Source organism: Camelus dromedarius, chromosome 2 (assembly GCF_036321535.1).
Source record: "Camelus dromedarius isolate mCamDro1 chromosome 2, mCamDro1.pat, whole genome shotgun sequence".
NCBI lineage: Eukaryota > Metazoa > Chordata > Mammalia > Artiodactyla > Camelidae > Camelus > Camelus dromedarius.
The window spans coordinates 120,374,070-120,606,447 of record NC_087437.1 but is presented as its reverse complement, the minus strand read 5'-3'; the positions used below and the strand labels follow the sequence as shown (position 1 = coordinate 120,606,447).

The 232,378-nt window shown below is 54.0% G+C and overlaps 5 protein-coding genes and 1 non-coding gene across 15 annotated transcripts; 3 read left to right on the top strand and 3 right to left on the bottom strand.

Annotated features, from left to right (window-relative positions):
- Positions 1-25,790: 25,790 nt before the first annotated feature.
- Positions 25,791-38,238, bottom strand: RRP1 (ribosomal RNA processing 1). Its single transcript, XM_064476454.1, has 13 exons — positions 38,011-38,238; positions 36,720-36,802; positions 35,379-35,436; positions 33,809-33,894; positions 32,251-32,312; positions 31,004-31,133; positions 30,842-30,906; positions 30,468-30,619; positions 28,614-28,696; positions 27,962-28,059; positions 27,812-27,831; positions 27,263-27,367; positions 25,791-26,131 (listed from the first exon to the last, which is right to left on the bottom strand). The coding sequence occupies exons 1-13, from the start codon at positions 38,141-38,143 to the stop codon at positions 25,932-25,934; spliced, it is 1,275 nt and encodes a 424-aa protein (XP_064332524.1). The 5' UTR covers positions 38,144-38,238; the 3' UTR covers positions 25,791-25,931.
- Positions 38,239-49,708: 11,470 nt separating this feature from the next.
- CSTB (cystatin B) lies at positions 49,709-53,357 on the top strand. Its single transcript, XM_031460622.2, has 3 exons — positions 49,709-49,863; positions 52,529-52,630; positions 53,015-53,357. The coding sequence occupies exons 1-3, from the start codon at positions 49,798-49,800 to the stop codon at positions 53,141-53,143; spliced, it is 297 nt and encodes a 98-aa protein (XP_031316482.1). The 5' UTR covers positions 49,709-49,797; the 3' UTR covers positions 53,144-53,357.
- Positions 53,358-56,910: 3,553 nt separating this feature from the next.
- LOC116155904 (U6 spliceosomal RNA) lies at positions 56,911-57,019 on the top strand. The gene has a single exon (XR_004139807.1). It is a non-coding gene; the product is annotated as a U6 spliceosomal RNA (small nuclear RNA).
- Positions 57,020-64,808: 7,789 nt separating this feature from the next.
- Positions 64,809-88,804, bottom strand: PDXK (pyridoxal kinase). Its single transcript, XM_031460617.2, has 11 exons — positions 88,539-88,804; positions 75,365-75,419; positions 72,917-73,021; positions 72,372-72,455; positions 71,983-72,029; positions 71,370-71,455; positions 70,580-70,625; positions 69,391-69,502; positions 68,445-68,581; positions 67,630-67,696; positions 64,809-67,327 (listed from the first exon to the last, which is right to left on the bottom strand). Exons 1-11 carry the CDS (start codon positions 88,623-88,625, stop codon positions 67,215-67,217), a joined length of 939 nt encoding a protein of 312 aa, XP_031316477.1. The 5' UTR covers positions 88,626-88,804; the 3' UTR covers positions 64,809-67,214.
- Positions 88,805-97,473: 8,669 nt separating this feature from the next.
- Positions 97,474-135,198, bottom strand: RRP1B (ribosomal RNA processing 1B). Of its 8 annotated transcripts, XR_010376876.1 has the most exons (17): positions 134,876-135,198; positions 126,919-127,001; positions 124,088-124,173; positions 123,679-123,740; positions 123,235-123,364; positions 122,499-122,563; positions 121,776-121,957; positions 120,232-120,326; positions 119,531-119,628; positions 118,429-118,448; positions 117,499-117,630; positions 116,272-116,963; positions 114,569-114,718; positions 113,466-113,529; positions 110,616-112,522; positions 104,077-104,147; positions 97,474-103,497 (listed from the first exon to the last, which is right to left on the bottom strand). XR_010376876.1 is itself a non-coding variant. In XM_031460551.2 (16 exons), exons 1-16 carry the CDS (start codon positions 135,003-135,005, stop codon positions 112,329-112,331), a joined length of 2,241 nt encoding a protein of 746 aa, XP_031316411.2. In that variant the 5' UTR covers positions 135,006-135,089; the 3' UTR covers positions 109,713-112,328. The 8 variants fall into 8 exon arrangements, 6 of the variants coding, with proteins under 6 accessions (XP_031316411.2, XP_031316432.2, XP_031316396.2 ...); XR_004139353.2 differs by lacking the exons at positions 97,474-103,497; positions 104,077-104,147 and adding an exon at positions 109,713-110,518; XM_031460551.2 differs by lacking the exons at positions 97,474-103,497; positions 104,077-104,147 and adding an exon at positions 125,338-125,395 and having other exon boundaries at positions 109,713-112,522; positions 134,876-135,089.
- HSF2BP (heat shock transcription factor 2 binding protein) lies at positions 135,167-200,155 on the top strand. 3 transcript variants are annotated; one of them, XM_031460579.2, is made up of 9 exons: positions 135,167-135,497; positions 135,632-136,222; positions 137,034-137,184; positions 145,429-145,532; positions 153,693-153,842; positions 155,566-155,698; positions 164,681-164,798; positions 173,598-173,701; positions 199,422-200,155. In XM_031460579.2, the coding sequence occupies exons 2-9, from the start codon at positions 136,187-136,189 to the stop codon at positions 199,628-199,630; spliced, it is 1,005 nt and encodes a 334-aa protein (XP_031316439.2). In that variant the 5' UTR covers positions 135,167-135,497; positions 135,632-136,186; the 3' UTR covers positions 199,631-200,155. The 3 variants fall into 3 exon arrangements, with proteins under 3 accessions (XP_031316439.2, XP_031316449.1, XP_064332512.1); XM_064476442.1 differs by having other exon boundaries at positions 135,190-135,260; XM_031460589.2 differs by having other exon boundaries at positions 135,167-135,935.
- The last annotated feature ends 32,223 nt before the right edge of the window (positions 200,156-232,378 follow it).

Below are 232,378 nucleotides of genomic sequence, written 5' to 3'. Positions count from 1 at the left end.
GAGCCGTCACAAATGGGATCGGTACCCTTGTAGGGAGAGGCCTCTCCTCACACGGGAGGCTCTGACAGGAAGGCGGCAGTCTGCACCGGAGGGGGGCCTCCCCAGGACCTGGCCTGGCCTCAGACTCAGGCCTGCAGACCTGGAGAAACAAACGCGTGCTCTTGGTATGCTTTGTCTGAGCAGCCCAAGCCAAGATGAGGGACTGTGAAGATGCTTGCAAGAGTCTTTTTGTGACATGTCGTTCCATGTTTTTCTTACTTAGAAACCTAAAAGAGCAACTGCTGGGTTATGGGGCAGCTGGTGTCTAGTTTCGTGAGAAACTCGCAGCTCTTTACCAGAGCTGTGACATTTCACACACCCGTCCGCGGCAGCTCCGCACCGTTGCTAAACATGTCTTTTTAGTTTTTAGTTTTTAAATTTTGGGGGGGAGGGGAGGTAATTAGGTTTTTATTTCTTTGTTTATTTTTAGTGGAGGCACTGGGGATTGAACCCAGGACCTCATGCGTGCTAAGCACACGCTGTACCACTGAGCTATGCCCTCCCCTCCCCTCATCTCTTTAATTTTAGCCATTCTGATGAGTGCTGTAGTGGTAGATCACTGTAGATTTTACCTTTATTTCCTTGATATCTAATGATGCTGCACACTTTTTCATGTACATTTTGGCCATTTATGTCTTCTATTTTGAAGTATCTATTCAAATCATTTGCCACTTCTTTAGCTATTTGTCCTTTTATTGTTGAGTTGTAGGAGTTCTTTACATATGCTGGACCTCAGTCCTTGACAGACATGCATTTTACAAATATTTTCTCCCAGTCTGTGGCTTGCCTATTTATTTCATAATGAAGCTTTTGATGAGCAGAACTCCTTAATTTTGATGAAGTTGAATTTTCTGTTATGATTATTGCTTTCTGCGTACTTTCTAAGAAATCTTTGCCTACCACCAAGTCAAAAAGTTATGCTCCTATATTTACTCCTAGAAGGTTCATGGTTTTAGCTTACATTTTGTCTAGGATCCATCACAATTTAACTTTGAGTAAGGTGTGAGGTAAGGACCAAGCTTCATTATTTTCCATGTGGATATCCAGCAGTTTCAGAACTGCTTGTTAAGAACTTTCTTACCTGCACTCGGTTGCTTTAGTGCTTTTGTTGAAAATCAGATGGTAGTATAAACGGGGATCTGTTTCTGGGTTCTCTATTTTGCACCAGTGATGTATTGTCTGTTATTCGCCAGTACTATGCTGTCTGATTACTGGAGTTTTATGGTGAAACTTGAAATCCAGTAACGTGAGTCTTGCAACTGTTCTTTTTCAAGAGCACTTTGGATTTTCTAGGTCTTTTGTATTTCCGTATACATTTTAAACCAGCTCATCAACTGCTCCAACCAGAGCTTGCTGAGACTGGGGTTTTTTGCATTAAATCGATATATCGATTTGAGAAGAACTGACCTCTTATCAATACTGGGTCTTCCAGATCACTGAACATGGTACACCTCTCCAATGATTTAGTCTCCTTTAATTTCTTTCAGCATGTCGTTTAGTGTGTGCGCAGCTTATTCATTATTAAACTCATAACATTTCATTGTAAAACTTGGAAAATACAAAAAAGTAGATATAACGACAGAAAAGAACCCCCCACTCTGTGGCACTGCTTAGAGACCCCCGCTGTTAACAGCCCGTGCGTTTGCTCCCAGTCTTTTCTATGTGTAGTTTTTGTTTGTTGTACACAGCTTGTTAGTTGTGTATGTAAAATTGTGTACCTTGCATTTATGACTTTAGCTCACTGTAGCAAACCCTGTTGGTGCCTGGCCTACATGCCCTGGGTCTTCTCCAAAAATGATTCCAACACTTGTTTCTTGCATCTCTGCCCGAGGGTGTCTCCAGCTCCAGAGGCTGCTTGGGTGGCACATGGAGCAATCAGAGCACTGGGGAGTTGGTGCCACCGGAGTAATCCTCCAACACAGAGATGAGATGCTGGATGGATGCCCCAGCAGCCTGTCTCTTCCACGGAAGCATTCTGAGGCGTCTCTCCGTCTCTCCAGGGTCCCCAATGGGACCAAGCTCCCCGCTCCTGTGAGCCCTCTTCTCTCCTCCCAGTCCTCTCCTATCTCCCACCCAAGAGGACCACCCGTGCCTTGGGCCAGCTTGGGTGGGAACCCACACTAAGACACATTTCCCCAGGTATCTTAATTCTCTGGACATGTCAGTTTCAGTTGCCGCATAATATTCCATCCGATATATTTACCATGGTTTTCTCAATCCTTCCCTCTTTTTGGTGAGCTTTTCACTTTCTTAGAAGTGCCACAAAGACCAGAGTTATGTATGATGCTTTTTTGGTATTTAGAGTAATTTCCTTAGGATCGTTTCCTAGAATAGGAATTTTTTTGAGGCTCTGAATTTGCACTGCCAAAATGCTCTTCTGAAAAAAATGAAACCGATTTAGAGTCCTCCCAGTAGGATATAAAAGTGCCTGTTGTATCATATGCTGAGTGGCCCATATTTTCCAAGAGGAATTAACATCTACTCTTGGTTTATGTAATGGAAAAATAAAACTGAGTGATTTTTTTTTCCACTTCAGGTGATTCAGGAAGAAAACAGACACACCACCGATTTTCATAGGTTTCTTCTGTGTTTCTCTTGTGCAGCAAATAGAAATAATTTCTATCAGGGACCCCTAGTCAGAACACCTCCTGAAGGAGCCAGCAGCACCCACAAAGATAACAGTTTCTGGGCCATGAGTCGGGTCTGTCCTACATTTGGAGCAATTCAAGGATGCTTCACTGAGGGCCAGGATTTGAGAACAAATTAATTTTTCAAGTGTTTTTTCATTTGGCAGAAGAAATGTACTAAGATAAGAAAACATGCGTAGCTCAGAAATGTGGTTTACGAAAAACAGATTAAAAACTAGCTCTTTGGTCCCCAAAGAATTCCACCAGAGAGAGTCTCTTGGTATCACCGTCCTCCTGGATGAATGAGACAAGAGGGTACCACTTTGCTCTTGGTTGGTTTCCATGGTAAACAGAATGATGACCCCCAAAGAGGTTCACACCCTGAGAATGTTACCTTACAGGGTAAAAGGGACTTTGCAGATGGGATTAAGTTAAAGATGGGGAGATGCGGGGATGCGGGCTGGCGATGGGGGACTCAGTGTCATCAGAGGGGACACAATGCCATCACACCATCTGTGAGGGAGGCAGAGGGTCAGAGTAAGAGAAGGAGACAAGACGGTGGAAGCAGGTCAGAGGGAAGCTGGCCGTGGAGGTGCCGGAGGGGCCGTGAGCCCAGGGAAAGACGAGAAGGTGTTTTTTTTCCCCCGGAGCCCCTAGGAGGAAGACAGCCTTGCCCTGACCTTGACTCTAGGACTTCTGTCTCCAGAACAGTGAGATAATAAATCTGCGTTGTTTTAAGCCACTAAGTTTGTGATCATTTGTTCCACAGCCACAAGAAACCACGGCAGGTACTTTCTGCTCTAATTTATTCACCAAAGACCCTCACAAAAATGTCTTGATGTTCCAGCAATTTAAACAGCTTCTATGGTAAGATCGTTATTCTAGAATGACTGGTTAATGAGTGAAACTCGTGTACCGGGACACCTGTTAGCACTGCAAGGGGAAACGGGGGCTGTAACCTCCTCTCAGCGTCTCTCTATTTTCCGCGGTGGATGCAGTGTTGCTTCTTGGGGGGCGGGGGGAGCACGCTCCCAGAGCGGTGGGGACAGTCCCAGCAGGCGATGCGGTGCCAGGTGAACGGGCCTCGGCCCGGGACCTGCGTGTCCTTCAGCTGCTCACCTGCGTCTGGGGCTCGGGTCTTCTGCTCCATCACAGGGTGGCGTGGGCTTGGAGTCGGCGGGTCCGTGGTCGTCAGCCCGGAGGTGCCTGTGGCCCCTGCGAGGCTCTGTACACACCCAGGCCCAGCCATGCTGGACGTTCTGGTTGGAGCTGGACACCTGCCTCCCCAAGAGCTCGCCCGGCAGTGCCACCCGGCTTAAATGAGAACACAGGACTCATTCAGGGGGGGGATCACGGAGAAACCACAATCGTCTGTCAGTACAAGTGTGTCTCAGATCCTGCCCGGGACATACTTACACTAAACTGTTACCCGCGGTTTGTCTGAGGATGATTTTACTCCGCACCTGCTGTGGCTCCTGCGGGGCGATGGCTTCCCGGGCCTGTGCCGACCGCCAGTGTCTCTATTTAAGGCAATAAATAGGCAGTGCTGCCTGGAGACGGCCACCGCTAGGAACTGCCCCTGGTGTGGCCCTTCACTGCCGTGACAGGACGCGCTAGGAGGGACCACTCTCTCTGGGGACAGAGCACCTTCAAAGCTTGCCCATCAGTGGGTGGGCGTGTGGGGCTCCTCAGCCCACGTCCGGGGTCCTCGGAGTCTTGGGAGGCCCCGAGAGGCAGGACAAAGAGTGCATCTCCTCCGTGTAGGCAGACCCTCTTCTGGCGGCCATGGGGCAGGAAGGGGTCTGGAAGGAGAGGGGCCACCAGGTGGCCTGGGGAGGCAAGCCTGCATTTCAGGTGCAGACAGAAGATGAGCTCAGACTCAGAGGCCGGGGAGACCCCCTCACGTGGCAGAAAGATCAAACGGGGTCGGTCATCCAAGGCTGTGCTTCCCAGCACTGGACAGGTGTCACCCAGTGGCTTCCTCCAGGATCCAGGAAGGCCTCTGGTTCTGGGGAAAGGCTGTAACCTCCTCAGCCGGGTCAGGGACATCGCAGGTGAGCGAGGCTGGGTGGCCGGTCCGGGGCCTCTGAGAGCAGCATCAGACAGGACCAGGAGAGCGGCGCAGGGGAGCGAGACCCTGCCGTGTGGCCCACAGGGTGGCAGCGCTCTGCTTTCCTCCCCACGTCCTGACAGTGGGCAGAGCCGGCTTCGGGGGCCTCCCCAGAGGGCGAGGCCCTCACAGACAGAGGAGATGACCAGAGTCCTCCCCAGCCTTCCTGACTCCATTCCAGTCACCAGGGGCAACATCTGAGGACGGGCTGCCCCAGGCCCGGGGGCAGCTTGCTGAGGGGTGGGGTGGAGCAGGAGGGCCAGGGCCCGGCAGGGCAGGGGCAGGGAGAGGAGCAGGGCCAGTGCTCCCCACGCCACCACCTTCCAGAACCCCCTCAAAGCGGCCAGTTTCCAAGGTTCGAGCTGGCCAAGCCACCTCCACCCCCACCCCTGGCCACCAGCGTCTTTGTGTGTCAGGATGGAGGACGGAACAAATGTTGCTACTGATTTGTTGACTCCTTTATGACTCTAAAATATTTAGGCCCATCTGCCTGGCCTGCCTTCGTCCCACCTGCTGTGCAGGCCCATGACGGTGGGGCCCAGAGGGGCTGGTCATGCTCACAGCCATCGGCCATCGGCGCCTCTCTAAGCCCCTCGTCCAGTGAGGATCAGCGCCCAGAGGCACATTCCTGGGGCCCCAGAGAGAACAGCAGAGCTGAAATCCCAGCAGGGGCAGCACCCGGCAGAGGCCTGGGAGGCATTTATAAACGCTGAGAAGGGTGAGGGGAGGGACCTGCACACACTGAGTGCCTGCTGTGTGCCCGCAGTGAGTCACTCTCAAACAGTGTCTTCAAAACAATCCCCAGAGGGAGGGTGTAGCTCAAGTGGCAGGGCGCACGCTTAACATGCACGAGGTTCTGGGTTCAATCCCCACTGCTTCCTCCAAGAATAAGTAAATAAGAAATAAACCTAATCACCTCCCCCTACCAAAAATTAAATCAATTAATTTTTAAAAATCCCACACAACAAGTTTCTACTGTAGAGCACAAGCAACTATATTCAATTTCTTATAATAACATATAATGGAAGAGAATATGAAAAGAAATATATGCATATGTGTGACTGAATCACTCTGCTGTACACCTGCAACTAACACAACGTGGTGAATCCACTGCACTTCGAAAAAAACCCACAAAATTTAAATAAAAAAGAAAATTGGACAACAACAACAACAACAACAACAGTCCCAGGAGACAAGCACTATTATCTGAGTAATGCTTCACTGCACTGGTGAGAACACTGGGGTAGATGACTGGAGGGGCGGTGACCCTAGAGCCAGGTGACCACTCGGACCCTCAGTTTCCTCATCTCTGAGCTAGGAATAAGGACAACACCTGCGGGCCTGGGGAGACGCAGAACCTGGAACGCGCCCGGCCCTGAAGGCCCTGCACACGGACAGGCTGCTCTGACTACCTCCTCCGTACTCCAGTCGTCTATTTCAAAAAAAAAAAAAAAAATCTCCAAAACACAACTAAACACACATAAAATGTTAAGACAAAGGATGCTGGACAAAAAGGAATTTGTCTTTTATCACTTGGAAGCACATCGGCCTTCAGGGATGTGGTTGCAAAGGGCCCACCTTGAACTTGGGACAGACTGACCGATGGGTCTGTCCTGTTATGAAGGGGGCCTGGCTGACCAGGTTTCTGAACACTGAATGCAAGCAAGCTGGCCAGAAATAGGCCCGGAGGTGTGGGCACCGGGAAGGAGATGCTGGCTGGGACGTGAGTCATCTGCAGCTCTGAAGGCCAGTGCTTCTAGGAACAGATATTTTGGGTTCCTTTGGAGAGCGGTTTCTAAAGAGGATTTTGGGCGCTGGTGTCCCTGGACAGAGTTTCCCCCGGATGGAGAGGAGAAACACTCAGGGCCCAGCTCAAGAGGGACCAGGGAGGGGGCTGAGCCTTCCCTCCGTCCTGGGGGGCCCAGGGACGGCCAGGGGTGGGGGGCGTGGGTGTGGTGCTCACAGGGAACATGCGGGGGGGGGCCCTGAGAGGAGCCCTAGGGACACGAGGACGGGGAGGGTGGGCCGTTGCTAAGTGTCTGCGGGGCTCTGACTAGGATGCATTCTCCATGCGGGTCTCCGCGGGGGTCTAAGGCCCTCTTTGCAGATCTGGCATATTGTTCAAGATGAAGTGGGGTGAGGGCCTCCAGGGACAGACACACAGGAGGCCTCAGAGCCGAGGATACGCCCCTTCCTCCCCACCATGGGCGGCAGACCCAGCCTGCAGGGCACCTCAGGGGCCTTAGACCGGTAGGGGCCTCCCTCTGGGCCACTTTCCTCGTTTGCATGAAAGGGAGCAGAATTAGGAACTCTGGAGGATTCTGGAAGGCAAACAACAGATCCTCTGTGGCCGAGGCCCAGGCAGGGCCAGCAGAACCTGCTGCCCCAGGCCGAGGGCGAGGCCCTGGCGCCCCCGTTGGGCCCTGCCTGCTGGGACTCCTCAGAGTTGGAGAGCAGGTCGCTTCCCGGTGCCCGCTTTCCAGACCCCGTGCTTGGAGCAAAAGAGCTGATTCCGCCCAAAACAACCTAAAAATAGATCAGCCAGGGACAGAGGGCACGGGAGGCACTCCTGCCAGAGCCTAAAAGTGGGGGGGAAATTGCTTCCAGAGACATTCTCAGTTAAGCCCAAGGGCAGCAGCTTTCGGTGGACGGGATGGCTGTGTGGGAACCGCCTCCTGCAGACCCCAGGCTGGAGCCAGTGGGCCTGGGGCCTCGGGGAGGACGGACTCCGGCTCCCCTGGCTCCACTGGGCGTGTCCGTGTGGGCTCTAGAAGCCCATGTTCTCACGGTGGAAGCTGCCTTCTGCATTTCCCACTGCGCTGTGGTCCTGTCGCACTCGCAGTGAGGGCTAGGGGTTATCTCACGGCAGAAGCGTGGGGCCACAGCGACTCAGCGCCAGGCAGGAACAGCGTCCCCCCCCCCTGCCCCGGGGCCCCTGCTGTCACCTGAGCCTGTGTTGGGAAACTGGGACAGTCCTGTGTCACTCTGCTCTCAGCTGGCCGGACTCTCTGGCCTGGGTGCTACTTAAAACGGCCACGCTTGCCCGCTGTGTCCCCATCCTGTGGCCGTGCCAGCACACACCCCACACCTCACCCTCTCCCCCCAGCAGCTCCCAGATGCAGAACACCCTCTCCCTCTGACACACACTTCAATCAGTTCGTTTGTTCGCTCCCCCCTGCCAGCCTGCAGGCGTCGCTCCCTCCTCGAGAAAACTCCCTCCCGCCCCCTGCCCTGCCGGGTGGTCCCGGTAGCCTCCCCATTCTCCACGCGTCCAGGGGTGTGGGAACCCTGAGCCCCCCACCTGCGGTGCCTGGGGATGGGGCATCCGATCCCGGCATCCCCTGCACTGGGGCCACGCTCAGACAACACTAGACAAATAGGCGATCAAAACAAAATGAAAATGTCTACTGAAAAAAAACAGTGGATGTAAACCACCATGTACAAAATAGACAGACAGCAAGGACCTACAGTGCAGCACAGGGAACCGTATTCAAAACCTTGTAATGGCCTGTAATGGAAAAGAATATGAAAACGAATGTATGTATGTGTGTGCATGACTGAATCAGTGTGCTGTACACCAGAAACTAACTCAGCATTGTAAATCAACCGCACGTCAGTACTGGATAAAGAAGATGTGATACAGACATGTACGCTGGAACACTACTCAGCCATAAAAAATAATGAAATAGTGCCATTTGCAGCAACACGGATGGACCTGGAGATCGTCATTCTATGTGAAGTAAGTCAGACAGAGAAAGAAAAATACCGTATGATGTCGCTTTTATGTGCAATCTAAAAAAAAGACACAAATGAACTTATTTACAAAACAGAAACAGACTTGCAGATGTAGAAAACAGACTTACGGTGACCAGGGAGGAGAGAGCAGGAAGGGATAAATTGGGAGTTGAAATCTGCAGCGCTGGGGGAGCGATGGAAACGTTCGCGATCCCGATGGTGGTGGTGGTTTCACAGGTGTGGACATCTGTCAAAATCCATCAGGTTGTGCATCTGAAGTACATGGAGTTTACTGTACAGAAATTATACCACAATAAAGTTGTTTTAAAAACTAAAAGCACATTTATAAAAAAAAAAAACCAAACCAAAAAACTATACATCAATCAATCAATCAAGTAATAAAGTAATAAAATTTTTATATGAACAGTGGTTCCTCTTAGAAATCGAGAAGAGATGTGAGGGGTGAGGAGTGGGCAGTTTTTTTTCAATAAACATGGGTTAATTTCATAATAAAAACTTCTTTTTAAAACACCTCATGATATTATTTGAAATGTGAGATTCAGTTTCATGATCACAGACAAATCAGAGCTGCAGGTGCAGACTGCTTACCTCCAGACAGCTCTGCTGGGGGCCGTGCTCCCCACACCCCCGGGAGGATCTTGGCCTAAACTACTCAGGCGTGATGGGCCCCCACTTTATCCCAGCCCGCTCCCCCTAAACAGCCATGGTAACTTGAGCTAAATACACATTTTTGGCAAAGTATGAGTTTAGGATGGTCAGTGGGTTTCGGTGAGCCCAGCTCTCCTTCCGCTCAACTTCCAGGCCACGGAGACTGGTCCCAGCTGGAAACAAAACTGGACCAGGGAGGAAGGGAGGGGGGTGCAGGTCTGAATGAGGCGGGGTGCCAGCAGGGCTCAGACCCCTCCTCCAGCAGACACTCACCTTGCACTCCACCGTGGCCATCTGGGCAGGGCCAGGACTGGGGGACAGATCAGCCCGGCACCCATCCCCAGGGAGCTGCATTCTTATGGGGGGCAGACAAAACCCATAGTTACAGACTGTGGTTAGTGCCGTGAAAAAAGCAAGTAGGAACTGAGAAAAACAGACCAAGCAGGGGTGTCTTCTTCAACACACGAGTGAGGGAACCCCACTGCTGCCTGTACCACATCCATTTTCCCCACGTCCCTTTTAATCCCAGTATTTATGGTGCCACCAAGAGCACAGCTCTGAAAATGTCTCTCAGCTCCCCTTGCACTGGGGTTTGCCAATGAGATATAAATGATGGGCTGAGACTTCTATAAAAGCTCCTTAAAGAGGGCTGCCTCAGCTGAGAAATTCTCCCTTTCCCCCTCCATTCTCCTTTGTGCCTGGAATATGGTTGTGACAGTTGGAGCTCCAGTGGCCATTTTGTGACATTAAGTAGCCTTCCCAACCAGTGTCTGGGACTCCAAAATTTAAATAGCAGGTAAGTTCTGGAGCCAAGCATTGGACTTTTGATTCTAAAACATATATTCTTCACCATCTCCGACTGCTTCCCTCTCAACACATGCACACACACACACACAACCCTGAGATGAAAAACAGTGGGAGCCTTTCTGTGTTCAGCAGAGCTTCTTATGGGATAGAAGGCCCCTGTGAGTGCAGGGAAAGTTCTTGCCCACATGACTTCAACCTCAAGCAGAGGGAGCAGACAGACCAGCTGACGGCAATTTTTGTTCTTCTGAGAGTTCTAAAATCAAATTTCCAATTTTTCTCTGTGACTACAACCAGATAAAATTACATGGTGCCAGCAATTTATAAATAGAAGGAAATAAATGGGGAGAGATGAGCAGATGAAGCCATAAGCCACCAGGAGAAATCAGAGGATGGAATTGCTTTGTAATTTTTTTTTTTTTAGTTTGCCAATACCATGGTTGGAATTCTCTGTGCTCTGCATCTGCTGCATGTGGTCCCCAGTGAGCATCTGCCTCCATCCTTCTCACGTCAGCGGAATCTGGTGAGACTGCAGAGCTTCGCGCTCGGGAACCCCATCTGCACTTCCGCGTCTGCTTAGGACGCTGGGTCCCTGGACGCAAACCAGGAGACACGTGGTCGCCCCCAATGGTCTGCATTTGGTGGACGCCACATTCCTGCAGGTGAGGATGCAGGCGAGGGTCCCACAGAGAGGAGCCCCCGGGCTGAGCCCAAGGCAAGCTGGGCTGTCCACGGCCAAGCCAGCCACGGGATGCTCTTCCGCCTCCAGTACCGCTTCTGACTCGTTCTTAGCCGGGAATCAGAGGCTCACTCCTCTTGCAAACATGCTCAGAGTCCAAGTGACATCAGCGTGAAACACTAGCAAACTGAAGGGGAGACAAGATTAAAAACAGAAGATCCAGTGCTTTGTCTCCGGAGCTGCCCGACTCCTCAGATGTGCAGGAGTCATGGCTGTGATCTTTTGATCGCGTTGCTCTGCCACACAGAAGGCGACGCTGAACTACGTCAGAAGGGGTGGCGGGCGACTGGTGAGAGCTAGAACTCTTCTTCCCTGGGCCCCCCGCCCCAGTCTCTGGTCAAGAGATGTCTGGGGGCACATCTTAAGCAACCCAGACAGGGACCCTGGTCTGTGAGTTTCTCCTTTTTTTTTTGTGGAAGAATGAGCACTGTTTCCCTCTTTTCTTTTTTTTTTTTTTTGGTCTACGAATTTCTGAGCAGGACAAAACCCTGCCCCGTGGAAGCCGTGGGCATGGACTCCAGGAAGGGTCTCACGTACCCTGAGGCAGTGGCATCTGTTGTGGTCCTAACTGCCTGCTGTCTGTCTTTATTATTATTAAACTTTTTACTCTGAGGTAATGGTAGATTTACATGCTGTTGTAAGAAATAACAGAGAGTTTCTTTATTCAGTCTCCTTGAATGGGAACATGTTGCAGAGTGCAGTGCAGTATCAGACCAGGACGCTGGCACTGACGCTGTTACGGACCATCCCGTCCCCTGGTCCCCACGTCCCCACCAGGTCCCTCCTGCTCTCCTTCTGTAGCCTCAGCTCTTCACTGCTGTCCCCACCAACCACCCATCTGCCCTCTGTACCCACTGTTGTGCCATTTTAAGGATGCTTTCTAGAAGGAAGCGTCTGTATCAACTGTTTGGAATTGGCTTTTTTGCACGCTCACATCCCCACTCTAACACACCCGCACGCACACTCACACGCTCACAGTCGGGGTCCGAGCTCACTTTCCAGGCCCTTTCTACTCAAAGAGGAGCTCGAGGAGGAGAAGAAAGGAGGTGAACACACTCTGGAGGCGGCTGCCGTTCACCAGCTCCATCTCGCTTCCTTCGCTGCCCCAGCATGCCCTTGTTTGGCTTTTGCTTTGTTCTGTTTTTACTTCTTAGGAAATGAAACCCGTTAGCGCAGCACTGGGGCTGGGCAGGCATCTGAGGACCGGAGTCACCGGCCTCAGCCTCCTCCAGCGGGGACAGGGACAGGGACAGGGTAGGGACCGCAGGCCTCGCCAGCTGCCCGCCCGCCCGGGTCGTCCAGGCCCCACCGCAGGGTCCCCTCCTCCCGACGCTCCCACCCCACTAGGCCCCAGGGTGTGGCTGGGGTCCCCCATCCCCCAGGGGCCAAGGGAGGGGCTCAGGGGGAGCCTTGCTCATTCGGGTGAAAAATTTAAGGGGGTGCCAAAAACTCAGCAGTGAGATAAACAATATTTTATTTCAATATTTTAATAAATTAGTATGTGAGTCCACAAAGCGTGGGTGGTGATGGGGGCAGAGAGTGGCTCTGGAGAGCCGAGGGGACCGCGTTCTGGGGGCCGCTCGCCAGGGAGGGTTTAGGACACCACAGTCTCCTTGTCCAGGATCAGGAAAAATAACAAAGCTCCTGGGCACCTGGACATAAAAGCAGCAAACGAGACACGATGGAGCAGCAGAGGAGCGCGGTCCAAATGAAGGAGGCAGGTAAAAGCCCAGGGCTGAGCGCGGCGGAGACCGGAGCCTCCCTGCAAGGAGCGCCAGGCCGTGACCCGCGAGGCCGGGCAGAGGCCTCGGGAGAGCGGCGCGCGCGCAGAGCCGGAGTCAGACGTTTTCAGCAAAGAGCTAGAAAACACGAAGAACAACAACAAAGAGCCGAGGAAAACCGCGAGCGAGATGAAAAGCAGGCCGGGAGGAGAAGCAGGGCGCTGGGCGGCGCGGAGGCTCTGCGCCTGGACGGAAGGCGAAGCGAAGAGCGATGAAAGGAACGAGGCGGGCTTCAGGCCCGGCGGGGCCTCGGCGGGCGCGCCCCGGCACGCGCCGTGCAGGCGCCCCCGGCAGGGCAGGCGGAGGGCCGGGCGGGGAGCGCGCTCTCAGGCTGGCCGCTGAAAACCGGCCTCCCCGGCGGCGCCGGCCGGTCGCCGCAGCCCACGAGGCGCAGAGCCCGACGCAGGAGCAGCCCGGAGAGCAGCGCGCGAGGCCCTGCGAGTAAGCCGGCGGAGTCCGGGACACGGGAGGGCGTCGCGTTCGGCGCGGCAGCAGCGGAAGCACGCCGGCCGCGCGCCGCCTTCTCAGCGGAAGCTCTGCGGCCAGAGGGCAGCGGCCGGCGCGGTTAAGCTGCTGAAAGGAAAGCCCTGCGGCCGAGCGTGCTTCGCCCAGCGAGGCTCTCCCTCCGAGCTGACCCCGAAGTCAAAATTCCGCAGACAAGCGGAAGCTAAAAGAGCTCAGCACCCCGAGCCAGCTGTACGAGAAATGCTAAAGGAAGAATAAATAAAATAAACGTTAAAGGAACTTCTCCGAGCGAGAAAGAAAAGGCCACAACTAGAAACGTGAACATCATGAGAGGAGAAAGCTCACCGTGAAGGCGAACGCACAGCCAAGGCAGCGAAGGAACCACGCCCAAAGCGAGTGGGACAATTAAAGGACAAAGGAGGAAGGCCATCAGCCGCAGGCTGGGCAGCACGGGGCGCGCGACGATCAGACGTAAAACCGGACCCCAAACACAGCGGACGCGGCGGGAGGCGAGTGAAAGGCAGGGTCGTCCAAATGCGTTTGAAATTAAGAGACAAGCGACTTAAAATTATCACGTATACACACGTGCATACGTGCGTATACAGACAGACACACATCACAGCAACCACAAACCAAAAATCCACGGTTGGTACACACACAAAAGGGAAAGAAATCCAAACGTAACACTAGACACAGTCATCAAAGCACAAGGGAAGAGGACGGAAGAAGACAGGACTGAAAAAGAAGGACCAAAAACACCTGAAAACAACGAACAGAGTGGCCGTAAGTTCGCACCTGCCAACGACGCTTCAAGTGCACATGGGCGAAATGCCCCGCTCACAGCGGCTGGATGGTCCCAGAAACAAGCCCGTCTGTACGCTGCCTCTGTGTCCACAGTGGGATCCTCCTCAGCCATGAAAAGAATGGGGTTTCGCCAGTTGATACCACACGGAGGACCTGGAGGGTGTCACGCTAAGGGAAGTAAGTCAGACACAGAGAGACAAAGGCTGCATGACTTCCCTTACACGTGGAATTAAAACGCAAAACAGGCGAGCGGGGGTGAGGGCCCCTGGCTGGGCTGATACACTGTAACGGACCCCAGCCGCTTGCGACCTTTAGGAAGAACAAACGTGCTTTGCTGGCAGGCGTCCGTGCGTCGCACTCCTGTCTCCTTGCTGTGAAAAGCAGACACGATGCCTTGCTTGCACAGCTGAGGTTCCAGCTTGGGGCTGCTTCCGTAATGGACGCGCCATTGTGTGTCCCTTGTTACAAACGCAGGACGTGGCTTGTTTTAAGCTTAGGTCCACAGCCCAGGGTTTACTCTGCTCGTTGCAAAGCGACAGCCCGTGCCCTCAGCCTGAAACGCCGGGCGTGCTTTCTGCTGTTTAGATGGCCTACCCCCCAGGACAGGAGCTGGCGGGCTGGTGGTCTGTTTTGTAGTCAGCTTCTTATATCTGAAGAATGTACCTTGTTCCTCTGCCCCCGTGACTGCCCTGAGGGCGAATTAAGCCTTTGCACTCGTGGAATTTACGATCTCTACCCGCCCCTGCTTTTCCGTAAGCTCCTGTGTTCCATGACACAACTGTTTGTGGTCTTTTCTTTGCGCACAATAAACATGAGAGTGTTTGAGAGGCTCGGGGGGTTGGCCTCCAACTCCCTCTCGCTCTCCTGACTTTCCACAGAGTCTCGAGTCATTCATTCCGTCACGGTGGGACTTCTGCCGGACGGAACCCACAAACAACCCGCAGAAAACAAACCCGCAGAGAACAAACAGGTGGTTGCCAGAGGGGAAGGAGAGAGGAGAAGAGAACTAGGTGAGGGAGATTAAGAGGGACAAACTTCCAGTTGCAAAATAAATGAGTTGTGAGGATGAAATGTACAGCCTGGGGAATACAGTCAATTACTGTGCGACATCTTTGCGTGGTGACACCTCATAACTAGACTTATCCTGGTGAGTGTTTTGAAATGTAGAGAAATATGGAACGACTGTGTTGTGTAACAGGAATTAACACAGTGTTGCAGGTCAATTATACTTCAAAAAGAAATTCATAGAAAAAGAGACCAGATTTGTGGTTACCAGAGCAGGGGTGGGCAGAGGGGGAATTAGATGAAGGTGGCCAAAAGGTACAAACGTCCAGATATAAGGCAGGGAAGTGCGGGGGGGAATGTCCCACGTGAGAAGTGTAATTAACACCACTGCGTGTTACATATGAGAGCTGCCGAGAGAAAACCCTGAGTTCTCACCAGAAGGGGACATTATTTTCCCGTTTCTCTAATTTTGTCCCTATGGGAGCTGACGGGTGGTCACTGAACCTACTGTGGCAATCACTTCATGGTGCATGCAGGTGAGATCGTGGGGCTGTCCCCCTCAAACGCACACATACATACACACTGTGTGTCAGTTGTATCTCAGTGAAGCTGGAGGGGAAAAACTTGTGCTCCTGTGTTCACAGCAGCACCTTTCACTGCAGCAAAAGGTAGAAACAACTCAAATGTCCACCGGCAGATGATGGATAAACAGTGCGGTCCATCCACACGGCAGAATAGACTCAGGCAGGAAGAGAGAGGAGCGCAGACCCGCAGGGCGGCGCACACGAGCCTCGAGAACATTCTGCTCAGTGAGGGGAGGACGTCAGACACAAGAGGCCACGCACTGTGCGTGCCCATTGATAAGAAATACCCAGAAAACAGCAGACAGAGATTAGTGGGTGTCGGGGGAGGAGGCTGGGGTGGGGAGTGACTGGTCGTGGGTACAAATTCCGTTCGGGTGGTGGAAATGTTCTGGAACTACACAGAGATGATTGCACAACACGGTGAAGGTGCTAAACGTCACTCATGGTAAAGTTAATGTGTGTGTGTTTCACCACAATAAAAATCATCCTGAAAAATAACAGACAAGAGTAAACGACAAGGTTCAGGGAAACACACCTGGGTATGGCCCTGTTTAAACACTCGGGCAGCGATAACGATGAAATGAAACGCACGCCTCGAGGCAGGAGGAGAAAAGTCGCGAAGCGTGGCTCTCCTGCGTCTGCTCCCCCACCCCCACCGCGTGCGCCCACACCACACATTAACCAGCCCTCCTCAAAGGTGGGCGCCTGCTGGACCGCGGAGAACAGTGTGTCTTCCCTCCTCTGACGCTGGCAAGGGACCTTCTCCGGAGAGCAGCATCACTCTCTCCCAGCTCTGCAGGGGTCCTGGTGACCTGGGCTCGCCCTGTGCCTGCTCCCCTGGACCCTGGACCCTTGGGGAACTTTATGTAAAACACCAGTATGTCATCTTGACGTCCGATCCTTTGTCTTGAAAATGTGTGTGACCGTGCCTTTGACCTCCAAGCAGCAGAGCGACTCTCTGAGCTTCTGAGAACCTGTCCCGGGTTAAAATCCAAAGTTTGGCTTGAAGAAAATCCCCTTTATTCTTCTTAACTTGACGGTTCATTGAATTTTCATGGACCCCTGGAAGCCAGGATGGTTGCTACCTGTGTGATTGGGAGGGGCACAAGGGGGCCCCTGGGGGGCCGTACGATGCCACTGCCTGACCCAGGGGGCTCCCCTCATGATCACCTGCTTTCACATGGTTTTCTGCCTCTGGTTTATAGGACTGAAGACTTGAGCACACTCCGATGGCTCTGAATGTGGCATAGGGCAGCTTGCTGTCCCCCACCTGCCACCCCTCACCCGATTCCCACCCCCGTCGGCTTCCCCAAGGACCTGCCCATCTACTGGCATCTCTAAGTGGCTGTGTGACCCACGAGGCACAGCCAGCTGGCACCCCTGAGCCCGCAAATGCTGGTGGAAACGGAGGAGGCGGGCCCTCTGGCGGTGCCTGTGGGCAGAGCCAGCAGGAAGCTGGCTGGCGAGGAAACCGGGGGTCCTGCCCAACGTTGCCCACCTGCGGGCGCGCACATCCTTCAAGGAAGGCGCCCTCCAACCTGCCCCAGCACGGCCGGGAGGCCGGGGACACGGCTGCGCAGGGCACCCAGCCCTCGCTCCCACCCAAGTTCTGCAGGGTCTGGTGGCGTCCGGGCTCAGAATCGGGTGTCTGGACGCCCCCTTAGAAACATCCTCTACACACCCCAAAACCAGCAGTGGCTCCTTAAACCAGCAAGGTCCTCACACTTCCCCTAATGCTCCGGCCAAGGCCGCGTTTCTCTAGTCTGTTTACTGGGATAACAAACACGGTCTTCAGATGGAGACCAGTTAGTGTCTTGATTCTGTTTCTGTAGGTCACCCCCACTGCCAACGTCTTCTTTTCTTACAAAGTTTCTGTTGAGAAACCGGCTTGCTGTCCTGTGGAGCTTCCCCTAGACTGCAGGACGCGTTTCTGTAACGGCATTGGCTCTGCAGGCTCACAGGCAGCGGGGGGTCTCCCACAGAGGCATGGATGGCTGGTTCTCCTTTCCTGGGACGTCACCCGCAACTGTTCCCGTCACCTGCATCCCTTAATTCATGAGCGGCTGCCCGATGGTGCCTGATTCTACCCTCCCTTCTTTGCCTATCTTTTCTCTAAGGAGAAGCTCGCCCTCACCATCGCTCAACGGCCCTTGGGCGGAAGGGAGGTCTGGGAGGTCTGGACTGGTCCCCAGCTTCTCCAAAGCCCACAGACGTGCTTCTGCACAGCAGCACCCTGAGAGCTTACGTCTGACCTTTTCTCCGCAGAAGCACCTGGCAGGTGCTTCTCCACTACCTCCCACCGAGGGCCACCAAGAGCCAGGCCACCAGCCACCAAGCACCCTAAGAGGAGACGGACGCTGCTGCTACACTGGGGGTCAGGGTTTCCACGCTGGGCTTGACCCGCAAATTAGCATGACCTGGGTGCAGTGCGACAGAAGTGGTGGCTGGGGTGGAGGGCAGGGTGGGCAGGGCTGGCAGGCTGAGCCGTCCCACCTCTTCCTCCTCCTTCCTAGCGTGGCTTTGACACAAAGAGAATTTCTGGCGCCATTGCATCTCATGCTCTCTCTGCTCTGGGACCTTTGGAGTGTGGGGAGACCCGCCCCTCCTGCTGCCCAATGCACATAAACACCGACCAGTGTTTGGAAATAAAATGCTGAGCTTTGCAGAGATGAAAACATGGCTCCCGTGGGATCAGGTGGGAGCAGGTCCCCGGCCAAGTCCTCCCGCCGGTCCTGCCTAACCTCCCTCCTCCTGGGAGCCGCGCAGTCACTTAGACCAGAACCCCTGTCTCAGGCTCTGCTTCCCAGAGCCACCCCATTAATGACCCTCCCCGACCCACTGCAGGCAAACTTTGGGTCCACACCCACCCTGGGCTGTGTGTGCTTTTAGCCCAAGTTCACACAGAAAACAGGAGCCTTTCACGGCACTGAGAAACCTGGGCACCGGCGCCAGCCAACTCGCCTCCTGCCCACGCAGCCACAGGGGCCCATCCTGGCCCAATGCCGCTGTCCAGCAGGAGGCATCAGTTCACCGCCTCCTTCCAGAACCTTCCGGACTCCCACGAGGTCACTGCTCTGAGGGAGGTGAGGACGTTGCTCTCATCTGGAGAGAAAAGTGTGCGTTTCACCGTGACTTGCTAGAAAGGAATTCTCTCAAAAGAAAAAACAGCAACAAAATAATACAACCTCACCAGGCCTCTCAGGGGCCTCCAGCCATGAAGACAAAGTGCTCACCCTGTGAACAGTGACAGACACAGCCGCCTGTGCAGGGAGGGGAGCCGTCGAGGCAGAAAACCCACGTGAGGCCTGGCCCGAAGGGCGTCGGGAGAGCCAGGGCAGCCCGGCCGCACTCGGCCATCAATGCACTGCGGCTTGAGAGCAACCGCTCCCTATGTCACCACATTTCTCCACTCCGTCCAGGGTTCTTACCCTAAGAAAACAGAGACAGGCTTCCTGCTCGGGAAGCCCAGGGGAGACGGGGCAAGTGTTCTGCACGTCAACTGCCCACCGCCTCCATCACTACGCTGTGGTCCCTCGTGTCCTACGGGGGGATGTGAAGTGTGATGCAGGCACCAGGGTGTGGCATCCTCCTCTGACCAACGGGTGGGTCCAGGCGGGTGGCCCAGCCCGTCCAGAGGGCGCCGCAGGACTTGGGCTGCGAACACGCAACGCTCCGAGGGCAGGTGATCAAGGGCACGGGAGCCCCAGGGTCAGACACTCAGTCAGGGGACACCAGCCAGTCAGGGCTGAGGAGGAAAAGGGATCCAGGATTCCCCGGCAAGGTCGTGGCCCCCTCTCCTATTTAAGTCAGTTTGAGTCTGGGCTCTGCAGTTAAAGCACCCCAAAACAAAATGACCCCATTTTTGAAATTCAAGCACATCTTCAATTCTTATCACTGCAGAATGTACTTGGTTATCAAAAGGACAGACAGGCTGTGATGCCAAAAGCCCAAGGCCCGGCCGCCTCCAGCCTGGCAGCAGCCGAGGCCACTCCTCCTGGGAGGGGGGCCTGGAGACAGGCGCGGGCTTGGACGGGGTTCCTGGTGAATCTGCCAAGGGACGGGGCCGTGGGAAAGTCAGAGCAGGCTGGGCTGACCTGGGGGCCCGCTTCCCCGGGAACCACGCTGTGGACAGAAGTGTATCACAGCCACGTGCCCGGCGGGCAGAGAGCCGTGCTCTGCCGGCGGAGGTCTGCAGCAAAGCGAGGGTTTGTTCGGGGCACCAAGCTCAGGAGTGGGGACGGACCTCAGGTCCGCCCCGCCCTGGGCTCTGGGCTGCGGGGGAGGCTGTGCGGGGAGGATCGCAGAAGCTGGGCTGAATCACCGTCCTGTGACCTTTCTGTGACGTTTCTTAATCTCAGTTTCTGGGAGTCAGGACATCTCTGATTCACAACTCTCAGACCTGGTGGGCCGCGGCTCGGGGTCAGTGAGCTCCTCTTGCCCTGGAGAGGTGACCTGAGTTTGCGTGTTAAGACGGCATCTTAACAGCAGTTCGAGTGCGTGAAGGAATTCTCAGAGCAGCAGCCTCAGGCACCCGACTCTGGGCGACTAGCTGAGTGCAGGCTGCGGTCCCAGGGGACCAGAAAAGGGGCACAGGTCAGGACAGAGAGAAGAGTCATAAACTCGGTGAGGGAGCTGGGGGAGTCAGGTTCAGAAGAGGGGGCCTGGCCTGGAAGGTAGGGAGCCTGCTCCGGGCGGTGGCCGAGGACAGGGGGCTGCGGGGCTCGGCCTCTCCGTGTGCAGGTGGCCCGGAGCCTTTGGGTGATAGTGGGACATTCTGCTCTCAGCTGCCAGGATGGGCACTGACCAGACAGCCCCCAACCCCTTCCCCGGGGGGACACCCCCAGGGCAAGGCCCAGGACACTCGAGCACCATGAAGCGAATGGGGTGCCCGAGGAAGCCCTCGACACTCCAGGGATTCAGGAACATCGGGGCGGGGGTGACCGAGGGGCTCAGGGAGCAGGACCGTCCCTGCCACAGGCCGGGCCAAGGAGCTCAGACTCAGAACCGGGATCAGGGCTGTTCCACCAGCCCCGGCAGTGGCCTGGCCCCCTGACGGGAAGGAGGGACCCACTCCCAGGGCAGCTGGCTTGAGTCAGAGATGGGAAAGGACCCAGCCCAAGAGGCCCCGCATTATGGAGAGGGCAGGACGCGCTGTGCACCTGCCCACGGTGCTGGCCCTCAGGGTGACGTGGGCCCACGCCAGCGGACAGGGCTGCCAGCCACCGTGGCGCCAAGCGGCAGGCAGGCCCCACACCACTTGTCCTGAGTCGTCACCAGCTTCCCCTGCTCCCTGCCAGGCCCAGGCGCCTTGGGGGCCTCAGGCAGGGCAGACCCAGGGGGCAGGGGGAGGGCAGGGGGAGGATCAACAGGGAGGCGCTGACTGTGAGGTGGGGGCAGCTGGGCCGTGGGCCCAGGTGGGCTGGCGGGGAGACCGGGAGCACCTACCCCATCCCGCCCTCATCCCCCGGAACTCGGGTCGGGAAATCTGCAGCACAGCCGGGCCAGGTGAGCTCGGGCTCCTTTCTGGCTTAGTGGACCCTCAGCCCCCCAACATTCCAGGGTTTTCTATTCCTTTCACTCTCTGGCAAAACTCCCAGGGCAAGGAATTTTCCAGGGGCTGGAGAGGGAAAGAGCCCCTCAACCTTCTGGCTCTGGGTCAAGCTCTGCAGGCAAGACCCAGGAGAGAGAGGGACCGGAACGGACACAGGGCCTGTGGCGGGTGGGTTCCCAGGTGGCCCCAGGAGGCCCACCCCCGGGGGTGCACACCCTGCGGGATCCCCTGTCCCAGTGTGGGTGGGCCTGGCCTAATCAGAAGTCAGAGGGATTCGAAGTGTGAGAATTTCTCCTGCTGGCTTCAAGCACGTGGCAGGAGCTGCAGGCAGCGTCTCAGAGCTCGGAGCCACTCCGCTGACAGCTACAAAGGAAATGGCCTCAAACTTAGGTGCGAAGAACTGAATTCTGCCAACGAGCAGTGAGCCAGGAGGGGGACCCGAGCGTCCCATGTGACGGCAGCCCTGCGACACCTGATCTCAGCCTGTGAGACCCTGAGCCAGGGCCCTGCCACCCACGCCCTGACCTACAGAGCCTCTGCTTCCAGCCCCCAAGTTTGCAGTGAACTGTGACGCAGCACAGGTATCTTGTGCAGGTCTGAGTAAACATGCAGGAGGGAAGGAGCGAGGGGAAGGGGGCAGGAAACAAGGTGGGGTGGCTGCAGAGAGGCCCACAGGACCCCGAAGGTGTGGGGTCCAGCGAGGCAGCACGGCCCCCACAGATACCGAATGTCATAACTGGAAATTACACAGCTCAGATTCCAAGTCAGACGGAGAGGAAACGGTGACTGGGGTGCCAGAGGGGTGCAGGCCCCCACGTGTGGCCCGGCCCGGGGTGGGCAGGGGCAGGTGCTTCCCTGGGGCCACCAGAACCTCCTGGAGTGCAGGGCACGGGCAATGCCCCCCTCCCATCCTCTGACTGCAGCAGCTGTTGCAACTCGCTGGCAGATCCTAAACCAGGTTGAACTGCCCCCTGGGACGTGGCCAGAGGTGAGGCTGGTTCCCAGCATCCTTCCCCCGGGACCCCACGCTCCTAGGTGTCCAGACACGTGGTGCTGCCTCAGGAGCAGGCCGAGGTCCCTGCATCAGGGACTTCCGCGGAGCCTCCCGAGATCGCTGGCCCCACCCCGTGTACAGAGGACACTGAGGCCCAGAGCAGGCAGGGACTCTCCTGAGGAGGGACCAGGACCCAGGGCTTGGCCAGGACGCCATGCGGTCTGCCCCCACCGCAGGCAGAAGAGCAGAGACGCCTGAGCACGAGGGTCCTCACCCAGCACCCCGCCCCCAAACCCGGGCTCCCTGACCAGCCCTGGAGGCTACGCCTGCTTCCCCTTTGCCTCGTCCTCAAGTGCTCCATCGTTCCACCCCCACCCGAGATATCTAGAGGCTTCTATAAGGAGGGCAGGGCTGAAGGCCTGGGGCTGGAGTTCCCACAGATTTTTCCAGGCCTGTTTGCAAAGCATGTGCGGTCACCAGCTCCCCGTGGGCACGCAGGCACCCAGCCCAGCAGTGCCGGCCCAGAGGGCCCTGAGGCAGCTCAGCTGGGGCCGGGATCTCATCACCTAAGGACAGGTACACAGGTCCTTTCTGGGGTCCCATTTATCCAGCAGTTGGAAGTGGAGCTTGGAGGCCCCAGGACAAGGATGGAGCACGGCGGCCTCCCCAAGCAGACCCTGCAGGCGGGGCCCTGGGGCCCTGGGACTCCTTGGGAAGGACCCCCACCTGGGCCTCACCTGCAGACCGGGCGCCTGACAACTGAGCTGCTCTGAGGACCCCAGCGCCCGTATCCAGCCTGGATCTCAAGGATGAGGGGGCTGCTGGGCTGCACTGGCCGGGCCAGGTGAATATTCATGTAGCACCCCCCCGCAGACTCGGGTCACCTGCTTGGGCACAGGGACCAGTGCAAACCGGGAGAGCCAGTCCCCAAGAGGCACCTTCGAGGCTCCACTTGAGGAAAAGCACAAGACGGGGCTTCGGCACTGGGGCAGCTGGGGCAGCTGGGGCAGCTGGGACAGCACCCAGACCTGCTGGGGGACAGGAGGTGCCCACTCAAGGGCCGGGGGCGCCTCCCAGAGGCAGATGGTGGGACTGCGCCTGCTCCCTGTGGTGGGTGCCAGACCTGAGGGACAAGGGAGTGGGGGGGCAAGGGGGGGCAACACCCCAGGGGGCAGGGCTGGAGAGGAGGGTGGGGCTGCCCTCCTTGGACCTCCACCTGCCCCTCACCCACGGCAAGGCTGAAGGGCGCGGTGCGAACGGGGCAAGTCCTTGGAGGATGCCATCATGGGGATGACAGTCAGGGAAAAGGCAGTCCGGGGGGTGACACCCCTGGGGGCTGGGTGACTCTGCAGACAGAACTTCCCTGGTTCTTCCTCAGTCACCTCGTCTCTAAGGTGAAGGAGCGGTGGGGGGAGAGAAGACAGCGGGTGACAGACGGTAGGTAGGAGGTAAAAGAGGGAGGGCAGGTACAGGGACGTAAGTGACTAACAGGTAGGCAGGCAGGACAGACGGACGGAGGAAGAGGGACAGACCTGTCTGCACACACACACCCCTAAACCGCCAGCGCTGCAGACACAGGCGTGCACAGCCAAGTCAGAGGGCACACGTCTGGCTGATGGAAGCAAACCGGCTCGAAGCAAACCGGCTCAAAGCAAAGCCGCAGCTTAGTAAGGGATGGTGCCAGGTAAAGCCCCAGCGCGTTCGGAGACTGGGCCTGGGCCCGGGGCCGGGGAGGGGTCTCAAACCTCGCAGGAACAGCTGCTGGCGGAGGGAAACAGATAAGGCACCACCTGATACGCTTCCTTCCAGCCAAACCCGGTGTGGGATGTAAATTCGCCCAACTGACAAGACAGGGGCCCCACTGCAGGGTCAGCCGGGAAGCTCACTGGGAGATGGCAGGTGAGGACCTGGAGGCCTCAGATGGGATGGGGGCCACTGCCATGGCTGGGGCTGGATCACACCTGGCCTTCCCTTCCTCCTGCTGGGAGCACAGCACAGGAGGGGCCTCTCCTTTATCCGCTGCCACCACAGTCCAGGCCCCAACACGGCCGGCCTGGAGTCAGCACCCCCGCCCCCTACCTTGTGCCAGGCCCTAGTGACCACATGGCTGTTTGTAAGGCAGGAGGTAAAAGGTCAGATCCACCCCAGGCAGTGGCAGAAGGCGTCCCAATCAGGGGCTGCTGAGGGGGCTGTCCCCAGACCCACCCTCCATCCCACCACTGGAGGGACGGGTCCCAAACTGCCCTGGCTGGCCCCTCCCCTGCAGGAAGGTCTGGTGCACACGGCCCCTCCTCGCCTCCCCCCACCACCCCTGAACGAGAGCCCTCCCCGTCGGCCTTTAGACTCAGGCCGGAGCTGCTCCCGCTTTGATTAGGGCATCCGTAGCTACCCGGCTCCGACTGGCCCCAGCTGCAACGGGGAGCTTTGGAGCCACAGGGGTTTGATGAGCAAACACGGAACACTGGGCTGACCTAAGCGCTTTGAGAGCTTAAGGCTGTTGTTCTGGACCTTTCTCCGCAAGACAGGCTGAGGAGGACGCGGTTTAACCCACGCGACCCACGGCGGAGAGCCCGGAACCCCTGGTCACCTCTGGTTATCAGGCTCCGGTCTGTCCACGTGACACACAGGGGTGGGGCTCCCCAGCCCCGGTAGTTAACCAGCTCCAGGGCTCCTGCTTACCCTCCTGGGAAGAGGACCTTTAGCAGAGCTGACGACGACTGGGAAGCAATAAAACACACTTGCTACCAGCTCTTAAAGCACATCAGACAGTGATACTTGCTCTAGACCCCAGCTGCTCCAGGAACCGGTAAATGAACATGTGAGCCTGGTGACCAGTAACCACGGTGGGGGTCCCTGCTGGTCCGAAAGCCTCACGTGGGTTTCTTCCCCAAAGTAAAGGAGGCCCTGAGCACCGGGCTTCTTTGGGGTAAACGAAAATGTCCTAAAATGGACTTGGGTGAGGGACACACAACCCAACGGATACACAAAGCACCACTGGCTCATACACTTCAAACGGGCGGACTGACTGGTGTACAAAGTACACTCAATCAAGTTGTTAAAAACAAATGAAGGGACCCCAGCAGACCCTCATCCACACCGGCTGCTCTGGAGCCGGGCAGGGCCACACCCTCAAAGGAGCCAGCGCTGTCCGGGGAGGGCTGGTGCCTGCAGGCTGCTGGGCTTTGGCAGCAAGCTGAGTGCCAGCCTCCCCAGGCTCACCCACACACGGTGCAGGTGTGGCCGGGCCAGCAGACCGAGACGGCGCCCACCTGTCGCCAGCATAGCCCTGCCCCGCGGCCCAGCCCTGCCCGGAGGCCACCTGGAGCCCGCCTGCCACTGCATCCACTTGTACTTTCCTTCAGATTGGGATCCTCGGGCCAGGAACTGAAACTGAATTTAAAGGAGCTGAGGGGAGGCGTGCAGGGCCTGGCAGGCACACGCCCGAGGGACGTCAGATCCTGCTCTGCCTCTGAGCCACAAGTGACAAGAGATGGACAGGGAGCTGCGCCTCCCGCTCAAGCAACGGGGCTGGCACAAAGCACCGGTTCACCGTTGACTCCCAACAAGAGCGTGTGAAGCGCTCGTCCAGACACCACTGGTAACACGCGCCACCGTCTTACAGAGCTTGAGGAACGTGCAGGCACATTTGGGTATAAAACGTGAACACCGCTGGCACCCGTCAGCTCACACCGCTGGAGAGCTTCCGCACAAACGCAGCAGAGGCAGGACTCGGTCTGCGCGACCCTCGGAGCGCTTTATTTGCGGACGCCCAGCGAGCTGCGTCTCCTGCTGAGGGCGGCGTCGGCAGGGGTCCCCCGGCCTGACCCGGGTCAGCACAGCAGCAGCTCTTCCTGGGTCACGGGCGCTAAGTGTGGGCCCGACCACCGTCAGCTCTGACCTCGGCCGCTGCGGACACAGTAGCAGCCGGTGTCGGAGTCTCCGGAACTCGGTCCGACTGTCCTGCCTCCTCCTCCCTGGTGGGCCTGGCGACACCACTTTTTGCCCTCCGGGGTCTGCTTCCTCTTCACCTTTGGCTCCTGGTAACTGGCCACCTTCGTGCTGGCCCTGCCAGCGGCCGCCGCCCCCTCTTGCGGGCCCCTCTCCCTCGCCGGCCCCCAGGCTGCTCCTGGGACACGGTGGGGTCAGCCCCTGTGCTCCGCCGCCGCCTTCTCCTCGCGGGTCCGGGGCTCGGGTCTGGACACGAGGCCTCCCCCGCACCTCTCCCTGCAACGGCAAGGCCAAGTGACCGAGGCTCAAGGAAGGCCCACCCACCTCGCGGTTCTCTGAACGAGGGAGGCAGCTCCGGGACAGCAGACACACGGTGCCTGACAGAAGCACTGACGGCCCGTGAAGCGGACCTGAGCCGGCCCCCCAGGGACCCAGCACCACAGCCGGCGGGCAGGTGCGAAATCCACGTGGGCTCCTGGCACCAGAAAGGCTGGCCAGAAAGGGGGCCTTTAGGAAGCCCAGGGCGAGGACAGGGCCAGGGAAAGGCAAAGTGGGCAGCGGTGTGGGGCGCAGGTGGGCTCAGGCTCGTGCCCACAAGGGCCGGAGGCGCGGCTGGGAACGCGGGGCCGTGTCAGCATCCGGCCCCTTGCCTGGCGTGGGTGTGCGAGCCAGTCCTCGTCTGCTCAAGGGCCCTGGCGTGAGATGAGCTGGACAGGGTTGGGCCAGAGCAGAGAATGAACCAACCCTGCAAAGGGCAGATCCCAGGGCCTGGGGCCACTTGAGCAGATGTGGTGACACAGGAGGGGTCTCGGCTACAGGTAGGGCCACTGTCTCTCCCTCGTCTGCATCCCCCTCCAGCCACGAGCTCCTCCCGCCCCCACCCCACTTGGTGCTGTGGGCACAGCCCGGCCCCACTGCAGCGGGCAGCTGGCCCCAGGGGTCTGCAGTAGGCACAGGAGCACACGATGGCCTTTGGCACAGGCGGTCACAGGCTAGCCACACGCCTGTGGACAAGCTGGGGTGGAGGAAGCCGGGGGGGGGGGTGGAGCGGGAAAGGAGGAGGAGGAGGGAGGAGGCAGGGGGAGGAGAAGCCTCTAAAATCAAGGAGGAGAGTGCAGTGGGCTTAGGGCTCTCTGGAGGGCACTGCAGAGAAGGAAGAGGCACACACAGATCAAAGATGGAAAAGGGTCAGGAAGAGGCCAGACCAGAACCACAGGTAAGGAGGGCAGGGAAGACAGAGTGGCCCTTGGCCAGACAGCAGAAGCCCAGGGCTGGATGTGGTGCAGGGCAGTAGGCTGGGGAGGAGGGGGTCACATCTGGAGACAGGCTTCCGGTCACTTGTCCCAAGCGTGAGGACAGAATGCAGGTGAGGAAGACCCTCACCGCAGCCGACACTGCCAGGCTCACCCGTCCTGCTCTGCAGCTGGGACAGGCGCCTCTTCATCTTCACGCGCCGCCCTCCACGCGGACACCTGTAGGCTTTCTCTGGGATGTCATCTTCAGGGAAGAGGCCTGAGGACCAAGGCGGGTGATCAGAAGGCCACGGGCAGCCGGGACGCTCACGGCTCGCGTGTTCACTGTCTCCATGGCCCCATAAGCACCATGTCATGAGCAACTGCCTTTCAGAATACGCTTTCCCAGGTCCACCAGCCACACACCACAAACTGGGGCTGTCTGCTGCTCCGCAGCCCAGCACCGCCGCACTGTGGGCACTCACCGGAAATGCAGGCTCTAGGGCCGGGCCCCACCCTGCCGCGTGAGCCTCAAACGCACACTCAGCCCCCAAAACCACTGAGCTTCATCAGGACAAGCGTCCCGAGGCCAGCCACCCGCCTCTCGCCAAACAAACACCACCGGCCTCTGCAAACTCTTGTCCACGCTCTGGGGGTGAACGTGTGGCCCCATCCACTCCCAAGAGGACGATGTCCTGTCTCAGCTGGGCAGCCCCGTGCTCACCTTCTGCGAGGCCCTGCAACCTGAAACAAGGGGAGGCGGTCACTGGCCTCGGCTGCCCTCTGGAAGCCCCTTCCTGCCTGAGCTCTGAGGGCGGGGCCACCACAGGGAGGGAGGGGCGACCCCAACGCCAGCCCCTCCAGGGACACTCACTTTCGGATCACTTTGTAGAGACGCTTCCGGTTTGGAGGAGGGGTGTCCTGGTGACTAGCCATTTCAAACAGTCTGCTGGCAACAGCCTCATAGTCAAACTGTTTCACAAAGAGATGCCGTGGAAGCAAAGGGCGAGTCACCTCCCAGGGGCCCCCGGAACGTGAACCGGCAGAGGGAGCGCAGGAGCCACGTGCCGAGGCCGCGCCCCGCCATCCCCAGGCCATCCCCGCACAAATGCAGACCGTCCGCGGCACGGAGGCAGCAAACGCCCGTGGGAACGTGCGGGGCCGCAGGGAGCCTGTGACTTAAAACCCACGTTAAAAAAAGCAGGAAGAAACAAGCAAGATCAACCTAATGACTTTACTTGACCAAGACACTGAAGACCTTACTAACGCACGAGCAGTCAACATCCGAGACTCACGGGGAGATGCCCTGCATGTCCAGTTCACCTGGTTACAGCCCCGTCAGCTGAGCTCCGACTACCAGCGGGGACCCGAAACCCCCCCACGCAGCACGTGCCGCCCGGCGCCCCTGCCTTCCTCTGCGTCCCAGCCGGACAGATGCCACCCCCACTGTGCCCCCAAGAGCAGCTCCCCACATCGGGAGCGCAGGGCAGGGACTGAGCACCCGGCCCACGGGCCCGGCCACCCACCTGGAGGACAGAGCCGGCATTGTCCTCGTCGTCATCGTCCGACTGCTCCGCACCCGGGTCGGGTCCAGTCCCACAGACAGAGCCTAGGACGAAAGGGGCCCACGGACTCAAAGACATACCTGGTGCCACAGGGGTCACAGGGCCCAACACAAATGCCTGGGAACCAGGAGCCTTGCCAGCCAGGGCCCACTCTTGGGTGGACGGCAGGGGCATTGAGGCCTGGGGAGGAGAAAGCCGTCCCAGGGAAGATGGGGGCCTGACCAGTCCTCAAGGAGTGAAACCGAGAGGGGACTGTGAGTGGGCATCCCAGGCAGCAAATGCAGGGGCAGGAGTCCAGGGTGCAGAAGAGGGGGGCTGGCCCAGCCACAGGGTGACAGGAGATGCAGCTGCAGGTGAGGAAGCGGACACTGGCCAGGCGTCTGGGGCTCTGACGTCGCTCCCCGCACATGGAAGGTTTGGACAGGCAGCGGAGCGGGACAGGTGGGAGGCAGAGAACGGTGACGGCAGGGCTGTGGGCCGTCACCAAGCCCCGCGAGGACCTGGGGCTGCCTGGACCGGTGACTTGGCTACTGAGAAGGAGGTCAGGGAGGGCCAGGAAAGATGCCCCGGGCGGCCGGGCAGTGCCGGTGCGGCGTGGGGGCGGCTGAGAAAACCCAGGGGCACGCCAGCAAGGGCACGAGAGTCAGAGGCAGCAGAAGCCAACCCGCAGCTCACAGACACACGACCTTCCACAGGACACAGGACAACTTGGAGGGGCAAGGATGGGCCCTTCAACAAACGGGGCTGGGAACGCTGGACGTCCACGCGCAGAAGAATGGGGCTGACCCTGACCCCCCACCACATACAAAACTAACTCAAAATGGATCAAAAGCCCAAAACAATAAAACTCAGGTGAAAACACGGGGCAAAAGCTTCACGAGACCGGAAATGACCGCGGTTCTCCTGGACGTGGCACTGAAGGCACAGGCAACGAGGAAAAGTAGGACAAACGAGACCTGACGGGAACTTCCTATTTTGCGCATCGCAAGAGACTATCAGCAGGGTCAAAGAGCAGCCCCCAGAGCGGGAGGGCCGACCGCAAAGCACAAACCTGCGGAAGGGCGCCACCCAGAGTATCGAAGAACTCCTAAAACTCAACCGAGAAAATCTGATTCAAAAACGGGCAAAGGACTTGAACACACATTTCTCCAGTTCTCCGTGAATGGTCCACGAGCCTGTGCTCAGCACCAGAAATCATTCGAAAAGTGCAAATCAAAACCACGCCACAGCTCCACGCCCGTGGGGGCAGCTCCTCTCAAAACAGACTGACAAACGTCAGTGAGGACACGGAGACGCTGGGCCCGTGCACGGGGGGCGGGGGTGAAGTGACGCAGCCACCCTGGAAGACAGGACAACGCTGCTAAAAAGTCAACAGAATCACCATCCGATGCAGCAACCCCACTTCTGGGCAGGGCACAGAGACAGTCAACAGCGCTCCCTGTCCTGGCGGCGGAAGCAGGGACAGGAAGGTAAACAAGCGATTCATGTAACTTTAAGCGATTTCTGCCAGGAAGTGAGAGGCCCTGGGGAAACGACAAGAGGGCAGGGGCCCTGCAGGGGAGGGGAGGGCAGAGCAGACGCCCCGGAGCAGGACTGGTGGGTCAGAGATGAGCCTGGGGAGTAGGGACCTCATGAGAACACAGGAGGCCATAGAGCCGGGGTTCAGAGAGTGAGCAACACGTGTGCTTGCTTCTAAGGTCACCCGTGCACGACTTTGGGGGCAAGGGCAGAAATGAGGGGACGAGACAGGAGACAAAGGCGGGGATCCCGGCAAGAGCCACTGTGGGCGTCATCCTGGACACACGTGATCCTCACCTTTAGGTGGCTTCCTGGATGGCACGTCCTGTTCCTCACCCTCCTCCTCCTCTTGCACGTCCAGTTCATTCATGAGCTCCTCGATGGCCAGCGGGGCCTGCTCCACGATCGTTTCAAAGATGCCTCGAGTGATGTTATGCAGAACCAGGGAGCTGAGGGGCCGTGGCGACCAGGGCAGCTGGTCAGGCTGGACCCTCCAGGGAAGAAACACCAACCCCTCGTGTCCCCCTCTCCCACCCGGGGCCCCTCTGGGCCCCGCTGGGCCCCCGTGACCACGCAAGCCCTCTCTCTTCCTGGAGGGAACAGTTGCTCCCAAAGGCAGCGCTGGAGGGCGCTGGGAAAAGAGCGACAGGCGGGAGGGAGGCGACACTTACTCCTGAGTGCGGGCGGCGATGCGGCAGAAGGGGTCGATGAGCCTGAGGTTCTGCTCGGCTGTCAGCTGCGAGGAGGGGGGCGGGAGCCGCTCAGCCCCGGGCCACAGACGCCGGGGTGGGGGTGGTGGGGGTGCTAGGCTGCCGCCCTCACCCCGGCCCTACCTCGTGGGCACCAACTCTGGCCAGCTCCTCCAGGAAGATCTCGATGAAATGGCTCCGTACCCCACTGGGGGCCTGACTGTCAGGGTGCAGGATCTCCGTGGTCAGCAGCTCCAGCAGCTGCTCAGTCTGTCTGAGGAGGGAAACAGGCCAAGTCGGCAGCAGCCAGACAGGCAGCAAGGCAGTGGGCTCACGTGGCCCACGGTGGGGCTCTGACAGGAACAGGAACTTTCACACCACATGTGTGGAGATCCCACGATGTGGGTCGATGCCGCACAAACAGCTCCTGCAACTTTGGATTTACGTGCCAATGGCCAGGGCCGACCGAGGCGCATAAACGTCCCCCCAGGCCCCCTCCTGTCCTAGAGGAGGCAGGCGGAGGGCGGCCTGGCCCACAGGAGGCCACCGTCACCACGTCCGGAGTCTCTGCTGGCCCTGCTGGGACTGCGCAGGGAGGCTCAGGGCAGAGCAAACACAGAGGTGGGAGATGGAGGCCAGGGCAGAGGAGGAGCTGATCCCTGGGTCCCACTGCCCTGGGCCCGAGGCCGTAACGGGTCACGTCAGACCTCGCCCTGGCAGGCTGGCCTGCGAGGTCTCAGGCCCGGGGCTCCCAGGCCAGAGAGCTCCAGAGGCCAGTCCTCAGTGGTCCAGATGCACCGACACTCCTGGGTGCTCGATGGCATACAGGTACCTGCACCTGAACGGTGATGTGCACATCTGGCAAAAGGCTCCCTGGACGATGCTCCACAGCCCAGGAGGACGGGGCCAGGCCAGGCCAGGAGACCCCTCCCTCAGGCCAGGGACAGTGCTTACGGTCACCAAACCCACAAACCAGTCCCACTGCACGAATGAGAGCAGGCAGAAAGGCAGGCAGAGCTGGTCCCCCCAGGGCAGCAGGTGGGGGGAGTTGCCAGACACGACAAGGATGGAGCTACTGCCATAACAACAGCCCCAAAGAGTTCACAGAAATACAGCCGTCCCTTTAACACAACCCCGTTTCAGGCACTAGCCACCTACTGGGTAACACGATCCTAAGTCCTGAAATGAGCGAGCCACAGCAAGGACCCCGCCGAGGCGCCCACAGACACTTTCACCAACATGTGCACCAGCTGTGACTTTAAAATGCCTCTGTTCTGAGCACCAAGACCCCCGTCAGTGCACAGCTGACAAGCGAGTGAAGGAGAAACACGGGAACACAGACTCGCCGTGAGCAGCACGGGCCGCCGCGGAGCACGCGCCAGGGCACTGACCTCTCTTCCCAGCCCCGCGTCTTCAGGGCCATCCAGGACTCGTGCAGGACCATCCGCATGAGCTGTGGCACAGGAGACCCCGTCAGTGGGCACGTCCCAGACCTCCCGACATCCCCCCTGCCCCTTGGTCACCTGGGGGCCCCAGCGTGCCCCATAGGCCCTCAAGAGCCGCCAGTGGACAGGACACCCCCGCCGGGGGGGGCCTGGGCCTGGAGAAGGCGCCACTGCAGCTGGGCTGGAACGCCCAGCTCTCTGAGAGCAGCAGGATGAAGTGTGGCTCCCCCACAGCGGCAGAGCCTCCGGAAAAACCAGGTATGAACCCGAAACTGTCTCCTCCGAGCTCCCCCTGGATCTTCTCCCCGACAGAGTAACTGTTTACCTTCTCTGCCCACAACCCTCACTTTCCTGTCACGGTGGCCAACAGCATCCTCCCACCTGCGAGGATGAACCCTACACGCCTACAGAGGGGTCGGTCACGGTGACAGGTAACAAAGGAGACGAGCAGAGCAGAGCACACCCGACAGCCAGGACGCCCGTCCCTGGGGACACTCACTCCCATCTCATGCTATCCCCTACTTGCGGGCCGCCAGGAGGGTCGGCCTTCACAGCAAGGCTGTGCTGGTGGATGTGGCCACATGGTGGGGGGGGCCGGTCGTGGGAAACAGGCCTCAGAGAGCTGCGGAACCCACCCTATTTAAGGCCAGTCCTGCATCTCAGGGAACTTTGTCTTAAAAGCCTGGATCTGTAACAGTGCAGAGCCTGGCCTCCAGCCTGCCCACATGCATCATGACCCATCTTCCTTCCCTCCTGAGCTCCGTGCCCTGCCCACCGGCTGGCCTTCACTTTAGTATATCTGACATCATACGGCGTCCGCACAGCCCTGGCCCAAGACTGAGCTAGTGGCAGATCTCAGGGGCAGATTATGGCGACCTGTCCTCAGTGAGGCTGGGCCACTGCCCTGCTGAATGTCCCCCATGGGGTCACCTGCTCTCAGGTAGCAGCACTGGCCCTTCATCTGGGGACTGTCCCATCACAGTGACAAGGCTGCAGGTCAGTGGCGGCAGCAGCAAGACAAGAGTCTGACCCATTTTTCAGTTTTTCCTGCATTTCTGAGTGCAGTCAACAGCCCAGTCACAGGAATGTGGTGCGGGAAAGGAGAAACAAAAGGGGTCTGCTCTGCTGGACAAGCTGTCCTCGCCCGGCGGGAAGCGCCTCCAGAAGCTGGCGCCCGCAGGCGGCCCCGGGGCCCCACCGGCTTTGCTGGCTGCACAGGCACACGTCTGCAGCAAGGATGCGATGGCCGCACCACCGATTCTGCCCAGGAGGGCGACGTAAGCCTCTTCCTCTGAACCGAAACTGTTTTAAGAGCTGAATTCTATGCCCACTCTCCAACCTCAGAAACAGGAAACACTGCAGAACCCCAGGCACACGCACCCCAAGAGAAGCTGGAGCTCCCGTCACCGCCCAATGTAGTCCTCAGGGTTGCCTGCTGCCCAGAAGCCAGGACGCTCCCGCCGCGCCCAGCCCTCCCCACCCCGGCCCCGCGGGCCTTCCTCACCATGTAGAACTTGTCCAGGCGCAGTCTGTCAATGCCCGTCCACTCGCGGTTCATGGTCTGCCAGAAGGCCCGAAGGAACAGGTGCTCTGGAGGAGAGAAGCGGGGAGGGTCACGAAGGAAAGCAGAAGCCACCTGGGGAGGGAAGGGGGGTAGGTGAGGGCATCCCGAGTCCCGGCGGCGGGGCGCTCAGCCCCCGAGTCCGTGCGCCTGTGAGACGGGGCAGTTAGCAGCCTGCGACAAAAAAGCAAAGCCCAGCTCCAACCCCGGACTGCAGCCTCACTGTCTGCAGAACAGGCCAGGAGAGCACAAGGGCAGCCCTCAGGCCGCTGCTCCCCCGCTGCTCCCCTCACCACCCCTCGGCTCGGGGAGGACCCCACCCGACAACTGCCCGACCGCACTGCTTGCCCCAGGATCCACTGCTGGTTATGCACGAAGCCCTCCAAGAATGGGTGTGTCGGGACCAGAGTTCCGCGGGCTCATCCGGGCCCTCACCCCACACTGAAGCCATCGCCCCCAGGACCTTGGAACAGGACTCAATCTGGGCCGAGGGCCTTCAGAGAGGTGATTAGAATAAAAGGTCACTGGGGTGGGCCCATATCCCAATCTGACTGGTGTCCTTAAGAGGAGCCAAGGACACAGACACACACAGAGGGACGACCAGGTGGGGACACAGGGAGAGGCGGCATCTGCAGGCCCAGGAGAGGGGCCTCAGGAGAACCCTGCCTGCTGACACCCTGAGCTCGGGCAGAAAGAGGCACCACTTCCTGCCACAGAGCTTCTCCAACAGGAAGGCCTGGAAGGTGGCTCAGTCACAGCTGAGCTCACAGCCTCATTCAAGTGGCACCAAGTGAACGCTCTGTGCCTGGCCGGCTGAGCACAGAAACCCTTCTGCAGGCTCTTGCAAGGTAAACGTGATGGAGAACAGATCTCGTGGATAATGACTCAAGCGCAGTCAAAGACACTCTCGAGTGGAGAAAGTAGTCACCGTTAACTGCACACTCCCTACTGCTCACGACTTTGTCTGCTCAGTATAAGCCACACAGCCAGGGCCTGCCTGGCAACGGTCCCGCGGCCAACGCCAGTGACGCTGCCCAGCCCTGGCTGCCTTCGGAGCAGTGGAGGGAGGTGGAGGATGCTGGCGCCCAGGCCCCACCTGCAGGGCTTGAATTAACGGGACCAGGGTCTAGACATCAGGCTTTTTAAAGACTCAGCGGAGTCCAACGGGCCGATGGCAGCGCTGAGAACTACCGACCTCAGTGAGAACGGGAACAGGAGAGGTGGGGACGCCCTGCAGGGACTTACAACTAGCAGGTGAGCGCCAGTCATCAGCCTGCTAACACCACACCAGATTTCCATTTTAACTTAAAAGGTGCGGTATCAGCCCTCCAGACCCCTGACCGAGTCTATGCTGAGTTAATCCACATGGGAGACGGAGAACAGCGTCTCACACACCAGCGCCAACAGAAGCCGGCTGGAGTGGGCGTCTCACTCTCGCCCCCGGAACACCAGCCTCCTGTGTCCCAGAGCCGACCCTCTGCAGCTCCAGCCTGACCTCGGCAAGGATACTCACGGGCCTCTGTGGTCTGGAAAGTGTGGACAAGCTGCGAAATGGTCCTGCCGAGCTCCTCCTGCACAGAAACAGCACAAACGCCCTCAGTCCCCAAAGAAACGAGGTCTGACAGCCACGAGCAAGAGCAGGAAGAGAGTCACTCAACCGTTCTCAGTCATCGCAGGCACCAGCTCTGCAGGGCCTCTCAGCCCAGCGTGCGCGGGGGCTGCAGGTCTCACACGGGCTGTGAAAGGCCCCCCAGAAGGCCGGGCCGACAGAACCTCACAACACTCAAGGGCAGTAACTACTCTCCTGACCGAGGCTGAGCCCCAAGTATGAGCCCTCTCTCCTCTCTCCTCTGGGGCGGGGCGGGGCGGGGGGGTGCATATGCCTCAGTGGTAGAGTGTGTGCTTAGTATGCACAAGGTCCTGGGTTCAATCCCCAGTACCTCCACTGGGGGGAAAGGAGGGGACAGGAGACAGCAGGAGCCTCGGAACCAGCAGAGAGGAGGTGACCACCTGCTGCCTGCCTGTGTCACTGCACCAAGCATCACCCAGTGCTCAGGCTAAACAGGTGATTCCAGAACCTTCCCTTGAGAGGTCCTAGTTTAGTAGGCATGGAATACAGCCCAGGAATCTGCATTTTAAATACGTACCCTCACCGCCCAGGTGCTTTTGAAGAGTAAACAATTCCCACTGAGAAACACTCTAGAAAGGCGAGCAGTTTAGGGCAGTGAAGCTCCAGCGTAAAATACAATGAGGGACGCATGCCATTATGCGTTTACCCAAACCCACAGACTGTACAACACAGGAGGGAGCCTTCAGGTAAGCCGTGGACTCTGGGTGACGCCGACATGACATGTGGGTTCATGGACTGTGACCAGTGACCCACTCTGGTGGGGCTGTTGATAACCCAGGAGACCGTGCACGACTCGGGGGAGGAAGTGTAGAGAAATCGCAGTATCTTTTCCTCTCATTTTGCTGTGAACTTAAAACAGCCCTAAAAAATAAAAACTGTTTTTTAAAAAGGCTAGCAGAAGAGACACTTGTCTCAGGAGACTTGGGTTCTGTCCCTTGGCTTCCACCGTTTCTGCACCCAGCTTGCCGTCTCTGACAAGCACACGACAAGGAAGCCCGGTTCTCACCCACTGCCTGCGCTGCAGTCACCAGCGCTGCTGCAGGGGGCAGCTCAGCCAGGGGAGGACCACGATGACCAGAGGTCCTGGCCCCTCTAGCTATTGAAAAAAAAGTACTGGGGCTCTAGAATGCCCCCTGGCATGTTTTTTCTGTATAAAATGAGGGTGGACATCTGTCCCCCCAGTGATGCTGCCCCAGCCCCTCCTGCTCCCTCCTGTGCGCTCACCTGGAGGAGTGGCTTGTCCTGCATCCACATACAATAGAACAGTCCTTTCCACACCTTCAGTAGCTCGTCATGTGTGAAACCACCTGCGTCGAAAACAGCAACACTCAGACTAAAGGAACCCAAGCTTTCAGTGCCCCAACAAAGCCTGAGAAACGTGAGCACCTGAATTAGACCAAAGTCCTCGTACTGTAAAGGTGCCTGAACCCCCTCTCAAGCCATCCTCCCAACTCTGAACCTGCTGAGCCTGTGGCTGCAGGGACCCCTACCCGCCCCCAACCCTGGTCAGGTAACTGCCATTTCACTCATTCAGTAAATGTTGACCGAGAATCTACACGCATCAGGCCCCGTACTCCATTTCTGGAGATTCAAAATTTAGGGAGTCACCATTTCCTGGCCTGGACAGTAGCTACGCAGGTGAAATTTGTTGGTAATAATTCACACAATGTTACACCTGGGGTTTGTGCTCTTCTCAAACTTTAAAATTACAAGTTACCTCATTCGGGCTAGTTATGAAGGTAGATATATAGAGCATTCAACAAGTGTGTCCTGAGGTCCTAACTGTGTCTGGCACCCTGTTCTGGAGCAGTGGTTCCCAGACTTTAGCACCAGGATTGCATCACCTGGAGGGCTTCTTAAAACAGACTGCTGGCCCAACTGCCAGAGATTTGATTAAGCAGGGCTAGGATGCAACCCAAGAATCTGCGTCTCTAGCAGATACCCAGGTGATGCTGAAGCTGCTGACCTGGCCACATCTTGAGAACCATGGTTACAGAGACAAGTTAAAAAGCATGTTCTCTGAGGAGCACACACTACAGTGAAACTCAGGCATCCCAACCACCATACAGGAGAAAACTACCAACAGTGATAAATACCGCCCTGAGGGAAAACAGAGGGTGCCCAAACAGCAGGCAGCAAGGATGGCAGGATGTATGGACTAACGGGGGGTCCGGTTCCCAGAGGACGGCAGGTCCGAGCGGGGAAGAGGAGACAAGGGGCGGGGAGAGGGGGGAGTCCGCGCAGAGGGACACGTGGCCACCGCACCACTAGGTGAGCGCCGCGCAGCTTGGGTGCGGCCAGGGTGGGGAAGGGGAGCAGGGCCAAGCGCTCCGGCTGGGGCGGGGGCGCGAGCGGTGGGCGAGTGGCAGCACCGCCGCAGGCCCCGCCGCCGGGTCCGAGCACGTGGAAGCTCCACCGTTGGGAGGTCCCCTAACCCGGCCCGCCGCCGCCTCCTGCCCCACTTCGCCGGGCCCGGGAAGCGCCCCCTCCCACATCCCGCCAACCCTGCGCCAACCTTCGGCTCGCTGAGTCCTGGCGACGATGTATTTCCGGAGCTTCCTCACCGCCCGGTCCCGGGTCACCTGCTCGTTCCCCGCCAGGCGCTGCGCCAGCTGGATCTCGGGCGGGAGCTGCACGCGCGGACCCATGTCGACAGCGCGGAGAGCCGGGGTGCCAGCTACCGCGCCGCTAGGCCCCGGCGCGCGGCGTGACGCCACACAACCACGCCGGCCTCTCCCAGGCGCAGCATGACGTCACCCGCCCGCGCCTGCCCCTCTGAGACTCGCGGTGACGTCACACGCCCGCGCCGGGCTCCCGCCACCGCCTCGTAGTGGCCCGGCCCCAGAACGGCAAGTCCGCCTGGCTCCGTGTTGGTGGACATTCATTGTGGACACTGGCCACCAAAGGGAGGCTATTAAGTGTTTGCCCGTCTTTCGGGGGTGGAGGGCGCTGCTGAGGGAAGGCTCTTCTCTAGCCAAGAATGCCAGCGAGCACAGAGGAATGGTCCTGAGGAGAAAGACCCCAGTGAATCGTTGGTTCAGGCGAAGGTCATCAGAAAATGCCACAGCTGCCTGAGGAAGGTGGTGGGGGCTGGGGTTTTCCTCAAGCATCCCCGCCCCCAGTGGCCTGCCGCCGCCTCCGGGCATCCCCACCCGTGCAGCGGCGTCACCCGTGGGGCAGTCTGCATCCCGGCTGTCAGGACACGAGAGGAGGCCACACACGGGGCACGAGGAAGCACTCACCAGCCCAGGTCTGGGACAGTCCGCATCGCTTCACAGCTAACGTCATGAACAAAGGTATGGGTGAAGAAGGTATAAAGGACGGGATGCAATAATACAAATCATGATTGGATCCTGGTTTAAAAGATAAGCTTTTAAAAACTCATCTTGGGGACAATTGGGAAAGCTTGCATATAGACTAGGTCGTATTGCAGAATAATTGTTTTCTCAGGTGTTGCAGTGATGTTTCTACAGAGTGGGCCTCAGCAGACTTTTCTGTAAAGGGCCAGGTGTCAGGAGAACCCAAACCCCCAGGTTCACTGATTTGCTAGGAGGACTTACGGCTATGATTTACTACGACAAGAGGATGCAAAGCACAGGGATTGAAGACTTGCTTAACTCGCCAGCGAAGAGCTGTGAGGACACTTGTGAGATGTCAGAAGGAGCTCGTTAGAGATCGGAGCCCAGGGTTTTTATCATGAGCTGGTCACAGCACCCTCTGCCTGGCACACACCAAACCTCCAGAATCCCAGAGGGAGGGCAGATGCTCAACACGTGCTGTATTGTTTGTACAAACAGTTTAGGCCCTGTGAGGCGCTCTTACCATAGTTAAAGTAATGGGAACTCTCCCCAAACCCACATTCCCAGATGCCTGCTAAGGGCCAAACTTGTAAGCAGGACTTTCTCAGGAGAGCATTGAAGCCTGATGGTAACTTTTCTGCACAGGTGAGGTAGTAAATATTTTCAGCTTTGTGGATCAAAACAACTGCTCTAATGCAAAAGCAGCTATAGGCAATCTGTACATGAATGTGCGTGGCTGTGCTCCAGTGAAACGTTATTTTAAAAAATGGGTGATGGACCAGATTAGGCACAATGATTATGGTTCACCAACACCTGGTGTAGAAGAATATTTCTGCTTTTAGGAAATAACTGCTAAGTGTTCGGCGGGGGTGACGTGTCATGGTGTCAACAGAGAAGTAATCACACACGAGCAAATTGGGCAAAATGTTGACAATGGTTGACTCCAGTGGCAGGAATACAGGTGTTCATTGCCCTACACTTCCAACTTTTTCTATGTTTGAAAAAGTTATTTCAGTTCTTTTGCCAGCTATTTAAGCACCATATGAATGCCAGGCTCCACCCTAGGCAGCAGTGGCGCTGTTGAACAGGACAAAATCCCTGCCTCCCGGAGCCCACGACGTCATTGGTGGTGCTGGGCTGTAAGATAACAAACCCACGCACTCGAGAGGATGGTACTACCTGCTGTGGGAAAGCCTAACGCAGGAAAATGACAGCCTAGAGAAGACAGTGATTTTGGTAGACATTCGCTGGATTTCTTTTTTTTTTTTTAATTCAAGGAAGTGAAAAAAGGATTTACTAAGCAATAGTCTGCTCTCAAGGGGAGAGAGGGCAGGGCAGACTCAGGTAAGTAGCTGCCCAGTGAATTTCTGACGAAATTTCACCAAAATCACACGATGAAATGCACCAACATATACTTTTAAAATATACTTTACAGTATATACAGCAATTAGATGCTGACAGTTAATGAAAGAGTTATGGTATATTCAGTGTAACTAAAAAATAAATGTACTTCATTCTGATGAAATAAAATTTATATTTTAAGGCAGGAGAGAAAATTTAGGCACAAAATTCTCTCTGTCAAAAAAAAAAAAAATTCTCTCTGTCCATTTGGGCCTCCTGCTTCCCTCCCTAATGTGTGGGGCTCATCCCCATCACACACTGACCAAACCTCCTCCAAGGTGAGCATGCCTGCTCCACCATGAAGACCAATTTTTTTACCTTCGTCTGACACCGGCAGTGGAACTTCTCAGAAGAACAGCGCTCTTTCCCAGCTCTGCAGGGGGGCGTGGTGGCCTGCTGCTCGCTTTGTGCCTGCTCACCTGGACCGTGCATCCTGGGTGAACTTTATGTAAAATGTCACTATGTCATCTTGATGTACGACCCTTCGTCTCAAAAATGTACCTGAGTGTGCCTTCGACTTCTAACAGGCAGGACAGTCCAGAGTTTTCCGAAAGACCGTCTTTCGGGTTACAGTCCTAAATTTGGCTTGGCTCAAAATAAAACTCTTTTTCCTTCTTAACTTGATTGTCAGAAGAATTTTCATCGACAGTTCTAGGTGCAAAATTATCCCTCTTCAGGAGACTTTTCAGAGTCCGCTGTGCATCACAGCCAAGAGCCGTCAGTGGACACTAAAATGAGTGGCAAAAGGTGGTGAGAAATATGATTATTTGTGTAGCCGCAAAACTGCTTATTGGTTACGATGGGGAAATAGTAACTTTATGGTGGAGAAACCTGGCTGACACTCCCCTACTCAAGATACAGATCAACGTGGCCAGTGTGAGACGTCTGGGCGTCACGTGCCTGCGATACAACACTCTGAAAGGGCACAGCGTCACTTTGGCGGTGGTCCTGCCCAAACTGCACAGCCTCCGCCTGTTCAGCAGGAACAACAGACAAGCCCAGTCTGTGGGTCATTCCTCAAAGTAAGCAATCCTTGCTCTTTAAAGTGTCAAGCCATGAATGGGAAAGACCGGGAACCTGTCTCAGGTTGAAGCCGGCTCAGAAGCCTTGACCGGGAGGAGCCCGGGGCCAGAACGGGGACGTCGGTGGGATGGCAGTGAGATGTGCGTGGACTCTGGATGCGAGCCCTTCGCAGGGCGTCTCGGCAGTCATTGCCCGCTTTTGATGACCTCTCCACGCTTAGGCTCGTGTAAGATGTCAACATTTATGGAAACTGGGTGAAGAGTTTTCAAAAACTTTACAGTATTTCTGTGACCTAAAATTATTTCCATGTAAAAAGTTTTTAAAATTAGAAAAGCAAAAACAGGAAGTCTGACAGGACTCGGGGAGAGGGTGTAGTTTCCCACTTCTGTACACATCCCCCTTCCCAGCCCCCCAGCCCGAGGTCAGGGTTTTTCTCGGTCCTACTCACCTGCCCCCAGAGGTGGCAAGGTGCGGGGACAGCTGTGGCTACCTCACTAGGCACGGGTTAGCAATGGAAGTGTCAGCATGTACTCCATGGATAATGAAGACTAACGTCTCTCATTTCTTCTGGTGTTGTGGGGGTCCGCTTCTCATCCTGAGGCTATCCTGCTTGTGTTTGTTTTCTGGGCTGTAGAAAACCCCTGTTCGTGGATCCTGTGGGTTTTCCTAGGGTCTGGTCTCTCAACTCAAGGTTCAACTTGGAGACAAGTAGACCCAAGGGTGTGACTGACATCTTCAAGGCATAATTTTGCATCCGTGTTGGGAAGCATGTATGATGAGCAAGGGAGGTGTACCTGTTTCTTGGAGCTGCTCTAACAAAGTGCCAAAAACTGGGTGGCTGAGAACAATGGAAATGTACTGTCTCCCAGTTCTAGAGGCCAGAAGTCAGAAATCAGTGTGTCCGCTGGGCCCTGCTTCCTCTGAAGGCTCCAGAGGGGCTCCTTCCTGCCTCTCTGGCTTCTGGGGCACCTGCATTCCTTGGCTTTTGGGCACAGCACACCGGCACGTGGTGTCCTGCCCTGCAGCTCTGTCTTCACGAGCTCTTCCTGTCTGTCCCTCTGTGTGCTCTTGTTTTCTTGTAAGAACACCAGTCACTGGAGTCAGGGCCCACCCTGAACCACTGTTAACCTCACCCTAACTAATTACACCTGCAAAGACCTCATTTCCAAGCTAAGGTCACATTCTGAGGTTCTGGGTGGATGTGACTTTGGGGGGACACCACTGAACCCGCTAAAGAAGGTGTAAGGAAGATAGGTACCAGTCACTGCCACCTAACGAGTGCCCAGTACGTGCCGCGGCTTTTCAGATGCCTTCATGAATCTTAAAAGAATCCTGCAAGGGAGGGGTGCTTTCTGCCCTTCTCTCCGTGAGCACATAGGCTTCCGGGTTACGCCCAGAGTCTGTAAGAGACGAGGTGGCGGAGACACCCAGCCCAGCCCGTGGGCCCGGCGCAGCTGGGGGCCAGGACCGTGTCCCAGGTGGCAGGCGGTCCGTCCGGGCAGCTCGCAGCCTGGCCCCGAGCGGAAGTTTGCACCTGGTGTAGCCCTGGTGCCGCCTTCTTGAAATTTTTTTTTTAACATTTTTTATTGATTTATAATCATTTGACACACAATGTTGTGTCAAATTCCAGTGTAGAGCACAATTTTCCATTTAAACATGAACATGTATATATTCCTTGTCACATTTTTCTCTCTGTGAGCTACCATAAGATCTTGCATGTATTTTCCTGTGCTGTACAGTATAATCTTGTTTATCTTTGAAATTCTTAATCCATTTTGAACAAGGGCCCGAAGAGTCATCTTCAACATACACGAGACAGCCTGTCCATCCTGACCCAGCCCCTCCCTCTCCCCAAACCCGACCCCATCCCCCATTCCCCCTGCTGCTCAGAGCTGCTCCAAGCGCCAACACATTAACTTCCAGATTGTGTGTTTTCTCCCTCAATTTTTACTATTGAAAATCAAAGAAAATTAAGGAAATAAGAAAAGTTAAGGGAGGGACTGAACCAGTCTTATGACCTGAAGGAAAAATTTCTGCTGTATCTGTTCTTTATTTTCTGTGCGTAGAGTTTTTATGAATTACATGTTAATTGAATGTTAATTGAATATCATGTATAAATTATATGAGTCACACTTGATTGACAGTTTTGAAACTGCTTTTCAGTAGCATACCTAACATTTTCCCACCATATCATTCACTTCTCAAGAATATGCAGTATTCTGAAATAAAAAAGCTGTGTTTTCTAAAAACAAAAAGTCCTTTAAATAAAACTTTGGAAGAACACAGAAAATCACAGAAAGCTGTGAAACACAATGCCCCACCCCAGGGATGGCTGCTGTTCACATCAGTGAGCATTCATCAGCCCCACAGGTGCCTGCGTCCCACTGAGCCCCAGCGACTTGGAATCTGCAGAGGAAAGGGCTGGGAACTTGGCGTTTCAGCCAGCAGCCAGTGCGGCAAACATCAGGGTCCTGGGGGTCTATAAGCACCTCTTCCCAACCACACAGGGCTCCTCACTATGGGTGGAGGCTGGGCATTGAGGGAGCTTCTCAATTCTGAGATGGACACTTTTATAGCTAAATCTTCTATCCACCCATGAATTTTCCTTAATATAAATTCTTGGCATCGAGTGCGTTCATTGTGAAGTTTTATTTTTGATTTACACAAATGTGTAAGTGTAACTGAGCAGGACCCCGTGGGGCCTTCCCAGGAACAGACCCCACCCCCAGCCTTGTCCTCCGCCTGCCTCTTGTCTGTAGAAAACCTTCAGCCAAAGAATAAATGTAACCACAAAAGTGAGAAAATGCAGAAGCAAAGGAATGCAAACAAGACAAAATAATAGTTTAGCCATTAAACAAAGTCAGTGACCTTTAGCGCCTCCTCAAGGGCTACAGACAATACCCTCAGCTGTGTCCTGTGAGCTGCCTTGCAGAGTCTGAAACCCCCACCCGGTGGATGAAGTTACCTACACAATGATCAGACTGTAACTGTGACATAAGCTGCTCCTTCTTACACAATTCTGAGAACTAGCCTCAAGGAAACTGGAACAAACCAACCCTGGAGCTGAAGATTAACTGTACTTAAAACAATCAAGATGTTGCTGACCAGACTGCTGCCGACCAGTTTCAGGATGACTGTGAGAGCTGACTGTGCTGTTCTGCACGTAGCTCTGCCTGCACCACCTGTGACCCTGGAAACTCCCCTTTAAAAGCTCCTGCCCCCATTCAGCAAGGGGCAACTGGTTCTTTGGGACATGGGTCCATCTTCTCCCAGGATTGCTGGCTTCCTCAAGAAGCTGTCTTTCCTTTTATCCAGCACCTGTTTCTCAGTATTGGATTCTTGAGTGACTAGTGGCCGAACCTGAGTTCGGTAGCACAAGGAGCAATTATTTTTTTCCCTTTTGAATCTTTTTGTGTATATATAATTATTGAAGTATAGTCAGTTTACATTGTTGTGTCAACTTCTGGTATGCAGTATAACACTTCAGTCATACTTGAACATACATAGATTCATCTTCATATTCTTTTTCACCATAAGTTATTATAAGTTATTGAACATAGTTAGGAGTCAAATATTTGTTTAGTGCCTCCTATGTGACAGGTACAGAGGCGGGGAACAAGCCCAGTGCTGCCTGTCTGCTGGGGACTTGGACAAGGGTCATTAGGGGACACACAGAGAACAGGTGGGACAGGTCAACAGGTGTACCCAGAGTCACCCGCCCCAACGTGGATCCTGGCTTTCCCTTCTGATTCTTCTGATGTGTCTAAGCTTAGAAAACCCTTTGCCCACGTTAGTTTATAGCAACAGCCTTTCAAGATCGTACATCTGTCTCCTCCTTTGATGCACCCCAATTTCTGCATTCCCCTGCACCTTTTGGGGAGCTCCGGGCCGCCTCTGCTGGAGCTGGCCGCTTCGGGGTGAGAGCGCTGCCCGCCCTGCCTTCAGCAAGGCCAGGCAGCCAGGCCCGCGGTGGGCCCTGAGACTGTGCCCACGCACTGTGCCTATTTTCTATAATAGCTCTACCGTTATTCCCCTTGCTACTGAAGATGAATAGGTAAACTTAACAAATGCTTAGTCATTTAAATTTTTATCTTTCTTTTTATTTTCCCCCCACCCCAATCCTGCACCAAAGAGTTTCTTGGGCTACAGTCTAATTAGCAACAAATTCTAATGATGGAATTTCTGCATGATGAAACACAAGCAACTGAACAGCACGGGGCACAGGGGTGCGAGTCACCCACCTAAGCACACGAGCAGGGAGCGGACAAGCTGGGTCATGAGGGAGCAGAATGTGTCGCTTTGGCACGTGGACTATTTTGAGCTGAAGGCAATCAAGACCCAGGAGGCTCAGGAAAATGATCACCTCTTCCTTAACTGCCCGAAAGAATTTAGACAGGGTGCCTGGGCCAGAAAAAAAACAGCTATTACTAGAGGTAACCTTTTTATCTGAAAGATGCATCTTTAGAGTAGGGAAAAGATTCATTGCCAAGCTGCCCTGGTTACTGCCCTGCCAATGGCCCTCCTCCCCTCCAAGCCCCAGGCCCCCATCCTGTCCCTCAGCTCAGGACGGTGCGTCAGCCTCAACTGTCAGGTTCCTCCTTGGTCTCGTATCTGGGGCTCCTGGATGTAAGAAATCAACTTTGTTTTTCTCCTGTTAATCTGTCTTACATCAATTTAATTGTCAGTCCAGCCAAAGAATCTAGAAAGGAAGAAGGGAACATATTTCCACTTCTATAGCTGATTTGCTGCAGAAGAAAGGACCATGAAACACTGAGGCAAAAACACCTTGGCTTCTGCTGACTCTGGGGAAGTCAGAGATCACAAGTGAAACTCCAAAACTGCGTGAATTTAAAAATTTGACCCTTCTGAACACAGATTTCAAATTGAAATGATGTTCCACACCCCTGAACGGCCCCCGCAGCTCCCACGGGGAGTCAGGATATTTGGTCTCTCCTCCGGCTCTAGTAAGAGGAAAAGCTGCAGCATCAAGGTAGGAGAGACGGGGGCAGGGGACAGCTCAGGGGCAGGGCGCGTGCTCAGCATGCACGAGGTCCTGAGTTCAATCCCCAGTACCTCCATTTGAAGGAAGAAAGGAATGAGAGATAAACGTTAGCATTTTCCAGGGCCTTTAGGTAGATAAGGCAGTATGGGTTAGATTCATGTTAGCACAGTAATTATAGACAGTCATAGTAGTAACACTGTCAACTCTCCCTGGGGCTCAGACACTGTCCCAAACATTTTATACTCGTTTAGTGCTTAATTTAGGCACAGAGAAGTTCAGCAGTTAGTCCTATGCCACACAGCAGGTGCAAGGAAGGGCTGGATCAGCACAAAGCACTTGGTCTTCACAGCCTTCGTGACAGCGTGAAAACATCTGTCTGGACCCAGACCCACAGCAGTGAAGCAACGCTGACTTCACAAAGCAGCGCGAGAGACTGAGGCCACAGACGGACGGTGGCCAGATCACACGCACGGGACAGGGGAAGTCCGACCCAAGGCCTCCGCGAGAGCCAGCCAGGAGCCAGACTATAGCCTCTGCAGCCACTGGCCAGGACGGTCACAAGTCAGCCACGGCCACCGGCTTCCCTAGGTTTTCCCCTCCCTCTCCTAACTCAGGACTCCCAGAGAAGGCCAAATGTGTGCCTGGAATCAGTCACACAGGATGCCCGCACTCAGCCTCCCCTGGCCACAGACCATCAGGGCACACCTGAGCATTCCTTTCTTTCCGGTATAAGCCATCCCCCCACTGCCTGCCTGAGCATCTCTGCCAAACCCAAGTGATGGTGGCAGGTGCCCTGCTATAGCCTGTGCTGAAGAAACAGCCTTTCCACAGGGGTTACCCTCCTGTTTGTAAAATGAGCACCTGCAGACCCAAGTCCAGCAGGGAAAGAGGGTCAGACATGAGGAGGCGCCTCAAGATGGCCCAGCTCCCGGAACTGCAGATGAGAAAAGCCACAGGACCACTTCCCTTGCCCTGGTTGGTCATAATTCTCTGATGCTTTGTTTTTGACACAGAGGTTTCCACTTTCATGGGGTCAAATCTGTGACCCCTTCAATCAGTTGTGAAATGGGAGTCTTGAAATCGTGTCCCAAGAATGCTCAGGGGTCTATTCTTGTCTTTCTTATCTTACTTTCTGTTCCCTTTTGTCCTAGCCTGTACCTGTTTGACCACATTTTTGCCTCATCAATAAGGACCAGTGACGGTCAGGGGCCTGGGGCCACAGCGTCCCAGTAAGCAGTACCATCGCTTTTCTGAGTCATCTTCCAGGGGAGAGAGATGACCTTTACAGATTATGGTGACACAGACCCCCGGGGGCACAGACCTCCAGACCTTAACACATAGACCACAGATGATTAAGATGATTAACCCCAGTGGAGAAAAGGGAGCCCTCCTATGCTGCTGGTGGGAATGTACTTTGGTGAAGCCATTGTGGAAAACAGTATGGAGATTCCTCAAAAGACTAAAAATAGACCTACCATAGGATCCAGCAATCCCCCTCCTGGGCATATATCCAGAGGGAACCTTAATTCAAAAAGACGACTGCACCCCAATGTTCATAGCAGCACTATTTACAGTAGCCAAGTCATGGAAACAACCTCAGTGTTCACTGAGAGATGACTGGATAAAGCAGATGTGGTATATTTATACAATGGAATACTACTCAGCCATAAAAATACTAAAATAATGCCATTTGGAGCAACATGGATGGCCCTGGAGAATGTCATTCTAAGTGAAGTAAGCCAGAAAGAGAAAGAAAAATACCATATGATATCACTTATATGTGGAATCTTTAAAAAAAAAAGACAAGTGAACTTATATATAAAACAAAAACAGACTCACAGACACAGAAAACAAACTTATGGTTACCAGGGGGAAGGCGGTGAGAAAGGATAAACTGGGATTTCGAGATCTGTAGATATTGACTGGTATATATAAAATAAACAAGGGCATACTGTACAGTACACGGAACTATATTCAATATCTTGTAGTAGCTTACGGTGAAAAAGAATATGAAAATGAACAGATGTATGTTTACATATGACTGAAACATCGTGCTGTACGCCAGAAATTGACACCACACTGTAAACTGACTATACTTCAATTGAAAAAAAAAAGATGATTAACCCCAGCTCCTCTGTTCTTCCCCTTTAAAAACCGCTAACTCAGAGACCAAGCTGCAGTGGGCGTGAGGTTTCTCTCCCACTCCCTTGCTTGGACCCCTGCAGTAAACCCTCACTCTGCTGCAAACCTCCTCTGTCAGAGTTTGGCTTTCTGCGCCCTGGGCCTTAGTTGGGTGTCAGTATCTCCTCCCTTCTCCCCAGGGCTCAGTGACACATGACCCCCCATGCTTCCCTGAAGTTACAGACCAGGCTCTGCCCTGGCAGGTACCACAAAGGCTCACCGCCCCACACACCTGTTCCCAGGCCACTCCCACTGGGGCTAGGCGCTGGGCCGGTTCCTGCAGAGTCAGTCCCCAGTGATGGGATGGCCCAGCACCCACTGAGGTGCATCCCTGCAGGGAGAAGAGGCAGGTGGGTCTTTCTGAAAGGCCAGACCTGTCCAGACGGCTACCAGCACAGGCCCTGACCTGCCCCAAATAAAGCAGGGGACCTTCCCTTACCAGGGTGTTGGAAGTAATCTAAATCCTAAACCAAATCCCAGCAGAACAAAGCCCTTAACTAATGCCCTTGCTCTAACCCCCACCCCAGCCTGGGGCCTGTGAGTCATCCTCCCCATCACTGGACTCCTTTGTGCCGCCCCTGTCCACCCACGTCTGCCCGTCACTGTGTCCCTGTCACATGCTCCTGCTGTCCACAGCAGCCCACACAACACCCCACACAAAGAGCGAGGCCCTGGGGGCCCCAGCCCTCCTCCCCCAGGTCCTCCCGGTCCCGGCTGGGTGGGGGCTTCTCTCCCCTCCACCCTCGGCAGCTCTCAGGTCCAGCTCCCTGCTCCTCTCTGGACCACAGATGTCTCGGTCATTTCAGGACCTACCACTGTCCATCGCACGCACTGGGTCAAACTGTGGGGACCTGGAGATAGAGGGCCCTGGGGGCCAGGCTAGCCCACCTCCGCCCCACATCCTGCCCCGCACCGGGCGGGCACCTTCGATACTCCCTGCCGAGCAGTGCCCACCCCCGCGGGGCCTGGACCACTCCCTCTCCAGGGAGCCTGACGGCCGCGCCCCCTCCTCCCAGGTCCTGCAGGCCCGCCCCCACCCCCGCCCTCTGACTCAGACGCCAGGGGAGGATGACACCAAAGCCGGGGTGGGGGAATGACCCTGCAGCCCACGACCCTTGGTCCCGAGAGGGTGCCCGCGGGGGTCCCAGGTTGCGGCCGTGGTCCTGACGCCCAGCGCATCGCGACCCGGACGCCCCGCGCCGCATTCTCGCCCCGACGCCCCGCGCCGCAGTCCCGACTCAGGATCAACCCCCCACCGCCGCTCGCCATGGTTCCGCCCGCGTGTCACGTGACCGCCGCGCCAAGTCCAGGTGCTCGGCGTCCGTCCGCCACTCCCGCGAGTGTCCGCCGCTCCTAAGTGTCCGCTGCTGTTTCGGGACCGCCGCCCGCTGCCGAGATGATGTGCGGTGCGCCCTCCGCCACGCAGCCGGCCACGGCCGAGATCCAGGCCGTCGCCGACCAGGTCAGGGCTGCAAGGGGCAGATGGGGTCCCCGGGGCCGGGGTCGTGCGCCGGCATCGCCGCTGGGACGGAGGAGGTGCGCCCCTGCGCATCCTGCCGAGGGCCGGGGGTGGGCGCTGGACCGATGCCCCTCTGCGCCGCGGAAGCGCGCTCGGGGGTGTCCACAGGCGAGGGGACGCGATGTGACGGTTGGGGAAAGGCAGTTAGCAAACGGTGCAGCGGGTGGGGTAAAAAGTCACCATGAGTGAGTCTGGGGACAGGGTACACAGGCTTCCCAGGTTTATACTGTTATTCTAGTACTTTGTGTAAGTTTGAAATGATCTCCAAATGAAATGTATCGAAACAGAAACCAGGCCGGGTTGCAGAGGCAGAGCCGGCTTCAGACCCTGGGCAGCTAGCTGCCCCCTCATGGCTTTCCCAAGAAGCCACCTGCACCCAAGGACCTGGCGTGGGTGGGATGGGCACCCAAGGACCTGGCGTGGGTGGGATGGGTCGGGCCTGCCCTTGTGTGTCAGCAAAGTCAGTGCACCAGAAGCCTTGGGTTCTGATAAGAAAAGTAAGACAAACTTGTCTTTTAATTTTCGTAAACTTAACTTTCATAAACCCGAGGGCGTGAGAAGCCCCATGCCCTCTCTCCTGTGGTTTTGACGTTTGCAGGCAGTAAGGAGTGGTGGTGAGTCAGTCTCATGAGACCTTGGAAAATGAGGAATTTGCAGGGACTCCAGTGTGAGCCAGGCCAGGAGGTGGTTCTTGGCCCTTCCCCACAGCCACACAGAGCCCAGCCTTCCCACTGCTTCCTGGTTCTCCCCGCTTGTCATGTGAACTTGGAAGCCGTGTAAGCTCATTCGGGACAGAAGAGTTGCTGTCTCAAAGAGCTCTTGAATGATTCGGTGTCGATTACTTGAAAGTCTTGAGAGTCGTTGCTACTGGGAGGAACTCTGAGGCAGGAATGAGGGGGCCGCCCGTGTGCTGGGTGGTCTCCTAGAGGGGCAGGGGCACCGTCTGTGGCCCTCTGTACTGACCGCTTTCGGGAGCGTCCTGGGCTGCAGAGGAGAACAGAGGCCAGAGACTGACCACTGGCCGGAAGGACATCAAAGCGGTGCACTCCGTCCCCACCTCCTGGAGTCGTCCTGTGCCTTCCCTGGCCCTCTGTGCCACCTGGGCTCGGAACTGGCAGCTTCCTAACGACCCTGGGCCTTCTGCGCTTCCCTTGGCTGCGGCCCAGCCCATCTTTCTCCCGGTCAGAGACAGTGTCAGTGAGCTGCCCTCACGCAGGCAGCGGCCTGGCCAGACATTCGAGGCCTCCACGTTGCCTGTTCCACCACCTCCATTTGGGTTTTCTCACCAGTCCTTGCAAACATCAGGGGATCCCCTGCCTCCACTCCTGAAAAGGGCAAAAAAAGAGGCAGTTCCTTCCCTGACTGCGGGCAGGTTTGTGGGTGTCGCTCACCCCTGGTCTGGTGGACTGTCTGCAGGGTCAGTTCCCTGCAGAGGGAGCCCGGCATCTTGCAGGAGGACAGGCGTTACAGGGAGGTATTCAGACGCAGATGGGCCCTGGCCCCGGGGCACACGCACACACCCCTGTGGCAGCCGCACTGAGATGGCAGAGGTGCAGCGGGACCTGCCTTCCTGTGCCTGCCCCTCCCTCCTGCCCTGTCTGCCCACCGCGACACCAGGGAGCGCCCCTCCCTGAAGGCGCTGGAAGGCCACGCAGCCTTTGCCACAGTGACTGACTTGTGCGAGTGACCATGATCCCGTCTCCCAGCCAGCTCTGGTGCCTGCAGTAACCCAGGCAGCAGCCAGCGCACTTTCAACCAGATGAGATTCTGAGGTGGAAACAAAACCAGCCTGCTCTCCCCTTCCTCCGGAAAGATGCTCAGTTCCTGAGAGGCCAAGACCCCGGAAACCAGGACTGGTCCAGAAGTGTGATCACTGTCTGACACTTAAGGTCAGGATCAGCTGTGGCTGAAGGCGCCGCGTCCTAGAGAAATCACCTAAAAATGAATCCTGCTGCATCAGTAAAGCTGCTGCGTTGTCTGTCACAGAAGAAACTGGGACTGCTTAAGAGAATTAAGGTGCCCCCTAGAAGATGGAAGATCAAATTTAACATTGAACTTAGTTTAACATTTTTAAGTGTTCTCGTTTTTAATTTTAAAAGAGTAATTTAAAACCCGTATATGGGGAGGGAAGGGTATAACTCAAGTGGTGCACAGGCTTAGCCTGCCGGAGGTCCTGGGTTCGATCCCCAGTACCTCCATTAAAAAAAAAAATTAAATAAATAGACTTAATTACCTCCCCCTCCCCCCAAAAAAACTATATAGGAGCATTCAAGTGAGCTGCTCACTAAGTAAAAAGGAAAGCAGGGTATGAGCTTGTCTATAGTGTCGTGACAACAATGTGAAACCCTCCTGTGCCGGGAAGAGGAAGGACAGCGATGTGGGGAAATAGCACCGCTGAGACCTCGGCGGAATCGAGGCGCTGTTTGCTGTACCTTGTCACCAGTGCGCAGTCTCATGTCTCTGCTCGGTTGTGACACTCGCATCATAGAAAGTCCGTAGAGGGTGCGTGTTAGAACCCGGCCCATCGCGCGTGGCAGAGGTCAGCTCGTGTGTGAGTCCCTCGGGCAGGAGCGAAGCTGCCACGTCTCCCTGTGCTCCCGCCCCCCAGGTGAAGGCACAGCTGGAGGAGAAGGAGAATAAGAAGTTCTCCCTGTTTAAGGCTGTGGAGTTCAAGAGCCAGGTGGTCGCCGGCAGGAACTTCTTCATCAAGGTGGGTGTCAGCCTCACAGGGGGGTCTGGCCCGAGGTGGGGCCTCGTGGGTGCCAGGGCAGGGTGCTAAGGGGGGTCCTGTGGCAGCCCCCAGCATCAGGGAGTCATGGCCCTTTAATGAGTGTGTGCGTGCACTCCGGCCTCCTTGGAGGAGAGGACCGAGCTTTGGGGGGACTCAGGGTTCTGATGGGGTGATTGTGGGGTGTCGGGTGCTGACTGGGGCCGCGAGGAAGGAGGAAGGTGGGGATGGCATCGGCCCCGTCCCCGGGGACCTGAAGGGGCATGGCTTCCAGGCGTCCAGGGTCTTTGTCCGAGCCCAGTCCAGTGGAGCAGGGAACTTGGGGTCTGAGGCAGCACCTAACGTCTCCCTCGACTCTCCTTCCAGGTTCAGGTTGACGATGAGGAGTTCGTGCACCTTCGAGTATTTGAGAGCCTCCCACACGAAAACAAGCCCCCGGCCTTGGCCAGCTACCAGACCAACAAAGCCAGGCACGACGAGCTGTCCTACTTCTAGTCCCGGATTCTGACAGCCTGCCGCCCGCTGGCCCTCTCCTCTGCGGGCGTGTGCCTGGGCCGCTGCCCCTCGGGGTGGGGGCGGGCTGCCCCTGGGCCTCTGTTCCTCACTTCCATCATGTGCTTTTTCCTGCCAGTCAATGATCTTAACTAAATTGCTTTCAAGGACAGCTTGTGTTACCTTTAAATATATATCTTTTCGGTCTTTTTGAGCATCCTCTGTTTGGGTTTTTTCATTCATCAAAAGCCATCATCACCATATAGAAGTGTCCCGAGGTGAGAGCTGTCCTGGGGGAGCCCCTGCTGGGCCCCGCGCAGCCTGAGGTGCTGCGCCCCGGGGCTGCCCAACGTCACAGCGGGTGGGATTCCTGGAGCCGGAGTTCTAACCACAGCTCCGCATGCTGTCTCTGCGACTCCTATCTCCAGGCCTCTGCTTCCCCCCATAAAACAAACAGGCTTTGAGTCAATCTGATTCTCGAACATTCGCTCTCGACGCAGTCAGACACGTTGACACATTTCTCCACCCGGTAGAGAGGCACAGGCAAGCCTGCAGGTGACACAGGCGACCTCGCTGCGCTGACCAGCGCGGGGCTGTCTCGTGCTCACCCGCGGAGCCGCCTGAGCTCAGAAGCCGGAGCATCGGCGAGAGCAGGCCTGTTTCCGTGCTCTCTGGTCTCGGCAGCCGTCCCTGCCCGTTCGCGGAGTCAGCGCGGTGGTGACTTTGCCGTGTGTCTGTGAGGTGGGATAAGAAGGAGTGCGCCCTACGTGGGAAGAGTGAAGACCGCGAGGTCTCTCTGTGGTCCAGGGTCCTGGCAGGTCCGTCCCCGAGCTCGGCCAGAGCCTCTCGCGTTCCTGAGTCCCGCTGTGCCGTTGGGCTTTGTGCCAGGCGGGGCCGTCCAGGTCGTGCGGGCAGCAAACAGACCTTTGAAAGCAGAGTAAGAAAACGCTGGGTCATGAGCAGTGTGCGTCCTGTTCTCTTTCCATGAACTGTAAGAATAGAAAACTTCCAAAAAATAAAAAACTTAAAAACAGAATAGAAAACGTCCCTAACGTGCTCTTGGTCTTGGAAAACAAGAGCAAGCGAGCGATTTCGCACTGAGAGGCCGACCCGATAGACTTCCCTCCGGGAGCTCCCAGTGCCGGGTGGCAGGGAGGTGCCACTCGGGTGCAGCCGCTGGCGGGGAGCGGGGACGGAGGGCAGATCTCACCAGCAGGGACAGTGACCGCTTAACGGGTGCAGGTGTTTTCTCAGGTGATGGTGCATTTTTGAAGCCACAGGTGGCGGTGCACGACGTCGTGAAGGCACTCAGCGCTAGGGGCTGCGCCCTTCGCAGTGGTGGTGCCGCCTGCTGTGTGAACTTGGCCTTGCGGAGCGCGTCTCAGCCCCTCTGCTCTTCCTCCTCTGCGCTCTTACCCGCGGCGGCGCTCACCTTTGCGGCCTTTAAGGGTTGAATGACCAAGGATCACACGTTTGAAGGGCTGCCTGCCCGCTGGCCCCCAGGCCCTGGGTCTGTGTGTGTCCCTGAGCTCTCGGAGAAGGAGAGGGAATTACCCAGACCAGTGCCCAGCTGGCCGCGGAGGTGGCGGCTTCTGGGGGCTGGAGGTGCGCCAAGAGGGTTTCTGGGGCGCGGGCAGGGCGGGCTCTTCTAGGGGAGACAGACCAGGGGCGCGGCCAAGGCACTCGGGGACCTTGCCTGCGGCCAGCTGTGCAGCCCTGGGCGGTGTAGCCCCGAGGGGACCAGTAGCAGCAGAGATTGAAGGGGAACGGGGCTTGGGGGCCGTGCGGTCTGGTCACCTCCCTGGGTGGAGAGGCTGCGGCTTCCGTCTGTGCCCTGCGGCTGCGTGTGGGAGACGGGGACGGAGGTGCCACTTCAGCAGGGCTCTGCAGGTCTGGCCCCGCCGTGTCACAGTCTTCAGGAGCCTTGAAACTCAGTAGGTTCTGTAGGTCTGAGTGAGCCCACGACTGCCCCCAGTGAAGCTCTCTGGGGGTCCTGAAGGCAGCAGGGTTGAGACCGGCGGGTAAGCCCTGGAGGACGAGGACGCGGGCAGGTTGTAGCCGCGCACCTGCAGATGGCGGGGAGCCGGGCTGCGGCCCCACCCATCTGCTCTCAGCCAGCGGCAAGTCCGTGCTTCGGGGAGCCCCTCTGCTGACCTGGGGCAGCTCCGGGGTCCCGCCAGAGCAGCAGCTCTACACGCGGTGAGTCCTGGGGCTGCCATAACAAACCACCACGGACCACCACAGACCGGGGGCTTGTGGCAGGAGACAGCTTTGCTCACAGTTCTGGAGGCCAGGAGCTGAAAACGGAGCTATCGCAGGCCACGTTCCGTCCGCAGGCTAGCGGGGAGGCCCCTTCCTGCCTCTTCCAGCTCCTGCGCCTCTCCAATCTCTGCCCCCGTCTCCACGTGACCCTCCTCCTGGGTTCGGGTGGCTCCAGTCTTGCTCTTACAAAGACACCAGTCGTGTCTGACTCAGGGCCTGCCCGGCCCCAGGAGGGCCTCCCCTAACCGGGTCCCGTCTGCAAAGACCTTATTTCCAAATAAGGCCACATCCACAGGTGCCGGGGTCAGCACACAGACAGGTGTTTGGGGGACACAATTCAATGACGACCTAAGTCACACTGAGTGGCCTGTATCCATATTAGCCTCCTACTGCAGCTAATGCACCATGCCCCCCGCCCCCACCCCCGAGACCCCGCCCACCTGGCACCCCCCACTGCCACCTGCACACACGAGCCGGTCCTGGGCGTGCAGGACGTTCCTTCCAGCGCAGGCCTGTGTCTCCCCCCTTGCTGGGCTGGGACGTGGCTGTGACCAGAGGTGGTGGAGGCACGTCGGGAGGGAGCAAATGTCAGCCTGTGAGGAGCGGACTCAGGCGTATGGCTGCTGCTCGGTCTCGCGGGGCAGGAGCTGCTCTCCTTCAGCAGAGGCGAGGGCAGTGGGCGGTGCCACCTCGGGCATCAGGGGAGTCAGGGCTTCGAGGACCTCAGACTTGACCTCCCCACGCCCCATCCCAGGCCTCCGGGCCCCAGGTCCCTCGGCCTGTGGCTGCATCACTCCACCTCTGCCTCTGTCGTCACGGGTCTATGTTCCTCTTCATCTTTCCAGGACACCAGCCATCAGATTTAGGGCCACACTCATGCCGTGTGACCTCCTTTTCACTAGGACATCTGCAAAGACTCTTATTTCCAAACAAAATCACCTTCTGAGGTTCTGCTGCCCCTGACTTGCTGGAAGACACTGTTGAATTTGGGGGAGACACCTGTCAAAGCTAAATTTAGCATCCTTTTCAAGGGTGCGACCTTTGTAACCAAACCCTGAATTCTACCCTCACCGTGGGCAAATGGTGTGGAATGTGAATTCTATCTCAATAAAGCTTCAGGAGGGACGGGAGGGAGGGGGAAGGGATGGGTGCCTACTGTCCTCCCCTTCCCCCTTCCCTTCCCCGACTCAGGCTGCAGTGTGGACTTGATAGTTAGCCACCTCCAAGGTCACAGACGTGGATGAGGGCCACACTCCCAGGAAGGCAGAGCCACAAGGCCGAAGGGGCCCGGACTAGCCTTCCGCAGATTGAGACTCTGCTGCTGGGGCCAGCCCGAGTCTGCCCCCATGGGGACCTTCTTCACTGCCGTAACTGAGGCAGAATTCCAGATGGGACGAGGCTGTGTGGCTGTGATCCCAGAGGCCTCTGGAAAGTTCCAGGCAATGAACACAGGCCAGGCCCTGAAGGACCCCAGCCTATGCACGCTGAGCTGAATGGGTCTTGAACAAGGTCCTCCATGTGCTCACTTCCCTGTTCTGAAATTGGAGTGACAGAGGAAGATCAGCATGAACTCTGTACAAGGATGACATGCAAATTCGTGAAGCGTTCCAGGTTTTTATCAACTATCCTCCAATCAATCAATCAATCAATCAAACATCATATACATTTTTTTTAAAAAACGTCTCCAGGGACAGAAGGCAGAGGTGCCAGGCAAACCTGTAAGGTCAGCCCAGCTCAGCAGTCGCTGTGAAGGTGTGCGTGGAGCACCACGGGCAGAGGAAGGACTCCAAGGCAGAGCTGCGGGGCCAGCGGAGTCATAGCTGGACCCTGATGGCAGTGCCTCCTGGCCTCCCGTGCGTCGCCCCCCTTTCAGTCAGGACAGCCACACCTGCCTGGGAGGGGACCTGATCTCCACACCGCCAAGCCCCGCAGCTGCCATCAGCCCCCTCCCTGGCTCGGCCCCGACCCCGCAGAACCCGCGCCTCGGCAGCTCCGTCCACCAGCCTCCCCTCCGCTGGCCAAAACTCCCTGGGCGCGTGTTCTGTCTTGAACGGCCTTTGCCACGCGGTCGGTGCCCTGGTGACGAGGGCAGTAAAGCCTTGGCACGTGCTTACTCTCAATCTGTCTGATAGCTATGCTTTTTAACATTTTGAAAAATGTACTTTGATAAAAAACAAATGTTGAGAGTCCATTTGCAGGCTCTGCCACAGAAGTGGTCAGATGGAATTTCAGCCCTATCGGCTCTGCTTTAATATTTATATATTTTCACGGTCCTTTAACATTCTTTCAGAAAAGTGCACAAAAGATGAACATGTCATTGTGACTCAAACACTGGCATAACCATCTCTTCAGCTGAGAAACAATACTGCTGGTTTCTGGGTCTCCGGAAGTTTCCTTCCTTCCTGGAGATAACGGCTGCCCTGAAACCTGTCACAGCTGGTTCCTCGATTTTCTCTGATTTTGCCCAGAAAAATGCCATTGACTTTGGCTCTTCTTCAGAGGTCTATCAGTGGATTCGCACCGCATGTGGTCTTTTGGCTCAGCCTGTGTGCGGTGGCCCCACACCATCATGTGTGGGTGCAGTTCTCTGCCAAGCGTGGCTGGCAGTGTCCCCCTCGCTGAATGCACGTGTCCACTCTACTGGTGATGGACACAGGCTGTATGTCCAGTGTGGGACCAACATTATCAGCATGCTGTGGACGTTTGAGCATCTCTCTTGTTCTCCGGGGCGTGTTCCTAGGAATCCCACTGCTGCGTCCAGGGCTGCAAGAATCCACCACTTCCCTGGAGGACGCCAACTGTTGTTCAAAGTGGGGGTAATAATGTGTGTTCTCTCCGCATCGGACCGGAACTGCTGCCTTACATCCTTGCCAATCTGGTGTGCGGTGGAATCCAGTACTGATTTTAGTTTGACCCCTCTGATTACAAATAAAGTTAAATATTTTTTCATGCGTCTCTTGGACATTTGAATTTCTTCTTTTACAAAGAGTCTCTTCAATCCTCTTGCTCGTTTTTCTTTTAGGTAGTGTCTACCTTTTCCTTACAGAAATTTCTTAAATTCTGGGCGCTAATCCTATCAGTTTAATGTGTCGGAACTATCCCCTCCTACTCTGTGGTTTTTGCTTTTCTTTTTTTTCCCAATTTTTTTGTAGGGGAGGTAATTAGGTTTGTTTGTTTGTTTAATGGAGGTTCTGAGGATTGAACCCCGGACTTGTGCATGCTAGCCCACTCTATCGCTGAGCTATACCCTCCCCGCCTTATTCTTTTTCTCTAAGGTACAGTTTTCGAGGTATGGTTACCCACTGTGAAATGCCGTGTTCGGTTTGACAAATTTTGAAAAACCCACGTAGCTAACACCTCCACCAACATGCAGACGCTCCCTCGTGCCCGGCTGGTCGTTCCCACTCTCACTCCCGGGGGGGCCCTTCTCATTCCTGTCCCCGTGGGTGAATTTTGCCTGCTCTCAAATCATGCCTTGGTGCACTTGTGTTTCTGGCTTCTTTTGCTCAGTGTAAGGTTTTCGAGGGTCGTTGTGTTGCTATGCGCTTCAGTTAAGTTTGTTCCTTGTTAAAGCAGAGTAGCTTTTCAGTCTACGGCTATACCAGCGTTTGTTTATCCATTCTCACGTTGACTCTGATAAACATGCTTTTGATTGAAGTGTAGTTGGTTTACAATGTTGTGTTAATTTCTGGTGTTCAGCAGAGTGATTCCGTTATATATATATATGTATATACTTATGTTTTTCTTTTAATGCTCTTTTTCACTAGGGGCCATTACAAGGCACTGAGTGCAGCTCCCTGTGCGGCACAGTGGGACCTTGCGGTTTATCTGCGTTATGCATAGTGCGTATCTCTAAATCCCAACTGAGAACCATGCTAGTGTTCATCAGTATCTTCCCTTACGGCCGGTGCTTGTGTGTTCACTTAAGCAACCTCTCCTTGCTCTGAGGCCATGACTAATCTCCCAAACCATTGCCGAAAGCTTTATAGCCGTCCCTTTCACAGGTAGGCCTGTAATTCACCTGGGGCTGATTTTTCAGGTCCCAGATGAGACGACGGTCAGGGAGCATTTTCTGCAGCCACCCTCTTCTGCCAGCACCACGTATGTAAAAGCCTGCCTGCAGGCCACGCCGCCCGCAAGCTGGCACCAGACGGCCTGTTCGGGGCTGTCCTTTTTTGGCGTTTGTTCACCTGGCTGTTCCTCCAACTGTCTCAGTTGCCGTATTTCATCAGTTCTAAGATGCAACCGTCTTCCCCACAACGTTATGTTGTCTCTGAAACTGGGTTGGTCTTATCATCAATGGTGTCTTGGATCCAGCAAAATATGGCCCTTTTAACTTGAGATTGGGTAGATCAAGTCCTCCCAAGCTGTCCTTCTGGGCAAGCATCTTGGATGTGTAACATCGTGTGAAAAGCTGACACGCGTCCACAGCAGGGATAAAAGGTTAACACCTCTAACACACAAAGAGCTCTTACAAGGGGGGAGAAGAGGATGGAAGACAATTCGACAGAGTATTAACACTTCCACTGAACTCTCTTACCGAGCGAGGAGCACAGCGGGCCGCGCCGAGAGCCCACCTCCGTCCTGGTGGCCCAGCATCCGCCGGCAGGCGTGCTCACCGCCCGGGGCCGGCTCTGGAGAAAAGGCCTCACACCTGCCTGTGACCCGCAGAAGGGTGCCGCCCTGGCAGGAGCGCGGGCGATGTGCCCTCCAGCTGGCGCCCCTCTGCACGCTGGTGGGTAGCCCTGGCCCCTGGTCCTTTGTGCCCCTGATGTGACTGCAAGCGCTGTGTCCGCAGTGCCCGGCACCCGCCAGGTAGCTGACAGGCGGAAGAGGGCGGAATCTCTCATGCGGTTCAGGGCTCCGCCTACCACGTGCTCCCAGCTCGCCTCTGGCGGACCTGCCCCTGGGCCCTGCCACGGCAGCTCCAGCGCTGGCGTCCCACCCAGCGGGACCCACCCTCAAAAGCCCAGGGGGGCATGCACCCCCGGGGTGAACTTTGACCAGGGTTGGAGGAGATGGGAGGGAGCAGCTGATGCAGAGGTCCCCGCGGGCCCTGCAGATGACCCCGTGTGACCCAGCAGCCCGGCGGGTCTCCAGGCCAGTGGCCAGGCACACACTGCCTGGCACACTCTCTCCCTCTCCTGTCCTCTGCCCTTTTCTGTCCTCACCCAGCACCCTGAGAGGCACGTCCCTCCTTAACACTGGAGATCCAGAAAGGTGCCCAAGGCTGGGCTCGCTCCACCCACCCATCACGCGGTTGAATAGCCCGCCCTCACCTCGTGTCCCAGTGCCCGAGCCTGGGTCTGTCGCCTAACACAGCAGAAGGGACTTTGCAGGTGCAATTAAGCTAAGGGTCTTGAGATGGGGAGATGGTCCCGGGGTAGCCGGCTGGGCCCAGTGCCATCGCAGGGTCCCTATGAGAGGCAGGCAGGAGGGTCCATGTCAGGGAGACCAAGGAGGCCTCACTGCTGCTTTGAAGAGGAAGGAGGGGCCACGGGACAAGGAAAGCAGGTGCCTCTGGGAGCAGGAAAAGGCAGGGAAGAGACTGTCCCTGGAGACCCCAGAAGGACCCACTCTGCCCACCCACTTTTTTTATTGAGGTCTTGGTGTGCAGCATTACATAAGTTTCAGGTGCTCAACAGTGACTCGCAGTTCTTAAGCCAAACTCCACTTACATTAACCTAAGACACCGGCTGTATTCCCCGTGCTGCACCATGTCTCCTTGTAGCTTATTTCGGGCAGAACAGTTGGTACATCTCATACCCTCTCCCCGCGGGTAACCATTCGTTTGTTCTCTAGATCCGTGAGTTCCCGACCCCCTTCTAGGCTTCTGACCTCCAGACTATAAGAGAATGAATCTGTGCTGCTCTGAGCCCCTCAGTCGGTGGGAGCGTGTTCTGGCCCCCACAGGGGACTCGGCCCTCAGGGTGAGGCCTGAGCAACGCTGGGACGGCAGTGGAATCGGAGGGACTTCAGACACCGTCCTCGCCCACCCTCCTCCCTGCCTGTCCCGCAGAGCCCGGCGGGCCTGGAGAGACTGCAGGACTGATTGACAAAGGTGCAGGCTGATCTTGGAGAGAATGGGTACCAGCCAGGCTAGCGGGAGCAGCAGCACCCCCAGGCAGCAAAGGAGCTGGGACCCAGGCCCTGGAACCCGGAAGGAGCAGGACACTGGGTCAATGACCAAAGCCAGTCCTCAGAATCTGGCAGAGAGGGGCCTGGAAGGGGAGCCTCACTCCCTCTGATCCCCAGCCCGTCCTGCAGGGAGCCCACAGGCCTGGCGTGCCCAAAACAAGCCCCCCGGGGCAGAGGGCAAGGCAGGCCGGATGGAGAGTGGCCCTGGCCACAGCAGGCAGGACAGCGCAGACCCTTTCCCATATGAGGGATGTTTAGAGAATCCAGTAGTGACCACGGCTTGGTTGGCTGGATAACACCACTTTAGGTCCTAACACCATAATGAACACGGGAGTTCCTCTGGGAAAAAGAAATCATCACACGGCAACACAGTCACCATGAAAATATTTACTTGTGATCATCGGTAAGTCAGTGAGACCAGCACAGACAGACGCGGCTCTACGGCGCTGGGAGGGGCTTTACGGCTGCAGACACGTCCACACGCGCACAGCGGGTGGGGCTGGAAGACCGAGGGGCTAGTGAAAGCACCCCGGAGCCTCACAGACTCGCCCTCGCAGCCAGGACCCAGGCTGCAGCTCTCCCCCAAGCCTCCAAAATCTGAGCTCGTCTCCAGGAAGGAACAGGTCAGCATCGACTGGCCTGAGTCAGGGCTCCTGTGGATCCAGGTTTGCGGTCGTTGGCTGAAATCCCAGCTCAAATTCTGCATTAGGAAGTATGCAGCTTTAAACCCAAGAACATTCAAAACACCTTACACATACTTTACGTCCTTTGGGGGCTACATGGAGTCAATGCAAGATTCACTTCCACCCCCCAAAACACTGACATCTCCGCCTGTAGCCATCAGGACGGCGGACCAAGGTATCCTGCGGGGATGTGCTAAGGCTGGAGTTCTGCTGCAGGTCTGCCTCCAGCCCCTCCTCACTTTTCAGGGTGCACTAGGGGGCTGCTGCCAGGCTCATGGAGTCCCCTTTTCTGTCCCCCCGCCACGCCCCAACTCACCCTCCTTGAGCCAGAAGCTGGCACCTGGGTGAGAAAGTAATCAGTGGTCCAAACCCACTGGCACAGCGCCGGCTCAGAGGCGCATGAGGGAGGGTGCCCCGTTCCGCATCCTCAGACTCACAAGGACCAAGTCCCCCATGTGGGGCTTCCCGAACACGGGCCTAGAGTGGTGTGCCCGCCCCTCCGCTCCAGTCTGCCCAGTCCCGCCAGGTGCAGGGCGGCCCTTGCGGGACAGCCCACGGCCTCACGAAGGCATGTCCCTCCAGGATGGTTTCCTGCAGCAGAAGAGCTGGTCCCGTACTGGTGTGGGGGCTGGGGGCGGAGGGGGACTCTGCAGGCCGGGAACTTCCTTCACCGCTACCCTCAGGCCTGGGGCCCCTCCCCGAGGCTCATCTGCAGCCAGGGTCAGGGAGGGACGCAGAGTCTGCAGCTGTGAGCACTGGGCTCTGCTCCGCTCAGACGACGGGATGCTTTGAAAACACCTGTTTGCCAGATTTTTAAAAAGAAAATCCTAGGAAGAACTTTCCATTAATACCAAATTTTAAGATAATCTCTAAGTCAGACCTCAAGTAGCTCATGAGAGGAGCAAATGAGCGCAGCATGCCATGAGCATAACCCGCAGGAAAGGCAGGGCTGCAGTTTGCAAGGCATCGTTTAATTGGTATCTTTGCACGTTAAGGACAGATAATGTTCTGCACCGAGAACGAACTGCAGAAGTCCACAGGGAAACACACGCTATGGAAAGCTCACAAATTTAGGAACTGTGACCTCGGGCCACGTGGCAGCATGCCTGGGCGGCAGGTCACATGCAGGGGCCCCACTCCCCGGCAGCGCGACACAGACCACAAAGCCTGGTTCCTATCACCAGACACACAGAGATTTATCACCAGACACACAAAGCCTGGTTCCTATCACCAGACACACAAAAAACATCCCATAGGCGGGCGGCTGATGTGTGTAACCTACCAGGGTTGGGGCAGGGACCCCTGCCCACCTCCCTCTCCCCCCTCTGCCCTCGCTGCCCCCTGCTGGCAGAGGTCAGAAGTATGGGGCTAGATTCTGAAACCACAGCGCTGGCTGTAAAAACAAGTGGGAATTAATGACACTTCTCAGCTGCAGAAGAGCCACCAGCTACCAACTCTGCACCTGTCACAAAGCGTTGGCGGCACAGACACACGCAGGTGCACACCAGCTCCAAGGCCACACCCATGCGGGTCCTCAATCACTGTCCTGCAAGAGACCAGCCTGACTGGCGCCCGTGGGCAGACCACATGGGAGGGTCTCCTGGGGGGACGACGTGCACACAGACTGACCAGGCCTCCCCAAAGCCAGGGGTCCCTCTGAGTGCCCACTCGGCACACACACCCGATGTGCTCCCTGGACAGCCAAGGGAGCCAGCTCTCCAGCAAGTCAACGCGAAGAGCCACACGGGCTGAGAAAGGAAGGCCCTGCAGCCTGGCAGTGGGACGTGCATGAGACGGAGGCTCGGTAGCCGTGCCCTTCTCGTGGGCAGAACTGAGCCTGGGGGCCGCGTGACTCCCACCCCGACTCAGAAAGCCACGACCATGCTCACAGCATCCCTGTCGGCACGTAGTCCACTCTGCCCACTCGCACACTCCCCTCCTTCTGGTCCAGGCAGGTGCTGGGGTGCTTCTGAGCAGATCCCTGCCTGGCGGAGACATGCGAGAAGGCGGCCTGCGGCCTGGCGGGCGGCAGGGAAGGCAGGGGTTCCAGGCCCCCCCAGCACAGTGCACGGCCCCGCCGCGTGGTCGCAGGGCGCTGACTCAGAGGTCAGGGCTGTGCCGCACCAGGAAGACGGCCTCACGAGAAGGTGTGAAGCCCCAGCAGCCGACTGCTCTCACCTCCTGTTTTTTGCCTTCCAGCTGAGGGCTGAGTGTGAGGTTCAAGCTATGAGACGTCAGAACAGCCTGGAAAATCCGCTAAACCTGGGGCTCCGCCCACCCCCCACCCACCGGGCCTCCTGCGCGGCTGTGAGTGGTGACGGCGGGGTGACCGCAGCAGGACCAGGCATCACGGCGCAGCCAGTGCACTCCGGCCCACGGGCCCAGCTCCGGACCTTCCACCACACCAGCAGCACCGTTCCGCCAGGCCAGGCCTAACACTGTGAGGCCCAGCACACCTGACGACTGGCTCTAACAAGTTTAAGAACAAGACATCAAAGCATCGCCGTTACCACCATGTGTTGCAAAAAAGATCGCACAGACTAACCCAGTTACCGTTGCAGAACTTGGCAATGATTCAAGACTGGTTAAAAAAGATGGACTGTATTTTGTAATTCATCTTTAAGGTCTACAGAATAAGATTTGAAATCTACACTCTGGCAGTGAGCAGGCGACTCAGGGCCAATGTCTCTCTCATCTTAAAGTAAATTATTATTCTGCATGTTACTAAACTACGGAGGGTTAAAAAAAAAGTTAATTCTAACTTGGACCCAAACTGTATCAAAAACCACTGCCACTGGCCATGGGAAGCTTCTGGATGGGAAATCCTGAACAGAGATAGTCTGGGGCCTCTGCTGTCGCCATGACAAACAGAGTAGGTCCCCCTGAGAACGAGGCTGATACACGGGGAGCAACATCAGGACGAGAAGGACACTGCTGCACGGGGAGGTCGGCCGTGGTTTCCCACAGACGCTCATGTTCTCCCTCCGAGCCCTGCCCTCTGCAAAGGCTCCCAGGAGCCCCGTTTCCTTCTCTTAGGACAGAGGGCTCAGGCCACAGCCTCCCCTCGTGGCTGGGGCCTTACAGCCAGGGGAGACAGGAGCGCGAGCCTCAGACCCTGCCAGAGTTCAGTTTTACGGGTGGAATGGTTCTCACTGTTCCGTTCCTGACACTGGGAAGTCAGAGGCAACCGAACGTGAGGCCCAAACCTCTGAAATAAAACTTAAAGAACTGAGAAACCTTGTGTAAAAAAAGAAAAAGGGTTTCCCGCAGGCGGGTGGGATGGCCGTCTCCCCAGCGCTACGTGGCAGTGACAGCATTTTCCGTTAAAGGCTCTACGGGGGCCCAGGGCCGGGGGGACTGTGGCTGGCCCCTGGGCCGCCCTGCTGGGGAGGCCGCCTCCACCAGCCGCCGGCCACGGCCCTCCTCCTCCTCGGCCAGCGGGGCCCGCAGGGACCAGGAAACAAGGACACAGACACCCTGACCCGCTGGCCACTTCGGGGAGCTGAGGCCCCCTGGCCCCGCGCGCAGGCACTACTGCCCCGTCTTCGTTTCGGGGTATTTTCAACAAAGAGAAGAAAGCAGTACTGGGCGGGGGGTTGTCCTGGACCCATGGGAACGGCCATGAGAAGGTGCGGGCTCCAGGAGAGGGCTGCTTGTGGGGACAGAGCCAGGGTCGCGGACCAGGGCAGCCCTTGGAGAGCCTGCCTTCCTGGGACCCACATCCTGCAATTTCCCTGTTTCCCTCCAGGCTGTGGGTTCCCGGGAGATGCAAACAGCTGCAACCCCAGAGTCGGGGGGCGAGTGCTGAGTCTTCAGCCTACTTGCAGCCATGCCTGGGGGATCTTCACAATTCTGGGCAAAGTGGGGCCAGGGAGGTCACCCCGGCAGCAGACAACTGGACCAGTATCAGGGTTTATGCTGTGGCCTTCGGGGCCCCAGCCCACCTGAGGCATCACGGACAGCTGCTCCTCTGCAGCTCCGCCCCACCCGCTGTGGGGAGGAGGTGGGGGCTGCGGCTGGCTCCCGCACGCCTCTTGCTTCCTGGCACCTGCTAGCACAGGACGTGGGACTGTGGCGGGAGCAACGCCGGGGACGAGGTAACTGGCCGGTGGGGTTAACACGCCAACAGTGGGGCAGGAATCACCTCCGGCCTCCGGACCTGTCTGTGCACTGACATGGGGACCCAGTGCATTTGTCACCAGCAGTCAGGGGCAAACAGCACTTAACCTGTTCCCCTAGAAACTGGGTGAGTTTTCCAAAAGGAGCCTGATGTGATCTTCCCACAGGCCGCCCTCGGCCGTACAGTGCCTCTGTCCTGTTGCCCAGCGGGTCCCTGGAAATGCTGTGAGTCACAAGGCAGTCCCCTGACACGCGTGAGATCTGCGGATTTTGGGGGTCCAGGGAAGGTCCCCGCCAAAGTGGCTGTGCAGGGCCTGCGCCTGAGCTGCAGGAGCCTGTCCAGGCCACGGACAAAAGTGGAGTATCTGAACCCCCGGGGGCCTGCCCTGTGGAGAAGTAAGAGGCAAAAAGTTGTGAACTAGGAACACAGGACAGGTCAGACCAAGAAGACAGACATTCGGCATCACCCTTCTGGACAGGGACGGCTGACCTCCGACTTGCTCTCAGAGAGGCAGACGCGGGCGTCCCCGGGCCCCACACTCGGGATGGGGACCTACCACGCATCCCAAGCCATCCCAGAGCCCGGGAAGGACGCCCCTGAGATGTGGACATGGAGCTGCTTTTCTAGGGGGGCCTGGGGGCCTTGGGGGAGGGGAGCTGGGGTCCCAAACTACAAACACCTGTGATCACTTAGTTACTTTTAAAAAGCACAACTGGCACATTTTCACAATTAAGACCAGTGGATGCTGGACACTCACGAAAGAAAAAATATCAAGTTTCGGTCACAGCTCTAAGGCAGACATTACACTTTTCACAAGGACGAAAACGGGGACACCTAACACTGCGTCACAGGAGGCGGAGATGCGCGGCCCTCACAGCACCGTGGCCTGGACAACGATCTCGGGGTTCTCGATGTCCTGCTTGCTCTGGACCATCCTCAGCTCCAGCTGGGCCGGGCTTGGCTTCAGCCCTTCCCCAGACTTGGCTACAGAACAAACAGAGGGGGCAGAGCCACCAGTTACCCCAAGTGTCTCCCCTCCTCCCCCCGCCTCGGCCCGAGCCCCCGACAGCCCGGGGGCCCCAGCTCAGAGAGAGCTGCACGACGCTGGCCCTGCCCCAGCCCTGAAGGCCAAGGCCAGGGAGGTGCCGGGAGCCACGGGGACCCGTTCACAGTGGCAGAAAGTGGTCACACGAGTCCAGCGGGCCCTGTGTCCCTCCCACCCCCAGCTGAGGCTCCACACGTAGCACCAGCCAACGTGACTGGCTGGGGGGAAGGCAGAGCGGTACCTTTCGCACATTTGATGGTCCGCTGCAGAACGTGGTGCATGGCCGACACGGTCTTCTCACAGGCCACCTGCAGGGAGGGGGACAGCTGAGCCCCCGCCCACTCGAGCCCTCTGCACCCCCACGCTGCCCACAGCTGCCCGGATGGGACTGTCCGTTAACACAGGCACTGGCTCCAAGATCACCAGCGAGGCCTCATCTGGGCACCAGCTAGTCAGCTAGTCACGGGGCAGGTCACCCTCAGCCCCTGAGGGAGGAAGGAGAAGGCAGAACCGGCGAGGAGACCAAGCATTTAGGCTTCGGGTCACAGCACTCGGCCCTGAGCCTTGCAGGCGACGGGGAGGGCCCCATCCCAGCCTGCGCGTCACAACAGGGCATCAGACACCTGCCCGCACGGGAGGAAGGAGGTCCAGGAACGAGGCCGTGACTTCTGCACTTGGCCGGACCGCACGCAGGAAAGGCCTCACACCCCAGTTTACCAAACCAGCCTAACCGCCCACCCACCCAGCAGGGCCTGAGCAGGACAGCTGTGTCTCCACACAAGTGGGTTGGGGACACTTACCCCTCAAGTGAGGGGGACGGACGGGGACAGCTGACCTCAGAGCCCTGTCCCCAACCCTCCATTGAGTCACCGCAGCGATCACACTGCAGGACGAGCTCTCATTGGATCTCTCCCCTGGACGACGCTTCTGGGTTCAGCCACGGCCCCGCAGAAGCCCTCACGTTCCACGCGGCTCAGCCCCCCACTGCGGGCCGGGCTGGCTGAGTCCACACTTCACGCACGCTCTCCCGTTTACGCCCCGAAGCGCCCTGCTGACCTTGAGACTGTTGGGGTGCTTGTGAGTCCAGGCCAAGAGCATGGCGGCGAAGAGGTCCCCGGTGCCCACGAAGACCGCGTCCACCTTGTGCATCTCCATGCTGATGCGCTGCGTCACCACGGAGCCGTCGGGGGTCCCTGGGGAGGGAGGGGGGCAGCTGGGACCCCGGACCCTCGGCCAGCAGAGGCCCACAGCCTGGGAACCAGCCTGCCCTCCTCCCACTCCTCTCCAGCACCACGGCAGGGGGCTCGGTGTCCCCGTGTCACCCGCGTCCCTCAGTGACCGCCTGTCCCAGGTGAAAGAATGAGAGACTGGGGCCCCAGGAGCCGCTCAGTGGGGGGCCTATGAGGGGGAATGCAGAGCCCGAGGGGCCGGCACAAGCATCGTGACATGGAGGGAGCCTGATGCCTTGGGGGGAGCGGTGGGAGGGAGCCTGGAGCTGCAGGGACGGTGAACTCACTGAAGTCAGGGCGCATGTGTGAGTATGAGCGGAGTGTGCACATGTGCGCCTTCGTGAGTGAGCGTGCGAGTGCCCTCCCACACCGGCCCGAAGGGAGCCCTGAAAGCCCCGACAGGACCAGCTCTGAGCGGGGGAGGCCTGTGGAAAACGGTTCCCAGGACCCGGGCTGCAGCTGGGCTGGCCCACGTGAGCCCCGGGGACGTAGGAAGGGAAGTTACCCCTGTGTCGCCAGTGCGGTCACAGACGTGACTGCTGCGTGGTGACTGTGGGGGAGCCATCAGCGCCCTGGGCTCACTGTACCCCGGTTCACAGAAACCTCTCCTGATTCTGTTCTCAGCCTGATCTTTCTCGGGGGTGATGGGAGTTCTGGAAATTGGCTGCCTGCTGAGTCGGTACAACTTCCTATTCGACCCCAAAGCTCGGAAGCCTCAAGGGACACGTGGCAGGAAGGCGGAAGGTGGCACAGCACTGGGCAGGGAGACATACGCGTCCTCTGGCTCCCCAGTGCGATCAGGTAGTCTCTGCCCCTCGGGGAGGGTAGGTCGGAGCTGGTGATGACCACCGTGTCGGGGCCCATCGAGTGCAGCATGTCCATCACCTGCCGGGGCACAGGGGCACATCAGCACGCCTCGACACCCGCACCTGGCAGCCCTGGTCCCCACTGCGCCTCCCCTCCCGTCAGAGTCTTACAGGGTCTGGCTGGATGGGGCGGAGCCGACAGAGGCCAAGATCATGGGAGCCACACCCTGGTCCCAGCCCGCCCTGACCAGCCCCTGCCCATCCGTGACAGCTTAACCAGGTTGCAGCCACCGCTGCCCATTCCCTCCAGCTTGAGGTCCAAGCTTGCATGCCCGCTGGCCCCACCCTGTGCCCAGCTCCAGAGGAAGGAGCCAACCCGGCCCCCGTCCTCCCTCATCTGGGCTCCAGGGCGGCAGGAGCCACTCACGGCAGCTGCCAAGCAGCTGGGCTTGCACGCCCCGTCCTCGCTGGGAAGCGGGCGCCAGAGCTGAGCACGGCTGCGGACGACGTGTCCCCTGCCAGGCACTCACACACGCGCACACACACATGCACACGCACCCAGAGACCCCCCATGTGAACACACATACGTGTGTGCTCTCCCAAAGCCCACCCGCCTGTCCACACGGGCACACTCACCCCACGTGTGCACAGCACACATCCCCTCACAAAACGCACGCACACCTGCATACGCCGCGCCCCACACGCAGCGTCTGCACACGCACGTGTGCCCACCAGGCAGGAGACCCTCGGCCATTCAGGGGGCCTCCCTCCTCTCATCTCTGTCCCCTAAAAGGAGATATCGGAGTCTGAGGCCCCAGCACCTCAGTGTTTTCTCTGTTCATGTTTGGATGTAGGGTCGGTGCAGACCGTCCAGGTAAGACGAGGTCACCAGGTGGACCCTCGTCCAACCTGACAGGCGTCCTCATGAGAGGAGATCAGGACACACACACACACAGAGAGACAACGCCCTGAGTGGCTCTGCCTCGGCCGCCCGGGGAAGTTCCGACAGGGGACACAGCAGGGCAGACGGCGGCTGAGCCCAGACCCAGCGGCAGTGAGTGGCGGACGGCCAACCAAGCGGCCGAGACGGAGTTTACGGCGCGCCCCCCAGGCCCTGTGGGGGCTGCGGCTGCCCCCTCCCACCGTGTCCCCTCACCGCTAAGGCTTCTTCCTGGCTGTGGATCTTTCTGCCGCTCAGCAACCTGGAAGACAGGCAGGCAGGTGAGCCATCACTCTTCCGGGGCCTCCTGTCAGACCCCAACCCAAGGCTACGGCGCCCCGGGCACCCCGTTCTGCCCCGCAGGGAACGGACGCAGCACCTGCCGGGCATCGCGGACCAGGCGGCCGCAGCGTCATCTGGGGACCACGTCTGGGGCTAGTCGAGTAAAATTCAGTTTTAAAGGGGACCCAGACGTCATGAGGTGTGGTGAAGTTCCAGACCGTAGTTACTGTTTACACGGAACATCTACACGGCACAACAGGGGAGGACATCACACACGGCCACAGCACGCAGTGCCAGTGAGGGTGGCCGGTGTCCACGCACAGCCAAAGAGCTGCAAACAGTCGGTGCGTCACATTTGCACGTGCCACCGTCAGCTCAGGGTCCTCCAGTGAGCCGCCAGCCCCGGGGATTGATGGGCCCTTGTCAGGGAACCCTGGGCCCCAAGAGTCCAGGTGCCCCCCCCCCACTTTAAAGAGACAGAGAGGACCCGGCTGATGGTCCAACAGAGCTGAACGGGATGCAGACAAGCCCACTGCAGCCTCCACCATGAGCCACGGCGCTGGGAGCCGCTTCCTACCCCCTTCCCGACTCCTCGGGTGGGCCCTGCATCCAAGAAAGGCCCCCTGAAACTCAACGCTGGCAGCGAGGGGGGCGTGTGGGTTTCAGAGCCGGGGCGGCGGGGCGCTCTGCCCCCGGCCTGCGCCAGCCACTTCGAGCCACTTACTCAGCCTCGAACTGGTTCGGGGTGATGATGTCTGCCACGGGCACGACCTGCTCTCTGTAAACGGGCAGGAGGTCCTCCGGGACGTACTGACGGAGAAGGACACGGGCAGGTGAGGGGTGGGCCAGGCCGGGACGGCCCGTGCTGCGGGAACCCCAAGGATCCCAGGGGTCCGGAGGCAGGGTTGGGCCAAGCCCTTCCATCCCACCCCACGGGCATCTGCGCGGCCTCGGGTCCCCCCCCACCCCCCCCACGGACTCCGCCCTCTCCGGGGGTGACACCACCCACCGGACCCCACACTGGGGCCGGGGAGCCCAGGCCCCTGGGTGTTGGTGTGCAGCTTGCAGGCGAGGTGTGATTTTTACGTTTTTAAAGGGTTCGGGGGTAAAGTCAAAAGCAAAATAATATTTTGTGGCACATGGAAATTACAGGAAATTCAAATTCAGTGTCCAAACGTGGAATTTATTTAGAAAACAGCTGTCCTCACTCGTTTGGAAACCAGCTGCTCTCACGTACCCCCGCCCGGGCCCCGCACAGAAACCTCTTCTGTGCATCCAGGCCTCCCCTTCCCAGCAAGGACGTGCGCCCACCCACGCCCCAGGCCCCGAGCACTGACCATCGAGCCTTCTCCGTCCCACTTGTCCCCCATCACTGGGTCGCACACTGTGAACACAAAGGGCATCTGATCAGGAAAGCCGCAGCTGGTGAGACCGGTCTTTCTTGTCCATTCTGTTGTTAAATTCCAAGTACCCACCACCGACCCTCATTTATCTCACCTGGCACTTCACATTCTGCTGCCGGGAGCCCCCGGCTCAGGGTCGGGGGTCAGACACGCCACCACAGTGCCGGACACTGATCACAGCGCCAGTAACCTGCTCCTGTGACCCGCTCCCTGGGGGCCCAGCAGCCACAAAGCTCATGTGCTGGGGATGGGGGTGCAGGGCATGTGAAGGTGGGGCGCCCGAAAGGAAACTGAGATGCCCACTCGCGGGGCCCTGTGCCTACCGTACACGAGCCGGGGGTTTTGCTGCTTCAGCTCCCGCACGATGTCTACCACCATGGCCAGGAAGGACTTGTCCCTCGTGTAACCTTTGGGAGGGACAGAGGACTCAGTCACCCGACCATGGCAAGGGAGACACAGTGCCATCAGACCCCTCTGCCAGGAGAACAGCGGGCCAGGTCCGGTCCTGTGGCCGGGTGAGGACAAGCGTCCCCAACAACCACAGGTACCGAGGGGACACCAGGTGACTCCCGAAAGAAACGCTAAGTTTTACACGAAAGAAAGAAGCCAAGGGTGTACAAGGAACGTCTTCCTCCCTCCTTCCCACTTTCGAGAATGAGCACGTTCACTCTAACTACGTACAGAAACACAGCCCCTAAGGCTACGGTACTGGGACGTGGCGGTCACGCTAGGGCCCCACTGAGAGCTTGGTGGCCCGCACACACCCTCCCAGGGAGAAGCCGGGTCGGGGATGCTCTGCCCCACCCCCACCCAGGCTGGAGCGAGGCCCTGGCCTGGCCCCACCCTCGGCACCCACCCTGGGCCTCACCCGTGAGCACGTAGTCGTATCTGTTCACGTGGTTCAGCCTCAGGCCGTCATACAGCTCCCGGAGCTCATCCGAGTTAAGCACCTGGCCCTTCCAGTGCGCGTAGCCTGGTGGGGGGGGACAGGACCTCAGGGCCCCCACGCGGGTGGCCAGCCGGCGAGACCCAGCTTCAACAGGCAGAGCGTGGCCATGGCCCCTGGCCTGCCCCCCGTGGCCTGGCTTTCCGCCCTGCGGGCCCCGCACAGGCCGGCTGTGGGCCGCGGCGCCCCCTGAGGACAGGAGGTGAGGGCTCCCCCGCCACAGAGATGCGAACGCCCAACAGCACCCGTCAGCCGTGTCCAGGGACAGCGTGGCCTCTGGTTGCCCCCCCTTAATTGGCAGGGAGGGCCCAATGAAGTGGAGGTGAGCCCCTCCCTCCCAAGGCTGTCCCTGCAGGCTCAGGTGTCCGCTAAGAACTGGCGGCCTCTGGCTGTGTCCCCGCAGGCGTTTGCGGCCACAAAACCCCGCAGACCCAGGGAAGGAGGAACACCTTCCCAGCGGCCACATGGGCCTGACTCTGCAGCTCTCATGGCGCGTGCTTGTCCCGGGGCTGCTGTGACCAAGAGCTGCGGAGTCACGGGGTGGCCCCTCTGTGGGCCGTCTCCTCCTGTGTCCTCAAGGTCATCCCCTCTGCGGGTGTGTCCTGATCTCCCTAAGGACACAGTACGGCCACACATTTGACCCCATCGACTTTAATTGCCTCTTTAAGACCTTATCTCCACGTATAAGCCACATTCTGAGGTGCTGGCAGTCAGGACCCTGACACGAGCCCAGAAGAGGGCACAACTCGGCCCACGACAGGGGGTGACAAAGGTGAGGTGCGCTGCCCACCAGGTCCCAAACACAGAGACCCATCCACCGTGAGGTCTGCTTCCTAACCAGATAAGAGGGTTTGGGCCCACACCTGTTGGTGCCCCCCGCACCAGCTTCATCTCACACTCAGAGGAGCCCACAAGACCCCTGGGATACACAGGGGCACTCGGGTCCTCCATCCAACCCACTCGCTTTACAACTTCACAATGTACAAATGAAAAAACTCTGCAGAGGCTGAGCCAGTGACCCTGAGGGTCCCAGCTCCTCACTGCGCGTCTGCTGCCAGCACCTGTCCCCGGCACCCCAAGCCCCAGGGCGCCCTGTGTCCACACCTGCCGCCCTCGCCCCCGGGGGTCACCACCAGGCCCGGCAGCTGGTCACACTCCAAACTCTCCGTGCTGGCCTGCCCCACCCGCCAGCCTCCAGCCCCGTCCAGTTTCATCCAGTGCCTGTCCAGGGGCTGGGATCCTGGGTAACAGGAAACCATTGCAGAAAGAGCAGCCACAGAACAGTGGCCTCTGGCAGGGGCGAGCCTGCCTCAAAGGCCACAAGGGAGGCTGCGGGGAGCCTCCTGTGATTTGAGGCCCAAGCCAGCTTGGTCCTTTACTTTAAAATAAACAGATAAAGGGAAAGAAAGAGGGTAGTTAAAACAGCCAGTAAAACCTGTAAGCTCTGGGGAGGTTCACTGGGTTGACAGCTTTTGGGGATGTTTCCAAATGTCACTGTGCCCTGCACACTTGGAGACCGAAAGCAGGAAAGGACACTTAGTGAGAACAAGGGCCCTTTCATCTGTGCCTGGCCCGGAGTTCCTCCTCCCGCCTTGTGACTGCGGATCCCCCTCTCTCCCGAGAGCCACGCCCAGGAGAACTCTGGCAGGGCAGGCACCCCCTTCTGCGTATCTGGTCGGCCCTCTGCCAGCTGCTTCTGGGACGTTCCGTGCTCCGAGGTTCTGTCTGGGTTCAGAGCAATTTCAAAAGAAGGGATGTGGGGATGCTTCCAGAACTGCGTGGCTTTGTCCTCGTGCCGCTGCTCCAGCTCGGGGACCCCCGGGGCAGGGGAGTGCCAAGGCCACAGGGTGGGGAGCCCGGTCCTCGCCCCGATACCCTGGGGACTTTCCAAGGGATGTGACCCTCATGTACCCCCGAGCCGGCAATCCCACTTCAAGGCTCCTGTGCGAGGAAACCCTCGGGGACCTCACATGTGAAGACACACACACAAGCCCATGAGGCTCTGGTTTTCAACAAAGAAAATCAGGACCCGCTCCGCCCCTCCCCGTCCGTGTGGGGCCCTCCTCAGGCCCCGTGGTGTCACCCTGTAGGCAGGCGGCATGGCCCCAGAGCAGGTGCCAGGATCACAGCTCTCGGTTCATGCAGGAAGCTGAGGGGCTGAGGGGTCACGTCACCAACCTGGGCGGCCCAGCCCCAAAGCACCCAGGCGGATTCAAGCCCACAGCCGGCACACCCAGGCCCCCCCGCCCCCCGGCCGTGCAGCCTCAGCCGGGGCCACACCTCCGAGGGGTGGCCCCCAGACTTCCAAAGGGCCGCTTCTCACACCCACACGAAGCTCTGCGTGGACACCGACCGAGGCTGACGCCTTACCTGTGTGGTTTGAAAACTGGACAGAGTTCACCGCATCGACCTCAAACCCCAAAACCTGCAAAATGGACAGAGAAGGACCAGGCTTAAGAGAGCAGGCCGGGCTGCCACTGACCCACAGAGGGTGCCCAACAATGGCCTGGGCAGGCTGGAGGGTCCCCAGTCGGCCTCGGCCCCCACAATCCCTGTATCTAACAGGGAATGTGTTGGGGAGCAACCAGCCCAAAGGGCCCAGGTTGGGAGGCCGAGGCCCACCTCCTGCAACTCAATGGCTCACTTCCAGAAATCCCCCCAAATGTGTCATCTGTTCGGACACCCAGAGGGCAGTGAGGCCGTCTCAGTTCTGGCCCCGTCCGGTGAAAGGCAAGGCCAAGGGCGCCACCCGCACCCCCCGGGAGCCCAGCCTGTTGCCCCTCCATCACCACGCGTCCACCGGGAGAAAGGCACCCAGCCCAGAGCCAAAGGCCCCCAGAACAATCACAGCGACAGACCCGTACGCCTTCAGGGAGGGACCACCCCACACCCCAGCCTCACGCCAGCCCCTCATCTGGGCCTCCAGCCTCTATGGAGGCGCCAATTAAGGGAGGGGAGGGGGTGGCACTGGTGCCAAGGGAGCTCCCACCCAGCCCCAAGAAAGCTCATCCACAGCAGACGAAGCAAGTGACGGGGGAAAGCTAAAGCCAGCACTGAGATAGCAGCTAAGCTTATAAAAACTAGGAGCTCCCTTTTTAATAAAAGGGCAGAAAGCTGGTGTCTACAATGGCCGGGGTGGGGCGGGGGAGGGTGTAGCTCAGTAGAAAGGTGCGTGCTGAGTGCGCACGAGGTCCTGGGCTCTATCCTCAGTACCTCCATTAAAAACGTAAAAAATAAATAAAACAGAATGGCCTGAGGACCACACAGCCAAGGCTGACAACCGCGCACTCACGACACAGCGAGTCCCGGGGCGGTTCTTCCTTCTGCTTGTGTTCACTCTCCTGTTTTTCCACATTTAATAGGCGCTGGAAATCTCGAACTCCCCATCCATCCCTTCCCACCTGCTTCCCCCCCCCCCCCCCCCCCGTAACCATGCGTTTGTTTTCTACGGCTGTGAGTCTGTCTCTGTTTTGTAATAAGTTCATCGTGCAGCACGGGGAACTGTATTCAGTACCTTGTAGTGACCAGCAATGGAAACTATGGAGGGTGTTGTGCATGTACGTCTGACTAAAACATGGCGCTGCACACCAGAAACTGACACATAAGCTGACTACACTTCAATTAAAAAAAAAATGTATTGGTTCCCTCAGGGGAATCGAGGTACAGGACACTGCAGATCCTCCTGGGGGGGTCGGGGTGGGGGATGAACCACACTCCCTGTGAGGCCCCCCCTGCCCCTCAGCCGTCAGAGGTGCTGGGCGTCAGGATCCAGGACCCCCCGGCCCGCCTCCCAGCCTTGGTGTCCTGCCCTGACCCTGCGTCCCCATCAGGCCCCACCAGCATCTTCCACCTGCCTCTTCCAGGCTGGTCCCCCACCCCCGGCATCACTGCAGGCAGCCCTGGGACAATGGCCCTGCTGTGTAGTCCCCTCCCCACCCCCCAAGGGTATCCGGTGCGTCCCTCTGCAGGGCTGGCCGTCCCAGCTGCCCAAGGAACACTGCCCAACAGGGCAGGAAGGCCTCTGGTGCAGGGCCGGGTGCTCAGGGGCACAGCCGTGAACCCCCACCCACCCCGAAGGAGCGATCTCACAAGCTGGAGTAGCAGAAAAGACAGCACACAGCACGGTTATCTGAGAATCTCAGTACCTGTGGACGGGACGCAGATGAGAGTGGGCCCTGCACCTGCAGAGCCTCCCAGAGACAAAAGGGCGAGAGAGAACGAGACAGAAACTGAGTGTGCAAGAGAGACAGAGAGTGTGTGTGAGTGAGTGAGAGGGAGGGGGAGGCTGGAGGCCCAGAGAGAGCCTGGCCCCGGGGCCCCATCCCCCCTCCACCACTTTGCTCTGGCCCTGTCCTTGCCTTGCTGGGCCCCAGTAACTTCCAAACCTTCTCCCCTTCTTCACCTGAACACCAACCAGCTTCAGGTCTCATCCAAAACAGGCAGAGCTCTCTGGCGACCAGGAGCGTGGCTGCTCTGGGCAGTAGGGGTAGTGGCTGGGGTGGGGGTTCTGGGTGCAGACATGGATGACACCCCAGCTCTTCATGGGGGGGGGGTTCCCCGGACATGCTCTCTCTGTGGATTCCTTGAGTTACACACTTGAGATTTGTATTTAAGACGTCTTTCTAAACAAATTTAAGCCAGTATTACGAGGACTTCAAGCAGTGAAAGAAAAATCAAGTCTTCTCAAACAAGAAAGTTAAACTGGCACTCTGCAAACTCACTGGCCTGATTTCGCAGCCTCTGAGACACAGAGAGAGCTTGCAGTATCTCAGATCCGGAGAATTCCTATCAACTCTGCAGAAACAGACCTGAAGCAGGGATGACACAAATCCTGAAAATCCTGCCGGAACGCCCTGCTCCACGGCCCCTGGAAGTGCAGACCATCAGCCCTTCGGAGCTGGCACGTCCGCTATTTTTGTGCTCTTCAATGACAGAGCTAAGCCCCTGGGCTTCAAACACCAGCAGCTTATTAATTCGTACCCCGTGCTGGTGTCGGGCACCTACCACACGGCACGTGCAGGGCTGAGGGGCCCAGCTCCAAGAGGGAGCCCTGGGACCCCAGGGACAGGGGGCTTCTGTTGTAAAAGCCCAGTCTTCAGCTCAAGTGCCCGTCCCCTTTCGTGCTTGTTTCTGGGATCTGGCCTGCAACCCTGGGCATTGCGCCCCAGCTCGGCTAGCAGCTCCCACCTGGGCACTGGGTGGGGAGAGCCGGGAGACGGGAGGGTCCTGCCCCGGCGGGTCACCTTTCCCTGGCAGCGCTCTGTACCCACAAAGGCGGGGCCCCCAGGAGCAGCTGAACCCACTCTGCGGTCTTCCCGTCTCTTGCAGGCACAGTCCTACACATCACCCCTTTTCCCAGCTCTAAGTCCTAACGACCCCAACTGTAAGCAGACAGGGCAGTGTGCCTCGAGAGAAAGAGCCAGGCGTGGCCTTCCTGACACAAGGGAAGCCATTTTTGGCCTAAGCCATTTGTGAGCTGAGCCTGGGCACAGTGCTCGTCCTGCGAACAGGTCTCAGTAATTCATGATCTCAAGGAGACTAAAGAATGCAGAAACAAGGACTGTCTCAGGCAAGAGAAGGAACAACAGCAGATAATACATCAGTTGTAAAGCGTCCCAGATCTGTTTCCCCTCGCTCACCCCTGCAAAACCCCACTGAGTGCAGGGGGAACCGCCAGGTGAGTCCGATCTACTTACACGAACCCTTTAGAAGCAGTGTTCTCTCTCCTCAAGGCAAAAGAGAAAAAAACCCAAAATAAACAAATGGGATCTAATCAAACTTAAAAGCCCTTGCACAGAAGAGGTAAGCATCAACAAAACAGAAGGACAACCTAGGAACGGGATTAAATATTTGCAAATGATGCCAGGGCTTAATTTCCAAAATATGCAAACAGCTCATACACCTCAGTATCAAAAGAGACAGACAACCCAATCAAAAAATGGGCAGAAGAGCTAAACAGACGTTTCTCCAGAGAAGACATACAGATGGCCAAGAGGCACTTGAAAAGATGCTCAGTTCTGCTGGTTATCAGAGAAATGAAATCAAAACCACAATGAAGTATTACCTCACAGTGGTCAGAAGGGCCATCGTTAAAAAGTCCACAAATGATAAATGCTGGAGAGGGTATGGAGAGAAGGGAGCCCTCCTACACTCTTGGTGGGAATGTAAACTGGTGCAGCCACTATGGGGGACAGTATGGAGGTTCCTTAAAAAACTAAAAATAGATTCACCCCACTTCTGAGCACACATCCAGGGAAAACTATAATATGAACAGACACCTGCACCCCATGCTCACAGCAGCACTGCTCACAGCAGCCAAGACGTGAAGGCAACCTCAGTGTCTGCTGACAGGTGACGGGCTAAAGCTGTGGTAACATTTATACAGTGGAATACTATTCAGCCATAAAAAAGAATAAAATAATGCCATTTGCAGCAACGTGGATGGGCCTGGAGATTATCACACTGAGTGAAGTTAGACAGAAAAACAAATATTTCATGATACCACTTACACGTGGAATCTAAAAAATAATACAAGTGTATCTATTTACAAAACAAACAGACTCACAGACACAGAAAACAAACTTCTAAACAGGAACGGGTAGGGGAGACACACTAGGAGCATGAGCTTAACAGATACAAATTGTTACACGCGAAGCTGATCTCCTGTACAGTATCAACGCCTTGTAACAAGCCGTGACGGGAAAAGTCTAAAACCTCTCGATGTACACTCTGCTGTGCGCCTCAAACTAACACCGCACTGTACCCAACTGCACTTCAATTAAAAATTAAAAAAGCGGTGTTTTCTGGCCGGGGCCAGAAGAGGAAATCAGCGTTCCAGGTGTTCTGAGTGGGAGGAGGACACTGAGCACTTCGGAACACGGAGGCCACGCGAGCAGCAGCGCAGCTGTGTGGCTGGCGTCCCACGCAGCATTACCAGCTGTGAACCACAAAGCCACACAGACAGAAGTTACACTAAAAAGCAAGTAGGATCAATGTCCTAACCAGTTCACTGCGCTTCTCCGCCGGCGAGGCCCGTCTGCGGGGCGGCTGCGCGGGGCCCCGGGCTCCCCGGCAGGACCCTAGGCAGAGCCACCGAGCCTCTCGTCCCGCGCAGGCCAGCAGTTCAGGGTCTGCAGGTGGAAGTGCTCACAGCCACGGAAACTGGCCCTACCGGTTTTTTCACCATTTACCAAAAACAAGACTCAATTTAAGGAAAAAAGAGGAAGACCTGACTAGTTCAGTGCAGGGAGGGGAGGAGAAAGGGAAGCGGGGGAGAGGTCTTGCGAGATGAGGGGGAACACCACCACCTCCAGCTTCCCCCGCCAGATGCCCCTCCGGCTGGGTCCCCTCCTCCCGAGGGCCCCTCCCCCAGCCCAGTGCAGCCAGGAACAGGTGCTCCTGGTTCTTCCCAGGAGCCTCTGTGCCACCATTCTCCTCACTCCTGACCCCCAGATGTGCCCGAGGAACCCCGGCCTTCAAGGGCACGCCGCTGCCCGTGAGACAAAGCCAAGACCCACAGGCTACACATGCCACCGTTCTGTGATTTCCACCCCTCCTGCAAAGCCGCCTGCCGGCTGCTCTCTGAACCCTCCAGGCCTCTGTGAGCCTCTCACCTGAGCCAGAACATCGTCCTTTGGGCCCAAGCCCCAGTTTGAGACCTTGCCTTCTCAGCCTCCACCGGCAAACAGAGTCCCAATTCAGAAAGAACTAGAGACCCAGCGAGGAGCCCCAGGACGAGCCAGTGCCCGCTGCCTCTGGGGACAAAGCCCGGCTCACAGTGACCACGTGCGCACAGCTGATGCTGGGGACCCAGGGTCTCAGATCCAAGAGCGCCGTCGAGGAGCACAGCCAAAAACCGCCCTCAGGCGGGGTCCTGGCGTCCGCCTGCCATGAGAGGCCAGTGCAGAGGTGCGCCTGGGGTCCTGCCAGGACAGGCTGCTGCCTCAACCCCGGGTCCCGCCCAGGCCGGGGTGATGGCTTGGAAAGGGCTCCAGCTTCCACCCACCCCCAGGGCAGGGGAGAGCCCAGCAACCAGGGCACACGTGCACCCGGGAGAGCACGTTCAGATGCTCCAGAGGCGCGGTCACAAAGAGCAGCAAGAGCTGCACAAGGACGAGTCCCCGCCCTCCCCAGCCCCACGAAGACCCCGGGCCACCTCTGCCGGCAGAGCACCCTTGTCGAGGGCGGCCACACACGTCAGGGGATCCCTCAGCCTAGGGGTGACGCGCCCTCCCAGCCGCCACCGGCCCACCTGGCTGCAGCATCACTGTCCCCCTGCTGACGGCCAGGCAGACACAGGGACACGTCCTTAGCTTAGCGGTCACCCTGCCTGGAAGTCAGAGTGCTCAGACCGCAGGTGGGGGAAGCTCTGGAATATTCCAGAGCAGCCCCCCACCCACCCAGACCACCCTGGTTCCTCTAGGGGAGGGGTTCATGCTGAGGCTTGTTCTGTAAGACCTCCAGCCCCTCTCCTAGGAAGTCAGAACTGGGGAACGGGGGACGTAAGAGCCACGTGACTGTGGTCGGCTTGGTCTGCCTCGGGGCCTGTGTCCCTTCCACCGCCTGCTACCGGTCAGCCCCACAATTCAGCCCAACCCACGACCAGCGGCCTCTCATCTCCAATGGGAACTTCGACTGGAAACAACCCTGTGTCCCCTGAAGCAGCCTCCCTAGCTCACCTTAAGTCCCAGGGCCACCTTCGCCCGCTGTGCACCCTTGTCTCAGTGTCACAGCCCTGGACCGCATCACCGTGACCCAGCCCGGCTTCCGGCAAAGGTGCGCCGGTGCTCACTGCGGGGACCAAGGCACCTACCAGGCCCTGCCGGGGCCCCGCATGCCACTGGCTGGGCACTCTGGGTGCTGGGTGTGCTGCAAAACCCTAATAGAAGGGGTCTCACCCCAAGTTCGCGGTGGCACCGGAGCAGGGTGGGGGCCACTGCCCTCCTGGGCCCACGTCCCCAAGCCCCCTTCCTTTCTCCTCGAGAAACTCTATTTCTTCTTCTCAGTGTCACTCTTTCAGATCACTGAGTAATCTTATTTCAGAGCTCCGTGTGGGGGAGCAGCAGGGGACAACCATGCCCACGGCCACATGCGTCATGGAAGCCACCTGCTTGCAAACACACCAGCCCCTTCCAGGGAGGGCAGTGCTGCCCCAGGTCCCTGTGAACAGAAGACAGGACACCACACAGCACAAAGTAGTGCTGCACAACACTCACCACACGTACACACCTTCATACCCACACCTGAGCACGCACACGCATGCACCACACACCCACATAGCACGTGACCCACAGACACGGAGAGGAAAAGATGACAAGGACCACTGGGCTCTGGCTCTTCTCCACGACGGGCAAAGAGGGGTAACAGAAACCTCAGTCCAGAATGAAGCAATTCTGGAACTTCTGGGAGAAACATAAAAGCAAGGGAGGAGAAAAAATGAAGCAACACTTAGGTTCCAGGATTGGGACACGTCGTGGGCCAGACGGGGACTTCCAGAGGCCGAGGGAAGCCGCAGGGGGACAGGCAACTCGCGTGGCCGCAGAGCACAGGAATATTCCAGAGGACACTCACAAGTGTCCCAGCCCCAGCGCATCCCCTCCAGGAAGTGAAGACGACGGCCAGCGGGGCAGGAGGGAGGCGCGCTTCCTGGCATCCGCTCCCACACACCATTTGTCAATGAGTGTGTCACCACGAGACAGCATGAACGCAAAACCTCTGTCTTATAAAGGGCAGGTGACATTCTTCCAGCAGCTTCCAAATGCAGTTCTGCTGGAAAAGGTCCTTTTTGTCCTAGGAAAATATGTAAAGCTGTTCCAAAGGACTACGTGTTTTAAGCATTCATCAAGAGGCCTTCTGAGGCTCAGGGGGATCCTAAAGGTGAGAGGTTGGAAATAAACCCCTTGTGGCCTGAAGTGACCCCCTGGGGACCCAGTATTGAGTTTCCAGGAGACCCTGGGGTGAGTCACCCACATGTGCACATGTGCTACTGAACCCCAGGGTCTGCAGCCCGATGGCTTCTGCTCTGCTCCAGAGCGGGCAGGGGGCTGGGGGCGGTGGCAGGCGTCCACGGACCCTCAACCTCTGTTCAGCTCCGGTAGCCTCGTCACTCGGCAGGCAGGGGTCCCAACCCAGGCTTCCAGACAAGGGGTCTCTCAGCACACCTCGCTGCCCGCCAGCCTGCCACTTCCTGCGGGGTGGCCAGGCCACAGTCCACTGGCCAAGAGGCCTGGCTTTGAGGCCCCTGCACAAAGAAACAGAATCTCCACCCGAACCCTCTTTCCCTCAAGATGCCTTGGGTCCACTTCTGCACCCAGGGGCCAAGAGATTCCAAGAATGAGGCTGGCTTCTGCAGGTCCTAAACTGAGCTGTCCCCAAAACCATCTTCCAGGGCCCCCTGGGTGGTCTCCCCTTCCCATCTCGGCAACATGGTATTTAAGTGGGTTTTAAGCTAAGGCCCCAAGTCAGATTCTCAAGGCCACTGGGATTCAGTACTTTACTGTCTCTCCCTGCACCATGGCCTTTCAGGGCAGCACCTGTCCTGCACCGTGAGCCTCCAGTGACCCCCCAGCACAGAGGTCACACGTGTTCGAGTCAGCAGTTCCAAACCCCAGACACAGCCTTGGAAGAAGTGCCAGCACACAGTTGGCGTGGGCCAGCTGCCTGTCCCCGGACACCTCCAGGAGGGCTGGTCTGGCCAGCAGAGCAGCTGCTGGCACTGGAGGTGCTGGCTGCCCTCCCCAGAGAAGCACCCGGCGGCTGGGCTGGGAGTGAGACCAGGAGCTGCGGGTGAATGGGTCCTGACTCTCATTTCCAAAAAGGGTGGCTTTTGGATTTTGTGCCATCAACTTCAGGCCTTACATTAATTCTCTAACTTGTGCCACTTTTAAATTTCTCTGAACAGGCTCCTTCTAACCCGCAGTGGACTGAATGTGGCCCCTAAAATACTTGCTGACTGGGGGACTCATGCATACGACCGTGTGTGGAGAGAGGGCCTGGGTTATCTCCATGGACCCTGCATCCGATAACACATGTCCTTATAAGAGACACACAGGGGAGAAGGACACGTGACACGGAGGCAGAGATTGGAGGGAGGCGGCCACAAGCCAAGGGACGCCAGGAGCTGGAAGAGGCAGGACGGAGCCTCCCCTCCAGCCCCTGGAGGGACTGCAGCCCTGCCAGTGTCTTGACTTCAGACTTTCGGCCCCTAGAACTGTGGGAGGATAAATCTCTGCAGTTTTAAGCCCCAGTTTGTGGCACTTTGCTACGGCCACCCCAGGAAATTCATAGTAACCCTAAGCTCTGTGTGCCTGCTGTTTTTTCACCAAAATGGGAAGCAACAGGGCAGAGGCAGGTGCGGGGCGGCTGGAGGACCCCAGGACCTCCACGCTGGGTGGGTGGGGCCTACGGAGGCCCGGCGGCCCCGGCAGGCTCTCTACACACACGGCGGGGTGGGGGGGGGTGCTCAGCGGACCCAGCCTCCCTGCCGGGAAGAACCGGAGGTTTTCTCCTTCTGAGAGGACACAAGGCCCGCGGCGCCCGGTGTGGGAGGGGCTGCACTCGCTCTATCCACTCTCGTTCTTCCCCGCTGAACCAAGGCCAGAGCAGCAGGAGGTCCCCCACCCTGTGTGGAGTGGTGACCCCAGATGCGTTACGTGGCCCGACGCCCTTGACTTGGCAGCCCCTCTCCTCGGACGGGGCCACAAGGGCCTCGAGCGCCACGAGCCCGCCCTCCCTCTTGGCAAACACAGACCAACCTGCCTGACGTCTGCCTCCTGTGTCCCCGGTCACAGTAGCACGGTCCCCTTGGCCACTAAAATGGACTTTGGACCCGAGCCCAGAAACAAATCCAAAACCAGGGTCAAGGTTCTGGTCCTTTCTCTTTTGTATAATGTTATTCTCTGCCCATGGGCTGCCCACCTGAGACCACAACCAGTGTGCTGTGGGCACCTGGTGAGAAGCAATTTGGACTCGCTGGTGTCCAGCGGGGACAACTTTGTGTCCGGGCGTGCCCTGGGAGCCTGGCACCATCTGAATGCCAAGACAGCTGTTCTCACTGTGCCAGTGAGGCTTAGAAAGACTCGGGAGGGATGGCCAGTCCCTGAGCCGAGTCTCCAAGACCAGGGACACAGGCTCAGCCCCCACAGGCAGCCTCTCCATCCCGCCACAAGCACATCCTGTCTCTCCAAGTTCGTGGGGCCCAGCCAGAGCCCACCTTCTCCTGCCATTTCTAAGTTCTCTTCCCCTACTCACTCTGTGGGTAACCATGCCTTTGGAGCCCCCAGCTGTATGCACTGACCAAACTGCAGAACATACTCCCCGCTGAGCACAGCTCCGGGTGTTAGGGGAGGGCCGGCACACCGGGGCTAAGGCTGTGTGAGCCCCACCCACCTCCTGCCTCCCCGCTCCCGCAGGGCCCACACGTGGGGTCAGGGAGCAAAGTGCCCGCACGGGACCCTGTGGCGCATCCTCAGGAGCGCGGCAGCCTGGGGCAAAGCCAGCATGCGCAGACTCCTGAGGAGTCTAGACTCTGGCCAAAGAAGCACCAGGTGGCTAAGTGGAGAAAGTGTCCCGTGAACTCAGCCGTCTCTGGAAACGGTTCCTGTTATGGGCTGAACCAGGGCTGAACCGCGTCCCCCAAGCTGGACCTCAAACAAGGACCGTGTCAGCGTGCTCAGGGGTCTGAAACAAAGTTTACTCTCTCACAGCTCTGGAGCCTGAACCCCCATCAGGTGGGCATGGTCCAGTGGAGCACGTTTTGAGGAGCACCATCTCCGACTTTCTCCCCCTCCTCTCTATCCGTCAAAGACTATGTCTTCTGTAATTAGGAGGAGGAGGTAATTAGGCCAAAGAACAGGGGTAAGGAGGTGAGGACCCAACCCTCATCCAGTCCTGATGGGGGTCTTGGCCTCCCCAAGATGTCCTAGGCACCAGGCACGCGTGGCTGCCACCCGGCCCTACTACCTTCCTGTCTGGTCTTTCCGCCCAGTGAGGGGTCAAAAAAGCACCCCTGGGCACTGGGGCCACTGCACTCTGCAGCCAACACCTCTAAGGCACCTCGGAGAGGTACCCACACCCTCCACATTCCTTGGTCTGAACACGTGAGGCAGGAATGGTGCCCATTCTACAGATGAGGCAACTGAGCAATGTGGAAGGTGGCCGCTTCAAGGTGAGGACCTAATGAACTACCCCTCCTCCTGGACAAGCCTCCAGGGGAGAAAGACAAAGAAAAACAAAGATCCTGGCTCCCCTCCACAAGGTTAAGCAGAACCCACTTCAGTCACCCCCTGGGGAATTCAGGGTATTAAAAAAAAAAAACAGGAGGCAGCTCTAGGCGCTTGAGGTAAACAGGCCTTGAAGAGTTAGATGCATACCTCAGACAGAATTTCAGTGACCTCGGATTCCTGCATCTTCCCATACACAGTGAAGTACTAAAACCATTAACTTGAGGTAGTTGTCCTTTGCGATCAGCGGTAATCCCTTACCCAGATATATGCCTGACTGCATGTACTCCCCAGCCAAAAAAGTCGTATGTGAACTGGCTTCTCCCTGACCTCTTTGGATTAGTCCCCTCAGCGCCACTGTCTCCTGGGCTGCCATCCTCAGTAAATCCCCAAATAAAACTTAAACTCACAACTCTCGCGTTGTGCATTTTTCTTTAAGTAGCCTGGAGGAAGTGCAGGGATGGACTAAGTCAGAGGCAGAGGCCCTGGCCCCACCCCAGGGATGACAGGAGGGAGGAGGTGACACCCCCCATCTATGTCCCTCAAGCACACGGGTAAGGATGCTGGGCACTGGGGAGACCCCAAGTGAGAACTGAGATTCTGTCCCTAAGAGGTGTTCCCCAGGTGGGTGGTTCAGAGGACTCTCCTCCCCACCCCCAAGTAACTGGAAAAGGAAGTTGAGGGTTAAGTGCCTGGAAATTCAGGAATAAGGCCCAGCGTGGGCAGAGGAAGTCTGCCCAGTGGAAAGAGAAAGCAGAGAGTGGCTGCAGGTGGCCGGGGAGGAGGGAGAGGCCGGCACATTTCTGCCAAGGGCGACTCCCAAGGCTCCCTCCAAGGCGGGGTGGGACTGAGACCACTATCTGGTGGGGAGCCGCAGCTGTCCTCAGCGCCCTACCTGGTCCCACCTCCCCTAGCCGCCCCTGCTTCAGGGACCTTGCACCTTACCCCAGTATAGTCCCACCCCAGTGGCCCTGCCCAAGCCATCAGTGGCCAACAGCTGGGGCCTCAGGACAAGCCCAGGTGCGCACCCTGAACGCCCCCTGGTCTGCCCCCTACTGGTCAGAACCACCAAAGACCAGGTGGCCAGAGCGAAGCGCCACTCACATCTCCACAGGTGCACACAGATCAGGGGCAGCTGTCAGGTCACTCTGGACTTGAACCTTTGTACCTCTCCACCTTCAGGTCTCTGCTCCACTATTTCCTCCTCGGGCGACGGGCCTGCCAGCCTCAGGCCAGCCCTCAAGCCTTACTGAGGCAGTTCTGACCACCCTACAGGCCATTGACTGGGTGGCCCTCTATGTCTTCAAGGGCCCAGCACAGGGACCTAGCACACACAGCACACCTGCTCCTGGATCCGGGATGGGGCCTAGGGACAGTGGGCGAAAGATGAGTGGTCCAGAAAGCCACCACCCTGCCTGGACGGCCAGCCTCCTGCTGAGCCCACAAGGCAAGGAAGGCCTGTTACCCCAACGCTGACACCCCCGCATGCCACCCCCGCATGCCACCCCGCCCCACGCTGGCCTCCTCTTGCTCCTCCAAGGGCCGCTCAACCGTAACCGCGGGGCTGCAGCAGGAAGCAGTGGGCGCCGGCTCCAGCCGCAGGGAGACGGTGTGAGCCCCTCCCCGAGGGCAGGCGGGGGAGGCCGGGGGGAGCCCGTGGGGACCCCGGTAAGGAAAGGCTTAACACGTAAAACGCTAAGCCCTGCACGGGCCTGAGCCGGCGTCTGGGGTTTTCTTCTCCCGAGCCCACGGCGGCAGGCGGGCCTCCGCCCCCGCCCCCTCCCTGCGGCCACCTCCCGGAATGGTCAGCCGCAGGCTGGAGCCCACTCCCCCCGCCCCAGGCCTCCCTGCCAGATTGCCGCTGCTCCTTCCTCCTCCTTCTCCTCCTCCCCCTCCTTCTCCCTCCCTCGGGGCATCCTGACCCACAGGGACAGGGACTAAACCGGGAGCCCGCCAGGTGAGCAGCGCAAACACCTGCCTACCCAGCGCCCTCCTTCGCAGGGTCACCGGCCGCCGCGTCGCATTTTCTCGCCCTCAGGGTAGGGCGGGCGGGAACGGGCGGGGGCTGACGGGTGCGCACAGCTCACGCACCGGGGCTTCATCCCAACCAAGCGTCCCCGACCCCCGCCCCATCCCACCGCAGGGGCCCAAGAGCAGCCCGGACCCCTCCCCGGCAAAGCGCCCGCGTTGGGCACCCGGCGCTCCACACTGGGCCCTGGGGCTGCCCGGGTGGCCCGGCCAAGGTCACACGGCCCGGCTGCGGCCACCCCTTCGCGGGGTCGCACGGTGGGGCGCGGGGACACAGCTGGCTTACGTAAGCGTACCTGCAGAGGGAATGTGGCCGCCCGGTTGCCCACGTAGCCGCGGACGACATGGCTCTGGATGGAGAGCACCCGGCACTCCTCCTCCATGCCGGGCCTGCCGCGGCGGCGCGGGGCCGGGCGGAGTCAGCGTCTCCACCGCGCGCTGGGGCTCCGCTCCGGCGGCGCTCGGGATCCGCTCCGCTCCGGAGAGGTCCCGCTCGGCGCAGGCGCCCCGCTCGGACGACAGACCGCCTCCCTCTGACCTCAGCGCGGCTGGGAAACCGCGGGTCCCGCGCTGCGCGGGGGCGGGCCGGGGGCGGGGCCGGGCGGGGCATCGGCACAGGCTCCGCCCTCTCCGCCCCCACCCCGCCCCCGGGGGGATAGGGCAAGGGCAGATCTCAACCCCGCGCCAGGCGAACCAGTCGCGTCACTCTGCGCTCCTGGCACGTGGTGGCCACCCTCCATTCGCCGGGTTGCACTTTCGGTTTTACCCGGGAGGGCACTGCGGCGTCGGCATCCTGCATTCATCGATTCATTGAGATGTTAGTTCACTCCACGGAGGTCCGCCGCCCAGGCCTTGCGCCCCGCCTCTAACACTCCCCGGCGCTGCGGGACCACGAGCGGGTCCAACAAGGATCCTCAAAGAGGAAACGTGGGGGCGCGGCGCCACGGGAGTGGGCGAGGGCAAGGGTGCCAGCGGAGGGGCAGCCGGTTTGGGAGTTGCCGAAACTGCCCTCCCCAGGGCCCAGCGGCGCCCAGTGCCCAGTCCCCACTCCAGGGCCTGCAGAGCTCGGAACCCAAGTGCAGTCCCCTGCCCCTGCGGCCACCGCGCGGACGGAGCTAGGACGCAGGAGCCCCGCGCCCGCCCCACAGGACGAAAGATCCATGCCTCACTTGCTCAGGGGGGCACCCCTGCCTAGGGTATGCGGGGCCACGAGGCCAGCGGGGACTCGACCTACCCCCGCAGAGGCCTGGGGAGTGGACACTTCCGCAGAGCCCGGAAACTCGGGGCCTCCAGGCGCCCAGTTCCCCAACCCCTACACGTGTCAGGCCTCAGGGTGTTCCAGGCCAGCCCGTGGTGCCACCACCCCCCGCCCAGGGTCCTCGTTCAGAACCTGCGGCAAGGACAAACCCAATCGGGTGGCGCCCAGCCTTGCGGTCACCACCCTGCGCTTCACCTCGCACTCTCACCCCGCTGCCCACAGGATTTCCTCCCTGCAGACATGGTGACTTCCGTCTCTCTGGTGGCCCAGGGGAGCTTGTTTAAATCTCTCTAGCCTGGTGAGAAGGCGGATGCAGTGCCTGGGACAGTGAGGAAGAGGACAGGGCCTACTGTCCAGATTTTAAAGAGGAAGTGCCGGGGTCAATAATAATCAACTGTTGGTTAGTAACAGCTAACACTTAGGTGCTTGCTGTGTGCTGAGCATATTTCCCGAGTTAACACACGTAATCTTCATGACTACCCTGCACGTGCAGATTCATCCTGTTTCACAGGTGAGGAAACTGAGGGAGAGAAACCAGAGGTTACAGAGTCAGTGACGGCGTTGCTGGGTGAGAGCCCCTGGAATCCACAGCGGCCAGCAGCACTAGCCACTGTCCTTACTGCCCTGTTCTTCCTGCTCTGTGAGGTCAGCTGCCCTTGGCTCCTAGGGGGGCCTGAGGAATCCTTTCTCTGCAGCCAACCTCACCCCTCCTCTGATCCGTCATCTACAGTTCCTCCCTCTCCCTGAATACTTTGTCCACCCAAAATCCACGTGTTGGAGCCCGAGCCCTCAAAGTGGTGACATTTGGAGGCAGGGCCTTTAGGAGGTAACTAAGGTTAAATGAGGTTCTAAGGGTGGGGTTCTGATTTGATAGGATTAGCGTTATCTGAAAACTGGATACACCTCTTGGTGTACGTCAAGCCAAAAGCAGCCAAGCCAAAGACCGAGAGAAGGAAGGATTTATTATTACTTGCAGCAAGTAGGGAGAACACTGGTTTTTCCTTCACCAGTGTGTAGAGGAAAAATTAATCAGTCAACCTTATAAAGAAACGGAATATTTTATTCGAGCCAAATTTGAGGGTTATAAACCGGGAAGAGCATCTCAGAAACCTCTGAGAACTGTTCTGCCCTTTAGAAATCAAAGCACAATGATACTAGTTTTTTGAGACAGAAGGTTGGACACACATGACATGTTATTGACAGTTTACATAATACAGAGCTCAGCGGCATCCTGGTGGGTCTTGTGACCCCTTACGAGATGGAGAAGGAATGTTACCTCTTAAGGAGTTTCTTGTTGGTGCTGGGAGAATGTTGCCCTTCATGGTTGAGCAGATGTTCCCACCAGTGGGGGAGGTTTGGCTGATGCACAATGCAGACGCGCAGTGTGTACCTGAGCAGGACCCTGTAGGGCCTTCCTGGAGCAGAACCCACTCCCCCATCCTCTGCTGTAGGGCCGCTCTGAAGTATCCAGATAAAGTATCTCATGTATATTTCCTGAGTTTTTCAGATGCTAAAGCCGCCGTCAAATGCGAGAAGTTAACTACTTGATGACCATGAGCATGCGGCCCCCAGACCTCCTGGTGCCTAAGGCCTGATAATGTTAATCACCCTGCAGCATCAGCCTATCAGAGGTTGTGCATGAGCTGATACCACACCCTGGGGTGCACCCCCTCACGTGGCCTTTAAAAATGCTTCAGTGAGACCCTTGGCGTTCAGGGGGCTTTTGGGGTGGGGGGCACAAGCCACCATTCTCCTTGCTTGGCCCCGCAATAAACCTTTTTCTGCTCCAAACTGTAACCTTTCAGTTTGTTGGGCCTCACTGTGCATCGGACACAGGAACACAAGTTCCGTAACAAATCCACATGTGGGGAGAGAGGAGGCCAAAGGGCAGAGAAGAACTTGTGTTTACGTTCTTGTCTTGGGGGAGGGCATGCTCAGGGGTAGAGCGCGTGCTTAGCATGCACAAGGTCCTGGGTTCAATCCCCAGTACTGCTATTAAAAAAATAAAATAAGTAAATAAACCTAACTACCTCCCCCCCAAAAAAATAATAAAGTAAAAACAATATTTTTAATAAAGTAAGAGAAGAATCATGAAAAGTGAGGCTGGGGAGCCCCTGCAGGAATTAGGACAGGAGCACAGCTCTGCCTGGGGAGGCTCCCCAGGCATAACAGGGAAAGAAAGACGTGAGACACACAGACACACATGTATGTTATATAAGCACATATACACGCATGCAAGGGGATATTAGTCGTAAAAAAGAATTAAAAAATCAAATTTTCTTGTCTTGCCATGAAATATGAATTTTATTTGATGAGTATCTCCCCGAATGGCAAAACTGGGAAAGTTTTAAGCTAAGGGTCCCTGCGTATTCATGAAGGGGCCCAGGCAGCAGACAGAGTGAAGTCATGCGCGTCAGCACCATCATTCTCCTCGGAACGGTGAGTGGGGCCTTGGTTCCCACAGACTCAAGGACATTTGTCAGATGTTACGTACATCCCTGGAGGAGCTAGGACCCAGTTTTGCCACTGAACTACTGTTTCTTGACTGCTTCTCCTTTGTTCCCGCACCCCCCCCCCTCCCCCTAAGATCATGAATTACTGAGACCTGTTCCAGGAAGAGTAATGTGACCAGGCTCAGGTCACAAATGACTTAGGCCAAAAATGGCTTCTCTTGTGTCAGGAAAGCCATGCCTGGTTCTCCTTCTCTGGGGACCCTGACCCCATCTGCTTACATTAGTGTCCTGAGGAGAAAAAACCCAGAGAGCTCACTCTCTCTGTGTGTGCAAGCACTGAGGACAGGCCACGTGACGACACAGTGAGCAGGTGGCTGTCTGCAAGGCAGGAAGAGGGCCCTCACCAGGAACCGAGCCAGTGGCACCTTGAGTCCCACTTCCAGCCTCCAGAACTGGGAGAAGATGTATCTGTGACACTGCCCAGCATGTGGTCTTCTGTGACAACAGCCCCAGCAGACTGAGAACATCCCTTTGCCTTATGGGCTATGCATGCCTTCAAAGCCCTGTCATGATTTTCAGACCACACCACCTATTGAACTATAACACATTCCACAAGGCCACTTCCTGCCCTGCTGGTGGCTGGTCTTGTTTGGCTGAGACGTTTAGCTAAGTGTTTAAAAATTCAGCTTGTATTATTATTCAGATATGGTGAGGTCAACAAACAGATCAGGAGATGCCTGCCAGTAAAGACAGCTTGTCACTCACAGTTCCTAAGAGGTGGGGGCATGCTGTAAGCAGACAGGATGGGCGTCCCGACAAAGAGAACCAGGCGAGCTCTTCCTGACACAAGAGAAGCCGTTTTTAGCCTAAGCCGTTTGTGATCTGAGCCTGGTCACGGTGCTCGTTCTGGAACAGGTCTCAGTAATTCATGATCTTAAGGGGACAAAAGAATGCAGAAACAAGGACTGTTGTCAGGCAAGAGAAGGAACAACAGCAAAGATGACACATCAGTTGTAAAGAGTCCCAAATCTGTTTCAGTGGGTCCAGGTTAGCCTGAAGCTCAACCACCAGATCAGCTGGAACCCAAGGGATGAAGATGTTGACCTTTCCTGACCCTTGACTTCAATCCACTAAAGCTTGGACTCTGTCAACTGCCCTACATGAATATGCATGTGCCCTTAGCTTAAACTTCCCCAGTTTTGCTGTTGGGGAGACCCCGCTTTGGGAAAGATCCCCAGTGTTCTTACTTGGTGCAAGTAATACATCCTTCCTCCTCCCACTCTTTGGCTTCGCTGTGTCTTTTGGCTCGACACCCATCAAGAGGCGAACAGCGTTTCAGGTGACAGTGCCACGCCAGCAGGGCCACGCCGGGAATCACTGGGTTGGGTCAGGAGGCAGAAGGAGCGAGGGGAAGGCCTGGGCACTGTCGATGAAAATAATCAATAAACAATCAATAATAAGAATAGAAAAGAGTTTTATTTGAGCCAAACTGAGGACCAGCCTGGAAGCCCGCTTCCCAGCCTCCTCCGAGAAACCGCTCCGGAGAAGCAGGGCTCCCAGCAGAGTTTTGCGTCTTGTCAGAACAAAGAGCATTCAGCAAGTCAGGATTGCATTTTCTCAAGGTTTCGAAATAAAAACAGACCAGCACAGACACAGCGAGTCAGCGTGGCCTCAGCACTTGGGAGGGGCCTGATCATCAAAGGAGGACCAGCACCGGCGCCCCAGGAAGACGGGCGGTTGGTCTTTTTTGTTTTTCAAGATGGACCTTCTTTACTCCTGGTCAATGTGCCCTTTTCCATAATAATTAAAGCAGATGCACGATGCATGTTCGATGGGCCACACACAGGCTGTTTTAGTCAGCATCAAATTCAAGTGAACTCACGTGTTATATATATCTCAATATGTGAACACGTCTTTTACCAGCAGGAATCTTTACCGCTGCATCAACGAGAAAGGCAGGGCAGGTGCCAGGCCGCATGCCGACTGGCTAGAACGGTCCGCAGGCTCCGGGGTGCAGGGCTGTCTCCAGCTGTGTGGTCCCTGCCCCTGGGGCAGTTATGGCTGAGGGACGGTGCCTCCCAGAGTGTAAGCTGGGCAGAGGAGTGGTTTGGAGCGGGGGCTCGGGGGTTTGATGAGTTTGCCTGTGAAAGTCAGGTTTTCCATCTCAAGGCCGGGACTGGCGCTGGGAGGGGCGGGAACCAGAGGAGGGAAGTAATCCCAGTATCATGTCCAAGTGATGTTAGGGGCATTCAGCAGACAGACTCAGCGCCTAGCATGATGGAGCATTCAGTGAGAGTTCCCTCTTCAGTGCTTAGCCAAGATTCCCCTGGCCCTGCTGAACAGAAGCTGGTGGAAAATTCTGCATTCTCTCATGACTAAGGGACTCCAGGTGCCATTTTTATGGAATGAAGACTCTAGTTTGAAATCCGTCCATGTTTAAGAAATTGCTCCGTCCTTTTGGGAGCAGACTTCTGGTCATTTCCCAGTTAGAATGTCTTTCTTAACAGGCAACAGTGGAACCTCAAGGCTGAGTTACAAGTTTAAACAAAAATTAGAATAGATAAAAAAATAAGAAATTAAAAAAATTTTAAATTAGAAGTTATTATTATTATTTTGCTTAATCTTGGGACTAGACAAGATTTTTTGAACCTTTAAAAACACTTTGAAGGGGAAAGTGTAGCTCAGTGGTAGAGCACATGCTTAGCATGCACGAGGTCATGGGTTCAGTCCCCAGTCCCTCCATTAAATAAATAATAATAATAAATAAACCTAACTACCTCCGCGCCCCACCCACCCACACTTTGGGCCAGTGTCTTTTCAAAATTCTAGAAAATCCCCTGGATTCTTTCCTGGGCTGTCCGGTGTAGTTTGACTTTTTAATCCTCAAGCACGCTTGTCTGGTGTGAAGCTCAGCTTGCTGTCTTCGGGTCACTAGCGGGCCCCTGTGACAGCCTCCCAGGCTCCCCGGGGTCCCCAGGCTGCACCCTGAGCAGCTCCAGGCTCCACCCCAGCAGCTCCAGGCTCCACCCCAGCAGCTCCAGGCTCCACCCCGAGCAGCTCCAGGCTCCACCCCGAGAAGCTCTAGGCTCCACCCCTAGCAGCCCCAGGCCACCTGGACAGTTTTCTCGCGAGATCGGGGGAGCGTGTGTTGAGTTGAAGGGGAGCCCGCGAGGGGCTTTCGCTGCTCAGAGTCCCCGCCTGCAGAGGTATCGTCACGCCTTGCGCTCTGTCCTGGCCAGCCTTCCCTGAAGCGTTTCCTCTCCCCCCGCCCCCCTCCCACAGTGACACTCTAACAAGAAAAGATTCAGAATCTGGGCCAACAGCCAAGAATTTTAGACCCTCAAGGGGCCTGCTGGGGTAAATTGTTCACCAAGAAAGACAAGAGAGAAAGCGAGGAAATCCTCCCTTTCGCTGTGAGTTCGCCTTCCCCGGGCGCTGGGTCTTCCTCCCGTCTCCCTGGAGGCAGCCTCGCTGCCTTGGCGGGCTTGGGTTAGCTTTGCCGCAGGGGTTCCTTTCCTTTCTACGTACCGCACGCCACGGCGATTCTCAAACGTCACTCACGGCTGCTCTGGTTGTAAGAGGACTCGTGTTGCAGAAAGCGCGGCAAGACTAGAAACACTGCGGAGAAACAAGCTCCTCAGCCCCTGCGCCTGAGGGGGCGCAGCCTGCTGGTCTCCTTTCTAAGCGCACCTGCTTTCACAGGGTGCACGGCAGGTGTGTGACGCATGGTGAGTGCTCAAGAAGCGTACTGACGTCAGATTTTTTAAACACTGGGATGGTAATGTATTATGTATATACATTATAATATATATATATATTTAACTTTGGGGTGTCCTTGATTTTTTATTTATTTTATTTTTATTTTTAATGGAGGTACTGGGGATTGAACTCACTTCCTCGTGCATGTTAAGCACACACTCTACCGCCGAGCTCTACCCTCCCCCCTGTAGTATATTTTTATACTTTCAACATGTCCTCCACTATTTCTCCACGGTCTTTTTAAAACTTTTATTTTTTCTTTGCTTTCTAATTTATTTTTTATATTATTTTTTTTCTCCGCGGTCTTCAACGGCTTCATTATCTCCATCATGTGGAGCTACAAGAATTCCTTTAATCCTCTGTTACTTGATAGCCAGGCTGTCTCCAGCTCTTCAGTGTTACAACTATTTCATCGGACTTACTTGCAAGTAAATCTTTCTGTGCATTTCTAGTTACTTTCTTAGTATGGATTCCTTGAAGCGGAATCTTCAGATCCTTAAATCCATATTGCCAAACTGTATTCTAAGAAAGTGTGTAATTGACACTCCTGTGAGCAGCTGAAGAAAATTTTAACACAGACATATCAGGTATCTGTATTTTTTTGTTTTTGTTTTAATTGGTGTGTAGTCAGTTTACAATGTTGTGTCAATCTCTGGTGCACAGCGCAATGTTTCAGTCATGCACATACATGCATACACTCTTTTTCATATTCTTTTTCATTATAGGTGATTACAAGATAGTGACTGTAGTTCCCAGGCATCTGTATTCTTAAAGAATTCTTGAAAATTGGGAAATAAAAAACACAGGAGACATTTTTAGAGAAGAACTTGTGTAACGTCTCCCTATAGTTTTATAGAAATTATATATGCAAATAAAAGGGACTGATCTAATTGTAGGAGCTGGATTTTTAGAGTGTTAACCAAGAATTCCAAGAATGGAGACGTGGTTGAAATAAAGAGGCATTTTTGTTTTTGGAGTTTGTTAGGACTGTAGCCCTGCAGACACATTTAAGAAGCACTTGAATTGTGTTCTGCCAGACTACAGAAAGGGGGAGGCTGATAGAGGCAAAAAAGACACAAAGTTATGAAATTGTTTGCCAAGAATTAGGACTGGAGCTGAAAGAAGTTAAGGGTGCTTGTTAAGCAAGGATTGGCTAGGGTTGGAAATGATTACATAGTTGAGAAGCCTGTGTCCAGGGGGTACTTTGAAACTACAAGCTTGCAGCTGGCAGCTGGCAGGGGCCAACATACTGTTTAGGGAAAGGTTTGTGTATCCTTGATTTTGATACAGTTCAGAAAATTCAAGTTCTTGATGCAGGAATATTTTGAAACCACATCCACAATGGCCACCCATCTCCATTTTGGATGCCTGAACCACAGTTACTCCGTTTAGAGTTTTAAGTGATCTTAAATATGTCATCAGGAGGTATAGGGTCTTCTGTTGGCCTCTGCTATCACGCCAAACAGGCCAGCCCTCCTCAGCCCAGGGCTGACCCAGACCTGATAGCACAGCGTCAGAGCCTGTGAGAGTCCCTGGCTCGCCCACCTGTGGTCCTTACTAAGGACTGTGCAAGCCCGAGGTGAACCCTCAGCTCACCTCTGCCTAATCTGGAAAACGGGGCGATAACAGCATCGCTGGCTCAGATTTCCTGTGGGAATCACATCAGATGATACACACAACACATGCTTATGGGTTCTGTCCGTCATGGGTTTTGTCCAGCAAAAATCCCACTGCGGAAGGATGAAATTACTCAAGACTGTATCAGGTCAAGAGAGTGAGAGGGAGCCGGAGACCAGCCCCTCCAGAGCTCCTGTATTTATTGAGAAGAGTCAGACAAAGAGCCAAAGTGAAATGCGCCGTAGGAATGAGTAAAGGGGATGGTGCACGTGCAGGGACGCAGGCCAGCGGTTTCAGTTAGTGAGAAACAGAAACATTGTGATCTTAATTTATACTCGAGAGAAGGTTACAATATTGACCGTACAAACCGTTATTTTAAGCCTCAAACAATCATGAGCGAGGTTACAGTGTTCCCAACAATTGATAATGAAAACCCAGACCACCGCAGAGTCGCCGCACAACGATCAGAAGTCGTCTGAGCGCGCGAAGCAGCCCCGCTGTCCCCAGCCGAGGGCTCGGGCACTGTCTTCTGCGAGCAGGAGAGGCCCACGCTGTCCGCCTGCGCCTGATGAGCGAAGCGTGGCCTGCCGGTCAGGGCGGGGGACGAGCTGTGGCTTTCCATGAGCGCAAGCAGCCCTGAGCCTAAGACCTCGAGCTCAGCAAAGCGAGCAGAGCATGTCTCTGCTTTTTACGGCGAGGAGACAGTTTGTAGCAGGTCCCGCTGGCAAAGCGGCTCCGAGGCAGCTGAGCGAAGTTCTGCAGATGAGGAGGGGACTGGTATCGAGAGTTCAGCCTTTGTGCTGTGGGACACTTTGCTTTGAAGCAGCAGCACAGTGACAAGCACAGAAAGCGTGGGCTTTGGTTATACATGTCTTATGTGCCTACATAAAGGAGAGAATACGATTTGGTAAAGCGATCATTACAATATCGAAATCTGTTAACCCGAGCGTGTGCTCCCACACGTGCTGGTGATTAATAAAACCAGCTTCCCACCAGGCTAACTCCTTCAGGGCAGGGACCAGTGCTGGCTGGGGTGGAAGCTTCCAGAAGCAGTAACTGCAGGAACAGTGAAAATCATGCTTGACAAATGGCTGGAGGCTGAGTGTGGACTAACTTGAGAGTTAAAAACCCTTGGGGAGGGGACACATTGAGGCAGGAGGGTGTTGCCTCCAGGAGCACTTCCAGGGCCCAGCTGTAAAGATGGAGAGAAACGCCAGCCCTCCAGCTTGCTGTCCCAGGTGACCAGAGAAAGATGACCCAGAAGTGCTTCTGAGCACACACCCAGGGAACTTCTCTTTACATTTCTCACAAGGCAGGTCTGCTGGCAACAAATGCCCCAGGTTTTGTTTGTCAGAGAGTCTTTCTCCCTCCTCCACTTTTGAAGGAAGGTGTCACTGGGTACGGAGTGCACGCTGGTTCTTGTCCTTTGAACACGCCAACTATCTCACTGCACCTCCTCCTGCCCGCGTGGTTTCTGGGGACACGTCAGAGGTAATCCTCACCCTTGTGCCTCCACAGGCCAGCTGGTTTTTTCCTTCAACCTCTTTTAAGTTTCCCTCTGTCTTTGGTTTCCTGCAGTTTGCATATGACATGCCTGGGTGCAGTCTTTTCGGCATTTATCCCACTTGGTGTTCTCTTAGCTTCCTGGGTCTGTGCTTTGGTGTCTGCCACTGATTTTAGACAATCATCAGCCATTGTTCCCTCAAATGTTTCTTCTGTTCCTTTCTCTCCTTTGTCTCCTTCTGGGGTTCCAGCTGCGCGTGGGCTACGCCTTTTGTAATTGTCCCATAGTTCCTGGATCTTCTGTTCAATGTCTTTCTCTGCTTTTGAGCTGGTTTCTACTGATGGGTCTTCAAGCTCCTCAAGTCTTTCCTTGGTCATGTCAGTCTGCTGATACCCCCAGGTGCAGCCTTGATGTGGCCCTGCGTGGCAGCCTTCTCTCATTTGGAGCTCTAGGTAACAGAGTTCAGCCTCCTATCTGTCTGTGAGTCGCTGTGTTGTGTTCCACCATCAGAGAATGCAAAGAATATACAAAACATACAAAAATATACAAAAGATGTCCAAAATATACAAAGAATTCTTAAAACCTGATAATAAGAAAACAAACACCCCAATTAAAAATGGGCAAAAGACCTGAACAGACCCCTCACCAAAGAAAATACGCACGTAACAAGCATGTAAAGCTTTGCCAGCGTTATATGTCACCGGGGAAGCGCAAACTAACGCAGCTATGGGGGATCATTTATCAGGATGGCTCAAGTTCAGAGCCCTGACAACACCAGATGCTGACGAGGGCGTGGAGCCACAGGGACTCCCATTCACTGCTGGTGGGAACACAACATGGCACCTCCACTTTGGAACAGTCTGGCTGCTTTTAAAATAAAGCTACACGTAGTTTTGCCATAGAGTTACATTCCTTGATATTTACCTAGTTGAAAACTTACGTCCACACAAAAACCTGCACATGGACATTTATAGCAGCTTTATTCACAACTGCCAAGGGTGAAAGCAACCAAGATGCCCCTCAGTAGTTGAATGGATGAGCAAACCGAGTGGAATGTTATTCTGAAGTTAAACAAATGAGCTATCAAAGCACAAATGACCTGGAGGAAACAGTGTGTATTGCTGAGTGGGAGAAGCCAGTCCGAAAAGGCTACAGGTGATTCTGACTGTGTGACACTTTGGAAAGGGTCAAACTACAGAGGTTGTAAGAGAAAATCGGTGGTTGCCGGGGGTAAGGGGGAGAGAGGGGTGAACAGGCGGAGCACACAGCATTTTTAGGGCAGTGAAACTGCTCTGTGTGAGACGTTAATGGTAGACACGTGTCATTACACATTTGTCAAAATCCATCGGATGTACACCACCAAGAGCGAACGCTGTGCAAACTGCAGGCTTTAGTTACTCATAATGTTATAACGCCGTCTCACTGATTGTAACAAACGTACTACACTAATTCCAGGGGTTAACAACAGGGGACACCATGTGTGTGGGAGGGGTATATGGACATTTTCTTTACTACGTCCTTAAGTTTTCTATAAATGTAGAACTATTCTAAAAACTGAGATCTATGAATTAAAATAATACATGTTTATAAATAAAAATTGCGTGTAATTCTATGACCCATTGGTAGTATTTTGATGTAAACCTAGAATTTTTATGTTTCTTTTTAAGAGTAAAATAGATCTGTCACATTATTTTATAACCTACCATTTTCATTAACATACGGTGGTATGCGTCTTCCCATGTCAAGGATAATTCTGGGGGGAGGGGAGGTAATCAGGTCTATTCATTCGTTTGTTCCAAATGGACGTACCGGGGAGGCGGCCCGGGCCCCGCGCAGCGGCGCACGCGCTCGGCCGCTGAGCCGCGCCCCCCTCCCCCCCGCCCCGCGCTCACTTCACGCCGCTGGTTTTCGTGGCTGTTGGACTCGGACACGTGGACGTTCTTATTTTTCTTAAGCAAATCCTGGTCCCAGTTAATGGATGTTTAGGTTGTCACTACGTTTTCACTCGAGTCTCACTTAACCTGCGTGAATTCAACTCCAGGCGCTCAGAGAGGCGGGAGTGAAACCAGCGGCGCGGGGAGGAGCGGCCGCGGGGCGGGCCGGGGTCCCCGTGGGAGGGGCCGGCCGCGCACCCCATCCCCGTGCCGCCCCCCCGCGCCCGCTGGGCCCCTCTCCGGCCCCTGCTTGTCTGCGGGGCCCAGGTGCGCCGAGCCCGTCGCTCTCGGTGGAAGACCTGCTTTCTGAACGGCGTGGCCTCGAACCACAGGCCCGACGGCTCTGCGGGTCCTGCCGGCGCGGGGCCAGAGCCGCACGCCCTGTCCCGCCGTTGGCGGCGGAGCCTTCAGCGAGCTCCCGGGCCCGTTTTGGTTTGTCCCAAGTGTCGCCAGCGCGGTGACCAGCGCTGGGGGCGCAGCCGTGCACAGCCGTGCGCGCACCCCGCGGGCCCCCTGAGGGCAAGGCGCCAGCCCCGGGGTCTGGGGGCGCAGGGAGCGCGGTTCCGAGGTCCGGCTGCGGGCGCCGGACCGCACGCGCGCCAGCTCGCGCCGAGGACGCGCCAGCCAGCCGGGACCGGGACCGAGAGAGCCGCGCAGGAAAGGGCGTCCCCTGAAGTGAGCAGGTCGGGGCCGGTTTGCCGGGAGGCCGGACCCAGGCGGGGTGCGTGAACCGAGGGACGGATTAACGCGAAACGCCCAAAGCAAAGCGCACGGAGAAGTTTAGTTAGAACTTTAAACCAGCACAGCAGGAGGCAGCGGTCGCTCGGTGCTGGAGCACGGGCTTCGCATGCACGAGGTCTTGGAGTCCATCCCTAGTATGCCTCCATTGAAGATAATAATTATTATAAAATAAAAATAAATAAGCCTAGTTACCCCCTCAATAATTAAAAGCGGTAAAACAAAACAACAACAAAAAACAACCCACAGCAAGTGCCTAAATGACCCTCTGTGCAATGTAAGCCCCAGTGTGGGTGTGGTCAGAGTCCCAGGTGGTGGGGAGAGAGCATGGGGTTGAAACAATATTTGAAGAGATGGGGGCTGAGCAGTTTCCAAAAGACACCAGCTGAGGAAACACAGTGATCCTCAAGCAGGACAAATACTAAAAAAACGACTCTCCCCAGGTCTGCCCCAGAAACACTGCTGAAGTCCTCTCCTCCACACGCCATCCCTGCGGAGGTGTTCTCGGCGCCTTCCTGCGGGTGGGGAGCTCAGCTGGGCAGCCCCCCGCCGCGTGTTTTGAGTCTCTGGCTATGTTTGATGGCCCAAGACTTAGGGCCTCTGGTGGTTTCTGTTTGGAACAAGTCAGGCTTCCCACCCAGCAAAGTGCAGGATGGAGTCACACACAGAAGATCCGGGCACACGTTCAGGTGGGAGCATCCTGTTAACTGTGAGCCCACCCTAGGTCGTAAGTGTGTGTGACGTCTAAACACTGCTGTGGACTGGACTGTGCCCCCCCAAATCCATCTGCTGAGGTCCTGAACCCCCAGTGTATTGGAACAAGGAAGTAATTAAGGTTAAATGAGGTCATAAGGGTGGGGCCCTGTTCCGAAGGGATTAGGGGCCCCATAAGGGGAAGGCTGGAGGGCTCCCCCTCTCCCTCCACAGGTGAGGACACAGTGAGAAGACGGTCACCCATGAACCAGGGAGAGGGCGTCACCGAGAAGCCACATCCCAGACATCCAGACTCCAGAACTGTGAGAAATGAATGCCTGTGATTTAAATTGTCCAAGTGCGGTGTTCTGTTCTGGCCGCCCGAACTGACCAACAAACACAGATATTTTTGTGTGGCATTAATATAATTCTCTAGGAGTGCATACGCCACACAAATTGACAGAAGATTGCGCTTAGCTTTGTTCTGATCTTCACCTAGCTCTGCTCATCATTTCATAAAACCGGGTTTCCAATGGCAACCCCTGATGGGATCTGAGTGGTCCATTCAGTGCGTCTCCGCCTGCATCTCTGGCTTCTGTCATTGTTCATTGTGGTGCTCAGCACGTCAGCCCAAGCACAGTCCTCACCCAGCCATTCACATGTCGAAAGCAGTTGTTCTAGTTATAAACGTGTTTCTCCTTTATATTACAAAGCAGGGGAGCGTAGCAGGTTCATTTCAGGGAGGAGGTGTTCAGGTTTTGCTATAGAGGGACCTTGGGTCAGACAGGAGGAAGTATTTTGTTCAGGGATCACATCCTCCCCGCCAGACACAGGACCCTAAGAAGCTCGTCTCCTGACTGTGACCCCACCCCCGAAGCCGTCCCGTTCGCTTTGACACATTTCAGCACGTATCTGTTGAGGGAATGCGGACTGCCGGCTCTGTCACCGCTGGGGTTCAAAACCAGCCCCGCTGCTTCCTGCCTTACGCCACCTTTCTGTGCCTCGGCGCTCATTTGTGAAGATGGGGCTTTGAGGGCTGCTGTGACAGAGTACTGCAACCGAGCGGCTCAAACAACAGAGAGGTGTTCCCTCTCAACTCTGGGGGCTGGAAGTCGAGACCGAGGCGTGGGCAGGGTCGGTTCCTTCTTGGACTTGGAGGGAGACTCCGCTCCAGGCTCTCCGTAGTTTCTGGCGACGTGCTGGCCATCTCTGGGGTTCCTCAGACTCGAGAAGCATGGCCCCGATCTCCGCCTTCGTCTTCATGTGGTGTCCCCCTGTGCGCCTCTGTCTGAATCTTCCCTTCTCACAAGAACGCAGTCTAATTAGGATGAGGGCCCACCCTGATGACCTCGTCTTAGCTTGACTGTCTGCAAAGACCTTTTTCCAAATAAGGTCACAAGCACAGGTACTGGGGGTTTGGGCTACTGCTGCATTTTGGGGCCACAGTTCAATGCCCAACATGGGGTTAGGAATAGGGGGGACGACATGGAATGATGTGAGGGCTGGATGCTCTCCCAGGGTAGCACCATGGACTCATAGCACCTATTCCAACAGTTCACCGACTCCAAAGCCTGGGCAGGGTCCACAGTCAGCCGGGAGGGGCCCACTGAGGGCTCAGTGCATTCCCAAACTCACTGAGCAGCTCCTACGGGGCCCTGGGATTCAGAACTGGCTGGGAAGGGTTGGGGGGCCTTCCAGCCAAGGGATCCCCACGAACCAGAGGGCTTGCGGAGGAGGTGGTGAGCCGTGCGGTCAGAATGGGGCAGGGGAGGGGAGGGAGGCTCACGGTTCTGAAGGCAAAGAAGGGGGACTCTGTCCAGCACCTTGGGACCAGATTGTGGCAAAGCATGCCTGCGTCCCCTCCAGCCTCATGCTCACCTTTGCAGCATTTTCATGGGCAGACTTCCGCACGTATTCATGCATCCATCATTTAAGATAAAGTTGCCGATCTAAAAAGAAGGACACAAAAGAACTAATTTACAAACCAGAAACAGACTCACAGACATGAAGAACAAATGTATTTACCAGCGGGGAAAGGGGGTGAGAAAGGAAAAATTGGGAGTTCGAGATTTGCAGATACTAACTACTATATATAAAATAGATAAACAGCAAGGTCCTACTGTGCAGCACAGGGAACTAGACTCAATACCTTGTAGTGGCCTATGATGAAAGAGAATATGAAAAGGATTCAGAATTGTAGAGCAGATAAACAAGATTATACTGTATAGCACAGGGAAATGTACACAAGATCTTATGGTGGCCCACAGAGAAAAAAATGTGAATATATATATGTTCATGTATAACTGAAAAATTGTGCTCTACACTGGAATTTGACACAACATTGTAAAATGATTATAAATCAATAAAAAATGTTAAAAGAAAATATAAAATTAAAAAAAAGCATATGAAAAGGAATATACACATATATAACTGAATCATTATGCTGCGCACCAGAAATTAACACATTGTAAATCAATTATACCTGACTTAAAAAAAAAAGAATAAAGTGACCAGCTCAGCTGTGTTAAAAATAAATAGCGTTGCCAGAATGGCTCCTGGGGAGGAAAGGGCGGTGACATCTCCTCTTACTACCAGAAAGTCAGTGATTGGGGGAAATTCTGGGCGTGGAACCTGCTGCCTTTTCAGAGTCATCACGGTCAGTGTGACCCTCAGGCCAGGACGTGGGCGCAGGGGGAGCAGCCGTGGCGCTCGGGAGGAAGTGCCTGTGAAATGGGACTCACACCCCGGAGCTGCCACTTGAGTATATTGTCGACGTTTGTTGTTAAAAACCTCGGTCGAGAAGTAATTATAGGATTTAAAGACTGACAGGCTACAGCCTTAGTCAGCAGGCTGTGACTCATGCCGGCAGGAATTGCAGGGGTTCAGGCATCTGACAAACACGAGGCTGAACTGAGTCAAAATGCAGGTGGCCCGGCCCCTGTCTCATTGGCTTAAGAACTCAGTGTGATCTGCGTCTCCAAAGGGAAACGTAGCGTCATAGCCCACAAGGGGGGACAGCTGCCTCCTCTGGGGTGGTTCCGGAGCCGCCAAGAGCCCCCACCGTTAGGACCAGAACAAGGGCCTCCCGGGGGACCTGGCCCCACCCTTGCTGGCCCCCTGCCCACGTGGGGCACCTCTTTGGGTGGATGTTCCCAGAGAAAGGTCAGAGGGCACAGTGGTGTATGAACCCGCTGGCCCTGAAGGGGACCCCACTCTGGAAGCCCCTCACCTGTCACTTCCCCTCAAACCTGTCAATGAAAAATTAATCCATCAATCTAAAAAAGAAATGGAAAACTTCATTCAAGCTAAATCTGAGGATTATAACCTGAGAACAGCATCTCAGAGAACTTAGAACTGTTCCACCCCTTAGAAATAAAGGCACGGCGGGTGTGGGGGGCAGGGAGAGGGTGGAGCTCAGTGGCAGAGCGTGTGCTTAGCATGCACGAGGTCCTGGGTTCAACCCCCAGTACCTCCATTAAAAAAAGTAAATAAAAAGCCCAATTACTCCCCTGCCAAATAAAGGCATATTTGTAGAAGTTTATGAGACAAAGGGCCACACATCAAATGATGTTCTCTTGACAGTTTATGCACAACCCAGATCTAAGCGTCACCGTGGCTCCTAGCAAGACCAGGAAGGAATGTTAAGGAGCTGCCCTGCTGGTGCTGGGAGAACGCTGCGCCCTGAGGTTGAACAGGAGTTTCTGCCGACGGTGGGGGGTGTGTGGTGGGCGCATTAACGCAGACACACGGTGCACAGTGAGAGGGGAGAGGAGGCCGAAGGGCAGAGAGAGTGCTTCACGGTTACATTTTTCTTGTCTTGCCATAAACTCTGAATTTTATTTCACAAGCCCCACAGCGAGTGGCCTTGGGCCTCCTCCTTGCCAGGCTGGGGGTGACGGTGCCTGGTCCAAAGGCCAGTCTGTTTTGTAAATGAACTGAAGACCAGGTCTGCCTGACACCCAGGTCCCGGCTTTCCTCAGAAAGGAGGCACGGGCTGGCCTCCGCCTTTGCCAGCCTCCGCGGGCTCCTTCCTTCACTGAGCGTTCGCGGGGTGGGAGCTCTAGGTCTTCCTGCAGCTGCGCCACATGGGCAGGTGGCACGGGGTGGGGGGCTGGGCGTCCCCACCTCCCAGTCCCCCAGCGGCATCACCGCAGGACGCTCAGGCCGGCGTCGGACTCGGTTCCAGGAGGCGCTGCAGGCTCAGGAAGCAGCGCCAGCCCTGCCGCCGTCCTGCGTTCATGCTGTGCTTTTAAACAAAACTTGGACTTGGCTTAAGTTTCATTTATAGAAAAGTGAGATTTAGTTGGGGGAGGGTTGGTGAAATAATAGTTTATCCCAGAGTTTTGGCGACTTCTTAGGCAATCCAGCCACATATGTGTCTGCTGCCCGTGCGCTAATTCCAGAGTTTACGGACCCCTGAGGTCCCAAGTAGATCCGCAGCTTGGAGGCAAAGGCAGACGATGATTTGTGCTGGAGGAGGGGCACTTCTGGGGGACGGCGCCCTGTTGGGGCCGGCCGGAGTGTCTGGGATAGAACGCCATGCCGTCCATCATTTTCCCTGAGAGGGTTCAGCTGAGAGGAATCTAAGCCAACCCTTGGCCGGCGTCGGTGTCAGCTCGCTCTGGACGGCGTGTCTCCGGAATCGGCGGGGCTGTTTGCTCTGCTCACATGTAGCTCAGAAACATCAAGGCCATGGGGAGTGCTGAAGCTGAGGGCCCTGGCAGGATTCCTCCAGCCTGGACCTGGTGGATGCAGAGCGAAGGAACCCCTTTGCTCTTGTAGGTTTGCAACTGGGTTGATTCAGTTCAGCAAGTATTGGCTGAGGAAGCTTCTATGTCCAGGGACCCAGGCTAACGCTGGTCTCTGCACCAGCACATCTCCCACTGTGTGTGTCTGAAGCCTGGGGTTCTGGGGGCCCTAACCCTTAGCTACATGGCGGGACCAGGGCCTGGTGGCGTTGGGGTGGGGGGGACCTGGGCTCCGCAGATGGGGGAGCTGGGATCAGCCACGTGTGAGCTGTGAGGTCTAGGCCAGAGCCCGACGTCTCCAAGCCTCCTTTCCCGTCTGTGACCGTGGACTCATCCTGGAACTTACCCTCCAGGAAGCAGTGAGGACTAGATGCAATGGCTTCTGTAAAGCAGAGCCTGGCAGGAGGGGGTCCCCCTGGGAGAAGCCCCCACATCTCCCTGGGGCTGCAGAGACACAGGCTTTTGCTCCAAGTGGCAGGGTCCCCCTCTGTCTGCATTTCAGAAGGCGCGCCCTCACAGCGCCTAGGCAGCCCTCACCCGCCTCCGGCCCTGTCTGTGTTCCGGGGCGGCTGTGGAAGCGGTGAAGTTACTCATCAGCTGCTGGGTCTACAAGGCCACGTGGAAAGGCTCCTGCACCCCAGGGAGGCCGGGGGGGAGGGGGCCCCAGTGCCAACCCACTGAAGCCGGCTCTGCAAGGCGGGGCTCTGGGTGCAGCCCCTCGCTTGACTGACACAGCCTCCTCTGTTCGCCGCGTCTGCAGATGTTACTGAGTAAATGCTTCTCAATTTGAGCTGAGCCCTTTGCTGTCTTTTGGGACTCTGGATGACTGCCAGTTTTGAGCAGCACGCCAGGCCTCTCCTGGGAGAGGTTTCCCTGAGCCCGTCAGGTGGCCATTCTCCAGGCCCCACCTCTGCTCGCTGCTCTTTGAACTCGCTGCACACGCCCCTGCCCCAGGGTCTTTGTACGTGCTGTGTCTTCTGCTTTCGATACTTGCTCTATATACGTCCGTGGCTCATTTTTCAATCTTTTGATCTCTGTTCAAATGTTACCTTCTTGTAAATAGTCCTTGCCCCGCAGTCAGGTAAAAAAGACAAAATTAAGTTTCAATTTAATATTCTTCCCAACACTTTATAAAACTAGCAACTGCTTCCAGATTGTCTTTATGTTTCTTTGTGCTTTAAGTTCATTAGAAACTGAGAAGGGCAACACGTTTGTGAAGTCTGACACCAATCTTACAAAACTGGCCAGACCTGCGGGTGGGGGCTTATCACTCACAAGACAGCACTTGGCCCTGATGCACTCCTGGCCTTCTCCCCGCTTTGTTTTCTCCCATTTGGGGCTCTTGTCCCCAGCTGACATAGCTTGCGGGGTCACCTGCTGTCCCCAGTGGGTCAGCTTCGTCGGGGTACTGCTTTTGTCTGCGCTGTTGCGGCCGCGGCAGGGAGCACAGAACAGGGCCCGCACACGGCAGGCGCTCAGCACTTGCAGACTGAGTGATGGAGAGGATACATTGTCAGTGTTCTGTGGTGCCTTCTAAGGAGGGTGGTGGCTCCAGCCACAGGCGAGGCTGTTGTCTGCAGTGTAGGAAGCGGGGTCCCTCCTCGCTGAGCGCGCGGGGAGGGGCTGCTGGGTGGAGCTGAACTGTATCAAGACTGTGGGTGGGAGCATGGGCACTGGCCCACCCCAGGCTCAGAGCCGGAGGCATGGAAATGGTGTGACATCCCCAGAAACCCCACTCCGAAAAATGACGTGTTTCCAGCGTGACTTTAGGTTGTTGGGGGTGACCTGGCCCCGCCCCTAACCCTAAACCTTCAGGAACAGTTCTGCTCCCGATGCCTGCAGTGTCTTGGGGCAGGGGGGCAGGACGAGGCCTCGTGCCCCACATCGGGGGAAGGAACGGGGAACAAGAACCGGGCAAAGGCGAACAGCGGAGCCCGGGTGTCCCCGAGAACAGACCCTGCTGGGAACCTGCATGCACCTCAGGGAGCTGCAGACTGGACTCCTCAGCTGACACCTGAGCTCTGCCTAGAACAGCAAGAGACTGACCTGGAAGTGCGCCCCTTGCTGCAGGGAGGGGTGAGCAAAGGCAGTGTCACGTGACCAAAGCCTCGGGGTCCTGCAGCTGGGACTGGGGTGAGGGCAGGACACGTGCAGGGGGCGCCTTCCTGGATTCTAGGTATTACTTTATGAGTTAAGTGACCCTGTGTGGGATCCAAAGCACAACGGGGTTTGCTCAGGGAACATCAAAGCGAAGGGCACAAAGGCTGTGTTCTGCCTGCCCCACGGCCGGCCGGGCGGGCCAGGCTGGGTAACAGGAGGGGGTCCATTTGCCCCCACCTTTTTAATACTCTGTGCTCACGGTGCAGTAAAAGTTAGAAAGGACAGTACATTTGTAAAGTGTGGTACAAATTGTACAAAACCGATCAGTCCAATGGGGCACAGGGGGAGACGGCCATCTTACAAAGTACTGTGAGATCACCAGCAGGAGGGGGTCCCCAGTGGGGAACACTTCTCTGGGGTGGAGCCCGGGGTCCCCGCCCATCCTCAAAGACATGGAGAAACGGGAGCATCCGTGAGCAGCCGCAGAGGAAGATGTGCCCAGCACCCCCGTCACCGGCTCTGGCAGTGGCCGCACAACAGGGCAGGTGCCCCAGACTCCGGCTCTCAAACACTAACCACCGACCCGACACCCTCACCTGCTGCTTCATAGCAGTTCCCAGAGAGGCAGGTTATGCGCATCCCGACGGTCAGAATCAAACACAGATCTGAGGGCAAGGATGGATTTATTACTGGACTTGGCTTTGACACATGCTGATGAACCCTGCAGACATGAACATGAGTTGATTGTGGACAGACAGCCCTTGTCAGAGTCAGGAAAATTCAGAGAACACACACACACAAGTCAAACAACGGATTCGATTTCATCTTCTCTCCGACACCGGGACTGCCCCCGCCTTTTTTGTACTCTGTGCTCACGGTGCAGTAAAAGTTAGAAAGGACAGTACATTTGTAAAGTGTGGTACAAATTGTACAAAACCGATCGGTCCGATGGGGCACAGGGGGAGACGGCCATCTTAAAAAATACTGTGAGATCACCAGCACTAATTTAAATATTTAAATTATTTCCTTTTTTGGGAAACTGCCAAGTCCCTCTGGCGATTTCATTTAGGAAAATAACATGCATCAAATAGAAAACCGGTCGTCTAAATACATTCTGCTCATGTGACACTCTGGTGAGTACACGGAGTAAGAATTTTAAAAAATTGTTTTTGTTTTCCCTTCTCTTGTTGCCAAAATGTAGGCATTAAAAATGAACCACAGTAAACCTACTGTTCTCACCCACAAGATGGGGTAAGTTAGGACAGATTTAGAGGGCAGATGGAGTCCAAGGCACACTGCCACGCCGAGGCCCCGGCCCACAGGCAGGGCGCTCCCCTGGTGCCTCAGCCAGAGCGAAGGCGCTCCTGCATGAACCTGAACAGACACGCCTCTTTTGCCTTTGGGTGTCCTGCTAGGACATCTTAACATCACTGGATTACGTGGCCCATTTGGCTAGAGGACCCTCTTTAAAGCTGAAATAAAAAGTATTAGAAAAATAATTTGACCAAGGATAATGACGCTTTCTTCTTTAAACAGAAAGTTAAAAATATATGACTTTCCAAATCTCACCTTTCACACCGTCAGTGTCGGTTTCGATGTGATTTAAAGCATTACGTCAAGCGCAGCGCGCCGAAAACCACGCAGCCACCCCAGCAAGGCCGGCGTGCGCAAGACAGGGCCGCTCAGGCACAGCGGCCAACAGCAGTGTTGGCTCTTTTCATGGCCTAATTACGACAAAACTTAATTATAGAGCAGGCAAAGAGCAAAGTTCACACTTCCTCCTTCCCACCAGGGCCCCCGGAAGGCCAGCCCATCTGACCCACAAAGTTATCAACAACAGTCTTTGCAGAGGGAGGGCTCCACCCTGGTCACGTGACGAAGGAAACCAAAGCCAAATCAACGCAGCCCTGCGACTCCAGTGGGCCTCCCCGTCTCCCCCAGTTGTGGCTAGGACGACCGAGGCAATGCTGGGGTCCTTTACTGGGGAAGCGAAGGCGACTGGCCCGGCGTTTTGGCGAGAAAGCGGGGTTCCTGCGTGGGGAGGTGGGTGGGAGGCAGCTGTCACTTCCTGGAGGCCCGAGATTCCCCGGGATCCCCTGAGCCAAGAGAAGCCACGTCCTCCCCCGAAGATGCCGCCCCTGCCCCCTCCCAGGCTGCAACCTGTCAGCCAGTAAACTCAAGACGGAGGCAGGGAGGCGGCGCGCCCGGGGGGCAGGGCGGGGCTGGGGCTGCGGCTCCTCGCGCACCGCGTGCTCCATGCCGCGCCTCTGCTCCTCCAACTGACGTCTGGGCCTTTCCCACCCCCAATTCTATTAATTAACTAAAATTATAACTCTATAAAAATCTGTAAGTACAAGTGTCAATGTTCGAAAAAATGGTAGCTATGAACAAAGAAATAAGCGCAGACAGCTCTCGGCGGCCGCTGCTGTCTCCCGCTTCCGGCGGGCATGCAGGTGTCAGGCAGCACTGCCCTGCCTCCGCAGCCAGAGTCCGGGTCAGGGGTGGGAAAGCTGCTCCTGGGGCCGCCAGCCACTCCGGTTGGGGCTCAGACACTTTTTACAAGAGTAACCGAGCACAAGGGCCTGGAAGCGGGCGTGCCGGCCAGGCTGAGAGCGAGGGGGTGCCGGCTGTCACCGCTGAGGGCGCCCTGGGCTGGCCCAAGGGAGGAGGCCGGGGCAGGAGACCGGGCCGAGGTGGAGGGAGGAGGCGCCCCCAGGGCAGAGGTGTGTCTCTCCTGCCCCCTCACAGGGTCACCCCCACTGAGTGCACACAGAGAAAGTGCGGCACTGCTGATGTGGTGACCAGACTCATCTTGTAAGATGCCAAATACCCACAGGCGTGGGAACGAGGCCCTGCGCACCTTTTAAAAGGAGAAAGACCATTAGACTAAAACCACCCAGAAAACTAGCCCAGCAGGGCAGCCCGGGCCCAGCCCAGCAGCGCTGCACACGCCGGCGGCTAGCGGGGAAGCCCGGACGCTGGGAGCCAACGGTGCGACCCCGTCTGAGCGCCCAGCCACCACACCAGTGGGGGCACTGGAGGGACCCACCGCCGTGGACCCCCAGGGGCTCCGGCACGGACAACGTGGGCAGCAAAGGCTGCACCCAATGCCCGCAGCCCCTGCTGGAAGGGCCAGGGCCACAGAAGTGCCAGAGCTCACACTCAGAGCCACATGGACAATTCATGGGAATTTACAAAACAATAAAAAGGCCCCATCTTTTAAACGTTACAATTTATAGAACATCCTGTGCAAACGCAGTCTTTAAAAGGACTCTGCTACTATCAGATGAAGTCCACAGCCGTCGGCCTTCTCTTTGGCGTGGCAGTCAGTGGCTTCTTGGTCCCCAGGGGGGTGCTGGCTGGCGAGCTCGTGGGGGTCTTCAGGACCCCGTGGAGGGGCCTCTGCTCGGGGTTGAAGGCCACCCGGGAGGGGCCTGTGGGGCTGACCAGGATACTCTTGTCTGTCTTCTTGAATTCTGCCCCAGGTGAAAGCAAGGCACACGTCAACAGGGTGCGATGCCTCTGTCCTGCCACCAGTCCCGCTCCCGCAGGCCCCGAGGGCCAGGACGCTCCCTCCCAGCAGGGCAGGACCCTGCACCAGGCCCCGCAGAGAGCGCCTGAGAGCTTTGGGAGAAAATGGAACTCACTAGCAAGGCTACTTCCCCCCACAGACACCAGCGGGTCAGGTCCCGAGGAGGCACTCTTAGGGGTGGGGGTAGTGATGAAACACATGCCCAGTGAACCCCGTGTTTGGGTCTCGGATGAACCCTAGGTTTAAACCGTTGCAGGAGGAGCCTTTCCTTCCTGGCAGATCTGTTCCTCCCATTTTCTCCAGCTCTAAAGACAAGAGCTTCTCAGGTCCTCCCAGAGGGCCCTGCCCCACCGCACACACACAGGCACACACACACACAGACACGTTTCCTTTTGGTCCCTAAAATGAGCCAGTCCTAAACTCATTACGTACTTCTAGAAAGTTTGGTTTCCTTTCAAAAAACAAAACAAAACAAGTGAATTGCAACAGTATTAAAAGCAGTAAGATAGAGTGTCCTAGGTGGGGGGCACAGCTCAGTGGCAGAGCGAGTGCTCGGCATGCATGAGGTCCTGGGTTCCATCCCCGGTGCCACCATCAAGGGGGAAAAAAAAAAGAAAAAGAGCGTCCCCCTTTCCCTTCTCTTGGCCAGGGAGGCTGCAAATCTCAGCGGAGGCAGCTGCAGCTGACAGACCCTTAGTCCCAGGCCAACACGGCTTTGGAATCCGGGCCAGCAGCCTGGAAGGCGGCGTCTCTTGGCGTCCTCTACCAGAGCCCTCCTTCCAGAACACCGCCGCCTCCTGCCCGCTGCACCCCCGCTCCCACCAGACAGCCCAGGCCCTCTTCCACAGAGTGGACCCCACTGCCTCGAGGAGCAGACCTGCACTCACCCGCAGTCATGTTCCTGCTCAACCCAAAGGTCACCTTCTTGGAGCTGGATGGTGTTCTGCTCGCCTGCAGAAGAGAAGCAACAGAAGGACTAAAGTGACAGCCGAGGTGTCCCCAAGGACGCCTGGTGCCGCCAGCCTGTGTAGCAGCTCCGCCAGGCCTGGCAGGAAGCTGCCTCGCCTGGGACGAGAGCAGAGCAAACTGATGGGGTCTGAAACAGGACAAAGCCCACCGCCGGAGCACGAGAGGCTCCCGCCTGGTGAGCACAGTGGACCAAAACCCGGTACCGGAGCCCGACTCCCTCCTGTGGGCAGTGGACAAGCACTTCCAACTTTTTGTGCACAAGGACTCAAAACTGACTTGCATATTCCAACAACTCATCAAAAATTAAGTAACTGTTCCCCATTTAGCAGATTCCTGGAAGTGGACCCACTCTGCACGATGAAGCACTTTATCAAATTCCTTCTTCGAATCTCAAGTTTCTGCGGGAACCCCACAGTTCTACCTGGTATTGCTTTTTGCTTTAACATCAACACTTCACGAGAGGAATGTGACCTGTGCAAGCCCTGAGTCATTTAACAAATCTCCCTAAATGTCTTCAGGCCACTTACACGCCCACTTGCTGTGGGCGTCCCTGCAGGGCCAGCCCAGGCACGCCCGCCACCACAGCAGGCGTCTGCCCCGTGCGGCTCCACCAGGACCTCGGTCTCCCAGAGGCAAACGGGATGCACATCCCACGGCCCGGCCTGCACCTGCACCACCTCCCAGCATGCCTGGCAGAGCCGACCTCCCTTCCTGGACCCCACGCGATCCCCCGGGCACGGTGACAGCCCTCTCCCACCACTGCACCTGGCTCTCTGACTGCTCGCCTCGTGAATTCGAGGACGCGGCACCCCAGTCCTCCTGACGCAGAATGGTGTTATGGACCGTACCTCAGAGCTGACCCCGCTCCCGGAACAGGGACCCGCATGCCGTGGACAGTAGCAGAGTTGAAAAGACGGCTGCAAGCGGGGTGGGTCAGGAGGGCAGCAGAGCCCACCATCTGGGCGTGGGGCAGCTGCGGAGGGACGGCAAGCAGAGGGACAGCTGGTGGCCAGGTGGGTACCTGCAGGGGGGCGCCCGGCGAGGTGGTGGCAGTGCTGCCCTTGGCCTTCCTGAAGAACAGGGGCTTTGGGCAGAAGGAGGCGTCGAACTTCACGAAGTCCTTCTCTGTTCTCAGCTTCTTCTTCAAAGGGCTGAGTGCCCCGCTGCTCCCCTGGGAGGAGGGGCAAGAGGGTGGGGCCACTTGCACACAGAAGCTGACAGCACAGGGGTGGGAGACAGGACTTGGAGCATCTCAGACCCCTCCCCCTTCTCTTGTACCAGGTGGGTGCACACTGTGTGCAGACCTTGCGCACAAACCCCACTCTGCACACTGGCACCCTGCCGAGGGCTGGAAGTCTCCCCGCGGCTCAGCCACAAGAACCCATTTTCACTCATCTACGGACTTACACCCATGTTCTGAAAATTTCTGCCTTTCAAAGGCCACCTATTAAGTAATGACTCACTTTCTCATTTCTGATCAAAGACAACACTGTCCATGGAAAGCCTGGCAGGAAGAGCCAGCATGATGCTATCAGTTCTGCAGGCCCGTGATGGGCGGATGAAGGACGTTCGCTGGGGGTTTTACAGCGGACCACCACCCACAGCAGACCTCGTGCCAGTCCTGGGGCCTCAGGGCCCTGGGAGCCCCGTGAAGCGGCGGCCCCTGCAGACCCCACGGTGCCACAGACACGGAACGCCCTGCCGCCCCTTCGCAAGGAAAACCTCCCTCAACCCTGTGACTCACTTAGCAGCCTCTCCAACCCTCCCCAGGAGGCTTGAGGAATGAGACATGGAGGAGGAAACATCTCCATGCTCTTGCTGAAGAAAGTGTCAAGTGAACAGCGATTGAAGGGCAGAGGCTGCAGAGCCGAGGACGGTGACACAGGGCATGCGGAGGGCAGGGAGGGCCGCAGATGAGGCTCCCTGAGCCCCCACGGAGGCTTGCATCCCCAGACGGACCTTCTACTGACCATCAGTGACTCGCCTCCCCACCCAGGGCTCCTGCACCGTGAGGCCCGGACCAGCGTTTCACCAGGTCCCCACGAGCTCTGTAAACAAAGGCCTCTGCGTCGTAACCACTGCCAAGCAGGGGACACAGACGCGTGGGCAGGGTCAGGGCCATGCCGTGGGGGGGCCAGGGAGCAGACGCCCAGCTCTGCAGACCCCCCTACTCAACTCTGCCAGGAGGGGCAGAAGCAGCCATGGAGGGCCAGGGAAACTGTGTCTGCCCCCCACCCGCACAAACGCACTGCCTGTCCAGAGGGGACACTCAGAAATGCAGATTCAGAGTCCAGTTCCTGGTTTACATCTGGCTCTAGAGATCCAAGTGGAAAAAAACTTTTTGTTAAAAAGGTAAGTGAGGTAAGAGAATCTGGGGCTGCTGCTTCTGCCAGGGGGGTCCCAGGATAGCGATGAGTCGGAGAGGAAAGACAAGACCAGCGTTTGATGGAGACACACATCTGGCTGTGTGGCCATGGGGACACCTCTCCCAGCTCGATGCTGGCCCTTCCTTCCTTCCTTCTGCAGCGCGAGTAGCCCGGTGTGGGGGGAGGGGAGGTGGGGGGAGGAGGAAGCAGAGGGGAGCAAGCTGCTGAGATGGGCCACTGTGTAACCGCTGATGCAGGGTGTTACGAGCACTGCTGGCTCCCCGGCCCAGGGGTCTGACTGCGCCCCGGCCCGCCCCATCCAGGGCCCTGCACCCCTGCCCCGGCCTGGCTGCCTCACCAGAGCCTGGATGAGCCTGGCTCCTCTGTGCTCCAAGTTCGACATCTCTTTCATCTTCTTCCTCTTTTTCAGGATGGTGGTTTTCTGTGTGGACGGGTTGCAGCATTCAAGTCTGCTAGGCACCCCCTTCTTTTTCTTCGGTTTCCCGCCCTGGGGTGGGGTGGCAGGGCAGTCCTCTCCATCTGCTGGGCTGGCTGGAGGTCCCTCCCTCCGGGGCAGGGGCCAGGCTAGCGTAGGGGGGACAGTGCCGTTGACCAGGGGAGCCCCGAGCGTCCGCTTCCTCTTTAGGACTGGGGCGCCACTGGCCAGGGAGGCTCTGGGGGCTGGTCCCTGAACAGGACCGCCTGGAGGCAAGCCCTCCTCAGGAGACGCTGCCGACCTGGCGCTCTCCACCTGGACCCCCAGCCTCCTCTTCCTTGGTCGTTTCCTCCTGCTGTGTACGGAGAGCTGCTCTGAGCCACTGCGCTCCTGGGCGCCAGGTGCGGCCACTGCCCCCAGCTCTGCCAGGCTCATCTTCTGGGCGCTTCCCGGCCAGGCCCCTGGCTCACCACTCCCATTCTGCTCTGGGCACGTGGCCTCACCACCGGCCCCTAAGTGTTCAGGCCGCAGGTGGTTCTTCTTCTTCTTTTTCCTCTTTCTCTTCGGAATCCCACCTTCACTCTCCTCTTCCTCAGCAGGAAAGAACCTGGCTCCTAGGAAAACATGTAAACCCATCAACACGCACCCCAGCGCCAAGGCAGCGGGCCTGGCCTGGCCGGGAACTCTGGGGCAGCGTGAGGGCAGACGCAGCCTCTGCCTCCTGCCGGGAGGCTCTGACCCTCCTCCGCGCACTGGAACCCTACAGGCTCCCTCATCTGGTCCCCCCACTGTGACTGGAAACCTTCCTAAAGCCTATTTTGATATAAAAGGACCTGAAATAGTCTTCAGATTCCTAGTAATTTCCAGGCTCAGATCCAGGGCAGTAATAAAACAAATGTCCCGAAGGGCAGTGTTTTTCCAGCACCCTGCACGTCCTCACCCACTGCCCCCAAAGATGCCACCAGGAGTGAAAAAATGTTTTCAGGTTAGGAAGGCTGGAATGTGGGTCCACAGAAAGTAGCCAACCCCTGGCAAGCCTCATAACGTCTCAGCAGCTCAGGGCGGAGGCTTCTGCTCCTTGACGATCCGGGAAGATGAGAAGGGACGCCCGCCCCTTGACTGGCTCCCCACACGGACACGGAGGCTCACCTCCCTCTCCTTCCACGCCCGCTTTCTCCACAGGTTTCTTTCCTTTTTTCTTACACCTTCCTTGACTGAGGGCCTGGTCATCTTTGTCAGCAGATGTGTCCTCAGCAAAACTGAGTTGAGAGATACTGCCTGCTGGACACCAAAGCATGTGGTCAGCTCTCAGGCCCTTCACAGCTGTGTCCGGGATCACAAGCCCGCCCCCTGCATGCAGGCAGGTTTTAGCGCTGACTTCCACCACATTGCTGGGCCTCATGGCTTCTCCAACCCAATCCTGAAGGCTGCTGAACAGGAACTATGGACCTAAAGGCCAGTGGCTTCCTCGTCCGAGGTGGGGACAGACATGCAGACCTCGGGTGGCACCTCTACAGCTCACCCCGGGAGCTCGGCCACGCCGTTCCCACCGTCCAGTGAGGTCTGGGTGCTCTCCGCATTTCAAGCACCCCAGGAGCACAAGGGAGGGTGGGGGAGCAGTGGATTCACCTACTCGGTCACATGTAACCAAGCTTATGGGCAGCAGCTCCCCAGGGGGACAACTGATCCCAACAGCAAGTGAAAGGGACTCTGAGACATCAACCCTCCTTCTTCGTGAAGGATCACAACGGATCCTTCCCAGGGTGGAAGGAATCCTCCTGTCAACTCCCTGTCCCCGGAGTTTATCCCCGTCTTGGCACTGGCGGGGAGAGGCCCCGTCTGGCTCAGCCTTGGTCCCGGGGGCAGGGCGGGGGTGGGTGGCCTGGAGAAGGTGGGACCCCATGTTCTTGCGAGGCTCCCGCTCAGCTGAGCAGCCGGTGGTGGGACTGATGGGCTTTCACTATTTCTAATGCTTTCAATGAACGTCTTCCAATCCTGTTTGTCAATATTTGGCATAAATGCCCTCAGTGGGGTCCATGCTCACGTAACATCACCAGTTACAGTCCTGATTTTCCTCACCTTCAGACAGATCTTGGAATCTGAAAAAGAGAACAAAGGTGTCCTAAAGAAACCATGTCTTTCTGTCTCCTACAAACACGTGCACTGAACTTTTAAAATGCAAGCTGGTATTGGGAGTTTGTTAGTTCATGTTCCTTTCTTCTCGAAGAGCAGGCTGAAGAGGTGGTGTGATGCGAAGGCCACAAATGAAGGACAAACCCACCCTCAAGTGGCACAGCATCCCTGACGACGTGGTGACGTAGAGTCCGTCTCGGCGCACCCGAATACAACCGAAGAAGCCGAAATTTCTTTTTATTCCTCAGACTGAAGGAGCTCAGGCCTCTACTTACATTCAGGTCTCCGCTCGCCAAGTGGAGACAAGCCCAGAGTGTCCTGCGCCATACACTGTGGGATGTCGGAACAAGGGGGGTGCAGGCGGTCTGCGTGGGGAGGTGCGGGGCTCGCAGGGCAGGACGGGGGAGCACACGGGCCTGAGTGCTGCTCCGTGTCCGGAAGCCGCAACCCCAGGCGGCCCGTTACATTCCCTGTGCGCCACGTGACCCATTTGTAAAATGGAGAAATTACAGACATGAAATAATTCATGTCAAGTGCTCAGGACGGTGCCTGCTCAGACTGCGGTCAAACTGAGCTGCTACGTGTCACCGGGCACAGCGAGCCCAGGGCTCTGCGGTGAACTGCCCGTCGGTCGGGATGGCGTGAAGGCCCGCACTTGGGGTGGACACACTGGGGACAGGGGGTAGGACCGAAGGGCTGTCTATGTCAACCCTGTGCCAAGAGACAGCACCGAACAGCATGGCCACGCCGCAGCGCCTCGGTCTGTGGACTGGAGACGTTGCCCACAGACGCCCTTCCCCCGCCTCACGGACAGCGGAGCCGCGACTTGAGCGGCACCTGCAGAGCGGAGCTCGAGGGGCAGGGCCTCGAGGGGCCGTTCGCACGGACTCTTGCAGGTTGCCTGCGTGAGTCCCGAGACTGTGGGCGGAAACACTGAAAGACCAAGAAGACAGGTCCGCACGGCGACAGCCTGTCTCATGCTGAGGGAAGCAGGGGGCCGGCCCTGAACGCGGACCACGACCAGGTGCAGCCTCCTCCCCGCACTTACTTCCTGATGAGTCTGCAGAGGCGCTTCCTGTTGAAGGGAGGGATGTGCTTCCTGGTGGTGATTCCCAGGAGTCGCTCAGCAACGGCCTTGTAGTCAAACTGTGCGAGGAGAGAAACCAAAGGTCGGCCCCAGCATGGCGCCACTGCCGGACCTGGGACTTCACACGCCCTGGCGACAGACACCCCGCAGCACGGGGTCCTGGACGCCCTCAGCTACAGGCTGGTCTAGCCCGCACGCGCCGAGGCTTGCCAACCCAGGGCCTGAGCGATAGCTTTGGAAAAGTCCTTCTATTTATTCTTGGGAGAAGCTAGTCTCTATTTGCTCTATTTATTCTTCCCTAAGAGAGAGCTGCGGTAAACGCACCACATAAACTGTACCTGGGTGTGCTTTTCTGTCAGTTTGCACCTGGTAACACAGTAAACGTTCTTTATTTGAAAACCACCAGCGAGCTGGCTTCGCTGGAGGGACAGGGCAGATCTTAGCAACTCACGCCAGTGAGGACTGATACCTTTCAAAGCTTCATTCTATTTAAATTTGTCTCCAATAAGCGCATTATAGGAAGTGACATCAGTGACCAAAGGGATTTAAAAAAAACCTCACACATTAGACCTGGGCCTTACTTAGCTCTGACCCCAGTTCCCAAGTAGCCAGGCGGCCCCACAGCAAACCCGCATCTATGAAAGGTAACAAGAGCCACCAACCTGGAGGGGCAGCCCGCCGTCCTCCCCGCTTCCTCCACCGGCCACGGCACCCTCATCGCTGGCTCCCTCTTTTTTGGGGTGATATTTGCACGGGGCTATCAAAACAGCCACAGACACAATTCTTCAAATACACAGCAATGGCTACTCTCAAACGAGCTACTGTCCAATTAAGTGTCTCAGGGAAAAAAAGAGCATCCGTTTACAGAGAAAACCCTGCAAATACATTTAGAATTTCCCAAAGATGTTTTGGTTTTTCAGCCTCTAGACATTAAAAAAAAAAACCTGAGAGAAATTGCACATCTTGCCTCTTGATTACCCCAGACCAAACCCCTGCCGTGGAGTGCAGCAGAGGTGGTCGGGGGAACTCCCGGGTTAGGGGCTCGGCCAGTGGTTTCAGTGGGTCTGGGCCGCGGTGAGCGCTGTGCAGCAGTGCACTGACACCGCGTGGCCGCCTCGGGAAACACAACAAGCTGATTTTAACATGAAAATAATTCAAACATTAAAACACAGCCACTAATGAAATCTCTCAGCTTCTTCAAGGTGTACTGTTTCTGGAATCTATCAGCCCCTCAGCAGTGTGGCCTCAGGGCAGGGCGTGGAGGAGACAGAGGGCCCCCTGCGAGCACCTGGCAGACGACACCAGGAGAGGGTCTCCGGAGGCGCCCGTGGAAAGTGGGGATGCCTCCAGCTTAGACAGAGACAACGCAGAATCTGCTCAGGGCCAGTTAGTTAATTCTGTCCCCACGTTGAATTTAAAATTAGAACATTTCTTCTTTTCTTTTTTAAAGGTTTGTTTTTTTCCTGACTAAAAATATATGATCATTGTAGAAAACTTAGAAAAGTACAAAGATAATAGAAACCACCCAGTTTTGCCACACGGGGCTCACCATCACCATCTTGGTACACATCCTTCCAGACACATACACACCATGTCTAAACATAAATGTTTAAAACAAATCAGGCACCTTCTACAGAGATTTGTGTCCTGCTTTAAAAATTTTTTAAAAATTAAATTTTCGCTGGCTGTTACTTTGTGAAAACTAATGCAAGCCCCACACAATCCCCGTGGGTGTGAAAGGGTGCTGAGAACAACGTCTGTCCGCAGCGGGAGTTACACACCCACAGGAAAGAAAAAGAGCCCCAGGAACTCGGGGATCAGAAAGGAGAGCTCCGGAAGCACGTGAGCGCTCCCCACCGGAACTGTAAATCGGCTCTCCGGCACGGGCCCTCTTACAGACACGAGTCCACATCGCACCAGCAAAGCTGAAACAGAGAAACCACAAAAACCCCAGAGCAACGACAACGGAAGTAAAACCCTCAAAGAAAGTGCTGCGACACTAGGAGATACAGAAATGTGCGCGGGCCCTGGTTGGGACCAGGCCTTGAGCAACCACTCCCCTGCTTCCTCTCTCGGGTGGGGCCCAGGCAGAGCCACCTCTGATGGATTCTAGGGTGTGGCCAGTGAGACCCCAACACATGCATTAAAAAGGGTCGGTTTGACAAGAACTTCACCTAAAAAAGACCACTCAAGGAACTCCTCTCACCTCTTCTCTTTTTACTGATGGGTTTTCTCCACGTCGCCTCATTTTCAGGTATCTCTTCCTCAGAGAGGCCACCATCACTGCCTTTAGGTTTCTGGCCCTCCACTGCCTCTCCAGGCACAGGAGGAGACTGCTCTACGATGACGTGGAGAACAGCCCGGGCTATGGTCTGCGCCAGCGCGCGGCTGGGGGCGGGAGCACAGCGTGCGCGTGGTCAGACAGCCGGCCTGGGCTCCGACCCCCACAGGACCGGAGGGTGAGAAGCTGGGGGGGGGGGGGCCCTGCACGGCCAGTCTCAGCCCACCCAATGCCGAAGTGATCAGCGTACTCTCCACCAACCGACTGTAGCCACGAGGAGCCAGCTGACTACCTGTGATGCAGCGGGGGGAGGGATGGCAGACCGAGCTCTGGGCGTGGGGGTCGGGTTGTGACTCCCGGAATGACTGGGGCCAACCCGCTAGGGAAGTCAAACTCTTGGTTCTTCAAATGCCTTGCTGATGGGAATTAGGAATTCAGTTGTTTTTTTGGGGTGTGGGTACAGCTCAGTGGTAGAGTGCATGCTTAGCATGCATGAGGTCCTGGGTTCAACTTCCAGTACCACCATTAAAAAAAAAGAGCTGTTCTTAGCTTTGGGTAATACTAGGTACCTTGCATCATGTCCTACCTATAATCTCACCCAATTAAGTGCCAAACGAAGCAGTAAAAACAAACACGTGCATCACTTACTCCTTAGTCTTGGCGGCGATTTTGCAGAATGGATCAATAAACTTGAGATTTTGATCTGCCAAGAGCTGTAATTTAGAAACAGGAAAGAAAAATATGGGGGCGGGGGAAGAGAGCAGTTTCTCCTTTCTGATGTGCCCTTGCAAAGGGAACCACCTGCTGTTTTCACAAAAGCTATCAGACCAACACCACTGCACTGCACCCAAAATGCACTCTGCCTGAGGCTCCAGGTGCCTGGGGCCAGGCCTGGAGCTAAAGGTCCTCCACCCACTCAGCGCAGGGGCCAGACGACACTGCGCAGCCCAGCCCACACCGCTCTGCTCCATGACCCCGCACATGGCCCTCCTCTGTGGGGCAGATCTATATGGATGCTACAGAAACTAAGAGGAAGGAATTAAAAGAATGACATTGCACTTAAATTAAAAACATACACGTTCATTGCAGAGCACCTGTAAGACGCATTGTAACTGACTATCCTTCAATTAAAAAAAAAAACTTATGAAAGAAAAAAGTAAACATTGCTTCCAATCCCAAACTCAGATAACCACCCGCAGGCTAAAAAACGCGTTTCCTTTCCAGCCTTCGTCTGTTCACACAGGAACATGTGCTTTAAGAAAAGTCACACTATTCCCCAGCTTTGCCTACTGCCTTTTTTCCTTCTGCTTTTTACAAACTCAGCATCACAAGCAGTTCCTCACGTTACCGAATTCTCTGCGCAGGGCATCTGACCACTTCTTACCTCCTTCCCTCCCACTTTGGATAGTTCATCCACATAAATGTCAATGAAGTGGAACTTCACTCCGTTAGGAGACTGACTCTCGGGACGCAGGATCTCCTTCATCAAGACGTCCAGAAATAGCTTGATTCGGCTAAAGGAAACAAGACACATGGTGCCAGTCACTACAGCACCCCCCACAGAAAACAGCAACATTCAGACTCCTTAACAGGCAAGGCGAGGCTGGAACAGTTTGACAAGGAGAAAGGCAATCCCTGAAACCAGTGTAAAATGCCGACTGCTGGATTCTAAGTTCTTTACGTGGAAGGATGCTCTGCCCTCAATACCCAGAGTGGAAAGCACAGATCAGGCAATTCAAACTTGCTGATTAACTGAAAGACTTGGAAAACACACTATCACCTTAAAGGTTTTAGGGCCGCCGACACCTAACCCAAATAGTTCACCAACCTTTCTTCCCAGCCGTTTCGCTTCAGAACTTCAAAGGACTGCCTCAGAACCAGACGGATCAGCTAGAGACAGACAGCATTTGTTACACAGGGGAAAGTGAGAAACATGGCTCAGCTCAGCAGAGTGGGGAGACCAGGGAAGCTCACAGAGCCTGGATCCCAAAAGTGAAAAAATTTCCACAATAATCACATTTAACTTCTAAATCAAAAAATGTTAACTAAGGAGGCCGAAACTCATATACCTTTGAGCACATACTCAAATGCGATCTGATGATCACATAATAGGTGTCACACCAAGCCTGGAACTTGCTTTGCTTCAAAAATAAGCCTTTCCATTGTTTTTAAGACGCTCAACACTCTTTCCTGCCCCGAGCTCTGAGGCGAGCTGGGGGCAGGCCCCCGGGGCTCACCATGTAGAACTTGTCCAGGCGCAGCTGGTCAATGCCCTTCCACTCTCGGTTCATGGTTTGCCAAAAGGTCTGAATGAACAGGTGCTCTGCAGTGAACAAAGGGCTCTGAATGCTGGGGTTCAGGTTAACACGTCACCACATAGCAAGAAAGTCAGGAAGAGGAACAAACCAGGATTATTTATTTACTGTTCTCAAGAGTTCTTGGTCAATAATTAAGTACGCTCAGTAATTTCTGTTCCACTTAAATAAAAGCACATTATCACGACAGGGAGGCTGGTCATGTTCCACTGCTCGCCTAGAACGCTCCCCGGAGCCTTCTGCTTTATCTGTTGCAAAGTCATGTTTCTATCAAAATCAAAAGATTCCCTGAGCCGCAGCTGCTGGCCCCTTCCCCCCGTCTCTCCTAACAGTCAGCCCAAGGCCGTCAACCCCGATGAACACCTGGGTGACCCACACTCAGCGTCAGCTGGGGGGCGCTAACAAAACAGTCTGTTTTTCTCTTCTGAGCCATGAAATTAGCACTTTTTCATCCAAAAATAGTTTGTTTTTCTGCTCTATTTCTTCTTGCATAACTTTCTTGATATAGGAAAAGCTATTGTAAATTCCACGTGTAGAATTTTGTCCCTTACTAGTCAGCGGGGACCCTGCTAAAATCTAGAGAACCACTGAGGGTTGATAAGGTCATTAGGATGGTTTTGTTCTGAGAAGTGCTAAGCAAAATAGATGCTTTTTCTTCGTTTGTAAATAGTCAAAGCTTGAAGGAGCTGGAGACAATCAGCCTCTCCCTGTTTATTCTTTTTGGTAAATGGGGTCACTTTACAGTTACTACCAGCGACGCCCTCAGACAGCTCTGGTCTTCAGAAGGGTAACCTGGCACCTAGAGGCTGCTGCAAACACTGGCATATTCGCACACAGCCTCCAAGAATGTCATGTTAACTCAGAATCTGAGAACTCTGGAGAACTGTTACTTCTCAAAATGTTTCTTTGAAGACGTCACGTGTGACATTCCACCAGACACCCCCTCCATTCACCTCTCACAGAGGCAGCACCTACATGTAACAGCTTTCCCCAAAGGACGGGTCTGTCGCCCGACATCACACATGAGCAGCCCAGGCTCACGTGACGCTAGCCCACTGGGAACGGAAACTCTGAAGGAAGGAGAAGCAGCAACACTGACTAAATCTCTCAGGCAAGTTACCAAATCTGACGAGCAGGGAGGTTGTGAAAGCCAGGAGAACACCAGGACTTACGGGCCTCTGAGTTGTTAACAACATGGATGAGCTGGGAAATAGTGTTCGCTAGCTCCTCCTGCAAAGGCGGGGTTGGGGAGAAACACGGGGGTTATTACGTGGTACCAGCAGGGGGAAACAGCATCACGGCCTGCGCCTCTCCCCACGGGCCGGGGGGTGGGCGTGGGGGTCCTGCACCATCAGTTTTCAATGTCACTTCCTCTAAGAAGTGTGTGCTTGAGTATCTGGATTTTATCAAGTGTGAAATTCTCAATTTCACTGGACTATCGTGTCAAGTTAAAATGCTTTTGAGACTTGCTCAAGCTGCATGTTTACATAAGTATCTCTAGTTATGAGTTCAAACGACCTACAGAAGAAATACATTAGCTGTCAACACTTCTTGGCTTTCAGAATATATTCTAACAAATTGAGATTCCATCCGAATCCCCCAAATAATGGGAACACAGATGCCAGCGAGGGGGAGTCGCCAGAGGGCAGACAGTGGGGACTATCACAGCGTTAAGGCTCCGGGTGTGGACCAGGACGTCCTGTCCTCGGCTGGCTCAGAGACACACTGCAAAGGCAGGGCGGCAGGACGCAAAGGTTAAGGGCACCCTACTTGCACGCGAAGAGCCCGGCCTGCTGAGATGCACCGGCCCGCCTGCGGGGAGAACTCCGAGCTGCGGGTCTGTGAAGAAACCTGCCTTGGGGAGGGTCAGCAGAAGAACTCTGCTGGTGACTCACGTAAGAACTTGGCCTTTACCTAGACTCAGTCTTTCTCACCCATCTTACATGAACTCCCAGACTTGAAAGTGTTCCTGTACATCTGTTTTCTTCCTCCACTAAAGCTGTTGGTTGTTACTTTGAATGTAATTTAAAAATATTTTGCTCTGCTATCCTACTCAAAACATGTTTAGTGGAGTAAAGGCAGTTAATCAAAGCAAGCTATTACATGGCTTAGGGGGAAGGGGTAAAGTTGCACATTAGAACCCAGACAAGTAAAACAGGCTTACCCCTTACTCCTGCAAAGGCAGGCTGGCTTCTACACACCAGAACAAAGCTCTGTAAAGAGTCTAAAACATTATCCTAACTAGTGTTGGTGGTGGGGCTCATGTACACCTGTGCCAAGCTTCCACTGACCTGAAGGGTGAGGCCATCAGATCTGGGGCCACTGCTCACCCTGCAGAGTGTAGACCCCAGCAAGGTGGCTGCCCAGCTTCCTGGGCACCCGCAGAAGAGGGGGCCTGGAGCCCGGGGAGTGCACAGGATCTTAGAATAGAGATATGCTATTTTTGACCACAGATAATAAAAGATGAAACAGAAACATTAAAATAAGTCACGTAAAACCTACCATGGAAACTATGAAACTGTGACAGAGAAATAATACATCTGATTTACGAGCCTTTTTTGAAAAGACAATTATGCACAGCACTGGGCACACTGCGCCTTTCCATTTGGATGAGGGTAAGAAAGTGAATCCTTGAAGCAATGACTTTCAATTTGTTTATGTGCGTCAGGGAGGGATACAGCATAACACAGGCAAGTCTTGTTCATCCAGTTGTGCCCCCAATCCAGTAAAGTGACAAAGGGAGCTGGTGTTACCTGCAGAAGGGGTTCGTCCTGCACCCACATGCAGTAGAAGAGCCCTTTCCATATTTTCAGAAGTTCTTCTTGGCTGAAACCCCCTAGAAAGCAAAACAGCACAAAGACCGCATTTTAGTCTCCACGTTCCCTAAGCTTAGAACTGCCACACAAGCAGCGAAAGGGACACCACATACATTTTCCTTCACAAATGTCTTTTTTTTTTAATTCGAAGCATTCGTTTTGTTGTCACCAAATAAACACGTATAAGTTAAGTGGTTTATCAGCTGTGGGGCGGGGGTGGTGGTGGCATGTCCTCATCTGTGTAATGCATGGAAACAAATGCCACCACGACAAAAATGTTAACCGACAGAGTGGTCACTTATAAAACAAGTTCCCCTCCCTACTTAAAACTAGCGCCTCACCCTGCACACCAACATCTCTATTGGTCTTGCAAAGTAAAATTGCAAATCCACGGAAGACGAAGGACTTGCTCAGGTCCCACACAACTGGCCCCAGGGGAAGTGGAAAGCTTTGGGATCTTTTTTTTGTTGTTGTTGCAAAGATGACCCTTTTAAGGATCCTGCTATGAGGTCAAACATGGCTGTACCCCGACCTCTCTCTCTGCCGGTCACGGTTTTCATCTACTGGGCAAGCACAGTCTTGTTTTAAGTGGCATCACTTTGGTCAGTCTTACTCCCACTCACTATTCGAGCCCTTTACCACCTAACCACAAGCTGCACACAGACTCTTGCCTCCTGGGTCGACCCCAGGTGTCCTGCAACAATTGCGGAGTAACATAAGGAATCACAAAATCAGGTAAGTGCACACTCTTGGGAGTTTCCAAGCCTTTGGAGAACAAACAGAATCCTCAAGCCCTGATGGATGATACAAATGGTCTTCATGAAGATTTCACTCAGAAGGTACTAGGAAAAGTCTTCTGGTGTAGCCAAGGATAACTTAGGTGAGTGTAAACAAGCCGGTATTTGGAAACAATGGGATTTCAATAGTCCAAAAGATAATTAAATTAAAAAGTGACAAATGGACCCCTTTTGACAGAATGAAGTTTACTTAGTGCACTTGCCATAAGCGTTAGAGCATTATACTGACTTCCAAGTTACTAAAGACCCTTCTGCCAACGGTGTCATTATGGTGCGTTTTGATTCTTTGTGATAGTCTCTAACTTAAAACCAACACACCATAAACTACAGTGTAATTAGTTTATTAAAGTGCATTTCCTTTAGGGGTTGGGCAAACAATACTCCCACTGGATTCCCTCCCCAGTTGTTACAAAGAAGCCACACTGGGATCTTCCCGCAGACACACAACTATGCTGTGAGTCTTCGGTCCCACCAGAGCCGAGCCAATTGCTGTTGCAAGGGCAGTAACTTGGTCATGGTGACCTGGGTTCATATTCAGCCCTGTTAAGACTAATGAATTCGTGGATCTGGGCAAGGATGGTCAATGTCTGCTAAAACATCAGATGAAAAAACATGGAGGAACTTTGAAATGGATACATCAGGCTCACAACACCAAACTCACTGATCCATGTTAACTCGCGCAGGCAACAACTACGCATTACATGCCACAAGTGATGGGACAGGAGGAACACGGCACCACCTGCTGACTATTCCTACAGAAACAGACAAGCTAAGCGACACCGCTGCAAATTCAACTTCTAACATCAGTCTGCAGGGAGCACAGGGGACAGAAGGACATGTCAAATGAGGCCGTGGACGCCGTCAGCAAAACCCCCAATGTCGGAAACTACAGGACAGACACCTTGCAAAGAAAAAGAAGCTGGGTGAGAACTGTCAGAATTTAAGAGTCTTAGCAGTCATACCAACCAAATGTAATGGGTAGGTCTCATCTGATTCTGATTTCATGAATAATTTATGAGATGATGGGAAAAACTCAATAGATTGGAAAAAAATTTAAAAGATGTGACAACAGTCCTGTGGTTATGTTGAAAACAGCCTGTATCTTTTCAGGATACATCCTGAGGCCTCGGGAGATGACATGAGATGCCACGGATTTGCTTCCCAAAAATCTAGGAGAAGCAGAAAGGGGCCAACCGATGTGTGAGTGCACTCTTTGTGTATTTGAAATATTCCTTAACACAAAGAAGAAAAAAGGACTGCATGAGACTACGAAAATTTTATCATGGGTTGCTTTCTTCTTTTTATTGTTCAGAAAATTTTTTATAATGAAACCGGAAAAGCACGAACACTGATGAACTTGGAAGCAAACAGGATTTAAAAGACACTAGTTCCTGCAGGAGGCCCGGTCCTGGGCGTTCCGTGTTTGCCAAGCAGCTACACTGCTGTCCCCTCCAGGGCTGACACCTTCAAGGCCGGGCCTGGGAGGGAGGCAGTGGGCTGGGAGGGCTCACTTACATGGAGGGAAGCAGCCAGCCGCGCTCACACCAGAGCAGCATGGGTCACCCCACTGCAGGTCAGATCCTCCTCCTCAGGCCTTAGGAAGGACCCAAGATCTCTCCCAGGAGACTTGGAGAGAAGACACAGCCTGCACCTGTGCTCAGTCACCCTGTTAAGTGCTGGGCAGCCTGACAGCAAACGGAACCAATCTGGGGGAGCAGAGTGTGCTATGGAGAAAAGCTAGGGTCCGGTGCCATTGGTGGAGCTCCTGCATTTGTTTTTTTTTTCCCTGAAAACTAGTGTGGCTTGGATGTTCTGTCAAGTTCCAACTGCAAAAGAGTCCCAACCAATAAGAATATATTTTTATGGCTTAAAGAGTTAAACGTAAGACAAGACACTATAAACCTCTGAGAAGAAAACATAGGCAAAACATTCTCTGACATAAATCTTAGCAATGTTCTCCTAGGGTAGTCTACCCAGGTAATAGAAATGAAGCAAAAATTAACAAATGGGACTTAGTTAAACTTACAAGCTTCTGCACAGCAAAGGAAACCAGAAGCAAAACAAAGACAACCTACAGAATGGGAGAAAATATTTGCAAAAGATGAGACTGACAAGGGCTTAATTTCCAGAACATATGAACAGCTCATACAATTTAATAAGAAAAAAACAACCCAATCCCAATCCGAAAATGGGCAGAAGACCTAAACAAGCAATTCTCCGGTGAAGACATATGAACGACCAATAGGCATATGAAAAAACGCTCAATGTCGCTAATTATCAGAGAAGTGCAGGCATCACCTCGTATCTGTCAGAATGGCCGTCATTAAAGAGTCCACAGACAAGAAACGCTGGAGAGGGTGTGGAGGACAGGGAGCCCTCCCACACTGCTGGTGGGGATGTAGTTTGGTGCAGCCACTGTGGAAAACAGTATGGAGATTCCTCAAAAAACTAAAAACAGACTTACCCTGTGAGCCAGCAATCCCACTCCTGGGCATATATCTGGAGGGAACTCTTAATTCAAAAAAGATAACACGAACCTCGGTGTTCATAGCAGCACTACTTACAATGGTCAATAAACAACCTAAATGTCCATCAACAGATGACTGGATAAAGAAGACATAGTATATTTATATAATGGAACACTACTCAGCCATAAAAAGGAACGAAATAATGCCATTTGCAGCAACATGGATGGACCTAGAGATCATCATTCTAAGTGAAGTAAGCCAGAAAGAGAAAGAAAAATACCATATATCCCTTATATATGACATCTAAAAAAAGACACAAATGAACTTATTTACAAAACAGAGACTCACAGACACAGAAAATAAACTCATGGTTACCAGAGGGGAGAGGGGGTGGGAAGGGGTTAAGTTGGGAGTTGGAGATTTGCAGATACTAACTAGTACATATAAAAGAGATAAATGACAAGTTTCCACCATGTAGCACAGGGACCTATATTCAGTATCTTGCAGTAACCTGCAATGAAGAAGAATCTGAAAAGGAACATATATATGTATACGTATGACTGAAACGTGCTGCTGCGCACCAGAAACCAACAGAACACTGTGAACTATACTTCAGTTAAAAAAAGAAAATAAAGATGTAATAAAAACCATGCAATTCACATACTGTATCAGAGGGTACAACGGAGAGCGCCTTATTCACCACCCCAAACCCCAGTCCCCCCACCAGAACCACTGCTCCCGCCTGGTGTGCACCTTTCCAGCGCGTGTCCGCAACACTCACACGTGATACAGAAACGCGCAGTGGTGTGTGCACAGCCTCAGTACACTGCATTCTGACATATTCTGTATTCTGACCTTTTCACTTAAAAAGAGCACAGTGAATATTCATCTGCAGATGTTCCTGCAAGTGCGGCAGCACGTCAAGCGATACCGCGAGCTACCCACGTGCCTCGGGAGAGCCCACGCCTGTGACGGGCAAGGGCACGGAGTGACGCGCTGCAGGGGCCTTTGCGAGAGAAAACAAGTCGATTTTGACAAAGTAACGGGGAGAGCAGATCCTGGACAGCGGGCCAGAAGGGAGCTGGACATGGAAATACTTTGTTTCACCCTATGTGAAACAAAAAAGCAGAGTGGAAACAAAGTGCTGGTTAGGCCCCAGTCTGCTGTCACCAGCTGTGCACTACTAGAGGTCCGCCAACTACCCCTTGAGCCTCAGTCTCCTCACCTGTGACGCACGCAGGGTCCACAGTTAAGGTCCAAAGTACGAGCAGGGGTGAGACGTGCTTTGTAAGCGCAAAGCGCTGCTCAGCTGGCGGCTATGGTGTGATCACCTCCTGTTCCCTCCCCAAGATCAGGGAAGCGCTTTTCTCTTTAAAAACAGCTATTTTCAATATATGTATAAAAACCACTTGTTTTCACCCACGAATTTAGCTGGTAAAATCTAGGTACCCATCGTTGAAGCGTTTAAAGCAAAACAGAGAAATGCACATTTTCTGGTTTCTTTCCGAACCCTGAAGGTGAAGACCTCTAGAGCCGAGGCAGTCCTGTTCCACGACTGCCTTTTATCTTTTCTTCTTGAGGTTGAGTTTCTTAAACTCAACACAACCAAGTTTCTACAGCAATATAGATTCAGTTATTTCAAAACAAATGAGGTTACCATGAAGGTGAGATGTGGAAACAGTAAATACTAACAAACCATGAGATGAGAAAAGTCCAATAGCCTCTCTCATCACAAAACAGCCCAGGAGCCGTTTTAGGTGAGACGTAAAGTGTTAGACCCAACCCACACCTGTGACGAAACAGCAACAGCTCCCAGTTATTCCAACTACTGGGTCGAGACCCCAAACCCTGTCTGTATGAAGAAACTCGCTTCCTCCCTCGCATCATTGAATCTACGACACCATCAGCTATGTGACTGTTTATTTCACGTGCCACCAGAAGAAAGCAAGAGTGCAAACAAAAGTCACAAGGATGATTTAAAAATTTACCCCAATTTTAGCAGATGTTAAATGTTTAAGGTTGCAGAATGGACAAAACAGGCAGAGACTTTTGTATGTTTTGCTCACTGCTCTGTTCCCAATCCCAAGAGTGGCGTGCAAAATCCCAGCACACAGTAGGTGCTCCGCGTGTGTGCTCAGCACACGAGTGAATGAACAGGGACAAGTGGGCCCTTCCGAGTAAACCCACGGTTTTATTCTACGAAGGTAAAGGATCAACACGAACACTCAAAGCAGCAGAGCAACATTTAGTTGCTTTTAGTTCTACAAAGTTTTCAATTTGCTTTTAAAATCACACTATCTACATTGCTATCGGACAGTGAGTACAATTTCAGCCTGCCTTTACCATGCCTGAGACAAGTCACACAGACATCTGAGCCTGTCAATGAGATGCCATGGTCAGGCAAGTTATTCCCCAATCTGTGTTTCTGTTCTGACGAGCACGGCGGGGTAGAAGTCCTGTCTGCACTATGCCATCAGCGCCGTCCGTGACACTCACTCTACACTTGCTTTTCTGAAGGCCCCTGCACTCCCTGCAAGGCGGACGTGATGGGGAACAAGACGTAGGTGTGGCGGCATGAAGCAGCCAGCACCCTGGGCCCTGGTGCAACCCCGTGGGCCCCCTGCCCCTCAGCACTTGACACGCTGTGCCTCTTCCCCCAAGGGCCCCGCACAGCAGGCTCTGTCCGGCCGGCTGAGCCCCGTGCGTAGTGCGTCTGGTGTTTTCTCTTTCTCGGCGTGTACAGGCCGGCATCGTCCGTCTGGATGTGCTCCCGTTTCCAGCTAAGAGAACAGATGGAAGCTTACATTGTTTTGGGTGAAGAATGATACATCAGCTGATAACTAAGAAGCAGTGTAGCTAAGGGCCACAACAGAGACACACTGGGTATTTCAGAATCCTAGAGGAATGGGGTGAGACAGGAGGGAAGGCATTTGGGAGCGAGTGATGCTGAAGCGAATACTGGGATTGGATCCAGCTGGGAATCTTTTCAGTAAACACGGGAAGTGAAGGCAGAGAGGTGAGAGCTGGCGCACTGTGCACCAGGAACCAGTGTGGAGCTGTCATACCGGGGCTGAGATGGAGAGAGAAAGGCAGGGGGGACAGATCACGATCTACAGACCTGGAATTCCAGGAAAACAGTGACCTGATGGAACTGCTTCAGGAAGATGAGCCCAGACTTATTCATGGAGCACAAGTTCAAGGGGGCACAAAGGGAGATGAGATCAGTTAGGTAGTAAGCAGGTACAGAAATCTAGAGCAGATGAAGGGTGCCTCCGGTGAGGGCAGAGTAACTCAGGGAAAGAAACAGGTAGAACCAAAGGATACTGGATGCAGGGCTAGGGGAGAGGATGAGGAGGAGGAGTCCAGGACAACATCATGTGTCCAGCTAGAGTCTGCGGGGTGATGGGACCTAGCGCCCAAATGAATGAGCACAGGCAGCAGAGCACCACCAGGACACGAGGTTGTGGGGGGAAGAAAATGAGTCATTTTGGGCATGGAGTCTGAGGACATCCAGGTGGAGATGCCAGGTGAGGAGGGCATTATCTAAGCTGAAAGTAGTAAAGGTATGGCTTAGAAAGTTAGGTTCAGGAACCTCTAGCATATAGGGGATGAGAGTAAATTAAACCTGTCAGGGTGACGCCTAATAGAATTCAAGTCAGGAAGTTTGGCTTCACTCCTCCTAGCAGACTTCCCACGAAGTTGTACTTTCTTTTTCCTGTGTAGTCTTTTGTGATTTCTCTTCAAAATAAAACTAAGAGCGTCAGTACAGGGGGAAACATAAATTCTTTCAAGTAGACTCCAGGTATTAGTACTAGCGAGAAATAAATCAGACTTTATCTTAGTGCAATAAAAAACTCCATTTCACACTGGAGTTCATACCCTCCAGGGTTTACAGATTGTATTTTGAATCAGGTAAATGGAATCCTTCAACGGCACCCCAATGCAGTCAGAACCCATACTACAAAGCCTTGTGCGACCTGGCCACTGCCTACTTTTCCAACTTCACGTCCAACATCGTCGCCCTCTCCCTTACTGATCTTCCAGCTCTTCCCGCCCGCCTGGGTTCAGATCTGCCGAATGCCGCCCTGGAGAGGCCTCCCTGGAACAGCCGATGTCGAGCCGCTCCTTCTTTCCTCGGTTTTCATTTCCTTTTAATATTCCTCCCTAGATTTACTGAGACAAGTTCCTCGAGAGTAGCGATTCTATCTTCTCTCTTGTAACCCATGCACCTTAAGGTGTTGGTCAGAGGAAGGAGTAACTCAGTGAAGAGAGCACCAGAATAAACCAGGCTAAGCCCAGGGATCCCACGTGCAGGCTCGGGGTACGACAGACTGGGCCTATTCTCCGCTTCCCTACTCACCGCGACTTTCAGCACGCCACCTAACACTGCCGGCGGCTGTCTCTCAACCGAAGAACCGGACGACACGCAGCAGGGAGCGGACACGCAGAAGCACACGATAGGGGCGCGAGTCAGTGCCCCACGCTCTCCCCGCCCCGCCCGCGGCTCCCTTGGGCTGGCCCCCTCCCCACACCCTCTGCCCGGCTCCCCACCCCCGACCCCGCGTCCCCGCCCACCCTGGGCCCCCCGGGCCCGGCCGCCACGTGCGCGGCGGACCGCCAGGCGCCCACCTGTCTCCCTTTGCGTCTTCACGCTGATGTACTGGCGCAGCTTCTTCACCGCCCGGTCCCGGATGCCCTTCTCGTGGGACGCCAGCCGCTGAGCGAACTGGATCTCGGCCGGCTGCATGGCGGGGGCCATCTCGCCTGTTGGGGCATCCCCGGCCGCAGCCAGCCGCCGCCGAGCGCCCGCCGCTGTACAGCCCGGGCCGCGACTGCGCAGAAGGCGGCGGCGCGCCAGCTGATGGCGTCACAAAGGTGCCGCCGCTCGCAGGGCGTTCTGGGAGCGAGCGCGCCCGGCCCGGCAGTCGGCGGAGCATCCCAGCCGGCGTTGGCGTCGCGCCTCCCCGCCTGCGCTGTCTCTCGGGCGCCAAAGCTCGGGGCTGTTGACGGCGAGGTTAGCCAGCGTTGAGTGTTGGCCAAGAAGAGGCGGGCAGCCAGTTTTAAGTGGTCTAGAATCTTTACGCCCACTCCGCAAAATTCCCCTCTGATCGGCTGCTGTTCCGCCAAATACGCGGAGCTGTCTTCGATCGTGTTGAGCTCCTGAGGCCGCCTGCGCCGGGTGGAAGCTGGGAAGACGGGCCGGCCTGGGTTTTTTGGCGGGATGCCTCGGGCAGCACCATCGAGGGCCCAGGTCTGGGTCCTGGGCCGGGGCAGGGGCGAGGATTTGGAGCGTGTGCTCCGGAGACTCGGGCAGGGGCAGCTTGCGGCCGGTTTCAGACAGACGAAGTTTTACGTGTACGGTAACCCGTACATTTGAACCCACAGGCTGCACCGTAGTTTGCGAGCTCATTGGGCGTATTGGGGCAAGTGAATGGACCAGGTGGTGTCTCCGAGCTCATGGCGGTCATCTCAGTTCCTTACCAGCGGGCTGGACTAAGGCTCCCACTGCACGCAGACCTCCGGAGCAGCCTGTTGTCAGAAAGCTTCGACCTTTGCTGATGGAGCTTGGAGCTGAGCGCGGGAGCGGGCCCCCCCGCTGTCCGTTCACTAGAATGTGTCGCCCCTTCGTCTAACATACCTCGCCAAACCGGAAAGGGCCGATTCGATTTATTCTACCAGACATTCAAACGTGGGTCTCACTGTCCTTATACTTTGCAGTTAACAGGTTTACAAACCCGGCTAAGCCAGAAGAGCCAACGCGGGATCCCGCAGACCCACCCCTTGTCCTTGGGGCCAAGAATGCTGCAAAAAAGCTACGCGGTCTGAGCCTCGCGGCTCTCTGTACCCGAGCCCCGGCGTGGACACTTCCCACGCTTTCTGGCGTGAGGGGTCAGAGGGCGCGCCGCCGCGCAGGCGCACAGAGCCGAGGCCGCGACGGCCATGGGCGAGGCGGGCGCCCCTGAGGAGGCCTACCGGGTCAGTACGGGGGCCGGGGTCGCCGCCCGTGGGTCCGAGCTGTCGCCGTCCACTCGCCTGTGCCGTGTCGCACCGCAGCCCGCCTGGGCCTCGCCCAGTGCGCTCGGGAAGGCCTTGGGCCCCGTCCGTGGACAGCGTGGCCCGGGCCGGCAGTGGGGGGGTGGCGACCCTCGCCTCAGAAACCGCGGGTGCAGGTCCAGGAGGCCGCGTGGTGGGGCGGTGGGCGAGCTCCTGTGCCACCCTGGGCCCGGGCCGCCCTCGAGGCCCTAACGCTGGTTCGGCATCGCGGTGCCCGGCTGCTGCAGCCGCTGCACGGGATGCCGGAGCAGGAGCTGGACTTGGGAGCCACACCTGGATTCAGATCCTGGTGTGCCCCTGGTACTGGTGTTACTGTGAGTCTCCTCGCCCCGCTGTGCCCTGGTTCCTGACCCGGACAGCCTTGAGGGTCGTGGGGAATACGAAGTCAGGTGGCCCGCAAAGGGCTGGCGCTCCCACTGGGAATCCAGTAAAATTCCTTTTCCTCCTGATTAGCTTGGCTCTGGAATGTTAAGAAAATATTGCTGGCATTTTCTTTGGCTTTTAGGAATAGGGCCTCGTTTGTACTTAGAAAAAATTGGCTCGCAATTTGAAGGCTGGAGCTTCAGCTCTCAGGATATAATATGCATAGCAGAGGGCACATGTTTTAGAGACAATTAATGAGCACACACAAAAAAAAGAGGCCTTAAAGAAAAGGAAGCCAGCTGACTTGGGCTGCTAATTTCAGTCATCTGAAGGGAAGTGTAATAATCTTAAGATCTGCTTGTCCTTTTAGCACATGGGAACTAAAGAAGAATTTGTTAAAGTCAGAAAGTACGACCTGGAACGTCTGACAACTGAAGTGATGCAAATCCGGGACTTCTTACCCAGAATACTAAACGGGGAAGTACTGGAAAGCTTCCAGAAATTAAAGACTGTAGAAAAAAGTGAGTCTTACTTCATCTTTAGCAGTCATTGATGGTGACAGCAATCTGTTTGAGCAGATTTACTTTATGTAAATAACCATGAAGTGATTATAAGTAAACTTTAAGATACCATTACAGTCTTTGTAATTACGTTTGGGAGAGTCAGATAAGACATAAGTAAAGGAGATGCCCACAGATGAGTAACTTGGATGTGTAAGTTTGTGTTGGAGGAAGGGTTGCCAGCTTTCTGAGTATCTGTTAACCAGCTTTTCTTTCTCCTCCTTTCTTCCTCGGCAGGAAATTTATAGCTTAAAAGCTCTATTCTAAGAATTAAGCCCTTGTCTGTGTAAGTCAGGGGTCTTGCCACGAGGCAGCCTTGCATGGACTCCGGTGTTTCTCTGGGCTGAGGAGCGGGCCAGTTTCTAGCGCTGGTTTGATTTCAGGCTCACTAGGGCTTGTCCGTGTGGATGCTGAGATTTGAGCTTGGCTATGGTGTCAGGTGTCAGCCTGCAGAAGCTCTTGGAGTGGTTTCGGGATTGACACAGCACTTGTCTGATGGAGGGTGTGTTACAGTTACACAGCCTGCAGTGGTTAAGGTTCACTTCCCACGTTGCTTTTGACTGCTAGCCATCACTGCGTAGCCTCTAGAGGAGATGTATCTTGGGGGGCCGGTTCACGTCTTTAGCACTAGACAAGGACGTATCTTGAGTTTCTGGTTTGAGGAGATGTATCCGGTCAAGGCGGCAGCCATATCCAGTTAGAAGGGGGAATGCTCATGGCTACCATGTGCCCTGCCTGTTTATTCTCTCTTTTGAATCCTCAGATCCACTCTCCCCTGACCCGTGGTGTGCGGGGAGGTGGACTGCTGCGGACTGCATGCCTCTTGCTTCCTTGCTGGCTGCCGGTAGGGCTCACCAGTGGAAGGCATCAGTGGGCAGAAAACGGTTGGGATGTTTCCTCCTGCTATTTCCACTGTGCCTCCTGCTCAGGGGCCTTCTCTGCAGTCCCAGCTCTCACTGGGCTCCAGCAACCTTTTTCTTCCCTCGTTCTTTCAGCCAGAGGGTGCTGCTAGTCCTGGGTGCCTTTCCATCCCTTCTTGGGTTTCTTACCCCTTGCTGTCTCTTCTGTAAGTAGCCCTTCTCATAAAGTGAACATCTAGTTTGCTTTGTTTCCTGTTGGGACCCTGCCAGATAAGCTCCAGGTCACTGGCTTCTTGATCTCCCTAGTTCTGACCTCGTGCTCCGTCAGCAACTTTCTGAGAGCAGTTAGTCATCCTCTGTGCATTTATCTTCAGGGAAGGAAAGTGCCAACCAGCAGCTGAGGATGTCAGCCTGCTGGGTAGTTTATGTTTCTTGTTGCACATTAACTTGGCATTCTGAAAAGTACATCAAAGTCTCAAGGGTTGCTTAGCATGAGTCAATTTTTGGAGATTAGTCCTCTGCCAAAATCATACTAGTGCTTATAAAAGGGAGGCCTACAAACACATGCGTAGTGACTTGATCAAAGTTGAACTTCAGGAGATCTTGCTCCCCAGTCCTTGGCCTTCCCCAGCCGTGTCGTCACCTCTTTTCCTCCTGGCCTCTCTGGCTGTTTCTTCTCAGTCTGCTTAGCTAGTTCATCTTTCTTTGCAGCAGCCTTTCAGCTGGAGGAGTTGCTTGAGGCTCAGGCCTAGGCCCCCTTCTGTCCTCGCTCCATGGCCTCTCTGTGGGCAGTCTGTGCACACACATAGCTTTAGTAGCCATCTTGATGCTGGTGGTTCTTGGATTTATCCTTCCTGACCTCTCCTCCAGGCTCAGGGCGCTGTATCTGACTCCTCCTTGGCATTTCTTCTCGCATGTTTTACATTCATTACAAATTCTAAATGTTTGTTTTAGCCTGATTGGCCTGCAACCGTCAGGAAGGACCTGTAGTCTGACAAGGTCAGATTACTGGCTCGTGAAATAAGGGAGACCACACACCAGAGGAAGTGAGCGTCTTGCCAACAGAGGAAAGGGCTAGTTGCTCTAGGATTTGGAGCAGGGTTCAGTTTAGATGAAATACAGATGAAGCTGTGTTTTCATGGGCTCCAAGCAAGGTAGGGCTGTGTGTGAAGGGGTCAGCATCAGGTCTCACTGCAGTGGACCCAGGTCCTGTTTCCTTGAAAACCACAAAATTTAGATAGCTGGTAGAACGTGGTGTTTAGAAATCCTCTATTTGAAGCTCTGCAGCTAGCTGGGTATCAAGGCTGCTGCTCTGTGTCACAGTGCCTTCCACCCTGCAGGAGACAGCGGATGCTTCCTCCTTCTTACTGATATAATTCCAAACAGCAAAATTTCTGGAAGTCTAGGATTTTATAGAAGGGACTTTCTCTGAACAAGAAATCAGCAGTCACTGAAAGAAGGGGTCATTATGACACTTCACTCTTGCAGTATGTCCTTGGGAGAAACTATTTCCCATTAACTTGGTGGCCAGCTTTATGTGTCTTGTATCCCAGCCTAGCAAGTTTCCCTTCCCCACTCCACTGGACACTGGGCTTTCTCAGCCTCCCCAGGGCACCCCCATCCAGACAGAGACCTGGGATCCTCCTTGTTGCTCACCCTTCCTCTCACTATTCACTTCCCTTCCACCCCCAGCCCCTCTGCCAGTAAGTCCTGTGCCATTCCCTTCGTGGCTGCATCCAGAATTTGTCAGCCCGCCTCCATTGCCACTGCCTTCACCTGTGTCCAGGCCCTGCCATTTTGTCTGAATCTCTGCTTCCTCAGAGTGTCCACTCATTGCCCCTTGCCAGTCCATTCTGTATACCACAGCTTGAAGAATTTTTAACAAGCCACTCTGCTTAAGTCAGCTTCCATTGCTCTTAGGATAAAGACCAAAAAACTTGAATATGCAGATGCTTTGGGGAAGAGTGGGGGAGAAAGTGGAGCTCACTCACTTAAGTGTGTTTCCTTCTTCCCTAGGTCTTGGCTCTCAAGGCCTGTGTGACTTGGTAACTCTCAGTTACCTTGAAACAGTTTTTTTGGTTTGTTCAAATTCCACTTTTTGGTTATTCTCTAGGGAAGACTGATCTGCTGTACCACCGTGCTAGCTGGAAGTGGAAGTTCTTCCGCATGTGGTATTACGATTTTTAAGTTGTTAAAAATATATTGTTTGAGGTCATACAGAAAAGACAGGTTATGGAGATGTTCCAAATTAAAGGGGACTAAAGCTACATGACAGTTAAATGCAATACCTGACCTTAGACTGGATGCTGTACCTTGGGGGGAGAGAGTGCTGCAAAAGGCAATTTTAGGTCATTTGACAAAATTTCTAATGTTCGTGGTAGGTTAGATAAATGTATTAATATTAATTTTCCTGGAGTTGACAACTGTATACTGGGTACCTAAGACATTATCCCTATTCTTAGAAAATATTCACTGACGTATTTAGAAATAAAGGGCCACGATATATGTAACTTACCCTAAACTGGCTGAAAAAAATGTGTGTGTGTGCAGGTGATGAGCAAATGTGGAGAAGTGTTGACGGTAGGTAAGTCAGGGTAAAGGGTGTGTGGGTGGTATTTGTAGTATTTTTATTTATACGACATTTTGTAAGCTTGAAATTACTTCCAAATAAAATGATTAAAAACTTATTGTAAAATGGAAATACTAATTAAAGATTTACAGAACCATGAGCATCCCTGAGGCCTTGGGTTCTTAGCAGTGGGGTTTGAGAAGCACTGCACTGCATGATTTCTGAAGCAGTTGTAGGGGTTTTGAGATTAATTTCCCAGCAGTTTGATATTAATGAGAAGAGAGTAGACCTCTGTTTCAGCTCAGCGAAGAATTATTCTGGCCGGTAGAAACATGAATGGGAGAGATAATCGATGAAGGGTGGGATAATCATTGAAGAATGGGTGCCAAGAAGAGATTATTTAATTTGACCCGAAGTTTATGTATTGTGGCCCAAATTTGATAATATCAGAGTGTGTCAATCCAAGTCCTGGCAGGAGACGGAAAGGGAGACTGAGAGTGGTGAAGGGATGACAGACAGGCGTGGGGCAGGGTTTAGGGGACCGTAAGAGTGGGGCCCTGTGGTCTCCCAGGGAGCTTCCGGACCAGCAGGGGGCCGGGCGCTGGTAGGACCAGGGCCTCAGCTGGGAGGAGGAGGTCGCTGCTGCTTGAACCTGGCAGGGGTGACTCAGTGGGCAGGTAGAAGTCCCATCTGCCTCCTGTCCTCGTTTCCTGTGGGGGCCGTCACTGTGCAGTTCCAACAGGAAGCCACAGGAGGGGAGCCCGGTTGCTGTGGGTGCTGACTGAGCCTCCTGGGGCAGAGCAGGATGAGAGCAGATCTGAAGGGCATGTGGGGACTGTCCAGAAGGCAGGGCCTGGGAAGGGGGAGACAGACACGGGGGTCTAGGGACAGAGAAGGAGAAAGGTAGTCAAGACATCCGTTACTTGAATGTACCGCTCTTGCCCAGCCAGCATTCTGTTTGTGTGCCAGTAAATGAAAAGCACAGGTCCCTGACTCTGGTTCATTTGGGTTCAGCAAGATTGATCTTAGTGTTTTGTGGTAGAATTCAGTTGATAAATCAGGCAGGCAGGTATTCTCAGTATGACGCATTTGCCAAGGTCCGCTGGGTAACGTGGGCATATAACAAGGGTAAGATGGGATCCTTCCCCTGGCAGTTCACAAGCAGACTGAGCTCCACCGTGGAGATGGGAAAAGGTGGTGCGGGTACGTTGGCAGCACCAGGGGAGGACAGATTCCTATTAGTCACACATTTTGTTTCTCTTGTAAAAGAGTGTTCCAGTGGCCTTTACGTTAGAAAAAGCAGCAGATTTTTGGCAGTGCAGGACAAAAACGCTATTTCCATATTCTGGTTTCAAGTCTCCTCCCCATCCCTTAGGTTTGTTTTAAAATTTTGACAGCTAATTAGTGTTGTTTGCCTGGAAATGCATTTAAGTTCTTTAACTGAGAAGTTTGTTTTTTTTTTTAAATGAGTCCTGGAATATTCTCATCTTTTCACTTTTTTAACTTACATTTTTGAAGGCTGGTTAAATTAGGATCAGGTCTTTGGGGTGGGCCCTAACCCAGTATGACTGGTGTCCTTATAAAAGGAGGGAATTTGGATACACAGACGGACACCCACAAAGGGAAGGTAACACGGAGAGACGGGGGGGGGGGGGAGCCAAACAGGCAGAGGCGGGGTGGGAGCACACTGCCGCAAACCCAGGAGCGCCTGGGGCCACCCGAGGGGGAACGAGGCAGGAAAGGGTCACAGATTTCAGAGGGAGCGAGGCCCTGCCGGCACTTCGATTTCAAGCTGTAGCCTCCAGAGCTGTGAGAGAACGCGTTTCTGCTCTAAGTCACCCAGTTTGTGGTACTTTGTTATGTCTGATCTGGGAAACTAATACACCCTTCAAATCGCAGCTCAAAGTAAAGAAGGAATCCATCAGTATGTAATTCTAAATTCTTTTCTAAACTTGTTAGTGATAAGAAGCCAGAAGTTGATTGCTTAAAAAGCCTTTATTTTGGATTTGAGACTCCTTACTGAGCTATTTTAATTAACAAACATTTTCATATTAACATGAATTATCTGATAATGTATTAAATAATATAAATGGTAACATAAACATGCCAGATGATAAAGAAAGGGCAGGAGACATTGATTCCTTTTTTTTATAGTGTAAATTTCTTTCACTGGGTTTCGGTAGCCCTGCTTCTCATCTATGGCTCTCTGTATCCTGCCTGTGAATGAGCTGATAGTCACTGTCATGTAATTAATACCATCAAAAAAGTAAATTTCAGAAGATACATAGATGTTGAGGTGGCCTGTGATTTAGATTGTTTCTGTTTGTTTTTGAGTGCTTAAACTTAGTAGTTGAAATACAGTCCAGGCTGGGTGGCAGCCCCTTCCTGTTCTAGTACTGAGGCTGGGTAAGATAATGTCTTACTCATATGCGATGTATCATTCACTGTCCGTAAAAAATCATTCTGTCCCTGATTCTTAAAAAAATTGCAAAAGCTATATATCCTTGTTATAGAAGAGACACGTAATCAAAACAACCGTGTTTTTTCCTCTATCCAAGGATTAGCAGAAGGAATAAAGAAATGAAATTCATTTACATGGCAAATATTTATTAAGTGCTTACTAGGTGCCATGTACTGTTCTAGGCATTTGGGATGCATCAGGACCCGTGACGATCCTTGCCCTCATGTAGTTTAGGTAGCAGGTAAGCCGTGGGCCAAGTCAAAAATGCAAGGAGGGTGTTTTGTCTGGAGGTGGCAGCAGTGCTCCTATCTGGCCACACGGCGGTGGCCTTGGACAGCACAAAGGCACCTGCTTTCTGGAGAGCTGGGGTGGGTGGTGGGGCAGGGTGAGAAGGTTTAACCCTGTCCCTTTGTTATGATAACTTATAATAAGGTCATAAGCAGCTGTGTAGAGAGAGAGACTATGAAATTAGCTTAATGGAAGAGTCTTTTGGGTGGTCTTAATTAATTCCTACATATTTTTACCCCTAAGGCTTGTACCACGTTTGAGCACCATACAGTTTAATAATAGAAGAAAAAATGAAAAGTTAACTGCAAAGAAACAGTTTTATGCCATCAATGATCTTACCTTAGCTTTAAAAAAATTTTTCTTTTTGCCTGCGACCATTTGCAGTTCATATTTCACTTGTAATTAAATGTGTTTTCATTTAACGTTACAGAAGGCAGATACGTAGTTTTCAAAGCATAGTGCTTGATTGGTATAGTTGATTTCGCGGGTGGCCAGGATTAGTGGGACAAAGTAAAGAATCCTGGTGAAAGTCATGCAGTGGCGTAATACATCATAAAAGCACAGAGACCTGACTTCAGGGAGAAGAAATGGTCTTGTGTCACTTCAGCGTAGTGTCAAAGAAACACATTTTAGAGGAAGCTTTGCCAGCCATTTCAAGGTCTTAACTGAATGTATGACTTGGCAAATGGTCTCTAGAAAACGTAGGCTCCCTGCATTCATTGTTCATTGTTCGTGGCACTAACACCCACCCCACCCCAGCTGAGTTTCCTTGCGGCCCAGACCCCCAGGTCATAAAGCCGCGCCCCTCCTCTCGTGTCTGCGCTGCACTGGAGGAAGTGTCTGTGAGCCTTCTCCTTCAGGGTGCAGTGCTGTTCCGTTTTCCAGCCTCTGCCCTTTGAGGCGCTCACGGCAGGCTGCCTTTCACCCCCGTCCATTTTTACGCTTTTTCTCATTCCTAGCACTGGGTTCCCCTGTTTGCTGTCGCCAGTTGTGTGTTGATTGCGTTTTGTCAGTGATGAGACGCTGGGCCGGGCTGTTGTCCTGAAGCAGTGGTCCTCAGCATCTGTTCCCAGGCCAGCAGTATCAGCCTCACCTGGGAACTTGTTAGAAATGCAGATTCTCAAGCCCACCTCAGGCCTTCTGGATCAGAAAGTGTGAGGATGGGGCTGCGCGGGCTGTGTTACAACAAGTCTTCAGGGGATTCTGATGTCCGGTAGAGCTGGGAATCGTTGTCCTCAAGCATTGCTACTTTACTTAAGCAGTCACAGCAGTAGCTCTGAGCACACTCCCCCCCAGTTCTTGTTAAATTCTGTTTGCATAAAAACTGATGATATCCTCAAAACCAAGGCACTTAAAACTTTGTTCCTTTGCTTTTTGAATGTCAGTATTTCTGTAGCATGGTATTTTTAATTGAAAGTGGATAATACTTTTGATTTCAGATTAACATGAGTGTCTTCTGGGATTTTCGTGGGCTGTTTGAATCATCGCCTACGCGCATGAGGTGGAGAGGGAGCGTTCAGTAGTCCCCGCCTTTCCCTGTGGCCTTTCCGCGTCTCCATCCCCGTTGCTTCACTCCCCCACTGATTCCTGCAGCTGTTCCACTGAGTCAGTCTGCCAGTTGGGAGACTAGCTTTGTGGCTCGGCCCCGGCTGGCACCGTCCCCTCAGTGAGCTGCCTTCTGCTTTAATGGAGCAGATACAAATCTGTGCCATGAGACAGTCGGGCTCTCAGCCCTGCCTTCAGTCCTTGAAATAACATACTTTCTTAAAACCTTGCCTGCAAGTCTGGCAGTAAAATGAGGTCTTAAAAGTGTAAAACAGAAAACAAAAAAGTGCTCACTGCTATGAGCTAAAAACTAACAAAAACTTAAAAAGCAGGTCTTGTAGAATATTGGTTATTCAAGGACTGGTTATGCAAATAATTCTACCTCAGAAAGAAGGGTTTTCTAAGAGAAGATGAAGCAAAATGGATGTTAGGGGAGAGCTGTGATCTGAAATACTGAGTATTTTTATGTCTCTTTCTTGTAGACCTGGAAAGGAAGGAGCAAGAATTAGAGCGACTGAGGATGGACTGTGAGCACTTCAAAGCCCGCCTGGAGTCTGTGCAGGCGGACAGCCTGAGGGAGAAGAAGGTACGAGGCTCGCTGGCGGCTGCTGGAAGGCCAGCGTGTGGCCGTGTCCACAGGGTGCTGCTGGCCAGTCTAGCCCTTGGCCTCCAGAATCAGCGTTTTTAAGTGCACGTATCTCTGTGGGTTGGAAAACAGTTGATCATAGGGATTTTGCAACCATTTAATGTGGAGATTATTTTAAATCGTTACCGTTAATATTTATGTTTAAAAGACCATTCATATGTTAAAGTTCATAGTATAATAAGAATCTTGGAAAAATAATGCACATAATGATTTATAATCAGGGAGATATATTAAATAGAAATATTTGTAATTAACTTAGGAGATCGTGTACTGATATTTTAGAAATAACCAATTATATTTTATTTTAATATTTGGGGAGACTAATAATATTTCTTTAAAATTACACATTTTTTTGTATGGAATAAAGTATTTCCTCTTCTCTTAGAAGAGCATTAGCCCCTCTTCCCTTACTCTCTCAGAACAGCTCTCTCAGAACCGTTCTGCCACTTCTGGTAAAAATTGGAGTATGAGTGTATTTTTATTTCTGAACAGTGAAACAGTAGCATGAGTAACCGCGGCTCCCGTGTGCGGTGTGCTGGGTGCTGCAGTGGCCAGCTGCTGGCCTGCGTCTCCGGGCCTCTCCCAGCACAGCCGCGCCAGCCGGTTCTGGTCGCCTGCAGGAGTGTTAGGTAGCTGCTCCAGGGTCCCACTGCCTGTGTTCTAAGCTTTGTTTCATACCCCCTCCTCACGTGAAGGAGCTCTGAATGTCTGTGGCTGCAGGGGAGGGTTTCCAAAACTGGTGGATTTTTTTTTTTATAAATTTTAATGCTGAGCAAGTAGAAAAGATGAGGGAAAGAGGGTCAGTCTCAAAACTGAGTTAGGTTGAGTGTCACATGTCGAGAGCTGAAATTTCAGCTCTGCCGTATTCTGTTTAGATCATGACAGACTAAGAGGGACACATGCTTAATTTGTCTGGACTTAGAAGTCTCGTGGTCTGAAGGAATTGATAAGTGTTACCAATGCGCTCCAGGAGGTTAGTACGTCCTTAGAATGGAGACATCCTCGTTAAGGTTGAAGCTTAAATTGGGCAGAATCTTAGATTTCCTATTTTTAAATTGATAAGCATAGGAAAATGCATGTTTTGTTGGCATTTTAGATGTAGTGCTTAAAAATAAGCCATTCTGGTAAAGTGCCAGAAGGAAGAAAATGGCTGTGGGAGAGCGGTGCCAGGTCACCAGCGTGTTCTGCCCAGACACGCGACCTGCATTAAAATATTTATTTTAATATTTTAGGTTATATTTTAGGTTAGGTTAATATTTTAGGGAATATTTTAGGTTAAATTATTTCCTATTTCCAGTTAAGTTTCCTGTTTAATCGTCCCACCAACTTAATACAGGTGGGCACCCCTACGAGTTGGCTGTGACGAGGCCCTGTCTCTTCCTGCTGTGGACAGCTGGTAGTGGCCTTTCCTGTAGCCTGCTCTGTGGTCTCTGCCCAGGTGCACAGATCGTGATGCTGGACTCTGGAAGCTTATTTTAGAATTGAGGAACCAGAAAAGAATCCAGAGACTGGATCCCAAGCTCGAGTATTGCTATTAAGTACTTCAGTTTGTGTACAAGTCGTTAGGGAGAAGGCAGAAGTCACTGAGTCCAGCATGTGAGGAAAAATCAGAAAACAGTGTGGACTCAAAGTCATGAAGAAGCATGCTGGCCGAGAAGCAGCACCTGACCCCCAGGGACTGGTCTGTGGGACAAGGGAAGCTTGGGTCATGCCTCTGTTGAGCTGGCTCCTGGTGGTGATGGAATGCCATCCATGGAAGAGGCTCTCTGGGCCTTGATGCGACCCAAGGGCTTGGGGAGGAGAGTCCTGGCTGTAGCACCTTTGAACTTGAGAGAAGAGCGGGCCAGTGGAACTGTTGGGGGATGCCTGAATTTCTTCTGAGGGCTGTACTGTTACCGTGAGGTTGGGTGAGGCTTTCTACAGAGCCTCTGCTGGCAGGCTTTTTAGTGCCAGACCGGGCTTTCCCGTGTGCGGACTTGTCACGGACGGTGCGCAGCGTCACCCCGTGCTCTCTGAGGAGCTGCGTTTCTGGGGCTCGCCTGTGGCTTCATCGTCTGTTGTTTCCTTGGGACAACATCTTTCATAGTCAATAATCTAGCTTAAATATTGACTGCTACTTTTATTGTTAAAGTTTTTGTTGAATTTGTTAGGAAGGAGTTGCTACTTTTGTGATAATATAGAATCTTTGCAACAACTTCCTGTTTATTATTTCAGGAAACTTTTAAAAGAAAAATTAACTGGTAGTATAGTTCAGTTAAAATCAGAAATGAACTCCAGAAGGATTTTGAAGGAATCTTGAAAAGTTTGTGCTTTATACTCTGTCATGATGAATATTTGTTTTAGGTAATACATTAGGGTTTGATTATTGTTTCCTTTTTAAAAAACAGCTTTATTGAGGTATATTTTGTATACAATAAAATTTGTCTATTGTAAAAGTATAGTTTGATCATTCTTAGTAGATTTATGCAGTTATACTACTATCCCCCCAATCCAGTTTGTTTTTTAAGATTTGTTTTTTGAAATAACTGTAGAGTCACAGAAAACTGCAAAAAGTCCAGGGAGGCTTAGTGCCTGTTACCCAGTTTCCCCCAGTAGTGGTCGCGTTCACAGCCACAGAACCCGGTAAAGCAGGAAGCCGACACTGGCACAGCCCACAGGGCTTGCTAAGGCATCACCAGCTTCCCTAGACTTGTTTGCATTTCGCCAGTTTTGCACGTGCTCATTTACGTGTATGCGCAGAGTGCTTTGCGGTTCTGTCACGTGTATAGATTCATGAAGTCACTTGCACGCTCAAGACACAGAGCTGTTCCATTCCCCAAAGCCCCCACCAGTGTCCCGGTGCAGCCCCGCTCGCCCACTTCCCCACGCCTGCCTCCCGGCAACTGCTGCTCCCCACGCGTTAGTGTCTCTAATTTGTTATTTCAAGAATGTCATAAAGTGAAGTAATTCAGTATAGAACCTTTTGATACTGGCTTTTTTCACTCAGATCCATCCAAGTTGTTGCGTGTATGAATAGTTTGTTCCATTTTATCGTTGCGTAGTATTCCATGGCATGGAATATCACAGTCTGTTCACCAGTTCTTCCACTGAAGGACATTTGGGTTGTTTCCATTTTTGTTTGCTGCTATGAGTAGAGGTGTCATGAGCATCTGTGCATTGGTTGTTGTGTGAGTGCATTTTCTCGTTTCTCTGGGATAAATGCCTGAGAGTGCCACCGCTGGGTTGTGTGGTAAGTGCATGTTCAGTTTTATAAGGAATTACCAAATTGTTTTTCAGAGCGGCCGGAGCCTTTTACATTCTCACCAGCACTGGTGAGAGGTCACTTCCTCCGCATCCCGGTTAGCATCTGCTGTTGTCACTGCTTTTTGGTTCAGCTGTCCTGAAGGATGTGCTGTGGTTTTAATTTGCATCTCCCTGTGGGCTAAGGGTGTTTTGGGAGCTTGTTTTGCGTCCGTCCGTGCGTTCTCTCCTGTGAAATACTTGTCTGTGTCTCTTGCGCATTTTCTAATTGGATTTTTTTTTTTTACTGTTGAATTTAAAGAGTTCTTGATAGATTTCAGGTAAAAGGCCTTTGCTGCGCATACAATTTGCGCCTGTTTTCTCCCGCTCTGCAGCTTGTTTTCATCTTCTTCACAGGATTTTTCAGAGCAGAAGTTTTAAATTTGAATGGAGTCCAATTTGTTGATCTTTGCTTCCATGGACTGTACTCTGTGTGTCATGTCTGAGGACTTTTCACCTAACCCTCGGTCCTGAAGTTTCTCTCCGTTTTTTTTCCTAACAGTTTTATAGATTTACATTTCACGTTTGTGTTCCATTCTGAGTACATTTTTGTGTAAGGTGGGAACTAATGTTGTGGTTCTTTTTTTTGGGGGGGCCAGTGGTTGTCCAGTTGCTGCAGCGCCATTTGCTGAAAAGCCGCTTTCACGTGTTTAATCGCTTGTGCACCTTTGCAGCAGTCAGGTGGGTGTATTTACCTGAGCCTGTTCTGGGCCGTGGGTCTGCTCTTCCACCAGGACCTCTCTGTGCTGATGGCTGTGGTCACACTGTGAGCCTTCACATCGGGCAAAGTCATTCTTCCCATTTAATTCTTCTTTTTCAAAATTGCACATGTTCCTTTTCCATAAAAAAATTATAACCTCAACTGTATCTACAAAAATTCTTGCTGGAATTTTGATAGGAATTGTGTTACATTATATAGAGATCATTTGGGGAGATTTGATATCTTTCTTATGTTGAGTCTTTCGATCCCTACACAGAGTATGTCTTTTCGTTTTGTGTAGGTTTTTAATTTCTTTCATAAGCACTTTGTAATTTTCAGCATACAGATTCCATACAGGTTTTGTTAGGTTTTTACCCAAGTATTTAATTTTCTTTGGAGCAATTTTAAACCGTGTTGTGTTTTTAATTTTGGTTTCTACTTTTTTGTTTTTAGTATAGTGAAATGAGATTGCTTTTCGTGTTGATCTTCTATCTTGTGATCTGGCTGAACTCACTTATGACTTCTAGTTTTTTTGTAAATTCCTTGAGGTTTTTTAATATAGACAATCATGTCATCTGCATGTAGGGTCACTTCTGTTCTTCCTTATGCTCTGCATAGCTTTTCTTTCTTTCTCTTGCCTTATCACACAGTTTGGAACTTCCAGCACTATGTTAAATAAGAGTGGTGAGAGCAGACATTCTTGCCTTGGTCTTCATCTCAGTCTTCAACCATTAGGTTTGATTTAAAAAAAGACAGGCTTTGTTGTTTAGAGAAGTTTTAAGTTTATAGCAAAACTGGGTGGCAAGTACAGAGGTTTCCCATACGCTCTCTGCCCCTTATGCGCCTCCCGTGCTATAAACATAAACACGATTTTAGCTGTAGGTTTTTTGTAGATGCTTTTCATCAAATTGAGGAAGTTCTCTATTCCTAGTTTGTTGAGAATTTTTATCATGAGTAAATGCTGGATTTTGTCTGATTTTTTTTGTTTGCTTTTTAGGTTTTGTTTGTTTGCTTGTTTTGTGGGGTAGGTAATTAGGTTTATTTATTTATTTTAATGGAGGCACTGGGGATTGAACTCAGGACCTCATGCATGCTAAGCATGTGCCCTACTACTGGGCTATAGCTTCCTCCTTGACCAATTTTTAGAATGTTTCCATCACGTATCTGTTTTCGGTTAGTCCTTGTTCTCTTGCCCAGCCCTTAGGCAACCACTGATCTGCTTTCTGTCTCTATAGATTTGCCTTTTTTGAATATTTTGTACAAACGGAACTGTACACTGTGTAGTCTTCTGTGTCTGGTGTAGTGTTTTGGAAGCTTGTTCATGTTAGCGTACATTGGTTGTCTGTTCCTTTTCATTGCTGGGTAATACTCCATTGGATGGATAAACCACATTTCATTATCCGTTTACCAGCTGATGAACATTTAGATTATTTGCAGTTTTTGACCATTGTGAAAAATGCTGCTATGAACATTTGTGTACAAGTCTTTGTGTGGACATGTTTTTTAATTTTTCTTGGGGGAGATACCTAGGAGTAGAATTGCTGGGTCGTATGGTGAGTATATGGTTAACTTTCTGAGAAGCTACTAGCTGTGTGCCACAGTGAGTGTACATTCTGCACTCCACCCAGCGATGTGTGATGGTTCTGCTTTCTCCGTATTCTTGTGAGCACTTGATGTTGTTGGTCTTTTAGATTATAGTGGCTATAGTGGTATCTTGTGGTTTTAATTTGCATTTTCCTCTCAACTAATTTTGTTGAACATCTTTTCATGTGTTTATTATCCATTCATGTATTTTCTTTGGTTACTAAGTGTTTATTTAGCTCTTTTGCCTCTTTTTAATTGGATTGTTTTCTTTTCGAGTTGTAAGAGTTCCTTATATATTCTGCAGGCAAGTCCTTTTTGAGATATAGAAATATTTTCTTTTAGTCCATGGCTTTCCACTTTCTGATTGGTGTCTTTTGAAGAAAGAAAGTTTTAAATTTTGATGTTCAATTTACAATTTTGTAGTGGGTTGTGGTTTTGCTGTGCTGTCTATCTGATAAATATTTGCCTGGCCCAAGATGACAGAGATTTTCTCCTAGAAACTTTACATGTAGGTGTGTGATTGATTTTGAGTTGATTTTTTCCACATTTGAATATCTAGTTATTTTAGCATCTTTTTTGTTTTTGTTTTTGTTTTAGCATCTTTTGTTGAACAGATTACTTTTTCCATTGGATTGCCTTGGCAACTTTGTTCAAATTGATTGCCATAAATGTCGGTGTTTCATTGATCTCTGTGTCCATCCTCATGCCAGTACCGCACTGGTTTGATTCCTGTAGCTTTATTACAAGTTCGCTTTGAAAATAGGTGGTGTTAGTCCTCTAACATTGTTTTTCTTTTTCAGGCTTTTTTTTTTTTTCATTTCCATGTGAATTTTAGAATCAGATGATCACTTTTGTGCAAAAAAGCCTGCTTAAATTTTGATAGAGATGGTATTGAATCCATAGATCCACTTGGGGAGAGTTGCCATCTTACCAATACTGAGTCTTTCAGTCCCTGAACATGGTGTTATCTTCCCATGTATTTGGATCTTTTTCTTAATAATGTTTATAGTTTTTACTGTAAAGCATTATTTTTATTTATTATTTTCTTAAACTAATTTTCTTAAATTTATTCCAAGGTATTTTCTTAATTTTGATGTTATGGAATTTTTTTAAGTTTCTCTTGATATTATTGTGCTGTTTGTGCAGCCCTGTGTCAGGCCATGTCTGTCTGCAACCACCAAATATGACCATAGAAGGCAGTTCTGATGGTCATTCTCAACAGTCCTGTGGTCTAGTGGAAAAACCGCCATAAACAGACTAATTGGAATGCAGCCCACTTCAGTTCTGAGAAAAGCTGGAATTCTGAAAGGAAATGCTGTGATACAGTTTTGCGTGTGTCACCATTGCCTGAGTGACTGAAGAGTGAGTCTTGGAACCAGGCTGCTATTCTGATGAAGTCAGATATTAAAACCCAGAGTTTATAAATCGCATAAAGCAGTTTTAGGATGAGTCAGGCTCAGCGACACTTTTCTCCTAAAGTAAATGTGACTCTACGTGTGAATGTGTATGCAGCTCTGTGCACCAAACGCACTGTCCCCGGGTGGGCGTGAGCGGGCCACCCTGGGCCGAGCCATGGAGTCAGCAGAGTTTGATCTGTGGGCCGCTGCTGCGTTTCTAGCCCTCGGCGAAAAGCCCCTCTGCTGTAATTGTCCTGCGCTCACCTCTGTGAAAGGACACCTGAAACCGCATAGGCTCTCCCTGTGGGCCCTTGAGCTAATTATACTTCTGTATAAATGACTTTGGGTTTTTCTGTTTTTAAGTTTACCTGTTGTTAAGTAAGGAAATGCTCTCCTGTTTTAAGGGAACTTCAGGCTGCAAGGAAGAGAGAAACTGGTGGTGGTGATGCTTGGAGGGGTAAGAAGCCTCGTGTCACCTGAGGCCCACGTGAAGCTGACCCTTGGTCAGGGTGACATCAGGAGGACAGCTCCCTTGCGAGGAGCCCTGGCTGAGACTTGCTTCTCAGAAGCTGCTGGTGGGAGGTTGAGAAGTCTTATCTGGCCTCCATGTTCTTGTTACGCTGGTGCTTAGCTCGCTGCGTCAGGGCACGCCTGGGGGGCCCTTCCTTCTCCCCCTCCCCGCCTCTGCTCCCGTCTTCCTGCCTGGGCTTGGCTGTCACGTGGCGCTTTCACAGTGCAGGGCCGCTTGGCGGCTGCAGGCTCCTTCATTAGAACTGTTGCTCTGGTAGATACCGCTTCCTTCAGGTGTGCTAGCTGGTGCTGGTCCTGGGTGTAGCCATTGGGATCTGAGGTGCCTCACTGTTCGTCTTACTTGAAAGAAGACGAATTCAAGTCTTTGGCAGTATTTATAAACTCCAGTGCAGTACTATGTTCATTTCTATGAGTGTTCTTTTTGCCTCTGAAGTTTTTAAAAAATAAGGAATTTGCCTCTCTAAGGGCTAGTATTCACTTACCAACCGTTTTCTATATTCTGTGTGTATTCCTTTTCTTTAAAAATATCTTGGAAAGAGGAAACACAGTAGAGATATTTCGAGGTTGAATGCTATTTATTTTTCTGATTTTATTTTGTTTTGCTTTCAGGAGAAACTGGCTCTTCGACAGCAGCTGAATGAAGCCAGGCAGCAGCTCCTGCAGCAGGCAGAGTATTGCACGGAGATGGGAGCAGCTGCCTGCACCATCTTGTGGGGCGTGTCCAGCAGCGAGGAGGTGGTCAAGGCCATCCTGGCGGGGGTAAGGCGCCCTGCTGCCTGGCTGTCATCGGTCCGTGCGCATGTAACCGCGCGGCTGCTGAGGCACTGCGGCTGCAGCTGCTGCTTGTGCTCATGGAATCGTTGTGGAATAGCAGCCGTGCAGGGTTGTGCCCTGCTGCTCTGGGGGATGTGTAAACCGAATACAGTAAGATCCCAGATTCTCTCTCAGCATCAGTGTGGCACTTGTGCAGGTAGCTCTACTTCAGTATTATTTCTTGACATTTAGGTGCATTTAATACATAAATGTACATATTCCATAGATAGTGTAGTATTGAATTGACTGAATGTTACGTGTTATTTAACATACACATGTTGATAGCATGCGTGCACACACACATCAGGGAGCTTCACTGACGAAGAGAGATTTGAAATGAACCTTGGTAAACTTGAATAGGCAGCAGTGGAGAAAATGAGGAAGGTCACTCAGGAGGAGAGAAACAGCGGAGTCAAAGTCGTGGAGTGAGAAGTCTGGAGTTTGTTCTAGGGACAGTTCATGGGCCATTTGACACAGAGTGCAGGGTTAGTGTGGTAAAGTCGTAGGGAGATGAGGCTTAAAAGGTAGGGTGCAGTGTAGTTTTGGAAGCCCTTAATGCCAGGTTGATGATTTTATCCAGTGGGTGGTAGGACTGGATTCCTTAAGGGTTTTGAGTCAAAGAGTGACAGGACAAGAGAAGAATGTGGGGAGATTAACCTGACAGGAAGTGAGGAGGGGGCACTGTGGGTGTGGGGACGGGACAGGAGGACTACTCGGGAGGCCAGCCCAGGGGACCGGGCAGCACCCCAGGCACTGGGGGCCGGGAAGTGGGAGAGCTGTGTGGTTGAGGCCAGAATGGTGGCTGAGTGGCCCCTGCAGCCGAGAGGACAACAGGAGCCCCAAAGAACTGTGCTTTGACTCTGGGAGGACGGGGGGGCCTGACCGGGAGTAAGGTGGTTGGCCGGAGGCCAGTGGTGCGTTACTTGTCACTCGCAGAAGTAAAAATGGTGGAGACGCTAAATGTGTTTTTAAGTTTATTGACCTTTATTGAGGTATAACTAACATACCATAAAATTCATTCATTTATAACTATACAATTTAGTGGTTTTTAGCTAACTTGTAGAGTTGTGTCTTAGAATATTTGTATCACAGTCCAGTCTTAGAACATTTATGTCAGTCCATGAAGTTCCCTTGTGCCATTTGCAAATGCATTGGTTTTCAAACTGTTCCTTAGAACCCAGCCCCCCAAGGAAGTGCTTTCAAGGTTCTGCATACTTGGAGATACTTCTTGCCGAGGGATGAACACTTAACCCGCCCGATGCAGCTGCTCACAGTCTTTTACGTATCGAGGTTTCAGTTAAGACTTTGTTTCAGAAACAGTTCTGCCAAAGGTGTGAACACCTCTGGGTTCATGCCTAGAGCAGAGAACGTATTTTTCTAGTGTATCTGGGTGAATGCATCTCAGCACTTCTGTCATTGTGTAAATGTGAGCTGTTTCCTGTAAGTATTTTTATTTTACTCTTTCTGTCAGTCTGCAGGGTGCTTTTTCTACGTGCGCCAAACTTCTTTCTTCTGATCTTTTCAATGGGAACTTTTAATGAAGGAATGGATTTAAAAATATTGCTTCTTTGGTTAGAACTGAAGTCTGTCTCCTGTGTCCTGCGCTTTGAAAGTGTTTTCCCACTGGCATCTGTGAAAGGGTGTAATACTTTCATTTCTAAACTTTCAGGATAAAGCTTTGAAGTTTTTCAACATCACTGGTCAAACAATGGAGAGTTTTGTGAAGTCACTGGATGGTGATGTCAAGGAGCTGGATTCTGACGAAAATCAGTTTGTTTTTGCTTTGGCTGGAATCGTAACAAGTGAGTAGTTCTTTTCAAATGTAGCGACTTTCGGAAGTGTGCTGCAGACCAGCGGTCACAGTCGCGGGTGTGTGCGCATGATCTCCTCTCAGGAACGCTGTCAAGCCGGCTCCTGCCCTGGCGAGTCTGACTCAGCGGGTCTGGGAGAGGTACCGGGAGTGTGTGTTGCGGGGCAGCACCCCGGGGATTCTGATCAGTGTCGGTGAGTGAGAAGGACTCCTCCTGGGAAACAGTGGGTGAGCCTGCGTGTTCTGTTCCGCCTGCGTGACGGCGTCAGGACAGAGCTGTAAGCTCAGCCACTTGTCACCGGGAGCCATCCCCATGTACCGTCTAGCTGAAGTGACAGCCTTATGCTGAGCCGAAGTGAAGCTCTTGCTGCTGTCTTGGTACTGTAATTAAAGAATTCCAAAACCCTGAGTTGTCTCTTTCGTGAAGTTCCCCCCAAAATTATAGTTATAGTTAGACAGAATTCTCTGGCAAAACTGCTGAAAGGATAAAGCCAAGTGGCCAAGTACGTGACGCTGCCGTCCCAGCGTAGCCGGAGGCGGCGAGCGCGGGGGGCGTCGGGCTCGCTGTTCTGTAGTCAGTGGAGCTGTTCCGTGCGGCTGCCTGCCGTTTCTACGTAGCTCTTTCGTCTCTGCTGTGTCCTGTGCTGCTCTTGGGCTGACTCTGCTGTGAAGGAGAGAGGAAATTTTGTTTTTCCTCGTGGCGTTGTCCTTCATCTGCTGAAACCCTAATGAAGTGGATCCCGCGTAGACCGTTTCTTCTTAATCCCTTAAAAATCGGCGCTGTTCTTCTGGGGCAGAAGCTGAGACCCAGGTGGTGCCTGGGCCGGTCCTGGCTTAGCCTGGCTGGCACGTCAGTCTTCTGCAGGAGGGCCTTCCATACTTCTGCTGTGGCACCTTCAGTGGTGGAGGCTTCCATTGCTCTACCTTTTAAAATTGCTTTAAGGTCTTTTTTTTTTAGTAGAAGGTATTTGCAAATTTGATGATTCAATTTTCTACTATTTGCAGGTGACCTCAAAGGTCTGTGATGTGTGTGATTTTTCATTCTGCTGAGTTGGGGATTTGGGCTGCTTGCATGGCCAGCTGGTGGGCAGTGGTGGGGCAGTGGCCAGCGGGTAAGGCCAGCCTGCTGCCCAGTGTACGAGCGCAGCTTGGCTTTGTTTCTCCCCGCCCGGAGGGGCTCACGTGGGAACCCCCTGAAGAGTCGGAAAGTGGGCACTTGTAGTTCCCCCTTACACGTGATGCGTTCGCTGGGACGATTGCACCCCGCAGTGGTGGTCTATAAAAGCGCTGCTCCCCAGAGGCCTCGGGGACTCACATATCCGGATGCCAAGACTCTAGTCCACAGGGAGGCGGCATTACCGCAGAGACCGCGGTTGCTGTCAGGTCCTCTGCTTCTAAAACAGGATTCTTTTAAAAAAAATTTACACACAATAAATTAACCTATCACAATTTTTCCGTCACCTTTTTATGGTTCTGCAGGTTTTGTCAAATGCATTTCGTCACGTAACCACACAGTTAAGGTGTGGAGCGGCTCCATCGTGTCTCCCACCTCTCCCCTTCTCCCACTGTCTTCCCTTTGCAGTCAGCCCCTCTGCCCGCTTGTCTGCCCAGGCAGTCGCCCGTCTGGTGGTTTGTTGTACCTTTTGACTGAATCTTTCTTGCTGGCCTGTGTGGCACCCAGCGTCTGCCCCCGGCCAGCAGGCGCTTGCCTCACACCTCTGCTCACAGCACCTCCTTTCCTTATTTTTCGTGTCAGTTGGTCAGTCTTCAGCCTCAGTTCTCTGATGTGTTCAAGATGAGTTGTGTTTTTTCAGATCATCTACCCTGCCCCTTTTAAAGAATAGAGGTATAGCTCGCTCCATTTCCTGAATCCTAAGCAAAAACTGGGTGTCAAGGATTTGTTTAAACATTGATGTTGTTAAATTTCTTACTCACCCATAGTCACTGTTCTTAATCATAGGTTAATATGGTATGAAGGGTCTGGATTTTTAGGCCCAGAGAGTCCACTTCCCAGGATGTAAAGTCTCCGGACTTTACTTCCCTCGTCTGCGGAGTGGAGTAGTGTTACCTGCTGTAACCGCGTGGCACGCTGCTGTGGCTGTTTCTGAGTTGTGGGGGGCGGGCAGCACGCTGTGTGGGCAAGGCATTGTTTGACATAGAGGTGCAGTTATTTTCAGTGACTGTTACACGTGGACAAAAAGGAACTTAAATGAAGATGGCAGATTGTTATCACAGCCCTGTGAAGATTAACTTGCCTAGCTTGCAAGTGGAAAACCTATTTTTCTAACTACTTTTTCTGCTTTTTGGTGATTTGAAAATCATAATTACATTCCTTGCCCCTTAATTCTGAGTTCATTCATTCAAACGAGGTATTAGGTAATGATCATAGAATCAACACGACTGATTTTTGATAATTCACGGCAGGACTGGATCCAGCTTATCTTTCGTGGACGAGATAGTCCCGCAGAGCTGGTAGCAGAGCAGCTCTGTGTCAGTGGCCTTGTGTCACTGCTCCCCGCCCTGCTCTCTCCTGCTCCCCGTCCCCCTCCTCCATGCACGCTCCCTGACACGGGGAGCGGTGGCTGTGTGAGAATGGAGGCCAGTGTCCACTTCTGCTTCCATCACTGACCAGCCTTGTGTTCTTGAGTCTGTGACCCTCAGGAAAAGACTTCTGAGAAAAGACTCTCAGGCCCCAGATGATGGTTAACATCTGCCCCGGCCCTGGATGTGGGTGGGTCTGTGTGTGGGAGAGCAAGTTGCCAGATCTGTGCCGTGACATTTAGCCAGGCTTCTGTCACCTAGTCCAAGCCTGGAGTGAAGTGTCAGCGCTTGGGCATTTGGGTGTTTCCGCTCTCTGGCTGTTAGGGGTAGTGCTGCTGTGAACGTTCGTGTGCAGGTTTCCGTGTGAACATGAGTGCTCAGCCCCTGGGTGTGCTTGGCGGTGGAAGTGCTGGGTCACGGGGCAGCTCTGTGTTTAATCTTTGAGGAACCACTAGACCCTTTTCCGCGTGGCCGCACATTCACCTTCTGGCAGCTGCTCTTCCCTAGGTCTGCAGAACGTTCCAGCTTTTCTGTGTGTGGGGATCTCTGTTGTCGCTGGAGGTGGCTGGTTGTTTGAGCTCCAGGAGAGATCATCAGGGACTGTGTGGACCCTCGCACTGTGGTCGGGCCTCCTGGAAGGTGAGGCTGGCTGAGCGGGAGCTGATTTTCAGTGTGAGCACTGACCACTGTGATTTCATCTTGGTTCTGTCTCTGAATCATTCATCGAATCAGCTTTCAGGACAACAGCCGAACGGAAGCATTTAGGACTCAGGGACAGATGTGGGACAAGTATAAGCTAGGCCCTAGGAGGACACCCTGGACTGGTGACCTGATCGAGGTCATGACCAGCTAGTGTTGCCCCTTTTCCCTTATGGATCAGACCCCTCAGCGGACAGCGCTCAGGTGGCTTGGGAAGGGGCGTGTCCTCTGCAAGCTGTCTCCCATCGTGGACACTTGCACTGTAGAGAGAACCGAGGCTGTCTGTCATCAGACAAGTCTAACAGGTGCTGGGCTGAGGGTGTTTTGCTGACGTACTGTTACGTCAGAAGGAGAAAGTAGTACTATTTCATAATTGATTTGAGGGAAAGTGCTGGGTATTTTTGGTTAGCAGTTGGGATGGTACCGCACGTGGTGCCACCAGGCTTCTAGGTGATCCTGGCACAAGGCATGAAAACCATTGAATTTAGCTGAGTGGCAGTTGCTCTGAAACAAGGAGGCAGTGAGCCTTGCCTCCTGGGTTAAGGGACAGGCCCTGTGAGGCGGTGGGTCTTTGATCAGTGCTGTGTCGTTGAGTTCATGTCCCTAGAGCAGTGCTTCTCAAGCTCAGCAGTAGAATTCTCTGTCAGGAGGGGTGTTCTGTGCATTGTCGGGGTTTAGAGACACGCCTGGACTCTACCCACTAGAGGCCAGGAGCAACCCCCAGCTGTGACAACCAGGAAAGTCTCCAGATGTTGCCAAATGTCTGCTGGCAGCAAGATGATCCTCCTTTGCTACTTTGAGAACCTGTGCCCCAGAGCGTGGCCTTCACCTGCCATGCACAGAGACAGAGTGGTGTGTGACACTCGGGAAGAACAGAGGTGATTGTGGAGAGAGATTTTGAGATCACCGAAGGCGTTGTGGCTCCTGTGCCCCGGGCATGTTTGCGTCTAGTCATGTGGAGGTCTTCCTAATTCAGGGCAGTTTGGTGTCTGTTATCCACGGTATCCAGTTAACCACAGGTACAGGTTGGGAGAAATGAAAGATGCTGGGAGTCTTTCTTTCCTGAGAGTGCGGTTGAGTGTAAAGGGAGAGATTCTGAGCAAGTGGCGAGAACAGGAGTTCCGCTCGCAGGTGAGCCGTGGGGAGGCGGGGGCTCCTGCTTCCCTCCTGGTGGATCTGAGGTCAGCGCATTTGGCTGGAAGTGAAACTGTGTCACCATAGGCTTTGCCAGTGATTTTTCTATGACTGGCTGTCCTCACAAAGTGTGCTCATTCTGCAGTGGAAACTTATCTAACCTGGCGAGGCAGGGTTTACGGGCGAACATGCCAGCAGATTGTAAGCGGTGTGGGAACGGCTCCCAGGAGCCTCTCTGACACTGCAGAATGACAGCAGCAGGCGGAGGGCCTTGCTTCCTTCCTGCCAGCTGACCCTCAGGCTCTGGCTGCTTCTCTCTGATCGGACTTCTCACCACAGAAGCCAGGAGAGAAACTGGATTCTAGAAGCCACTTCCCAGTGGGACTGGACACTCCCTCCAGCTCTGAGGGGGGCTTTCCATAAATAGTGTACAGAGGCAGTTCCCAGACTGAGATTACCCATGGCCTTTGGCCTACTCCCACCCCGACAGCTAAGTGATTGACTTGATAAGAAAGTACCACAGCACATGCAAAGGAAAGAACCCAAACAGTAAAACAGGGTCATAGTATTAATAGAGCAAACTTGCTTATGTTTATTTCAAAAAAATATGGCGAATTAGTGCTACAGATAAGTGGTTTATAGAACACAGGCCCAGGATGAGCAGTAGAGACTGAGTAACCCAGTGAACGGGGCTGTGTGTCCCTACAGTTACTCCTTCTTAACAGCTTTATTGAGATACAATAATACACCATACAGTTTGCCAATTTGAAGTATATAATTTGATGGCATTAGTACATATGCTATGCATCACTTTCCATGATCAGTTTTAAAGCATTTCATCACCCCAAAAGAAAACCTGCCAGCCTCCGCCATTCCCCAGCCCTGCCGTTTCCCTGGCTCCAGGCAGCCACTAAGCTGCTTCTGGACTCCAGATTTTTCCTGTGCCTGACACTCCGTATAGTGGACCCATAGAGTGCGGTCCTTTGTGACTGGCTGTTTGTTTGCTTTGTTCACTTAGCATAGTGTTTTCAAGGCATTTATGTCATAGCGGGTGTCAGCGCTTCATTCCTTTCTGTGGCTGAATAGTACTCTGTTGTATGGCTACCACATTTATCCATTTATCAATCGACGGACATTTGGGTTGTTTCTGTTTTTTGGTTATTGTGAATAATGATGCTGTGAACATTTGTGTACGAGTTTTTTGCATGGACAGGTTTTCATTTCTCTTGGGTATACAGCTCGGAGTGGGCTTGCTGGGTCATACAGTATGGCTTTAACCATTTGAGGAACTGTCAGACCATTTTCTGACATTGACTTCACCATTTTACATTCCCACCCGTGCTTTTTAGTTATTTTTTTGGTTAGAGCCATCATAGTGGGTATGAAGTGGTATCTCATCATGGTTTTGATTTGCATGTCCCTGATGGCTAATGATATTGAGCGTCTTTTCATGTGCTCTTTGGCCATTTGTGTATTTTCTTTGGAGAAATGTCTATTCAAGCTCTTTGCCCGTTGTAAAATTAAGTCCTTTATCTCTTTATTATTGAGTTGTAAGGGTTTTTTGTATATTCTAGATACCAGTCCCTTGTCAGATACACGATTGCAAAAAGTTCTCTCATTTTGTGGTTGTCTTTTCACTTTCTTGATAATGTCCTTTGAAGCACAAATGTTTTAATTATGATGACATCCAGTATAGTTTTTCTTTAGTTGCTTGTGTTTTGTTGTAAAACTAAGAAACCGTTGTCTACTTCAAGGACATGAAATTTACTCCAATGTTTTTTTCTAAGGGTTTTATAGCTTTAGCTCACACATTTTGGTCTTTGATTCACTTTGAGTTAATCTTTATGTACGGTGTGAGGTAGGGGTCCAGTTTCATTTCTTTGCATGTGACTATCCAGTTGTCCCAGCACCATTTGTAGAAAAGATTTTTCTTTTATCCTTTCTCCATTCAGTTGCCTTGATACCTTTTTGGAAATCAATTGGTCATAAATTTGAGTATTTATTTCTGGACTCTTATTTCTGCCATTGATCTATGTGGCTGCCATTATGCCAGTACCCTGTTATTATTTCTTATTGTTGAAAATAAGACAAAGTTATTACAAACTAAAGCAAAAATATCAGACATACTATACTTCAATTCTTTATATTTTTTATCAGAAAACATAATTCACACTAGTTTCGTTTCTTATATAATTACTATGGTAACCTCTAGAAATATCTATAAACTTCAAAGAAAAATGAGCCTACAAAAAATAAGTACATTTTAACAGAAAATTAAACCAACAATCGTTTTTAGTCCTGAGGTTGACTTTCGTAAGCATCCCAGACAGTCTGACAGACACTCGAGTTATCAGTGTACGAGTTTATTCACATTTATTTCACCTCACAATTTGCTCTTCAGTTATCGGCAGTCAGTGAAATGCAGGGCTGGCATTTGCTGTCCTAGTACTGGATACGTGATACAGGGCTCCATCTCCCGGTAAGGTTATTGTGTTTGTTGCTGGTGCCTGCTCTGATACCATGTACCTTTGCTGTGTAGTGTTTCTTCAGTGATGTGTTAGTGATGTTCCCACTGTCTACTGCTATGTAACAAACTGCCCCAAACTTCATCTTTAAACAGCAGTCATTTATTTTGCTTGCAAACCTGCAGTTTGCTCAGGGCTTGGCAGGGATGATTTGCTGTGGCTCTGCTCTGTCTGGGGCCTCAGCTGGGGTGACCCAGATTGCTGAGGGATGGAACAGCGAGGGGCTGGTGGATGTCCTTCTCTCCTCTGTGGTCTTAGGGCTTCTCCACCGTGTGCTTTTCCTGTGGTCTCTGCACCACAGCAGCCTCGGGAGAGTCAGATTGCTTTTCTAGCGACCCAGGGCTCCTAGAGCAAGTGGCAAGAGACCAAGGTGGAAGCCGTCAGGCTCCTCTCCACCTTTCCTTGAAAGTCACGCAGCAGGTCTGATGTGTTCTGCTAGTTACACATTGAGTCTTAGGGCAGGAACAACCCAAGGGTCTGCAGAGGCACGGTCTTGGGAAGTCGTCTCTGGAAACTACCTACCAAAATATGTGGCTGGAATGTAAGTTTTCCTGCAAGGTTCCAGTATGTATCTTAACATGAAAAATGTTTTCCCCCCAAAAACTACCTTAAAATGATCTTCTCTCAGCTTATGACGCCAGATGCTTCATTGTCCCCCCCGCCCCCCAAATATTTCTTCAGTCGAGGTAGAGTTTTACGTGATAGAAAATACACTCATCAGGTTCAGATTCACTGAAGAAAGGAGGTGTCAGTGAAGGGGTCCATCTTCAGCAAAGTTACAGCTGCCATAAAATTATATACCAGATGAACAGCACCGATTTACGAGGCAAACTTGGTGGGAAGATAAGCAGAAATGGGAAAAGAAATGTTAGGTTTAAGAGATTTTAACGTACCTCTTTTGATCCTCATCAGCTTAGAAAAACAAAAATAAATAGGAATATCCAGGATCTGAGTCTATAAAGTTGATCTGGTTGCATAGATTAACTTTTATAGTATGACTGAAAAATTATGCTGAATACTGGAATTTGACACAGCATTGTAAAATGATTATAAATCAATAAAAAATGTTAAAAAAAACTTTTATATTCTACCATCAGATACAGTTAATCAGAGGCAGAACAGGTAAGTGATAAAATTCATCCTCCCTCCTGGACAATTATTAGTAAACTAAAAATAGAACAACACTTTCTTGAAGGAGAGAGGACATCCGCCAGGACCCCCGTCAGACATCACGTTAACTGAGTTAGGAGACGCGTTTCCATCGAAGTCAGGGGAGGAGCCAGGCTGCTGCTGCTCTTCCACGCTGGCTGGCTCGTTCGTGTTAGGGGTTTTAGTCACTTTGAATCATGCTTTACTGTTAGACCTAGCTAAGAAGAGTCTTACCAACACACACATAAGTGTTTTTGGATCACCGATGTGTCCTTCCAGGTCCTTGGGAATGTTGGTGGAGCATTAGCTGCAGCTCCCTGGGGAGCCCGTGTAATGACCGGGTCTGGTCTCCACGCTGGTCTGCAGGGCCTCAGGCCTGAAGAAACGTGATACTGTTGACCATTACAGGATGCACAATTCAGAAAAGTTTTTTTTTTAGAATCAATTTTCATACTCTCTTTTGACCTCATGATTTCAGTTTGGTATTGTGGTTCAAGCCATTAGGATTTCAGTCCCGGGGCTGAACGTGGGTTTTGGTGTCCTGGTCCCAGATGAAGCAATCAGCCCTCACCTTCCACTTGGACCCTGACTGCTCACAGCTGTTAATCCAGCCTTCTGCAGCCCGGCGCCCGCTTGCTGTGCTGTGCTCAGGCTGCGGACACGTTAGGCCCAGTGCTCTGTTCCACCGCCGGGCACTTGCTGATCACAGAGGCCGTTGCTCACTGTCTCCGTAGCTGCTGTCACTGTCAGTCACTCCGTCTGGGCTGCCCACCCTGTGGACGACACTGCTTAGCGCCTTGTCGGCCGTCTGCGTTTCACTAGGTCTGTGAGGAGAGAAGCAGCAGCAGCCGTTCTGCCTCGGACAGGCTTTTCTAGGCGCTGAAGCCACAGCGATTCTGACGCTTCGTTTTCTCTTCCTGTTGCAGATGTTGCTGCCGTCGCATGTGGCCGGGAGTTCCTGGTTACCTCAAGCCGCGTGCTCTTGGACACCATCCTGCAGCTTCTGGGAGACTTGAAGCCGGGACAGTGCACCAGACTCAAAGTGTACGGTGGATAATGTTTCAAAGTTCATGTTTAGCTACATGTTAGTTAGCATTTGCAGGTTGGACCTCTTTTTCAAGTAAATGCACTTAATTTGGCTATCGTCCTAAAAAATAGAAGAAACAGATTTCCTGGAGAATTAAGGGATGCACTCTTTTCAGTACTATTTTAGGAAGATAATATAAACAGAAGGAACGTTCTCACCTCAGGGCAGTGGGTGAGTTCCAAATGCTGTCACGGGCACTTCACGGTGGTCATAAAACAGGTGCTTGTCGTGGCAGCACCCCACTTCCAGGCGTCAGAGTCCATGCTCGTTTTCTGCTGCTGTGGAACAAATTACCACAGCTTAGTGGCTGAAACAACACCCTTGGTAAGGTCTGTAGGTCAGAGGTCTGAGCGGGCTTGATCAGGTTTTCTGACATGTCTCGCAGGGCCAGAATCGGGGCTCTTTTCAGGAGGCTCTGTGTCAGAATCTGCGTCCAGGGGTGTCCAGGTTGCTGGAAGAATCCAGTTCCCTGTGTTGATAGGACTGAGGTCCCTGTTTCCTTGCTGGCTGTTGGATGGGGCCACGTTCAGCTTCCAGGGACCCCACCCCATCTTCAAGTCACAGCAGCTCACTGAGTCTTTCTTACACTCTGGAAATTCTTGGGTCTCCTCTTCTGCTACCAGCCAGAGAAAACTCTGCTTTTATTGGGCTTGCAGGTTTAAATTTGGTGTAACTGGGCAAATACCCTTTGATTAACTCAGAGCCAGCTGGTGAGTAACCTGACTTACACTGCAGGGTCTCACTGCTGTGCCCAGGTGGCTTAACACGGCCAGAGGGTTATGTGTGCAGTCCTGGGGGTTAGGGCAGGAAATTGTGACCCGTTTTAGGGTTCTGCTCCTGCATCATTTATGTTGAGCGTTTGCTTTGACTTCTTGGAGTGCTTTATGAAACAGCTTCTTTAAGTCTTTGTCAGGTATGTCTCACATCTGTGTCGTCTTGGCCTTGGTTTGTCTTGATTGTCTTGACCCACACGAGTTGGGATTTTCCCTGTTTCTTCACAGGCTGGGTAACTTGGATTGTGTTGTGAACACTTGGATGTTGTGTTTTGAGACTCTGGGTCTTGTTTAAATCCTGTGGGAAATGTGGATGTTTTTGTTTCAGCAGGAGATCAGCCTGGTTGGGTTCAGTCACAAGTTCTGACCAGCCTGCACTGTTTGTGGCTTCCACATCAGTCCCATTTTTAAAAAACCTTTGCGGTGACATTGGGTCTGCCTCTCATGTCTGTCACTGAGACTGGGGTGATGGTCGACACTTTGGTCCCCAGAGTCTTAGATGTGCTGTTTACCATCAGGTCTGCACAGATGTAGCTTGGGCTGAGGCCAGGAGCCTGTAAACGCCCTTGTGGGGTCCCTCTCCAGAACTCTTAACTCCCCACACATCTTGGTACTTGGGAGCTCCCCGGGGCTCCCCTTTCAGTCCTTCTCCTGGAATCCGGGGTTTGTGTGCCTTGAGGTGTCACCTGCATCTGTGGCTCTGCCCATGTCCAGGGCAAGCGGGAGCGCAGTGGATCACAGCCCTTCTGGCGGGGAGGAAGGTCCCCTCACAGAGTTTGTTACCTGGGGACTCCCACTGCCTGTGAGGTCCCTGCCAAGAGGTCCCTCTCCTACGCCTCGAGCTTGAGCTGGAGGTCTTCTCCTGGTGCCATCTCTGCGTGGGTCACTGCCACTCTTGGACTTGGGGGCTGAGTGGTAAACTCATTGCTGGTTTGGTGGCTCTTGTAATTCTGGTCTTCTTCTCAGTCCACCTGCTAATGTTGGCTTCTCAGGGCTCTAACGTAGCTGCTCCCTGTATTTGGTTCAGGATTTATAGCTGTGTTCAGAGGAAGGAAGAGGGCAGGTGCATTTACTCCATCTTACCTGGAACCAAGCTCTTCAGTCCATTAGTGTTTTGTGCTAACAGGTGTATGTACATGAACAACATGGCTAATACAGGACGACATATGACTGTCATAGTCTTGTGTATATTCTTACAAGTTGTCTGTGGATCTGCTTGATTCCTCTTAAGTAACTTACATCAAAGAAAATGTCATGTTTGGATTGTCGTCTCACTGCTGATGGACATTTAGGTCACTTTTAGCTTTTACTCTACAAGTATTACGCTGCAGTGAAAACATTTGGTAAGTGTCTCCTTGCTGACCTGTGTGAGAACCCCTCCAGGAGTTTCCCAGAAGTGCAGCATTTGAGAAGTAGGACATGCACATTTCCAGTTTTATAAAATGCTGCAAATTTGTCACTGAAGTACACACTTCCACCCATATGACATCAGTGTTCTGTGTTCCTGCACCCTCATGCACACTTCATTATTATATTCCTATAAAGAATACTTGTATTATCTATCCACGTCTGTCTGTCTGTCTCTAGATTTAGCTTACCAGTAAGGTTGAGACTCTTCACACATCATACTGTGAGTATTACTGTGAATTACCTGTTCATGTCTGTTGCCCATTTTCTATTAGGTTGTATTTTTCTTAATGATTTGCTGTCACTCTTTGCATATTCTGGATACTAAGCCATCATCTCCTTTGCTTCTGTGTCTGTACACAGTGTTTACAAGAGCAGCCAACCCCCTCCTCCAGGTTGCAAAGTGAGGCTTTGTGTGAGGGCTGCGTCTCTTCTAGCCTCTCTGGCCCCAGCGTGCAGAGCTCTCTGCCTTTTCGTCCTAGTGAGCCTTTGTCCATTGCCGTGGGTGATGAGGAACCGCCTGCAGAGACATTTGCTTGCTTGCTTGACAGTCACGCCAAATCTTCAGGCAGCCAGTGATCTCAGCACCCACCTGTGCTCCCTCCCCTGTTCACTAGTCCTCTCCCCACCTCCTGCAGGTGCGAATGACTTGAACATCTTTGTTGGTGACTTGTGCAGCAGTTAATGTCAGGGTCGTTGGCCTTTCTCGGCTGCAGAGATGTTAGGTGCTCTTCCCTGTGAGTAACCCGCCCTGCAGCCACGTCCTGGATGTTGGCACTGTGCACGCGCTTCAGCCTCTGAGATGGAAGCTCTGCCGTGTACCCCAGATGCCTTCCTCTTGCTCGACTCCTTTTTCCCCTCACTCCTCCCTTCACCTTGCAGCGACCCCTGCTCCTCACTGCTTCTCTCTCCTCCAGTCACTCCATCTGCCCCACGGCTTCCCCTCCGTCCAGCTTACCTGGATCCCCTCTTGAGATGCATTGGGGTTCTGTTCCTCCTTCTGACAGCAGCCACGGGTGCCTCACTGCCGTCTCCCGAGGCTCTGACCTTGGACCAGCCACGTGCCTTCTCTTCTCCTTGTTGCAGTGATACTTGAGAAGGTTTCCTGCCGTTCTGCCCCCTCCTGGTCCTGGGCCCCCCAGAACCCTTCTTTGTGTCCTCATCAGCCCCAGTCAGAGCTGCACAGGGGCCAGGGCAGACTTCAGACTGTCTCTGTGACGCTGACCACTGTGCTGTTCTTCTGTCCTCTGCAGGGTTGGGGGAGTGTCCCAGCAGGTGATGGTCCTTCCTGCTCCCCAAGGAGAGCCGAGGGGTGTGGGTGTGAGCTTACTCATGCCCACCCGCCCTCACTTCTCTCACGTGTCGGAGGAGCGTGTGGCTTCTTGGGGTTTTTGGCAAGCGGCCCGCCCACCGCTGGGTGGGGCTTGCTGTGCTTTTGATGAGTGGCCCCTGGGATTTTGCTCAGTCAGTGGCCGTCTCTTGCTTCTGCATTTCCAAGTGCTCCCGCTTCCCTGGCTTCTTTTCGGCCTGTTTTCTCCCAGTTGTGCTGTGACAGCCTTCAGCAAGGACCAGGGTCCATACCAGACCATTTGCCAGCTCTGCTAACATTTGGAGGGGTTCTGTCCACCTCCTCCCCATGTGCCTGTGCGTAGCCTGTGCGTGGTCAGCCAGCACCCGGGCTGAGGAGCCAGGCGCTTCCACAGCCTCGCCAGCCCCGGTCCTCTTCCTCCCCCCTCCGGCCTCGGGTGTCAGGCCTGCACTCCCGAGTCTGGTGTGGGGTGGGGGTGGGCAGGGTCTGGGCCGTGTCTGGGTTGCAGAGGGCTGCCACGCATCGTGCTGGCACAGCCTGGCACGGCGGGCCCGGAGCCTCTCCTGGTCAGTCTGGTTTCCCCACTGCTGTCCTGTCGCCGTTCTTGGTTGGGTTCCTGAGTTGTTCCCAGTCAGACCCTCAGTAGTCTAGGTGGTAGGAGAGTCGTCGTTGAAGACGTTCTGATCGATTTCTAGGATCTTGGTTAACAGTTAAGTGTTTGATGAGGAAAGTACACCTCGGGCAGCGGGAGCAGGGGCAGGCAGACTGTGACCGGTACGTGGGGACACAGTGGGATGCAGTAGAACACGCGGGTCCGCATGGCAGATGTGTCGCCGTGGAGGGGAAGCCGCTGTGGCCACCCCGCTGATGTGGACGCGGACGGGCGTGCTCAGGGCTGTGTGCGCGTGCCTGGAGGTGGGTGGCGGGCACGCGCACAGCGGGGGAGGTGGGGCCGGCCCTGCAGTGCGGGCTCAGGTTCGGCTCGCGGGGTGTGGCTGGGGGGGAGGTGTTCTTTCTCAGCTGGGGGGTCATGTTCGTTCTCTCTGTTCTTCAGTGTGACGTTTAGTCTGAGGTGTCTGATTGGGATTACGCGTGGTACGGACCACAGCCTTCAGGTTCTGCCTTGCCTGGGGAGGGGACAGCGGGTCTGAAGCAAGCCCGCCCGGCCGCTGATGGCGGTACCCCTTTAACGGCGGTGGGCCTCCAGCCGCAGGCTCCGCCGTCATTTGGTCTGAGTGTCCGGCTGTGCTGCCCGCCGGTGCTTTTCTCTCCCGGGGGAGACCTTCACTGCTCCTTGTTCCTTGGAATCACTTGGTGGTGCTGATTGGGCTACTTTAGGTTTTCATCCGTTTTGGGTGATTGACTGTGGGCTTCGCTTTAGGCCGGGAGACGTCACAGTTGTGCCTTTTGGGTTATTTTTATTGCCGGTTTGTTTGAAGCGCTGGGTGTGCTGATTCCCTGCTGCTTCTAGGTTACGAGTTATACTTTCTTTCACGATGAGGAGTAAGGCGGTTGAGTTGCGTCACCTTTGCTTTTGGTGACTCAGCCTTGGACGCCAGGCAGTCCGGAGGGCTCTGACTTCTCACCAGGAGAGCCGTTCACTCCCTGGCGTGGCCTGGGGTCTGCAGGCGAGGAGGGGCCTTTCACTCAAGGAGGGCTGCTTTTGTAGCACTCAAGTTTGCTGCTGCCTTTCAGTCCTTTTTTAAATCAATGTCAAGTGCATTTAAGATTCTAAAGACTGCAGAGATCGGGAAGCTGCTCTTTTGGAATCCATTAATCCATTTTTTTTGTATCTTTTGCTCAGGATCATGGTAAGAAGCAGAATTTGCCTTTTTTGTCACTGGAAGGAAAAACGACTCCTGGAACTACAGCAGTTTGGGGAATGACATTTACGTTCCACACTGAGTGCCGGGAGAGTGAGCTGGATGGGCAGTCTCTGCTGACGTGCGGTCAGAGACTTGGTACATTATTTACAAAGTGCTTTCGGTTGGAGTAGAAATGTTGGAATGGGAAGCATTCTCATAAGAACCAGAGTTCGTTGTTTGCTGAGTCCTGGTGTGACCTTGAGGAAGCCTCTGGTCTTCTGTAAGATGGAACCTGGCAGTAATGCCAGGTCAGGTGGCACCGTGGTCGTTGCAATTACGTTTGGTCCATTTTAGCTTCTTAAGGATGGCTGATTGTGACCAAATACGAAGTTTCAGAGATGTTTATCAGTTTATGTTTTTGCCACCTTAAAATTAAAGGGCAGTCAATGAAGAATTTCAACTAGACATATTTTTTGGAGTTTGCTCCATATTTCAGTTATTATCCAGATGTTAACTTCACCTTTTAAGATCTAGAGAAGATTGGCTTACCTTATTTTCATGCTCCAAAGCAGGGGTTGGCAAACTTTTCCTCTAAAGGGCCAGACAGAAATGTTTTAGGCCCTGAGGGCCACGTGGTTCTGCTGCAGTGACTCAGCCCTGCTGTGGTAGCCACAAAGCAGCATAAAAGATACATTGAATTTTAAGGAATTCCAACTATCTGTATTGGTGATCTGAAGTAGGAACTTTGCTTGAAATCCTGGATGAGAGATCTCAGAAAATTCTAGTTAGTGTGCTGAATTTTCGTCATGAATATGACATTTGAATATCCGTTAATAACTCATTAAATGGCTTCCCAGTGCATAGATTTTGGATATGTGTAAAAATTGTCAGGAAAACTTGAAAAGATTTGTAATTTTGGGTCATTTTGTGGCCTGTGAGGAGGCTGAGAATCGTGATTTGAGAGCCAGGCATCACTGCTCTCAAGGGCGCTGGTCTGGTGGTGTCTGCCTGGACAAGAGCGTTGCCTTGGCTTTGAGAACGCCCGTGGGAACCGGAGAGACGGACTGTGTGGCGAGCTGTCCCACTGAGGCTCTCCGTCCCTGGGGGTCAGTTCACTCTCCAGATTTAAACTGAGTGCTGACAGTGACCACAACCCAGGTACTGTGCCAGTCTGTGTGTCTGGAAAGACAAATGGGCCATGGAGCTTGCTTTTGACAAACTACTTTTAGTGGGGAAACAAGCCTTTTTTTTTTTTTTCTTGATGCCTATATATATATATATTTTTAAATAAAAATAACAAGTTTTGGCAAGAGTGTGGAGAAAATGGAACCCTAGTACATTGCTGGTAGGAACATACAGTGGCACCAGTGCCGTGGAGAACAGGCGGCGCCCCTGCAGGCTGCACGTGGGGTCACCGTGTGACCCAGCAGTCCACCCCAGCTGTACACCCGAGGGCTTGAGTGCAGGAACTCACACGGATGCTTGTATGCCAGTGTTCGAAACCAGCCACCTTAACAGAATACTGTAATAAACGTTTTCCATGGTGTGCATGTGCGCATGCACCGTGAGTTACTTCATTGGTCCCTTGTCAATGGAGTGAATCACTGTTGCTGACTTTCCTTTGGCCTCAGACTCCAAGATGTCTTGGTGCGGTGCTGTCACTGGTCCTGTCTTCATTTAAAGTTTTGGTATGTTGCTTGTTACGGAAGTTTTGCAGTAGTTTTGATTAAAAATTACATTATATTAAAAAACATCTTGGTTTCTAAGCTTTTTGGCACCCCTTAAAATGGTGGCCAAAGCAAGCGCCTTGCCGTCCCCAGCCTCGCTGGGCCTGCTGGCTCGCGGTTCGGCGTGTCTGCGCTGGGCCCCGGGGCCGCCTCCTGGGGAGGATGGGCGTCTGTCCCTGCGGGGACTTGCTTGCCTGACCCCCACGCCCCGGCCTCCCTGAGGCGGTTGGTGGCCGAAGCCCGCGCCCCGTTCTGGGCCCTCCTCGCGCTCTGCCCGGCTCCTCGGCGCCTGCCTCGCGTTTTCAGTGCGTTGCTTGTTCTGGTGCCCGCCTTCCTGGGCCCCTCCTCCCTAGCCTGGCTGTTTGCTGTGATTTCTTTAGCTCTCTCTTCTGCTTAGTCTTTCTCCTTTTTCAGGTGTCAGTTTACAGTCGGGTTATTATTGTTCCCTTTGTTGCAAGTTCTCTTTTGAGCTCCTTGACGGTGTTTTCAACTTCTTTTGGAATTACTTACACCTATTAACATACTGTTCTGTACGGACACTGTAGTATCTGATGGCTTGTAGATGCCGTCTCTGGTTCTTAGTCCTGGGGGTCTTATTTTTCACGTTTTGTCATTTTCACTCTGAACTCACAATTGTTACCACTGTATTTGTGGGAATTATTTGAAGACCAACTTGAGGGTCCTTTCCTTTAAGAGAACGTTTACTTTGGCCAGGCAGCTGGAGCAGCTCCTATCCCAGGCCTCCTTTCTTTATTAAAATGATGGGGTTGGGGATTTTCAGGCCATACGAGAAGTATGGACTCACACCACGCTTGACAGCTCACTCTTGCCTGGCTCTCTGCAGGGCTCTGTGCTCTGAATCCTTGTCTTGCGTTGGTCTGAGGCTTTTCTTTGTGTCCCTCTGCACGAGGCACCAGCACTGACACTCTGTGCCTCTGGGATCTGTCATCTTTAGGGCTCACCTTCCTAAATTTGTGCTCCCACTAAGTTCCTGATCTGATGTTTTCCCTTCATTTCTTGCAAGCTCATCCATTTTTTCCAACGGTTTGCAAAATATTTGTGTTGCTTTTTCTGTTGCTGTGCAGTGTGAAGGTTTTGGGGTCTCTGTACTCCGCAGTGTTACCAGAAGCCAGTCTGTAGTTTTCCAGTTTTCATCTGACTCTGCGTTAGCAGTCATGCTCAGTCCCAAGACCACCTGTGAAGCCCCGCGTGACTCTGGACACGTAGGGCTGTGGTGTGGCGCCCTTCTTCCCTCGTGCTGTGGCGTAGACAGGGTGTGTGGCCTGTGCTGGCCCCCAGACATTGTGCGCGGCGCTCAGCGAATGGCAGATGGGACTAGGTTTTAAGCCGTGACTTGAGCTCCCAGTGTGCAGTGTCCTGGTGAGCTGAGGGTCACTGGTAGATAAACGCAGGGCTCGTAACCGAAGAGACTGCTCAGTGCGATGGCTTTGAGGTTTCCCGTGCCTGCTTTGCACTCGTGTCTCTTGATTATGTGAGCTTAATCATGGTGTTATGTGGCATTATTGCTAGTGTCCCGTTTTCATGTAGCCTCATATAAACAAGTAGCATCTCACATGCCTTCTGCTTGCTGTGCCTGTCTTCCAGACCACAGAGCTGGACGTGTGACGTGTGAGGACACCCCTGCGTATGCTAAGGCCACATGAGCCAGGAGATGTGTTTCGAGTGAAACGGTGGGGGCACCAGCATTTCAACACCGTTCTCTTTTGCGTTTCAGGTTAATGCTGATGTCCCTGTACAACGTGAGCATCAACCTGAAGGGCCTGAAGTACATCAGTGAGAGCCCAGGCTTCATCCCTCTGCTCTGGTGGCTGCTGAGTGGTAAGGAGGGGCCTCCCTGTGCCCTGGGCGCCCCGCGGGCGGCCTGTGCCCCTGCCCCACGGAGGCGGGAGGGAGGAGGCAGTGTTGGAAGCTAGGATTGATCTCCCCAAGGTGCTGTTATTTATTTTAAAAAAGAGGTTTCAAATGATGGAAAACTCACTGGCATGCTCAGTCATTCCTAGTTCTGCTTCTAAAGTGTTGCTTTCAACTTGGTTACGATTCTGCGACACAAAGCAAAATGATCTAGTAAGACAGCGAGTGGGTGGCCTTAGCCGCTCCCTTTCTCTGGGGTGAGCACAGCACTGCGAGTGTGGCCCACGGCTCAGAACCCCAGGTGAAGGGGACCCTGCAGCTCGGCAGTGTGGGGAAAAGGAGGGGCGTCTGAGGGAGAGTGCCGCCCTGAAGTCACGTGTGTTAGTGGGGGGGCTTTTGCTTTCTTTGGGATAGAAGCTGTCTTTACTGTTTCTCCTCCTCCCCTTCCTCACCGCCAGTGTAACCTCAGTTTTTGTCCCAGTCTGTTCATCGTCACTTTTAGCACTATGTCTTCAGTAGGGGCATATTTCACTCAAGTGCGCGCGAAATTAACTTCCCTTGTTTTTTCATTATTCGGATCAATCTCTGTTTTTGAGCTTCAGTTCCATTTGGTGATAAATGCTTATTTTTTGTAACAGGTTTTTTTTAAATTGACATGCAATAAACTGCACACACTTAAGCAACAATTGATAAGTTTTGACGTAAGTGTACACCCATAAAATCATCACCGCAGTCAAGATGGTGAGTGTACCTGTCACTCCGAAGGTGCCCTGTGCTCCTTGGGTCCCTCCTTCCCGGCCCTCTGCTCCCCTCTTCCCAGAAAACCACTCATCTCCTTTCCGCACTGCAGGTTGATTTTCATCTTCTAAAAGCTCATATGAATGGAACTAGACATTCTGTGTTCTTTTTTGCCTAGCTGCTTTCACTCAGCAGAATTATTCTGAGGTCCGCCCATGCTGTGTGTGTTACCAGTTGGCTCCTCTTTATTGCTCAGTAGTATTCTGTGATGTGGATGTGCTGCAGCTGCTTTATGTCCTCGGCTGCTGCTGGACGTTTGGGTTGTCCCTGGGTTTTGGCTGTCATACATAAGCTGCTGTGAACATTCTTGTTTGTTCTGCATGGATGTATGCTTTCATTTCTCTGGGGTACACACCTAGGAGTGGGGTGGCTGGCTCGTATGAAACCGCCGCCCTGTCTTGCGAAGCAGCCGTGCTGCTCTGCACGCCCCCGCCCCCGAGGTGGTTGGTGTGCTGGTTGTTGCCTATCCTCGTCAGTGCTCGGTGTGGTCGTTCTTTTCAATTGTAGATGTTCCAGGAAGAGTGTGACAAATCACTGTGGTCTTAATTTGCATTCATGTTACGACTAATAATGGTGAACATCTTTTCCTGTGTTTATTTGCCCACCCGTGTATCTTCCATGATTAAATGTCTGTTCATATCTTTTGCCCATTAAAAGCAAATCAGGTGGTTTCAGTTGAATGTTAAGAGTTCTGTGTGTTTCCTGCCGGCAAAGCCCTTGTCGGCGTGCAGTTTGCAGATACTTTCAGTCAGTTGCTTGTCTTTTCACTCTCTCAAGAGCATCTTTAAGAACAGAAGTTCTTAATTTTGATGAAGTTTATTTAATTGTTCTTTTTCTTCTATGAAACATGCTTTTGGTATAGAAATTTTTGCCAAACTCAGGGTCACACAGATTTTTAAAATGTGTTTTCTTCTATTATTTTTTTTTTCAAGTACTGTTAGTTACAGTGTGTCAGTTTCTGGTGTTCAGCACAATGTCACAGTCATGCAGATACATATGTATTTCGTTTTCATATTTTTTTCATTAGAGATTATTACAAGATACTGAGCATAGCTCCCTGTGCTGTATAGCAGAATCTTCTGTTAGTTTTATAGTTTTGCATGTTACATCTAGATCTGTGGTGCTTTTGAGTTAATATTTATGTATAATGAGAGGTACAACTCAAAGCTGGGTTTTTTTGCATCCGGCCGCCTAGTTGATCTACCAGCATCTGTCCTGAAGACTCTCCTTTCTCCCCCGAGTTGCCTTTGCACCTTTGTTGAAAATCACATGACATATGAGAAGGTGTAGTTGTGGACTCACTTCTGTTCCGTGGATCCATTTTTGTATATTTATGCCAACAACGCACTTTATAATAAATCTTAAAGTCACATAGTGGAAATCCTCCAACTTTGTTTTTTTTTTTTCCAAAGTTATTTTGACTGTTTTTAAGTCCTTTGCATTTCCATATAAATTTGAGGATTCTTTCTTACCCCCCCCCCATATTTTGTTGGGATTTTTATTAGGATTGTGTTTAATTGACAGTTCATTTTGGGGAGAATTGACATTTTAGCAATATCACATCTTCTGATCAATGAAAAGCGTGTGTGTGTCCACTTATTTAGGTATTGTTGAGGGAGCAGAGGGGCTGGCCTCCTTTGTCTCTGGCTGTCTTTTCAAGGCTGCTTGTGTAGTGAACACCCATAGAAGTCAGAGATGTCGTCTGTGTCCACAACAGAGGGCGGGTCTGCTTGCTCTCACGCAGCAAGGACAGCGCTCCCCCTAGGGAGAAGGTCTGGCGGCACCGCTCGCACTGTGAGGGGCTGGGGCTCCCTTCTGTAACACAGCCCGCGGTGCGTGCCTGGTCCTGTGCGCTTGGGTCTCATTGCACTGGCACGAGCCTGACCCTCTGGAATGGCTGTCGCCGTGAGGGGCACAGCCTGTGCTCGGACACAGGAGTCGCGTCTCTTCTGCCAGATCCGTGAGACTGTGGCGTGCTCTAGGGCGAACTCCAGACCTTCTGAAGTTGTGAGGGCAGGCTGGGGGTGGGGTTTGGGGTGCAGGATGACTCCTACCCACAGGGTTGGACACTTGACCACAGCCTTTTTCTCTTGAGAATGTGAACCAAGGGACCCATGGAATCAGAAGTGGGCCTTGGATTGAGGTACCTGTGCCGACTGGTTGTCATGGGTCACGTGCCAGCAGGCAATGCCCATTGGAGGGGGATGGGGACAGTAAGAGGGACAGAGCGATTCAGTGAGAGAGACCTGATGCTCTGAGCGCAGCTTCTGTCATAAGTGCTTTGCACATAGTCACAGATTTGTTTCTTTACATCTCTCACAAGGTGAACATCATGATTTATGTTTTATACATGAGGAAACTGAAGCACACAGAGGTGGAGTGAGCTCCTCTAGGTCCTGCAGCTCTGGGGTGGACGTCCTGGCCATCGGGCTCCAATTCCCGGCCCCCAGCCGCCCCCCCTCCCCCCGCTGCCCTGCAGGGGGGGAGCCTCGGTTCTGGGGACTTCTGCCCTTCCTGGGCGTGGCCCTGGGCTAGGTTCCTGAAAGCGTGCCCCTGTCGCTAGGCTCACTCGCAGCCAGTGAGTGTTCAGCGCCTTCTGCCAGCTGTTCACTTTCTCAGAAAGAGACGGCCTGAGGCTGCGTGTGCTCTGGGGCCTTTTCTGGCCCTGGAACTCCAGACCTTGTCCAGGGCCGAGTGATAGGCCTTGTGAGTTTTGTTGTATTTTATGTGGCTCTCTGGGTTGCGAGCAGCCCGAGAGTCAGTTCCCAGCCCTCACCGAGAAGGTGCCCTTCCAGCAGGGTGGGCCGTTCCTGCTTAGCCTTTCGGTCCTGTACAGAGGGGGGTGTGTGTGTGTGTGTGTGTGCAGTGGCGTCAGGCTCTCTTGCTCGTGAAGACAGTTACTGGTTCCTCTGACACGGCGAGCACAGTCCAAAGCCCAGTAAATCTTTGTTTTCTTCCTTTTCTTGGTTTTTTTGTTTTTTGAAGTTTTCTTTTGAACTGTAGTTGATCTATAATGAATAAATCTTTTGAAAGTTCATCTTACTTGCTGTCTTTAGAGTTATTTGTTGTCGTAGTCAAATAAAAACAAGGACTGTAAGGCCCAGGATGTGTGACCCCTGAGTTATGTGTGGAATTAGTTTACCTTAGAAATGGAAATTTGTCTTAGAATTTGGTGTGTATTTTAGGCAGATGAGTCTATAACTTATTACAGAAGAGGAAAATAAAACCCAGAGAGTTCCCTGAGAACCAATACATGCTTCCTGGTGCCTGGTGGTGGTGCGGCTGCAGAATCCTAGACGCTGCAACTGCTTTGGCCTAAAAGAGCGTGTTAGAGCTGGCTTGTTCTACCCATGTGCTTTTAGGTGGATCTGCTGTATGAAATATACTAGAAAATGAGAATCTCTGGTAATTTTTAAAAGATTAGGAAACAAAAGATTTCATTATTTCTTTTAATAATTGGTTCCTACGTTTATCAATTGTCCCACTAGGAAATTTGATGTATTTTAAAGAACATGGACTTTGAACTCATTAGACTCATTGAAATGACAGCTTTTCTACTTGGGAACTTACCTTTTAGGATCCCTCTTTTCTGACCTGCAGAATGGGGATTTCTACCTCAAGGGTCTTTTTTTTTTTTCCCCAAGGGTCTTAATGTGTATTAAAATGCAATAATGCCCAGACCAACACCTAACGTAGTAGGTGTTAAATAGGTGTTAGTGTCCCTTTTAATTTATAACCTAAATCTTTTTGCCACAATGAAAGCTCATTTCCTTTTAATTCGTTTGACCCGAAGGTGGCAAGTTGCTTTCAAGTATTCGGACTTCTTTGATCCAGAACACAGGACCAGTTGCTGTTAATCACCCCTGACTAAGTCATCTCATTTCCTTTAACCTCTGCCGGGTTTCATTTTCCTACCCTTTATTCAGCTGCACAGCTGGCTTGTTCCCAGGCTTTCTCCAGATTCTTTACATTCCTCTGCAGCTGCAGAACTGGCAGGAACTGTAGCAAATGGCTGATGAGGACAGAGCGTTGTGGGAGGATGACCGTGTGTTATGTAACTGTTCGTTCAAACTCGTGCTTTGCTCACATTTCTAACTTTTTAGTGCTGCACTTCCTACCTGTATTTACAATGTTGAATAGGGATGTAGGCATTTGCCTCCCATCTCACATTTATTTGGTTTGTTTAAGTAATATCAAACATTGAAGTTCTACCCAACTTGTATCTTTAGCCCAAACCTCTCTCCCAAACTCCGGACCAGGTGTCTGCCTGACGTTTCCACATGGAACCTCACGCACTCAGACTCAGCGTGTTTAGGCTGAGCTCCTCCCCTCCCCGCTAAGCTCTGTCCCGGCCTTTCCAGTCTTCGTTGTTTCCAGTTCCTCAGGCTTGTCAAGACCTTGGAGTGTCTCTTGTCTCCTTTCCTCTGACACCCACATGCAGTGTGTTAGGAAACTCTCAAATACCTCCATCATCTGCTTTCAGAATGGCTCTACTTCCCGGGTGTAGCCACAGTTTGACCATGACTTTATGACCTGGACTTGTGTCCCATCACCTGTTTAATGAACTTTGGTTGCCTCCTGCAGACCTTCTGATAGGCCATCCTTGCAGGCCAAGAATTGGGAGGCAAGGTTGTGGTGGAATAAGTCCCCGACCAACTCTCCTTACCGAAAATGGTCAAAATGTCAGTGAGATGTAAAAAGCGCTTTAAAAATGCTCCTCTGAGCTAGAAAAATAGGCATTATACTCAGGGCACAAAAGCCAAATCAAAGTGAGATGCCAGAGAGGTTAACAGAGACCTGAGCTAACGCCTGCTTTGGGGGCGTTTGTCAGAATGACCTTTAGTTTCCATGTCCTCACAGGGTGTGGGAACAGGAAACAAAGCCCAGGGCCCACCCTAAGTGAGTAGCCTGCTGTGGAACTCCCAGAGGTGTTCACCAGCATTGCAAGAGCAAACTGAGGACCCGCTCCCACCCTGGGAGACTACGGGGGGACTGCCTGCTTTGACCTCAGGGACTGCGCACAATGGGCGGACGTCTCTTCTGAGAGGAACCTAGGCTACAGTGGAGGAAAAATGTCCTCTGAGAATTAATCACCGTAGACGGGTTGTCACGCAGCTTTGAAGCCTCAGTTCAAACCATCCGGGTGGTCCCCACTTACAGAACAATGCACGTCCTTTCTGGAGGATTCTTTGACTTCCACCAAGTCCTTAAAGAATTCTTACAGGTAAAATTCCAAGAATCAGAGCTCACATATTAAAAATCACAAAAAGCACAGAAAGTATCATTAGTGAAATAATAAGTAACATAGATTTGTAGAAGATTTCAGATATAAGAATGATCAGGTTAATAGAAAATAAGTATGTTTAATATATTTAAACAAATAAAAAAAAGGGATTAATATGTCAGTAAAGGGTAAGAATTATAGAAGTGACTGGGCAGATCAGAAAAAAGATCAAATAACATTTCTGGAAATGAACAATATAATGATCGCAATTATAAATTTACTTGAAAGCTTTAACAGCGTATTATACACAGTTAAAGAGATAATTAGATTGATGTAGACAGATCTGAAGAAATCATCCAGAATGAAGCACGGAGACAGATGGAAAGCAGGAGCAGGCACACAGGCCCGAGACGCAGCGGGGAGCCTGGGAATTGAGCATATGACCAGTCAGAGTTCTGGAAGGAGAGAGAGTGGAGCAGAGTGACATTGGGAGAAGTAACGCCTGAGAAGTTTCCCAAACTTGTTTGCACTTAATATGAGAAGTCTGCCTAATTGTAAGCAGCACAAATGAAGACATATCTACACTAAGACACATTGTGGTGAAATCTGCAGAGTGTGAGAGAAGGTCCTAGAGGCAGGCAGGCGGAAAGCAGCGTACCTGAGAGTTGGCCCCTGGACAGCGACAACGTGGTTTCTCGATCCCGAGAGAAGACACCTGTGAGCCCTTCCCCCAACGAGTGTCCTTCAGAACACGGGCGACATGAAGACGTTTCAGACGAACAAAAACTGAGAGTCTGTCACCCAGAGACCCCCCCTCAGCAGGAGATTCCAAAGGATGTGCTGCAGGAGGAGTTTAATCTCAGACGGAAGGGAGACGCGAGTAAGAATGGTGGTCAGAGAGGGAAGCAGAAGCATGGGTTACTCCGACACTGACTGTGGAAAGCAGACCACCGGGGGCCACAAGGGCAGAGTACCAGGAGCGGAGCAACAGTGCGTGCGCTGGGGACAGGTGGGCGGAGCCGCAGCTGTACCGGACCCGGCCTCCTTCCAGAGGGCAGAATGATGATTAATTTCAGACTTTGATAGTTAGTGTGCAAGTAACATGGAGAAAACAGAAATAGAACGTACACCTGCAATGCTAATATAGGGTGAAATGGAACGTGAGAAATAATTCAAAAGATGACAAGAAAGAAAAAAGAAAAAAATGAAAAGATATGCATAAGTTGAAATATATGTACAGTTAATTACAACTGTAAATAGACCAAGTGACCTAATTGAAAGATAGTTATGTCAGACTGGATTTAAAACAATCATCCGATTATGTTGTTTATAAGAGATTCATTTAAAACTGGATTATACATAAAGGTTGAGAATAAAAGGGAAACAGACTAGGTAGAGTCTCATCACCAGATCCTGTGTCACCAGGGTGTAATAATTCTGAACGTATATATGCACTTCCTTAAAGTCTCAGAACAACTGAAAAGAGCATAAGAAAGAATTCACAAATCCCCCACAATCAGGGACATTTTAACACACTTCAGTCAATACTTGATAGCTAAAAAAGACTAAAGAATCGATAAGGATATGAATGGTTTGCCTCACTAGATGCTTGGGAGAATTTACAAAAGTGCCTGTTTTCCGGGTTTCAAAGCAAGTCTCAAATGTTAGATGATCAGAATCATATGGAATATCTTTGACTACAATACAGTGGAGCTGGAAATTAGTAACAAAAAGAGAATTAGCAAATCCCACATATAGAAATCAAATAACCCAGGAATAAAAGAAGAAATCATAATAGAAATCTGATATTTTAAACTATATGATAAAATATTACATATCAAAAATGGTGCGTCTAAATCAGCATTTAGTAGAAAGTCTATTTAAAGAAGAAAGCAGAAAATGAGCTACACATCTACACAAGAACTTGAGAAGCTGAAACAACTCCAAGTACAACAAAGAAAACAAAGTAGAGATTAACAGACTTTTCTGGGCAGGTTCAATGGCAGATTTGAGCTGATAGGAGGAATCATCAAACTTAAGGCCAGATAAATAGTGATGATCCGGTCTGAAGAACAGAAACAAAAAAGAGCAAAGAAAAATGACGCTGGGAGACCCTGGGATGTCATCAAGCACATGGACATGAGTGGAGTGAGAGTCCCTGAGGGAGATGCTTGAGAGAAAGGGCAGAAAAAACATTTGAGAAAGTAACATCTGAAAGCAGTCTGACTTTGATGGAAAACAGCCCATACATCCAAGAAGTCACGTGAACTGCAAGTAGGGTTAGCACAAGGAGACCTTTACGTAGACACATGTAGACACATCATAGTCACAGTGTTAAAACTTAAGACCAAGAGAACGTCTCAGCATCAGCAACACACGTACAGGGGAACCACAGTGAGACGAAGAGCTCGCTGCTCTCCAGAAAGAGTGGCGCTAAAACAGAGGCGTGGTGTCTGCAGGTTCTGGAAGAAAAGACCGCCTGCCAGGCGTTCTGTGTCCAGCTAAACTGCTCTTCAAAATGAAGGCAAAATGCATTCCTGGATAAACAAAGACAGGTTTTATTGCTCACAGGCATTCTTTACAAGAGAGGAATCTCTTCATAAAATAATGCCATTTGCAGCAACATGGGTGGAACTGGAGATTGTCATTCTAAGTGAAGTAAACCAGAAATAGAAAGAAAAATACCATATGATATCGCTTTTATGTGGAATCTTTAAAAAAAGAGACAAATGAACTTATTTACAAAACAAACAGTCACAGACATAGAAAACAAGTTTATGGTTACTGGGGGTGAAGGGGGTGGGAAGGGATAAATTGGGAGTTCGAGATTTGCAGATACTAACTACTATATATAAAATAGATAAACAGCAAGTTCATACTGTATAGCACAGGGACTGTATTCAATACTTTGTAGTAACTTATGGTAAAAAAGAATATGAAAACGAATATATGTGTGTTCATGTATGACTGAAGCATTATGCTGTGCACCAGAAATTGACACAACATTGTAAACTGACTGTACTTCAATAAAAATGTACATATACCAAAGAAAGAGAGAGAGAGAGAGAAAGAAAGAAAGAAAAGAAGAGAAGCTCTTAAAGCTGAGAGACGGTGAGCCCCGCACATCGCTGCGACCCCGAGATGCTGGCAGAGGCTGCCCTGCTGGGTGCTGAGTGCAGTTCAGGCCGGGCCGGGGTTCCAGAGACGCTCTCCGATGAGACTGCCGTTGAAGAGTCTTGTGGTGGGAACGAGAGCTCTCACCCCACCTCGGTGCGTATCCAGAAAGGACCGAGAAAGGGATCTTGAAGAGATGTTTGCACACCCACGTTTACGGCAGCATTAGTCACAACAGCCGAGATAAGGAAGCGGCCTCAACATCCATCAGTAGACGAGTGGCTAAGGAAGATGTGGTCTAGACGTGCAGTGGGATGTTCCAGCCTCAGGAGGGAAGGACACTGTGACATAGGCCGCAGCACGGTTTAGCCTTGAGGATGTTACGCTGAGTGAAGTGCGCCAGTCGCAGAGAGACACGCCGCCCGAGCCCACTTAGCAGAGCTGTGTGCAGGGACCGGGCCGGTGGCCCCGGGCGCCCCGCGCTCTGCCGGCCGCGCCGTTCTGCCGCCTTTGCCAGCTCAGCTCAGGTCACGCCGCTTGGTCATGCCTCTTGGGAGCTGCTTCTGCAGCTCCAGCCCACATCCAGTTCTCTCTCCTTTGCTTTCCTGTTTTACTTAGAGGCAAACTAATTTAACATTTTCTTGTTACCTCGTTTCATAACTGCCAGTCATCTCCAACTAGCCCGTCGTCTCTCTTCGGCAGGAACCAGATCCTAGCTGTCCTGAAGCTCCCGTTGGCAGGATCCTGCCTCTCGCAGGACATCCGCTGTGGCCCCATCTCCTTAGGGGCGGCTCTCCCGGGAGGGGCCGGCGCCGGGTCCCCCTCGGGCCGCGCAGCAGGCGGCTGGCCTTCCCCGTGCTCTTCACGGAACTGCGCGACTGGGGCTCCGAGGTGCTTCTGAGCCCCTAGCCCTGCACCCGGGCCTCGGGTCTCTCTGCCGCGGCCTGCAAGCAGGTGGTGGCTGCCTGCCTCTGACCCAGCGTCACCTCAGCACTCTGCCCGTTCTGGACGTACCTCAGGGTGACCCCAGCCTCGACTCAGTTGGGCCCCCATGTCAGCCTTTAGTGGCACAATGGGCTTGGGGCGAGGAAGGTCAGCCCTGGACTTGGTTTCTGCAGGGCTGCTGCTCTGGCTGGCTCGGCGTGTTCCTGCCAGCTTCCCTGCAGCAGGCCTTCGAAGGCCCTGCCCCTCGGGCAGCGCAGGCCGCGGCAGTCACAGCGGTGGTCTCCGGGCAGGCACGTGGTCTGGGCCGGGCCAGCGGTGTCTCTAGGAGTGTTCTGGCTGGAACTGCTGAGGACTAGTGTCCCCACCTGGGCCGGGGAGCTGCCCGTGGCTGGCTGCCTGGCCAGCTCAGGTGCTGACGCAGGAGAAACAGAAAGCTGGCTTCACCATGCCCTTTCCAGAGCTTGGTTATTTAGCTTTTTCTCAAATTTTGAGTTACTCTAGCATCGTCTATGAAGACCAATTCTTGTTTTTCTAGCCTTAGTTTACGCACCTTTTTCTTTTCAGTTAGGGCAGTGGGCCTCCCTCCCCTCCCTCACATCGGCGATGTCACTTTCTCTTTTCCATGGCACCAGCCGCCTTCTGACGTACTGGGTGATCCCTCTGGTGCTCGTTGTCTGTGCCACGCTGGAGTGAGAGCGCCAAGAGGCAGGCATCTTTGTTTGGCTCACGGATGATCCCAGGCACCGGTGACACAGGAGGTGCTCAAAACACGGTTCCGGTGAGTGAATGAAAGACGTCAGTGTATGCCGCTGTGCGTCCTCTCACACGGAGATGAAAATCCCTTCTTTGGAATTCGGTATGTCACGGAGGATGCTTGGCATTGGGTTGTGTGTATTTGGTGCCGTGCACAGGGGAAGGCTGAGGTTTGGATGCTGGTGGAGCTCAGTGCATGCCTTCGGCGCTCCTGTCGGCCCAAACGTGTCCTGCAGGGGGCGTGGTTCTGGTGAGCTTCATCCTGATTACACGAACAAGGATGCTGACTGTGTGGTCAAAAAGCAAAATGTTTAAGGTCTTTATTTACAGAGATTTTCAACATAAATGTTTTACTGAATTGGTTAAATATTTCTCCTACTTTTGCATTAGCCTAGTGTTGAGGCTGTTAGTGCAACAGATGTGGAATTTGTCTTTAAAAACAAAAACAAAAAAACCCTCTCAAACACTATTGACCTGAGAGTTGTTGGACCTGAGAAGGTCCAGCAGGACAAGTCAGCCTTCCTGCAGGGGACTGGGAGCTTGTTCTCTTGGACTAGTCACACCTCACACAACAGTCTAAACAAGAAACAGTCTAAATGTTTGATTTTCAGCTGTTGATAGAATTGAGTGGTCAAATGACTATTTCATATCTTGAAGGATGGCAGAGCACATTTGACTTACATATGTCAAATCCAGCAAGCTGGGAACAATTGAAAATTTACTGTAGTCTGATCGAGGTGTAACAACTCGTAGCCACAATTTAGAAAGGGGAGCTCGTTTAACATGGAAAGATGAGTTTGGTGTGTGAGACGTGCTCAGTTTGAGGTAACAATAAAATACATATATCCGAATGGAACTGTCTGAGAAATCACTGGAGCTGAGAAACATGGAGTTCATATGATAAGCCAGAGGCATGGGCTGGGAGTTATTCTTGGAGAAGTAGCAAAGCGCATGACTTGGGGGTGGAGGTGGCCGTGCAGCTGGGCTGGCTCTCCCAGGGCGGGGGGGAGGAGGCCTGAGCCCCGAGGAGGGGTCTCCAGGAGCCTGGAGTCAGGAGAGGCTGGCCAGGCAGAGCATGGGCCCAGCCCCTCTCGGGTGGTTCCTAGTGTTTGTCTCTGGGTGAGTCCCTTAAATTACATGATAATCAGGCTTGTCATCCACAAAATAGAACTACAAATGTTCTTTCTTCCTGCCTCAAAGGGTGGCTGTGAGAATTTAGTGGAACAATAAATGGAAGTGCTTTATACATTTTTAGAAAAGGAGAAAATAGTTATTTGAGAGGAAGGGAGTCTAATAGTATCAGATACAACTTGGCAATCAATATGGCTTGACAGGAGTGGAGGAAAGGCTGGGACAGCAGAGAATCATCGGTGACGTTCGGCAAGGTTTTCTGTGGAGCAGAGTTAAGACCGGGGGTGTGAGGAGGGCTTGGGAAGGGAGAGCCGTGGGAGGGGAGCGCTGCCGGGGCGGGGCTTCGTTAGTGAGACGAGGGTCTGGTGTGTTGGTGTCAAGGCTGTCAGGGGTAATCAGGTCCTAGCTTTCAGGTTTCCGATTTCAGATAGAAAGGAAATAACCGCAAGCAAGAGTCGCTGTGCGTCTACTTCAAAACGCGCTGCGGCCGTGACATTTTCTCGGGTGAGGAGTTACTTTCTCCTAGAGTTAAATGGTGACTTCTTTTCTGGCATCAGAGGAGGTTGCTAAAATGTAATGCTTGCTTCATTTTTGGTGGTTTGTTTTAATATAGTCTAACATTAGATTAATTTTTATAATCACCCTTTCTGTATGAATTCTGCGTTATTTTTGAAGAAAAGATGTCGTTAAGTATTTCTCATTAACTCACTGATGGAAGGTCCAGTGCTTAGGACTACTGTTCTTTACAAGGTCATTAAAGCTCAGCTAATGAAATTTCCCATATGACTTGTGAGCCTTCCAGCCGTGAGCACATTCTACTGGTCACATTAGTTATGTAATGTCTTGGAAGCTGTTTTATTCAGGAATCAAAAGGAACTCTTTAGAAGATGAAAACTGGGGAATTAGCATTTATCAAATATTTGCTGGGTTATATTTCTAGACATAAATATAATATTTTAAGTGCTGAAGTTGTAGAGAAAAACATCCACGTGCCAAGGTCAAATGGTTCCGGCAGAGATCCTGGCTGAACTTGGAGGGACACAGCCAGAGCATCTCCTTGTCTTGCCTGCGTCACCTGCCCGGCCAGAATGTCCCACCAGGCCACAGGGGCTTATGCAGAGCAGGGGCAGTGCCATGGCCACTGCGGCTTCAGCTCAGGAACAACTCAGAAGGCAGGGACCCCTCCCTGCATTTAACCTGGGAAGGTGCCCATTAGAGTTCTGCTTACGTTATGTGCAGGTCACAGGGTTCTTCAGAGTCATTGCGCACAGCTGGGTCAGATCATAGCACTTGGAGACTCTGACCGCTGTCTCACGGGCAGAACTGCCCTGCACAGTGCTGAGGCTCATACAGTTCCTGAGCCTGCTCTGGCTTGGATTAGCAGCCACTCTGCCTTTCTTCCGTGATTTACCCAGTTGTGTCTGTATGTGCTGTGGTGGTGTCCACACTCTGTCTTCTTCCTCGTGTCGAGCTACTCAGGGCTTCACTCTCCCTTTCCTGGACCACGTGACACGGGGATAGGGGCCCTAACCTCCAGTAGGGGCTTTTGTGGAAATGCATGTGCACACACACACACACACACACACACACACAAACACGCACACTTACATGCACACACATATACACACACACACACGGGTACACATACACATGCACAGAGGTGCACACACATACATGCGTGCACACGTGCACATGCACACACATACGCACATACATACACACGTATGCACACACACACACCTGTGCCCTGACAGTCGAGCTTGGGTCCCCACCCACAGAGGCTGTAGTTTGATTGACTGGGAGTGGGACCAGGCATCGGGGTTCTCACACCTTCCCGGCGACTCTCGTGTCAGACAGGGCCAGGTGATCGGCCTGAGGCAGCCCTGGCAGTCTTGTCGTTGTGCCAGTGACTGGTTTCAGATCACGGTAAATCCACTCAGTGCGTGGCATCCTTCTGCCCTCAGTCGCTGGTCTGGAAGTGGACGCGTGAGCTAAGTTCGGCCCATCTGGACCCCAGGGATGGTGGGGAGGTGGTTCCTTCGCCGGGTGTGGACAAGGAAGCATGCAGCCCTGAGTGCTGGCCGCCCCTCCCCATGAGCGAGGTGCCAGCCTTCTGTGATGCGCGGGGGCGGAGCGGGGAGGAGAGCACACCCAGGCCTGTGGGGACGTGGAATGTAGCCCTCCTCCTGGGCTTGGTGGGACGTAACACGTGGGTCTGAGTGGTAGTTTCGTCTTTCTAGCTGAAGTGGTCTGATTCACTATTTCTGTTGTAAACACAATAAAATTTCCCACGTCAGTTCCAAGTTTGATGACACGCAGAAGAGACATAAAGGTGTGCTAGATGGAGGTAACGTCTGCATCTGCTTAAAAGCATATCCTGCCAGCATCAACTTACCTGCTCTTCTCTTCTTGACAAGTGTGGAGACTGAGCAGAGCCCCTGCATGTGCTGGGCGGTGGAGGTTGGGGGGTGAGGAGTGTGGACCCTCCAGGGTGCTGGTGGAGGTCGGGGGCGGGGGATGTGGACCCTCCTGGTGCTGGTGCTGCTCTTGGTGGCCCCCCTTCATCTGTGCACAATGACCGTGACGTCTGCTCCAGAGCCACCCCAAGGACTCAGGCAGTCCATCCACCCAGAGCACCCAGCACCGCCCCGGGCACAGGGCCAGGTCAAACCACTGAAACTGCCAGGATTTGTGCATTTTGAACCTATAAAAGTGACGGTTTCACAGGATTTAGCTGAACAGATTTTTGATAATGGTGACTGTTACCAGTAACGAGTGAAAATTGGGGACTGGGGATGTCATCAGAATAATTAAAAGAACTATTTTGGCTTCAAATAATGATCAGTGAAATTTTTTTTTTTAAGTGGAGTTAAGTTATGTTTCACTTCACATGATGTAAAACCTCAGCCAAAGAAGTAACTTACATGTTTAATTTTCAAAACTGTGTACAGAGCGCTTAATTCTTAGGAGGACAGATTCTAACTGTATCACTCTATTAAAAGGTTTAGCATCACCAAGGCAGGTTTCATCTCTGAGAGGTGGCGGTGGAGGGCTGCCTTCTGTGTACTGCTTTGTCGAAGGTGTGTGGCGGGCCTGGGCAGCAGCGGAACGCGCGGGCACACCTCGTTCTCTCGTGCACCAGCTGCGTGACCGCCGCTGGGCTAGGCCTGTGCTCGCTGCACCTCGTTCGGTCTTAATGGCAGGTGTATTTTGTACACACAGATGCCGGGCTCATGGAGGTGAAGAGGGTCTCTGAGGCCGCACAGCGAGGAGTGTGCGCTCTGGCGGAGCTGATTCAATGCGAGTTTAATGCTGTGGACAGTCACGGCAGTGTAAAATGAACTGTGTAACCTTAGCTGCTCCTCTACCTGGAAATTTCCGTCACTGAGCTCTGGGCCCAGGAGGGCGGGGGGCCCATCTGTGGTGGGGGGCACGTGGGAATCTGGAAGAGACTTTTGAGTTAGGGTTTGAATGTCCTTAGGACCTGCCGCTGCCTTTCAGTCTGCCGCTCCCAGCCACTCTTCACTACAGACAGGATGAAAGGTCCTTTAGGAATGTTCTTATTCTGCGCCAGGGGCCTCACGGTCCCCTCCGTCATCCTTCTGGGTCACGGAGAAGCGCTTCCTGCTTATTTGGCAGGCCTGCTTGACAGCAGTGTCTCATTTCTGTTTGGCCTAAAAAGATTCCCCCCGAGCGAACACGCAGCACCGGGTGCGCAGGCACTTTGTAAGTGGCGGCTTGCGGGCAGGGGTAAGCTGTTTTCGTCGTCGTCTCCTTCTGGAAAGAGTCGGGCCTGCAGGGTGGCCGTTGCTGCGCGTGGCCCTGTGGCAGTTGGTATCAGCTCCTCCCGCCACGCAGCTGGAGAGCCCAGTGTCTTCTCCATTCCTGAAGGGCGGCTGAGCGCCCAGGTGACGGGTGTGTTTCTCACGCAGGTTTATGGGTCTCCGTGGAAACGCGCAGGCTTTGAAATGAGTTGCTCTTAGCTCATTGTGAAGGGCTGGCCCGGCAGCGCCTAGAAGAGGGGCTCGCGGGTCCGCACGAGGCGCTGCGCTTCCGTTCGCTGTGGCCCTTGTCAGCGGCTGACCACCTGTTACCAGGGTTGTGCTGTAAACACTGTGACGTTTGGAAACTGCCAAACCCTGGAGGTCCAGACATTTTGAGTCTGATTCTTAAACTAGAAAGAAAATATGAACAGGCTGTTTTTTAAAGGGGCTTGGTTAGAAGTGAGGAAGGGGAGGGGGCCCTCTCATGGCTCCTGCACGTGGATCGCCCTCTGCACCCCCGGGCTCTCGGTCCTGGGTGGAGAAGGAAGTGGAGCCGGATGCCCAGAGCCCTGCAGGCCCTCCTCAGCCGCTCTCTGAGCAGGAGAGAGGCGAGCAGCTCCGATCTGGCCATTTCCTGGCAGTCCCGAGCGGGGCAAGAAAGGCTTCTGCTTCCCAGCAGGGAGAACCAAGATCTGTCCGGCAGACTGCTGGCTTCCTCCCTGAGGCCGAGCCTTGCGACTCTGGGATCTTCCAGGGTGCGTGCGTGCGTGTGTGTGTGTGTGTGTGTGTGTTGGTGTTGAGGACGACTGATTCATAGCTCTTATCAGAATCTGAAGAGGGTTTTTTAACTTAGAGAAAGACGGTAAGAATGTTGCTCCCAGGTTAAACGCCCCGCTTGCGGGTTTGCTGGGCATCTGCACGAGAGTCGGCGGGTGTGGGCAGCTGGCTGGTGAGAGGACGGAGGGCTGGTTTTTATCAAAGCTAAGTGCTAAACAGACTCGCAGGAAGGTGCCTGTGATGGTTTCCAGGGGAAGGCTCGGTGGTGGCCGTCCGCTAGGAGCCTGCTGGGCCGAGGTCTGGGCTGCCTCTCCAATTCAGGGCCCGGGAGGATCAGGGCAATGAGAGGCTGCCGTGGGCCGAGCTCACTCACAGAAACTGAGGCTTATGGGGCGGGGGTAGCAGAGTCCTTGACCTCAGGGTGGTCACCACTCAGGACTGGGAGGCTCTTGTCTCCACAGAGCACCTTCTTCCAAATTTCTGAGTCCTTAGCGAGCCAGACTACCTGTCACAGAGCTTCCCGGAGACCGTGGGTGTCTGAGCAGAGGAGGGATGTGCAGAGTGTGGAGGCAGGTGCACCGAGAAGCCCGGGGTCACCTGCCCCTCAGCTTGGTGCTCGGCTTGGTGATGGGCCCACACCCCACGCGGTCCTCAGTGCTCTCCCCACCCTGCCTCTCTGCTATCTCGTGCCTCATTGAGCCTGGGCAGCCCCTCCATCCACACGGTCTGCCTGCCATTACAGTCATGCCTTCTGTGCCCAGTGAGGGCCAGGATGTCGTGTCCTATTCTCTGCTTGATACTCAGCCGCCGCCTGGGTTTGAGGCCCCTCAGAGCCCCGTTGGCATCTGTCAGGTGAAGGAAGGATCTTGGGCCCGGCTTCCGGAGATCGCAGTGAGGTCCACAACTCTCAGTTCACGCTTTCAGTCAGGTTCCTAACTTGTGCGCCCTAAGCATGCAGGTTCTCCCCATTCACCCTGAGGAGGCAGCATTCTTCACAGGTCCCTGGGGGACCTCAGGTCCTGTGGGCCCCACAGCACACAGCCAGTTTATGGAGCTGTGGGCCCCCGCACACAGGGCTCACCTCACAGCCGCGTGTGGGGTGGGCTGTGTTCACCCCATCTGTCACCTTGGGCAAGAACGTGACACCTGGGTGTTCTGGAGTCACGGAGCTAGCAGGTGGGTGAAGCCCCAGTCAGACCCTGCTTGGCTCACCCACGCAAGGCTGTGGCAGGTGACTGCTGGGGATCATGCTCACTCTTGCACTCCCACTCATGGACTCACGCGTTTGTTCCCTTGACGTCAGTGAGCACCTGCTAGTGACTCGGTGACACGCTGTGGGCGCGGGAAGTCGGATGGGGAGGCTGTGGCCAGGGAGGGTGATGGACTCAGAGTAGCTCCAGGGAGGGGAGAGGTGGGCCAGGGCATCATTTGGGAGTCTGAGAAAGGAGAGAGAAGCCAGACAGGCTGAATGAGGCCGTTCGGCCCGGAGTCCAGATGTCCCTGGATTCCTTGGGGAGAACAGACTCAGTAGAGTTGTGGGGCTCGAACCCGTGCCAAAGGGCTGGGGTCGGAGGGTGGTCGGCGTCAGGAGAGGAGGGAGGTGGTGATGAGGAGGGAGTGCCTGCAGGTGCGCTTTGGGGCAGAGCGTCAGAGGGGTGGCATACGAGACTGTGAGTCTTCTGGGGTCTGCAGTTGTATCCAGGTGACCTCTTGAGGATCCCCGGATAACTTACAGCGAAGAGAATGGTTGTGCATCTTTCTGTTTTGAACGTGTATGAAAAATCGATCACATCTGCACACAACGTGATGTAGTGTGTTAAGTGTTTCTGACTTGGGGATTGGGCACCATCTGACTCTTCAGTAAGTTGTATGGCACATGTTCTAATTTAATATTTAATTTCCAAATATTTGGAGATTTTCTAGATATATTTCTGGTATTGATTTCTAGTTTAATTTGCCGGTGTCAGAGACCATACCGTGTCTGGTTCCAGTCCTTTTAAATTTGCTGAGACTTGCTTTATAGGGCCACACACGGTCTGTCTCGTAAATGTTCCACAAGCATGTGAGACGAGCGTGGGCTTTACTGTTTGGGAGTGATGTGTGCTGTAGTGCCAGTGCTTTCAGGTCGGCTGTCATGTTGACGTCTTCTGTGTCCTTGCCCATCTTCTGTCCGTTGTCAAGAAGGGGATACTGAAGTCCTTGGCCATCATTGTGGATTGATTTTCCTTTCAGTTCCATCAGTTTTCACTTCATGTGTTTGCAGCTCTGTTATTAAGTGCGTAAACGTTTAGGATTGTTATGTCCTCTTAACTGATTGACTGTTTTATCATTGCCAAATGTCCTTCCTTATCCCTGATAATAAGCCTTCCTCTGAATTCTTCTTCGCTGCGGTCAGCATAGCCACCGCACCTTCCTTTCGACTAGTATTAGTATATTTTAAGTATATGTGTGTCTGTAAAATACACGTGCGTGAAGTATATGTAAAATGTTTAAAAATGTATTTCTATGCTTTTACCTACCTGTGTCTTTATATTTAATGCAGAGTTCTTAGAAACAGCATATAACTGGGCCTTGAGTTTTTTAAATTAATCTGACAATCTCTGCTTTTTGCTTGTAGTATTTAGAGCATTTATACTTAATGTGATTATTTCTTTGTATGATTTTAAACCTGTCCTCTTGCTGTTTATTTTCTGCTTGTCCTGCCTGCTCTTTATTCTTTTCCCCCTTCTTTCTTTTGGATTAATTTAGTATTATTATGTGATTCAGTTTTATCTTCATTATTGGATCATTAGCCATTTTTCTCTTTGGTTTTTTTTTTTGGAGGGGGAGATAAATAGGTTTGTTTGTTTGTTTGTTTATTTACTGGAGGTACTGGGGCCTGAACCCAGGACCTTGTGCATGCTAAGCATGTGCTCTACCACTGAGCTAGACCCTCCCCTCTTCCCTTTGTTTTTAAAATTTTTGTTTTAGTGGTTGCTCTAGGGTATAAAATGTACATGTTTAACTTGCCATAGTCCACTTTCAAAAGACTTGACGCCGCTGACCTGTAGCGCACAAAGCCTGCGACGGTGCTGCTTTCCCCCTCCCGTCCTTTTACAACTGTTGTCATATGTATGTTGAAAACCTCAAAATACATTTTTATTATTTTTGCTTTAAACAGGTACCATTTAAAGAGGTTGACAAGATACAAAGAGAAATGTCCAGATTCACCATTTCTGGTGCTCTTGTTCCTTCGTGTGGATCTCACTTTCTTATCATTTTCCTTCTGCCTGAAGAGCTTTCAGCATTGCTTGGGGTGCAGGTCTGCTGGTGTGGAATTCTCTCACTTTCTGTTTGTCTTGCAAAGTGTTTATTCACCACCATTTTTGGAAGATACTTTTGCTGGGTGTAGAATTCAAGGTTGACAGGTTTCTCATTCTTACTTTAAAGGCATTGCTCCCTGTGCGCTGGCCCACGTGGTCCTCCCCAAGGCTGCTGTCACTCTGCCCTCTCCCCCGAACATGTTTGTTTCCTCTCGTTGCTCTGGGCTGCTCTCCGTCACTGTTTTCAGATTGGATTGTGACGTGCCTTGGTGCTGTTTTGTATTCCTGGACCTGTAGGCTTCCAGTTTACCTCAACTTGGATATTTTTGGCCATTGTATCTTCAAAAATTTTTTATGTCTTCCCCTCCTCTCCTTCTAAGGTTCCAGTAACATGCTTGATATTATCCCACAGGTCACTGGTGCTTTTTGCTTTTTGTTTTTAATCCTTTCAGCATTTTTCCTCTTTGTGGGAAGGCAAAAAGTTCAGTGAAGAAAATTACAGTATGAGGAGCTTTGGTGGTTTTATGTTTTCCCCTGGGCTTGTGGCCGTCATCCTCCTCAGAAAGCCTCTGGGAGCAGAGCCCCCAGCCGCCTCCTCGCTCTCCTGCCACCACTCCTCCCCATGCACGATTGTCGCAGGAGACCACGGCGTCTTTCCCAGCAGACTCTCATGTTTAAAACTGACCACCCATAAGCTGAGCTGAACTGCCAAAGGCGATCCTGGAGCTGCTTCCAGGTCAGGTGCCTGAGTTCTGCCAGGCTGGGGCCAGTGGCCAGTTGAGTCCCGACAGCTGTTTGTTGAGTCCCCGCTCCACCCAGCACATGCTCACGTGTGCCCCCGACTCTGTGAGAAGGGCGTACGTTCTGGTTTCTGGACCAGGAAACCGAGGCTCAAACAATGTGAACACCTTACTTGCCCAGGCCAGTCGGTCAGGAGGGACCATATCTGGGGCTCATGTCCTGGTCCTCTGAGTCCAGACACTCCACCTGAGCTTGTGTGTCTTCTCCTGAGCCGTGTTGGGCTGATAAATTAAGCCTAGTTTAAAACGTGGAAATTGTGTGTTGCCTCCGTTGAGTAGATGATACACTGTTCTGAGAATTCTGTTTTCCAGTGGTATTTCGGGTATGGTTACTGACGTCTGCTTATTCTAATGGATTTTGACGTGTGTGGAAGTGGGACTGACTTGGTTGTGGTCCAGGCTCTGCATTTATGTCAGAGCGGCCGCACAAGTGTATTTTAGAAAGGAGCAAATTCCCGCTTAGGCTAAGTGACGCCTTTCCACCTCACGCTGTGTGTGGTCTGTTGTCTGAAATATCGTGTTGAAGAAGTTGAGCAGTGACCTTGGAAAGTGGGAGGTGGGGAATCTGCGCAGATGGGCAGCTGGAAGAAGCCAGGACGCTCACAGCCATCAGCAGGGAGCTTTCATTTGTACAGGTTGAAGTTACAGCATCTCTCTGGATTTTGGAAAGAAGAAATTAGAAGCATGAAGTAGCCTGAAGTCTTAGCAGTCCATCTCACAGTCCTCTAAACTCTTACATACGTTGTGTTCCCAGACCTTCAAGATCCAACCTGAAGCCACCCTCGGGGGAGCTGTTCCAGATGTCCCAGCCCCAGGCCTCGTCACTCCTTCAGGGCCTGGGGGGAATGTTACAAACAGACCCCTATTTGTGCTTTCTAATTTGTTGCTTGTTAATGGCCTGGGGTTTTTTGTTTTTTTTTTTTAAATCCCCAAATAGGTAAAAGAGTAGAGACTGGAAGTTGTTTTCCTTTTGTCTCCCCCAGAGTATGCTGCTGGGCGTGGCACCCCCTCTGCTGCTGAGCCGGGGCTTTAGCTGCCCCCAGGGTGGTGGGTGCCGTGGGCAGGGTGTGCTGCAGCTTGGAGCGCTGGGGCAGCTGGTGTCTTACAGGTGTTCCTTGAGCTCCCAGCCCTGCCCTAGGAGCTGGCGGTCCGAAAGTGAACAAGACCGAGTTCTTCCCTCATGGAACTTACATTCAGGTGGAGAGACTTGATAGCAAACAGGATGGTGATACAGATAAAGATGGAGTGGTCTGAGGTCTCGACAGCCGAGGTGGGACTGCTCTTTGGGTGAGTGGAGACCCAAGTGAGGTGAAGGACAAGCCGTCAGAGGCCTGTAAGCAGAGTGTCCCAGGCCGAGGACGGTGGTGGGCAGCCGCGGCCGTGAGAATGGGGTGAGGAGGCCGGTGTGTCCGAGAGGGGGTCAGGGAGCCCATCGGGCTGGGGCCCGTGGGGCCTGCAGGTGACTGAAAGCTGAGTGGGGACAGCCCCGTCTGATGGGCCGTCACCAAGCTTGCGCCGGCTGCTGCGGGGAGGGCGGAAAGGAGCGGAGGCATTGCCGCGGGGTGTGTGTGTGTGTGTGAGATGGTGGGGGGGACCTGGGTGCAGCAGCAGCAGGGCCATGATTGATGTGACTACATGCAAGGTAGGTTTTGAGTTAAGAGGGATATGACGGGGGAGGTCCAGGGTGATGCTTCGCTTTGGGGGCTGAGTAGCTGGGTCCCTGCTGGTGCTGCTGCGAGGACTTGGGGAGGAGCAGGGCGTTTGGTGCATGCTGGCTCTGAGATGCCCGCCTGACGGTCAGAGGGAGCCGTGGAGCACACAGGGATCCCGGAGCCGCGGTTCGTGCAGGGGCCAGGGCGGGAGTCAGCTGTGTGAGCCGGGCCGGCGCAGTAGGGGGCTGCGTCTTCCGAGGGGTTCCGGGGGCTGCAGACAGGCCTGGGGCGCTCCAGGTGCGGTAGAAAGAGGAGGAGGGAGCAAAGGAGACTCTGAGGGAGCACGGCGATGCAAGACGAGGGGGAGGAAACCAGGAGGACACGGTGTGCTGGGTCTAGTGAAGACCATGTTGCCAGGCGCAGGGAGCGGCCACGTCGCAGGGGGCGTGGGGGCGCGGGATGGGGGTGCTGAGGCCAGCTGCTCCCGCCCCAGCCCTTCATCCTCGGAGCTCCCAGCTCGTGCGGCGTGACTGAGTGCCCGCCGAGTGTGAGAATCCTGGCGAGGGCATGGGGCCTCTGAGTCTAGGGCGGTCGCACTGGTTTGGATACAGCTCACAGACTGGCTCTGAGGGCACTTCCAGGAGGCATGAGTCCATTTCTGTTTTGTAAATAAGTTCATTTGTATCTGGATCATATGGTAGTTCTGTTCTTAATTTTTTGAGGAACCTCCGTACTGTTTTCCACAGTAGCGACACCAGTTTACATGCCCACCAAAATGCATGAGTTCCCTTTTTGCCACAGCCTCCCCAGTGCTTATTTTTTGACTTTTTGATAGTTGCCATTCCGACAGCTGTGAGGTAGTGTCTCATTTTGTTAATATATATCATGTTGGTTCTTCTGCAGATGCTGACTATTCTTGCCTTCCTGGAGTAAATCCCGCTAATCGTGGTGTATGATCCTTTTAATGTATTTGTTTGGCTGTTATTTTACTGAGGGTTTTTGCATTTATGTACTTGTACTTTCTTGCGTGTTGTCCTTGTCTGGTTTTGACACCAGGGTGATGCAGGCTTCATAAAGTGAGGCCGGAAGCACTCCCTCCCGCCCGGTTTCTTTGGAAGTGTTTGTGCCTCTTTGACTTCTAGGAGCGCTTTTGAGAGATGTCCTCTGTGTGCTTCCCCTGGATCCTGTTGAAGCCCTCATCTCTGCTGTCATGTGTTTGAAAGGCAGATGTTTTTAATTTTGATAGAACTTACTTTTTCCTTGTATGGATTATGATTTTAGTTTTATATGTATCTAAAAAATACTTAACTCAAAGTTACCAAGATTTTTCTCTTGTTTTCTTTTAGAAGTTTTTAGTTTTGGGTTTTACGTGTAAGTCTATTATTAATTTTCATTTAACTTTTATACGTGAGGCAAGGTATGGATTGAATTTCTTTGTTTTTGCATATGGATGTTCAGTTTTTCCAGCACCATTTATTGAAGAGGCTATTAAAAATTAAAAGTCCTTAAATAATATTATACTGCTTCAGGTGAACTGTCAGAACCCTAACGCGGTGCTTCTGAGAATGGTTACCTCTGAGCTGGTCTCTGCTGGTGACTTCGCTGTCTCACTGTGGGCCTTTGCCCCTTGCTCTGTCGCCGCCATTTCTGACTGCGTGCTACGCGTTGTGTGTAGGCGGCAGAGCAGAGGTCAGCAGACCTCTCCTGTGATGAGCTAGATGCTAAATACTGTGAGCCTTGAGGGTCACGTGTGGTTTCTGTTGCGTATTATTCTTCTATTTTGTTTTGTTTTCTTTTAAAATAACCCTTTAAAGTGTGAAAACCACCCTTAGCTCACAGCCTGTGTAGAGATAGGCCATGGGCTGCGTTTGGCCTTTGGGCCACGGGATGCCAACCTCTGCAGAGGGAAGAGGTAGAGTGTTTCCACCTCTTGTTCTGCTGGGCTGTCGTGGGGCTTGGGCTGGGCTGGAATTTATTGCTGCTTTGGGCACCTGCCTGCACCGCTGGGTTCAAATTCCCCTCCTTCCCTGTGCTGAGCAGGAGGACTGAGTTGCAGTGTGCCTGTCTCCCCGTCCTGCTCCAGCCTCAGCTGCGGGCCTTCCCCTGGATCTGTGCCTGAGGGCGCGTGCCCCTCCTGCCCTCCCCACCGCACACTGCTCGCCTTGGCTGCTTGCTGGGCTGCGGCTGCAGCTGCCGGAGAGGAGGGAGTTCCCTGTTGTTTGGTTCTGCGTCTGAGTGGTGGGGCCTTCCCGGGGTCCTGTCCTCCTCCTGGGGCGGCCACTCTGCCCTGTGCCTTTAGGGGTTTGGGGCTCCCCCGGCGAGGGAGGACTCTGAGGGTCTGGGCCCAGGGCGAGCAGGGGCTTTTCCTGCTGCTGCGCACAGCAGCCCTTGCGGTGCCTGGTGGCTCTCGTTGAGCAGGGAAGGGCGCGGGGGCCGTGGTGCTGGGGCAGTTCCCATTGAGGGTTCGTTCCGTCTCCTCGTTCAATCCGCTTACTTCTGAAAAGGTCTTTGAAGTATAGTGCTAAGAAAGTGGTGCTGATTTGGAGCCTGGTTCCCATGACGGTGTCCAGTCGAGAAGGGAATCAGTGGCACTTAGCGGCTCCCAGCAGAGAGACACGCAAGGAGGTGCCCTCCTGCTGGGGTTGGGGCTCTGTGCCGGGCGGCTGCTTTAGCCTGGCTGCTTTCCAGTGGCGGTTGTAGTACATGCAGGGCTAGCGGGTCCTGCAGCTGCAGGGAGCGCCACGTGGAAGAAAGTGGAACGCGGCTTGACTGTTACAGCCAGTGACTTTGTGGAGGCCAGTGGCCCTGAAGAGAGGCTGTCTCTGCGTGGTCTCCGGGGGACTTGCTGCACTCGGAGTGAAGATGAAGTGATAACTTTTATGACAACCTTCTAAGTGGACAGAATTGTAGCAGACTACAGGAGAAGTCCTTGTATTCTTTTTTCTTTTTAATTTTTTTAATTGAGTTATAGTCATTTTACAATGTTGTGTCAGATTCCAGTGTAGAGCACGATTTTTCAGTTATACATGAACATACATACATTCATCGTCACATTCTCTTTTGCTGTGAGCCACCACAAGATCCTGTATATGTTTCCCTGTGCTACACAGCACAATCTTGTTTATCTGTTCTACATTTTGAAATCCCAGTCTGTCCCTTCCCTCAAAGTCCTTGTAGTCTTAATCCAGCATTTTTGTGAGTAATACTTGAAGGTAGAGTGTTCCTGCGTGGAGGATGGCTGCGTTTTGTCATGCTCCTCTTAGGAGCTAAGCTTTTACATCAAGAAGTGACAGAGTTCTGGGACAGCCCAGAGTTTACCAAACTGTCACACCTGTCATTCCGAAAGGCCAGGCGCCCTCGAGGGGTGGCCCTGCCCAGGGCCCCGCAGAGGCCGTCTTCTAACCAGAGCGCTGCCTCTTGCCCCTAGATCCGGATGCAGAGGTGTGTCTCCACGTGCTGCGACTTGTCCAGTCTGTGGTTCTGGAGCCAGAAGTCTTCTCCAAGGCGGCGTCTGAGTTCCGGAGCTCCCTGCCCCTGCAGCGCATCCGGGCCATGTCCGAGAGCCGCAACTCCCACCTGCAGACCGCGGCCCGGGAGCTCCTGGAGGACCTCCGCGCTCTGGAGCACGACGCGTAGGGCCGCGCGACCTGGCCTGCCTGCTTCCCCCGGTCCCCGCGCTGTATTCATTTTCTAAAACCACCAGCTGTGTGCCCCAAGTTACTGGTGGCAAAGTGTGATTGACTAGAGATGGATGTGAATTGATATGTGTCTCCAGAACTTCCTCCTGGAAGGGAACGTACTTGTGGGTCGACCTTGCCAGAGGGGAGCCTGGGATAGGGGACAGTCTTCTGGAAAGGCCCATGTCAGCGCGCCCAGAAGGGGCTTCTCGGAGCAGCTCCCCTGCCCAGGAGACTCAGACCTCTAGGCCCCCCAAGAAAAGCGGGAGGTTAAGTAACCACCTACCCGGCTGGTCAGCGTTTCCCTGGGATACAGTTTTTGAAAAACAATTCATTCTCTCTCTAATAATTATAGTTAATCCTCCCAAATTCAAGTTTACCTTCAAACCTTTTGGTAAACCTGCTATTTCAGATGACATTGGACATCTTAGTTCCATATTTTTGTGCCTCTTTTATTTTTGAATAAAGGAAGTCGGAAGAGTCATTGGTGTGCTTCAGCTGTTGCGTTGGAAACTTGGTATTAGGCAGTTGTGTATTGTAATGCACACACGTGGTCGGTAGAAAAAGCTCTCCTTACGTTGTTTGTTTTGGGCCCTTTAGCTGTATACTCAGAAGTCCGGTTTTTCATAAAACAATGTCACAGCAAGGGCCTCAGGGGTGAAAGCGTGTGCACGGGTGTGTGCCAGGCCCCGCGCTCCGCGGCTCCTCCTCAGCTGCGCCCGGGCCCCTGGCGGAGAACGGAGGGGGACACATTTCATTTCTCACGGATGCCAGGACATGTGAAGATGGAATTCCATCTCACTCACTCCTTAGAGTCACAGCAGCACGTGCCATGTCCCTCAGTGTGACACCGTAGGCGCCTGGGCTCTAGGCCTCCTGTAGGAGCAAAACCAAAACCCATGTACATTTGTGCTCTCTTTCTGCTGCGCGTGGCAGTTTAGAATAACTGCGTTTTTCTTCTCGGTAGGTTTTACGGGCCGTGTGCGGCTCACAGCTGAGGCAGAACGAAGCAGCTTACAGGGAGGCAGAGCTGCTTGAGTTTCATGAGCCGACATGCTGTGGAGCCTGGCTCATCAGGACCGGAGAAACGTCGTAAGAGGCAGTTTAAAATTCGAGGCGGAAATCGGTCCGTCTCTGCTGCGTGGTTCTGTAGGTCCTGATCGTCGGCGAACAGCGTTGAGGGTGTTGCGTTTGTGCTTTGCTAGCCTGGTGCCATTTTCTTTTCAGCTGTTTGTTTGATGAGGTAACAGGAGATAAACTAGTATGATTAGTTAGTTCTGACTCTAGAAATGCAGGGTCTTTTTTCTGCCAAAGATGGGATCAGTGGCACATAGAGAAAAATGAAGCTGGGCCAAACCCGTGAACGTTGTGTAGTTTAGCTAATTAGTAGAGGGATGTGACTAAAAAGGGTAAGTTGTTTCCTCCTAAGTTTACAGTGCTAAGGCTAGCAGGAGTTCTTATGAAGACTCCTTTAGGAAGGAACGTATGTCAAATACATGCTTTGAATGTGTCACTGGAAAAGTGCCAACAGCCAATGTTAAGAAGTGACTAGCCTTCCTAATATTTTTGCTCTTCTTGTGGAGGTCAAAGGGAAAACATGGATTCTCCAATTTGTTTTACATCTAAAGGCCTAAAAAACTCTCAATTTTGAAAGTATGCATAAAAGCCTGTATGTGGCAGTGTCTGAGGCGTCTTGTGCATTTTAAAATCAGAAATAGAAGCAGTAAAATGGTACATAGGTTTTTTTTTTTTTAATTTAATTTTTAAAAGAATTCCTTTTCTGTTTAAGTTAAGAAACTTTGTCTCCTTGGTGCTGTCAGTTTGTGCGTAAAGGCCTGAGCCTGCCAGGCCGACAGCCGGACTTCACCTGCCCCCGCCGGCGATCAGGGCAGCCCCTCGCCGTCAGGTTGCTCGTGGCCCATCCGGTCGGTGCTCCGTGGGGCCTGAGGAGCAGACGCTCGCTAGGATGCAGATCAGCACGCTTGCTCGTGGCGCGAGTGGGGACAAGCCTCGCGTTGCAAGGAGTTCTCGTCCCAGATGCTTGTGTAGCCCCGTGCCTCTCGCTTGTTCAGGGATCTCCAGGCTGATTAGGGTGCCAAGCATAGGGTCACAAGTCTGGGACTTGAAGAAGATCAGCCAAGGCCTGAAGTCAGGCCACAGGCAAGGAGGGGTTTTAGGAGAAGTTGTAAATGTGCCCGTTACCCTGATCCTGCCAGACCTGCCGTTAGCTGTACGGCATGATGTTAATATGAATGCAGACGGTTGAGAAGTACTTCTGTAGGCGTGCTAGTTTTCTGAGAAGCCTTGAAGCTGACGTCTGCTCTGTTTCCGTCCGTGACGTAGGTGCTTAGACCGCTGCGGGAGGACTTCTCTGATGCAGCGTCCTGTAGGGAGTGCAGCCTCAGGAGGCGCAGCGAACGAACCCATTAAATGGTCTTTGGATACTTTTCAAGTCCAGGCCCGGGTCGGGAGAGCAAGAGACAGCTGGTCCACCTTCTTTTTCCTGGGGTTCATCTTCAAGGCCCGGCTGTCTCTGCTCTGAGAGTGTGCACGGTTGTTTGTCTTCAGATGTCGAATGCGGAGGCCTTTTAATGTGCCAGTGCATGTTACACAGGGAAGACTAATGCTGCCTTTTTTTGTTGCTGTTGTTTGTAATCCTCAAGTTTTTTGAACTGTGGTAAAATTTACCACAGAAACATAAATAATGAATGTAAAATTTACCATTTAAGCCATTTTTAAGTGTGGAATGCACTGGCATTAAATATACTCACAGAGTTGTGCAACCGTTAGCCCTGTGTTTCCACAGCAGGCAGAAGCTCTGTACCCGTTCATCTTCCAGCTGCCCTCCTCCCGCCCCCGGCACCCTGTGTTCCAGTCCTATGAATTTGACTTCTCAAGTACCTCATAGAAGTGGAATCAAATATTTGTCCTTCTCTGACTGGCTGACTTCACTCGGCATAAAGGCTTCAAGGTTCACCCATGTTATATAGCAGGTGTCAGAACTTCATTCCTCTTTATGGTGCATGAAATTCCCTCGTGTCTATGTAACACGTTTTGTTTATCCATTCATCTGAGGATGGACAAGGGTTTAAGCTTTGGCTGTCGTGAATGCCGCAGTGAACGTAGGTTGTACAGGTATCTGAGCTCCTGCTTTCCAGTCTCTTGGGTGTGTGCCTACGTGTGAAACTGCTGCACCACGTGGATCAGGGTTTTCTCTCGACATAAAATCGCATTGTCTGCAAGTAGTGATAGTTTTACTTTTTCCTTTCCAATTTGGATGCCTTTTATTTCTTTTTCGGCCTGATTGCCCTGGCTAGGACTTTCAATACTATGTTGAATAAGAGTGGTGAGAGTGGGCACCTTTGTCTTGTTGCTGATATTAAGGGAAAAGGCTTTTTCACTGCTGAGTATGGTGTTAACTCTGGGCTTGTCGTGTGTGGCCTTTATAGTGTTGAGGTGCGTTCCGTCCATGCCTACTTTGTTGAGAGGGTTTATGATAAATGGATGTGGGGTTTTGTCATGTGCTTTTTCTCCATCTGTTGAGATGATCATGTGATTTTTATTCCTCCACTTGTCAATGTGATGTATCACATTGATTAATTTGTGGATATTGAGCCACCCTTGGCATCTTCGAATAAATCCCACTTGATCATGGGCTACGATCCTTTTAGTGTGTTGTTGAATTTGATTCGCTAATATTTTGTCGACGATTTTTGCATCTGTATCCAGGGATACTGGCATGTTACTTTCCTCTTTTTGTGATATCCTTCTCTGGTTTTAGTATCAGGGTAATACTGGCTTGCAAATAAAACAAGTTCGGGAGCAGTCCCTCCTCTTCAGTTTTTTGGAAAAGTTTGATAAAGATAGGTATCAAATTTTCTTTGAATGTTTGGTAGAATTCACCAGTGAAGCCATTTATTGGGTCCTGGACTACTGTTTGTTGGGAGGTTTTTTTAATTGCTGTTCAGTATCCTTACTAGTAATCAGTCTGTTCAAATTGTCTATTTCCTCATGATTCTGTCTTGGAAAATCGTGTTTCTAGGAATTTATCCATTTCTTCTAATTTGGGCTAATTTTAATGCCCAATTTCTTGGCCTGTGATTGTTCGTAATAGTTTCTTACAATTGGTTGCATTTCTTTGGTGTCAGTTGTGATTTCTCCGCTTTCATTTCTGGATTTATTTATTTGAGCCCTCTCTCTCTTCTCTCTCTCTCTTCCCTCTCTTTTTAGTGAGCTTATCTAAAGATATGTCAATTTCATCTTTTCAAAGACCAGCTCTTACTTTCATTGATCTTTTCTATTGTCTTTTTGAGTCTCTATTTCATTTATTTCCATTCTGATCTTTATTATTATTTCCTTCCTCTGTTAACTTTGGGTTTTGTTTGTTCTTCTTGTTTTAGTTCCTTTAGGTGCAAAGTTAGCTTGAGAGTTTTCCTGTGTCTCGGGGGGGACTGTGTCACTATGAGCGTCCTTCTTAGTGTATTCCAGAGGTTGTGGTACGTTGCGTTTACATTTTCATTTGTCTCAAGGTGTTTTTAAATTTCTCCTTTATTTGTTGATCCATTGGTTGTTCAGGAGCATTTTGTTTAATCACCACATGTTTGTAATTTTTCCAGTTTTCTTCTTGTAATTGATTTCTAGCTTCATACCATTGTGGTCAGAAAAGATACTTGATACGGCTTTAATCTTCTTAAATTACTAAGGCTTATTTTGTGGCCCAGCAGGTGATCTATCCTGAAGAATGTGGCATGTGCACTTGAGAAGAATGTGTATTCTGCCGCTTTTGGATGGAATGTTCTATATATACCTATTAAGTTCATCTGGTCTGATGTGTCGGTTCAGGCTGGTGTTCCCTTATCGATTTTGTCTGGACGGTCTGTGCACTGATGTAACTGGTGTGTAAAGTCCCCCACTCGTACCATGTTGCTGTCAGTTTCTCCCTTTGGAGCGGTGAAGCTCCTATGTTGGGTGCATAAATGTTTACAAATGTCGTATCTTCTTGTTGGATTGGCTCCTTTATCATTATGTAGTGTTCGTCTTTGTCTTTTGTTAGTCTGTCTTAAAGTCTATTTTGTCTGATAAAGTGCAGCTAGCCAGCTTCCTTTTGGCTTCCCTTTGCATGAAACATCTTTTCCCATCCCTGCACTTTCAGTCTTGTGTGTGTGTTTACTTCCGAGGTGAGTCTCTTGCAGGCAGCACAGAGACGGGTTTGGTTTCTATCCTTCGGCCACTCTGTGTTTTATGATCGGAGCGTTCGATCCGTTTACATTTACAGTAATTGTTGATAGGTCTGTGCTTACTGTCGTTCTGTTGTTTTCTGGCTGCTACGCAGTTTCCTGTGTTCTTGCTTCTCTTGTTTTCTTCCCTGGTGACTTGATGACTTTGTGTAGTGTTATGCTTGGGTTCCTTTCTCATTATCTTTGGTGTGTGCTATAGATTTTGCCTTGTGGTCACTATGAGGCTCACATACAATAGCTTACATATATATATATATACACATACATACACATGGATGTGTGTATCAGTCATTCTAAGTTGGTAACAAGGTAAGTTTGAGCGCGTTCTCAAGCTCTGCATTTTCACTCCCCTACCCATGTTTTATGTTTTTGACGTCACATTTTGCATCTTTCTATTTTGTGTATCCCTTAATTATTACACAGTTACTTTACCACCTTTGTCTTACCTTGCATACTAGTTTTATAAGTGATTAATCTGCCTTCTTCATTATGTACTTAAACTTTACCCGTTCGATTTTTCCTCTTACCTGTTTTCTTGTTACTCATTGATGCCCGCCCTTCTCAGCTTAAAGAAGGCCCTTTCACATTTCTTGCAGGCTTGGTTTAGTGGTAATAACCTCCCTTAGCTTTTGCTTGTCTGGAAAGCTCTCTGTCTCTTCTTCAGTTCTGAATAATAACCTTGCTGGGTAGGGTATTCCTGGTTGGAAATGTTTTCCTTTTAGCACTTTGAGTGTGTCGTGCGTGCCACTTCTGTCTGGCCTGCAAAGGTGCTGCTGAAGAGTCTTCTCGTAGGCTGATGGGGCTCCCTTGTATGCAACAAGGTGTTCTTCTCCTTTTTTAAGATTCTCTCTTTGCCTTTGACTTTAGGTATTTTAATTATAGTATGTCTTAGTGTGGGTCTCTTTAACCTCATCTTGTTTGGATCTCTTTGGGCTTCCGGGATCTGGATGTCTTTTTCCCAGGTTAGGGAATTTTTCAGCCATTATTTATTCAGATAAAATTTCTGCCCCTTTCTCTCGCTCTCCTTCTCCTGGGATCCCTGTAATGTGAATGTTACTCTGCTTGATGTTGACACATGGGTCCTGTAAGTTATCTTCACTCTTAAAAATTCTTTTTTCTTTTTGCTACTTTCAATTAAAAAAAATATTTTTAGTTTTTAGTTTTTTTTGGGGGGGAGAGGGTTTAAGTTTTTGAATTTAGTATTTATTTTAATGGAGGTGTTGGGGGTTGAACCCAGGACCTCACACGTGCTAATAAGCACACTGAGCTATTCCCCCCCCCCCACCGCTGCCTTGTGTGAGCGCCACTGCCCTGGCTCCACGTCGCTGATCTCCCTGCTGCCCGTCTAGCCTGCTGTTGAGCCCTCCAGGGTGTCTTTCAGTTGCTGTACTCTTCAGGCCTGTAGCTTCTGCTAAGTGTTTTCTTATGTTGTATGTCTCTTTGCTGAAGTTACCTATGTTCACCCATTCTTCTGAGTTTAGTGAGTATTTTTATTACCATTACTTTGAATTCTTTATCAGGTAAATCACTTATCTTTGTTTTATTAAGATTTTTTTCCTGGGCTTTTTCCTTGTCCTTTCTTTTGGAACATGATTTTTCTGTTTCCTCATTTTGCCTGATTCTCTGTGTGTGTTTCTGTGTGTTGGATGAACATCCCTCTCTGCCAGTCTTGAAGGGGTGGCCCTGTGTAGGTGACGAATCTTGTCATTTGACCTTACCCGTTCTTGGTTGTCTTTCGAACTGTCTATCTGATATTTTCAGACCCGTGGGGTTCAGAAACGAAAGCTCCTGGCCACCAGGGCCTAGCTCAAGGGGCATCCCCTGTGTGGACTGCTCATTCCTGTTGGCTTTGGGGTGCGATGGGGGGCAGAGTGCTCACCTGCCACCTCTGGCGGGACTGTGGGAGTGACGTGGGGTGGGGACAGGGCAGGGGCAGCTGCATGGTGAGGAGGTGGGTGCTGTCAGGTTAGAGTAAGTGTGGAAATGGTTCCCACCAGCACTGATGCTAGCAAGGTAGAGGGAGAACATAAAAATGACCCCTGCCAGCACCCATTTTGAGTTAGTTTCACATATGGTTTAGGTGAGAGTTCAACTTCACTCTTGCATGTGGATGTCCAGTTCTCCCAGCACCATTTGTTGAATTTTGTAACTGTCAGTTGCCATGATTCATATATACTATTGCTCATTGTATTTTAAAAATATGTTTCATAAATAACCTTTATTGTAAGGATTTTAAGTTGTTCCCAGTGGTGCTCCCTTAGCTGTGCTTTCCCGCCACAAATGCATATTTAATGTCCTTAGAACACACCTAGCACAGAATAACTGTCAAAAAAATGGCTCCCAGTCATAGTTTATGGTTTTTAATTGAGGGCATATTTTGCAGCCCAACTTTTCAGAGTAAATTATTTAATGCAAACTGTTACTCTTAAATGTCTGTGATGGAGTCCGGGCAGTAGGAAGAGTGGGTGCAAACACCCTGGGGCACTTGTTTGCAGCACATTTGAAGATAGCAGTGAGTGCGCAGGCCCGGCCTCAGGGAGGACGACATGGTTCACTTTGTGAGACGGCAGATTGTTGGACAGTAGGGAGCGGGAGCAACATCTGATTTACATTTTAAAATGCAAAAAAAGTCACTTCCATTTTCAAAATCATTGGTTGACCATTAGTTGACCATACCCTCTGACTTTAGCCGAGTGGTTGTTTGCCAGCCCCCAGCACTATAGGTGGCAGAGTCTGAGATACCAAGACCAGAGAAATGAGTTTATCTCCAAACTTGCTTCCTTAGGGCGGAGCGTTCGCTGTGCCTTCCAGAGGGCGGCCTGTGGACTCGCCATGCCCAGGTCCGAGGCCCAGGGTGCAGGCTGTCACTGGATCCCGCGCCCGCCCAGCTGACAGGCCGTGTGCGGAGGTGGCACGTCCCTGCCACGGTGGAGGGGAGTGCCTGCGCAGTGCCAGCCCTGGCTGTCTGCCCTGCTCTCAGCCACTCATGCCAGTGGTCCCACGTCTGCCCTGTGCTGGACCACAGGCCCTCGGGACAGAGGTTGTCAGCTGCTGCGGGGTCACGGAGCACATTGACAATCCGATAAACTGCTCTGCACAGAAATGCCCGTAAGCACGTGTGTGCTGCTTCCTACGCAATTTCTGAGAGTTTGGGGGGACCCCCTCATCAGTAGCTCTGTATGGACCCCTTGCCCTGGACGTGAGTCATGTCTGTTGAGTCCCTGCGGCCTCATGCAGTGCCGGGCGCATAAGGAGGCCTCCTGGCATGAAAAGCATGTAACAGCGTCACAATTTCTGTGAAAACCGTCAGGCTTCCCACACTGACGTCAGCCCTGTAGCTGGACACAAAGCATTTGGTCTCCTGGTGGCGGTCAGGGCTTGTGTCCAATTTACACCAGCCCAGTCCTCACAACCACCTTCTGCGGGTGAGGGGATGAGCCCAGAGATGTTACGCTGCCTGCCTGCGGGGCCAGCTGCCATTTGAACCTGGGTGCCTCTTCAGTAGCCCTTCAGTACCGTGTGGCGTCACCTCTGGCCCCTGGGGCGTATGTCCACCCTCCCCTGTGGTCACTTGTTCTCCACAGCAGGGCCTGGTCCTGCCCTTGGGCTTCCGCAGTTCTAGTGCCTAGCAGTTCAGGTCCGTCTGGCACTTTTGGCCAGTGTGCTCTGGGTGCCACTGGGCAGGCCTGTGGGGTAGGGAGGGAAGGGAGGCAGAGGACAGCGGGCAGACGGCCACCAGCCAGCCCTCTGCCCACCCCAGCGGCAGTATTCAGTCAGCATGTGGTGACACGGGCAGGCTGCTGGGGCTGCCTGATCGCAGGCGCCGTGTGGGAAGATGTGGAGAGGTGGATTTAATCATCAGTGCTAGAAACGAGTTTAGGAGGTCCTGTTCTGCATCCGCAGGCCGATTTACAAGACGAGTGTTTACTCCTTTTCCAGGGAGCTGACTGTCACAGGGTCCCCGCAGCCTGCCTTACCTCTGCCTGGGGTCACTGAGCATTTCTCTCTCTTTCGGTCTTCCTTTGAGACCCCGTACTGCTGAAGCAAGTGAGGCCGGCAGCGGACACACCCCTCCACCTGCCCTGGACCGGAAAGCCAGCCCCGGGCGCGGTGGGGATTGGAGATGACGGGGCTCCTGCCGGGCTGTGGGGCCGTGGGGGCCGGGGGAGAGGCCGCCTCCGCAGGGATGGCTGGTGCGCTTTCTTTTCTTTCTGCTCTTTAACCAGATGTCAATAGAGAAGAAATAACGGGCAGCTGAGCTTGGCAGGTGTTATTTAAGGGCAGAGTGAAGCAAGTCCTTCTTCTTGGCAGGAAAGTCATGAAAAGAGCATTTCCCAGGCCCTGGAGCTCACCTCTTAAGCATCAAAGCCGTTTCTTTTGAGGTGAACCATTTTCAGGACAATCTTTTTACAAGACATCACACACTTGCTGCCTTCGTAGGTTGAACTTGGCACATTTAACTCTTCTCGATGAATCAGGGTCCCGCCAGCCAACGAGGTAAGTTTCCAGAATCTCAGCTCTACACTTTGGCATTTGAACACTCTTCCTCCAGTTTCGAGAGGAGGAGGTGTTTCTCATGTTGGGATGAATTTCTCGCCTGTGGGTGCCTCCTGGTTCCGGGGGCAAGAGTGAAGGCATTGGCCCGAGTCCCTTTTGGTCAGAGGCGGTTTGGGTGTGGTCTGTCTGGGCACAGGGAGTGAGTGCCTGCCACCCCAGCCGAGCTGTGATCCTGGTGTGACAGCATCCCGGGGCGGGTGCTGTGTCTGGAGTGTGGTCACGTGGGACCAAGACCTCGGTGTTCTCCCTTCAGGTTCTCCTGGTCTGGGAGAGTTGCCGGGGAAGCAGGCAGAGCCTCAGCCTCGCCTCTCCCGCCCCCAGGCCGGCCCCTGGAGCCCTGGCCCCCACTGGCTTGGCCCAGCACCCCCTGCTTCTCTGCCATCTTGAATTTCACCCGTCTGGACGCCACCGGAGCCCTGGATCCATGGCATCCTGGGAGGGGAGGAGGGAAAGGAAAGCCTTTCCCAGGAAGCAGCCCGCCCTCCGGAGGCCTCCGTGGCTGAGGCCCTGGGCTCCTGGTGTCATGCTTGGTTTTTTCCTCCTCTGGAGCGCACCACGGGGCGGCTGGGACACCCCCGGCTGAAGCCACAGCTGCCACTGTCCTGTGGCGTCTGCTCGAGCTGCTGAGCTGTCCCTGCTCGTCCCCTCTCCCCACACGCACACCAGCGTGGGGTCTCCCCACGTCCCCTCCCTCCCTCGCACTTCCCTCCGGGGCCAGGTGTGGACACAGTCCAGGTCTCTGTAATGATGTCCCTGGCTGGTCAGTGGGTGGATACATCCCCAGATCTTGTCTGTGTGCATGTCTGCACGTGTGTGCACCTGTGTGTGTGCATGTGCCAGTCCACCTCTGTGTGCCCAAGCATGTGTCTATATGCGTGTGTCTGTGCGCCTGCGTGTGGGGTTTGTCCTGCCTTCCTGCTCTGGGCGCTAAGCAGTGTCTTGGCTCTGGTCAGCTAGGCTACCCTGATGTGCCTGGTCCCCAAGCCCGTCCATCCTAGCAGGAATTTGGCCACAAGTAAGAACACCCAAGCCTTCATGTATAGGTTTCTTTCCAAGAGTGGAGGGGACACTCATGAATGAATAGAAATCCAGAAGCAGCCGTGTCCTTGGGGATTGTCCTCCAGGGAGTGGCCGCAGCCACATGCTCGTGGCAGCAGCACACACAGAGAGGAGGGCCGGCCCGCTGAGCCCCTCCCACGGAGCTGGCCCGGGGCTGCCCTCAGTCGCCTGGGTCGTCTGTCTCGTCTGTCTCGTCTGTCTCAGACGGATTCTTACTTTCTGTCCAGTGTGTGGTCCAGCATTCCTGTGTGGAGCTAAGGAAACCACAGTGAGCCGGGCCTCTTGGGGCTGGACTAGTGTTCAGAGTGGGTTCGTCCTCCTGTCCCCTCACTCTGCGGCCCAACGTTGGGCAGGGCCTGGGGTTTGTGTGCTTGCTGGAGGGCCGTGGCTGCAGGACACCCGGGGACACTGAAGACGTTGACACCCCACGTTTCTGGAGATGTCTGTGTGTCGGACTGTTTTGGCTGTGGACCAGGTATACGTGTGCTCGGACATTGGGTCAGGCTTAAGGAGGCTGAGACAGGTGACAGGGCCCTAAGCCCTGCAGGACAGACTTGAAACTCCCTGCTTGTCTGAGGTCAGGTTTGCATTTCCCCTTAAACCGAGTGACCGGATCCTGGGCTGACGGCTGGCCCGAGGCTGAAGCCCCTGGGCTGCCAGCCTGCTCCCTGCGGTCCTGTGACCTAACCCTTTCTTAATCTTGTTTTCCGCCCTGTGGGGGAAGAAATCCTGTTCCTGGAAGCTGCCTGGAGAAAAGCCCTGTCTTAAGGTCAGGGAGCGGGGGTACAGGGATGTGAGCAGACCGGGTCTGCAGCTGGAGGCGCAGGATTTGGGACTGGGGACCGTGTCTCAGAGGCCCAGGCACCTGCTGACCAGCCTCCCTGACTCCAGCCCGGACGCCCGCCAGCGTCGCTGCCGAGAGACTCGGAGTGAGGAACAGAACAGCCTGTCCTGTCGGGGCCCCGTGCTGTCGTCTCGCAGGAAACCCTGACCGGGCCCTGGCAGGTGCGGAGCCTTCCTGTTTGCCCCGCGATTAGTCACACTGACTGCGCGCCAAGACGCGAGTCTGCCCCGATGTTAATCCCCAGCCCGGATTAAGATGGCAGGCCCCAGGCTGGCACAACCGGCCGCGGGACCCTTCTTCCTCCCCGGTAGCCGGCCACCCTGCCCTACTTGGCACAGACTTCCTCTTCTCCAGGTCCTTCTGGAACATTCTGATCTGGGCCTCTCCCTGCCCTGCTCAGGAGGGGCAGCCTTTGTCACAGAGGGAGGCTCTGCCCCTGGGCTCCTTCCGGGGGCCGCTGCTCCTGCGCTTCCTTGTCCAGAGCAGACGGCACCGGCGGTGCGGCCTGAGCCCTCGGCTGGGTGAAGGGGCCACGCGCATGCTTCGGAGTTCCTAGGACTAACAGATGTGCATGCAGGCCAAAGTTCAGCTGGGTTCTTTCTTTACAAACAGGCAGGTGAATCTTTCAGGGGAGGGGTCAATTAAATCACCTACTGCAACATCTCCAGACAAGCTCTGCACGAAGCGGCGGACATTTCTTGTGGCTCCAGGCCTGCGGCTGCCGGGCCAGAGCTCCTAGCGGGCGGCCCAGCCATCCCAGGGCCAGGGCCTGTCCCACAGCAGGGAGAGCGGGGCGCTGGGCTGGTACTCACTGCAGAAGAGGGGAGCACCGCCCACAGTAACTGGCTTCCACGCGTGCCCCTCCGCCCATGGTTTGACAATTTTTCATTCTTAGGAGAGTCACTCAACTCGGAGCAGGGTGACAGAGAGGTGGGGGCACGTAGGAAAGCTGATGTTACAGGTTCTAGTCCAGATCAGTGCTCACTTCTGCCACTGGGACACATTGCATGTTTTTTGCCCTAGTTTTCATATTTTTCCTGAGAGCATTTGGTTTGAACTCCTGTTAAAATCTGTCTGTGCTTCTCTGCACACCCCAGGCACACGGGAGCTGGAGGTGGGACTTCGGCCAGGGACCCAGGTGGCCCCCAGACAGTGCATATAGGAGACAGTGATGCTGCTGGGGTGAGCCTGTCCCCTGGGAGGCTGGACGGGCATCCTGGCCCCGCAGCCCCACAGCCTGACCACCTCTGAGATGGGCGGCCCCTCCTGAGACAGGCTGGGACCCGGGACTCGGGACCGCAGGCTGCAGTGCCGTGTCCTCCAGCAACGGAGCACAAACTATAAGGGACTGAAGATAACTGCAAGCACGTGCCGTTAGGGCAAATTATACACAATAAGATACCAAGAGGCCACAAGCCAGCTGCCACTCCTGAGGTGCTGGGAGCAAAAGCAGGGCACTGGGCATGGTCCCCACCCCGTTTCGGTGATCAGCTCGCCCCCTCAGGATGCAGGCACGATCCCCAGTAAAGCCTTGCCTGGAATTCTCATGTGGCCTCTAGTCAATTTCTTTTGATTTAAGCGTCCAAGGGCCTGGGTCAGTATCATTCCCATTTGCTCGGTGCGTTCACTCACACTAGGAATGCGGCAGGACAGCGGGTGCACAGCCGGGAAGCCATTCTCAGAGACCCGCTGTCTGCGTCCCCTCCTCCCTGGGGGCTCCCCAAATGCTGGGCATCCTCGCATGTGACAACTCGACATCAGGCCTCTGGCCCTGGGCGAGACCCTGCAGACTGGGGTCGAGTCAGGGTCAGACCCTGGGTCAATCATCAGACGTCCTCCAGGAGCTCAGCACGTCACCACACGCCAGGGCCTCCTCTGAGCCGTGTCCTGGGAGCCTCCCCAGACCTTCTGGGTGAAAACTGGAGCCGTCGGTTACCCTTCTACAGGTGAGGAAACTGAGGTTTTGAGAGGTTAGGTGCCGTGTCCGGGGTTACATTTCTGAGAAGAGTGGGATTGGGCATACCGTTGGATGGCGGCTCCCTGGCATAAGAGGAGGAACTGGGGGTTCTGAAGGAGCACAGACGCGAGGCTGCCTGAGCTGGACGCCAGGACGCACAGCTCTGCAGAGGAGGCAGAGGGCGGGGTCACGTGGGAAGTGTGGATTCTGGGCGGGGGTGGGGTCCCCCAGGGTGTTGTTTGGAAGGAAGTGGGAGCTGCAGGGTGACCCCAAGGCCTTAGCAGGCCAGCCGGGGCCCAGCGTGACCACAAAGTTTTTGTGTCTTGTCTCCCCATCGGGCTGTGGTCTTTGGGTCCCAGCGTCTGGACAGAGTAATCATCGCATCCAGTAAACGGTGCTGGACTCCAGTGAAGGCCACTTACCCTCGGATGGAAAGTTCTGGAGGGAGGCCACCCAGAGGGAAGTCGGGGAAACGAGGACGTGTATGTGGGGCTCAGTGTCTGGGCCCCTCATGCCGGGGCCCGGCTTTCCTCCTGCCTTTTAGAGTGTCCGAGGTTCGCTGTAGGCGGGGGGCCAGCAGCTTCTCGGGTGAGACTCAATTGTGGGGCTAATTATCAGGCCTGAGGGGTGGCCGTGCGGTGGGGTGGCTCACGCCACAGAAGAATGGCCATGTCACTCCTGGGGGGCAGGCAAGGAAAAGGAGGTCGCCTGCCACAGAGTACTCTCCAGAAACCAAAGGCTGCCCGGGACTGGCTCCCCCACCCTGTGCCTCTCTGGTGGCCCGAACCCTCTGACAGGGTCTGCATGGCAGGGGTGACAGGGGCAGGCGTACGAGGGTGTTCTTTCTTGGGAAAAATCTCCTTGGCGCACTCTTCCTGCCGATACAGCTGGGTGAGAAGGGACCCGCAGCCTGGCCCGGGCACTGTGTGGGCGTCCAGCCAGGGGTGGACACGGGCCTTGGCCCTCAGGCCTTCCAGAGCCAGCGAGCAGAGCGCGCTGCTGTGAAGGTCAGTGCTCCGGGAGGAGAGGGGCGCTGTCTGAGCGCGAGCCCCGAGGCAGGCCGGCTCCCCGGCGGCGGCATGCTCCCGCCTCGCACTGCCCGCCAGCAGCTTCTCCCTGAACTCTGCCTTTCCTGGAGACTGGCCCCCATCCCCATCCCGGACACCAGCGTCAGCGAGGCCTGCTCTTCCTAGAAGGCTGGTTACTAGAATCTGACTGCAGGTGCTCCCTGGGGAAATGTGTCTCATAACCATCACTTGGTCTCGGCGCCTGGTTTCACCTCTGGGACGACAGACCCATCTGAGCTGGCGCCAACGGGCTGTTGCAACATTTCAGGGCCCGCGTCCGTGTCCCTGATTCAGAGCTGCCCGGCCGTGCAGGCCAGGGACGGGCCTCTGAGCTGGAGGAGGCTGACGGAGAGGCCCCAGGGCTGCTTGGTTGTGCTCGAGGCCCAAGGCCTGGGCAGTCTGAAAGGGGCTGGGGAGGAGTGTGGTGGGGAGCAGAGTCCTGGGTGGGCTGAGGGCCCTGCTCCCAGGCTCTGGCCCTGGTTCTGGGGGAGGCATCTGGTGCTGAGCAGGGTGTGTGTGCGCATGCGTGTGTGAACTGGAAGCCCACGGAAGGTCCAGTTCCAGCTTGGAGGGGCCCCCCTTGGAGCCCTCTCTGAATGTGGCTCCAGCTGTCCAGTGGGACTTGGGGCCCTGTCCCCCACCCCTTGGACCGCTGTCACTACCAGCCTCCTACCTTTTGCAGGTTTTCCGTCCAAACCCCAACTGAACCCTCCTCCAGGAAGCACACAGGTGGACGGTTGTCTGGGGGACGAGGGGGTATTCCTGGTTTTGCTGGGAAACGAGGCAGGACGCTGCCCCGAGAGGCTTGTGCGGGAGCCGCGCAGCCCACGCTTGGCCGCACCGGGGACTTTGAAAGCCGCCCTGGTGGGGCCAGCGCGGCGGGGTGCCGGGGGGGCCTTCGGGGGCTTTGCTCCTACAGAAGGTGTTGGGGTGGGGAAGAAGAGAAAGAGGCTTGAGCAGGCTGCCGGCCCCCTCGGGTGGGTCCCCACCATCTGCCTGCATGCTCCGCAGGGCCGGGCACTCCCCAAGCTTGGGCAGCCTGGCAGGGCAGCGGGTTCAAGCACTGGACACAGCAGCCCCGCGGAGCCAGCAGGTGTTGAATCGCTGTGCCCCAGCACGCCTGCTGAGGGGTGCCGGGAGGGGGACATCAGTCATAGGCACGGTTGCCACCGCGATGCTCAGTGTAGGACCTGGGAGCCCCCCTTCCCTTTTCCTGTGTCCACGCTCCTGAGGCCTCTCCCCTGGGCATGTTGATGGCTGCACCATGTCCTCGCGTGATTGTCCCAGGGCATGCCTGTGTCCTGATCTCCTCTTAATAAGGACACCGGTTCTATGGGATTAGGGCCCACCCTCGTCACCTCATTTAACCTTAGTCTCCTCTGCGAAGATGCCGTCTCCAACACAGGCACGTTCCGACCTGCTGGGGGCCAGGACTCCAGCGTAGGAGTCCGGGGGACACGACAGAGCCCGTTTCAGTCCTGGGAGCTCTGGACACCACCTGATCTGTAATACCGTGTTCTTGTTTTGTTTTTCTGTTTCTCTCTCTCATGTTTCCTGGAGGTACAGCTGTTATCAGCCAGGTTCCCGGGTGGGGAGACTGAAGCTCAGGGCCTTGAAAAGATGTGTCCAGAGACTGTGCCGGTCCTGTGGGGACAGGGTGTGCGCGCCAAGTTAGCGCTAGTGCTCGCCCAGCCTAGCACCCGAAGGCTGCCCCTCTCCCTGGTCACCGCCTCGGCCTCTGTGGCAGAGGGGCAGAGGGGCAGAGGGGCAGAGGGGCAGAGGGGCCGCCGGCGGTGAGTGGCGGGATCACATGTTCTGCCAGCTCCTGGCCGCTCTCCCTGGAAGTTCTGGGACTGAGGAAAGGACACTGGGGGAGCTGTCCTCTGAGGCCTTGGCCGGCCCAGGAGGCGAGGGGAGACTGGTAGGGGGCTGGGGCTTGCCCAGGGTTGAGGTCAGTCATGAGCCCCCCTTGGAGGCCGGCTGCCCTCTGAGCTCCTTGCCAGTTCTGGGAACACAGGAGATGGGGGGCCAGCCGTGCTTCCTGAGGAAGTTTCTTAAGGAAACGCACTGGGCCCCAGGGAGCCCAGATCTGATGCTGGAACCAAACCTGGGAGGCTGGGCTGCAGCCTGTAGAGCGGGGGACAGTGGGGAGGGGTGGGGTCTGGGGTGGACAGGTGCCAGTTGTGCCCTCCGCCACCACCATCCCAGCGCGCAGCCCAGGGCCAGCTTCCGGCTACTCCAGCCCAGGATGGAGGCTGGGCTGCCCGGAACCAGGCTTCCTGGAACTGGCCCAGGGGAGATGCGGGGGCCTTCCAGAAGACGTCAGTCCACGAAGCTTTGTTGATCTGTTGGTCTCAGAAGGATCAGATTCAGATTCCGGCCCGGCCTCAGATCAATAGCCAGTCCCCACTCAGGAAGGCTGGGTGGGGTCAGAACGAGGACTCTGGCTGGGACCTGGGGCGGGACCGCAGCCCAGTGGGCCTGTCTTCCACGGTGAGATCTGGCCAAGCTGCATCCTGAGTCTGGCTCCCGGGGCCCTGGGGCAGCAAGAAGGGGGCCGCACCCCAAGGCTTCTCGCCCAGGAGGGCAGTGTGGGTGCTGATGGCCCTGAGCACCACGCCCTGTGGGGCCGGATGGGGCGTGCTGAGACCTCAGGGTCCTTCCCAACTGTCTAGGGGCCCCAGGGCTGGGCGAGGGGAGCCTGGCAGCTGCGGGTTTCCACCTGCTTGCGGCCTAGACAGGAGAGAACTAGACTCGGTGAGAGGTGGGGTCTGAGGACACAGTGCAGTCTGTGCAGGAGGGGGAGCCGGGTCGGGGGAGCCCCCCCTACCCCGTGTGGCAGCCGTGCCAGGCAGGACTCCTGACTTTCCTTCTCCGCGGGCCTCACTTTCCAGCAAGCCTCCCTGTCTCAGCTGCCTCCTTCTCACCCCTCATCCTTTCACTGCCCTGCACCCTGGTGGACGCTGGGGACCTGGCGGGACACAGCAGACTGGGATGAGGAGGAGATAGCAAGTGGATGGCTCACTCCATAAGACCCTGCTGCCCGGGGAAGGATCTGAAGGGCACAGGCAGTCAGTAAGGTGGGGTGCCAGCAGGACAGGCAGGCGTAGCAAGTGCAAAGGCCCTGAGGCAGCAGAGAACCAGGTGCCTGGGGACGTACCGGGAGCCAGTAGGGCTGGAGGGGACTCCAGGACGGTGCAGGTTTGGAGCACTGCTGCCCCATCTCTCAGTAAGCAGGTGGTCAGTGACGGGAAGGGCCAGTGACCTTCCCAGGCTCTGGGTTAGCCTTGGTGGTCGAGGAGTGTGACCAGTGGCCTGTGCAGGTGGCTATTCTCTGATTGGAAAACCAGTCCAGGAACACGCAGACCTGCCTTCCTCCTTCCCCAGGAATGGGAGGGTGGGGCCAGGCTCTCACTAGGGCCATCAGCCATCTGAGCTGGGAGCTCCCAGCTGGGAGTTATAAATGGACAGGAGCGGCTGTTGCCACAGTGACCAGAGCAGCTGCTCCTGGGCAGCCCTGTTCGGTGCCCAGAAGCCCCTGCAGCCCCCGCCTGCCCTCCTCAGCCTTTTAAGGGCGTTTCTGGGACAGCACCTCATCTCCCTGCTGCACTGGCTGAAATGTGCCCTCAGGGCGTCAGGAAGCTCTTCAAGCTGGGCGGGACCCCCGCCGCCCCTTGGATTTGGATGGGGAGGGGGCACAGGACACGACCCCGAGTGTCAGGGTTTGGCCGCAGAAGTAAAAACGCTTGTGGAGAAGACAGCTTCTGGGGGAGTGGGGCGTCTCTGGAGCCCTGGTGGGTGGGGGTCAGGGCCATGACCTCCTTAGATTCAGGGCATTCCAGCTCCCCTCCCCCGGCCCATCACTCTCAAAGCCAGCAGCACCTGTCCCTGCAGGAGCCCCTATGGCAGGAGGGGGAGCTTGCCAGGACCACCCAGGGTCTCGGGTGGGGTTTGTGGGTGGGGGCTGGGTTCTCAGGAAGCCTGGGCCTGAGGCCCCTCCTCGTCCCAAGGCTCCCTTGTGGCCCCGTCAGGAGGGTGGTGAATGCAGCAAGCTTAACACAAGATTGTTGTGCAGGAATAGACGATGCTCTACTTATGAGCAACGAGCAATTCAAAATTAAATGAAAAATACCACCAAATATGTGAACTCTTTAGGGATATGGCTTACAAAACAAGGTGCACGTCCTGACTGAAAATTACCAAGTATTGCCTTGAATTACGTAAGTGGAGAGAGGTACTGTGTTCATGCACTGGGAGATGCAGTGATATTAAAATGTCCGTTCTCCCAAGTTGATGGACTCCTTCAGAGCGATCCCAGTCCAGGTCCCCTCAGGCTCTTGGCTGATGCTGATTCCCAGTTTCCAAGGGAGATGTATAGGACTTAGAAAGCCGGCATAAATCTGATAAAGAACACATTTGGAGGACATAGAGAGCCTAGTTTCAAGATTTACTGCAAAGTGACCACAATCAGGACAGTGTGGTGTTGACATCGCGATGGACAAATACATGAATGGAACAGAATGGATGGTCCACACGTATGTGGACAATTTTCAACAAGGGACAGACAGTTCAGGAAAGAGAAGGTAGTCTTTTCAGCAAATGGCGCAGCATAACAGGTGTCTGTGGGCACAGAAATGGGACTCGGATCCTTCTGTCTCACCGTATACTAAACATTGGCTCAAAATCATAGACCCAAGGATATAATCTAGAAATAAAATTTCTGGAAGAAAACATAGGAGAAATTCTTTGTAACCTTGAGTTAGGAGAAGGTTTCTTAGATAGAACCCAAAATGAGTCATAAAAGAAAACGGGTAAGTTGGACTTGAGGAGCATGAGGAACTTCGCTCTCCCAAAGGCCCTGCTACGAGCTGGGGAGATGAGCTGCAGCCTGCGGGAAGCTTTGCAGAGCGTATGTCCAGTAAAGAGTTTGAATCCAGAACCCCCTGAACCCCCCAGGAGGAAAACCACCCGACTCAACAAACAGGCAGGAAACGTGAGTGTGCGCTTCCCCGAGGAACTCGCGACGGCAGACACACAAGTTCCGCGCCACTGGTCATCGGGGAGATCCAGGCTAAAACCCAACCAGAGGCCACTGTGCTCTAATTAGGAAGTCTAGAATTTGAAAGAGGGAACATCCCAAGGCCCCGGAGGCTGGGGATGAATGGGAACTCTCATTCCTTGCTGGGGAGAGTGTGACTGGGTGCCACCACTTTAGAAAACAGTCTGGAAGTTTCTTCAAAAGTTAAACGCACGTCAACCGTAGGACCCAGCCGTTCCACTCCTGGAGGAATGGAGGCCTTCACCCCTGCAAGGACGTGTGCACGAGTACTCACTGCAGCTCTGTCTGTAACAGCCCCGAAGTGGGAACAAAACACACGTCCCCTGGCGGGGAGTGGAGAGAACCCTGCAGACGCCCTGTGCGTGGAGGACGACTCGGCAGCACAAGTGCACCTCCCGGCAGCAGGTGAGAAGCCAGGCAGAGCAGAGCCTGGCCGTAGGATTCCACCTGCACCTCCCGGAAGATGCAGACTTACCGCAGTGACAGCGCGCGAATCGGTGGTTGCCTGGAGACGGCAGGGGCGCCGGGATGCTGCTCCCTTGATCGTGGTGCTGGGTTTACATCAGATCGTCCACTTTACACGTGTGCACGTTCCTGTGCGCCAGTCATACCTCAGTCAAGTTGTTTAGGATGTGAACACACAAAACACTAACAAGAAAGACATACACTGCGTGCTCTCAGGAGATACGAATATATGTCAAATTTCCAGAAATTCAGTGCAGTGCTATTTCAAAGAGTGCAAATCCCGAGGAAAGGACCGTCAGCAGTGGGGCTGTGAGGATGCCCCCACGCTGGGCTGCGGGCTCCTCGGCCCAGGCCCGCTTGGCCTCCTGTCCACCTGTGCCCAGCTGTACGCACCTTCCACGGGAGCTCAGGGTCTCGGGACCCGTAAGTGGATTCAAAGCCTCATCTGGCTGGTCCCTGGCCGCTCCTCCCCAGCCTCCTGCGCTTGCTTAGGAGGCTGCAGTCCAGCGGGAGGGGGACGTGACCCTCCCAGAGCTGGCGCCCCGGCTCCTCGGAGCACAGCTTTTCCAGCTGAAAGGAGGTGTGATGCTCTCCTGCGCCAGTGGAAGGAAGGGCCTGACGCAGGCCCGGCTGCTGAAGGGTCTCAGGCTCCCGCCTCCGCCTCCGCCTCCAGACTGAGAGAAAACTCCCCATTGTGGTGCTTTGTTGCAGCCATCCCAGGACCCGGATTCCCGGCTGAACGCTCGCTTCTCCTGTGGGCTGGATGCCCGGCACAGTCAGCAGCCGAGTCCGCCCTGCTGCAGGGGTCCTGGCCCCCAGCCTGGACACGCCACCCACCGAGGCAGTTTGCAGACCGAACATACGAAGGGCCCCTTGCGGATCAGAGGGTCTCTCAGTGACGCTTTCTGTCCCCACAGGTCTCCTGAAGATGGGGCTGCTCTCTGTGGGGTGCTGGTCGGGGAGGAGGCTCAGGGGCGGCCCCCCCGAGCCCGGGGTTCCGTGTGCTGGACCATATCTGTTGAGACACGGGTCTTTCTCCACTCCTGGGAGCTGGTGAAGGATCCTCACGGCCACAGCCTTTGAGGGGGAGCCCCAACACCACGCCTGCCATTCAGAGCAGGGCCGGGGGAGTGCTGTGAGCCGGCTCGAGTCATCTTTGCAGCCCTTTGAGCCCCGCTGCATGTGTGTGCAGAAGTGCAGGCTTGTGCTGGGCTGGTTGGTTCCCAGGCTCACCGCCTCCCTGGGCTGGAGAGACATGGGCCCGGGCCCCTCCCTCTGGTGCTGCTGGTTTCCGGCCCCGGAGCTCTTGGTCACCCCACCGGAGCACAGTCCTGCTGGGCTGGGAGACCCACCACATGGTCCCTGATGACAGCACAGTCCTGCTTGGTTGCCGGGGGATGGGTGTGGGGCTTCAGGGATCCCAGATGCTCGTTGGGGTGCAGGGGAAGCTCCCCATCCCCCAGGCAGGTGTCTTCCAGGAAGGACGGAAGAACACTGGCCTTGCTCAGCCCACATTCCTGCTGAGAGGGACGGCCAGTTTGCAGAGACCCGGGTTCACTATGTCTGGCCCCCTCCACCGCAGGAGATGTGCCATTGATTTGAAAACCACTCCGGCAAAAACACAGCTAACCGTCTCCCCAAAACGAGGCTGCTGGCCACCAACACACATCCCCAAGGGTCCCTGAGTCTTTCATTGGAGTGAGGCCTGCCCCCGCTACGTGGAGGGGCTGCTGTGGGGGGGTGCCCCCCTCCGGCCCAGCCCCCTAGCTCTGGTTGTGTCCATGGGGCCCTGTCCCCAGAGCTGTTCTTGAGATTTAGCCAAACTGCTGTGAAACAGCCATTTAGGGGGAGGGCCGCCTGCGAAACAGGGCTGACACTGCACGCAGCTGATGGCACTCTGGGGGTGAGACAGGCACCTGGAAAGCTCTGGAGGCTTTGGGCAATGAGGCATTTAAGCCCCATGATCTGCTGGGTCTGGAGATGGCACGGGGGTGGGGCCAGCAGATGGGCAGGCCACAGGTGGACGGACCAGGGTGGGGGCCACCTGAGGGTCCCTGCCAGTCAGCATCCTGTGTCACTGACTCCTGAGATACGTCCATAATTTCTTGTCCCCTGAAAGCTTTGGGGTCGAGAGTGGCTGTCCGGTTGTGGTTGTCCAGGAGCAGAAGTCCGACTCTCATACTTGGGCCCGAGAGCAGGAGGAGCCGGGCAGCTCCTGGTCCCTCTGAAGATCCAAATGAGTGCCGGCTGCTGGCCTGGCCGGCAGGGCTCTGGAAACAGAAGGAAAGCCCCACCCTCCGGCCAAGGTTTTCCTGCTCTTTGAAAGGATCTTGGTTCCAGGATCCCACCCTCGGAAGGTTCTGGAATCATCTTGTTACCCCCACCCCACCCTGCCCCAGGAGCACCCAAGGGGTTGGGGGTGTGAGCCAGCTGGGTGGGTGTTTGTCCCAGGAAGGCTCTGGTGATGCGGCCCCAGGGGACACCACCCCTGAGCAGTGGACAGAGGTGCGCCAGCCGCTGAGCCCTCTCCCACCGGAACCGGGTCCGGCCCGAGGAATAAACGGGCCAGATGCAGAGAGAGGCTGGGACCTGTATCCCCTTCCAGTGGGGGCCGGGGGGGACCCTGAGTGTCCTGCCTGTGCGAGCCCCATGCATGGGCGGCCCGCGTGCACAGGCAGCTCCAGGTCCGCGCCCGCTGCAGCCGAGGGGCACACCTTCCTCCTCTGCATGCGCAGGCGACGTGAGCTGCGCCTGGCCTGGCTGCTCTCGGGGTCCGAGCTGGCCGATGGGACGGCAGACCCTCCAGGCCAGCCTCCCCCTCCCTCCCTCCCCACTCCGTCCCGAGGCCCTGGTCTGCTGTTCTCACTCCCACTACGGGGATGTCCCCACGTTCTGGCAGCTTCCTCGCCTGTACACACCGTCTGAGCCAGGCTGCTCTCGGGCTGCAGAGCTGCGGGTCTGGGAGTGACTCACGGGGTCAGAGGAAGCCCTGGCTCCCCCAGCCCTTTAATGCCCGGGGCTCTTCCTGCACCCAGACCCTCCCTCTGGGTGGGGGCGGCGTGGCCCCCATTTCCGAGGCCCCTTCTCGTCAGAGGGTAAAGGCAGACTTTGCCCCTCTCCTTCCCCTCCAGGAGTCGCACCCTGTGCCGCCGCCCAGGCTTCCCAGTTCTGACCCCACAGGGGGCTGTGGGCCTGGGCGGTGGGTGCCTGGCCGTATCCTCGTCCAGGCTGTGCTCTTGGCCCTTGACCTGTGCCTTTGGCCTTTGACCCAGGCACCAAATGACAGTTCAACAGAAGAGATGGCGGTGCAGCACCTACGCCCCCCAAGGTCACAGACCCATGGTGGGTCCTCCAGGGTGCTCCCCCTTCCTCCCCCTCCCCGCCATTCCTTGTCCCAGAGACTGGACCCTCTGCTGCGAGGGATGCTGCCTGCAGGGGGGTGGCGCAGCCTGCCCACCCCCTGCACCCCCACCCCCACCTCCTACCCTGTCCCCCAGACAGCGGCTGAACCCTTCTGGACCCTGGCCCCCACTCACATCCCACAGCCCTGCCCACCCTGGCCCAGTGCAGGGGAAGGCGGGAATGTGGTGGAACGCGTGTCCTGCTGGTGACCATTCCCGCTCCACCGCCAACCACATGTGCCCAGTGCTGGTGTGCCCGTGGTCACTTTTGTAGAGACAGCAGGTAACCTCCAAAGCATCGTCCCGAGTGGTGCCCGGCTGAAGGGTGGGGCAGGACGCTGTAGCCCCTACTCGGGAGCAGCTGTGAGGACTGTCCTTTGCTCAGTGGGCAGGGCCGGCCTGGCTCTCTGCACGCCCTTGGATGGGGGCTCAGAGGGCGGAGTGGGTGCCAGGGAGCCGTGGGCTGGGTGCACCGATGTCCAGGCCTGTGGGGTCGGGCGAGTCGCCTGGGGTGGGGACCCTGGAACTGCCTGAGGGCTCCCAGGCTGTCCCCGTCCTGCACCAAACCCATGCGTCCCGCAGCCCCACAGGGCACGGGGCTCAGGCTGACCATGCCCACCAGGCCCACTCCAGTGGTGGCGAGGACTTGGGGAAGGGTCTTCCCACTCTGGGCCTTGGCTGGCACTGGGAGGTTGGCGGGTCCCGGTGGCAGGTGCGCTGTGAACGAGACCCCCAAGGTCTTGGGGGAGGTGGTGGGACCTTCCTGTTGCCGCAGGAGCCTCTTGCGAGGAAAAGCACTGCTGGGACCCGGGCCCCTGCCACCGCTGTACACGGGGGTGTGTGCGCGCGCGTGTGAGCACAGCAGGGCGGGAAGGGGACAGGCCCGAGCTCTTGGGACGTCAGGGTTGGCAGAGCTGAGGGTGGGTGTCCAGAAGCTGATCTCTGACCCAAACACACCCCTCTGGACAAGCCCACAGCGGGCCCCGGGTTGAGAGCTACCAAGCAAAGCCAGTTTTGGGAAAAGTAATTAATTTGGAGTGAAATTGCTGTTACTCTTAATTGGTTGTTTTCCCTGAAAACTCAGAAAAGCAAGGAGGCAGGACGTAGACCCTCCCTTCCCCTGGTCGGCACAGACCCCAGGAGGGGTCGGGGTCTCTTAGGGCCCCACAGGCCCCGTTGGCGCCCCGCGGGCGGGGTCCCAGATGCTGGGAGTGGGGAGAGGCCCTGGGCCGAACCCCCCAGTGCATTCCTGCGGCTCAGTGGGTGGGCGAGACGGCTCCGGCTGCCTGTCTCGGCAGGCCCGCCCTGCTCAGTCCTGGCTGGTGGCATGTGTCCACCGCTGCCGCAGCATGCCTGGCCATGTCCAGAGCCGCCCTCGGGGCAGCCTGACCTCAGGGGGAGCACATGGCCACCAAGAGGAGTGCCTTGTATTGGACCGCAGCCCCTTCCAGACGCTCAGCTGGCCCTTCCAGGCCCTCTGTGGGTGGCTGGCCATTTATCCCCAGTCCCTTCCTGGGTCCTTTTTGAGGAAAGGCCTCTGTCCCACCCAGTCCCCTAGCTGGAGCTAAAAATACTAGGGTCGTACCCAGGCCCCCACCCTGCCTCTCAGAGGGCCTTGCCTTCCAGTCTGGAAGCCACCGAGCTCTTTGGATCATCAGCACGAGTTGCTGGCACATGACAGCCATCTGTGTTTTTCTTTAAATTATGCCTGTCATAGTGTCGTTGGCTAATAGCTCAAGGCCCAATACACGCTTTTGGTGAAGTTCATTATCGTGGCAGCAGGTGTAAATCCACCACACGGACGGAAGCACTGAATCCAGTGGCCTCGAAGGTGACTTTCCCACGGGCTGTCAGCGTTTAGTCTGTGAGCCTGGGTGACAGCGGGACAGCAGCTGTTCCTGGGAGGTCCCTGCTCAGGCCCCCACCCCCAGGGGAGCCCTAGGACGCGGGAACTGGGCCTCCTGCTGGCTCTTTCTGCCCTGGGTGCCAGGGGTGTCGCAAAGAGGCTGGGCTGTTCCTGGAGGCCAGGCTTGTGTCAATGGTGACCCCTGGGGGGTAGCCCGTCTGGGGAACTTTCACACTCCTGAGACTCCCAGGGCGGGTCTGGCGTGGTGCTGGACGTCCCAGCAGCTGACGCCGGGACTTGGGATATCTCCCTCAGGCTCCGTGTAGCCATGGCTAGGGGGCCCCACAGAGGTGGCCGAGGCCACAGCTCAAAGCCAGTGAGCCATCTGACCCTGGGCACAGACCAGGCTGGGCGCAGGTGGACACCACTGCCCCGTGCGGAACCACGTGGAGGAAGGCCCCGCACAGCCCTGCCTGTGACTGCACCCTCTGCCCTCTGCCCTCTGCCCTCTGCACTGCACTTACTGTGGCGCCCAGAGATGGTCTTCCCGCCCAGGCAACTGCTCTGGACTCCAGGGTGGACCCTGCATCCCAGGCTACTGGCGCCCCCTGCGTTGTTTTTATTATGGTAAAACACCCACAACATAAAATTTACCACTTTAACCATTTTAAAGTATCCAGGTCAGTGGCATTAAGTCCATTTGCATTGTTGTACAAACGCCACCACCCACGTCCATCTCCAGGATTTTTCCTTCTTCCCAAATTGAAACTCTGTCCCCATTAAACACTTACTCCCCTTCCCCCAGCCCCTGGCCCCCACCCTCCTGCTTTCTGTCTTTATGAGTCTGACTCCTCCAGGGACCTCATGTAAGTGGATCAGACAGCACTTGTCCTTTTGCAACTGCTTATTTCACTCAGCATAATGTCTTCAAAATTCATCCATGCTGTAGCCTGTGTCAGAATCTCCTTTTTTAAGGCTGAATAATATTCCTTGTATGTTGCTATAGACTGAATGTGTCCCCCCCAAATCCTATATTGGAACCCCAGCTCCCGGTGTGATGGTGTCAGGGTGGGGCCTTTGGGAGGTGATGAGGTCACGAGGGTGGAGCCCCATGAACGGGGTCAGTGCCCTCATAAAGGAACCTCAGAGGAGTCCCAGCCCCTACTGCCACGTGAGGAGGCAGCAGGAAGACAGAACCAAGAACAAGGCTCTTCCCAGAATGAATCTGCGGGCATTTGATCTCAGGCTTCCAGCCTCCAGAATGGTGAGAAGTAAATCTCTGTGATTTATAAGACACCCAATCTTGGTGTTTTTTAATAGCAGCCTGAATGGACTGAGACATGTATATAGTGCATTTTCTACCCATTCATTCATAGAGATGTCCAGAATAACATTTAACCAAGTATCTGGGCTCTGTGGCCTGGCCGAGTGAACACATAATTAACCACCGATAATTTTCACTGGACAAGTGTTTTGTCTCCTTGGTTAAATTTATTCCTAAGTATTTTATTTATTTTCTGATGCTATTGTAAGTGAAATGATTTCCTAATTTCCATCTTAGATTGGTTGCTGTGTTTGTGGACAGAAACACAGCTGATCTCTGTGCTGATTTTGTAGCCTGCAGTGTTGTTGAATTCTTTATTAGTTCTACCTGTTGTTGGTTTGTGTGTCTAATCTTTAGGATTTTCTACACGTGAGACCATGTCCTTTTTGAACAGAGATAATTTGACTTCTTTTCCAATTTGGGTGCCTTTCATTTCTTTTTTTTTAACTTACATGTATTCCTTTTCACATTCTTTCTCATTATACGTTACTGCAAGACATTGGATGCAGAATAATACTACAAGAGACTGAATTTCACTTCTTTTCCTTGCCCGACGGCTCAGGCTGGAACGGCCTGCACGGTGTTGAACAGAGGTGGGAGAGTGAACCCTCGTCCTGCTCCTACTCTCAGAGGGAAAGCTCTGGGCTGCCCTGGGCCGTGGTGTCTGCTGTGGGCCTGGCCTTTCAGCCATCAAGGTTCTCCTGGCCACATGGAGTGTTTACCCTTGAGGGACGGCACGGTTCACTCGGGCTGGTCAGAGAGGCCCGGGGAGCTCACTGTCATCCTCCTTCCCTGTCCTTGCACAGCACGTCCTCCTGACAGTCTGGCAGCCCCAGCCAGCATCTCAGGCCTGAGGGCCGTGCTCCAGGGGCAGTTGGTGCAGGACGGTCTGCCCAGCGGGAGCACCGCCAGCGGATGCTGTGTCTGCGGGCATGGCAGGACCTGCACAGGCGGGCTCCAGGCTGGTGTTGGGGTTGGGGGGCTGCTGCGCCCAGACCCACTGGCAGGAACTGGGGAAGGAGGATCCTCAGGGCCCCGCTGGGTGTGGGGGGGACAGCACAATGGGGGTGGGAGGGAGGGGTCATTACCCAGAAGCACCCGGGGGACTCTGGCCAGGAGAATTGATGCTCCATGGTTATCCATCCATCATTCAGCCAATGTTGATAGAGCTGGGGGTCCTGGATGTCAGTATGGGGACCCCTTTCTGTCCTGGGGGGCCTGTCTGACGGGAACTCAGGGGTCCAGGCTGGGTCCCAGAGCCGAGTGGGCAGGACGCTGCTGAAGGTGGCAGGACACCCAGAATTCGGGCACTGCTGGAGTGCTGGCCCTCCTGTATGTCCCCCACCCCTGCACCCTCTGGTCACCCTGTGAAGTCAGCATTATGCTAGGACAGTGGCATTGTGGGGAGCGTGAAGGGAGTCCCCCCAGTCTGGCCCTGCTGCCCCCATCTTCCCACTGCACACACACTGGCTGCCTGACCCTCAGAGTGAGAAGGACCTGTGTTTAGGAAGCCCCAACCGGGTGAGAAGGGTTTCAGGCTGGCCCTGCCCCCCAGGGTTGCCAGCCTGGCCTGACAGTGGCTCAGAGACACTGAGACAACACTGAGCATCTGTCATCCGGGGTTAGGGGCATGACTGAGCCCCATCTGTTTGTTGCCCCGCTCCCCACAGCCACTTGCCCGAGGGGGGACTGTGACTCTGATGCTGGAAAAACGGTGTGGGGCGTGAGGAGGGCTGAGTCCCAGGTCTCGGCTGAGCCCCTGGGACGCGCCCCGCCGAGTGTGGGTCCTTGGCTTCGTGCAGGAAAGAGTTCAAGTGCGAGCCGCTGTTGAGTGAAGGCAGATTTATTTAGAGAGATGCACACTGCATAGAGTGTAAGGCCAGAGAAAGGCCAGGCAAGAGCTGTGGGAATTGGGTGCTCAGGTTACAGTGAAAGTAGGCACACACACCACAGAGTGCGGGCCGCCTCCAGAGGGGAGGGAGCGAGAGAGGGCCGCCAGGTGCGCTGCTGGTTTTTATGGGCTGGGTAGCTTCACAGGCCTCCAGGTGGGACCATTCCAACTGCCCGGGGGAGGGGGCTGGGGCTCCCAGGGGCTGGGCCCCCGCCCACTCTGACCTTCTGTGGTCGGCCTTGGGGCTGTCCTGGCGCCCGTGGGCATGCTATTTATCATGCTGATACGCTACATACACTGAGCATATGATGAAGCTCAAGGTGGGCTAGAAGTCAGATCTCCTGCCGTCTTAATCCTCCCTGTGCCCTGCCCCCTTCCAGCCTGTCTCAACTGCTTGCCTTCCACTCGCTCTGGAGTAAACGTCACCAGTCCTTTCCACACAGGAGGCCCTGCTCTTGGAATTCTGTGTGTGTGTGTGAGAGACAGACAGACAGACAGAGATAGAAATAGGGGTAGAGGGGGGCAGTCATGAAGAGAGGAGCTGAGGCAGGGAGACCGAGGGCAGGTGGAATATCTTCTCTGGTGAGACTGTTAGTTGACAGACGGACCCTAAATTGGAAAGCCCCCCAAATGTGTGGGTCCTTGCCCGCTGACTGGGAAAGAATTCTCAATAGAGGCAGAGGGACAAAGTGACCCAAAAAACGGCTGCTTTTATTGCTCGGAGAGAGAGGAAAGAAAACACTGGGCGTGGGGAGCCGCGGGCCGGGAGCCCATGGAGACAGCTCCAGCCCCCCTACCCCCGACCCCCACCCCGGCGCGGGGCCTCGCGGGGTTATCTTCATCCCGGGGGTGGTGCTAATTCCTTTCCGTTACCGCTCTTCCCGCAGTTACAGGAGCTCAGCCCTGAAACAGAAAGTTCAGAGGGAGAAAGAGAGCAGAGAGGATACTGGGGTCTGTCCTTGGAGTTCCTGCAGCAGCCCTGGGACCCAAATCATCCTGTGGTAGGACTGTGTCCTTGGAATTCAGGAGCGGCTGTGGGATAAGAGACGCCCCTGCCTTTCATCAGCCCAGCCCCGCCTCCCCTTGTCAGCCAGATCAGTCAGCCTCCCAGTCGCCTCTGTCAAGACCAGCCCTGCAGCCCAGCCTTGTGACCCCTGGGTGGGAGGTCGCCCTCTGATGGCCCTTCCCTGTGGGAGAGGAAATGCCTTTCCTCACAGTGACCCAGGACAGCCCTAGGGGCTGAGGCCCTGGGCTGGCCTCAGGCAGAACCTAGTAGCAATGCCCCTGGGGCTCCCCACCAAACCCCCACCCCCGCCCTCCCTCCCCAGGCTGGGGCGAAGTGTAAGGGGTTAATGCCTCATGGGAAAAGCTGTGTTTCCTGTGCCCCACTGTCCCCGCTGCTGACCCCCCGGCTGTTTCCCCACACGAGCTGCGCTCCAGTGCCCTGCAGACACCAGCCGGCTGTCCCACAAGTCGATTCAAGGCTGACATCAACTACCGGAGTCAGCACAGGGCCCAGAGGTGAGGGGCTCAGTCCCAGAGGTGAGGGGCTCAGTCCCACAGGCTACCCCTGCTCCAGAGCCGGCCATGGTCCCCAGTGCACCCCCACTTCTGTCTGACTTGGCTTCAGATCAGAGGGTCCTGTCACTCCCCCCCCATGAAAATTTGCCAGGATGGCTTACAGTGCCTCCCTTACTATTGCCAATTAACCACAAAGACAACACAGGAACATCCCACGACGCGGGGAGCGATGCCTGGGCCGGGCGTTGGGGAGGGGGCCCGGCTTCCAGCCCCTCCACGTGTTCACCACCTGCAAGCTCTCTGAACCCTGTCCTTCTGGGGTTTTTGGAAGTTCCATTACATGGTCATGATTGATTAAGTCATTGGCCGTTGGTGACTGAGCTTTCCCTGGCCCCTCTGTCCTCCTCAGAGGAGCGGGTGGGGAGGTGGGGCGGAAAGTTCCAGCCTTCGTGGCAAGATTGGCTCCCTAGCACCTGGCCCCCATCCAGTGGTCATATCGGGGCTTTCCGAAAATGATGTTATGAACGTCAACCCAGGTGTGGCTGAATGTGATTTGCCAGGAAGAACCTCTGAGGAAGTCCCAAGGGGCCTGAGCGCTCCGTGCGGGGACAGGGTGAAGGCCGATTACATGCCCCTGTTGTGAATCAGTGCCACAGGGGCCTTCGGAACTTTCCCTTAGGGACGTGGACATTCGGCCACGCTCCTGGTGGTTAGGAGATCGGGCTGGACAGGCTCCAGAGAGGCTTGGGGGGTTAACGTTTAACAACCGGCCCTCCAGGGGCACCCGGGCAGCTGCATCTGCTAGTTTACTCGGTGTAAACACCACAACAGACGTCGCTGAAGGCCGGGTCTGGAAGAGCTGGGTTGTGCCTGCACCTGTGCGGGAACGTAGGGGCCGGGAGGAGGCCGGGCAGCCAGCCTGCCGACAGCGGGGTCTGGGCCCCTTTGGTGAGGGCGCCGTTTAGCCTTCCGAGCAGGGGACAGGCACAACGGCGCAGAGCCTGGGGTCTCAGCCGGGGACATAAACATGGAGGTCACTTGTGGTTGGACGGTGGAGTCTGAAGCCCAAGTCCTGGGGAGCGAGAGGCCCTGGGGCAGTGTTGACAGGAAGGCCAGTGGGTGAGCCTCGGGCTTCCCGGCACCCGGGGCCAGTCCTGCAGGGCGGTGCCCGGAGGGCGGCCAGCGAGGGGCCGGGGCCGGGTGGGCGTCCTGGGGCAGGGAGGGGGCGCGTCGGGGAGGGCCGCCCGCTGTGCCCAGCTGAGGCCTGGCCCCATGCACCTCCTTGGAGAGATAAGAACCCTCCTGCTTGAAGAGGGGCCATACTCAGGCTGCGGTGTAGATGGCTCTGCTGGGATGGGGAGGAAACGACACAGGCCGCAGGGGCTGGGGAGCGCCCCGGGGGGATGAAGGAGTGGCCCCAAGGGGGTGAGGGTGGGCCAGGGTGGGTGAGGGCGGCTGCCACCACAGGGAGGGGGGCGGGTGGAGGGCAGAGCCTGGGGCGGCGGGAGCGGGGCTGAGAAGGTGACCTCGCCCTCCCGCCGCTGCTCCTGCTTCCTGTCCTGCCCGGGGAGGTAGCTGAGGGCCCGGGCAGCCTCACGGGCATCTGAGCGAGGCAGGCCTGGTGCTGCTGTCCGGGAATTCTGGGAGGGGCCCCAGGCTGGCCCGCCGAGGGGTAGGGGAGAGGGGAGCGTGGAGGGAGGGGCAGCTCCTCTCACCCCCTCGTGACCGCCACCTACAACCGCGATTGTCTCCATTTTAGAGATGAGAAAACTGAGGCCCTGCCCGGACCCCCACCACCTAGGCCTGGCTCTCCCTCCCTGGCAAATGTGTCTCTGGCTCAGGGAGGGGGCAGGGCTGACAGAGCAGGGCCAGAGGGGGCTGCAGGAGACCCTGGCCCCCAGCGCCACTGTCAGGTCTTCCTCTGGGCAGAACGTGCAGGCCTTGGTCCCTGTTCCTCTGTGACTCCCCTTGGATGTCCCCAACCAAAACAGATGAAGCTGTTTCATCACATTTGGTTGGAGTGTGTCAGTGGGGAGGTGGCAGAGGGCAGGTCCCGCCCAGTCCCTGGGCCCCCAGCACGTGGCTGTGCTCCAACCGCTGGGGGAGGGGCTGTCACAGGGCAGCGTGTCCTGGGTGGCCTTGGGGGAGGTGGGCAGCATGTGATGTGATGCAGTTTGCAGGGCAGGAGCGCTGGGTGACCTGGGGCAGGGGTCCTGGTCTGCGACAGTATGGCCGTCCAGGTTAAAGGGTGTGGGGCCAGGCCTCAGCTGGGCACAGCGGGCGGCCCTCCCCGATGCGCCCCCTCCCTGCCCCAGGACGCCCACCCGGCCCCGGCCCCTCGCTGGCCGCCCTCTGGGCACCGCCCTGCAGGACTGGCCCCGGGTGCCGGGAAGCCCGAGGCTCACCCACTGGCCTTCCTGTCAACACTGCCCCAGGGCCTCTCGCTCCCCAGGACTTGGGCTTCAGACTCCACGGTCCG

Coding starts and splice junctions, on each gene's coding strand:
- PDXK (XM_031460617.2), bottom strand. CDS start 88,625: ATGGAGGAGGAGTGCCGGGTGCTCTCCATCCAGAGCCATGTCGTCCGC. Junction 71,456..71,982: donor GGGACGGAGAAGGCTCGATG/GTCAGTGCTCGG, acceptor CTTCTCCGTCAG/TACGTCCCGGAGGACCTCCT. Junction 67,697..68,444: donor AGCACCCCAACAGTCTCAAG/GTCAGCAGGGCG, acceptor CCCTCCCTGCAG/GTGGCCTGTGAGAAGACCGT.
- CSTB (XM_031460622.2), top strand. CDS start 49,798: ATGATGTGCGGTGCGCCCTCCGCCACGCAGCCGGCCACGGCCGAGATC. Junction 49,864..52,528: donor TCCAGGCCGTCGCCGACCAG/GTCAGGGCTGCA, acceptor CCCGCCCCCCAG/GTGAAGGCACAGCTGGAGGA. Junction 52,631..53,014: donor GCAGGAACTTCTTCATCAAG/GTGGGTGTCAGC, acceptor CTCTCCTTCCAG/GTTCAGGTTGACGATGAGGA.
- RRP1 (XM_064476454.1), bottom strand. CDS start 38,143: ATGGGTCCGCGCGTGCAGCTCCCGCCCGAGATCCAGCTGGCGCAGCGC. Junction 36,803..38,010: donor CAGGACTCAGCGAGCCGAAG/GTTGGCGCAGGG, acceptor TTTTCGACGCAG/GTGGTTTCACACATGACGAG. Junction 27,832..27,961: donor CTCTACAAAGTGATCCGAAA/GTGAGTGTCCCT, acceptor CCCTTGTTTCAG/GTTGCAGGGCCTCGCAGAAG.
- HSF2BP (XM_031460579.2), top strand. CDS start 136,187: ATGGGCGAGGCGGGCGCCCCTGAGGAGGCCTACCGG. Junction 137,185..145,428: donor ATTAAAGACTGTAGAAAAAA/GTGAGTCTTACT, acceptor TCTTTCTTGTAG/ACCTGGAAAGGAAGGAGCAA. Junction 155,699..164,680: donor TTTGGCTGGAATCGTAACAA/GTGAGTAGTTCT, acceptor TTCCTGTTGCAG/ATGTTGCTGCCGTCGCATGT.
- RRP1B (XM_031460536.2), bottom strand. CDS start 135,183: ATGCTCCGCCGACTGCCGGGCCGGGCGCGCTCGCTCCCAGAACGCCCT. Junction 124,174..126,918: donor AGGACGAACCCCTTCTGCAG/GTAACACCAGCT, acceptor TGTTCACTGCAG/AGCACCTGTTCATTCAGACC. Junction 112,523..113,465: donor GAGCAGGAACATGACTGCGG/GTGAGTGCAGGT, acceptor CACCTGGGGCAG/AATTCAAGAAGACAGACAAG.